Here is a 264,727-nt window from a genome sequence, read left to right as displayed (position 1 = left end):
CCTCCCCCTCAGACCCTGGATCCACAGGCAGAGATAATGGCTTGCCAAGCTATTGATAGACTGGCTAGGCCCAGACGGGCCGGAAAGAAGAGAAAGGGGAAAAGATAGGGAAGTAGTGAACAACTTTATTTCCCCTCATCGAGCATACCATTTGTAATCTTAGACCTACACAGTCAAACAGTAAAGATTAGTTTTATAAGGATAAATTTAGGTTTAGTTTATCCTTCTGCCCCCTTTCCCTTAGGCCCAAACTTGATTCATCCCAGGCAAAGTGAAGAGAGGGGGGCAAATGAAATGTGAAAAATATAAAAAGTAAGTCTGGTGCCCCACTAGAGTGTAAGCTCCAAGAAGGCATGACCACTTATCACCATATCCCAGTGCCTAGTATAGTACCTGGTACATACCAGGGAGCTAATGAATATAAAATAATTAAGACATCATAAATTTAGGATATATTAAAATATAAATTAAATAAAATCAGCCCGGCCAGCATGGCTCAGTGGTTGAGTGTCAACCTATGAACCAGGAGGTCATAGTTTGATTCGGTCAGGTCAAATCATATCACTTAGCCTCCTCCTATTTCCTACTTCTCTCCTCAAAACATGTCCTATCGTCCTATTTCATATTTTGCCCCCATTCCCAGTACTAGGGCTATCTAAAGTGATTTCAAAGTAGTATTTCTGGAGAAGCTTGATCACACTTAACCCCTCCTAATGTGCCCGTTCTGCTCCTCATTCCCAAGCCTTCCCTCCCTTGGTCAGTTTCTCCCTGGTATCAACCCCTTAGTGGCCTCACTGAAACTCATTTTGACACAGAAAGGGCTTGGGTTTAAAGGTAGAAGACTCAAGTTGAGTACTGCTTCTGCCTCAGGTAACCCCCTCTAAGCCTCAGTTTCCTTCTCTGTCAAAAGGGGCTAAATTATACTACCCATCTCATGGATTATTGTGAGGATTAAATAACATTTATGTAGGGCCTGACACACAGAAAACACTATGTAACTGTTACTGCTATTATTATTATTTTGTTAATCCTCACCCAGGGAGGGGGGAAGAGAGCGAGAGCGAGAAACATCACTGTGAGAGAGGCACTCCACCCTGACCTGGGCATAGATCAAACCTGCAGCCCAGGTACATGCCCTCCACCTGGAATCAAACCTATGATCCTTGCCCTGGCTGTTATTCTCAGATGTTAGAGCGTCGGTCCTTGAACCAAAGGGTCTCGGGATTGATGTTTCTCTCTTTCTCCCTCTCCCCCCCACCCCCTGCGCCCCTTTCCTCTCTCTAAAAAAAAATCAATGGAAAAATATCCTCAGGTGAGGATTAAAACAAAACAACCCTTCAGTGCTCAGGCCGATGCTCTAACCACTGAGAACACCATCCAGGGCTATTGCTATTTTAAAAAAATATATTTTTATTGATTTCAGAGAGCAAGGGAGAGGGAGAAAGAGATAGAAACATCAATGATGAGAGAAAATCACTCATCGGCTGCCTCCTACCCCCCCCCCCCCCACTGGACATGGTGCCCGCAACCCAGGTATGTGACCTGACTGGGAATGGAACAGTGACCTCCTGGGTCATATGTCGACGCTCAACCACTGAGCACACCGGCTGGGCTATTGCTATTCTTTTTAATTGAAGTAAAGCATGCATATAAAAATGTTTTTAACTGTAAAGTTTTATTTAAAAATGTAAAAAAAATTACTATTATGACTTTATAGTGCGTAAATCTTGGGGAGGGGAGTATGATCTAATCCTGTGCTCCTTGCCCTTAGAGAAGCAAAATTTTTCTGACTTTTTCTTAATTGCCAGGTAGTACCCCCAAGAGAAGAAATAGCCCATCTCACACACACACATCTCATCACATTACCTTGCTGGTTTTCATGTTTATGATCTGCCTGTCCCCCCAAACTGGCATGAAAACTCCACGACAGAGGAAGTCCTATCTATACTGTTCAGAGTGTGGCACATAGTAGGTATTTTTGTTGGACCAGTGAACCAATGAATGAAGTTCTACCGCTGATATGCAAAGAAGTACCTGGTCACAGAAATATCACCCTGAGCACCAGGACTTCAACCAAAATGGAATCCTACATGGAATTATCCCTCAAGAAGGCCCTGCTTGTCAACATTGGCTACCTTAGCCTACCAAGACCAGTGGAGGGACAAATGTCCAGGAACAATGGAGGACCAGCCCTCTACTTGTGGAACAAGGACTCCGAAAGAGCAGAAGAGCTAAAATCTCTGCAAGAACTTCTTTCACCTGCCCGGGAAGGCTTCCTGACGGCGTCTGGCTTCCCCGGCCGCAGCTGAGGCTGCTCCGTGCAGGCTCGCAGCTCCCAGCCCCAGCTGAGTGAGGAATCCCAGCGCTACAGCGGAGGTTACTCGGCACCTGGAGGCTCCGGTGGCCTTGCCAGGTGAGCATGCCCAGGGAACGCAGACGGGGCCCATGATTATGACGATTTATTAATAATAATAATATTATTAAATATTTATGAAGTACTCGCTCCCTCCCCCACCCTTCCAGCAACGCCGCCAGGTCCCGAACCCTGAGTGCCATCGGTCCTCCCGGGTCGTCTTGGCCGCCTCGGCACCTTCACCGCCGGGGACCCAGGCGTCCGGTTCTCCCGTGGGGCGAGGACCCGCTCTGTCGCCCGGGGTCTGTGCACAGAACGTCCGATGGGGTCTGCACCCAGCGCAGGCTCTAGGGGCAGAAGCCGGGAGGGGCCAGGGGCCAGCTCCCTGCGAGGTCCACCTGGCGGCCGCCCCCGCCCCTCCCCGCGGCCCCGCCGGTCCGCGGACGAGCGAGGGCGAGCCCCCGGGCTCTGCGGCCCCAGGCGGCGGCCGCGCGCCGTCCCACTCCCAGGGCTCCCGCCGCCCGGCCCAGCATCCCGGCGCCCCGGCCCCGCGGCATTTTTTTCTCTTTATCATAAATATATAAATTATGCTAATTACGGGCATTGCATATTAACCAAACCCGAAACCTCCCCTGCCCGGCCCCCTCCCCCTCCGTGCAAACCCCTCCCCGCCCCGGACCCCGCTACTTACCGGAGCCCGAGCCCGAGCCGCCTTCGCCCTGGGTGCCCGGCGGCCACCGATTAGACATTCATCTCACAGCCCGGGCCGGGGGGCCGGGGGCCGGGGCCGGGGCCGGGGCGGCCGCCGCCTGTAGACAAAGAAGCCAGTGCGGCTCGGCTGGGCTCGGCTCGGCCCGGGAACCGGTCGGGACCCGCCGCCGCCCCCGGACCCCCAGCCCGAGACGGGCCGAGCCCAAGGGGACTCCGCGGGCTGCGCCGGGCGGAGGCGGGCCGGCCGGGGAGCGGGCCGGGAAGCTGGGGCGGGGTGGGGGCGCTCAGGTATATGTATGTTTCTTTTCCCCTTTCCACGGCCCCCCCTTTTTCCCTCCTCCCCTTTTTCCCTCCTTCAGCTACTTGGATTTTTTTAGCTACTGCGTCATGAGCATAATTTATGCAAAGAGCTTTGCGGCGCGCTGCACCGCGCTCGCCGGCCGCCGGGGGCGGCGCAGAGGGGAGGGGATGGGGATCGGGGGGCCGGGAGCCGCGGGCGGGGGCGGGAGCCTCAGCCGCTAGCCTCGCCCCGGGACAGGGGCGGAGGGTCGGTGCGGCGGGTCACGCAGCCCCTCCGAGGTCCCGCTGGAGGTCGTTTCCTTTTGGAAGGTGCGAGCGTGGAGCGGGAGCCCGGGGTCCGGACCGGGACCCGAAGCCGCATTCCCTGAAGCCTGGGATGGGGGCGGCGACGGCGGTGACTCCCAGCAGCCGCCTTTCCCTCCGTGGGTTAGTCATCGGCCCTTCGCAAGGTTGGAAGTCAAGTTCACGTCCATTCCCAAGCCCCGGGCCGGGACCCCGCTGGGAAACAGGAGAGGGAACTCGGACATAGTCCAGCCAGCGCCGAAACTTCGGAGCAGAGCCTCATTCCACTGGGGGCGGGGGCCCAGGTCCTGCGGGCTCCCCCACCCAGGAGGGTTGTAGAATATTAGAGCTCCTGGGGGTTTTGTTTGGTCTGTAGTCCCCGTAGTCCTGCCCCCCAGGCTGTCAGTTCCTCGACAGCACAGGTTAGGACTTAACTCACTTCTGTATTTCCTACCACGCTTTATGTCAGCGGTTCTCAACCTGTGGGTCGCGACCCCTTTGGGGGTCGAACGACCCTTTCACAGGGTTTGCCTAAGACCATCGGAAAACACATATATAATTACATATTGTTTTTGTGATTAATCACTATGCTTTAATTATGTTCAATTTGTAACAATGAAATTGGGGGCACCACAACATGAGGAACTGTGTGAAAGGGTCGCGGCATTAGGAAGGTTGAGAACCAGTGCTTTATGTGCAGGGGGCCAGTATTGCTAGTGAACGTTGTCACCGTGAAGGCAGAAGCTCTTAGGCTACGTGACTTGGTTTGGTGCTGCACACACACAGATCCGATGCCTTGGAAGGCATGGATATCAGGGCTTGTGTGAAGAAAGAAATGGATGTGGTCGAAGGGGTTCAAGGAGGCATACACCAAAATGTTAATTGTGGTTTTGTTTGGGAAAAGGAAATCTTTAATTTATATTGTATACATTTCTGTGAATATTACTTTTTTACTTAATTTTTTTTTATTGGGGCATGACATACACCCACTAAAGTACACGAATCGTAAATGTACACTTAGAGGAATTTTTATATTATACATGTAATTACCACCCACAATAAGATACAAAGCATTTCCAACACCTGACAAGGCTCCCTTGTGCTTCTTGGAGCTGATAGACGACCAGTGACTACTATTCTGATTTCAATCACCACAAATTAGTTTTGCTGGTTCTTGAACTTCATATAAATGGAATCAGACAGTATATACTCTGTGTCTGGCTTCTGTCACTCAACAGATGTTTTTCAGATTCATCCATGTTGTTGGGTCCAGCAGTATTACTTGTTATTTTTTTATTGCTATATATATTTCATTGTGTAATTATGCTCCAATTTATCCATTCTACTATTGGTGGGCTTTTGGGTTGTTCGTGTTTTTATCTTTTATGAATAAAACTGCTATGAACATTCTTGCACAAGTCTTTTGGTAAATACAGGGTGTCCCCCCCAAAATGTATACACACTTTAACAGCAGATAGCTCAATTTTGAAAATAAAATGTATTTTAATAAACACTGCCTTTGTAATTATTCAAAGTGTTTATACATTTTTTTGGGACACCCGATACATGCACTTATTTCTCCTGGGTAAATGCTGAGGAGTGGAATTGCTAGACTTGGGGTTTATGTTTCGCTTTTGTAGATACTGCTAAATAGTTTTCCAAAATGTTTGAAGCAATTCATGTCCTTGCTAGTAACCTCTGTGAGTGCTAGTTGTCCCACACCCTCACCAATACTTGTAATACAATCTTTCTGTTGTTGTTGTTGCATGATTGCAATATAATCTTTTTGGAATAATAATATATTTTATAATCAGAAAAGAGTCAAAATATAAATATTTCCGTGACCACAGATCTTCTCAGGTGTTGGAATGCTTGGTATCTTATTGTGGGCAGTAACTGCATGTATAATATAAAAATTCCTCAAAGTGTACATGGCGGTTCGTGTAGGGAGACGATGCCACTCACTGGTGGCTTCCCTTTGCGTCTCATGCCAAATCCAGCTCTTCAGCAATATCCTCAACCCAGCGCAATTCCTTTTCCTCCGGGACTCCCACGCCTCTGAGCCTGCAGATAGTTACTATCTGCCGTGTGCCAGATAATGGGCTGGCTTCGAAGTGTCCAGTGGAATTTATAGTTTGCTGGAAAAATAGACATTAAACAAAAAAAAAGCACAACACACATAAATATATCATTCCACATGATAATTAAGAAGACAAGAAGGTGATGTGAGAGAGATGAACACTGGGGGGCAGGGAAGACCTCTGAGGAAGTCATGAGTATTTAGGGCAAAGTTTGAGAGAATAATCGGGAGGCAGAAGGAACAGAGACAATGAGGCAGGAAAGAACTTGGTGTTCAAGAAACAGAGGCTGACCATGTGGCTGGAGCACAGCGAGTGAAGGCACAAAAGGAGGCTGGGAAGACAGGCATGGCCCAGATCAGGCGGGCCTGGCTATATATACCCCCTAATCTTTCTATTTAATTGGGTCCCTTCTTTCTTTGCAAACTCTATCAAGATTGACCTCCTCCAAGATGCCTTCTTGAATAATACATTGTTGTAATAATATTATTATTTTAATTGCATCATTGTTCCAATAACTTCATTACAGAATCTGTTTGTAGGCCATTCATTCTGTTTCCTGGGAATGTATTGGTTTATCCCCCAGACGTGGGACAGCCTTCTGTTTCCTCTTTTGCCTGATCTCCAAGCACCCAGCTTATCAGGGATGGTCCCTTGGCACGTATTTTATTCCTAGAAATCTCTAGGAATGTAAGCAGATAACCCCGGGGGTCCTTACTTCCCTGGCTGGAGAACTGACCCAGTCCCAGATCTTCAAAACCTGTCATGGAGCACCCACATTTCCCCAGGTTCTGTGCATATTTTCCCAAGCACCTTCCTTATCTCCATAGTTAATCGTGCCCCTCCTCCGCTCCAGTCACCAGACTAGAGGCATCACTGCGGTTGCTAAGGGACTGAGGCTGGGGCAGGTGGGAGTGAGCTGAAGGATGGTACGGCAGGGAGTCAGGTTGGTCAGCAGGAAAAAACTCTCCGCTGTGAGGAGAGGAAGGAGAGCAATACATTTCCAAGCGCTTCTCCGGCCAGTTTTTGTTGTTTTTTATCTCCCATGTGTTTGTTATCTGCTTGTTCGCTCTGAAAGCTTTTAGAATTACAAAAAACAAAAATTAAAAAAAAATCTGGTGACTTAAATTTTATAATGTTATGGCTCATTGTGGTTAGTTAGTGTTGATAAAACAAGGAAGCTGTAGTCCATCTTAACTGGTCATATCAAAGTCCTTGTGAGGAGAATGGACCGTGAAGGAGGCCCCTGAGTGCTGTTAACAACCCAGGGATATTTCATGATGAGAAGCCAGAGTTTTTGAAAACTTGTACGTGACAGGGAGTGTGGCTGTGCATGTTCCTCTTTTTACAGACCTCCCACCCTGAAATGCATGTATTTTCTTGTATTTAATTTTAGCCATGATGTAAAGGTATATGCTGGGCTGCTGTCACTCTGACAGATCACCCTACCAGCTCAAAGGGTAAATATGGTTTTCTTTCCATAACTTTTGTACAGTAACAAGGTGAGGAACATTTTAGCTCATAAATTATTTACCAAACCTCACAGGCATAATAGGCTGTGTGCATATTCATCAGGCTATCATCCATTATTCATAAGAAGTTCACTTCAACTGTTAGAAGAAAATGAGGTTGTTGATTGAAACGCTGAAGAAATGTGGGCTTTTGTCCTCCCCCCTCCTTCCTTCTATCTGAGTTGGTCTGGAAGTTTCCATCAAAAAATGACATTGTAGGGAGGAAGAATTTATTCCTGACACGCAGATGTGTAGGTAAAAGGGGAAGAGAGCTTGCAGTAGGAAATAAATTGGCAGAACCAACCACCATCCACTTAACGTGGCTAAAGGCCCCTGACTCCTGCTTCCACAGGGAGTGTGCCCCGGAAGCCACCAGGGGGTCCCCTTCCTTGCAACAAAGGGCAGCTTCAGCAAATATGACAGCGTCAATGCTTATATTAACTAGGACAGAGGTTGCATTCTACAGTTGAAGACGTATTTATCTTCCTATTTGACCTTCACAGGTCCGTGAGGTAGGAATAAGTTTCAGGATGAGAAAACTGAGGGTCAGAGAGGTAAATGATTTGTCTAAGGCCAACCAGCTGGTGAGGAACAGATCAGGACCAGAACCTAAATTTTCTTCGGCACTTCATGTTCTTTATATTCTGTCTTCCTAAGTCCTCTGGGTGATAAAACCCACCGTTCCCAAGATAGAAGCATTTCACAATGTTTTCCATGAACCATTGATTTTATTGTTTTCCCTTTTTTTATGTCTTTATTATTTTCATGAACTACAGAAGCAATGTAGGCGTGATAACATCAAATAATACGAAGTTCTATAGACGAGAGAGTAACAAATGTCCCTCGTGCATGGGCAGGCTGTGAACTGGCGTGTCTGCCAACCGCCACTGCCACAGGAACAAGCAGGAGACGTTATAATCCAGTCAGATCCAGAGACCTAGGCTCCCACCTGGCCGGGGCCTCTTACTAGCTGTGTAACTAGGGCACGTTAGCCTCTCTAAGCCATAGTTTCCCATTTATAAAACGGGACTTACACGCCTAGGGTTTTTTAAGAGTTGGATGAGATAATGTATATGAAACCCAAGTGTCCGCATTTTTCTCCATTTAAGGGTTACCTCTCTCTAGTATATTTGGGGACGTGGAATGGGAAACAAGGTTCCTTTCAGGCCTATCCCCTAGGACCTAGGTCTTCTGCTTGACTGTCTGTTTCCTTCTGTCCTGGGCCACTCACTTGGCTACGAGCCCCAGCCTAGAATTCCTGGTTCCTCTGAATGAAATACATCTATATTCTTAATGGGGCACAGCTGTGAATTCTCCCTAACATCCTATATAATAAAGAGCTAATATTGCTAATCAGACCAAACAGCAGAACGACCGTCTGGACAACCCTCCGGACGAAGCTGGGGCTGCGAGGCCGAGCCCCTTGCACGAATCTGCATCGGGCCTTTAGTGACTACATAAGGTTATACTTGACTGAAGGGTTGGAGGAAACGTAAAACAAATTCTATGACTAAGGGAAACCATTAAAACTTTGGTTTTTAACTTTCTCTATATCCACGTGTAAAACAGCTAAGAAGATCAATCTTTATTAAGGGGTCAGGTCCTTTCATGGATGAACCCGACCCTAGCATGTTCTTAGGTCTGCTTCCCTCCCGAGGGACTCCTCCTCCAAACCTCCACTCCTTTTCAGGAAGCCCCAGGTCCTTCCTCCCTCTGGTTCCTCAGCTATCCCCACAAGTATACTTTCCCAAATAGGACAGTCCGCAAGAGATGAGTGTGTGCAGGGGGAACAGGGATAAGATGCCAAAGTGCATGTGTCCCGGTGAGCATTGGCACACAGCAGAATTGTCTAGGGGAGGCTGGCACCCCACGTCCAAACTCCTTCCAGTCTCCTGAGGCGAAGGAGGTTCTATTCTTCCGAGTGCCTCTTTGGAAAGAAAGCTTTGGAACACACACACACACACACACACACACACACACACACACACACCTTGAAGAATAAAATGAAATCTCAACCCCCAAAGCTGCGAATGTTCATGTGTGTTGGCGTCACTCCATTACTTTACTGTGTTGTGTTTTTTTTAAAAATATGTTTCTATTGATTTCAGAGAGGGAGAGAGAGATAGAAACATCAATGATGAGAGAGAATCATTGATCATCTGCCTCCTGCAAGCTTCACACTAGGGATCGAGCCCACAACCCAGGCATGTGCCCCAACCGGGAATGGAATCAGCATCAGCCTTCGGACTGAAGGGTCCCGGGTTCGTTTCCAGTCAAGGGCACATGCCTGGGTTGTGGGGTTCTTCCCCAGTAGGGGGCGTGCAGGAGGCAGCCAATCAATGATTCTCTCTCACCATTGATGTTTCTATCTCTCTCTCCCTCTCCCTTCCTCTCTGAAATATATATATATATATATATATATATATATATATATATATACACACACACATATATATATTTAAAAAGCACTAAATGATTCTGATGCAGAGATGCAGGTGGTTTGGGATTTCACATTGAGAAAAACTAATCAAAACCCCAAAAGAAGAGACACTGCCCTAGGATTTACTAGGCTGCCCAGCAACAGTGGAGTTAGGCCTGCGCACTATTAGGCAGAGCGGTGTCAGTGCCTGCCCTACAGAGGCTTGCCAGGAATAAGAAAGGAGGGTCCGTTTCTGAGTCATACACCTTGTAATCCTTGCTCCCTTAGTTACACAAAGACCAGCCAAAGCTTTGAAAAGGCTGCTTTCAAAGAGCCTGATTGGATTCTTCCACAAACCTCCACCCTCCCAATTTGGGCTGGCAAATAGGTGGTTTGTTTTTTTCTAGTTACATAAGCACAACACATAGTAGGTCTTCAATGAAGGTGCCTTAAAAAGCTCTAATAAGTCTTTTTAACTGGAACTAGGGGGCCCAACAGGAAGAGGCACCTTTGTTCTCTGGCCCTCAGAGCACAGTTTACCCACCGCCTCTGTAGCACTTACCTCATTCTGCTGTAATTTTCCTTTCAGCATCTGTCTTGCCCAACCACATTAAAAGAGCTCATTAGCCATCATCCTGGGCTTTTCCCTTTCTTCATCCCCACACCTCTATTGAGGTGTAACTGACATATAATAAACTGCACATGTTTAAAATGTACAATTTCATAACTTTTAAAAATACATATTTTTATTGATTTCAGAGAGGAAGGGAGAAGGAGAGAGACAAACATCAGTGATGAGGGAGAATCATTGATCAGCTGCCTCCTGTACGCCCCCTACTGGGGATCAAGCCTGCCACCGTGACATGTGCCCTGACTGAGAATCAAACCCTGACTGCCTGGTTCATAGGTTGACCCTCAACCTCTGAGCCACGCTGGCTGGGCAATTTTGTAACTTTAAAAATATTATTTAATTTATTGATTTTAGAGAAAGGGAGAGAGAGAGAGAGAAACACTGATTCGTTGTTCCACTTATTTATGCATTCATTGGTTGATTCTTGTATGTGCCCTGACCAGGGATCAAACTGGCAACCTTGGTGTATTGGGACAATGCTCTAACCCAGTGGTCGGCAAACTCATTAGTCAACAGAGCCAAATTCAACAGTACAATGACTGAAATTTCTTTTGAGAGCCAAATTTTTTAAACTTAAACTATATAGGTAGGTACACTGTTGTTAACTTAATTAGGGTACTCCTAAGGCTTAGGAAGAGCCACACTCAAGGGGCCAAAGAGCCGCAGTTTGCCGACCACTGCTAACCAGTTGAGCTCCCAGGCCAGGGCCCCATTTTGTAAGTTTTGACACGTACACACCCATGAAACCAACACAATCCAGATAATGAACATATCCCCCAAAAGTTCCCCTTCGTTTACGTGGGCAACTGCCAATCTGTTCTATATCAGTACAGATTAGTTTGTATTTCCCAAAATTTTGTATAAATGGAATCCTACAGTCTGCACTGTTTTTAAAAATCTGGTTTCTTTCACTCAGCATAATTGAGTTTATGCATGTTGTTGTATGAATCTATACATTCCTTTTTTAAAAATTCTCACCTGAGAATATGTTTATTGATTATTTTTTTTTGAGAGAGAGAGAGAGAGAGAGAGAATGAGAGAGAGAGAGAGACAATGAGAGAGAGAGAGAGAGAGAGTGAGAAAGAGTACACTGATCAGTTGCCTTCCATATGTGCCGACCGGGGTTGGGGCCCAAAACCTGGTATGTGCCCTGATGACGTTCCAACCAACTGAGCCACACTGGCCAGGGTCTGGTAACCACATTTATAGGTATTTTGTGTATTCTTTCAGAAAATTTTTTTTACTCAAATACTAATGAATATTCTTGGTTTTCCTGTCCTTTTACACAAAAGCCATCATGCTAAATACACTGTTCTCAACCTTTTTTATTCACTTAAAAATATTTTAGAGAGCTTTCTCTTTCTTTGTTACAGGCACACAGTATTTAAATGTATAGATGTACTAAGATTTATGTTACTAGTTCCCCATTGATGGATATATGGGCTATTTCTAACTTTTTCCTATTACAAACAATGCTGCAGTGAACAGTCTCATATATAGTGTTTTTCATGAGTGCAAATATATCTGTAGAAATCATTACTAGGAGTGGGAATAGTGATTTGTAATTTTGATGGATATTGCCAAAGTATGTTTATAGGAGTTGTACCAATTTACAGCCCCACCATCAATAAATTAGAGTGTCTGCTTATCCACAGCCCTGCACAGAGAGTAAAGTTAGCAAATGTTTGGAGTTTTGCCAATCTGATAATGATATCTGTGTGGTTTTAATTTGCCTTCCTATTAAGAGCGAGGCTGAACATCTTTTCATCTGTTTAGAAGCCATTTGTATTTCCTTTTTTGTGAACTGTCTGTAAATGTCATTTGCTACTTTTTATTTTTATAATATATGTATATATTTACTATTATTTTTTTATTGATTTCAGAGAGGAAGGGAGAGGGAGAGAGAGATAAAAACATCAATGATGAGAGAGAATCATTGATCAGCCCGAAACCCAGGCATGTGCCCTTGACTGAAATCGAAACCGGGACCCTTCACTCTGCAGGCCGACGCTCTATCCACTGAGCCAAACCAACTAGGGCACTACTTTTTATTTTTTAAATAACTTTTATATTGAATTTTAGATAGAGAGAAAGGAAGAGGGAGAGAGAGAAACATTGATGCGATAGCAAAACACCTATCAGCTGCCTCCTGCATGCACGCCCCTCAATGGGGATCTAGCCCACAACCCAGGCATGTACCTGGATCCTGAATTGAACCAGCAACCACTGGGTGCATGGGACGATGCCCAACCAACTAGGCCACACTGGCTAGGGCACTTGCTACTTTTTCTAATGGTTGGTCATACACTGATTTCTCAGGGTTCTTTATATACAGGGGGGATTAGCCCTTTGTGATACAAATTGCAAATATCTTTTCCAGTGTGTTACTTGTATTTTGACTTTATGGAGTTTTCATCCCTGACATTAATCCTGTTAAATAAATAAAAATTAATTCCAACATTAGTCCCTTTGTTTATCTTTCCTAAGTATTTCTAGAATCTGCCTTGGCTGGTATGGCTCAGTTGGTTGGAGCATTGTCCCATAGACCAAAAGGTCATGGTTTCAATTCCTAGGTCGATGTTTATTTCTCACATTGATGTTTCTCTCCTTCTCCCTTCCTCTCTCTCTAAAATCAACTTAAAAAGTTAAAAAGAATAAATATTTTTGGGATCCTCCACACCCTTTCTTTCTACCCCCACTGCCACTTCCCTAGGCCAGTGTGTCATCGTTACTCACCTAAATTACTAGGTTGGTATTCTAAATGGCCTCCCAGACACACCTCCCTTCTTTTTGTTTGTTATTTTTCAACCGAGGACATTTTCCCATTGATTTTTAGAGAGAGTGGGAAGGAGGGGGAGAGACACAAAGAGAGAAACATCAATGTGAGGGAGACACTCCAATTGGTTGCCTTCCACAAGAGCCCCAACCATGGCCAGGGACTGAGCCTGCAATCAAGATATGTGCCCTTGACCAGAGTCAAACCCGGCACCCTTCAGTCCGCAGGCCGACGCTCTATCCACTGAGCCAAACTGGCTAGGGCTCACAGCTCCATTTTTGCCCTTTCAAATCTCTTCTACATTCTGTAGCCAGTAAGGTTTTTCTAAAACAAAAGCGTGATCATGTTACTTTTCTGCTTAAAATTCTTCAGTGGCCGACCGAACCTGAGCCTCTAGGATAGAATCCATATCTTAAGATAGGATCTTCCATGCTGGCTCCCGATTCCCTCTTCAACTTTATCTCTTCCTAGTCCTTGCTCCACTGAACTGTTCTCATGTCCTCCCTCTCCATAGGCTCTCTCACCTCGAGGCCTTTGCATACGCTGTTCCCTCTTTGAGGAGCCCTCTTCGCTTGCTTTCTTTCTACTCACCCTTCAGATTTCATCTCACATCACTGTCAGCAGGAAGCCTTCCCTGAGCCCAGCAGAGAAGACTGGGTGTTTTCAGAACACCCCATGCTATCCTAGTATCAGCACTAAGTACACTATATTGTGAGTATCTGTTGACCTCTCTGTCTTTCCTATTAGGTAGACTGAGTTCCATGAGGGCAGGAACGCCTTCACTATTGTTTCCCTAATGCTTGGCACAGGGCCCGGCACATGCTAGGTGCTCAATAAAAACTCGTTAAATTAATTCAAAGGATGTTTGGTAAGTGACTAAATGAACATCTTCATCTCACTGGGAGGCCTGGGAAAATGAAGAGAATAGAATGGCTTTTGATTCCTGTCTAAGAAAGCTGTTGTTAGTTAACCCTACCTGCCAGAGAGAGTAGTGACTTGCAACCCTTCCATTTCCGGTGGTAATCTCATTTAGTTTTCCCTATGCCCAGCTCCCAGGGTGATAAGCAAAATATCTGACATCTTACAGGGGAGGCACTGACCAATCTGAGGGCTTCCTGGGGTCAAGAGTTACTTAACCTTTTAATCACTGGACCATGGAGAGGTCCTGGAAGGGTTGGGGGGTTCCAGTGGAAGGCTAGAGCAGAGGGGCAGGTACTTGGGGAAAGGCCTTAGGGCAGTGGTTCTCAACCTTGGCTGCACATTAGAATCACCTGGGAATCTTTTTAAAATCCCGATTTCTGGGCCTCGTCCTCCGGAAATTCTGTTTCTTTATTAAATAATGTTGTGGCCCCACCCCATAACAAAGAAATAGAATTTCCGGAGGATGAGGCCCAGAAATCAGGATTTTAAAAAGATTCCCAGGTGATTCTAATGTGCAGCCAAGGTTGAGAACCACTGCAGTAGAGGTATCTGAATTTTTAACACCTGATAAGGGCCTGACCAGAATTTACAACTTAATTATCAGCTCTGTTCACTTCCCCTCTGTCTTTTCAGGCTCCCTTTGCTCTTTTCCTTTCCTCCAGCAGCCTAGATTTAAAACTGGAGGTGACACAAGGAATGTGTGATTTGGGGGGCAGATGATGAAATGGAGACCCTTGTGAGGCAACTGATTACAAACACTATAAACAGATTATTAAACAATGTAAGCAGGTTAAAAACAATGCTGGTAAAGTCAAGCAAACCTGAGTTTGAATACTGGCTCGCAGCTGTGGAATTTAGTTTAGCTACTTAACCTCTCTGAAACACAGTTCCCTTACTTACTTGCATCTTTCCTTGGAGTCTGCTAGGGACATGACATGGATAATAGCTGTAAGATCGCTGGCACAATATCAGATTCCTACCTAGTAGAGAATAAAGGGGAGCTGAATAGATGAGAACCAAAGTCACTTAATTGGTTGTGGGGAACTGGCACGGCCATGGCATACTCATGCCAGCTCAGCCTGGTTCAGTGACCCTGAGTGGGGGCGATGAAAGGCTTAGAAAAGACAGACAAGAGAATGAAAGCTGAGTCTCGGTGGGACACTGCCCCTCTGATGGGCAGCGCCCACAAGCCATGTCTTTATTTTATAGCAGATGCCACGAGGCAAAGTAAGGGCATGATCAAGATGTTTACAACATTCTCATGGGTTTCAATCCTACTCAACTACATGCACCTGAACTCTATCACTTAGGCACGTGGGGCAATGTGTTCGGGCCACAGGCTCAGGCTCACAACTATAGCTGTTGGCTATAATTGTGCCGGGAAGGCTCTGACCTCCAAGCTGGGACCTGCACGTGGCAATGAGAGGACTGTGCCCTCTCCTCAGTCCAAGGCTTGTACCTGTCCAAAACACTGTCGCCGTGCCCCACAGCGGGTGACACAGTAGGACCAGAACTAGGATCCACCTCCTATGCTCATTGAAATGGGCTGTTAGGACTCACATCCTACACTCAGTGACATGGGCTGAGGGTTCAGAAAGAGAAATAAGGGAAGTTTCCTTTCTTAGTTTCACTCCTTTATTCCCTGAGGTACTGAGCACAGGGTAAGGGTGGGGATAGATAAGTGACTTCTCTCTCCAGTTTCAGGCTTTAGGCTGAAATTAGTTTAAGATCTGATTTGGGGAAGTTAGGATACAGGGGAAAAGATTTGCCTGATCTGACCTTCAAGGATTTATTCATTCCTTTACTCACCAATAACTGATTGCAAAGGCCCTGGGTATAATAGTCCACTAATAAACAGTGCTTTTCCAACTGTGAGTCCTGACTTGTTAGTGGGATGTGAAATCATAACCAGAATTGAAAAAAAAAAAAAATAGAAGAGAATAGAAAATACCACAGTGCATCCATTGTGCATAGAAAGATAAGCACAAGGTCATCTAAGTTTGTTTCAGTTACATGTATAAATGTGTATATGCTGGGTCACGATTTAGAGTGAATTACTGTGTGTTTTGGTCAAAAAGTTTTATAGGCCCCTGCCCTAGAAGGTAAACTTCGGGAGAGCAAGGGCTTTGTTTTCTTTTGGGACAGTGCTGGTGTTGGTAAGTGCTCTACAAATAAATGTTGAATGAATGAATGTCTAACACTGTGCCTGCCTTCAAGAACAGTCGGGAATACAGCAAAAGGTACATATCAGGGGCTTTATAATATCAGTGTTAGTCTGAGTCAAGCTAGTGATGTAAATCTAAAAGAAGTCCCCAAACAAAAACTCTTGGACACTGGACTTTTAGAGTATTTTAGTCATGATAGGCAGTGTGACACGTAAGAAACAAACAAAAAACCCAGAGCAAAACAAAACACTGACCTGGGACCCTGGAAGCCAGGACACCGGTTCACTCTGTGACTTAGGACAACTCTCTTAGTCAGTTCTCTCATTTGAAATACAGGAATGCCCATATAAGCCTTGCCTGCCACACAGGCTGTTGTAAAGACACCTTGAAATCATGCACTTTAATGGTGCTCATACAATACTGGAGAAAAAGTGAGAGTTGAAGTGAGCAGGGGTCTTTTTAGTGATTTAATTTATCAGCAAATATTGATCAGGTTCCTAATGTTTACTGAGAGCTTTTCTTTTATTTATATATTTTATCGATATTTTTTACAGAGAGGAAGGGAGAGGCATAGAGAGGGTTAGAAATATGGATGAGAGAGAAACATCAATCAGCTGTCTCCTGCACACTCCCTACTGGGGATGTGCCCGCAACCAAGGTATAAGCCTAGAATCGAACCTGGGACCCTTCGGTCCGCAGGCTGACGCTCTATCCACTGAGCCAAACCAGCTAGGCCCTAGCTGCTAGGGTACTGAGAGCTTTTCTTTCCAAAGTTTTCCCTTTTCAGATGCTTTTCCCCTACTATCCTTACTACATACTCTAGAATGTAAACTCCATGAGAAAATAGTGTTGAGCTGTCTTGTTCAGCTTCATCTCTGTACTTGCACATAGCAAGCGCTCAGCAGGTATTTTAAAATGAAGGATGGAAGGAAAAACTTAATTGCTGCCCTAAACGACAGCATCTTTGCCCTTAAGGACAATTAAGTTTAGAGGCAAAGCGATACACAAAGAAAACAGACACAAGGCACCGTACAGGTCACCTGTAACAGGTGCCAAAGGAAGGGCAGGGGCACGGGCACTCCTTACCAGGTTAGCTGCAGTGGAGGGCACAGCACAAGGTGCCCTTGCTTTTGGTGAGAAAGACAGCAACATAGAAGTAAATGCTGACAGCCTGTCGGTGGAACAGACAAGACAGCAAAGGTTCGAGTGATGGTCTAATTCAGAAAAGAATACATGTGAGCTGGACTGGCCAAATACATCTTTACGGAGCTGAGGCTTAAGTTGGGATTGATAGGAACGCGTGATAGACCGAGGTGTAGGGAGCACATCTCAGGCAGTTAGGTACATTGCTGAAATCTATGCCCCTGGTGGAGAGGCTGTAAGGTGAGGTGACCCTGAGCCGTTGCGCATGGATGGGTGAAGATTCCGGGAAATAGTTTAAGATTCTGCCTCCGAGCGCCCCGGAGAATGGGTCCTGTTTTGAGACAATACCCGCACGCGTAGGTAGTATTTGGTTTTCCACTAGTCGACGGACAGGGGTGGGGATTGGAGGACAGGACCGAGTGGGCGGGGCCAACGCGAGTGGGCGGATCACACGGGCCCTCCCTTTAGCTACTGGAGGGCTGGCAAAGGGGCGGGGTTTCCGGCGCCGAGGCACTCGGCGTCGGGTGACGCTAGAGGACGAATCAGCACGTGACACGGAAGTGACTACGAACAGGAAGAGGACGAAAAAAATAACCGTCCGCGACGCCGAGCCGAACCGGACCCGCAGCCACCATGAACAGCAAAGGCAAGGACGGGGGACGGCTGAGGCCGTTGTGGGGGGAGTAGCGCTGCCCGGAGCGAGCGGCCGGGAGCCCAGGGTCCCCTTAGGCCAAATGTGGGGCGAGCTGCGCCGCCCTCCTCGGCCGGCTGCAGTCCCCGGGGCTGCGTCAGTCGCATTCGTCATCCCCGAATTACAGCTGCTCGCTTCTTCCCGGCCCTTTCCCCCTTCAACTCTGTGGCGCAGTTTGGCGCTGCGGAGTCGGGGGTGGGGGAGTTGGGGGGGGGTGGGGAAAGGTTTGTTATGATGGGCATCTGCAGAAGCAAATGGGGAGCTAGCACAGGGATCCGGGCAGGCCAATGGGGAGCCGGCGGGGGCGGGGCGCCGCGCTCCGGACCGCAGGCAGGCCCCGGGCGTAACGGGAGCGGGCGCTGGAGGGCGGGCCAGCGCCCGGAGGGTCACTTTCCCCTTCCCTTCGCGGGCGACCATAACTTGTCCCGGCTCCTGGGATGCTGCTAGTACGTCTGGCAGAACGCGATCTCGGCTTTTCAAGTCGGGACTTTCCCCGTCACCCTCTGCCCAGCCTCAAGGTCCTCTTCCTCCGCTCACGCTTTGTTTTGATTGGAAGTCGACCTTGAGTGGACATCTGGGAGATGACCACCGTTACTCCCGACGGAGCCTTGGCTGGTGACAGCCAGGCCCGTGGACCCTCCCCAGGCCGGCGGCAGGAGGCACCCTGGGAACGCGGGCGAGAGCTTGCCCTGCGCTCTGGGGGGACCTCGGGCCTCGATTTCCCACGGGCACCAGTGCACGATGGGAAGAGCGGCTTTCCTGCCCGTGGATGACCTAGCGTCAGAGGGGAGGGGCGGCTTAAGCGGAGAGCATACTTTCCCCCCTTGGCTCCAGGAAGCAGGCCCTCCAGGGCAGTCGGCTTTTGCAAACCCCCTTTTGCTTGCTCCCACGAGTTTACTACCCGATAGGCCCTCCCTTGGTGGCCCTGTATGGCAGGCCACGTGCATTTTTTCTTGTCTTCCAGGTCAATATCCAACGCAGCCAACTTACCCTGTGCAGCCGCCTGGGAACCCAGTGTACCCTCAGACCTTGCATCTCCCTCAGGCTCCACCCTATACCGATGCTCCGCCCGCCTACTCAGAGGTGCTTCCAGTTTGCTGGACTTGAACTGGTTGAGAATGCTTTTGGGTCCCATTTTCAGCCCTTAGCTAAGTCTCACTCCATGTATTGGCAAACAGAAGAATGAATAATGAATAATCTAAAACGTGACATGTAGTTCATCAATCTCTGTTGGGTTCAGAATGCATTCTCTGATTATTTCACATTATTTGGCACAGGCTGAGGTTAAGATGAGTTTGCATTCTTTGAGCTCCAGGTTAGCTATAGCAGGAAGTGATTTGAGAGAATATTGAGTGGTAGGGGAAAGGCAGCTTGTATAACTTCTAGATTATAATCTGAGTAAGAAGAATTAAGTGACTCATTAAAGAGGAAACGGCAATGAAATCTGAAATAGGAATGTCATCAAGTAACATTTGGCCTTCTCCTGCCTTTTCTAGCTCTATCGTCCGAGCTTTGTGCACCCAGGGGCTGCCACCGTCCCCACCATGTCAGCTGCATTTCCTGGCGCCTCACTGTATCTTCCCATGGCCGCCCAGTCTGTGGCTGTTGGGCCTTTAGGCTCCACAATCCCCATGGCTTACTATCCAGTTGGCCCCATCTATCCACCTGGTTCAACAGTGCTGGTGGAAGGCGGGTATGATGCAGGTGCCAGATTCGGAGCTGGGGCTACTGCTGGCAACATTCCTGTGAGTATGACTTTATCAGAAAAAACTCCGCCCTTGTGTATTTTAACTTTCTGAAGTGACTACATATTCATCCTTTCACCATCGTTGGGTAATAGTTGCTGGTATTAGTGCAACCAATGACAGCCATTGACAGGCAGAAAGTGACTGAGAGGGTGGGAGAACTGTGGCAGGTCAGTAGCATCCAGAACATTCACTGGGTCTGAGTGAACCAGATCCTTTGTTTTCCTGTCCTAGGTGCAGTGCACTTTGGTACAGTGAACTGGTCTAGTAACATTCTGTATTCATTCCATAGCATTTACTTAATATGTGCCATCAGCATGGAGCCTTGCTGATTAAAAAAGTAGAATGCATAATCTCTATTAAGTAGTTTTTAGAAAGAAACTAGGGAGTTTAGTTATGTCTCCTGCTTAGTTTCCCTATATATGGGATTTAGAGTCCAAATGGTCCTTGCTAGCCCCCCCCCCCCCCATTGATTTTTAGAGGGGGGGGGGAGAGGAACATCGATGTGAGAAAGACACATCAATTGGTTGCCTCCTGGGTGGGGATTGAGCCTGCAACTGAGGTACTGCCCTTGACCTGATGAACCCTCCACCCTTCAGTCTGAGGGCCTTGCTAGGCCTTGAGGCCTGTCTACTCACCATATCTTAGAGATGAGGTGGGAATGGTGTCATTAGGTAGATCCTTTTGGTTATCTCATCGTCACTGAAAAATATTGAGGACCCTGTGGTATAGGGCCATGGACCTGGCACCCCATCCCTGTTTTTGGAATGTGGGTAGGAAACCACTGGGTCTAGGCTACCCATAATCAGAAGGTATCCATAGGCTTTATCTTGAAGCTAGAGCCCTTTGAATAAGTAGTGCGTCCTTTCCTGTTGTATCTTTGGGTTCACAGATCTGCTTTAGAACCCAGATTGGTGGTACAGCTAGCTCCTAAAGATGCTTTTGGTCAGCACAGTGCCCTCTTCCTAACAGGTCTTCTGTTTCACCTGTGTCCATTTCCCTTGTATCAGCTGCCTTATGCCCAATCAATCTTGTCTTTTCCTTTCAGCCTCCACCCCCTGGATGCCCTCCCAATGCTGCTCAGCTTGCAGTCATGCAGGGAGCCAACGTCCTCGTAACTCAGCGGAAGGGGAACTTCTTCATGGGTGGTTCAGATGGTGGCTACACCATCTGGTGAAGACCCAAGGCCACCTCTGTGCCGGGAAAGACATCACATACCTTCAGCACTTCTCACAATGTAACTGCTTTAGTCATATTAACCTGAAGTTGCAGTTTAAGACACATGTTGTTGGGGTGTCTTTCTGGTGCCCAAAATTTCAGGCACTTTTCAAACTTAATAAGGAACCATGTAATGGTAGCAGTACCTCCCGAATGCATTTTGAGGTAGGGGAGGTATCCATTCATAAAATGAATGTGGGTGAAACAGCCCTAAAAATCTTCCTTTAATTCCTCTGGAGTAATACTGTACCATACTGGTCTTTGCTTTTAGTAATAAAACATCAAATTAGGTTTGGAGGGAACTTTGATCTTCCTAAGAATTAAAGTTGCCAAATTATTCTGATTGGTCTTTAATCTTTAAGTCTTTGATTTATATTGCTTGTTTTAAGTGAAATGCATTAGTTGTCTGCCTTTTCCACCTTTTGTCCCACATCCCACGCCCACCCCATCTTCCATTCCCTCCCGCCAATCTCCATTGAATCAGTGGTGCAGGACAGAAAGCCAGTCAGACTCATTTCCTTCTCTCCTTGCACTTGTCCCCACCTGTCATCGTTAACTTGTCTTTCACAAGGATCCTCTGAAACCCCGTCTGTGCCCAAAGCACAGACCCCATTATTTCTGTTTTTGCATCTCCTCAGGCAAAAGTGGAGGGTGCCTTTTGGACCCTCCTCATAGGCTCTCTTCATACATGAACCAAACCCAAATTTGCTTTGGTGCCAGAAAAACATCTTATTTGAACAAAGGATAGCAACACAAACTATAAACAACAGTTTGTTTAAAATGTGTGTGTGTGTGGGGGGGAGGGTGGGGGAGGGCAAGGAGGAGGATGTATTTCATAAGCCTGATGACTTTAGAGCCAAATTAAGGGGAGTTGTCAGATTAAAAAATTGGTTACCATTTATTGTCCAAATGTCTGATGCAGCCACTCATGGCTCCCAGTAATTCCTAAGCTGGGTTAATGGGGCCGTGTGAATGCCTCTACACAATGACTTGAGTCCAGTGAAATCTCATTAGGGTTAAGAATATTTCAGGGATCCTTAATATTTTAATTTTTGTTTTTTGCAATTGGGTTTTATTTTTATAATTTGAGTTCATCTAAATTTTGTGTTCTGTACATGTGATGTTTGACTGTACCATTGACTGTTATGGAAGTTAAGCGTTGTATGTCTCTCTCTCTACACTGTGGTGCACTTAACTTGTGGATTTTTTTATACTAAAAATGTAGAATAAAGACTATTTTGAAGATTTGAATAAAGTGATGAAGTTGCATTACACCTCACTTCAAGGATTCATTACTCAGCTTGTTTTTAGATTTCTTCTGTTTATAGCTTTTATATCCCACCAAGAATTCAGATAGGTGCCACTGCCATTTAAAAAAATTAATTTTACTTCCTAAGCTCTTTCAGATTTTTTTTCCATTGTGTGAAATTTTCCCCCCTTATTTTATCCCTGTTACACACTCTTCCACCTTAACTCACTGCCCTTTCAGATTGTGTGTGAGTGTTGTGTGTGCTGACCAGGAACCAAACGGTGGTTCATAGGTTGACACTCAACTGTTGAGCCACACTGACTGGGCTGAGATAATCTTAAAAGTCTGTTATGCCAGAGGAATTCAGAACATAAACTTAGAAATAGGGAATGATACAGACTTCTAACTTGCCCTACAGTTTGACTTGAGGAAAATGTTTTTAGTATAAAAGTTAGTGTAAGTTCAGGGTGGAGCTTCAGTTTCTCCAAAGTTCTGTGTGGAGAAATGCTGGAAACTGGAATCTGGGTTGCCAAGATTGACTCCTCAACTCTTGAGGTCTTACTTTGGGTGGACTTGGACGACGGAGGCAATACATTTAAGACCTCAAAGAAGATTTAGCTTAATCCCAAAGATATATCTGGGGAGTTAATGATTTCTACCAAAATAATTGTGCCTTTTAATCCTCACCCAAGGATAAGTTTTTTTTGTTTGTTTTTTTTAAGATTGATTTTAGAGAGGAAGGGAGAGGGGGCAAGAGAAACATCTATGTGAGAGAAAAACTGATTGATTGCCTCTGGTATGCTCCCTGACCAGGGATCGAATCCGAGACCCTTCAGTGCACAGGACAATGCTCCAACAGCTACCTGGCCAGGGCCAATGGAGCCTTTAAAACACCTCATTTTGAGATACAAGTTAGAGCCAGGAAGCTTCTCGGCTTGATTCAGGAGATTAGTGGGAAAAGTGGTAAGTAGACTGTTCCTGGTGCCCTCTGTGTACAGAAAGAATGGATTCTGGGAAATTGTGGCCCTTGCTAGGATGGAGAATAAGCCAATCCACCTCCCAGGGTATGTTTATAATGACACTTTCTAGGACCAGCTTTGTTTCAAGCGCACCCCCCCCCCCCCGCCCCCAAAATTGTTCTGGGAACTTCTAAAACTTCCTTAGAGTTCTTCTAGCTTGGGAGGGGACATATGCAAAGGAGTTAAGCAAAAGAAAATGTTAAAAAGTTTAAGCAGGGATAAGTCACAATGTAAAGGAGCCTTTCTGGCAGTAATGACACCCCACCCCCACCCCACCCCCGGCTGCCCAACATGCCTCTGGCCCAGGATCTTCATCCCTCTCCGGAAGAGGAGGAGAGGAAAGGGAGACGTGCCTGGCGCAGAGCCCCGATTCCTGCTTCATGGCATGGGTGTGAAATGCCCAGGGTGCTGTAAGACCACCACGTTTTCAGCCACGCGCACACGGTAGTTTGTGTGTGGGCTGCTCCACGACTCGGCCTACAGGAGGGAAAGCAAGGCTTAAGGAAGGGTGCTCCTTCAGAAGGCAGCAGGAAGAAAAGCACCTTGAACCAAGATGAATGGGAAACATCCCAATAAAGACATTTCGGATTAAAAAAAAAAGTATTGTACATGAGAATGATTTCTTAGTGAACAATTTTAATTCTGATAAAAATAGCATTAAGGTTGGGAAATAGGGAAAGGAAGGGGTCAGATTGAGGGACGTTGCACATTCATTAGGAGGTAAGGTATCTACATAGTCTCCTACCCCTCAGGGCCTGGCCCTTTATTGTGGTATCAGCCTCTGGGAAGAACTTCCGTGGACACTACCTCCACCGGGGCTGTCACTAGGTAGGGAACAGAGGAGCAGCCAGTGACCTAGCTCCTCCTCTTGGACCTGTGGAAAAAACCTGACGATGACTGGGCACATTCGGAAATGTTGCCGGGTATAGCCCTACCTTATTGGTCAGTCACAAACGCCGCTGTCTAAAGACATCATAAGCAGCTTTCTCCATGTCCCTGGCCCTACCGTCAGTGATGCTGGATTTGGGCCTCCTCCTGGAAGGAGCTCAGGTTTGCCCATTCCAATCAATGCTGCTCACTGGCTTCAGATAAAACTTTCACCTAATAAAATAGTCATTGTGTTAGCCCTGGAGCCTGGACAAGCTCTGTGAGGCCTGGGAATCATTAGATGAAATATTCCTCCTTCTCCCTGCCCTTGGCTGCGTCACTCTCCATCTGAAGGATGGTGCTGGGCTCTCCTTCTGCAGGTTCGTAGGTGACGTAGCTGCCTTTGTTCTTGTACAGGTAAAAGAAGATCAAGATCACGACTGAGAGCAGGGTGAGGAAGACCACGGTGATAACGACTTGTAAAGGAGAGGGAAGATGTAGAGATGTTTTAGGATCCAGTGTATCTCAGTAATCACGGGGTCCCCTGAACTAGACGACTCCCTCACTTTTCATAAGGATCCTCCTGGTCTAGTGAACTGGTGGCCACTTCCAAATCTATATTCTCCACCAAGCCCAGTCCCCATGGGACATAATCTCTGGGGACTTAAGCTAAGAACACAAGGCTTTTGACTTCTGATAAAATGGAACTCTCTCTCAACCAGTTCCTGATGATTATGATAGAAACAGGAAGGAGGCAAACAGGAAACAGCTTATCCAACAGGAAGGGTTGTTTGAATCCATGGCCTCCTGCAGGGGTTCTCTGCTCCCTCCTATCCTCTTCCTCACCCACTTGGCAAACCACACATCCTCCTCCCTACCCACATCTGGAGTGTAGTGCCCATACCCACCTATATCTACTTGTGGCCACCTCCCAACCTATCATTTACTGGCAGTGCCTCTGCCAGAAGCCTCAGAGTGTCTTTCAGAGCGCTGTGTGTGTGAGATAACCTATGTGCCGAAATGAGCCCCTTTGTGGGTCTGGCCTCGGATTTGCAGTGCTTTCCCGCACAGGGACGTCCTAGTTCATCACAATGGGTTCCTGGCTGTCTGGAACGAGATGGCCCCTGAGCTCAGAGGGTCCCTTGGGTTTGGCTCAGAGCCTTTGTTACCTGCAATGAGCGCTGTGCTGGCTTCAGCTTCCGGAGACAGGGCCTCAGTGACCTGCCGAATTGTGGTGATCAGTCCTGGAAAATTTAGAAAAGTGGAGAAGGAAATGGGGTGAGTTGTTTTGTTCTAAAGCATTTGTTTGTCCTTCAAATTTCACCACCCCACCTTCTTCCCTGTTCAAAAATGTATCATTCAACTTCTATAGTAAATCCACATAGAAAACCTGGGGAACAGAGGAGAAAATAAACCACCACCCACAGACAGAGAACATTTTCACAGATTTCTTTCTGCCTGACATAGGAGTGAAGAGTATGGGCTCTAGAGTCTGACTGACAAGGTTCAAATCTGTCCTTCACTGGCTGTGGAACCTTGAGAAAATTACCTCACCCCCCTGTGCATCAGCTTCCTCATCTGAAAAATGGAGATAATAGTGTCTGTTTTATAGGGTTGTTGTGACACGTAGTAACTCAATAAAGCTAAGCTATTATTAATTAGGACTGCATATTTTTGCATAAATGAAATCAAATGCTGAGTGTATATACATAATAGATATATGGTACATGTATATCTTCAATGTTCTTAAACTCTTTGTAAACACTACCTAACAGTTTTTAATACATTTTTTTAATCCTCACCTGAGAATATGTTTAATTGACTTTAGAGAGGGCGGAAGGCAGAGAGAGAGAGAGAATTATTGCTGTGAGAGAGAAACATCGATTGGTTGTCTCCTGTACGTGTCCCAACGGGAGATGGAACCTGCAACCTTTTGCTATATGGGACAATGCTCCAACCTAGCCACACCAGCTAGGGTATGTAAACATTATTTTTAAATAAAGAGATGAGGTTCCTTATTAAAAACCCTTTCTACACTGCTAGAGTAGGCCCTGTAATTTGAAAGGTTCTGAAACAAGGCCTGTTCTACCCTAAAATATACCCCACACTCCCTCTCGCTCTTAGTCTACTTATCCCTCAGAGCTTGAATGACCCACCCCAAAAGTCATTATCCTGAGTGGGAACACTACAGAACCACTGGTCTGCAGAAGTCCCTTTTAACACATTGCGTGCCGCTCAAGAGTTTTCGCCTGTTTCGCGCCCCATCCGTTAAGAACGGCTCACGAGTTTTCGCCTGTTTCGCGCCCCATCCGTTAAGAACGGCTCAAGAGTTTTCGCGTGTTTCGCGCCCCATCTGTTAAGAACCGCTCACGAGTTTTCTCGTGTTTCGCGCCTACATTAAGGACCGCTCACGAGTTTTCTCGTGTTTCCCGCCCCATCTGTTATGGATGTCAACACACTCTCTTGTCCGCTGTGGGGCGCGGTTACGGTGTTTTGGCCGGGTTCAAGCTTCAGACTAATGAAAGGACAGGGTCCTCTCACTGCCAGGGGCAGGGCCCTCCCAGCACAATCATAGCCAACGGCTGTGGTTGTAAGCTTGACCCTATGGTCCAAACACGTAGCCCACGTGCCTTGTGATAGAGTTCAGGTGCATGTAGCTGGGTAGGGTTGAGACTCATGAGAATGCTGTAAACAACGTGATCACGCCCCTACTTTGCCTCGTGGCTTCTGCTATAAAATAAAGACACGGCTTGTGGGCTCGGGCGCTGTCTCCTCTTCCGGGAGCAGCGTCCCACCGAGACCCAGCTATTATTCTCTTGTCTGTCTTTCCTTAATCCTTTCACCCCCGCACTCAGAGACACCCGTGGCCGTGATGGCGCTGCACAGTCCACATTGAATGAAGCGATCTCATTGGTGGAGACCGTGCAGGTCAATCTACGAAAAACTATATCATTGCACGAACCCATAAAGCATTGCAGTTACATTGTATTTTGGTCATTCGAATAGTCTTCGTCTTCAAGTTCCTGGCGCTTTTAGAAATGCCCTCTCTCAGAGAAAGGAAGGAAACCAACGAAACTGATACACTTCCGGAAGTATTTAACGATAATTTATCAGATATTCCTAGTGAGATCGAAGATGCGGATGACTGTTTTGACGATTCCGGAGACGATTCTACTGATTCCACTGACAGTGAAATTATTAGACCTGTAAGGAAGCGCAAGGTGGCGGTGCTTTCAAGTGATTCCGACACTGACGAAGCTACTGATAATTGTTGGTCTGAAACTGACACACCACCACGCTTACAAATGTTTGAAGGTCATGCTGGGGTCACTACATTTCCGTCTCAGTGTGACTCTGTACCCTCTGTGACCAATCTCCTTTTTGGTGATGAATTGTTTGAGATATTGTGCAAAGAGCTGTCCAACTATCACGATCAAACCGCAATGAAACGCAAAACACCATCTAGAACACTAAAGTGGTCTCCGGTTACACAGAAGGACATCAAGAAATTCCTTGGCCTAATTATTCTGATGCGTCAAACCAGAAAAGATAGCTTGAAAGACTATTGGTCAGCAGATCCTTTGATATGTACCCCTATATTTCCACAGACAATGAGTCGCCATAGATTTGAGCAAATATGGACCTTCTGGCATTTCAATGATAACGCCAAAATGGACAGTCGTTCGGGGAGACTTTTCTTTTTCTTTTCCTTTTTTTAAAAATATATTTTATTGATTTTTTACAGAGAGGAAGGGGAGGGATAGAGAGTTAGAAACATCGATGAGTAAGAAACATTGATCAGCTGCCTCTTGCACACTCCCCACTGGGGATATGCCCGCAACCAAGGTACATGCCCTTGACCGGAATCGAACCTGGGACCCTTCAGTCTGCAGGCCGATGCTCTATCCACTGAGCCAAACCTGTCAGGGCATCGGGGAGACTTTTCAAGATCCAACCTGTGCCGGATTATTTCCTGCATAAATTTCAAACAATATACAAACCAAAGCAACAGCTGTCTTTGGACGAGCGAATGATTCCATGGAGAGGACGTTTAAAATTTCGCACGTACAACCCAGCGAAAATAACAAAATACGGTTTACTTGTTCGGATGTGTGCAAGAGTGACACCGGCTATATCTGCAATATGGAGATATACACTGCTGAAGGAAGGAAATTGCAAGAAACTGTTCTTTCAGTCCTTGGACCCTATCTTGGCATATAGCACCATATTTACCAGGATAATTATTACAGTGCTACACCTACTGCTGAATTGCTGCTACAGAACAAAACTAGAGTCTGTGGGACTATTAGGGAGAGTAGAGGTTTACCGCCAAATTTGAAAATGAAAACATCAAGAATGAAGAAAGGTGACATAATATTTTCCAGAAAAGGCGATATTCTTCTCCTAGCATGGAAAGACAAGCGGGTTGTCTGAATGATATCAACGATCCATGACACTTCTGTCTCGACAACAGGAAAAAAAAAAATAGAAAAATGGGAGAGAATATTGTAAAACCGACCTGCATCAAGGAATACAATGCCCACATGAAAGGTGTTGACCGTGCGGATCAATTCCTTTCATGTTGTTCCATTCTAAGGAAAACGATGAAATGGACCAAAAAAAAGTAGTGCTGTACCTTATAAACTGTGGACTTTTCAATTCATTTAGAGTGTACAACGTCCTCAATCCACAAGCAAAAGTGAAGTATAAACAGTTTCTGCTATCGGTGGCGAGAGACTGGATAACGGATGACAATAATGAAGGCTCTCCGGAACCAGAGACAAATCTGTCCAGCCCTTCCCCTGGGGTGCAAGGAGAGCACCTCGTAAAGATCCACCCAAAAGGTTGTCAGGTGATATGAAGCAGCATGAACCTACGTGTATTCCAGCGAGTGGAAAGAAAAGATTTCCTACGAGAGCCTGCAGAGTTTGTGCTGCCCGTGGAAAAAGGAGCGAATCTAGATACTTATGTAAATTTTGTGTGGTCCCTCCTCATAGAGGAAAATGTTTTACGCAGTACCATACGTTAAAAAAGTACGAGGAACTTTAATTGTTTAATTGTTTTTATAAATAAAAATGTTATAATTGTTGAAAAACAACACCTAAAGTGCATTATGATCTGTAGTTATGATGATTTAAATAACGTGCAGTTTGCCCAAAAACGTGCGGTCCCCGGCGTATGTCTTAGAGATTTCTATGCGGTACACAATGTGTTAAATGTTTTCGTGGGAAGTCAGGAAGCCCTTCAGTTCCCCCCTAGTTAGCATTTTAGTATAAACAGTTGAAAAGGTACCAATTAAGTTAAGGTTACTATAGGACAGAAGTAGCCTGAGGAAAACAGGCTGCTGATCCTGTTTTCAGGAAGCATCCGCAGGAAGCATCTTAATATTCATTCAACAGATGATGACAGCATCACTCATTAACTGCCTACTGTTTGCCAGGTACTGTGCTAGGCACGCTGGGGATATAACAGTGAGCAAAACATTCACGGCCTACCCTCACGGAACTTACCCTCCATCTACCGCCGTTCACAGTAATGAACTTTCGATAAATGCAGGAAAGGAAACATCCGGGCACTTGGCATGTGACAGAGGGGCCTGGTCTAGTCTTCCAGCAGGGACAGCCTCCCCAGGAAGTAAGATTTGCATAGGGAGCCGAAGCAGGGGTAGGAGTTTAGTACCGGGTAAAAGGAGTGGGAAGTGGGACACATTCTGAGACAAGAGGATTCCGAGGCCAGTGTGGCTGGAGCACAGGGCATAGCACGATTCTTGTCCAGTGCCTAACACCCTCAGGCTTCCAGCCAGGGCAAGTGAAACTAAGCGGCCGGTGGTGGTCTGGTGAGCCTGGGAGCAGTGCTAAGAGGGGCCATGGTGTTGAGGGGTATTTTAACACAAGCCTAGGGGAGGCCTATGAATCGTCCTGGCTCTGCAGCAGAGAAGGCCGAGGTAGGCTGTTGAGAGCACCTCCCCTCCCAAGGCCAAGCCACACGCTTCTTTAGGAATGAGGATACGCTCAGCTACTCTGTGGCCTCAGTTTCCTGATTGGTAAAATGGGAGTGTGGTAGGAAGCTTCTAAGGTGACTCCCAATGATTCCGGCCTCCTGGTGGTCACACCCTTGTGAAAGCCCGTCTACCTGTGTGTAGACCGGACCCAGAGACTTGCTTCTAACAAACAGAATACCACAAAAGTGATGAGATGTCATTTGTGAGATTCATTAAATAAATAAATAAATAAATAAATAAATAAATAAAGCCCCGAAGTTTACTGACCCGATCATTGCTTCCTACTGCTGCCCCTTGTCAAGCGCACGTTCCCTCCCCAAACCTCCCAGGCTGGCCTCCATCTTCTCACCGCTGACCCAGAGTTCTGTACAGTTGCTTCTAGCCTGGCATTCCGTCAACATTTGGGAACTTAAGATAAACAAAGCACTGAGAAGAATAACGTAGGCACATAAGTTTAAAGGTAAGCAATATTCAGTTCAATCAATCAACCATTTACTGTGCACATACTACGTGCTTGAGGCACTGTCACAGATGCTCGGGAGCAGCAATGATGAGGGCAACCAGACGGAACATGGAGCTGAGTTTTAGTGAGCGTTCAGGGTACAGATATGTATGAGTCCCTGAAAGAGAATCTGGGAGGAAAGATGATTCCTAGTTGGGAAATTCTGCAAATGATTTCGATTATAACAGCTTGCAGTGGTTCTCAACCTTCCTAATGCCGTGACCCTTAAATACAGTTCCTCATGTTGTGGCGACCCCCAACCATAAAATTATTTTTGTTGCTACTTCATAACTGTAATTTTGCTACTGTTATGAATCGTCATGTAAATATCTGATATGCAGGATGTATTTTCATTGTTCGCGACCCACAGGTTGAGAACCGCTAGGTGCTTTATGGACATAATTATTAATCCTTAGAACACCAATCACTTCAAAGTAGTGTTTTTATTTGCTAATGTAGACCCTGAGGCCCCGGGAGAGTTAAGTGACACGCTTCATTTTATAAATGAAGAAATAGTGGGTGGAGCCAAGATCTGAATCAGGATGACCCACTGCAAGGCCCAAACAAAGGATTCATGCTAAACCTTCCTACCACTGTCCTTTTCTTTTTTCCAATTGGGAGAGAGTGGAAGAGTTAATGAACGATAACTATGAGGCAGCACAACAAGCTTTCTAAAAAGTTCAATGGTTTAGAAGACACGGATAAAGGCAGAAGAAAACCAGACAACTGCCATCAAATACAGACTCATGCTTCGAAGAGTGCTCCTTCTACGGGAATTCACTCACAGGTGACCGGCACATAGAGAATGGCATCAGTGTAATGTGGAAATCATGTTAGCTCATAAGCAACTGTTTCAGCTTTCGCATTTGATGTTCTACGTCTATAAAGAACATTTCAGCAATATCAAGACCTTAAGAAACATAAAATTCAATAGATATGTCTTCGCTGGGTGCAGTAATCAGTTGGTTTCTACTTTTAAGCCATCTGGTGAAGCAGTAAGTACAAATGAAGGACTTACAAATAAATGTACCTGTGTGTGGAAACCAAGGGTTCATGAAGAAGGCAGGCCAGGCCCTGCATCAGATTTTCAGTCCTGATGAACAATTTCACTCCGTTGGAGGTGAGGGGGTCTCTGAAGTCCGCTTCTAAACGGAGGAAGCACACTCGCCAGGGCACAGGGGGCAAAGGGCTGGCAGGGATTCGAGGTGGAAATGCTGGTGGAGATTTCACTGTCAATATTTTAATTGAGATTGTTGTCATATTTTTAGGGTTTTTGTTACAGAGTTTCCTAAGTGTTGAGTGGTCGGTCCTAATCCTGTTTTTTCCTGTAAGCCCATTTTTAGTAGTGTAATTTCAGAATGTGGGCCTTTAAAAAAAATGCACATCAAGTTTTATAGCAGAAATGCCTATATTAGAGACTCAGAAGAATTGTGTCAGAAAACTCTATATAGCTCAAGTTGGCAAACAAATTTAAAAAGTGTTATATTTGGAGCAAGAACAGGGAAAGGGCCAAGGGTGCTGTTTGGGCCTGAAGATGTCAGCTTGGCGGCAACAGAAAAAGCAAGATTCATCCAGCATTTTTTTTTTTTTTTTTTTTTTGCCTCTGTTTCCTATCAAAGAGAATGATTTTTGCACAAAAGCAGCAGCAGGAACTTGGTGAGGTGGGGAAGTGAGCTAAGAGAAGAGATGCAACCCAGAAAGCACCAGACTAATCTAAAAGGGATCCAAATAAATGACAGTCAAAGGCACTGAAAGAACATGGAAGGGGCCACAATTGGTGCTGTAGGAGCGTCTGAGAAAGAGGGGCCAGGGGCCCGAGAAGCCACAGAAAAGAAGGTGGATTCTGTAAACAGCTGGTGATTTCAACACAGTTCCCCAGCAAAATTCTAGAACAAGTTATCAGGCCCCTGCTTTGGGGGCCTGGGTCTTGAAACAGCCGGATTTATATTTTACAACAGTGCTTCTCAAACTCTGCTGTGCACGCGAGTCTCCCAGGGACCAGGTGAAAATGCAGGTTCTGACTCAGGGCCTGAAATCCCGAACACCATCCCTTTGGCAAACTGAGCCCACGATGTGAGGAAGCTGGATCCAGCCCACTGAAGGATGAGAGGCCACACTGAGTGAACTGAGGCACCCCGCACCCACTGCTCGTGTGTGAGGGAGGTCGTCTGGCACCTTCTGGCCCAGCGGACCATGCAGGGGACTGCAGCTGCATCAGTGTGAGCAGAGGTGAAAGCAGCAAAGGAATGCTTGGCCAACTCACAGAATTCTAAGAAATAATAAATTGCTATTGTCTTAAGCCACCAAGTGTTGAGGTGGTTTGTTATGCAGCAATAGGTAACTGAACAGAGATTGATTTTAAAGGATCCTGTGAGAAGGTGGGGATAGAAGTAGAAAGAGCTTCGACCTGGCACCAGGGCACAGCTGCACCCACCCAAAGGGGGAGCCTTTTTCTAGTTTGCACGAAAACACTGACTGGGTCTAGCAGCAGCTCACGCAGAAAGTGGTGGGATTCTGGATATATTCTGAAGTTAAGACTGACAGCATGTGGGGTGAAGTCAAGGATGACATCAAGGTTTGGGCCTGAGTGACTGGAGGGAGGGAAGGCAAGATGCGACCACAGATGGGAAGCCTGTAGGAGGAGCTGATTTGGAAGGGTAAATCCAGATTTGGACAGACTGCTTACTAGATATCCAAGTGCAGATGTCAAGGCTGGAATTTTGGGAAGAGGTGTGCCCTGGAGATTTAAAAGTCAGCATATTTAAGATCATGAGAGTGGGTGAGCACCCAGGGAGCAGGTACAGGTAAAGGGGATCAAGGACCCCTGGGTTTTGCCAAGCATAAAGTCATGAATGACTTTGACAGAAGAAGCTTTGGCAGCCCTAGCCGGGTAGCTCAGTTGGTTAGAGTGTCGTCCCAATATGCCACAGTTGTGGGTTCAATCCTTGATCAGGGCACATACAAGAATCAAGCGATGAATGCATAAGTAAGTGAAAGGACAAACTGATGTTTCTCTCTCTCTTCCTCTCTCCCTCAAATCAATAAATAAAAAAATTTTTTTTAAAGAGAAGCTTTGGTGAAGTGCTGAGTATAAACCCCTGGTTTACAGAAAGTTAAAAAAAATGGAATGTTGCCCTGGCTGATTTGGCTCAGTGGATAGGGTCCCGGTTTGATTCAGGTCAAGGGCACTGTACCTCAGTTACAAGTTCCTCCCAGACCCGGGCCCTGGTCAGGGATCGTGCAGGAGGCAACCAATCGATGTGTTTCTCTCACACTGATGTTTCTCTCTGTCTTTCCCTCTCTCTAAAAGTCAATGGGAAAATATCCTCGGGTGAGAATTAAAAAGGAAAATAAATGGAATGACAGGAATCAAAGGCATAATATAAATAAACTTTTTTTTTTTCTGTACAGGTGAGCAGAGAAATGGGCTATAGCTAGAGTGAGGAGGGAATTCAAGCTTTTTGTTTGCTTTTGCCTCTTTTAAGGATGAGAGAAATGACAGTATGTTTATGTATATACAGGAATGAGTCAGGTGTGAGGGAACAACTGATGATGCATGAGAGAAGAGAGTGGCTGGAACCATGGCCTTGAAGGGTTTGGGATCTAGTATATAAATAGAGGGGCTGGCTACAGACAGTGCGGGGACCACTCATTATTATTATTATTTTTTGGTCTTTCAAGATGTTAATTTATTATGAGGTCATGATAGCAAGAGCAGTTTTGGTTTTTATATCTAATAAAGTACAGAGATGACACAACATCTGCAGAACATGCAAATCCCTAAAGACAGACATTTGAACATTTTTCTAGATTCAAATGTTTATGGGACCACTCATTATTAATATGTACACAGGAACAGAGGCAGGTAATAGGCAGATGGGGGGGGGCCGGGGGATAGGAGCCTTTGGCAGTTCTCTTCTGAGAACTTTAATTTGCTCAAGGAAACAGAATACAAGGTCATTAATTGAGTGAGGAGAGGAGGGGGTTGAAGGTGCTGCGTGAGTAGCTGGAGCAGTGGTTCTCAACCTTGGCTGCACATTAGAATCACCTGGGAATCTTTTTAAAATCCGGAATGAGGCCCAGAAATCAGGATTTTAAAAAGATCCCCAGGTGATTCTAATGTGCAGCCAAGGTTGAGAACCACTGAACTAGAGGCCTCTCACAGAACATAGGATAAAACTATACATACTATCCTTGTGGAGTAATACAGCCTAGTTGTAAGGACTAAGTGGGGTGGTAACTGACTGCCAAGGAAAGGAGTGAGTGATGCCAGTCTAATCAGAGGTTCTTCCACTGGGATTTGACCTGAGTTCTTTTTGAATTGGTATTATTATATCAAACCAGGGATAGGGCTAAATTAAGGCCTTTAAGCAATTAAAAAAATTAACTCACATGGCAGAAGAAAGTCCAATAATATAATGTGTCCCTTATGATAGTGACTCTGGCTTTTTGTTTGTTTTAAAAAAGATACTGAGTATGAAACTCTGCAAGATCTTTTGTTTTGGTACCTTCCCCATGGGCTTAGTGCCCTTTGGGTAAACAGCCCCTGCAGGCCAGGGAAGGAGTGATGAAATTGCCAAACACTCAAAGCTAGAGGGGCAACTAGTAAGCTGATAAACAGAGAGATTTCAAATGACTGAAGAAACGGGCCAAACTGACCAAGATGAGAATTTAACAGATTCCCTGCTCTGAGGTCCAGGAAACCAATGACCTCACAAGTAACATGGGGGCTGGGGAAGAAGGGGGAAGCCTTGGCTTATGGCAGCATATACAAAAGGCTTATAGTAGGGTCATTAGAAAGCAGCTGACACAGGAAGGATAGACCCCCAATAACAGCAAGAGTGACCGGTAAGTTACAGAATTTGGGATCGTTTTTATTTTCTTCTACTACATGCTTCCCCTTCTCTTCCTAATTTCTTACGATGATAATGACTCATAAAAAATGTTCAACTTGCTGTTCTATTAGGCACCATTAATATGGTCTCTAACAACGGACACAGCAGTGAAGCCTTGCTTTGCGCCACACCTAGACGGCTGAGTTGCGTCTGGGTGTCACAATTTTGAGGTGAGCAGCCAACACTGTGAACGGTCTGGGAACCCTTCCAGATAAGGAAAGCTTGCAACAGAAAGCCCAGAGAGAACACTCAGGGGGAGCCCAGAACTTGAATGCTGTCCTCAAATATGCCAACGGATGGCCCGTACAAGTGGCAGAAACGAATGGGAGTCCGATGCCACCCCACAGAGGAAGAGCCCAGCAGGGCCAACGCTTCGGGTGCTGGCGAGATTCTAGCCGAGTGGGTGGTTGAACTTGCTGGCCCTCAGGACCTGTCTCAGCCTTAACTGGAATTGTTAGAAACTGAAAGTGTTCTATCAGAATTTACTTCAAAATCCCATTTTCGAACTGGTGAAATCTCAGTGAAGTCTGTAGCTGAGTTAGTAATATTGTACCAATGTTAATTTCTTGTTTCTGCCACAAATGTACCATGGTCATGTAAGATGCATTAAGGGGAAACTGGCTGAAGGGTATTAGGGATTCTCTGTACTGTCTGCAACTGTTCTATAAATCTAAAGTTATTCCAAAATAAAATGTTTATTTTTTATTTACTTATTTAAAAATATTTTATTGATTTTTACAGAGAGGAAAAGAGAGGGATAGAGAGATAAAAACATCGACGGGAAAGAAACATCGTTCAGCTGCCTCCTGTACAACCCCTACTGGGGATTGAGCCTGCAACCAAGGTACATGCCCTTGACCAAAATCGAACCCGGGACCCTTCAGTCCACGGGCTGATGCTCTAGCCACTGAGCCAAACCGGTCAGGGCTAAAATGTTTATTTTTCAAAAATTAAAATTTTGAAATCACACAAAAGTGCTTGTCTCAGACTAAAGGTCAAAAATGTCCTGAAAACCGATGAGCTAGAGCCTTTCAGGCTTCAAGTATCAGAATTACCATCTATATTTATGATTCACAGTTTACAAAACACACATTATTTTATCTCCACCCCAAGAACATGATGTAAACAGGGTTGTTATCATTCTGTGCCAGCCAAGAAACCGAAGCAGCAGCAAGTGCAGGGTCCCTCGGCAGCTGGCGGAGCTGGGTGTCGAATCCGTCCAAGGTTCCTTCTACCACAAACTACCTACCCTCCAAGATCCGGAAACATCCTGTGCTGCCTCCAGTGAAACTGAGTTTGTTCTCTGAGTTTTACTGCAGATGGAAAGGGTGTTCACTGTTGCACTGTTTGCAAGAGTGACACATATCTGAATGCCCATAGGCAGAAGAATGATGAAATAAATTACAGGTCATTCATTCTGGAAACACTATACAGTAGTTAGGAAGAATGTGGTAGATCTGCATATACCACGGGACAGGACATGTGGTTAGATGAAAAAAGCAAATTGCTGGGGCAGCGTGTAATATGATTACATGTTTGTAGAAACTGTAAATTAAAATAAAATCATAAACACACACAGATATATAGAGAAAAGGTCAAGGAGGCTATTTTGAGGGGCATGGAATAGCTTTTTAATGAAAACAACAACAAAGGTTAACAAAGTTCAGAAAGTCTGGGATAAAAGGGGGGATGGCTTACAGCTTCCCCCCATTGTCTCCTGTTGCTACCCCATTTCTCTTCTGTCTCTTGTCCAACAAAGGAATAATAATGCTACTCTCTGCCTTCCCTTCTCAGGCTTGGAAGTACTCTAGTGCCGCTGGCTTTTCTTTCAGGTGGGAGGTCTGGGTTCCACCCAAATCCTAACCAATAGCAAATGAACTTCAAGATCTATTTTGCTCATTCACCCTCCTCTCCTGTTTTTGTTAACCCAGATACAGGTTGGTTTCTTTGTGTCCCTTGTTCCCCTAAATCTCTTATCACTAAGGCATCAGATCCTTTGCCACCTGAGTCTGCCAACCTACTTATTTGCTCTAGAGCTGCCCAACACAGGGTGGCTCCCGCAATCCTCCTTCCCACGGGAACCCGCCCTGGAATTCTGCTTCTTTCTCTTTCATGTGGCCGGCCAGTGGGGTGGAGTAGCACTTTAAGAGCAGTATACCATGACGGAAGAACACAGGCCCTGGAGTGAACCAGACGTGGCACAAAATCCCGCTTCTGCCATTATCAGCCACATGACCTTGGGAGAATTTCTTAACCTCTGAAAATTTCTTAACTTCCCTGAACCTCAGTTTTTGCTTCTGTAAAATGAGACTAAAGCCTGCTCGTAGGGTTGTGGTAAAAAATAAGTGAGATGGAAAACACCGAGTGTCCAATCCAGAGCGAGGAAAACCTAGGCAGTAGCTAGAATGATTAGGTGGAAAGGGCTGGGCTTTACTTGTGGGTAGGCAGAGCCCGCAATGGCAGGTTCTCCTCCATCCTACTCCCAACAGGGTGACTTACGCACCAGGCACAGCAGGCACTGTGCCCAGGCTTCACGGTACTTCTAGGGGCCCATGAAAATGGTTTTAATGATTTTAATTTATTTTAAAATTACAGGAAAAAACTGAACATTTAGGTCAAGGAAATAGCAGTATTGTTATCATCAATTAATTATTAATTATATGTACAACTTTAATATTATTATATTTTCCCTTACACCAGCACAGTTGTAAAATATAATTTTTAAAAAAATATATATTTTATTGACTTTTTACAGAGAGGAAGGGTGAGGGATAGAGAGTTAGAAACATTAATGAGAGAGAAACATCAATCAGCTGCCTCCTGCACACTCCCCACTAGGGATATGCCCGCAACCAAGGTACATGCCCTTGACCAGAATCGAACCTGGGACCCTTCAGTCCGCAGGCCGATGCTCTATCCACTGAGCCAAACCAGTTAGGGCGTAAAATATAATTTTTAATATATATCTTTTTTGTTTATTTGATAGTCCTCACCCGAGGCTATTTTTCCATTGATTTTTAGAGAGAGTGGAAGGGAGGGGGAGAGACAGAGAGAGAGAAAGATCTCTGTGAGAGAAAGGCATCGATTGGTTGCCTCCTGCACAGGCCCTGACCAGGGCCAGGGATCGAGCATGCAACCCAGGTACGTGCCCTTGACTGGAATTGAACCCAGGACCCTTCAATCCAGGGGCCAACACTCTAATAATATATATCTTTTTTTAAAAAAGATGATAACCTTCTTCTTCTTCTTTTTTAAAATATATTTTTATTGATTTCAGAGAGGAAGAGAGAGGGAGAGAGAGATAGAAACATCAATGATGAGAGAGGATCGTCAATTGGTTGCCTCCTGCACACCCCCCCACTGGGGATGGAGTCTGCAACCCAGGTACGTGCCCCTGACTGGAATCAAATCAGTCCTCAGGCCATATCCACTGAGCCAAACCCGCTATATATATCTTTTTTAATGGAGGAATGAGCCCACAAAGGCAAAAGTGCCAAGAGCCCATGAAAGTAATAATGTGGCCCTCACTTTCTTCTTTTTTTAAAAAATATATTTTTAGCCGAAACCAGTTTGGCTCAGTGGATAGAGCGTCAGCCTGCGGACTGAAGGGTCTCGGGTTCAATTTTAGTCAAGGGCATGTACCTGGGTTGCGGGCACATCCCCAGTGGGAGATGTGCAGGAGGCGGCTGATCGATGTTTCTCTCTCATCGATGTTTCTAACTCTCTATCTCTCTCCCTTCCTCTCTGTAAAAAAATCAATACAATATATTAAAAAATATATATATTTTTTATTGATTTCAGAGAGGAAGGGAGAGAGGGAGGGATAGAAACATCAATGATGAGAGAGAATTATTGATCGGCTGCTTCCTACTCGGGATTGAACTCACAACCCAGGCATGTGCTCTTGACTGGAACTGAACTCGGACCCTTCACTCCGCAGGCTGACGCTCTATCCACTGAGCCAAACCAGCTAGGGCTGAGGCCCTCACTTTCAGCACTCCAAGAGGTTAGTTCCTTCAGGAGATCTTTATAGACGGACTAGGGGAAAGGATGGGAGGGGACGGAGATGGGAGATGGGGAAGAGACGTACAAGACCCGCTGTTTGTAATCTCACTGTTTGTGATTTCTCCTGTACTGTCTCTGAACTTGATCTCTGCTTGGACCCAGTGGGTAGGGGACTGCATGATACGTCTTAAAATACCACATCACTAGTTGATGTCACTAGTTGGGTCAGGAATGTAAATATACAACTCAACAAGAACAACAAAACAAGCCAATTAAAAAATGGGCTAGGGGCTTGACTAGACATTTCTCCAAAGAAGATATACAGTTCAACATCACTAATCATAGGGAAATGTAATCAGAGCCACAATGAGATACCACTCCACACCCATTAAAATAGCCACTATATAAAAAGATAAAGTAACGAGAATGTAGAGCAATTGGGCACTGCTGGTGGGAATGTAAAATGGTGCAGCCACTGTGAAGAACTGTTTGGCAGCCTGGCCGGCGTGGCTCAGTGGTTAAGCACTGACCTATGAACCAGGAGGTCATGGTTTGATTCCAGGCCAGGGCACATGCCCAGGTTGTGGGCTTGATCCCCAGTGTGGGGCGTGCAGGAGGCAGCAGGTCAATGATTTCTCTAATCATTGATGTTTCTCTCTCCCTCTTCCTTCCTCTCTGAAATCAATAAAAATATATTTTAAAAAAGAAAAAGAGTATGGCAGATCTTCAAAAAACTTAAACATAGGATTACTACATGATTCAACAATTCCACTTTTGGGTATATAGACCCAAAAAATTGAAAGCAGGGACTTGGAGAGATATTTGTATGCCCATATTCATAGCACCGTTATTCACAATAGCCAAAAGATAGAAACAACGGAAGTATCTATCAGTAGACGAATGGATAAACCAAATGATATAAATAATATAATTCAGCCTTTAAAAAGGAAAGAAAGTCTGACACATGCTACAACATGGATGAAACCTGGATATGTTATGCTAAGCGAAATAAATCAGACACAAAAGGACAAATGTTAGATGATTCCACTTATATAAGGTACTTAGTCAAATTTATACAGATAGGAAGTATAATGGTGGTGGTTACCAAGGGCTGGGGGGAGAGGGAATGTGGAGCTACTGTTTAATGAATACAGAGTTTAGGAATATGGAAAAGTTCTGGAGATGGATGGTAGGGATGATTGCTCAGCACTGTGAATGTTAATAATATTACTACACTGTCCACCGAAAAATGGTAACACATATTATGTGTAATTTACCGCAAATTTTAAAAAAAGAGAAAAGGAATGTAAATACCTCCCCTTTTACCCAAGCGCTAATTGCTCAGCTAGCTGCCAAAGCATCTCTTCGATTCCCTATGAAGGTCCTCTGCCCTCTCTTTCTCTCTTTCAGAACACCCTTCAGGGGAAATGCAGCTTCACACATGGCACTACCTCCATCGGAATACTGTCTATACCCCACTCTGCCATATCCATTCGTCAAGGGTAAGGGCTCCGCCCCTCCCCCACTCACGAAGACTTTGCTAACCAATCTAAACTTCTACCCATTTCTCCCACCAGACAACTAACAGTCTGAATTGTGTGCATCACTAACCACTGAGGACATAGTTTTAGCTTTCCTTGGGGTTCTCATGCACCCGTTTCCACATCAGTAAAACAGACAATGCCTGTCCTAATGATAAGTGAAACTGTGTATATGAAAACAAAGGTGTATGGGCCAACCAAGTCTTTACTCCTCCCTTAACCTAACTAGCACATAATGAAAGTAATCGATGAATATATTATCTCATAAGCAGCTCAGCTTGGTGGGAATCCATTCTCCAAGTGATGAGAGCATAACTCCAGGAACAATGGGTTTTTGATACTGGAGTGTGTCACCAGAGGAGTGGAATTAGAAAGATGCAGAATTCCTTTCCAGGAAAAGGTGGGTTTCTAACAAACACCTAATCACCATCATCATCATCATCAATGTTATTGAGAGCTTACTAGATCTGAGACACTGCACTAGTTGTTTTATATAGGTTGTCTTATTGAACCCTCACAAATAACCCCAAAAGATAGGTATTATTTCCCCCATTTTACAAATAAGGAAACTGGAGCTTAGAGGTTAGAGAACTCCCTCAGTGTCACAAAGCTTTAAGTGGTAGTGCCAGGAACTGGCCCAGCCCAGGAGACTTAGATGCAAATGGCACTAAAGTGCACCCTAGTTGCCTTCTGCTTCCTCCCAGGAGCTTTCAGGGCTGAGGCAGCCGGAGGGCCTCTCCTCTGGCCTGAGGCCTCAGGGCATTCAAAGATTGGGCTGGGGTGAGGATGTCGAGAAAGTGTCTACCGTTCCAACCGGAAAAGGCCTTCACCTACCTCCTGGAGAAGGCGTGGTTGGGAGGCTAGTCATTGCCGCAAGCGGATGGGCACCTTGAGGACCTGGAGAAGGTGTGACTGGGAGGCTAGTCATTGCTGCACGTGGTGGCCAGATCTGTAGGAAGAGGGGGGAAAGACAGGAATGAGGTGGGGGGCTGGAGACAACTGGAAATGCAGAAAAGCCGTTGGTGCCAGATTCTCCTGGCCCCTTCCACATCCCCGCTTCCCTGTGGAGCTGGTCCTAATAAACGCTTGCTTGGTTTCCCTGGTATCTTCTCGGGCTGCAGTTATCAAGAGCAGATCCGCGAGACCACCTGTATTGGGGTGCATCATCTTTCCCGGGGCCACATTTACCCGGAAGATTTCTCCAGGCCCGAGAAAGTTGGGCACAGGTATGCACATGAGCCGCAGGTACCCAGTTCTCTCACCCCGGGAGTTTGGGCGGAGCCACCCTCCCGGTGTCGGGGTTGGGGGTGCGCAGCACCTGCACCTGCTCGGGGGGGTGTCCTGGGGGCGGTGGTGCAGGGTGAGCCAGGCAAAGGAACGCGGAGGTGAGGGGCCTTAGTCGCCTCTTGGCCTGAAACAACCGGTCCACCGGGCTTGGCCCGCTCCCCGCAGTCCTCCCTGCACCGTCCACCGGCGGCGCCGTCCGCGCACAGCCTACCGAGCTCCGCTGGCCGGCCACGAGGGCCGAACCCCACCTGGCATCGGACACCGGGGGACTCCGACCCGTCCCCGGCGCCTGGTCTCGCCTCGCCGCGCGGCCCCGCCCCCGGGCCGCGTCCCCCGTCCCCCGTCCCCCGTCCCCCCGCGTTACCCGCACCCGCGTGGTCGCTGCGCTCCGAGGGCGCCTCCGCCGAGAGCCGAGCTCGGGCCGCTCTCGGTTTCAGTTCCTGCCGGGGCTGAGTGTGGGCGACGGGCCGGCCGGCTCCCCGCCCTCCCGGCCCCCTCCCCGCGTGCTCACCTTACCAGTCGGGCGGGCTGCGGGGCAGGGCGGGCGCCGCTCCGCGCGTCCTTCTGCACTCGAGGGGGCGGGACCGCAGACCCTCCGGGGGACGCGGCGGCCGGGCCCGGGGAGGCGCGCGGAGCCGGCGGGTGGGGGGCCGGCGAAGGGGTGGGACAGGAAAAGAGGAGAGAAGCCGCCCTCTGCAGGTTCGCTCGGCCCGCCCGGCACTGCGCCCCGGGAGGAAAGGCTGCCTTTCCTTCTCCGCCGGTCGCGGTGCCGTCCATCCGGAGCCCTTCCTCCCTCGCCCGAGGCTGGGGGTGGGGGCCGTGGGAGCGGAACCCGGCTCACTGGGACCCGCTCGCTTTCCTCGCGACCGGCTTTATTTGAGTTTTCAGTGAATGTGGGAAATCACAGTGACTTGCGTTTCCTTATCACTTAGGCAAATAGGTCTGTGCAGAAGCGGAGCGCAAGGTAGCTTCCCGCGGGCGGGCAGCGGGGAGGCGCGGGGAGAGGGACGCCGCCCGGACGGACGGGTCTTCCTTGTGGACATTCGTCTGAGGCTGGGGAGCGGCATGGCCTTTGGACTCACACCGTCTCCGCTCGGCCGCTTGTTGGTTGTTGACTTTGGGCAAATAACTTAACATCTCTAAAGTCTGTTCCTACCCCTGGAGGGGGGCCGAAGCTGGCCGTGCCCGAGAAGCCGTTTCATTTCGCAGACATGGTCTGTACGCGGCAGGATTTAATCAATGCCGTACTGCAGCCACCTCTTGACTCACTTCTTTGTGGCAGGAAAGTTGCCCAATTAACGATGAACTCAGTGACTAAGGATGGGCTGGTGTACACACAGGCTGAAATCTGCTCTGCCGCGGGATCTTGGGTAAATTACTTGTTTCATTTCTGTTGGTGGGGCAATCCTTGTCTCATAGGAACTGTGAGGATGGAATGGGTTACTACATCTCATGGCACACATAAACTAATTACTAAAATTCTAGGGCACATAAAAATATTTTTTGCCGATCTGACAAAAAAAGGTATAATTTTGATTCAGTCACACTGGACGGCTAATGTGTTCGCTGTTGTCATTTTAAAAATTTGACAACCTAGTCAGGTATTGCATGTTTTAAAAGTTCTTGCGGCACACCGGTTGGAAATCACTGACCTGAAGCACTGGAACCTTACCTGGCATCTAGTAAGTGCTCGATAAATGCCCGCTACTGTTATCCCGGCTTCCTACGTGGGTCAGAGCTCTGGTGGTTATTCTGCCTTCCATCCCAGTGATACAGACTTCTGTGCTTCTTATTCTTGTGAAGCGTTCTCTAGGTTTGGGAACCAATATTTACATAGATCGACAGAGAGACAGGGATTATGCAAGTTTATTTGGGAGACAAAAACTGAGAGAAAGTCTCAGAGAATAAAGGCACAGTGTGAGAAAAAAAAGCAAAGACATGAAATAAGCAAGGGTAGTTGCTTTCATTTCTAAAGATGTTATTTGGTTGGTAAAAGCAGGATAAAACAGAATAAGTTGATAAAGTTCATTTTATTTAAATATATCTTTAAAGGCATAGCAGTGATCAGTGAAGAAGAAAGCCCAGGTGTGGGAAAACTGCTCCTCCAACCAAGAATGTAACACACAGGCAAGTCACATCTAAGTTAGTGGAAGGTCAGCCGCACCAGTCCTCACATAAGAGAATACTCAAGAGAAGAGGAAATTCAGATCCCAAGGGTTAAACTCCAAAGGTGGACACTTGCTTGCATTTACTGACAAGCTGACCATGAATTCCAGGTAAGGCTGAAATTTTTCTTGTTTCTTGGTTGGTCTCTCTCAGCATATATTCCATTATGTATTGAAAATTGTTAGAACCACAGACTCTCAGAGGCCATCTAACTGAACTGACTGACTACTGATCTGCACTGTTACTTTCATAATTTAAAGGTTAACAGTCTCTCACAAGCATCTTTTTTCTCTGTAAAATGTAACCTTAAAAGTTTTGCTGATATGTGATTTGATCCCTGCAGGCACATACCATTCATTTTAAAAGCGTAAACATGTAGAAAGAGGACCCAGTATGTACACGCTCAGCACCAATTTAGCGGTGTGTACACTCTGCTCTTTGCTATACCCTAGATGACCTGGATATTTCTAGTGTACTCTGGACATATTACCTAGTCTGTCAATATTGTCCTTCAAATTGATAGAAAGCAGGGACTGGGTGATGTTCTTACAATTAATTCTACACAGAGATGCATACAGATGATGAATGAAGCCTCACGTGGTGACCTGCCAGTGTTCTCCGAGGACTAAATGCTAAACCTCAGAAACTAGAGCAGCCATCCTTTTGTCAACAGATCTCCAAGGGCCTCAGGACAGGGGATAAGAGATATTCATCTCTGCCCAATTTTATTGGATTTCAGCCCTTTATGCTGCTGCCAAGATGAGTCTTCTGAGTCCTGACCTTTTCCCCCTGGACAACTTTACCATTTTGTATATCTCAATAGACAGTTTGGTTCTTACCTGGGAATAGCTATCTTAGATAAGCAAAATTATCACTCATGCCCAACCTACTGGCCCTTTCTCCTGCCTTTCTGGACCCTCCAGTAGTGCGATATACAAACAAAGCGTTCATTTCACAAAGAGAATCAATTTCCTAGGAGGAGAGGGTCAGTGAAAGCCCTGCAGAGAAAAGGCCTGAACTGGGTTTTGCCAGGTGAATGGGTGGGGCATTCCAAGCAGCACAAAGAACGCCTTGGACAGCTAGGGGCCTGTATTCCCAGCAGTTTCCCCACCCTTCTAATGCCCCTGGAGTATCACTCCCAGCAGTGACTCGGAGTGCTAAAGGACTGGGGTGCCTTCTAGGAGAGGTATTAAAATACAGGCAGTAGGCCTTTTAGAGGGGGGCATGCAACCTTCTCTCCATTACAACAGAAGAGATCCTCTGAAGGTTTTTAAATAAAAGAATAGCAGGATTCAATCTCAGAAAAATGACTTCTAAATACAAATATGTAGCCTGGATGGTGTGGCTCAGTGGTTGAGCATCAACCCATGAACCAAGAGGTTCATGGTTCGATTCCCAGTCAGGGCACATGCCTGGGTTTTGGGCTCGATTCCCGGTGGGGGGTATGCAGGAGGCAGCTGATCAATGTGTTTCTCTCATTGATGTTTCTATCTCTCTCCCCCTCTCTCTAAAATCCGTAAGTATGTATTTTTAAAAAATAAATATAAACATGTATTTCCAGTTCCCTAATGGAAATATCTACTGGAAAGTCCTGCAAGTTCTCAAATATTTGTATGAGATACCCAAAAATCTGCACATAAAGCATACAATTTGATCAGTTTTGACACATGTATACATGGAATAAACTATGACCACAATAAAAATTAAGAACATTTTTATCACCCCAAAAGTTTCCTTGTACTTTTTTTGGTTATAAATATGTTTTCATTGATTTCAGAGAGACGAAGGGAGAGGGAGAGAGAGACAGAAACATCAATGATGAGAATTATTGATTGGCTGCCTCCTGCACACCCTCCACTTGGGATGGAGCCCACAATCTGGGTATGTACCCTGACCAGGAATCAAACTGTGACCTCCTGGTTCATAGGTCAATGCTCAACCACTGAGCACCACTGGCCAGGCTCCTTGAACTTCTTTGTAATCCATCCTCCTTACTACCATCCCTCCACTGGTCTTCTTCCTGTCATTGTAGACACGAACATGCCTCCCTCCAAACTGGGCCCATCAGGGTCTTTCTCCAGGGAATCTGGATCTGGAAAGGACACAGTGGCAGAAGGTGGCTGAAGCTGTCCTCCAATGACAACTGCCTAGAGCAGCAGTTCTCTACCTGTGGGTCGCGACCCCTTTGGCAGTCGAACAACCCACCCTTTCACAGGGGTTGCCTAAGACCATCCTGCATATCAGATATTTACATTACGATTCATAACAGTAGCAACATTACAGTTATGAAGTAGCAACGAAAATAATTTTATGGTTGGAGTTCATCACAACATGAGGAACTGTATTTAAAGGGCCAGAAGGTTGAGAAACACTGGCCCAGAGGGACAGTCCACACATTCCTGCTACAGGTATCTGTGGGCTGGTTCTTGCCTTCTGCAGCTTGTTTGTTTTTTCAGTTCTATGAGCTGCCTAATATCCTTCTAACATGTCCTTCATTGCTTAATTGTGTCTGTTGCTTGCAAACATAGAACCCACATACACTGCACTTCCTCCTATAGTCACCATTTCAGGGAACGGCACCATGAAATTCTAGTCTCTCAAGCCTAACCTAGAATAATTCCTTAAAACTTGAGTCTTTATCATGTGTCATCTTCTAACACATTAAATCCTGCCCATTCTTCTCCCTGCTCAATATTCCGTCTCTATAAAATTCTTGTTCTACTCATTATTTCTCGAGTACCTAGTACAGTGCTTGGCACTGAGCAGGTACTCAATAAATGCCTGCTGAGTGATTGAACAAGAGGTGATATTGTCCATCACCCTTAGAAACAAAAACAGATGGATGGATGAGTATTTACATGTGTGCGTGTTGACCAGGGTGGCAAGACTTCTAAGTTAGCTTTTAATGTATGGCAGAAGCAAGTGATACAGCTGAACCAGGACTTTTGATTCCCAATTCCCTGCCGTTTCCATTGTATTATTATACTTTGTACCCTTTTCCTTGGAGTTCCGTTTCTTCTTCCATCCTGCTCAGGTCCTTACTTCACCAAGTACCAGACTATTAACACTAGATAGAACTCTAAAATATAACCCCATTCCAAGGGTATTTGCTTATTAACCAAGGGTAGGGGGTAGGTGCATGCAGTAGAGTATCTAGATCAGTGGTTCTCAACCTTCTGGCCCTTCAAATACAGTTCCTCATGTTGTGACCCAACCATAAAATTATTTTTATTGCTACTTCATAAATGTAATGTTGCTACTGTTATGAATCGTAATGTAAATATCTGATATGCAGGATGGTCTTAGGCAACCCCTGTGAAAGGGTCGTTCGACTGCCAAAGGGGTCGCAACCCACAGGTTGAGAACCTCTGATCTAGATTGAGGAGCTTGTAGCCCAGTGGTTCTCAACCTTGGCTGCACATTAGAATCACCTGGGAATCTTTTTAAAATCCTGATTTCTGGGTCTCATCCTCCGGAAATTCTGTTTCTTTGTTATGGGTGGGGCCACAACATTAGTAACAAAGAAACAGAATTTCCAGAGGACGAGGCCTCGAAATCAGGATTTTAAAAAGATTCCCAGGTGATTCTAATGTGCAGCCAAGGTTGAGAACCACTGCTGTAGCCCACGGCATCATCAAATAGTTAAAGCCAGAAGGTCAAGTGAGCTGGAGGTCATGGATGTGACTAAAGATTTCTGAACCCAGAGAAGCAATGACCTTGCCAACTCGGAGAACAGTGTGCTGGACTGGGACAACCTCCCTGTGTCAAGCAAAGACTCCATACATAGAATAAAGCTTTATTTAACAATCTGAAAATATGTTCTTTTGGCTTTAAGTCTTGAAAAATGAGTGGTAAATCCAAGATTTGTTTCCCGTTCTCTAGTATGTATGGTTGTGTGTATGCATCTATAGATGCTTTTGCTTGTTATAGTCATTTTAGCCCCACTTTATTTAATATATAAAGTCTTATTATATAACAATGCTAAAGTCTGAATTAAATATTCCCTGAGTCTAATAATCTCTTCTTCCAAGCCTGTCTGCCTCCCTCCTTCCCCTAAGTCTGCTCCTCAGCCTCCATTAATGCTAGGTCTTTAGAGACAACCAGCATCCACTTTGAGAACCTAGAAATGAATGTTAGACCTTAAGTCTCTGTGCTTATATACCCTCTAGCTGAAGAATCTCTCTGGGAGATGTACATATGCGGGAGGTCTTGGCAGTTACTCTTCAGAGTTGTGCACTTTGAATTGTAGATACCTGAAAAGTAAACATGATTGCATTAGATGCTCACCTGTCCTCCCACCAACCACTCAAGGAGGGTAAAAACTCAATTTGCTTCTATCAAACTATATTTCATGTCATGTAATATTGAGGGAAGTGAAGCTGGTTGTTGGGATTATTGTCAAAACTTTTTGCAGATACTGGTCATTGCATCCTTCATCATCTCTTTACAGGATTCACAGGAGAAAGTTCCTTTTCATCTTAGTAGCAGGAGTCGTTTGAAGGAAGGGCATGAATTGGGTGGACTGATCAGATTTTTCTCTTCTTGGATGTTTAGAAAGTCTGGAACCAATTTTGTGATCCATCCTTAGTAAGTTTATTTCATAGAATGTATTTTTCTACTTGCCTAATTCATCGCTCCATTTTATGTCACTGTCATTAATATATTTGAGTTACTTTGCTATATTTTGTGTGTGTATATGTATTTGCCTTTTTGTATGTAATTTCTTTTTCTTTTTGAAATAAGTTCAGAAATAAATAAGTACTTGGGATATAGGGCTATGGTGAGAGTTCAAGGCCAAGTGTTGGGGAATGGACACCCCAAACCCACAATGTCCTAGTTTACGCTTGGTTCCCCTGTTCCCACCTGCTTGATTTTGCTCTAAGGATATTGTTCACTGCTGGGTTCCCCTAGCAGCCACGGTGAAGATTCTAATCTGTAGTCAAACTTCTGTGCACTCCCAATGACCGATCTTACCACCCATCTTGGTCTCTGTGTACCTGTCCACCTTACCTCTTCTTGAAGCTCAGGTGCTGCGACGCTGCTGTCTTCTGGAACCACAGAGGCATGACGCCGGAGACCTTGGCTCTATAAAAAGAAGAGTTCTGCCAGTGAGAGGTGGCTCAACCTCCCAGCCTCTCAGCTCAGAAGGGTCTTCTGTGCCTTACACTCTACAGGGTCACAGACAATACAAAGGGTAAACATACAATGTTGTTTCACTACAGCCTGATGGCACCAGGGAAGGCTTTACTGTCATCCTCTTTCACAGGTCAAGATACCAAGATTCAGAGGGGGAAATGGCTTGCTGAGACAGGTATCCAGGTCTTTGGGCTCTAGAGTTGTTTCCATAGTCAGACACTGTAATTTGTGTGACATGCATCAGTATGTATGTTTATGTGGGAGTCTGTGAGGATATAAATATAGGTCTTAAGAACACTACCTACCACTTTTAGACTAACTCTCCTTAAGAATACACTGCAGAAGATGCAAAATCGCCCTCAGACTGTAAGGGTCCCAGATTCAATTCCGGTCAAGGGCATGTACCTTGGTTGCAGGCTCAATACCCCTGGCCCTAGTGCCCTGGTCAAGCTGTGTGCGGGAGGCAACCAATCGATATATTTTTTTTTTTTAAAAAAAGGAAGTTCTTTATAGTTTGCAAGGTAAATATGTTGTAGGAAGTTGGATAGACATGAGCAGAGCGAGCCAGAAGGGCCAGATACAGAAGGTCACCAGGGTGGAAATCCCCAGGTGCCTAGGAAAGGACAATTGTAGGGTGGGACCTCATCCCCAGGGTGACTTTTCCTCCCCTAGCATATACTGGTGAGGGAGGTTTGGACCTCGACTTTTCCTCTCTAGAGATAACATCTATGTTCCAGGCCCAGATAAGCAACAAAACCAGCCTCAGGACCAGGGGCATTAAATAATGACCCCGGCCCTGGGGCCAGCAATCAATCAGTGGAGAGCACAACCCAGACAGGACACACCTGGGAAACTGCTGAATATTCTATTGAGATCTTCCCCTGGGACCTTCCCTAAAATCTCAATCCTTAAAGCCCTTAGGCTGGAGGTCCCAGTGCGCTCTCCCGCAAGGGAGCACACCGTGCTTGTCCCTCCCTGCTTCTCCTCCCCGCAAGGTATGTGACCATTAGCTTTCCCACTCCCAAGCTCCAAGGGCCCTTCCTTTACCTCTGTAACTTGTTTCCTAAGCCAATTTCTTCTAGGAATTACTTTTCCTACCTCTGTAATTTACCCAATAAATGTTCTCTTACAAAAAAAAAAAAAAAAAAAAAAAAAAGAATACACAGCAGTTAACACACTGAGATGATCCTAACCTAACCTATGGCAGTTAGGAGAGGCAAGTGGTATGTTTTCTTTGGGAAAAGTTCTAGGTTCTGCAGTAGAAACCCAAAGTGTGAAAAGCTCTGCTGCTAAGCCAGGAGAAGGCCTTGGAACTCTACAATTAAGAATTAATTTATTTTTAATTGAAGTTTAATTCACACACTATAAATTCACCCTTTTAGAGTAGAACCAATTTCTATCAGTATGACAGCTACTTGAAATTTTCTGATTTTTCCTTTTAGGAAAATTTTCCTCTATTGTCTCCTCTGATTTCAGGCCAGGAATTACCTGAAAGGTAATACTACCTCCCAGAAAGTTATCATCCTCTCACAGGTATTTCAAATGCTAAGCAAGAACAAATTTCCTCATAGTGATCTTTTTTATATGTGATCCATTTTATATGTGATATGCCCATAATTCTGCTTGAGAGAAAATACGATTTATGATGTATCTGCAAGGGAAGGGAAGTAAACAGATCTAGTAGGACAAAGGTTTCAGAGGACTGATGACACTGATAGGCTAGGATCTAAGATGCTCTAGCTGCTTAATTCCATAGGAAAAATAGGTTTCCTTAGCTGATGACCAAAGCAATCCCACAGGAAAGGCTGTGAGTAAACACTATAATTCTCAAAAAAAACAAAACAAAAAACAGTAACACTGTAATTCCCAAATATAAGGAGGTCGCCTCAGGGGAAAGGAGGTTGTGTCTTGTACCTCTTCCCAAAGGAGAACGGTGTGATTAGCCTGTTCTTCAAAATAGACAGCAGCATCTTGGTCCCCATAATCTCCCTTTCAATAAGATTACTCCAAGAATGAAAATTTGTTTTATTATTCATCAGAGCCAAAAAGCTCACATTATTGCAGCCTCCATACTACAGTCATATATTACGAAGTCAAATATAAATTAATTTTGGATTTTCCATATTGTTGAGTTACTCTTCTCAGTGCAGAAATGTGAGAAGTGGCTATACTTGATTCGAAATCCCACAATTACCCTGGGCTTCTTCACTATCCATATGCCTCACATCTCTCTCTCTCAGCATAGTGACCTCACACCAGAAACCAGCCAAGAGAAAGTTTTATATCTTGCTCTGTTAGGACCTTCAATACCTCATGTGAATCAAGTCTCAGGGCATAATAATGTTGATGACGTAGATTTTAGTACCTCAGGGGAGTCAGCCAAGATGAGCTTGTTCTCTTCTTTGTCTTCCATCTTACTTGCCTTGTCAGATTCTGAAAAAACCTGTAGATCAAAGAGGACAACGTAGAAGAAAGTTCCAAACCTTCATACCCTGGATACCACCCTGGTGCCTGTTGTTCATGATAACTCCTCTCAGACGGCGGGAGGCTCCCAAGGTATCGTGGTCAACCTTCCTTAGGCACAGGCAGTGATAGGGTAGTGTGATCTGAGGGGTACCAGAAATCTCATACTCCCAGACAGCCACATGGCTCGTGCCCTGGCCTCTTTCATTGCCCCAACGTCACCTTCTCTGGCCACTCTCTGTTTAAAATCGCAATTCAGCCCCAATTCCCTACTTAATTTTTCTCCATATCTTTTATCACCACTAATTATAATTTTACTTATTTATTCTGTTTTGTATTCATCTTCTCCCCTCCTCCACTAGGACATAAGATGCAGGAAGGCAGGGAATTTTATGCTTTGTTCACTGTAATACCCCACTTCCTAGGAAAGTGCCTGGTACATCGTAAGGACTCACTAAGTAATTGTGGAATACGTGAATTAATGAATCTTGGTACCATACAGTCAGATGTCTCACCAAAGTCCTCCCTACACTGCACCTGACAGATGATCATATATCTTAGCTTTTAATATCAAGGAAGGAGAACTATTTGTCATGGTGGCCCATCACATTTTGTTGTTTAGAAGCCCCTTGTGTCCCCTTTCTTATATATATATATATATATATATATATAATATTAATATTTTTATTGATTTCAGAGAGAAAAAAGTAGAGGAAGAGAGGCCTAGAAACATCAGTGATAAGAGAGAATCACTGATCAGCTACCTCCTCCACGCCTACTGGGGATTGAGCGGCAACCTGGGTATGTACCCTAATGGAATCAATCGTGGCCTCCTTCCTGGTTCATGGGCTGACGCTAAACCACTGAACCATACTGGCCGGGCACCCCTATATTTAAAAAAATTTTTTCCATACCATTTTTTAACAGAGCTAATTGCTGAAAGTTCCCCTGGTATTGATTCAAAATGTACTTTAAAAAATCTTTATACATAGGGCCTAGTTCTGCCCTCAGGAATCTCATAGAATACATCAAATCTCTCTATGATAGCCTTTCCGTCTGAATAGAATATGACTTGATTGCTAGATTCTTCACAGACCTGCTTGTTCTCCAGAGGGACTGTCTCTATTTTAACACCATTCTTTTCTCATCCACATTTTCATCTGTCAAAAGCCCATCTTTTTTGCTTTCCTTCCTCTCTGAGTTCCTCCTAGGTCTTTCTTATCAATGAAATGATTCTTTGCCAATTTAGTTGAGGTCTATTTACCACAGTCACAAGTATGACAAACTGAAGTGAGACCCTCTTCCCTACCCCCTATTCAAAAGTTAAAGCTCAAGATGTCAGGTATAGCTTCTTTATTGGAACTCCCCAAACTTGTAGCAAAAAAGAAAATTAGTAGAAATCTTTCATAATATTATTAGAGGTAAGCCCTTTGTTGAAGTCAAATACCCTAAGAGTACAGGTCAGTAAATTAATTGCTCTGGAGATGTGAAATAATCCCCAGAACAACAACAAAAAAAGGTGGTCAAGAGTATCCTTGAGACTATAATATGACAAAATCTGATTAACTGTGGGACAACCTGGCCACAGTAAAGATGATCTACAGGGAGGTTATAAAAGAGAATAGAGATTTAATCAGATGCACGCTCACCTGAGGGATCACCGAGGTGGGGGAAGTACAAAGATCTGGGTTCAGATTGTCGGTGTTTTCCTTTTCTCTGTCCTCAGGAGTTCTTACTGGCTTCTGTGGTGGCTGTGGATCAAGAGGAATCTCGAAAGAGGCCCTAGAACTAGGACTTGGAGGCCCAGCCCCCAAGGAGGCCCTGGGGCTGGTGGGTGAACATGGTTCAGAGGCTGCAGGACTGGAGGGTGTGTTCCCTGAGGGGGTTCTGGAGCTGGGAGTGGCTCTGGGTGGAGGAGGCCTATTAGGGGGTGCTGAGGTCCTCTGGACAGGGGCTCTCTTCTTTAGTTGTTTAGACCCTTCACTTGAGGTTCGGGTTCGGAGGACAACTTCTGGGAGAGATGCAGGCTGCTCTGAAGGGATCAGGGCTCTGCCTGGGGATGGATCTGGGGAGCTAGAGAAAACTTCCTCCTGGGACTCGCCACCCTCAGTGGGCTGGGGAGAAGAGGGCTGGGCCTGGGTAGGGCCATTGCAGGCTGGCAGAGGCTCTTCCTCCTCAGAGGAGTTTGCTTCAGCCTCTTCTTTCTCCATTTCCTTTTCTTTTAAGGGCTCTTCTTTAATCTCAGAGTTGTCTTCTCCCTGAGCTGGATCCGACGTTAGCTCTTCTTCACTTGCTGAGATGGAGTCCCTCTCACTTGTCAAGGAAAGTGTGGAGGGACTGGTAGGTGAGGTAGGAGGGCTGGAGACTGTAGATGTTCGAACTGGGGAAGAGATGACTAAAGAGCGTCTGCTGCTGCTAAAAAATGAAGGACATTCAGGTTCAGAAGAGCAAAAAAAATGGAAGTTTTATTGGGCATTTTTAAGAACCCCCAAATAATGATGCATGCTATAGAATAACAGAATAAAATAAGAGACACTAGAAAGTCTAAATAATTTGCAATAATGCTTATGTTATCAAGTGGAGTGTAAAAGGCTATATCAAAATCTCAATAATTATTTAAAAATATATAAAGAAAAAGAGATCAGAAAGTAATAAGAACATACTAACAAAATATTTTCTCTGGAAAAAAGATTCATGGGTGATATGCAGTTGATCTTCATGGACTCTGCATTTGCAAATTCACTGACTCCCTAAAATTTACTTGTAACCCAAAATCAATACTCGTGATGCTTTCATAGTCATTCATGGACATGTGCAAGCTGTGGAAAATCAGTGCCTGACAGCACTTTTTCACCTGAGGTCTAACAAGGAAATATGCTGCCTTCTTGTTTCAGCTCTCACATTGTAAACATGTCCTTTTGCCATATTTTTCACACTGCTGTACTTTTGTTAGTGGTTTTTCTGTTTAAAATGGCCTCCAAGTATAGTGCTAAAGTGCTAAGAGCAAAAGGACTGTGATGTGCCTTGCAGAGAAAATATGTATGTTATAAGCTTTGTTCAGACATGAGTTATATAATTCTGTGGGCTGTGAGTTCAATGTTAATGAATCAACAACATATATTAAATAAACTGTCTTTAAACAGAAACACACAGAAGACAAGGTTATTGATCAGTTGATGAAAATGTTGGGACCAGGGACTCATAGAAACCTAATCGTGTTTCCCCTGGGAACAGTGGTTCAGTATTCACTAATTTAGTGCTTATGGTGACTTTATAGAACATAACTACCATAAGTAAAAAATTTAACTGTAACATGTGTCAAGTAGGCTGGATACTGTGAACAGTGCTTCTACAGCCAGCATTAGCTTAACTCTCACCTTCTTAAGGCCTCCTATGTACTGTACACTGAGTGATTAAGCAACTCACAAGTCTTTCCTTGACAGGTGCCAACTATGTGTGTGCCCTGAGCACGAGGATGGGAGATGGGGGTAGGAAGAGAAAGAGGTCAAAGAAAGTTCCTTCTAAGAGAGTTTCTGATACGACATAAGCTGAGTGATACAAGGTTCTTTCTAGCACTACAATTCTAGAGTTCAGTAGGTGGAGAAGGCCCAGGACACAGCAAGAAAACACCAGATTTCCTTACAAGGTTCTGAGACATCTTGGTGTAAATCATAAGTTTTAGATGAATGAACAATTAGAGAGAACTATGGTTTTCAATATTGGAAAGAGGGGAGATTTTTTTGATCAAAAGGGATTTCTCCTAGGAAGTCTACTTTGGCTCTTTAGTGATTCTTTTTAATAGTTTGTAACTAATTGCTAAATGAGAAGTTCAAGCAACAGATGTGAGCCCTATTCTTTCATCAAGTCTCAAGCTCAATTTCATCACCTCTTTAAAGCCTTCTCAGGCTGTCTGTACATTGGCAATTACTTATCTCTCTGGCATTCCTACCGGTCTCATTAGGCACTTTATATGTGCAAAAGTTTAAATTGGTCCTTATCTCCTTATGCACATTTTCTGTCCTTTCAACTTTTTGTAAATCAATTCAGGGAAAGAACAAATCTCTATGTCTTTGGATCCCTAATTCTCAGCATAAAACTTGACCATAGAAGGAATGTAATCAAACTTCCTGAATAAAGGCTTCCAAATAAGAAAGTGATCACATTCTGAGGGACCAGTGAATTGCTTATCCTTACCAGCATAAAGAATGTATGATGGCAATTGACACCACAAAGAAAGAGAAAAAAGTGGAAAATCAATCCATAACAGATTTGCAATGAGTATCATTAAATAATTACTATCCAGAATATTTTTTAAGCCCCCAAAAGTTCATATAACTAAAATATTTTTAAAAGGGTATAGAGCCTGGCTGGTGTGGCTCAGTGATTGAGCACTGACCCATGAACCAATAGGTCACAGGTTCGATTCCTGGTCAGGGCACATGCCCGGGTTACAGCTCAATCTCCAGTAGGGGGTGTGCAGGAGGCAGCCGGTCAATGATTCTCTCATTGATGTTTCTACCTCTCTCTCTTCCTCTCCCTTTCTCTCTCTCTAAAAAAAATAAATAAAAAGGGTAAACAATCCAAATGAAAAATTTGAAAAAAGGATAAACAGGAGACTTACAGAACAGGAATCTTAAATGGCTAATAATGTGAAAAGATGTTCAAGCTCATTAGCAATTGTGGAGATGTGAATTAAAACTGCAAAAAAATTAGATTTCATACCCATTAGGTTGAAAACTAAGTATGACAACGTTACATATAGCAAGAATATGGAGCATTGAGGGCTTTTATTTACTGTTGGTGGATTGTAAATGGAAACAATCACTCTGAAGAACAATTTGGCAGTGGCAGTATCTAGTAAGGCTGAAGAAGCCCAAATGCACAGACTCTGTGGCTCAGCAATGCCACTCCCTGTACACACCCTAAGGAAACTCCTGATAATATTCACAAAGAGAAATGTAAAATGTGTTCACTGCAACATTATTTGTAATAGCAAAAACTAGGAAACAATCCAAATATTCATTAGCAGGAGGAGAGATAAATTGTGAACTAGCCATACAACAGCATCCATAACAGTATGGAAAGAACAGAGCTAGCAACATGAAACAACAAGAATAAATAAATCTCACAAACAATACTAAGAACAAAAGAAGTTTAAAAAAAATACAGTATAATTTTACTTATATGGTTTAAAAACATGCAAAAAATATTTTCTGTGTGTATAATAAAAGTAAAAAGACATGCAGGGGGATAATAGATACTAAATTTAAGATAGTGATTACCTTTGGTGGAAAGTGAGTGGGGAAGGGATACTGGTAGCTTCACTTATATATATAACTAGAGGCCTGGTGTACGAAATTCGTGCATGGGTAGGGTTCCTAGGCCTGGCCGGTGATGAGGACCGACAGGGGCCTTCTGGCTTCCAGCTGGGGCCTTCCTTCGTTCCACACTACCCCTGGTGGTCAGTGCACATCATAGCGAGCGATAGAACTCCTGGTCTCCCAAACTCCCGCAGGGACACTTTGCATATTAAACTTTTTTATATATAGTTTTCTTAAATTTTGTGGTAGGTATGTGGCTATTTGTTGTCTTACTCTTTATACTTGTGGTTATAGCTGAAATATTTGATAACAGGTAAAATAATTTATATGGGGTGTAACAACAGACAATATCATGCACATAAGCACCCAGGAATGGCCAGGATTTGGGATGGAAGACAAGACTGTTGAATATGTTCACATACCGGACAAGTGAAACAAGAGTCTCAGAAATTGCTCACCTTGATAGTCCCTTCACCACAAAGACTTTGTTGGAATGTTGCTTCTCCAGTTTGCTCATCACTTCGTAGAGATTGTGGTTCAGCTACAGCCAGCAAGAGAGAAAGAGATGCTAGCCAGATGGAACCTGAGACTGGCATATCCCTTCTCTTCTTTCTTTCAGACAGCTCTCCCAAATAAAACCTTCCCACCCTTAATTATAAAACTCCTCTTCATTTCTTTGGCAGGGTCCTGTCCCACCACCCTTTCCTCCTTGACTTCCTTCTTAAGTTCTGCTTCTTCCATCAGACTGGCAGCTTTTAAGGCTGGGTCCTTGATGTTTGAGATTCTAGCTTCTCAGGTGATCCAGGAAATGAAAACTCATGGTAATATTAACTAGGCAAATCATAATTTAGCCAAAATAACTGTGGAGCGGAACATGTGTGCATCTGGATGTGAATGTAGTTGATGATAGCTAAGAGTCTTGGAATCCCAGGACTAGAAAAGACTCCATGAGGTCAGTTCTGTGCCTGCATGTCACTGAGTAGGATTGGCCCTATTCAAGACTAATGAACTACCAGAGAAACTGACTGGTGCTTAAACACTGTCCTCTTTGTTCTAAAGCAACCAAAGATAGATTATTTCACTACTTAGTTCCCCATTTCAGCTGTTCCTTCCATAGGCCTAACCTCCTTTATTCATCTGAAGTTGAAGTTTTGATCCTATTATTCACTTGTTAACGGGGATGGAAAGGACCCTCTGATATGGATTTATGCTTTAATATGGTCAACACAGTTTAATCAAGTGCTTTTGTTTCATCATGAGAAAAGGGTAAAATCTGTGGTACTGATATGGATACTTAATGATTATGTAAATTAGGACTACTTTCATATTTACTACAAAAATCCCGAGATGTCTAAATTGACCAGCTGTGTCTCACCTTGCTCATTTCCCTGTAGAAGACATCCTTCAAGTTGGAAATGTTTTGAAAGATGGTCACATAACAGCCAATACGGCTATCAGGAGGCAAAACAAGAAACATCCAGGTAAAGGGTTGGTAAAGAAAGGCTTTTTTTGAAAACACAAGGTAGGAGCTTTAGCCAAGGCCAGCCACCACCAAGGACCCTCAGAGAAAAGCACCCCACATCCTAAGACTCAGGATGTTCTGGGATCTGCTTCCTCAGAGCCAGCCCAGGAGCACACTTGACGCTCAGGAGTGAGAAGGCCAGAGGAGACACTCAGCCAGGCTGACACCAAAGTGTAACAGATCTCTAGCTGCATGAAGTTATCTGATTCAGGCTCTTCAGGTATCGAAGCAGACATTAAAGTGCTGTGAAGAATTTTTAAAGTGCTATATAAATATAAGGACATACAAAAAAGGGAAGATATTATATGCAAATAAAAAAATAAATACAATTATAATAAGTAATTACTCTTTCTCATTATGCAATATTGAACTTCTGTGAAGCTATATGTACATTAATGGAATTCTACTGGAATTGAATTGGGAAAATTTACATTTCAAGAAACTATTAAATTTCACTTCTTTTTAAATTAAGTCATATAATGTTTTAGAATACATGTAGTTATTAAAAAGGTTCCATCATATGTAAACTAATATTAACTGACAATATGAAATACAATGGCTGCAACTGCATTAAAGCATAGCTTGTACAGTGAAAAGAAAATAGGATACAAATGGAATTTCTGCTCAGATTCCTCTTCCAGTGTAAAAAATTTACATCTAAAGCACTTTTACCTACTGTGAAACAAAGACATCTTCATTAATGGAAATAATCATCCCATGATTTATCTATGTAGATCTGGATGGTCACAAACCACGCTTGTTTAAAACAATCCATCCTTGTGGCATGAAACCAGATACTCTTACTGTGCATGATGACAGCACTTTACTTGCAAGCTCTCTCCTATTCAACTAGCATCTTGTCTTTAAAGCCGGAAAAGCTGGCAGGGCAAGGATGGTTATCTCTGTATTGCATATGAAGAAACCAATGTCTAGAGAGATAATATTGCCTAATATTACACAAGTTAGCCAGGCTGAGGCTACAACCTACTCTTGGATGCTTTTTTTTCATGAGGTGACAGCACTTTCCAGAATCTTAGTCATTACCTATTATAAAGAACAGGTAGCTCCTCTAGTAGTTCTTGGTTCAGGTCTTCAAACACAAGCTGGGCTTTGTTGAACTCTTCATCTGCCTGGTTGGTAAAAGAGACAGGACAATTCTCCTCAATCTTGAGCCCCAGGATAGACGCTGCTGCTTTTATCCTTTCAGGGACCAGGCTTACTTGGAACCATGCCTCTCCTCAGAGCCATGCCCTCCCCAGCCTTGACTCTCTGGCTATCCTTAGAGCATCAGTGTCAGAGGAAACAGGGACTTCCTTCAGGACCCTGGAGGTGGAATTTATCATTTCCTAAACCTAGTGTGACTGGGGAGGCTTTACCAGGCTTTTTTTTTTTTTTTTACCTTGGCAATCTTGGCCTCATCTTTCTTCTTGGCATTCTGCACCGCCTCCAAGTGGTGTCGGGCACTGTCATAGTCCACGAGTTTCCGACCCCTCTTGGCAATTCTTTCCTAACCCAGAATCATGAGAAAAAGCCTTGATATTCTTCAGTGGCCAGGAAGTAGGTAACAGAGTATCAAACAGAGAGGCAAGATTCCTGGGTCCTATTACCAAATTTCAAGTTCTAATATGCTTTTGTACCCAAGGGATCTCCCTTATCTGGAAAGAATGGGAGTTTTCAGGGGGAAGTAAAGGGCATTCCCACACTTGGAGGCCTGCATTAAATATTAACATTTCCTACGAACTCACTAGTAACTAGTTCAGCCTCTGGGATAAGTGGTCTTGAGACTCCTATGAAATTGAAAGGCAGGAGTTTTGGATTTTATGCCCAACCCTGCCATTGATTAGCCTTGTGACCGAGGGCAAGGCCCATCTCTTGTGAAGCCTCAGTAGCCTTATTTGTCTTTTGGTGTTATTTTAAAGATCAAATGCTGAATATGAAGTGCTTTGAAAATCCTAAAGCACAATAAAAATATTATGACCACTGAGAGTCTCCTCAATCTCATCCAAACTACAAAGTATACTGTTATTGACCCGTCTCATTCTTTCAATCACAGAATTTGAAAGGATCTTAACAATTATTTGGTACACGTTCCTATGCAATACATGAACTATCTCTACAATTACTAAATTAAGAAGTACTTTGACTTCTGTTTGAACAGAGAATAGACAACCCACTATCTTATAGTATACTAGGGGCCCGGTGCACGAAATTCGTGCACTGGGTGTGTGTGTGTGTGTGGGGGGGAGAGTGTCCCTCAGCCCAGCCTGCCCCCTCTCACATACTGGGAGCCCTCAGGTGTTGACCCCCATCACCCTCCGATCGCCTGATCGGCCCCTTGCCCAGGCCTGACGCCTCCGCCAGAGGTGTCAGGCTTGGACAGGGGACCCCCATCTCCCCCCGATCACTGGCTCTGGCCCCCGCCCAGGCCTGAGGCCTCTGGCCCAGGAATCATGCCTGGGCAGGGGACCCCCATCTCCCTCTGATCGCTTGCTCCACCCCCCGCCCAAGCCTGACGCCTCTGACCCAGGCTTCAGGCCTGGGCAAGGGGACCATCATATCCCCCCAATCCCCGGCTCCACCCCCCACCCAGGCCTGATGCCTCAGCCAGAGGAGTTGACCCTCATCACCCTCCGATCACCAATCACCGGATCGGCCCCTTGACCAGGCCTGAGGCCTCCGGCAGAGGTGTCAGGCCTGGGCAGGGGACCCCCAGCTCCCCGAGGTTGCAGGCTCCGCCCCTGCCCAGGCCTAACGCCTCTGGCCTAGGCGTCTGGCCCGGGCAGCGGGGACCTGCAGTGGCAGCGGGGGGCGCCGCGATCGTGGGCTTCGCTTTAGGCCCAGGCAAGGGACCCCTAGCTCCTGGGACTGCCAGCTTCGACCGTGCCCAGCTCCCATCGCTGGCTCCACCCCTACTTCCTGCTATCACTGGCCAGGGCTGCAAAGGCGCCTGATTCTCCGATCATGGCTGGGGGGCAGGGCAAAGGCGGCCCCGGGGCTGCCTTTGCCCTGCCCCCCAGCTCTTAGCTCCCCCCTGGGTTTCAGATCACTGTCAGTGGCAGGGGGCTTCTTCCTGCTTTCCCTTTCGCCTCCCTGCGTTGTGCCTACATATGCAAATTAGCCGCCATCTTGTTGGCAGTTAACTGCCAATCTTAGTTGGCAGTTAATTTGCATATAGCCCTGATTAGCCAATGAAAACGGTATTGCCGTACGCCAATTACCATTTTTCTCTTTTATTAGTGTAGATTCCATTTTACTTCGTTTTGGGAAAGCTCTAACTATGGGAAAATTAAGGCTCCCTCTCATTTCTTCCTATTAATCTAAAATTAGTGCCTGGCAGACTAGGTGATATTAATTGAATGAATTCTAATTCTGCTTTCTAGAACTGTTTAGAACAGGTTCACTTCCTTTTTCAACTAACAGACTTTCTAATATTTGCAGATAACTATTATGACTCCTTCTGCTTCTCTACAATAAACATCTTTTAGTCTCATTAGCGGTTTCAAACAACTAAAAGGGATGCTCTAACCTGGATCTAGTTTAAAATCAGTCCAAATCTAGTTCACTGAAATCTAAGTCTAAACATAACCCCCACACTACCTTTAACCCTCCACCCTAACCTCTTGACTAACCCTCAACTTTAATCCTTCTCCTAACCTACTCAACTTTGTTCCTAACCACGGGCTCTAACTCTACTTGTAAGTTTAACCCAATATGGTCTCTTATATGGGCCACTCATAACCCATCCCTGAATGGGTAAATCCAGTGGGTACCTTAATTTCACCAAACTGGGCTACATAGTTTTCCATGGTCCTCAAAGCCTGGTCAGCTAGTTTCTCTTCATAGTCTTCCCAAAGGAGATCATTATTCTGTGGGACAGAGGCAAAGGGGAGTTGTGAGGGTTCCACTTCTCAACAACTGCATACCAGGGAAATACCCAAAGTCTTTCTGCAACGGACTTCCTTGTTTGAGCACTGGGAAGAATCAGATGAAGAAACAGCCCTTCCCCAAGGAACTGCCCTATAAGAGGTTAGACATACATTCAGGGATTAAAACAGGAATAGATGGTCAGAGTATTGGACTCTAGTGCTTGAAGGATAGGTAAGTTTGGGAGTAAATAATTACATGAAGTTAGATTTCATGAAACCTTCCATAAGGTTTTAAAGAGGGGAAAAGGGTCAAAAACAGAGAGTCCACAGATTAGGGAAAACTTGTTTCTACCTTCAGAGTTGCAGTTTTTTCTTCTACCTGTGACTGAGACTATACAAATGAACAATGTGAACTGGCTCGTGCCCTTGACCAGAACCAAACCCGGGGCCATTCAGTCCGCAGGCCAATGCTCTATCCACTGAGCCAAACCGGCTAGGGCTGGCTCCTTTGTTTTCCTATTTGCTTGATGGAGACGCTAAGGTGATGTTGAAATGAGGGCAGGAGTGAGTTGGGAAGAGTTGGAAAGCCCAGAACACTTACCCCTACAATGGCCTTCAGCTCCTCATGACCGTCCCACTCACTGCTGTAGATCTCCTGCAGGGTTTCTGACACTCTCTTTGAGCTTTCATGCATTACTGAAAGGAGAGAGCTCCATAAAGTTTCCCCAAAGTAGTTTGGAATAATCATACGAGTGACAGGCATATCAGGGGGATAAACTGAGAAGGTTTGGGTTATCAGTGAGGGAAGCTGGCTGGGGCTGGGATAGAAAAAGTTACTCTTCCTTGGCCCTCCAAGTTCCAGGAGTCAGAAGCAAGCAAGCAAGCGATAAAAACCCTGAATACGGTTGGGTTTTTCCCCATCCCCCAAACCTGCCAGAGCTGCATAAAAACCTCTGCATTTTCTCCAGTGCTACAATACCCACCTTTGACTGCACTCAGGAAGTTCTTCAGCTCCTTGTATAGCTTGAGGCCCTCTGCCTGAAAGAGAAATGCCTTTGGTGACTAAAGAGATATATGTGGAAAGACGCTGCAGTGGTCAAAGTATAAAAGTAGCTTAAAAGCAGGGATCAATCCTGAATTTCTTCAAACATTTGCAAATGTAAATTAGCTTTTACTCTCTTTACCAAGAAGTTGTAGGTTGTCTCTTTGGGGCAGTTTTTAAGGGGAAATTGTTCCCACTGCATTGGTATGTCTTCTTTCCCATGTCCTTCCTTCCAGTGAACAAGAGCCTATACCTAAGTTTCTGTTGAAATTCAGTGATCCTCTGGCTTATGCCTTCCTCTCTGGGTAAACTGCTACCATCTTCTGCAGACACCAGACCCTCTTCCTTCTCTGCTCCCTCACACAGGCCATTCTTCTCCTCCCCTAATGTCCTTCTCTGCCTTGGCCCACTTTACCCTTCCCTTCCATCAGCCTCCTGCTTTATACTTTCTTCCAAGGAGCCTCATCATTGACTCTCCTGTTCCAACCCCAGTGTCCTCACTTAGAGTTCTATGTATCTGCCTGATTCGATCTTTGCTCCTGTGTCTGAATTCTCACTATTTATGCTAGGACTCCCAAGCAGAGATTAGGTCTCTTCCCTCTAAAAACAGAAGGGAGGAGGAGATGAAGGTATCATTTAGGTTTGGCAGTTCAACTCTCAACTCAGTAGATGAGCTACTTTTGTTATAGCTCTGACAAATGTTCATTTAGCCTCTGCTTCTTGAATACCTCCAGCAACCGGACACTCACATAACCTTCTGTTGAGAATGAACTTCATTTTAAAATAGCTCTATCAGAACTTTTGCCCACTGGCCTTACACTGGCCTTCCGTACTCTTGGCAGATATAATTTCTCTTGCACATATGTTTAAAGAGATCTTTCACATGCCCTGGACCAAGTCTTTTTCACAGGTTTCTTCAATTGTTCCTCAGGTGTTTTTTAGAGACCCTTTCCCTTCTGTGTGAAGTCCAGCTTTTAGGAGTTAGATAAGAAGGAAGTTAGAGGCCAGACCATTGACATTTTGGAGCCTGACTTTAGGAGTATGGGACTGGACTGAAAGGCCAGGCCCATGGGTCAGAAGCGTGATCCTCCTACCAGTTCAGGTGATGAAGTTTCTGAGCTAAGATGCATTATTCAGTACATACTTGTGAACTAGTTCATTTGTTTTATTTGCTTGTGCTCATTACTGGGTAGGCCATTGAGCATACCAAAGGTATAAAAAATTTATAGGAGAAAACCTGAAAATTCTATCTAACAACTTAAATTAAAATTTTATGTACATCTTTGAAGTAAAGACCATTATTGTTTAATTTTAGCAGAAAATCTAGATCTACTCAAATAAAGAAAACTGGACTAATTATTTCATTTATCTTCTTGCCTCCAGAGCTCTCCTCTAAGCCAGTCCAAACTTTTCACCATACTTCAGGTTAATAGTCCTCCTCAAGGGGCTGAATACCAGGCTCCAGGGACATGAAAACAAAGATAGTCTCAAGGTAGTCTAACACACTGTCAGAGAGGGGGAAGAACTGGGACTCTGTAGTGTGTCATAGCAAATGAGAATAAAGACAGCAGTAGAGAAATTACCAAAAAGAGTCAGATGCTACAGAGCAGTTAGAATGCAGGAAGAATCTATAAAAGTTACTGGACTTGGTAATGGGAGGTCACTGTTGACCGTGAGAAAGTGTTTCAATAGCATTATGGAGACAAATTTGGTCAGTTAAAAAAAATTCAGAAACACTCAGCATTCACCAGAAAGGATGTCTCACTTCCTCCTCACTTTTTCATTAACAGAAAAAAAGTTTAATAGTCTAACATGTTAAGTGTACATAATAATTGTTTAAAAATCTTTATTGTTGAAAGTATTACATATGTTCCCCTTTTCCTCCTATAGACCCCTTCTAGCCCATCCTCACTCCCACCCAGGCCTTCACCACCCTATTGTCTGTGTCCATGGGTTATGAACATACGCATATAAGTTATTTGGTTGATCTCTTCTCACCCACCAACCATAATACCTTTTAAACATGGCTATGGTAGGTAGGTATAAGTTTGGGAGTTTTGCAAATGTGATAACCCAGGTTTTAAAAAGTTCTGAGTTTTAGGGATTAGAGAAATTAACAAGGATTTAAATTTATTTTTTGAAAGAAAACAATTCGGACTCAACTCTTTACTTCACCGTGAAGATTTGGTCTGAAAAATACATATGTGAGGAACAAAAGCTGATAAAATCTTACATAATTTCTATAAATAAAATTCTTAATTTTTATCCCACTGGATATCATATGGCCTAAAAAACCAGGTCAATAATAAGGCTACCATGTATGATCGTGCAGGTTCTATGCACACTGTTCAATACTAGGGGGAACTATTTATACCATAGTCCATAAAATGTGAATGCCTTCTGCCCTCCATCACACCTCACGAAAGTCCAAGTCCATTTTTGTGTTTTAGAATCAAGCCTCCTCAAAGTTCTTCCTTTATGCTCTTGTTCCCTCCTTTGAGGAGATGAAGTGGTGGTAGTAGGATGCGGGGTGGCGAAAAACACTGAATGTCATTTTATTATTATTATTATTATTATTGTCTAAAGTTTTACATATGTCTTCTTTTTCCCCAATTGACACCTCCCCCGCCCCCCAGCCATTCCCACCCTGGGCAAGTCCCCACTGCCCCAGTGCCTGTGCTGAATGTCATTGTATTTCTCTGACCTGTCTTTCCTGAAATGTCTCCAGGCTAAATCACCCCAGGTTCTCACTTGTCTGGGAGTCAAATACTTGTTTCTGCCACCAACTAGCAAGTTATTCTGCTTCTCTGGCTTTAGTTTCCTCATCTATAAATGCCGGGTAAGGCGATGTTTAGCTCTAAATCTTTGTATCGCTTCTGCTCTCTGAAGCCTTGTCAAATTCCTGGCAGCACTATAAAGAGTCTGAGTTAGTCCCTCCCATCCCTATACAAACAGTCCCAGCCCTCAGTTAATGAACCACTCACTCTGGAAGCTTCTCCTAAGCACGCAGGTAGGTAAACAGAGCTATGTTCTCTAGGAGACTGGGGTAGTGAGGATAAAGAAGGCCCCAGTCCTGGGGTTCCCTACCTGCTGGAGAAAAATGGACCAGAGAAACCCAAACATTCAGCAAAATAAGTAAATAGCATGACCAACCTTGAGCAAGTGCTGAAAGTGTTTGATCTAATGGAGGTCCAGAAGGGGGAAGATAAAGCTAGACTGTTAGATTGGATTTTAAAGGCAATGATTTGGAAGCAGCTCTCAGCTACCAGAAATAAGGGATTAAAGTACTGCTTGGGAAAAAAGAATTCTTCCTATATAATATGTTGTGGAGAGAGGGAAAAGAGGGAAGCAAGTGGAGCCCTCAAAGAAAAATTACCTATGGAAATTTGATTAGGAACCTAGGCAAGTGCAAGACCTTGAAATCAGGTTGGAAAGTTTGGGAGTGATATTTTTTTTATTAACAAAAAGTTTACCTACAAGTTGATTGTGGATGAGGAAAAGGGCACGTGACCAACTGGTCCAATGTCCAGAATGCTTAACTTTCAATCTCTGGCCTTGTCCTTTTTCCTCCTGTTCGTCTTAGCCACTCCAGGTCCAGCCTCGGACCTGACTGTATTATCACTCTCTTTCTTCTTAAACTGTGAGAGCCTTGAGGGCAGGTATGTTTCTTATCTGGAAGTCCCAGCATCCAGCCCAGTGCCCGCATGCAGCAGGCACTCATGAAATAAATGTTTGTTAGATGAACTTTCCAAGCATGTTCAAACATGAGTTACTATAGGTGCAGCATTCTCTCAGGAGAAAAGTTTTTCCTTGTTCCTAATCTAACTCCATTTCATTTCTCAAAAATATTCCCCCTATCAAGTGACATTTAGTTGGTCGGCTCGCAGAGAGAATTCTGAGGGAACTGTCCCATCTGATATTCTTTTTCTTCTTGATGATCCCATCTCTTATCCTTTCTATTCACACATCTGCCATTGCAGCACCATCTTATAAGGCAGAGCGGGAGAGAAAGGACTGAGGGACAGAATGGGCCAAGAGCTGGAAACCTTTCAAAGTGGGTCTCATCTTACTGACTCCTGTTCTTTTTACCCTGGAGTTGAAAGTAGAACAATAACTGGAGTTGAGAAGAGGCCCAGGGAGGCCTTTATTGAGGTACAGGGGAAAAAAGCACAGGTTTTAAGTTTGAATCCTGCAACTCTTATGCTGTTACCTTGATGAAATCATTTCCCTCTCAATCAGATCCTATTTCCCCTCAGAGGAGTTAGACTAGATCAGTGGTTGCCAAATGCTGTTCTCAGAGTGGCTGCTACAGCACAATTACTTAGAGAGCTTAATGTAAAACACAGATTCCCTAGTGAACGAGCACCTATGGCAGTTAATACCACACAAAAAAGGAGACAACTATAATGACGTGCCTCCAGCTGGGAGAATAGAACACCTACAATAATAAATATTCTTCCCACCAACCAAAAGAAACAAAAACAAAAACATGAATCTCATCAAGGCTCTAAATCTATTAATTTTCAGAAAATACAAGTGATAGAGGAACATGTTAAACATACCACGGGGATTCAATCAGCAAAATTTAGACTGCAGGAAAACAACCTAGTATCATCAGCAAATAAACTACAAAGGGAAGGATTAGAAACCTACAGATTAAGAGATTTAATTTTAAGAGATTTAATCCTACCAGACCTGAGGCCCTGAGCCTAACTGTCCCCTATACCTGGGCTCCTGAGCATTAAAGAGAAAAAACCAACATGATATAGAAAAATCTTACATGCAAACAAGTGGTTAGAATAAGATGGAACTTAGAGACATTGTAGAAAATAGGTCTACCTTTCATCTACCTTTCATCTAGCGCCAATATTCCACCTTTGTGTGGAAATTACCGAAAAATCGGTACAGCGGTCTGATAGGGTTAAACATGTCAACCAGTTGCTGATGTAAACCAACTATAAAAAAGACACAATTAAGGGAGTGTGAACATTGACTGGATATTTTATGATATTAAGAAGTTACTGCTAATATTTTTCAATATCACTAAGACATATCTTTTTTTTACATATGTTTTAGTGAGATAGTCAACATGAGCTATCTGAAAAGATATTTGTGTTATTCTGTTAAGTGAAAAAGGCAAGTTATAAAACCATATAAATGGAATAATTTCACTTTTGCAAACCTCTTTTATTTATAGTGGATATATTTAGAAATCATACACATATATAGCAAAATAATTGTAAGGATATAAAACAGTATAAAATAATCATTTTTAAATTAATTTTTTTATTTTTGTACTTTCTGATTTGTTATGAGTAAATGTTTACAGGAAAATATTTTTAGGTGCAAATAAAATATTTTAGGTGATTTTATATATCACAGGGTATTTTTTCCATTGCTTTTTTTTTTTAGAGAGAAAGTGGAAGGGAGGGAGGGGGAGAAGGAGAGAAGGAGGAGAGGAACATTGATGCGAGAGAGCCATATTGACTGGTTGCCTCCCACACATGCCCCAACCTGGGGCAGGGAGCGAACCTGAGACCCTTCAGTGCTCGGGCTGACCAGGAATTGAACCTGAGACCCTTCAGTGCTCGGGCTGACCAGGAATTGAACCTGAGACCCTTCAGTGCTCGGGCTGACGCTGTAACCAGAGAGACACCAGCCAGGTAGGTGATTATATTTTAAAAGAGTCCTTATCTTTAGAGGTCAATAATATAATTTTTTTAAAAATTATTTTTATTGTTTAGAGTATTACAAATGTTCCCCATTTTACTCCCTTTGTCCTCCTACACCCGGTTCCCACCCTACCCCAGACCTTTACCTCACTACTGTCTGTGTCCATGGGCTATGCATATCCATATAATAAAAGTCTAAGTGACCGTTATGGCGGAATGACCAGAACCATTGGTCGCTATGATGTGCACTAACCACCAGGGGGTAGACACTCAATGCAGGAGCTGCCCCCTGGTGGTCAGTGTGCTCCCATAGAAGGAGCACTGCTCAGCCAGAAGCTGGCTCATGGCTGGTGAGCACAGCAGCAGAGGTGGGAGCCTCTCCTGCCTCCACAGCAGCGCTAAGGAGCAGTGAGCTGAGTTGTAAGGAGCAGCAAGCAGATGGGCAGTAAGGAGTGAGGGCTCCCAGACTGCGAGAAGGATGTCCAACTGCCGGCTTAGGACCGCTCCCCTAAGCTGGCAGGTGGACATTCTCCGAGGAGTCCTGGACTGTGAGAGGACACAGGCTGGGCTGAGGGACCCTCCCCACAGTGCACAAATTTCATGCACTGGGCCTCTAGTATGCATGTAAGTTCTTTGGTTAATCTCCTTTCCCCTCTCCCCACAACTCTTCTCTTTCATCTGAGATCTGTCAGTCTGTTCCATGCTTCCATGTCTCTGGATCTATTTCATTTGTCAGTTTATTTTGTTCATTAGCTTCCACATATAAATAAGACATATAAATAAGATCATGTGATATTTGTCTTTCTCTGATTGGCTTATTTCACTAAGCATAATAATTTCCAGGTCTATCCATGATGTCTCAAGGGTAAGAGATCCTTTTTTTTTTTTTTTTTACAGCTGTATAGTATTCCATTGTGTAAATGTACCACCGCTTTTTTATCCTCTTATATACTGACTAGGATCCCAGCATGCCTGGCTCAGCCCCTGATCCCTCTGGCTGTTTCTGGCTGCTTCAAGGCCCGCCCTCAGTTCCTCAAGTTGCCTCAGGCTGGTCCCGCCTTCTCCAGGCGCCTCCCTGTTTCTGCCCTGTCTCAGGAGCAATGTGGCGGCTCCACCCTGTCATGGCACCGGAGGAGAGCGTGGAAGCCTCCTGCCTGCTGCGCTGTGCTCCTTCCCCTGGCAGGTGGGCAGTGGGGTGCTCTGAGTGCAAGCGTGGGTGTTGAAGGACTGGTGAGAGGGGTGCTACGGGCTCTCACCCCCGCCCTCCCCGGCACAGGATGGTCCCACCTCCTCTGGGTGCCTCCCCACTTCAGCCCCATCTCCGGAGCAATGTCCCGCTGCGCACGCGCAGGCAGCCTCCTGCGATCGGTTATGTGTTACGGCGTCCTGATCATTAGCATATTAGCTCTTTATTATTATGAGGGGCACCTGGCCTGTTGAAGTTTTTATAGACAAATAATATACCTAGAATTTGCTTCATAATGATCAAAGATGGGGGAAAGTGGTAGAGTCAGATGAAACAAGATTCCCAGGAGTTGATAAATTATCAAAGCTGAGCGATGGGTACATATGGATTCATCACACAAGTTTTTCTATCTTTGTGTATGTATGAAAATTTCCATTAAAACAAGCTTAAAAGTACAGATTCTCAAGCCCTTCTACCAATGAGCTTGCATTTTAAAATATTCCTAAATGATTCTGATACAGTCTACTGCAGAGTTAGATAATAGCTAATATCCTTTTAATATAATTTTAAAAAATTATTTTGCATACTAGAGGCCCAGTGCACGAAATTCATGCATGGATACGGTCCCTAGGCCTGGCCTGCGATCAGGGCCATCTTCCCCGCTGCTGGCAGCTAGCCCCGGCCCCCCACCACTCACTCCCAGTTTCCTGTTCGCCATCGGGCAATTGGAGCCTGCTGGCCAGGGGGAGGGACCAAGAGGTTGGCCATTCCATCCACTTGCTGGCCCTGTCCCCGGGGAGACCAGCAGGGTGGGGGCCTTGGCCTGGTACCACCCGCATCCACCACCATCTACCTCTGGTTCCCCATTCCCCATCGAGTGATCGGAGCCTGCCGGCCGGGGGAAGAGACCAAGAGGTTGGCCAGCAGGCCCTGATCAGATGATCAGGGCCTGTGGGGTGGGGACAGCTCCTGTGTTGAGCGTCTGCCCCCTGGTGGTCAGTACATGTCATAATGACCGGTCGTTCTGCCATTCGGTTGATTTGCATATTACCCTTTCATTATATAGGATAATTTGACTAACTGATGTTGAACAATAAAAATTTTGGCTGCGCCCTAGCTGGTTTGGCTCAGTGGAGAGAGCGTCAGCCTGCGGACTGAAGGGTCCCAGGTTCAATTCCAGTCAAGGGCACATGTGGCCCTGATCCCCAGTGGGGGGCATGCAGGAGGCAGTCAGTCAATGATTCTCTCTCATAATTGATGTTTCTATCTCTATCTCCCTCTTCCTTCCTCTCTGAAATCAATTAAAAAATATTTTGGCTGGTTTTTGTCCCTGGTTCCTGGGAAGTAAGTCCCAAATACTTGGGATTTCCTGAGTGATAGGAGTGTCTTTATTATTCATGGTGGGCCTCTCAGATCATACCTCAGGACGGTAGCAGTTCAGGCTGGAAAGATGAACCATGAATTAGAGGGTTAGGACTCTGAGACAGGTGATATCAGCCCAACCTCTAGGGGAGGGGAGGAGAGGGATACTAGATATTAAGTTCAATCACATGGTCAATGATTCACTATGCAATGAAATCACAATAAAAACTGTATAGACACCTGAAGCTCAGGTAATATTCCTTGGTTGGTAATTCTAGATCAGGTTGTTGGGAGGGTGATATGTCTTGTGGACACAGAAGCTTCACATCTGGGACCCTCTCAGACCTCACTGAATATGTCTTCACTTGGCTGGTCTTAACTTGTATTCTTTATAATAACACTGTAATTGTACCTAGAACACTTTCCTAAGTTCTGTGAATCATTCTAGAAAATTATGGAAGCTGAGCAGCTAATAGGAAGCCCAAAATTTATAGCCAGTTGGTCAGAAATGCAGACGGCCAGGAAACTCTGGAGTTTGTGCCTGGTGTCTGAAGTAAGGCAGTGTAGTAGGGGACTATGCAATGTAACTGGACATTTGTTTAAGTTAACAACTCCTTTCTACTAAAAGAGTGGGCCACAATCTCCAAGACTAATGTAAGAATTAAATGAGATGTGTGTAAAGCACTGTGCATGATGCCTGGCATATGGAGATGAAAAATCAAATATCCCATGGAAGGCTAAACCTCTGTTATCCACTTCTTAATGTAAATTTTCTACATAAAATTACCCATGCTATCCAGTGAAGACAGAAGGAACAGTGAGAACAGAAGGTGTTGGTGAGAATGACAGGTGAAAAGATGGAGGTATTATTTTAGAATAAAGGGTTTAAGTAGAGTATGTAGATGTAGTGAACAAAGAGGCCACAAGGAAAACATGAGGCTATTGAGATAAGAAGAGTCCTAGGGTGGAAGAGAGGCACCCTGGGAAGTAAATAAGGTGACAGGGGCTCATTTTGATTTTGTCTAAGGACCTAGTGATGCCACTGTACCCTGGGGGAACCACTAAGAGAAAAGAACACTTATCTGCCCACCTGTCCCCAGAACCCAGGGTCAGCAGGAGCAGGAAAGGTAAGTTCCTCTGGTTCCAGGACAAGGATAAGCAGCACCGATGGCCCTTACACCTGGGGAAGATGAGTTACTAGGAATGCTTTCTGATTTGAAGAACATGCTGTTCCTCTACCACTTAGCCCTCTAAGCTCCCCTTCCCCACCCTCCAGATTACCTGTTGTTGGTAAAAGTTGTTGGCACTTTGTTCAAACCGTTCATCTTTGGTTTCCACAGTTTTCCCCAACTTCTGCAGTACCTGGGAATATAAGTCAGAGAGGCCCATAAGGTTTTATATAGTCAAGTCTCTCTTATCTGTTGGCTTCACATAACCCTGGCTTCGCTCAGAGTTTCAGATGCAACTAAAGGGCCACTGTACTCATATCAGCCCAACAGAATTAGGTATATAGCACATTGCTGAATACATAATCATATTGCATGGCTCTTTTCACATTGGATACTCTTAGGGATATGCAGCAGTGTGCTAGAGGATATACATATATAAAGCCCCAAATAAATAAGGTATATATTCCTGGAATGACATTGTTATTTATTTATAGTGTTCTTTGCAAGGGGATGGGGAAAGTATTATATTAAAACAACAATTAATACCCAGGTCGGTGTGGTTCAGTGGATAGAGCATGGACTGCACACTGAAAGATCACAGGTTTAATTCCAGGTCAGGGGCACATACCTGGGTTACAGGATTTTTGTTGTTTGTTTTTTAAATATATTTTTATTGATTTCAGAGAGGAAGAGGGAGAGATAGAAACATCAATGATGAGAGAGAACCACTGATGGGCTGCCGGCTGCACACCCTGCTGGGAATCCAGCCCACAACCTGGGCATGTGCCCTTGATCGTAATCGAACCTAGGACCATTCAGTCCACAGGCTGACGCTCTATCAACTGAGCCAAACCGGCTAGGACAGGGTTGTAGGTTGATGCCTGGCCCCAGGTTGGGGTGCAGGTTGGGGTGCATGCTAGATTCAACCAATTGATATGTTTCTCCCTCCTCCTCCTCCTCTTCCCTTTTACTCTTTCCACAAATCAATGGAAAAAAATATCCTCAACAACAAAAAAAAGTAAAATGTGCATGGCTTTTAAAGACATAGCATGATCCATTTTTCACTTGAGAAAGTCTCTTCCAGCCATAGCCCAGGTTCCCCTAGATAGATGAGGTCAGAGAGGTGCACAGGGGACTCCTCCCTTCTTTAAGAAGCCCTGATAAAATGCATTTAAAACTCAGCTAAAAGTAATGCTATCCATGTTTATTTCCTCTCCACCGGGAACCTGAGAGCTAAATATTATTCCGGTCTTGGTGCTAATGAAAAGGACATGGAAATGAAAAATGTACAGTACCCGTTTTCATAGGGGACACACACATAAACAAATAAGAAAGTCCTGCCTCTTCTATCTGTGACCCATTTTGAAAGGAGGTACCACCAACCTTAGGTCCAAGTTGGAATATCAGGAGTTTCCTGCCCTCAATTCCTTCTCTCTCATCTCCTTCCTTGAATCTCTCAACATACCCATCTCTGAAAATCATCCCATGCTTTCTAGTCTCATTGCCATAGCTTCAGCCCAGGTCCTGATTGTTTCTCACCTGCTCTGCTATAATAGGCCTATCATGCTGCTACTTAAAACCTTCTAATGATTCTCCATTTATCTTCTCAAAAAATTGTTATTACATACCCATTATGTTTCTGTAAGTTATAGTTCAAGCTCTAGCATGCATGCAGTTCTCGATGATCTCTACTCACTTAGCCCCAGCTCTCATAGTTCCTTCTTCCTGTAGGCGCCTCCCCCCACCCCCCTCCCGCAACACTTTATTGGTTTCCTGAATAAGCCATATTTCTGCTTGTAGATGCTGTGCCCTCTTGCTGGAATGTTCTTCCCCACCTTGGCTGTCAGGCCACTATCTAAAAAACTCAATTCATAATCTATATTCTTTGTGACAATCACATCTACTTCATCTTATTAATCAAGTTAATCACTCCCTCCTAAGCACTTACAACTTCTGTACCTTATATGCACTTCTGTTATTGTTTTATTATTTTGTTTTTATATGTCTATGCCTCTTTCTAAATTGTGAGCTCCCTGAGGATTGGGTACTTGCCTTACTTATTTAGATTTCTCAGTATCCAGCAAACAGATACTTAAAACTTATAACAGGAAGGAGAGTAAGACTGATATAGGAGAGGCCAAATGCCGGGCCTTTAAGATTTTTTTGTTGTTGTTAATTCTCACTGGAGGATACTTTCCCATTTATTTTTATTTTATTTTATTAAAATATTTTTATTGATTTCAGAGAGGAAGGGAGAGCAATAGAAAGATAGAAACATCAGTGATGACAGAGAATCATTGATTGGCTGCCTCCTGCACGCCCCCTACTGGGGGCGGGTAGAGCCTGCAACCCGGGCATGTGCCCTTGGCCGGAATTGAACCCAGGACCCTTCAGTCCATGGCCAGATGCTCTATCCACTGAGCCAAACCGGTCAGGGCAGGAAGATTCTATTCTTAATCTGGGGGTTAGTGTCTCTCACTTCTGGAGCTTTCTCTATAATGGTTAAGATTAAGGACTCTGGAATCATACAGATAGATATATGCCCCCCATCTTGGCCTTTCCACTTACTGGATGGATATAAACCTTTGGGCAAATCACTTAAACTCTTGAGCCTCAGTTTACAGAACTCCCTTTCCCCTATTAAGATAATAGTATCTCCTGGGGTTGGTGGCAGAATTGAATATTATACATATAAGTGGCTTTCACAGTGCTGCCCGAAGGTGAGTACTCAAAACAAATCCACTAGCACTATGTCTAGTTCCACCCCCTCCCCTATTTCCTTTTCAGTTTAACCTTATGAGTTTGTCTGTCTCTAACTCCACTTTACTTAACACCCAGCCCTGGGTGTGCAGAGTAGGCCATCTTCCTTGGCTCCACCCTCTCCCCCTAAGAAAGTTGCAAAACCACCTTGTTTAGTGATTAACACAGCTCTCACTTCCTTCCTGCTACCCCTCCCTTCCTTTGCTTGGGGCATAATTCTTCTTAGGTGGAGAAGGCTGAAAGGATAGAGTCCACTGAGTCTAGAATCAACATGGCAAACTACAAAGCAGACCTATGTTCCCAATGCCCCAAAGGCTCAAGGCAAGAAGGCTTGGAAGGTGTGGGAGTGTGTGTGCTGAGGGAACACTCCCACCTTCAATTCTGAAACTGAAAAGTGAGTATTATCACCCTGGAAACATAACCCAGTGCCCTGGGCCCAAAGTCATTTGTTGCCATAAGCAATGGGGCCAGGAACATAGATACTTATGTTGTAGATGTTCTTTCTTAACTAGAGTTCCTTGAGGGAAGTGGGTGTACACATGCTCCACAGATGTTTGTTGAAAGAATTAGTAAGTTCTATCTCAGGATCACTTCCTAGTAAAGGCCCACGTAATGCCAATCCCTGAAGTCCTGCACTGAAAATTCTGACCCAGTTTGTTTGGCTTAGCAGCTGGAAAGGTAGAATATGGATATTTAGGCAGAAAGAGCAGAGACAAGAGAGAAAGTAAATGTGGCAAAATGTTAACAATTGGTGAAACAGGTCAGGAATATTCTAGTGTTCATTGATTTACATTCTGTGTAAGTTGAAGTGGGAGGGTAAAGCTTTAAAAAAAAATCACTGCAGATATGTTTGGTACCTATAGTTCCTCACCATGACCTTTCCCCATAATCATTTATTATATCTTAGTTAATTCTCTCAGTTGGGGTAATTTGAATAGGGCCTACACATTAGATATTATGAAATTCTGTTGCATTTTTTTTTCTTAGGTGTGATAATGATACTGAAGATATGTAAGAAAATTTATTTTCAGGATATATGCTAAAGTAGGCTCTCTTTAATATGGCCCTAATATACTTCCCAGCCTTTTCTCCCACCACTCCTTGCCTAGAAGGATTTCCAGAAGCCATGCCTGGCTTATGTTGGCATTCCTCATCTCTTGCCTAAGGAACTACTAATTAGCCAGAATTCCTATTTCACATTCAGACTCCACTACAAAACCTCCCTCAATTCTCCTCAATCTTTCTGTCTGAATTCCCACTGAGGTGCAGCTCTCTTAGGTCACTTATTTTACCTTTAAAAAACAAACAAAAAAAAACAGATTGTAAGCTCTGACAGGCAAAAGTGCCTCTTACTCATCTCTAAATTCCCTCCTGGGTCCAGCCAGGTATCCTGGACAAAGGAGTTTTTCTCTAAATATTGTTGATTGAACCATCTGAGATACATGTTGAATAAAAGTCAACAGAGGGAAAAGAGCAACAAAGGAGTGGGCAGTTAGAGATCTGAGTCTTCCACAGAGATATCACAAACAGTTGGTGAAAGCATTAGCGTGAAATGTGAAAATGTATCATCTTGCAAAAACACAATAAAGCGAGTTTGAACTGTCTCATGTTGAGTCTGGATGGGAACTGGAAAATAACACAAGAATGCTTCCCCTCCATCGTGTTTAACAGTCACCAGACCTTCACGCCTAGTTTTTCAGAGGAGGTGGTCTGAGCAAAAGGTGTTCCTACTCCCAGCTTTGCTCCTGAGAAAAGATCAGAAGGAAGTGGGCAGGCCAGCAGGAAGTGGGGAGGCACAGATGTCCGAGTGGTTTATCGGGAACCTTGCAGAGAGCAGCCTGAGTTTGGCATCCAGAGGCAAGACACCTGGGTTCCAGTGATAGTCCTGCCACATGCCAATCTCTTTTGAGCCTTGTTTCCTCATTTCTAAAATTGGGATACTAATAGCATGCTTAAGGGTTGAAAAGATGAAGTGAAATCATATTATGACTATGTTGGCTCCATAAAGGGAAAGATCATGTCTTTCTTAGTGGGCACTTGATATTGGACACATTTGACTATTTGACATGTTAGTTATTACATACTACTGAGAAGAGTACAGCCAACTGCTTATAGAAAGATTGCAAAGTTTCCTAGGGAGTCCTTTCTTTTGACTGTAACTTTCGCCGTCTTTATCTTGCCTTCAACAACTTCCCATTCAACCATAGAAAAATAAAAATAACTTCCCAAGACTCAAGAACTCTGGCAGGCTGAGTAAGCTGAGCTCCGCCCCACATCCCAAGCCGTTCCCTCTCTGTCCATGCATGCAGTATCCACTATCTTTAAAGTGCCAGCTGAACTGTCCAATTTCTGCCTGCCCTTCTGTCTAAGTTCAGAGTATTTTCTTGTTTTCTGCAACAACTTGGGAATTCCCCGGGGCAGATTTGAGTTTGTCCCTCCCTCTGCCTTCTCAGGGTTCAGACCAGGAAAAACAGTGTGTGCCTGGTCAGCTGGTTCTCCCTTTGGGAGGCCTTAGACCAGCTGTGGGCAAACTACGGCCCGCGGGCCGGATCCGGCCCATTTGAAATGAATAAAACTATTGAAAAAAAAGACCGTACCCTTTTATGTAATGATGTTTACTTTGAATTTATATTAGTTCACACAAACACTCCACCCATGCTTTTGTTCCGGCCCTCTGGTCCAGTTTAAGAACCCATTGTGGCCCTCGAGTCAAAAAGTTTGCCCACCCCTGCATTAGACACTGGTTCAAAGAGCCCTCTCTCCCCTTCTCACTTTAGTGTCCTTACCATGTTGAGTTTCCAAATCACTGAACGCCAAATCGCTCGTTTTACAAATGCAGAATCTGAAGTGGGCAGAGCAGGGACATTATTTACCTAAGGCTTAGGACTCCATGCTTAGAAAAGGAGAGAAATCCCAAAGCAAGGGCATAGTGTTGATAGGGTAGATGAGCACAGAAGGTGAAAGAGTTAAAGTCAATTTCAATATCTTTTAAAAATAACTATTATCCCTAGTTTTCATCTTTTGGGTTTTCTTTTTGTTTTTCCAACCCCTAGTATAGCTAGCCTTCCCCTCTTCTCTAGTACCTCCTGTTTCTCCACTGTTTCTAACCAGACCTTAGACCAGGGGTGGGCAAACTTTTTGACTCGAGGGCCACAATGGGTTCTTAAACTGGACCGGAGGGCCGGAACAAAAGCATGGGTGGAGTGTTTGTGTGAACTAATATAAATTCAAAGTAAACATCATTACATAAAAGGGTACGGTCTTTTTTTTTTTTTTTTTTTTTAGTTTTACTCATTTCAAACGGGCCGAATCCGGCCCGAGGGCCATAGTTTGCCCACGGCTGCCTTAGACTCTGATCTCTATGAATCCGATCTGTAACAAGACAGCCTTTTGAAGGCCGAAACCATGATCAAGGTGAAGTTAGGGCAAGGTGATGTCACAGTCTAGCCACACAATGTCCCCTTTCCTCTGCTTTTTCACAGGAACCAGCATCTCCCCGCCCTCCCTCTTCCACTGTGAGCTTCTTAAAGACAGGAACTGTATCTACATTCCATCAAGTCTCTGTTAATCATCTCATGTGGGAGCGCTGGTTGCCTTTAATCCTTCCAGGACCCAAGCCAGTGCTCTGCCTTCAGAAGATGACAAAAATATGCCAATTCTTCAGCATGTGGTATTCATCCAAATGCTTCTAAGACCACGACCCCTTAGAAAACCACAATGCTATGCCCGGTCCTTCTCTCTCTCCCTCCCCCTTTTCTTCTGGCTTATTTATCTTCCCAGACCATCTCATCTGCCAGAGTGTTGACCCGGGGGCAGGAGTCGAGGTTAGAGGCAAAGAAAACCCTCTGGGTAGGCAGACACAAGAATGTCATTACGTGTGTGAAGTGTCCACGTACTCCACATAGGCAGGCACGTTACAGACCGACACCTGCCTACCCGCTAGGGCTGGAGTAGGACCACCAAGAGCGAACCAAGGGCACAACGCAAAGGGAAGCACCTTCATCAGCCCGGACGGGACAGGAAGCAGACACGGCTGCTCTTACAACAGCTCTTAGACAGCACCCGGGGGCCAGGCGGGGCGAGGGACAGACTCCTGCAGCAGCGGTTCTCAACCTTCTGGCCCTTTAAATACAGTTGCTCATGTTGTGACCCAACCATAGAATTATTTTCATTGCTACTTCATAACTGTAATGTTGCTACTGTGATGAATCGTAATGTAAATATCTGATATGCAGGATGGTCTTAGGCGACCCCTGGGAAAGGGTCGTTCGACCGCCAAAGGGGTCGCGACCCACAGGTTCAGAACCGCTGTCCTGCAGAATGGCTCGTCCTTGCACTCCAGTCCAAGCCCCCCGGGGCACAGGGCAGCACGGCGGGCCATTTCCGTGTCATGACTTTGAGGGAATCACCGCCTTGGAACCATCCATGTCATCGTCTGTGAAACCCCGTCCCTGCTGAACTGCCAGGTCAGCACTGCGCCCAGCCGTCCGATGTCAGGTTCCTCCCCTCCTCTCTCCTGGGTCAGCCCGAGCGTTAGGGCTCCTGGAGAGGCTGCTGTCGCCCACCGTCGCCCTCCTGGCCCAGATGGGGAGATTTCTGCCTCTCCTCGAGTCTGCCTGTTTTCATAGGCGCCCCTCCCCGCTCCTGCTTCCCCGAGGCGGCCGGACCCTTCTCGCAGCCCAGGCCTCGGGCCCCTCTGGACGCACCGGCCTCGGGCCTCGCTCCGGCGGCGGCGGGCCTTACCTTCTCCTGGGCCCGGCTGAACTTCTTCTGGACCTGCTTGGCGAACAGGCCGGCCGCACCGCCAGCCTTGCCCTCAGCCATCCTGTCGCTCCCCGGGGGCGGCGGCCCTGCCGGAGCCCTGTGGTTTCTGGAGGCTCCTGGGGAGGAAGTGCGGCTCCCAGCATGCCTCGCTCCGCGGGGGCGGGCCGCCCACTTCCCCTGGGCGCTGCCCCTGCGGGGCTGGGCTGTCCGCCCCGGGCCCCTCAGGACCGCCCACCCGGAGGTCCCCCAAGACCACCCAGAGGTCCCCCAAGACCACCCTGAGGCCCCTCAGGATCCCCCCCGAGGCCCCTCAGGAACCCCTCGATGCCCCTCAGGACCACCCGAGGCCCCCCAGGACCACCCCGAGGTCACCCTAAGACCACCCGAGGCCCCTCAGGACCACCCTGAGGTCACCCCAAGACCACCCTGAGGCCCCTCAGGACCACCCTGAGGTCACCCAAAGACCACCCGAGGCCCCCCAGGACCACCCCGAGGTCACCCCAAGACCACCCGAGGCCCCTCAGGACCACCCTGAGGTCACCCCAAGACCACCCTGAGGCCCCTCAGGACCACCCCGAGGTCACCCCAAGACCACCCGAGGCCACCCAAACTCCAGTGCAGCGAGCCTGGACCCACACAGCAGCCACCCTGAACCCTGAAGCCCTCCCTGCCGCCCAGCAGGGGGCGGAGGGGGGCGTGGGGGAGTGAGGTGCGGCCCAGAGCAGCAGGTGAGGGGCCAAGTGGGGACTTGTGGAGCTCAAGGCAGAGGCTGGGCCTGCTGGGAAGAGGCCAGAAACTCGGCGCCCTCAGGCAGTGCTCACTCAGGACCAACTCCAAAGATCTCCAGCCCTAAGGCCTAAGGGATGGGAACACCGGCCCCCTGAACAGTTTTCCAACCGGAGCCAATTAGCAACAACTGCTGGCTCAGGAAAACAAGGAGGAAACAATGGGGTGGGAAATATTGTGATTTTTCACTCAGCAAGAGTATTTATTGTTTGGGTGGCCAAGCAACATGTACTTTCTTATGTCAGGTTACCTATTCTAAAGATGGAAAGCCTCTATCAGAGGGGCTGGCTCTAAGGTTAGAACTGGTAGGGACAGAGTCCACACCTGAATTTGAAAGGGAGGAACAACTGAGGTGGAGACAGAAATGGAGGTGCTCAGGGAAGGAGAGGATCTTATTGAAAGAAGAATGAGGAGGAGCGTATGGAAGCCTGTGCTGGGGATGGAGAGCAAATCTTTCCAGCTTGTTGAACTAGTACAGTGTAACTAGAAGGAAGCAGAATGTGAAGACAGACACAGATTGTGAAAGTTGGGGTGGGACCGCTGCTTTTACAACGGTTGCTTCTCTATGTAGGTCTCCAACAGGAAGTTACTCTCTGACCTGTTGGAGGGGATAGCTGGAAATTAGGACACTAGATTTGGAGGAACCATTTACTCAAGGATTTCTCAGTGCAGATAAAATTCCCTTAAGGAAGGGAAGAGGGTCAAAATACCACTTCCTAAGGAATGGAGAGGGAAACTGGAGGCCTGGGACAAAATTAGAGGCCCTTGTCTATGGTTTTCCAAGGTCATTCCCCAAAGTGGATGTACTACTCTGAGGATCAACCATGTGACTGGCATTGCTGAGTGTTGGGAAGCCAAAGATGAATGAAAAACATTTGATCTTTAACCTCAGATGCTTCATGTCGACAGATGGAGAAAGGTTGGTAATCAGATGATCATAATGTTATGTTACATACTAAAGGCCTGGTGCACAAAATTCGTGCACTGGGGGAGAGGGGTGTCCCTTAGCCCAGCCTGCACCCTCTCCAGTCTGGGACCCCTCAGGGGAAGTCTGACTGCCAGTTTAGGCCTGATCCCTTAAACCAGCAGTCAGACATCCCTTGCACAATCCGGGACTGCTGGCTTTCAACCGCTTGCCTACCTGCCTGATCACCCCCTAACCACTCCCCTGCCAGCCCGATTGACACCTAACTGCTCCCCTGCCAGCCTGATCACCCCCAACTGCCCTCCCCTGCCAGCCCGGTCACCCCTAACTGCCCTCCCCTGCTGGCCTGGTTGCCCCCAACTGCCCTCCCCTGCTGGCCTGGTCGCCCCTAACTGCCCTCCCCTGCCGGCCATCTTGTGGTGGCCATCTTTGACCACATGGGGGTGGCATCTTGTGCGAGGGTGTGATGGTCAATTTGCATATTACCTTTATTATATAGGATGTTATTCATTTATAGAACTAGAGCCAATATTTTCAGGTAATAGATCAATAGAATTCATTCTCAGTGTTATGTGAGGATGGTCTAGAATGAAGAAAATGGAAGGACTTGATGTTGGATGGGGAGACGTGGGGGAGAAGCCCAGAGAATGGTGGTGTTGTGGGGACACCTGAGAGAAGATGGTGATGATAACAGGTGTGTCAATGGCAGAAAGAGGCTAATACCTGTGTCACTCTCAGGAATCTGCAGCATCCTCAGCAGTGCAGCCCAGCCACTGCCTCCCAAGAAACTCTCTTCAGAGCTAATCTCTTGGGAACTGAAATTGGTGGTCACCAAATCATGTAATATTAGAGCACAGACAATCTTTAGAAGTTAACTAGATAGGGAAGTTGAGTCACAGAAAGGACTGGTGGCTTGCCCAAGGTTACCCATCCCTCAGTGTGGAACTGAGATTGGGAATATAAGCATCCTGATCCCAGCCCAGCTTCTTACAGTGTATACACTGTTCTGGAGGCCTCTGCTGACATAGTAGCCTTCAAGTTCCAGGACCTGTCTTAGCCGTTTCTCCTGCTATAATGTTAACTACCCTGGTCCCTCTTGTCTGGTCCTCAGTAACTGCTATAGAAAGTGGCTTCTCAAAATGGGTGCCCCAAGGAAGCCCCGCAGTGAGGTTTGAGGAACTAGCTTCTGTGGGGAAGGGGAAGGAGGATTCTAGGAAAAACCATGGGAAGGACCAACACCACCCTGAGCCCCACAGTGCTCTTTCACTGAATATAAGGATTTTAACCTGGTATATCAGCAGTATGCAGCTCTCTTCATTGTGGTTGGAATTAATGACACCAAGGATGAGATGGCGATTTATAAATTCACCCATAACTATGTGGAAATTTTAGATGAGTACAAGCCAAGTGAGTGAATTAGATATAATGTTTAATTTGGATAACATACACCTTATTTTGGATGAGAAGATATTAAATGGCTGCATTGTAGAAACAAATCGGGCAAGAATTCTTGCCCCTCTACCAATTCTTGATAAGATGTCAGAAAGCTGAATAATGGAAGGCTCTGCCAGGCATCATCGACATAGGAAATGAGAACATGAACATGGAATACCTCTCAACATCTGTAGCCCAAAAGAATCTAGGAGAGCATACATTGCATAATGGGGCATCCTTTCAAAGACATTTTAATCTTCATCCAAGGACATGCTTTCTAAGAGAGAGAGAGAGAGAGAGAGAGAGAGAGAGAGAGAGAGAGAGAGAGAGAGAGGAGAAACAATGATCTGTTACCTCCTACATGTGCCACGACCTGGGATCAAACCCGCAACCTAGGTATGGGCACTTGCCAACTTTTGGTGTACAAAACAATGCTCCAACTAACTGAGCCACACCGGCCAGGGCCAACAACATTTTAAATATGTGTTTTTCACAGTTCCTGAATGGAAAACAAAACTATTTTAAAATATGATGTAGGAAAAAACATTTTCTGTGAGAGATAAATTTTATTTTCTAACCATAAGCATGTCCCCCCCACTAGTTTAAACTCTGTTAAATAAAATTGTTAGTCTCTGCTTCCCTTTGCAAATTAAATTCAGGAATAGCAGCATGAGGTGGGAAGGAATTGTGGCAGTTTTTTATCAGCCAACAAAAATTTAAAATGACTTAAAAAAATAAAAGGTTGCTGCTTCTCTTCCTCTTGGCCTTCTCCTCTCAGCTTACTCTTCAGTCTATGGTAGACCACTCCAACAGACTGAGCCTGGTCAGGATGAGGCAAATTATCAGTTTCCCGGTTCTCTGTGGTTTATAGAAAGAACCCTGGGTCAGGTTGCCTATTTTAGTCTCAGCCTTGAAGTGCTAACTCATACTTAGTTTGAGGATATATATAATTTTTTTTTGAGAAGCACTTGTGAGCATTTAATGAACTTTTCTCTACTAGTATGTGGCTTAAAGCTACCGGAACCCCAACACCCTTAATCTTCTCCTCGACTCTTCTGCTGAAATATATGGCCTTCATGATGACAGGCTGCTTTGGGAGCTTTCCCTTCCCCAGAACTTTGTAGTAGCCCGATAACACCACATCAATGATAGGAACCGCTCCAGTCTTGTTTTTGGCAGCCTTTACCTGCCTGTGTCTGCTCACTTACCAGGGTCCATAGTTTATCAAGGTTGAAAGTTGGGCAGAAGCTCTGGTTCCTCTTTAAGTGGTAATTCCTCATATCAACTTTACCCTAGTAACCTGGGTGATAGTTGTCCAAGTTGATCCCGCAATGTTACAAGCCACCAGCATTACCTCAGCCTCCCAAGTGCTTCTGGTGCTTGCGGATGTGGCTGTGGCCATGGCTCACGTGAGGCCTCTCCCTTTTTGTTCTGCCTCTTCCCCTTAAATCTTTATTTTCTTTGTTCAACATTTTCTTTTCTCCTTTTTTCTACTCTTTTACTTCCTAGTCTTTCTTTCTAATTTGCCACTTTCTTTGCTGGCATCTGACCTACCACCTAATCCTATACTCCTGTCTCTAGTGTATCCTTGTATGAAGTTGCCACCACCCAGAACCTTGGGGTGAGCACTTGTTCTAGGCACTGAAGGGGGAAACAAAAGAAGAAGGAGCCTACAGTGTACCTGGAATATCAGAACACATTTGTTACTCAGGAACATTAAAAAGTACTCTGTGACTTTGTATATAGAAAACATGCATTGGAGGAAGGCAGATGGGTAGGTTAATGGATCTGTAGATCCTAAGATAATTTAAAAAGGATAATATAAAACCACTCCCACTTGGCTTTGTTTGTGAACTGATAGAGGTGGCAGCAAATGGAAGAACCAGCCCAGAAATGTGGTGAAATCCGACTTGGGACCTATAACTGCATTTTTCTAGAGAGCTTAATTATAAATAAAAAGACACAGGTTGGTAATGTGTATGCAGTTTTATTTGCATTTCTGTATCTGGTTCAATAGTCTCCTAGAATGTTTTTTTCTTGATGGCCTCAAGTCCTGCTGCGAATTAAAGAATTATCTTGGCATGGCTGTTGTACTCAGGAAGATGTTCAGTTGCTGGCAATGACCTGAAGAAAAAGCAAGTTATATCCATAGTCAGTTATTTCTGCCTACATCCTTTCTTTTTCCTTCAGGGTTCCTAGTTGCATATGACCCTATACTGGGTTTGTAGGGAGATAAGAGGTTGTAGGGCAGGAAGTATGTTGCAGCTGTGTCAAGACAATTCAATGTTATGGACATACTAGTGTCTCAGTGCACGGATTCGTGCACATTGAAAGGAAATTAATTAGAAGAAATATTTTAATATTGCTATTTGCCCTTTCTCTAATAGAGGTGTCAACCAAATTCATGATCGACAATGACAGATCAAAACACACGTGTGTGATTGGCACCAGGAGAGCTTTATATGTATCGAGCATGCGCAAGTCAACTTAGCCTTTTATATATAGAGAATAAACCTGCTTAATTAGACCTGCTTTCTGATTTAGCTAAACTTTTTCCAGCCCAGTGAAGCACCCCAACTTCTCTTTCAGGTAATTGTCAGCAACACAGCAGTAAATAGCAACATGAAGCACATTATTATTGTAGATCACACAGGGAGAACAAAGGGTAAAATATTTAACTGCAGCAGTGTTTGACTATATTCTGCACAGTGAGAAAACCTGAAGTCATTTTCAAGGTCCACCATATCTTACTTCTTTTCAGTTGGGTCAAATTTCTAAACTTTCTAAATCTCTGTTTTCTGGCTAATGAAAAGAAAATAGGACTCTCCCGAGTCTCCTATCTACCTACTCCAGAACTTCTGTGAGGATCAAATGAGATGAGGCATGTGAAAATGCTTCACAAACATTTGGTTAAAGTGTAAAATGTTTGCACCTGGCTACAAAGCAAGTCGTGTTCCTGGGCTGAAAAAACTCCAAGGTTAGTTACTAGGGAGAGGAAACTGAGCGTTGCTATGTGACATCATTACCCAGCACCCACAGCGACTGTTTCTGGGCTGCGGCTGTGGGCTGCATTTTGCACCATGGGGTCTCAGCAGTGTTGGCTGCGATTTGCTGGGGTGTTGCTCCAGGGTGGTGGCAGGGACTGTGTCCCACTTGAGGGAAGCTGAGTGTTGGTTTGTCAGTGCCAGGTCCATGTGCCGTTTATTTTTAAATAGCCAGTGCACATCATGGCAGCTCCAGCTCCTGCATTGAGCATCTGCCCCCTGGTGGTCAGTGTGCATCATAGCTACCAGTCAGATGGACACTAGCCTTTTACATATATATAGATATCCAGCATTTAGTGGCAAGGACAGACTTTGCAATGGTTGTGAGTTAATGTTCATACCACAAGACTCCAGAATGAGTTAGAAGGCTGCAAGGCACAGGTGAGATGACTGTGAGGCTCTCCCAATAAGTTAGTATCAATGGCGTCTCATCTAACTCTCAAAAATTGTTTAAAGTGGTAAAACCTCTTTCCAAAGGGTAGAGCAAATTCTCATAATGGGAGAGATTGTTAGTGCCTCTCCCCTTGCCCAGGAGAATGCAGGCTTTCTGAAGCTGTTTTTCTTTGACTTTAACTTAGGACAGCAGTGATAAATGCCTGGTTCAGATCTGTTGTTACCACCATCTTACCCTAAGCAGTAAACAATATGGTGAAGCCTGCTTAGTGGGTATGTGAAGGGAAACTCAGGGTGGTATCATTATTGAGGGAAAGTGCACTATGGGGGGAAGGGAAAGGAGTAAACATATGAATGTGGTGAGGAAAATGATGGTTTCCCCTGCCCAACTTTTGCTCTCCAACCCAGCCAGTGCACAGGCCTCCAGGTGACCCTATTTCAACCCATTATTTGAGAGGACTCACGTTATTCATCCAAGAGATGTAAGCAGAGACCCGGGTGAAGACTGTGGGCTTCCTGGAGACATTACAGCCCTGGCTGGACACAAAGCTGGTGACTCCATGGACAGTATACTGACCATTCACCAAGCAGTGGAGGGGGCCTCCAGAATCACCCTGCAGGAAATAAAAGCAGAGTCCTGAAATTCCAGATATTTTGATCTTTGGGCCTTGGCTTTTGCTTACACCCTGCCCACCCCCATCTCTGTAAAATTCTGTACAGTTTTAAAACTCCAATTCAACTCACCACTTTCTTCATAATCCCACAATCAAGATGAATCTCTTCTTCCTTTCTAAACGACCACAGTACTTCTTCCTTTCTTTTGCATTATTTATGTCATGTTCTGCCTTGCATTTTGGTTTCATAATTTGTTTCTACCTCCCACGCATAGCTGAGAGCTTGAGACAGGAGCTATGTTTTGACGATAATTTTCCTTTCTACATTGCTAACACAGAACTTTGAACAGTTACAAGTTTAATAGTGTTTTTTTTTTTACTTAAATTGAACCTGGGATGGGAGAAGTAGGGTGTTCTAATGATTTCTTTATCCCCAGCATTTACACCAATGAGTCTAATTAGACTTAACATTTAAACACAGGATAGGTAGTCAATACATGTTAAACTAAACTGGGGTAAAGAGGAGAGAAATAATGTATTGGGTAGTGGTTACATGCTCAGACTTAGAATCAAGAACCTGGGTTTATAGAATATGACCTTGACATGCTTCTTCATACTCAGTTCCAAGAATGCCAGTTCTATAATAACGGACATAAAAATTGGAAGGCATTTCTCGGGAGAATCTGAGAATAAGAGGACCAGTTTAGGAGGTAAACTTGTGAATAACAAATTCTAGAAAGAGAAAATAAAAATGGAGGGGAGGACATATCAGCAATACATGTTTTCAGAAACAAAGCTCTGGAGTTTCCAGAATGAAAAAAAGCTAGTAAGTGTCCCTCACGATGAATGCAAATAGACCCATATCAAGACACAGCCCACTATGGACAAGAGAAGATAAAATAGGTCGCTTACAAATTAATTGAGAGTATGGGGCTGAATTAGCAATAAGTTGAGTACATGTTATGCAAATAAAAAAGAATTATTATTTTCCAGGGAAAACAAAGTTATGCAGGAAATGAAAATTAATCCCAGAATACCTGGTTTGGTTGTGCATCACATTTGACACAATTATAACAAACATTAAATGTTAATCTAATGAAAATTATTTTTGGAGTTTGAGGTGGTGATAGAAAAAGTTCATGCTTGGGGGCAAGTAAAAATGTGTAAAAGGAAGAGATATCTGCATCTCTCATAATGCCTGAACTGATAAATTAAGTATAATATAACTATATATATTTTTAGAGAGGTATGGAAGTAGAAACAAAAGTCAGCTGAAAAGAGTTGAAAGTAGTTCCTTTTAGGGAGCAAGAGCTCAAGGGGTAGAAGGAACACAATGACTATTCTTTTCCATTATTAAGCCTCATAGTTTTATTTGCCACCTTAAGCAATTTAATATGTATAGTTTCAATAAAAAATTAAAGCGAAGAAGAAGAAGAAGAAGAAGAAGAAGAAGAAGAAGAAGAAGAAGAAGGAGAAAGAACAGAAAAGAAAAGAAAAGAAAAGAAAAGAAAGGAAGGAAGGAAGAAAAAGAAAGAAAGAAGAAAGAAGAAGATCTAGGGAAAGAGACCAAAGATCTAGCTGTATCCCACCTGAACTAATGTTTAGGCAAAGTAAATGTTTTTAGATTATTGTACTCAAAACAAACAAAACAATCTAAACCTCTTCTATCCAAATTCTAATAGGGATTTGAGAGTACTTCTGGGCTATAGGATAGGAAAGTAATTGAGTTATATGTAATACAATTGTCTTATGCTAATTGATCTGAAAAGAAATAAAGGCTCTGGAGAGATGGAGGGCATGGCTGAGGATTAGGACAGAAGGAAGAGATTGACAAGAACTCAGTGGGAGTATGTGGATCGAGGTCAGAGAAGCTCAATGAATTCACTCTCAGGAAAAGGGGTTGGGAACACAGAAGTCTGAAAACCTAGAGAACACGCTATTTGGAAAAGTCCAGTGGGAAGGGACCCAAAGACATAATTATCTTAAAGAATTGTCAATTTGGAGTGGCAACCAGAATTCAAGACCCTGGGAGAGAAGAAATTTGGACACACAGAGAACACCACGGATCCACGGATGAGAAAAGACCATATGAGGACTCAGCAAGGTCACCATCTGATAGCTAAGGAGAAAGGCCCAAGAAGAAATCAAACCTGCTGACATCTTGATTGGACTCCCAGCCTCTAGAGCTTACATTTCACTGACCTGACCTTAGTTTCTCACCTTGGGTAATTGTTGACCTCCAAGCAGCAGAAGACAATAACCCAGTTTTGACTAAAAGTCACAAGGTTAAGCCCCTGGCTAACCCCCTGGATAACATCTTAAGTTGTGTCAGTTCCTGAGCCCTAAAGCTGGGTGATCCCCTTGGCTACCTCTCTTTGAAACCGATTATGGACAATTGGATTCTTCAAAAATATCAATGTCATGAAAGACAAAAAATACAGTAAAATAAAAATAAGGGACAATAAAGGAGACTAAAGAGATATTTCTATTATTTGAAAAATATTTCTATTATTTAAAAAATGAAATTCGTGCACAGGGGTGGGGGGTGTGTGTCCCTCAGTCCGGCCTTCACCCTCTCGCAATCTGGGGCCCTTTGGGGGATGACTGACTGCCTAAACCAGCCAATCAGGCCTAAACCAGCAGTCGGACATCCCTCTTGCAATCCGGGACCCCTTGCTCCTAAATGCCTGCCTGCTCACTCCTAACCACTTCCCTGCTCGCTCCTTGTGGCTCCTTAGCGCTGCCATGGAGGTGGGGGAGGCTCCAGCCACCACAGTTGCGCTCTCCAGCAGTGAGCCCAGCTTCTGGCTGAGCGAGCAGTGCTCCTGCTGTGGGAGCGCACTGACCACCAGGGGGCAGCTCCTGTGTTGAGCGTTTGCTCCCTGGTGATCAGTGCGCATCATAGCGACCAGTCGTTCTGGTCACTGGGCTTTTATATATAGATAGATAAATTTTAAAAAAGACCCTGGGAAGTGAATTAACTAAAAAAGATTAAACCTTAAGAGGTTATAGGTTAAGCTGGCTGAGGAGGATCTGAGAGGTTGTCTTAGTTTCTTTTTTTTGCCCCTCCTTGCATGTAAGGTTCCTAGGATACAGGACTCTTAAGTTTTAACACTGGAAAAGTCCTGGGAAAACTAGGATGATTTGGTCGCCTTACTTCCATAGTACTACTGAGTGCTCACAAAAAAAGCAATCTTTGCTTCTGTTATTTCAGCCAGCCTACCAGCCTCCTGCTGGCTTCTCTTCCTCCTTCACCTAGCGTGCACCTTGCATTTGATTTGCAGTCTTGCCTTTTGCCCCAGTAATGCAGGAAAACTTAGTCCTGGATTAATCCGTTCTCGAGAGCTGGATCTTTGAATGGTTATTGTGTAATCTCTAACCTCAGCCTATCAGTAATATTTTGGAGGCCAGTCCTTCTCCCATTCACTTTAATTAATACAGACCCATACAGTCCTTTCCTCTTCAGTTTCAACATCCAGTTTGACACCTAGTTCATGAGTAAATAGAAGCAATAATGCAGAACACCTGTCGACTTCCACGTACCCAGCATGCACACTCATGTTTATGCACATTTTGGCATCCCTCTCCCTGCCCAAAGCCAGCTCCACCTGTGCTCTTGGTTCCATCTTTTCTGTTTCCACTGGGATCTTGTGCTCTCCATTCATTCCCTCTCGTTGACTCTATAGGATCCTTCTCTTTCTGCCTTTTTAACATACTTAATTTTCTTCCCTCTTAAACGGTCCATCTCCTTCTTGACTTCTCATCCCTCTTAAAGCTACCAGGCTTTTTTGTGTTCCTCTCTTTCACCCAAGATTATTAAAAGAGTGTTCTACATTTCCTTGTTATGTTTTTTTAAAAAAATATTTTTATATGTTTTTATTTATTTCAGAGAGAGGAAGGGAGAGAGAGAGAGAAACATCAATGATGAGAGAGAATCAGCAACTGACTGCCTCTTGTACGCCCTCGTACTGGGGATCAGGCCCACAACTTGGGCATGTGCCCTGAATGGGAAATGAACCGTGACCTCCTGGTCAACCACTGAGCCACACTGGCTGGGCCCTCACTATGTTTTTATTGCCTCTTCTTTCTTACCCTTTAGCTTCTGCCATCACCACTCCACTGGAACTGTTTTTGCCATAGTTGCCAGAGACTCACCCACTGCCAAATAGTCACTTTTAGTTATCTACTATGGCTCTGGCTGCACTGTTTATTATGTGATGACCTATCCATATTTTTGAGATTTAATAAAACTCTTATTTTTCTCTTGCCACTATTCCCTTTTAGATATTTATGGGTTCTTTGTCTTTCACATATCTCCCTGAAACACTCTAGTATTTATGTTATTGCAGTTCTGCTAAGTCACTGCTCTTTTTCTAGTGGTTTCCTTGGGGCTGAGAGGTGGGGTGGGAGTGTCTCAGTTGCTGTTAGGGGTATCTCTAGCCCAGCTCTCTCACCCAGGTTCTGCTTTCTTTATATCTAATTTCTTACCAGTTAACTATACCTGAATATCCCACAGGGATCTCAGACTCAGCATATCCAGAACTAAACTCATCACCTTTCCTCTCAAATCCTATAAATCTTGTCTCATTTGAGGGAGCAAACCTCTCTCCCAAATAACTTAAGCCAAATGCCTGTAATGCATCCCATATCCTCCTTCTTCCCTCTTCTCCACTGCCCTAATTCAGACCCTCAAATTTCTTGCCTGGATAATTACAATAGTCTCCTAACCAATCTCCCTGCCAATCTTGTCCTCTTCAAAAACCTGATTATTTGTCATCAGAGAGTGCTTCTAAAAGGCAAATCTGATCATGCTGTTCTCCTGTTTGAAACTCTTTGATAATGTCCCAGTACCTAAGTGATAAAGTCCATGTCCCCCAAGCATGACATTTAAAGCCCTATGTCATGTGGCTCCTACTTGCCCCAGTGTCACCTCCTGACATTCCCTAGTATGGTAATAGTTTATACTCTAGCTCAAGGAGTCAGCAAACTTTTTTCTGTTAACGACCAATAGTAAATATCTTAGGCTCTGCAGGCTTTGCTACAACTACTCAATTCTGTAAAAGCAGCCATAAACAATACACAAGAAACAACTATACTGTTTTCCAATAAAATATTTTTATGAAAATTTTATATTTTTATATTTGAAATTTTATATTTTTCATGTGTCATGACATATTATTCTGTTATTTTCCTCCTAACCATTTAAAAATGTAAAAGCCATTCTTAGCTCAAGGGCCAGACAAAAACAGGCATCAGACTGGATTTGGAGGCTTGTGGGCTTCGACCTCTGCTCCAGATAGCTGTAGGGAACACCCTGTAATTCTGTATGTGTCCTACCTAGGTTCTTGGTCCATGCCTTTCTTCATGCTGTACCTCTCCCTGAATGTCTTTCCCTCCTTCTCCTGTTTAACTTTCAGGACTCACTGCAGATTCCACTTTCTCAGAGAAGGCAAGTCTTTTCAGACCCCAACAGATAGAGGTAAGTACCTATTTTTTGGACTTCCCTACCACCTGGTGCATATCTTTATTGTAAACACTTAACCATATTATATTACAACTAGAGGCCTGGTGCATGAAAATCATGCACTTGGGGGAGGGGAGGCCCTCAGCAAGGCCTGCACCCTCTCGCAGTCTGGCAGCCCTCAGGGGATGTCTGACTGACAGTGGGGAGCGGGCCTAAGCCAGCAGTCGGATATCCTTAGCGCTGCTACAGAGGTGGGAGAGGCTCCCACCACTGGCGCTATGCTCGCCAGCCCAGCTCAGAGCTTCTGGCTGAGTGGCGTTCCCCCTGTGGGAGCACACTGACCACCAGGGGGCAGCTCCTGCATTGAGCGTCTGCCCCTGGTGGTCAGTGCACATCATAGCGACTAGTTGCTCTGCTGTTTGGTTGATTTGCATATTAGCCTTTTATTATATAGGATGTTCTCTCATATGTCTGCTCTTATCATTTCTCCACTGTGTTTATCTTTGTATCCCTAGCATAAATGCACAGTATCTGGTATTTTATTTAGTAGCTAATCAAGACCATTTGTTGAATTGCATTAAGAAATCTGTAAGATGGCGTATTGCTGATTCATTGTGTCTAAAGAGAAAATTCTGTTTTATTTATACTATTATAAAACCATTTGTGCACTACTATATCCACCCATATGTATGGCTATAAGTACTAGTGAGGTAAAAGAGTGGAAATAGAGGAGCTATTGATCATTGATCAATAGATTGATCATTTTTGTGCTCCTCTAAGGGGAGCTACCTTATACAAAATTACAACCATCACTCCAGGCTTAGCCCCACTGCACCCATAAAAAGTCTAGGTCCTGAACAAATTCTAAAGAACATATACCAACACAAATATTAGACCACATACAAGCTTTTGAGGTGGGGGCTCTAGGCAAGATGCATTTTTAAGATTTTTTTCAACTTTGAGATCCTGTGAGCATAGAGTTACTAGCAAAGAATCATTCTCATTCAGAAACCAGAGTAGAAAGTTGTATCTGTACATGGGGTGTAAATGTGGAATAGCAGGTAAGGAAAAGGTGGGAAGTGGTAGGCAGAGAGGGGAGAGATCTGGGGTGGGACTTTAGACACTTTCTACAAGTGTTCACCTGGCATCCAGAGCGAGCTCCATCTCCTCCAGCGCACACCATGGTGTTCTTCACAGTGGAGCCCCAGTAGGAGGAGCTGGAGCAGGTGGCGTAGTCCACAGTGGGCAGGTAAGCCTGCTGCAGGGTCTGGGCCAGCTGTCCGTTGGCTAAACACGACGCACACAGCATTGGAGATCAGCCCCAGATACTATCCAAGGGAAAAAACCTTCCACATTCTCCCAAACCTTCCCAAGCTCTGATGAAAGCTGAACTCCAGGCAAGCTCCTTCTTTCTGCTCACTGCATGTCATAGATCCTCCTTTTTATCTCTTTATATGGAAACAACAGGCTCTTTCCTTTAGGGAGTCATCCTTGATTGCTGTTCCTGGGTTCTAAAAAACCAGCCCTAGCCAGTTTGGCTCAGTGGATAGAACTGGCCTGCGGACTGAAGGGTCCCGGGGTTCAATGCCCCGGCTCGATCCCTGGTGGGGGGTATATGGGAGTCAGCCAATCACTGATTCTCTCTCATCGTTGATGTTTCTATTTATCTCTCCCTCTCACTTCCTCTCTGAAATCAATAAAAAATATATTTAAAAAACACACAAATAATACAGATTTAAAAAAAAACAACAACCCACAAACAATCCTACTCCTGCCTTTTTAAAAACAAAAAACAAAAAAACCTCATGGATACCTTAGCAAAGTAACTAGAATCGTTTGTTGATAATTTATCTACCTGTCCTGTTTTTTCCTTACATTGTATACCCTATAAGCAGAAATGGGACTGTGCACCCTTGTTTGCATTTCTTAAGAGCTTGATGCAACTTTTCTTTATCTGGCTCTTTGATTTTTCAAAGCCTTTGTACATGAATTATTTCTTTGGATCCTTACAACCCTTTCATGTTAAAGATCATGAAATTGAACCATAATGACATTAAGTGAACTGAGAGCAGAGCAAGATTAGAAGTATGTCTCTTAGCTCCAGATTTTCCCAGGAGACTGACTGCTCATAGCAAGGCCTTGCTTCTCTTTCAGAGCTCAAATACTGCCTGGTGGCTCTTAGACTTCCATGTCAGGCCTAACGTCTCTGCCCCTCTTAACTATCTCTGCTCATAGCTCCTCCCACCTTTTTATGTTATCTGAATGACATTCCCTACCAGAAACCTTCCCATGATGACCAGAAGAAGGCGGAGGCTTCATCTGCAATGACTTTTCTGGACCTACAACTACCCTGGTTCATTCACTCCCAACCCAAACCCAGTGACTGTCTATGGAGGTAGCACAATGGTGTAATGACTACTAAAGTGGGAGCCAGGATACCTGGGTTCCAGCCCCAGATCAGTAGTTACTAACTAGTAATGTGATCCTGAACAAAATGTTTAATTTCCTTTGGCCTCAGTTTCCTCATGTATAAAATAAAATGAGAGGCTTGTATATAATACTGAGTTAAGTAGTGTGGCTTTTTGTTGTTGTTGCTGTTGGGTTGTTTTTTAGGGTTATAAGAGTCTGAATCTCTGCCTTGATTCCATTGCCTGTTCTTAGCTTGATTTCATGTCTCAGTTATTTTATCTCTGGTTCCTTTGTGGTTTCTTGGCTTCTGGCTATGAATGCCTAGGACCACAGAAAATTGTACCCTAGAAGCTCAGCTAATCAAGATTCATGTGGTAGACGGTGCCCATGTAGGCGACTTACTTCTGGTCCTGCCCCAGCCTGTGATGTAGCAGGGACTGTTGTTAGCCAGGATGGTTCCCTCCCGTGGCAGAACACCCAGCTGGACATAGTTGTTGAGGGTAACGCTCTGGGCCAGGCGCAGCAGGGCGATGTCATAGCTACGAGAGGGAGGAAAAAAGACTGCTCACTCGTGGTCCAGCTGCCCATGGCTGAACAGGTCTCAGCTGCTCTTTGGCTGAACAGGTCTCAGGTCTCAGGTCTCAGGTGGGCATATGGGCAGGCCCTCCCCTAGCCTTGTGTCCCCATAGAATTGGAAACCAGTGATTTTGAAGGGGGAACTGACTTGCTAAATCTCAAATTTGAGGCGTTATACATTTGGATTGTTTAGGACATTATATATTTGACAGCAGCACCTGCTGGTGAAGTCTTGGTGTTGTAGTCTAGCCGAGATCCCTGCAACCCGAGGAGTGGAGCTTAAATCTTAATATATATATATGCATATACTGTATATTTTATTTCAGGGAGGCAGGGAGAGGGAGAGAGAGATAGAAACATCAATGATGACAGAGAATCATTGATTGGCTGCCTCCTGCACATCCCCTACTGGGGGTCCAGCCTGCAACCTGGGAATGTGTCATGACCAGGAATAGAACCAGGACCTTCTAGTTCATAGGTTGACATGCAACCACGGAGCCACACCGGCCAGGCTGGAGCTTATATCTTTCAGTTATAAGTGGGGAATCAGGAAGGAGTAGAATTTTGCAATGATGGTAGCAAATATCCCAATTACTTGAACTGATCCCAACCCCCATATTCTATAGAATTGACCACCATTTTGATGACTTCTTTTCCAAAAATGTACAGCTCAGTCTTGGTGGAGTTTTCACATGTAAGATTCATTTTAAGAAAATTACTTTTGTTGATGAAGTCTATTCTATAAAATCTTATATAATAAAAGGGTAATATGCAAATAGACCGAATGGCAGAACTGAACAACCAATCAAAGTGTAATATGCTAATGATATGCTAAGGTTGCTCAACTGCTCGTTATGACGTGCACTGACCACCAGGGGGCAGATGCTCCAACCTGTAGGTTAGCTTGCTACTGGTGTCTGGCTGATTGGGACTGAGCAAGATGGGCTGGACACGCCCTGTAGCCCTCCTGCAGTCCCTCCCCGGCCCAATCGTGCACCAGTGGGGTCCCTCAGCCTGGCCTGTGCCCTCTAGCAATCCAGGACCCCTCGGGGGATGTCAGAGAGCTGGTTTCAGCCCGATCCCGCAGACCACTCCCCTTGGGAAGGCGCCAGATGCAGGGTTCATGGCTGGTGAGAGCTGCTGTGGCAGTGCGAGCCTCTCCCGATTGGGACTGATTGGGCTCGAGCCTGTGGCAAGCACATTGGGGCTGGGATGAGTAGGAGCGGCAGGTAGGAGCTGCAGGTTGGACTGCGGGTTTCAGCCCTATCCTTGCAGGCCACCCAAAGGGACCCACCCATGCACGAATTTGTGCACTGAGCCTCTAGTACAGCGGTTCTCAACCTGTGGGTCGCGACCCCTTTAGGGGTCCCTAAGGCCTTCAGAAAACACATATATAATTACATATTGTTTTTGTGATTAATCACTATGCTTTAATTATGTTCAATTTGAAACAATGAAAATACATCCTGCATATCAGATATTTACATTACGATTCATAACAGTAGCAAAATTACAGTTATGAAGTAGCAACAAAAATAATTTTATGGTTGGGGGTCACCACAACATGAGGAACTATATTAAAGGGTCGCGGCATTAGGAAGGTTGAGAACCACTGCTCTAGTAAATAATAAATAACAATAAAAACAGAAACATTTAACTCTGCAGAGAAGGAGCTTTAGGTGATCCAATCCTGCAAACCAGCTTAGATCAAGTAAATACCAGAAATTTTTTAAAATTCTCAAATTCTCCAAAATATAAATTCTCAAAGCCCTCATGGATGCATGTGAAGGAAGCCAAAACCCGGTTGCTAGTTAGTCAGCCCTCCACTTCCCAGCCCAAGGCCAGCCCAGCCTCGCCCTTACCCGGCAGCCACGTTATTGCTGTTCCAGTATGGATGCACCACGATCTTCTGCACACTCACGTACTGCTCAGTACCATCATTCTGACTCAGGTTGTGGTCTCCAACCACCACACGGAACGTCATTTGGCTGGAGCGACAGAAGGAAGCCATGAGTGATCCAGGATGCCCAAGCCCTCTTTTTCCCCCTTAGGGAAAAGTTGGGAAACCAGCTTATATCTTATCTTTAGGACAGGAACTCATCTTATCTGGTCCAGCAGAGGAAGGATGAAAAATCCTGGACAATGAGGAAGTAACAAGCTCCCTCATTTCCTAATTAATTAACGTGGGAGGACAAAAACTACCATCAACTTCATTTTCCCAGTTTATTAAACTAAACATCATATGGTGAACATAAATGAAATAATGGCATTTTAGCTCACAGAGGAATTTTGAGGAAAGTATAAACTTCTAGACTAATAATTCTTAAAGCATAGTCCCTGGAACAGCAGCATCTGCATAACCTGGAAATTTGCTACAAGTGCGGACTATCAGGCCTCACCCTGGACCTACCAAATCAGAAAATGCTAGATGGAGTCCTGTAACCTGTGCCTGCCAGGTGATTCTGATACATGCTCAACTGAGAACCTACCATTGTGCCATAAGAAAAAATGGTTCCCAGCCAGCAATAAAGATAAATTTTTTAAAAAAGGGACATCTGGGGGGTGGCAGTGGGGGTGATAAGGACACATATGTAATACCTTAATTAAAAAAAGGTACATCTGTAATATTTTCAACAATAAAGATAAATTTAAAAATATTGTTACCAGCCAGGCATTGACTAGGCACTCAAATATTTACCTTCTTAACCCTTACAATAACTCTACCAAGTAGGTTTTATTACCTCACTTTAGAGAGAAGAGAAAGAAGACTTAGAAAAGTAAGTCATCTAAGGTCATAGAGCTGGAAGAAGTGGAATGAGATTTGAACCCGAGCTTGCCTAATGCCAAAATTTGTACTTTTCATTATATGGTACTGCCTTCCCACAGGCCTCCAAACAGACCCTTAAAGTCTTGCCCTGGTGGTCAAAGATATATATTTCTCCCAAAGGGCCAGATTCTTCCCCTCCAGGGGCTCAGTAAAGCTGGTCTTTGTTTTTCTCACTTGTCCACACAGTGAGCAGCTGTCATCACCCAGTTCTGTCTGACGAGGGTCCCTCCACAGGTGTGATACCAGTTACCTCTGGACAGGTACTGGAGGGAAATCTAGACAGGGAGGAAAGAAAGGAAGAATAAGTGGTGTTTCTTAAAAGCCTTTGCCCCAAATTACGTTACCCCTGAAATTCCTGCCACCCCTCAAAACATTCTCCAACTTTCTGGGCTAGAGATGGCAAATAGGTTTCATTTGATCTGTCAATTGCTATTGATTGATTGTACTGTCTACCTGGTGCGGTAGCGAGAAAGGGGGTGTAGATGATCTGGGATCAGCAGGAAAGAGTGCACCATAGTTTGGCGATGTTTGCTGTGTACAAGGATGGGTGTGGGGAGGTAAAGGCATACACACAGAGTGTATTTGCCCCCCTCCCCAGCTCTAGGTTGTTGCAAAGGGCCAAGAACTCATTTCCTTCTACCTCCATTTCTTCTTGGGAAGGAAATGTAGCTATGGATTTGCTCCATCACCTAAGACCCACAAGCTTAGGTCTCAGAGCCTCCCCTCCAATGTTTTCAAGATATACCCTGTCCCCCTACTTCAGGGAATATTTAGAAATACCATTGGAATGTCCATTTTTATCAGTTCATGTCTTCTTCAGCACCTCATATAACACAATAACTTCTGAAAATTGGGGCTCAAACTTTTAAAAAAATATATATTCTTTTATGGATTTCAGAGAGGAAGGGAGAGGGAGAGAAAGATAGAAACATCAATGATGAGAGAGTATTATTGATGGGCTCCCTCCTGCAGGTCCCCTTCTGGGGATCAAGCCCGAAACCTGGGCATGTGCCCTTGACCGGAATCAAACCCAGGACCTCCCAATCCGCAGTCCAATGCTCTATCCACTGAGCCAAACCAGCCAGACGGGGCTCAAACTTTTGTAAACTGATTTAATTCTAATTGTAATTATTCTTCTCAACTTGCCAATTTTTACATTTGAATTGCTTAAATCAGAGCCTAGCTGTCCTGTTATGAAAGTGGAAACTCTTGAAATAGCCAAATAAACAACATACTCTACTTGGGGGCGGGAGTGCACTTCAAAGTATGACACGTACTGTGTGAAGGTATATGTGTGTGTGTGTGTGTGTGTGTGTGTGTGTGTGTGTGTGTGTGTCAAGGTATATGGAGTCTGAAATGTGGGTCTGGCACACAGTCTTGTTAATGTGGCACAAATGGTGTTGCTGGGAGTGTAAATGTGATTCGTGTTTAGGTGTGTGCCTGGGAGAGTGAGTGTGGTTGGTATTTAAATTCGCTCCTTCAAGCCTTTTGTACTTAGTAAAACCACCTAAGCCTGGTCCCATTCATCTTTAAAATCTAGAATACAGGCAGTTGGAGAGCTTCCTGTTGATAAGGACATACACAAACACCTGTGTATCAGTGCCCAGGCAACTCTTATTTTATTGGAAGTCTGGGGCTGGGAAGAAACACCCACCTGAGAGGGCCAGGAATTCTTCCGGGCCTCAACCCCTCCAACTACCCGGGCGTTGGTTTCCGGAAAGTCCTGGGTGCTGTGTCCTTTGTGGGGCAGAAGAAAAGTGAGTGAGGACTAAGCATGGGGTCAGCCCGGGGTGGGGATGGGGAATAGCAGTTGTGCTTTGTCTGCAAAGTCACAGTTTCTCCCTAGCAAATGAGCCCCGCTCCCCGCCCCCCCCCCCCCACACTGTGAGTTCCCTGAGCCCCTTTCTAAAGCAGGGGAGTCTGAGTGCCTTCTGCTTTCCCTGGGTGTCCTCAGAACCCTGGCCTGCTGTGAAGGACCCACCTCAAATCACCAGGCTGGGCCTCAGAGGCAACTTTTCTCAACCTTCCTCAGGCCATCCCTTGGCCTGCCGGGAACCCCCTCATTCCTGACTACTGCCACCCCCCCCCCCCCAACACACAGTGCTTGGGCAGGATTCTCCAGGGGCATGGACAGCAGTGCTCTCCCAGCCAGCACCTGCTGAGGATGTCTTCTTGTCAGTGGGGGTGGGAGGGAAGCCCAGGCCCCCGGAAGAGGCTTCTCTGCTTCATGAGGGGCCTGCACAAGAGTGGCCCCACACTTTTCTATCATGGGCTCCAAGAGAGTAAAATTTTTGCTAGACTTACAGGCAGAGTGTCCTACCCGCTCTGGAGTAGAGAGCAGGTCTGGGCTTAGGGATAGCTTTCTGACCCTCCTGCTCAAATCCCCTCCTAGAACTCAGGCCACATGACCCACTCACCATAAAGGACCAGGGTGGCAAAGATGAGGAAGCTCAGCATGTTGCCAGTGGAGTAGACCACAAGTGGCCCCTTACCATGACCCAAGCCTTTTTATACTCCTCTTATCAGCAGCTTTGCTAACCTTCCTGCCAGTTGGCAGGGCTGCGGGTAGAAGGCAGGGAAAATCACAGGTGACATGGAAATACAAATGAAAAGATTTCTTTTCAAGTAAACTAATTTATCTGTTATTCAAAGACAGAACAAGGTCAGGGCTAAATTAATTATCTACTTCTAGTTGAAAAGCATCCAACAAAGTCTTTTCCAGAAGTAAGATGGAGAACCTGGACTGGTTTTCCCTTCGGGGCGCTCCCGTAGTAGCACTGGGGAGCTACTGCCTCACTGTCCTCAGTGGCACTACAAGCACAGAGACCTATCCCATGCACTAGGAGGTGGGGGCAAAAGAGGATTGGAGGAGGGAAGAGTGACTAGCAAGAGGAAGAAAGGGTCAGCAACATCTCCGAGTGCACAGAGGGAGATGGGACGTGTGCATATGTCTGTATACCTGCAGACATAGGTGTAAATGCAGGGAGGCAAAAGCAAAGTAGGTGCATTAGAGAACTCTGTGGAAGAGGGTACTAGGAAACAGGTTTGGGGAGACTCAGAGAGCTGAAAAGAGAGCTCCCAGAGGACAATGTGGGGGAGTTAGAAGAGGGAGCCCTTGGGATAGTGAGATAATTTGAGGGTTATAAGGGTAGAGGCCAGGGGGAGCAGAGTGGAGGAGTGGGCATGTCCTGCAGGAGGCGAAAGGCTCTGCCCATCAGTCAGTAGAAGAGGAAAGAGGGAGATGCAGTATGCCTTGAGGTAGGCAGAGGACTTTGGGTTGGGAGGCCCTAGAGCAGAGGACTATGGGTGTAGTGGTTTTTTAGGCAGAGGGGAGCCGGGAAGCTTGGAAGTCTAGAGGGAAGCAGCAAAGTCACCAGGTCCCTAGAACTGCAGAATTCAACTTTTCATGTCTGCAGATACAGGAGAGGCCTAGAAAAGCTGTTAGAAGGAGTTCTATCCAAACAGTCACCTTTTTAGGTCCTTGAGCTAGTCAGGGGAATGTAAACTATGATGCTCAGGGAACCGGGAGGGCTCCCTCTCCAGTCTAACCCCCAGCATTCTAACAGAATAGAGCTTGGGGAGGAGGGCTGAGCTGGGCTGGGGACCAGGGTCTCTTTTGTCATTCTCCTCCCACCTCCTACCTCCTTTGGAGAGTAAGGAGACAGCTCTAGCCTTCGGATGAGGAGTTTAAGAGGAGGCTTTAGGGCCTCCTAAAAGTTACCCCTCAACATCACATACTCTAAAGCAGTGGTTCTCAACCTTCTGGCCCTTTAAATACAGTTCCTCATGTTGTGACCCAACCATAAAATTATTTTCGTTGCTACTTCATAACTGTAATGTTGCTACTGTTATGAATCGTAATGTAAATATCTGATATGCAGGATGGTCTTAGGCGACCCCTGTGAAAGGGTCGTTCGACCGCCAAAGGGGTCACGACCCACAGGTTAAGAACCGCTGCTCTAAAGTGTACCTTTAAGGGCAGGGCCAATATCACATCCATCTCTGTATCCGTGGCCTCGCTCAGAGAAGCCCAATCTGTATTTGCTTAAAAACCAAAATCTTTAGGTCCTGACCAGATGGCTCAGTTGGTTGGAGTGTTGTCCCATACACCAAAAAGATTGTGGGTCAGGGCACATATCTGTGTTGTGGGTTGGGGTGCATAGAGGAGGCAACTGATAGATGTTTCTCTCTTTCTCTCTCTCTCAAATCAATAAAAACATATCCTTAGGTGAGTATTATAAAAAAAAAAAGAAAAGAAAAACTAAATTCTTTAAGACTACATTTAAGACTCTCACAACTAGTGTCAAATCTACATGCCCCGCATCATCTCCTAGTGGTAGGCATAGATGGTGACTTTGGCCGCACTTTTTATTTATTTATTTAAAAAATTTTGGGGGGGATTTCTCTTCCTTTTTTAAAAATATATTTTTATTATTGATTTCAGAGGGGAAGGGAGGAGGAGAAAGAGATAGAAACATCACTGATGAGAAAGAACCATTCATCAGCTGTCTCCTGCACGCCCCACAATGGGGATCAAGCCCACAACCCAGGTATATGCCCTGACTGGGAATCGAACTGTGACCTCCTGGATCATAGGTCGATGCTCAACCACTGAGCCATGCCAGCTCTCTTCTTTTTAATGATGCTGATTGCTTGAGGACAGAGAGAAAGAGGAGCGGCATCATACATGCTGAGTCTAAATTCTCAATGTGTGTTCTTCTGCATCACACTGACAAGAAGACGACCCTGGAAATGTCCAGAGAGAGCGACACGTTGACAAATTTTATGGACCAACATTGACCTTTGCAGTCCCCCTGGTTTTCTTCATTCTATTCTTGTGTCCCTTTGTTTTCTTGAGGTCTTCTTCTTCTCATATAGGCCATGTCTTGCAAGTCCATGTTTGGCTTCATTTTTCTTTGCATAATCCAGGGAATCATAAATCATGCCAAAGTCAGTTGTCTTGCCATCACCAAAATGGGTTCTGAATCCAAACACAAAGATGACATCTGGTGTGGTCTTATACATTTTGGCTAGTTTTTCCCGAATTTCTGTCTTGGGTACTGTTGCCTTCCCTGGGTGAAGGACGTCAATGATGATTTGTTTCTGCTGAAGTAGTCTGTTGGTCATGAACTTCCTGGTTCAGATAGTTACTGTGTTATTTATGATAGAAGTTGATCTTCAAGCAACCAGAGAGGAAAGGAGGACCACTCTCCCCTGGCCAATTATATCAACAGAAGGACCCTGGGCAGTGCTGGTGTGCGGGTGTGGCCAGATCAGGAGGCCTACCACACCAATCTCTTCTTCTTTATAAAGAAGACCTTTTAACATTCCTTGTAATACTCCTTCAGCATTTTCTTTTCTGGGAAGCTCTTTATCTATCATTTGATTCTGAATGGTAGCTTTGCTGGATAGAGTAATCTTGGTTGCTTTTCATCACTTTTTGTGCCAATCCCTTCTGGCCTACAAAATTTCTGTTGAGAAATCAGCTGTCAATCTTATGGGAGCTCCGTTGTAGGTAACTAACTGTTATTTTCTTGCTGTTTTCAAGATTCTCTCTTTGTCTTTAATCTTGGGCATTTTATTGTTATTATTTTTAAAAGACACATTTGCCTGGCCAGTGTGGCTCAGTGGTTGAGGGTCAACCTTAAACCAGGAGATCTCAGTTTGATTCCTGGTCAGGGCACATGCCTGGGTTGTGGGTTTGATCTCCAGGAGGCAGCCAATCAATGATTCTCTCTCATCATTGATGTTTCGATATCTTTCCCTCTCTCTTCCTCTCTGAAATCAATAAAAAAATATTTATTCAGCATCATGATCTAACTATTACCTTTAGCAATCAACAGCATGGGTGCAAAAAAGTCTATATTAAAATCCTTTGTTAGAATGCTTTACAATTTCCACAGAACATAAACTAAAATAACCTGTTATACAATTAGTCACAAATACAGTCCTTGAGTTTTTGTTTATTTTTTAGAACTAATATATACACCGAGTGGCCAGATTATTATGACCACCTGATGTTTGTAGGCAAATTAGCTATAATTTCATACTGAAGTTGCTAGAGGGCCAGACCATTATAAATAGGGAAGTAGGTTGTTTACCACGACAGTAGAAGCGATTTTTTTCTGAAGATATGGGTAAACAACGCGATTTAACAGCCTCTGAACGTGGGATGATTGTTGGCGCTCGGAACCATGGAGCGAGAATCAGCAAAACAGCCGAAGGCCTGTTTGAACACCTTTGCTGTCTGCAGTTACCAAGATAAAACGTCTCAAATTCGCACAGGAACACAAGGATTGTACAGTCAAGCATTGGAAAAAAGTCATGTGGCCCGATGAATCACATTTCCAGTTGCATCGTGCAGATGGCAGAGTGAGAATTTGGCGGAAACAGCACGAAAGCATGCACCCCACCTGCATGAGTACAACCCTTCAAGCTGGTGGGGGCAGTGTTATGGTTTGGGGCATGTTTTCCTGGCATGATTTGGGCCCTTTAATTCGTGTGGAACAACGTCTGAGTGGCACAACATATCTAAAGTATCATTGTTGATGGCATATCCCAATGGAGGTGGCTTCTTCCAACAAGACAATGCGCCATGCCATGGTGCTCATATTGTGCAGGTTGTTTACCACGACAGTTACCCAAGCACAGGAACACAAGGATTGTACAGTCAAGCATTGGAAAAAAGTCATGTGGTCTGATGAATCACGTTTCCAGTTGCATCATGCAGGTGTCAGAGTGAGAATTTGGCGGAAACAGCATGAAAGCATGCACCCCACATGCATGAGTACGACCCTTCAAGCTGGTGGGGGCAGTGTTATGGTTTGGGGCATGTTTTCCTGGCATGATTTGGGCCTTTTAATTCATGTGGAACAATGTCTGAACAGCACAACATACCTAAGTATCGTTGCTGATCAGGTTCATCCTATCATGTTGATGGCGTATCCCAGTGGAGATGGCTTCTTCCAACAAGACAATGCGCCATGCCATGGTGCTCGTATTGTGCAGGAGGGGTTTCAAGAACATGAGGGAGACTTTAACCTTGCTTAGGTGGCCCCCACAATCACCAGATCTCAATCCAATTGAGCATTTGTGGGATGAAGTTAAAAGAGCCATCAGGCAGCTGGTTCCACAACCATCAAATCTCACAGAACTGGACAGTGCTATTCATCAGGCATGGTGTCAGGTTCCTCGCATCACCTTTCAACATTTCGTGGAGTCAATGCCAAGAAGAATCGCCACAGTATTGAAGGCAAAAGGTGGCCCAACAAAGTACTGATGGGGTGGTCATAATAATCTGGCCACTCTGTGTGTGTGTGTGTGTGTGTGTGTATTTTTTTTGTCAATCCTCACCTGAGGATATTTTTCCATTGATTTTCAGAGAAAGTAAAGGGAGGGGGAGAGATGGAGAGACAAACATCAATATGAGAGAGATACACATTTCAATTGGTTGCCTCCTGCACAAGGCCCTGGGATCAAGCCCGCAACCAAGGTATGTGTCCTTGACTTGAATCAAACCCAGGACCCTTTAGTCCTCGGACCGAGGCTCTATGCACTGAGCCAAACTGCCTAGGGAATCCTCAATATTTTTGCTCATTCACATGAGTATTGTTTAAAACATCTTCCTTGTAGCAGCGAGGCCCTGTCACTACTGTGCTTGGCTGAGTTCACAAATCTGTTGTAACCTGTAGCTTTCCTGTTACTGGCTCTCCTCTTCTGCTAAGCTTTGTTTCCTGGCAATAATTAAAACCTTCTGTCCCTGCCATAACTACTGCTGCTGCTGGAACCATCATAGCCATCTTGGTTTCATGGTGTGGCAAAGTATTGGCTTCCACCATCATAGGGGCCTTCTACCTCCAAAGTTTCTTCCTTTCATAGGTTCAAAATTTGAAGATTGATTGTTGTAATTGCCAAAATCAGTGTAGGTTTCACCACCTCCAAAATCATTTCCATCATTACCAAATCCATTAGAGCCGTCCCCACTGCTGCCATATCCACCACCACCACAGCTGCCACCAAAGCCACTGAAGTTTTCTCCACAACCAACATTGTCATTGCCACCAAAACTACCTCCACAACCACCTCCAAAGTTTCCAGAAACACTGTATGGCATACACAGACACAATCTGAAAAGCAAAACTTTGAAGACAGTTAACTACACTGGAGTTCAACATTCACAATTGGACATGGTGGTTCCCATTGAAACACAATTTTTCTAGGATTACCCTCATTTTCAAAGAGACTGCATTAAGTCCAGTTTTAGTTTGGCCTGATTATTTGCACATACACAACAAGAATAGTAATTGATCAAGTTGATCACATAGGCTCTTTCAAATCTGCTTTGATGGAATTTTTGCAAGGAATCTTAATAAACTTTCTCTTATAATTTGGAAAAATAAGTAAAAAAAGGAATGAATTAGACTTAAATAAACTGACATGAAAAAATGTCGTTCATATAGTAAAGAAATCAAGTTGCAAACAATATGGTACTGTGTATATGTGCATTTGTAGATTTACAAAAAAGCAGTTTTAAAGGGCTTTTACCAAGCAATAAAGTTATTATATCTAGAGAATGAATTACTAGGTATAAGAGCATTGTGAGGATAAATTTCACATTTTAAACTCACATTTTCTGTATTATTTGACTTTGGTACAGAATTACTTTGTAATTAATATATAAGTAGATAATAAATTCTGGGACACTTAGCTCTTCTTGGCAATGGCACCATTACTTTTCAAGTGGGAAATAAATCCCCAAAGAGGACCAGCCATTCAATGCTAAGGTAAGAGGCACAGGGCTAGCAGCAAGCTTTTAAGGTTTTAGGTGAGCTCTGAGAGTGGTTAAAGGGGTGGATTTTAAGGAAGAGGGCAGATGTCAGGTTAGGGCAAGACCCACCTTGGCTAAAGAGAGGCAATGAAGCTGGTTTCTTGAGCCTTTCTACCACCCGTGTCAGTGCTCTCTCCCTCTTCTTGACTACCACCCTTCCCTAGTCCCCTCCTCACCCCCAAACCTGGGCCTACTCTATAGTTATGTCATGTGGTCTTTTCTCTCTTGTGCTGCATCTCTCACTTCCTGTTACTCTTATGATTGCCCCTGGGAGAGGCTATGCTGTGTTTGGTAGGGGCAAGGAATCACTTTTAGGGCACCTTGGTTGAGCATATATCATAAGACTAGAGGCCTTCCCTTCTCCTGGCTGCCGGCACCGGTTTTCTTCCGGCACCCGGGACCCAGGCCTTCACTCAGGCCGGAGCCGCCTTCAGTCTTCCGTCTTTGCTGCTCCGGCCGGAACCGCCTTCAGTCTTCCCTCCGCCGCTTGGAGCCTACGTATGGAAATTAACCGCCATCTCTGTTGGCAGTTAATTTGCATATTGTGCTGATTAGCCAAGAGGAGGCGTAGCAAAGGTACGGTCAATTACCATGTTTGTCTATTATTAGATAGGATTGGGCTGGAGAGCTGTTAGGTGATGTTATAGACTGTATGAGGGATTTTGGGATAAGTGGCAAATAAGGCCTGATAAATGATTAGATGTTTAATGCAACCAGAGTAGGGCTAGAGTTAGGGACCATGGCTCCCTATGGCTTACCTGACTTATTAGCATGACATTCAAAGCCTTCTCAATTGGGCCCTAACCCCCTGTTCTACAGGGCTGACTTACCCAGTAGGCATAGCAGGCATGTGCCCAAGGCCCACAATACTTTTATTTATTTATTTATTTTAACATTTATTTATTTATTTATGTATTTATTTAAGTTTTATTGCTTAAAGTATTACAAAGGGTATTACATATGTGTCCCCCCCCCCTCCGCTCTTGACAATCCCCCGTCCTCCCCTACCCCCCAGTGTCTTATGTCCATTGGTTATGCTTATATGCATGCATACAAGTCCTTCGGTTGATCTCTTGCCCCCCTCCCTCCTGGCTCCCAACCCTCCCCGGCCTTCCCGCTGCAGTTTGACAATCTGTTTGAGGCAGCTCTGCCTCTGTATCTATTTTTGTTCATAAGTTTATAATGGTCTTTATTTTCCATGAATGAGTGAGGTCATGTGGTATTTTTCCTTCATTGACTGGCTTATTTCGCTTAGCATAATGCTCTCCACAATACTTTTAGAGGCTCAAAAAAGTGTTTTATTCAATTAATTTATTTAATTTAAAAAAATATATTTTTATTGATTCAGAGAGGAAGAGAGAAACATCAATGATGAGAGAGAATCACTGATTGGCTGCCTCCTGCACGCCCCCTAATGGGGATCAAGCCCACAACCTAGGCATGTGCCCTGACTGGAAATCAAACCATGACCTCCTGGTTCATAAGTCGATGCTCAACCACTGAGCCAGGCTGGCTGGGCTGTTTTTTCTTTTAAAATCATAATAAAATGAATACCATCAGCCTGGGTTATATTCATTTTTATACCAAAGCAGTTATAAAACATAATTTTAAATGTTATTTTTTATGAAGGCAAAAGTGCCCATGAAAGTTATGTGGCCCTGATCTTCTAGTTTCTACATCTACTGCTCCCTCACCCTGATGTCCTCTTGGTTTCCCAGATCCACTTATACCTTTGTCCCTCTGTATCTCTTCTCATGTAGATCATTTCTTGTATGAGATCTTTGTTTATTAAGTCCTTCCTAGCTGAGGACTCATCCTTTGAGGTCTAAAGTCAAATGTCACCATCTTTGTGAGGCCTTCCCTAATCCCCCTAAAATTTAGGGCCAAAATGGAAGGAATTTTCTAACTCACCTAGCACATCTCTGAACACACCATGACTTGCTTGCATCTCTGTTTCTCCACCTAGAATCTGAGTTCCACAGGGGAAGAGTCTCATCTTATAACTCCTCATGTCTACTTATGTTTGACACACAGTACGTAGGCCAAAGGATGTTTGGGAACAAGAGCAAGGTGCTTTGATGGACTTTTCAGATGTGTGTAGTTCTTCACAGCCTGAATCAATAGATTCTTCAAAGGGATCAGCGAAGGAACCATGCAGGGGGAGGAGGAATCCAATGCAAACTTCCTTTACCAAAGCCACAAAACCTTTATTTCTACAGGGATCTCATGTCCAATTCTCTTCTCTTTCTAGAAAAGACCTTTCCCACTCAGGCCACATCATGGGAGAGGCTATGCTCTGCCTTCTCCCTTTGGCTGGGCTATCCCAGAATGTTTCCTCTACACTGTAGCGTCCACAGGATCCTGAAGGCTCTTCAGGGACCTAGGAGACCTGCAGGGAAGGAGAGGCACCTGTGGTCCCTTGGCACCCTCACGTGGTGATGCCTAAGATGACAACCTGCTACTGAAAGTCATAAGGAATTCTGAGTCCAAGTGTGTAGGGTCCGACTTACTTAGGAAAGAGATGATATGTGTGCCAGGTCTGCTCCACATGAGGGCTTCAGCAGACCAGGCCAGTCATGCAGTCATGTTTGACTATACACTGTCATTAATTCTTCAGCCTTCCTACGGCTCTTGTTCGCCTTATCTGGGTCCTAGCTTCAGGGTTGCCAGTGCCTTGCTGTGTGGCCTTGGGCAAATTACCTCACTTATTTGCCCTCGGTTTCATAATAGGAAAATGATAAGGTTGTACTAAAATGATGGTTTTCAAATTGTCTTACAGAATTTTAGAAGGTCAGGGGCTAGTGGACATGGCCCCTGTCTATCCTCAATTTCATCCATGGCTACTTTGCCTTTTATTACATTACATATGGGGCACTGAAAAGAAAAAAAAAAAAGGGTTCTGGGACTTAAACCTGAGAATTGCTGGCTCCATGAACTGTGTGGTTTCCCTCATGGCTACCTCGCTCCATTGTTCTGAGCTTTATAGAGACCAGCCAGCCAGAAATTATCTGAATGCAGGGAAGAGAGAATGGGAATGGCGGTGGCTAGTGTTTAGTGTTTTTTTGTGGTGAAGGCACCCTGGTTCAGTATTCAAGATCAAGCCTTAGTCTTGGCTCCCGCCATCCACTAGCTGTGGGACTACAGACAACCTCCTTTACCCTTCCTTGCCTCAGCTTTCTTATCTGTAAAATGGGCATGCCAGTCCCTGTCCTGTCTTTCTTACAGAGTCATTGTGCAGATGAAGTAAATAAAGGATTCCTGTAAGGGTGTTTTCTGTAAACCGCAAACGGCTCTATAAACTAGGCATACTATTAGCAAGGGAGTTGCTCTTAGACCGCTAACAGAGGGGGTCTCTGCTAGAATATATTATGTCACTAGATTCTGTATGCCCAGCTCTAGATGATCAGGTAGTCAGGACATGGATGCGGAGGTACTTTTCTTGAATTCAGCATTGCTGCCTTGGGCCCTATCCCAGGAGCTTTCTCTGCTTTGGAAGTCTCTGTTTCTAGGACAGAGGAAAGCTCTGGGTCAGTACTATGTGCTCTTACAGTCTCTTCCATCAATGTGGAGAACAGAAAATGGGCCCAATGTTGTTGCAAGGAGTAGGAAGGTCCTGCCTTGACATCCAAAATTAGGTTTAAACTCCATCTTTAAGGCCTACAGAGAAGCTGATGCTCAGGTTCCCAAACATCAGGTTCCCCAAAACACTGTTTCCTGAGAGGCTTGTGGGAACTTCCACAGGTGATGATCTGGGGCCTAGATGAAGAGCCAGTGCTGGTGGGGGTCACTGGGATTGCAGGAGGCCATGGCTGGCTTTTTGTCCTCAGACGTCAGGCAGGTACCAGATCCCGAGTTCCTGATGAGGTGATCCTAAAAGATGACATGGCAAAGGGTCAACCTGGGCCTCAGTGCTATTAGGGGGCAATAATTAGCACTGTTAAAGGTCTGGCAATATGCCAGACACTCTTAGGGGATGCATTCCTGCGTTTCCTCTTGTGTCAATTACCCACCCCAAGCTTTAACCTGAATGGCTGGAATAGAGGAAGGACCATGGGCTAACTGAAAAAGGCTAGGGCTTGCCTCCTCCAGATGGCCTGGGCCGCTGCTGCCTACCTCCACTTTCTGCCTTGGATCATATTTAGACTCTCCCCTTTCCTGTAGCCCCAAGGTTAGCCTCCTCTTTCCCTAACCCAGGGACAGGACTGGGGTAGAACAGAGTGAGCTAGTTTGTGCTCAGTACTGTAGAAGTTACATTATAGACCCTGAGGCAGTGTGGTCTAATGGAAAGAGCCTGTGCTTTCGAGTCAGACTTATTTGGGTCTGAATCTCAGGACTGCCATTTACTAGCGATGAATCTTGGGCCAGCCACAAACTTGCTGAGCTTCGTGGGAAGAACCTCTGAAATATTAATCAAACCAGTGTATGTGAGTGCATAGTTTTGTGCCTGACACATGGAGGGCAGACAGGAACCATGAGAGACTCTTCACTTTCATCTACTTAGGTTCAGTCAAAAAATACTTGAGCCATGACACACCTGACCCTATCTTTCTATCAGCCAGACTAGCCATCACCAAACATTACTTAAGCCTTGGGAACTCTGCCTGGGACCAAGCCCTCACCCTCCATACTTTCTAGTACTGATCTACTCCATGGTATCTCAGGCATAAGATACAGAAAATAAGGAGTGGGCGGGGGCGTGGGGGCAGTGGTGGCCTTGGGTTTTTGATGCTGAACTTTCTGGGCCAACTTACCTGGGTCAATTCCCATTCCTCGTCCTTGGGGACTTGGCTGTTTTTGCCAGTGAAGTGACAGCTCCTAAGGCCCAGAGTGCCAGCACTGGCGTGTAGACACAGCTGCTTTGCGATGTTGTGGCGAAGGTCCTTCTGGGTTGTGTACTCAAAGTACTAGAAGTCAAGACAAGAGGAGGTCTGAGAGACAGGCGGAGAGTTTGCCCACCACCTTCCCAAGCCATCTGCCCTAAGGTGCCAACCACAGATGGCCTCTTGGGGAGGCAAGTGAGTGAGCAACGAGACTTCAGTAATTCAAGTGTCACCTTCAGGAATTTTTAACCATATATCTGGGTTATACTGGAATAATAGTTAATTCATATCTTTTATTTAATTAAGATATTAACCTCGCCTCATGTTAAGCATCTGTGAAGTCTTGTGTCTGATATTCTAGTTCTTCTTTTGTTAATAGATTATTAGTAAAATAAAAAAGTTCACCAATGTACCACCTAAAATCATCATGCAGGCCAGTGGTACAGGGAATTGTTTTAGAATGACTATCTTCATATAGACAGTCTGTTCAGTGTCCCAAGCCACTCCTTCCCTTGCTTCAATTATGGTTCAAGTACTTCTTTCTTACCAAACGCTGGGCATTCAGGGTACATTGAGGAACTCAGGTCAAGAAGGTTACTAGTTATTCCTCAGGAAAGAGCTGGGCTATTGTGGGTTATGGAGTAAATTTTCAGGATGGTAGGTGACTAAGATGTCAGGAGGTGGTTGTTTTGGGGTCATTTTTGGGTGGTAGGATCAGAGTTATTTTCTGGGCTGAAGAGGCACTGAAGATAGAAGTTGTATGTAGGTGAGGGAAAGTGTTCAGAAATTTCCCACGCTTACCCTAAAACATCACTTAGCAGCTGGCATCCTCCAGCAAGCCGTCTCTGATGAACAATCCTCCCCTCCCCCATCCCTTCCTAGCACCCAGCACTGATGCCCAGTGCTCTCTCTATGTCCCTAATTCAGACTTCAGACCTTGTCTGTCTCTGTCATGCTTTCTTCCTCAGACTGGGAGTTTTCTGAGGGCAGGGATGGGATCTCCTCCTCTCTCTGGATATCCCCCATCCTCATCCTTCGGAAAGGACTATTTTGAGTGGAGGAAGGGGACCCCGTACGAGAGGAGATGCTCAGAGACAGGCTTCTCTTGGGCCTGCCCCAGTAGGGTTGGGCTATATACCTGGTTGCCACCAAGGCCGTGGCAGGCATACATGATGAGGGGCTTCCCTCCGTGGTTCTTCTCACCCACATCCAGGCACTGATTGATACCAAGGTTCTTTATCTGCAGAAGGGGGAGTAGAGAGGGAAACCAGGACAGCATAGTCAGGAGATTTTTAGTTTGTGGTGTCAGGCCCAATTGGAATAAATTTGCATGACTGGATTTCTCCTCTGCTCATTAACCCAGATGCCTGAAGTTAACAGCAAAGTGAGGTGCACAGCCCAGAGGCGGGGCCAGGGCATGCGGGGCCACCTCTTAGGCTGCTAGGTCTGTGGAGAAGTCCTTAGCACATGGGCATTTCCTCATGAGCAATGGCTCTCAAAGTGTGATTCCCTAGACCATCAGCATCACCCACAAATTTGTTAGAAATGCATATTTTCAGGCTCCACCCCAGTCCTACTGAATCAGCAGTCTGTCTTAACACTCCTTCCTGATGATTCTGATGCAGGTGAGCATTTGAGAGCGAGTCACTGCTTATAGGCTGTTTCCTCATAAGGATTTTAGCTATCTCTAGAAGCTCCAAAGTCCTCCTTCTGGATAAAGAAGTGTGGAGAATAAAATGCAGTTCTCATTTGTCATCTGTCTGTGGGGAAAGTGGTCTTGAACTTCTCTAGGGGGTTCTGTGATGATGGGCAGGCAAGTTGGTTCTCGGGACTCACAGCTCCATAGAAGGTGGGCTTCAGGTCAGGAATAAACAACTCTGGGTAGATGTTGTGCAAGAACCAGGAAAAGTTACGACAGTGTAGTTGTTCCCTCAGCTGCAGTCGTTCCGAAACGTCACCAAAGGTTTTCTGTCAACAAGACAAACCCCTAAGGATCAGTACCACCAGCCTTGACCTTCTTGCCTGGCTTGAAGTAGTCCAGAGTTCTTGGGGTCACTTTTGCCCAGAATGGGTCTCAGGCTCACTCCTGTTGGAGCTACTGGCCCAGCCTCACATCCAATCCCAAACCCCATCTTGGCTTTGGGAACTCCACCCGTACCCCCCTTACTCCCTCATCTCCTGTCACTTCCCAGTTAGTGTCCTCCCAGCCCCATTCTGAGCCTCTCAGAGCAAAGCCAGTCCTCCTGGAAGAGGTTCTTTCTCCAAATCTCTTTGCTCTCCCCTCCCAAAAGACACTGGGGCTCTCTGGCAGGGACAACGAAGACTCCTCTCCTCATTCTCTAGCTTCCCTGGGCTAGCTCACAGGGTCTAAGGTGGTAGAAATGGGTGGGCCTCTATCATTAAGCTCTTGACAGGGTCTGGGATTCTGTACTTTTCTTCATCCAGACCCCCCCGGAGGACCATTTCATCTCACCTCTTGGGCCATCTTTGCTGCCTCCATATTTCTCCGGTAGAAAATCTCCTTGTAGCTATCCATCCAGACTTCAGCCAGGCGCACTTGGTTGCGAGCAATGACATTGGTGCCCTTGGGAAAGGTGTGGGGGCTTTTGGTACGGAACACGTGGCCTACCACAGAGCAGGGGATGATCTCCAGCTGGCCCCCACACTGCCACACCTGCGTAAGAGGACACAAAATGGGGCCTTTAGGAGCTGGGTGGGGCAATCTCCCCCCAAGCAGCTCTGTTCCATTCCCAGAGCACCAGACCCCAGGTCCAGGAAGCTCAAGGAAATGCTACTTTCTCTCCTGGAAAAAAGGACAATGAATAGGCTTCTGCTTAGGCCATGACCACACACACACAATCCCTAGCTCTCTGATATCAGTTCACTCTGATTTAAGCACATTTGCATGTCTGAATGGCCCTCAGGACCCATTTTAGAGAAAAGACAGTTTGACTAACTTTGGCTTTTTGAGTTGAAAATGTGATTTTATCAGCTCACAGAGGTATTACTGGAAACTCAAACTTCCTCAAATCAAGATAGACTTGTGACCCAATCAGAGCATCAGTGCAAGGATAGTCAATGCCAGGTGGCCTGTGGTCGTCACCTGGACCTGTAGCACACTAGTTCCCTAGGACAGAGACTGAAGAGAGGTCAGAGGCTCATGGATGAACCTAGAATCAGAACTCTGGGAGTTGTGGGGAATGAGCTGGTGACCCTTCTGTTTAAGCCTTCCCACCTGTATCTCCTCTTTTTAAGTTTTAAATTAGGAGATGTGTTGTTCATTTTAGTACAGCAGAAACAGAAATACATAATAACAGCAGGTATTAAAGATGTGCTTAATACGTGCCAGGCACTGTGAGAGGTGACTTCACAAATGAGCTCACTTACTTACTAATTACCTCTCTACTGGCATGGGGATTTGTATAGATTTCACGAAGAGGCAATCCTTTGTTCCTAACCTAATCCTGATTTGCCTTATTCCTGGAACCCTTCAGAGTTCTGGGGTCCACCGAAATTTGGGCCCCATCTTCTCCTACAGTATGAAGAGCTTTCTGAACACAGGGCAGGGAAACTCTAAGACTACCAGGGCACATGTCCTCTGACCTGGAAAGGGGAACCTGATTTTTCTAGAAAAAAGATAGTGACTGCTCACTAACCTGTTCCAGGGTCCTCTACTATGATCAGGGTCTAATCCTTTTCTACAGACACCATCAAAGATGTCTGTAGACGTCCAGTGCCTATTACCACTGTTATCCCTTCTTTCTGAGGAGCTCTGCTCAGTAATTTGTTTCAAGTTGTCTAATCTGACTCCCAAAGTCCCATTGTCAGAGGCAGGGAGGGGAGCGGAGGAAAAGCAGAGTCATGCCAGGAAAACAGCCACCTTTTAAGTTCAGTTCCAGATGTTATATTTCTGCTGCCTAAGAGACAGGTTCTCAGGCTGTCCCCTGGGATGTTGTGGTTCCCCCCTCGAAGCCCTCTTCACTCTCACCCGGAAGGACATTTCCACGTTCTCCCCTCCCCAGATCTCCATCTGATTATCATAGGTACCGATGTGCTCAAAGTAGGACTTGGAGATGGAGAAGAGGCCACCAGCAAACGTCGGGGATCTGGAGAGACAGAGGGAGAAGCATGTGCATCTTCTGGGGAGGAAGTGAGAGGAGTGGAAAGCTGGGACTCACCGCTAATGCTTCCTACCCTATGCCCACCCCCTTTCCTGGGATAGACAGCCCCTCTTCCACTAAGTAGTTCATTTAGCAAATGTTTATTGAGCTTTTATTATGTCTCTTTACCTTCTAGGAACTAGGTCAAGGAGAGATGTAATTATCATTACTCTCTTCTAAAAGGCACCCATTCATCTATTCAACCAAAGATGTATTAAATACCAGCCACCAGGACCTGTGCTACATGTTAGTTAAGAAAGACAGATCTTATTCACTGAAAGCTCAGTCTCGTTACGTAGCAGACGGTAAAGCTACCATTGTTTGTTTACTTTTTGGCAGCTAAGTTCCCGGAGCATAGTAGATAGTTGGTTATTAGAAGCAATGTGAAATTGTTTTTGGACATAGGATTCAAACCATGAATGAATGAATATTATGAGTTGAACTGACCCCATTGTCTTTCAGAGTCCCTGGACCTTGAGGGACTAGAAAGCCACAGTTTTAGTAGGAGTCCAGCCCTGGTACTTAATACTGCATGAGCAACTAGCTTTGGGGAAAATCTGCCAGCTGCTCTGGACAGAGGAAAACTCCTGGAAACAGAATAGGAAGTGAGATGACACCGAAAGGAGCATTTGGCGGCTACAACAAGATCCTGGCTTTCAGACAAAAGCAGGGAGGCACAGACCCATACGAAGGCAAATTAACAAAAACATCTCATTCCTAGAATATAGATACCGAGTGGCTCAGAAGGGGAGCTGGGCTAAGGGTTGAAGGTGGGGGTAGGGGCTAGGGGAGACTAGGGTTGACTATCAGATACTTAATCAGGAGGGTTGGTAGCTGTGCCTGGCCAGGCTCTCTTGGATGTGGCTTTGCTGCCCCCTTCTGTTGCTTCTTCATGTAGCCCAGAACCAATCAAGGTGGTTCACACACAGCAGGGGCTCAATCAGTGTTCATTGGACTGATCTGTTAAGGTGACTACACAAGAGCCTGACCTTGGAGTTAACCTTGTGGCTGCTCTTGTTGCCCTGAAGTTGGCTCCTGCAGCTGCTTTCTGGAAGAAATTTTAATTGGGAAACCCTCATGCTCATGCAGGCTTTCTGTCACTGGCTCTGATCCAGGAGTTCTAAGCCCCCCAAGTAAGGCCCAGAAAGGTTCAGAGAGTCCTGGGATTCCAGATTAGCACTTTGGAATGCCTACCTCCCTCCCTCCCTCCCTCCTTCCTTCCTTATTTCCTTCGTTGCTTCTTGTATGTGCTCTGACCGGGGATCGAACCCACAGCCTTGGTGAATCGGGGCAATGCTCTAACCAGCTGAGCTACCTGGCCAGGGCTTAACCTACTTTTTCTTGAGGTTCTTCCTGCCTTGGGCCTGTCCCTTGGCTTTGAAAGGTCTCTGACCCAGAAGCCACTGACAAATGACCTCTGAGGATAAACCCTACACAGGGAAACTCACTGCAGACCCACAGCCTACAGGCAACAGCCTGTGTTTCCTGGCCTACGTCTTAGGATCCTCTGGGTCCCTTCTCTCTCCTCTCAGCCTCCTGTTAGCTTTCAGAGTAAAGGGTACTGCCTGCAGGCCTCCTGGTGGGGTACTATGCATAGTGCTGAGGGCACGTCATGCACACCACCAGGCAGCAATTTCATTCCTCAAACACTGGAGCTTTATCTCCAGCTGTATGGTCCGTAGACACTGGAGCCAGGGACATCAGTGATGGGTGGTGGCCAGGTGCCCTGTCCCTGACTGTGTCACTGTGTGCCTGGCACCCAGCTTGGGGGAGGAGGGCTTTGTTGCTGTACACAACAAACAAAAGACATCTATGAAGCAGTCAATAGGGAGTCCTCATTTCTTTTCTCCCTCTTGCCTTCTCTTTTCCCTTCTCTTCTTTGTGTTGCTGCTTCTCCTTCTAATGGAGACAGAGAAGCTGGCTGTTCAGAATCCACGGGATTACTTCCTGTGGCACCCATCTGATCCCTCTCCACTGAGATTCTGGGCAGCATGTGTTAGGACTTGGGCATGTGGAGGGGGAGGAACTCCAACACTCTCTTCCTTTCAAGCCTTCCCTCTTATCTCTGCTTATTGTATCTCCTACCTCTGCTTCCCTCCATCCCAGATATATATTCAGTTGACCTTGGAGTTTCCTGTCCCGTATAGGAAAACAATGACAGATAATCACAGGATACTCTAAAAGCCACTCCCCAACTCAGTTTGGCTGAAATACCTGTTAAAATAAACTTGTGGTTGCCTGGTTGGGTGGCTCAGTCAGTTGGAGCATCGTCCCTACTCCAAAAGGTTGCAGGTTCGATTCCCGGTCAGGGCACATACCTAGGTTGTGGGTTTGATCCTTGGTCAGGGCATGCACAGGAGGCAACTAATCGATGTTTCTCTTTCTCTCTCTCCCTGCCTCTCTAAAAGTTAATAAAAATATATCCTCGGGTGAGGGTTAAATAAAATAAGCTTGTGGTCTCTAACAACACCAACAGGCAATTGGAGAGGGAAGGGCAGGGTAGAGGTATGAGGGGAAGGTAATGGGTAAACTTTCATGCATCCATCCTATAGCTCAGGGGTTGGCAAACTATGGCCTGGGGACCAAACCTGGCCTGGCTTTATATAAGGCTCTGGGTTTATATAAGGATGGTTTTTACATTTTTAAAGGATTGTTTAAAAAGAAACACAAACAAGGAATATTATGCAACAGACTATATGTAACTGACAAACCTGAAATATTTACTATTTGTCTCTTTACCAAAAAGTTCAGGGCAACTGCAACAATCTGCAAACTGCAGAGCACTTGCACTATTCTTTTACTACGTTTCCAGTCTTTTCAAAGAGAATGACTTGGGAGCACATGCCACCCACTCTTATTACAATGGCTATTCAGCAATGGCCACTACCCACTATCTCTCCGCACCTCTGCAAACACCAGTCACGGTCTCCTACAAATAGGGAGGAATAGATGACACAGTGTGTAGAGCCCTTAGTCCAGTGCCAGGCACACAGTAAGTGGCAGATAAGAGCAGTCTAGTGCCATGGTTAGAAGCGTAGGCCTGGGTCAGACAGGCCAGGATGGGTATCCCTGTTCCACCTTTTGTTAGCTGTGTAATCTGAGGCCAATGTTTATCTCTAAGAAACTCAATGTTCTCACTTATTATACAGGCTAATCACAGGGGATGAGAATTAGGTAAAATATGTCAGGTGCTTGCTAGAGCACTAATAAATGTTGACCTGAGATGGCCCAGGTCCCTAGGACTGGGTGAGTCTGGGACCATGTAGGCCGAGGTGGGGGCTCACCAGGCTGTGGTCCTTACTTGATTGGGTAAGTCTCGTCCTTGCGCCTCTGCTTTTCATGTGGAGGTAGAGTCTCCCAGCCGAAGGTCAGGCTCCAGTCAAAGTTGCCACGGCTATGGACTCTGCCCTTCGGAACGGGCTTGGAGAACTCAAAAGTGTTCAGGTCAATAGTGACGATGTCTGGGCTCACCACCGCCGTCTCATCCTCGGTGATGCGAGCCAGGAGGGGCTCCAGCCAGCCGTGGAAGCACTCACCTGCAAGCCCAGACCGGAGACAACTGTCAGGGTCCTGATCACAGCTGAGCCCATGCCCCAGGCCGGTGGGGAGACCCAGGAGGACAAGAGAATTCTCCATCCACTTCCTAGCTATAGGCTGAGAAACACAGGCAAGCTCGCTCACAGCTCAAGCTGTTCAGAGCAGAGAGAGATCTGAGAACCTCCTCCTCTCCCCTCCCCCAACCGAACGATGCAGGCAGCTCTGGAGGGGAGAATGGAGGTCTCAGGGGACTCACATGGACTCAGCTGATCTCAAAGCACAGGAAAGGCCCTGGGTGGGTGTCTTCAGATTCCCAGCCTACCCACTGAATCAGCCCCCCTCCCCAAGCGTGGATTTCAGAAGCAGGTGTCCCCTCTACGGGGAATATCTGCATCTCAAGCTGCGGCTCCAGTTGTAGAATAACAATCTCTTTCATTTGTCTGGCCCTTTGAGATTTTCAGTGAACTGTGTATATTACGTTATTTGGCCCTCAGAGTAATAATTCTGTTGGTGAGTAGGTTGGTATCCTCTTCCCATCTTACAAATGACGAGCCTGAGGCTTTGCTAGGATGCAAACCCGGGTCCTCTGGCTTTCTAGGCTTTCCCCAATATAGATCACTGCTTTTAGGAGTTATTTTTCCCTGAGAATGGTGGGAGGTGTTTTGGTTAGGGGTGAGGGAGGCTTTCCTGGCTCCAGGTGGCCCTACAGGAAAGCGCCACACAGATCAGTCCCCAGTGGTAACAGGAGGCCTCTCTGAGGGGTTGAGCTCAGAACGAGGTACAGATCTGGGGAGAGAGGAATGCCTGGGGCTCCGGAGCACACTCCCAGCAATTGGGGGGCGACCAATCGTTTTAGGGTTGTGTGTGTGTCTCTTGATAAAACACCCTTGGGATTTGGGTGAGAAAGGACTAGAAGAAGCTGGAGAGAGTCCCAAGCCTCCTTCACTCCTAGAACAGAGCAGGAAGCGGCCTGTTGATGCTGTGGTCACAGCTCCTCATTCTGCCAGAGAGGGGTAGGGGATGGGCCGGACTACACCCAGGCCTCCTGGGTGCCAGGCCAGCACTCTACTCACAGTGGGCGTCCAGGAAGGTGAGCACCTCTGCCTGTGCCACGCTGGCTCCCAGCAGTCGGGCCGTGATCAACCCCTTCCGCTTCTCCTGCCGCACCACCCTCACGATCTGCAGCTGCTTCACGTACTGTTCCAGCTGCTCCTTTAAATACTCTGGAAGGGACAGCGTCATTCAAGTCAGCTCACCGCTTGGTTGAAAACCTAATCCCCTGTGGGCACGAAGCGCTGGCCTCCTGGGCCTCCAGCAGGCCGGAGTCTTTAATCCTCCCACACCTACTGCACTAAGCAAGTCCATGGAAGCAGATGGTGGGGAAGGGGGGGGGAGGAGGAAGTCCTGTGTGAGGTCCATCAGCCCTGCCACCCAAGCCCACCTGGCCAGGACCCTGGCTCTGCAGTGTCGGTCCAGTGCCTGTTTACCTAGGCACCTCTGATGTCTGAGACAGGACCTCAGGGTTGTGTTTCTTTGGTCTAAATCAAGTATAAACTTCCGACAAGGGCTTCAGAGGCCCCTCTTGGTCTCTGCAGCCTTTCAGCTGCCATCTTTCAGAGCCGTAATTCCATCCTCCTCTCCTTTCTACCTCTAGTGACTGTGACAGTTTCCAGTGTCGGCTTCCCTGTCTTCCAGGCTCCTCAGAATAAGTTTGCCAGGTAGAATGTACAAATGTTGATTTCTTACTTGCTGGACCGGCAGCAAGAAGTCTTACTCTAATCTCCTTTATTACTTGCTTTGCATGTGGAATATTTTAGGAAATGGAAAGGTGAAGAGCCTCTTTTTAATTAAATTAAAAACACGCATCAAGTGCCTGCCATTGGTCAGGCACAGTGGTGAGCCCAGCTCCCTAGGGTGATCAGTAACCTGTCAGAGGAAGTACAGGGTTGAGAGCCTGCAGGGGAAAGGGGAGGGGAGGGGGAGAGCAACCATCCTGAATTTGGGGATGAGGAAAGCTTTTTGAAGGGAGGGGTATCTCTGCTTAGATCTTTCATTTTTTTCTGAGTGGAGGCTTACTTCATAATCCTGTTATTCAGTCTGGAATCCTCAGAGCATTAAAAATAGCTCTACTCTGAAGCAATTCATCTTGAAACATATTCCAAATCTTACTTATGGTTTACTAACTGTGATTTTGGTTTCCCATGCTCTTGTTCTGTTCCTGATTGTGCAATGGAGTTTCAGAAGTGGAAGTGGAGGGGAAGATGTAAGCGATGATTGTGTCCTTTCTCTTTCAAGCTGTGGGATCAGCCCAGTGCTCAGACCTTGCTCACACAGCGTCCAAATACTTGTACCTACTATGTGCTTTTTAAAAAAATTGATTTCAGAGAGGAAAGCAAAGATAGAAACATCAATGATGAAAGAGAATCATTGACTGGTGCACACCCACACTGGGGATTAAGCCTGCAACCCGGGCATGTGCCCTGACTGGGAATCAAACCCTGACCTCCTGGTTCATAGGTTGATGCTCAACCACTGAGCCACGCCAGCCAGGCTGAACTAGGTGCTTTTATGTTGACTTTCTTATATTCTCTATGAAGATTAAAACACTATAAAACAGGGAGTATTATCCCCAATGTTTATGAGTCAAAATTAGCCTCATTTGGCAGCTTTGGCCCAGCCCAGCATTCACTTAGTAAACATCTGCTAATTCACTTCCTAGGTGCCTGACACTACCCTGGTCAGGGAGGGGCCTGGTCTGGGTCCTGCCTTCATGGATCTCCCAGACTCATAACTCAACTATAGCCCCAACTGCTGGTTCTAACAGGAAGCAGGGAGGAACCCCAACCAAGAGCCTCGCCTTCTCACAGGAAATTCATGGTGATGGAGATAACTCACGGACAGAACATCATAGGAAGTGGGTTTTGTGGTAAGAAACTGCAAAGCACTGAGCTGTGAACCTCAGGGGGCCTGAGCTCTACAAGGCCTTTCTCCCATACCTTCCCCCCGGGCTCAGGTGGCTGGACTGGACCTGTGGATTCTGAGCATGAGTGCAGGCCCTTCTAGGGGAGTGAGACAACCCCTGGACCCACTGGACATGTGCTCCAGAGCATGGAGACACAGACAAGCCTATCCATACTTTCTTATGCCCCCTAGACAACAGCCTCCTAATTTAAGTTTAATACCCCACCACCCCAACCCAGCTTCATGACTCATGACAGAGGCTGTATGACTCCTGTGACCTCCAGCACAGATGCCTTATTCAGTCTCATCAATATGCAGATGGCTCCTAAGTCTTCTTTCCTGGCCTTGCCATCTTCACATGGATGTATAACAGAACCACAAACCAAACACGCCCAAAATGGAACTCCAGATTTCCTCCCAAGCTGCACCCCAGGCTCCCCCTTGTCAGTATACGGTACCTGCATCCCTCCAGCTGCTCTAACCTAGGCATCGTGCTGGATTCTACCCTTTCCTAATCCTTGACAATGAGTCCATCAGCAAGTACTGCCAGTTCTTTCTCTTGGTCCTCACTGTCACCTCAGGAATAATGTCTTTTTTAAAAATATATTTTTAAATTGATTTCAAAGAGGAAAGGAGAAGGGAGATAGAAACATCAATGATGAGAGATAATCATTGGCTGCCTCTTGCATGTCCCCCAGTGGTGATCGAGCCCACAACCTGGGCATGTGCCCTGACTGGGAATTGAACCGTGACCTCTTGGTTCATAGGTCGATGCTCAACCACTGAGCCATGCCGGGCAGCAGCAATAATGTCTTAACTGGTTTCCTGGCCTCTGTTCTACACCATTCTTCACAATCTATTCTTGACATAGCAGCCACGGTGGACATCAGTTATCTTACAAAACTAAATTAGATCGTGCCAGTACAGTGGTTTGAAATTGCACTTAAAAACAAAATCCAGTCCTGGCTGGGTGGATCAGTTGCTTGGTATCAGTCCTTTGTACACCAAAAGGTTGTGGGGTTGATCCCCAGGGGCATACGTACAGGAGGCAACCAATCGGTGTTTCTCTCTCTCTAAAATAAAGAAAAACATATCCTCAGGTGAGGATTTTAAAAAACAAACAAACAAAAACAAGAAAAAAAATCCAAATCCAAACAGTAATGGTGGCTCCTCAAAAAATTAAACATACAATTACCACATGGTCCAGCAATTCCACTTCTGGGTATATACCCAAAAGAAGTGAAAGCAGGGATTCAAACAAATATTTGTACACTGATGTTGATGGCAGCATTATTCACAATAGCCAAAATGTGGAAATAACCCCAATGTCCATGGATAGATGAATGAATGAATAAACAAATCCAGTTTATACAAACAATAAAACACTTAGCTAACCCAAAGGGCTCCCCAAGTGTCTCCTCCCGAGTTTCACACAGTGCATTTCCAGACTTCAGGGCTGCCCCTTCTTTCCTTTCCTTCACCTGCTGATCCCTCTACCTTCCCTTCCTACAGCGGCCCTTCCTGGCCAACCCAACCTCTGTGCTCCTCCCCTCTGCATGAGGAACTGACTCACTGAGGGGCTGTTCACTTCCCAACTCTCCAGGTCCTGGGTATGTGTCTGATTTCCTCCCATCCATCTAGCAAATTCCCGCAGGGGGGAGGCTTAGGCTCAGTCTTCCCCAGGGGCAGGGCAGGGCTTTGAGATGGGAATGACATGTGTGGGGCACAACAGACTGATAAGCCCGATGGGCCAGTTTTCACAAGCCTGTGGAGTGTGCCAGACCAGGAGTACACCTGGCATCTGACCTGGCCACACAAGAATAAAATCTGTGCCCAGGGTTCAGACTCTGAGGTAGGTAAGAAAAAGTTCCCCAGCCTGCCACTGGGCCTCCTTCCCCTGCTCCAGCATCAAACGTCTTATGTACTTGTGGTCACAGAGCACTGCCAAGAACCAGGATAGGAGGACAGAGAGCATGGACATTGTATTTCAGCAGAGACACAGCTCTTCTCTGTGTGTGTGTAATGAGAGCCAGTTAATCTGATCAAATGGTCAAATGTGTGGAAAATTTTATCCTGCTGTGGACAGCAGAGACTTCTGACCATGGGTCCAAGTTTGTCCTCCCCCCCACCCCCCATCAGCTGAACATTTCTGAGAGCATCTCAAGGGTCTAAAAGCCCTCACGGTGGGGGTATTTTTCCTAGGGTCCACAAACTCCCTGGAATTACATGCAGAACTGTGGGTGTGTGCACAGTGTTGTAGCAATTCTGCACTATTCTAGGGAGTGGGGTAAAGCTTTTTACAGATTCTCAAAGAAGCCAGGACCCAGAAAGCTAAGAATGACGTGTTTAGGATTTTCAGGCAGATGATTCGCAGATGCTGGCATTGGCCCTAAGAGAGAGTCCAGGACACAACCAGAGAGAATGCCCCCTAGGGGCAGGCACTTTGGAGGGGCTATAGTGGCCATTGTAAAGTCCACCCTACTAGGCACAGGCTACTGTGCCCTTTAGATGCTGCCTGTGCCAGCCTGGCATTGTCACTTTTCTAGCCTGGTCAGAAGAGTTCCCCAACTGGGCACTTGTACCTTATGGACTAAAAAGATTCTGGGTGACAAGTACAGTTTAGAACTTCTACCCTCTGTGAGCCAAGGGAAGAAGCATCTGAGGGATGGCTAGCATACGTCAGGGGGAGAAGGGTTACCAGAGAGCCCAGTTTGAGAGGAAGGGCAGCTGGATTGATACACTCACTCCCCATTCCATACAGCCATTCTATGGCTACTCAGGGGCCACTCCCATCTTTGCCAAACTCTTTGCCCCTCCCTTTCCAGAAGCCTAATCTGATGCTTCTTGCCCACCAGACTCTCTCACTGCATCCTTGATACTTACTTGCCTTTGCTTTTTTTAAAAAATATTTTTTATTGATTTCAGAAAGGAAGGGAAAGGGAAAGAGAGATAGAAACATCAGTGATGAGAGAGAATCACTGATTGGCTGCCTCCTGCACACCCCTTACTGGTGATCAAGCCTGCCACTCAGGCATGAGCCCTTGACTGGAATTGAACTTGGGACCCTTCAGTCCACAGGCTGATGATCTATCCACTGAGCCAAACAGGCTAGGGCTGCCTTTGCTTTGTAAGTGCTGCTAGGTGTCTGTCCTCCAAAGAAATGGACTTACCAGTATTCACTACAGCTTCTCTTCCCACTGCCTTCTCCAGCCTTAATCCACATTTTAGCATCACCTCTAATCTAGAAGGCAGGCGGGAGGCTGGAGCGGTCAGGAGGAGCCACAGCTCTACCGAGTGGCCCCAGGGCACTCTGGGAAGTGTGGTGTCTGTTTCTGCACTCGATATAGGAGCACGGGCACAGGAGGCCAACCTGAGAGCCTTAGACACCATGTGCCACCCAGGAGGAGGGCTCAGCTCCTGGAGACGCCCAGCCTAATGATGTATCCGTGCCTCAGCCCCTTTCCAAGGTCCGGCCCTACCATCAGCTCTCAGGTGGCTGTAAGAATTTCCTCTCCTGACTTGGGGTCCTCTGCCTCTCTTGCTGACAATTACCCTCCCCCAAACTGCCATCCTTCTGAGACGAGGTCACTGTCCACCTTAAACACCTTCAATGACTCCTAATTATTTTTCTAAATACTTTCATCTTGGCACAAATTTCAATTCAACATCGTTTTAGTGTCATTTCCTAAAACAAACCCAAGTTTCAGCCACATCAAATCTCTCAATGTTTCACAAATACACCTCTGCCTCTAGGACTATGTGTATGCCATTTTCTCTTCTGGGAATGCCCGTCAATGCCTCTTCTTTCCCTAGACACTCATGCTTTAAGGCTCCAATCTGGCCTCCACTGTGGACGGCCCCAGCCATGCCACGCAGAAATAACGTCTCCTGACTCCATACTCCCAGAGTGCATTGCTCCCATACAAAGACTAAACTAAAATCAATGGAGCACCTTACTCCATCTAACTGCTCTGTCACATGAATTATCTCGTTTAGCACCGATCTCTGATCCCTCGTTCACCCTGTGAGGGAGCCAAGTGTCTTCATTTTTAAGAGGCAACTGAGGTTCAGGGAGGTTAAGTATCTTGCCCAAGGTCACAGTTAGGAAGAGGCACAATTGGGATTTGAATTCCTGGATGTTGGCCTCTAAGGTCCACATCCTTCACTTCTATTGAGGGTGTGTTACAGGCCACACTGCTGTGGTTGGTGGTGTAAGGGGCCATCTGACCCATGAGGTTTGTTAGCTTTCTCAGGGCAAGATCCATCTCATTTGCTATTTGTCACGGTATCCCCTTTGCCTAGTTCAGTGTCAGACACAGAATACTCTGCAGATATGAGTGGAGTTACTTTAAAAGGTGTGGGTGGAAGTTTGGTGAGCAACATCGCTTGCCTATTACCAACTACAGCAGAGGGCTTTTGAGGTGGAATCTCTGAGGTAGGAAGCAGAGGGAAGGCCCATCCCCCCCCCTCTGCCCTGCCCGCGCCCAGCATTTCTGACTTGGGTTGGACTCGGCAGCTCTAAGGGAGTCTGAAAAGCAAAAACTCCTAAGCTTTTGGAGCTCTTTGGGTGGAGTGGGGATGAAGTCCAGGCTCAAGGAATGTGGTCTCCCTGCCTGCTGTCCCCTACCTCCTGTGCCTCACGTGCCTTCTCCCTGCTCTTGGCCCTTAGGATGAGCTGTGAAGCCAGGCAGCCGGCAGTGAGCGTGCCTGCTCCCTTGAGAGAACCTGCCCTCCTCCTCAGGATACCCGCTCCTCAGGGCCACCTCTAGCCTCACCCTCAGTGCTGGCATCATCCACCAGTATGATCTCCTTCAGCAGGATGGCAGGACTGGTGTGCAGGACACTGTACACTGTCCGCAACAGCGTGGACCAGGCCTCGTTGTGAAACACAATGATGACGCTGGTAGTGGGCAGTGGCGGGCAGCGCCGAAACTTCTGGTCGACACATCTGGAAGGATGAAAGTGGACAGATAGCTCTCCAGGTCCCTCAGAGTTCCGGGGGTAAGGAGGGCTCTGTGCACAGATTACCATAACCACCCACTGCTCTTTGGAACCACCAGCCTACATTCTCGGTTACAGCTGGGAATAGCTGCTCCCTGTTCCCAGCTTATGCTGTATCTGCCTCCTACTCTGAGCCTCTGCACAGGTCCCTGTCAACTGACTCCAAAACCCGTTTTCCCCGGAGCTGGCTCAGTGCCACAGCTGTGGTGCTGAGGGCTCTTCCCTGCTCCCCTTCTCACTTCTCTCATCCGCTCTCGGAGTTCCCAGGGCTGACTCTTCCGCAGTAACATGTGTGCTGCATAGAGTGTAATCCAATCCAGAGGCCCCAAAGGGGAAGTAGTAAAGGGCAAATGTGACATCTGAGAAAAGCAACTACAATTTTCATACTCTTCTTGTTACACTTTACAGTTCTTCACTAATCCATTTCCTCATTAATTCCCTGTCATCTGACACTACTATCACAGTCAATTTCCTGTGACCTTTTCTCTATCCTCATCCACTCCAACCACTCTGCGGCACTTGGTCAGGCTGCTACCCCCTTGACATTCCATCTCAGGTGGGAGCGGGAATGTGTGAGCCCTGCATCTCAAGGAATCATGTGGCTCAACATCCTTTTTTTTTCTTTTCCTTTTTTTGGTTGTTAATCCTCCCCCAAGGATACTTTTCCATTGATTTTTTTTAGAGAGTGTGGAGGGAGTGGCAGGGGAGGGGGGTCGGGGGGAGAGAGAGAGATATCCATGTGAGAGAAACAATCAATTGGTTTGCCTCCTGCTCCTGCCCCAGCCAGGGCTGGGGATAGAACCCACAACCTAGGTACATGCCCTTGACCAGGAATTGAACACTCAACCCTTCAGTCCATGGGCCAACAATCTAACCACTGAGAGACACCTGCCGGGGCTAACACCCTTTCTTATCCCCTCTGCTGGTCAGAAAGATTTCAAACTTCCTCTTCTGGCTTCCCTTACGGCCCAATACCCTTCCCTGCTGAGAAGCTCATGACAATTCCAAGTGACTCCAGCTTCTAGGACTATAGTACTTGGTCAATTCTGAGGAACCCCAGGTTCACAGCCCTAGAGAATCATGAATGTGGAGATGAGGGCTGCCACGTGACAAAAGGCCAAAAACGGTATAACTCTTGAGTTGGGGAAGACAAGTCTAAATGAGAAAGACACAAAATCTTTGACTTGAGGACAGTGTAAATTACAGTGTAAATTACACATAAGAGTGCGGTGGCTTAAGGCTCAAAGATCTAAGTGCTGGTTCATTGCCCAGGATTAAAATTATAAACGGCTTCAAATAAAGTTTGGAATGGATTCATGGTCCTGTGCGCCTTCACTGGAAGAAGGAAATCAGGAGGCGGGGACAGTCCTGACACTAGGGCCCCTGTCGGGCAACGTCCCACTCCTGCAGCTCAGCAGCAGCGTCCCATAGTTTCTGGGGCAGGCTATTCCCAGAAGGGCTTTAGCTCAGCTCGGGTATAGAACCCAGGGTGGCAGAGGGCAAGGCCACCAAATCAGTGGCCTGGAATCAGTCCCTCTCAGTCACCCCTAGGCCAGGTCCTGGTCCCAGACCTGGAGTTCTTTTTTCTGTACACTGTCACCTTCATAATTGTGTTTTACTCTCATAGGAACTCCCTAGGCCTCTGGCCTGACCAGAATACTCTTGAACCCCAACCCCTGGGATAAGGGCAACTGGTCAGGAAAGGGGGTGAGGGTGTGGAGGAAATCCCTGTCCATATTCTAAAATCCCCATCAGCTCTTTACCGGGCAATTGGCCCAAGGCACGGCCATACCAGCCACACCTTTGGCAGAGCCCTGGCCTCACCCAATGACTCTGGGCTACTTACTCAGGGGGTCGAGTGTCTGGCCCCAGGGCCCTCTGCAGGGAGATCCGGTCACTGGCAAAGGCATTGAAGCAGTGCTTCTTATAGCCCTCTTCCTTTTCCTGGGTCTCCAGGGGAGTCCACTTGTCCTTCTGAAAAGCTTTCCCATCTGCCCCAGGGCCGTTGGGATCCTGTGGTGGCCGTTCCCAGAAGGGCTTCAGCTCAGCTGGGGTATAGAACCCAGGGGGGCAGAACTTGTTCGTGGAGACCAGTGTCTCCTGGGGCTCTGGAGCCCTGATCTGGAGCTTGGGCATCGAATCCTTCAGGTTGTTCATGGCCCCCACCATGAGGTCCAGGACATGATCCTTCTGGCTGACCAGGGACTTCAGCCATGGCTTCTCTGTGGCCTGTTCCCTGCTGCTGACATCCCTCTGCAGGATGAAGAGGAAGAGCACAAAGGCGCTGCCCAGGATGGCCAGGCGCAAGGGCATGTGACGTCTGCGGAGGAGCCTCATCCTCTGGAACCAAAGGGGACCCCGGCTGAGTCAGCTCCAGTCCTGGGCCGATCCTGAAAATAGCTTGATATGTTGGGGTGGCCACACCTTGGGGCCTCAGCCTGAGAAGGGAAAGAAATAAGACAAGGCAGGGGTGGAGAGGGAGTCAGGGGGTTGGGGCTCCAAACTAGGCTCTGTTGCTGAATAGTGACATCATCTTATCCAATCACTTAACTTGCTTCTAAATTTCCTCCACCCATAAAATGAGGAGAACCAGAATCAGCGCTTTTTTCCTGCCCTAAGATTCTGACATTAGTGGATCTAGAATAATCAGAACGCTAAAACTCTAAATGCAGAGATTTAACAGAAATAACCACTTTGGAAGACAATTTGGCATTATAAAATAAAATTTAAAACGTACACACCCTATGATGCCGCAGTTCCACTCCTAGTTTTATATTCCATTCAAACGCCAGTGCACATGAGCCAGGAGGCATGTACCAGAATGTGTCTAGTAGCACTAAGTAAAATGGCAAAAAGAGCAACCGCCCAACTGTCCATCAGCAGTAGAATGTGACTAGAGTATGAAATATATCCGTATTACGGAGTACTCAGCAGCAGTACTGACAAAGAATGAACTATTCCTACATGCAACATCGCAGATGTAATATTGATTGAAAACAAGTTGCAGAAGAATAAGTATAATATGATTCCACTTATAGAAAATTGTAAAGCACGTAAAACTAAACAATGTATTGTTTATGAAAACAAAAATGAGTACATAATATTGTTTATGACTACAAAATGAATATGTGTATGAAAGCTATAAAGAAAACTAAAGGGACAATGAAACAAAAGTTTCTGAAGAAGGAGGAAAGATATGAGAAGAGAGGCACATGGGGACTTCAAAGTAAAGTGTTTTTTCTTAAAGTGGATGGTGGCCATTACTGGTACTGTTATTCCTTATACCAGTGATGGCGAACCTATGACACGCGTGTCAGAGGTGACACGCGAACTCATTTTTTTGGTTGATTTTTCTTTGTTAAATGGCATTTAAATATATAAAATAAATATCAAAAATATAAGTCTTTGTTTCACTATGGTTGCAAATATCAAAAAATTTCTATATGTGACACGGCACCAGAGTTAAGTTAGGGTTTTTCAAAATGTTGACACGCCGAGCTCAAAAGGCTCGCCATCACTGCCTAAACATATTTTATAAATATTCCTCTGTATATACTCATGTTTAATAAAAAATATCTAAGATTCCAGGCAGGACTGAGCTTTGGTGTCCATCAGCTTACACCCCTGGGCACAGACATGATCCCACGGGTCAGGGATGAATGTTTGCAACACCTTCTGTGGAAAGCTCTGAAAACGCCAGGGTCCCTTGTAAAACACCAGATTTCCATGGCACAGGCCTGTGCACAAAGCCCAGTTCTGCCCCTTCTGGAATAATAGCACCTACCTCCTAGGGTTGTTAGAAGGATTAATAAGTTCAATAAATAATCACGGAAAATGCTTAGTAGTCCCTGCACACAGTAAATTCTGAAAAAAATATTAGTTTTTATCATTAGTGGCCGTGTGACCCTTGGATAAATTACTTAATCTCTCTAAGCCTCAATCTCCTCATCTATAAAGTGGGGGGTAACTAATACCCAACTCACAGGGATGTGAGGATTAAATCAGAGATAATGTATGTAAAATCCTTGGCAGAGTACCTGGCAAATAATAAGCCCTCAATAAATGGTTATCAATTATTTCCACTATTATAATTAATAAATCCTTGCTCAGTTTTCCAGCAATTTTCCTCAAGCACCTGGTCCTTGGCCAAAGCCACACTCATGCCATGCTACTTAATGCTGTTACTTAAACACTCAAGTTCCTGCCTGTGGAGAAGCCTGGCATCTGGAGTCACTTGGATCCGGGGAATATGATCTCAGGGGGAGCATGGGTCACTCTGGGCTGGGGGAGACGGGTGGTTTTCTTTTATAACATCAGACTCAGCAGCAGCATCAAAAATCAAATACAATGAAATCTCTTTGTCTATTTTGTGTTAGATGTCTACGAAATGGGAGAGGAGATTGGTTCATTCTGCCAGTATTGATGGAGTATCTGCTATATGCCAGATGTGGGAGATACAGTGATGAGCAAGCCCAACCTTCAGGGAATGTACAGTTAACTGGGGGAGTCAGATTTTAAACAGAGATCACCCAGTGAGAAGATGGCATAAGAGAGGACCCTTGGGTCCTGAGGAAGAGAGGATACAGGAAACTCAGCAAGTGGGAGAAGGTGACATTTGTGAAGCGGTTCCGAGGGGGAGGAGCTTGGGCTGAGCACTAACCCACCCGTAGGAGTTGGCCAGATAAGGTGAGCACACAGAGGCCTAGAGGCAGGAGACAGCATAGCCAATCAGAGAACAGCAATTACATTGGGATAGTGGGAGTATGAAATCTGATCCAAGTAGTAGAGGATGGGCCTGGAGAGGCAGGGGCCACAAGTCATCATGCCAAGGAGTCTGCTGTGGACCTGAGACATGCAGAGCAATACAGGGTTAGTGGGGAGCCCAGTACTATAGGAAGAACAATATGATAGCTGGTGGAGGGTGTCTAGGAGACGGACCTGATTGGCAGCTGGATGGCCAATTAAAAGGGGTTGGGGATCTGATTCAAGTTAGTATCGGCGCTGATGGAGGAGGGAGAATGTGGTGCTAGAAAATCCTTGAGTGACCAATGGGCCAGTTCACTGCAGCTGGGGATACAGAGGTATGAGACAACTGCTTTCCCCATGAGATTTTAGAATCTAGTTGGAGAATAAGAACTGGTACCATTGGGTGCAGTTAACACCTGTCTAGGGAGGGACAGGAGCAGAGAAAAGATCTTTCACTGAATACCTGTTTGTACTTTGAGCCTGACTATATTACCTATTCAAAAATTAATAAAACGGAAACAATAGCGCAGGCAGTAAGCGCCAAGTTGAAGAGGTAGAGCTGTCTATGGGCTTGAAGAAGGCATCAAGGAGGAAAGCATCAAGGAGGAAATGGGGCTTTGGTGTAGAGGCAGCTTCCTGCACTCAGCTGGGGTTGAGCTATGTCTGCTGGGCCAGCACAAGGAGTTCTGCTTGAGCTAGACACCTCATAAATCCTGGAACTGCCCCTGCTAAGCACAGACCCCCACAGAATGCAGAAGTGTTTGCCATGACAGTGTTAAACTATGCTACAGGTCGAACTTCCCTGATATTTTCTGTCTACCTATCCACAACAGCAAGAAAAGAGGGGGCACAATTAGAAACAAAGGTGTGGTAATAGATTAGTTACCAGCTGCTGCCAAGTGCCCAAGACTCACCTCCTCCAGGAAGACCTCCCTGACCGACTCCCTCAGAATCACCCAGGCCACTTCAGCTCCTGCTTCCTGGCATTGCGTTGTGGTCCCTTGAAGTGGGGTTGGCCTTTGTTACTTTTATTCCCTCTGAAGAAAGAGACCTAGGGTTAAATTGAGCCCTTCCCAGGCATCTGTTCTCTCAATCCAACCTGGCAGTCTACGGCTTTCTCTGGAGCCTGCAATTCCTCCAGGTACTTACCCACATCCTGAAGTGAAAGGAGACACCTGTGATTAGCCCTGGCAGTAAGGGACTCAGCCTCTAGTTTGTTTGCTCAGCATGCAGGCAACAGGAAAGAATCACTTGAAAGAGACACACGCTAGTAATCTGATGGAAGGCAGAAGACTGGGATTAAGGATTCCTGCTCACTGCGTAGATGACTCCCGAAGTGTGGTTAGCAAGCTCAGTTCGCCGTTTTACCAGCTTTGGAAAGGAATAGCTCCCTCCTTCATGCAGTACTGTACTTTGTCAAGTGCAGAGCTTCACAGGATCCTCCCCCAGGGTCTTGTGTAGCTCCCTCACCTTTGGGTTCCCACCGTATGGCCACCAAACCAGTGCATTGGCAAGCGTGCCTACAGTCTTCATCCACTCATTCCCCTTCTGCCGCTGCTGAGCGTTCATTCCCAGTCCTTTTTCCTCCAGCCACTCTTGGGATCTCAACACGTGGGACCATCTTGGTTTCAGTACTGAGATGATGTCAGAACACAAATTCACCTTCTCTCACTGGTCTAAGGGAACTGCGCCTTCACCCAGCTCAGTGTCTATCACACTGCTAACTACAACCCACTATAGGATTGTGAAATAAACTTAAACTGTTGCAAATCAGCATAAAAAAAATTCTTTTAAAAAGATTAGAATGGAATAGAACAAAAAAGTACCAAAGTATGTCACATGTAATATAGGCATTGCTTTATTAAAATTTCATTGCAGTTATTATACACTAGAGGCCCGGTGCACGGATTCGTGCACCGTGGGGTCCCTCGGCCTGGCCTGCGCCCTCTTGCAATCCGGGACCCCTTTGGGGATGTTGGACTGCCGTTTTTTGGCCCAATCCTGCAGGCCAGGCTGAGGCCCTTTAGTATGCATATAAGATCTTTGGTTAATCTCTTCCTGCTCTCCCCCCTCCCCCCTTCCCTCTGAAATTCATCAGTCTGTTCCATGTTTCCATGCCTGTGCATTGAGGGTCTGCCCCCCAGTCGAAAGGTTGCTTAGGCTTTTATATACTAGTATATCGATATCTAAGGAGTGTTTCAAAAGTCTTAGTGCAATTTTAAGCTTTAATAACTTCAGAAACAGAAATGCTACAGACTTTCAAAGAACATCATTTGAAAGTTTTTATTTATTTTATCTTTTTGAGTTTTATGAATTTTGAATAAGTTTTTATTTTGATGTTTATCTCAATCCATTGGTGATAGACACTTCCCAATACAAACTTAAATTGAAAATTTGGTATTAAAAATTCATAAAGGTAAAAAAATGGAAACTATTACATTTTCAAGTTGTGTTTTTTTGGTTAGTTTGTAGAGTTCATACCTCTGATGTGATTTAAGTGTAAAATTGCCCCTAAGACTTTTGAGATACCCTATCACATGTGAAGTGGGTATGAAGTTTTGTTGTAAAATGTTTTTCTTATGTTGGTCCAGTCATAGAAATCTGAAAGCCACTGACACCATCCAATTACACCCTAGGCTCCCCCAGGAGGCCTTCTTAGATCTCTCCCATCGTGCCCCCCAGCAGGCTTTATATGTCTACCCTGGCCCCATCACAGCCTTCCCTGTGTGGGGAACTCCTCTCTCACACCTCTGTGAACGCCTGGACGAGATGCCAGGCTGTTTTCACCTCTTTATCACTTGCAAAATCCCACACAAGTTTAGTGTGTAGGAAATAGTCCATAAACTCTTGTTAAATGAGATGAGGACAGACAGGTTAAAGCTACAAGGGTAAGCACTACCTTCACCAAGTGATGTTTTGAATGCACTTATTCTAACAAGCATGGAGTTACATGATATTCTGTGGTTAAGCCTCGGTGTGCCACACTGACTAGGTCTGTCTGTGAGTCTAGCACCCTCATTTCACAGGTGAGGACTTCTCTACTGTCACACGGCTTGTGGCTCCCAGAAGCACATGGCAATCTCCTAACTCCCAGGCCACGGCTCTGTTCCCACATCTTACTTACCCCTTGGAGGTCCCCTGGGAAGTTTGGGGGCTGGGTTTGGCTCTCCTGAGCCTGGGGCAGGGCTGTTGTCATGAGCATCCCAGCTTCACTCTCAGAACCACCACCTCCCCCACCCCTACCCCCACCTCCCACTCCAGGCTACAGAGATGCCAAAACTGGAAGTTCCAAGCAAACTTTCAGCTTTTATGAAAGCCAGGGTAAACAAGGCAGAACACACCCTTGCTGGCCAGGTGGCCTCTTTGTAACAAAGTTTCTTTCTGTTTATCAGCTGAGCGGCTCACCTCCGGGAGACGTGGCAGCCAGGAAGTAAGACACCACCACAGGGATGTTTGTTCAAGTTAGTCAGACTAAGGCCCGATTACAGGGTTTCTTCGAAAAGAGATGACTGCCGCCACTCTCACCCAGGGCACAGGTGTGTGGAGCCGGACATCATGTTGGGAGAGGGGACAGGTCAATTTCAAGCTACTGGTGGGGGGAGGGGGCCCAGAGGCTGCTTTGGTTACATGATCATCCCTTTACATGATCATCCCTTTCTTCCTTGCCATCAAACACAGCACTCATTTCACTTCCTCTGTTCTCATGCTGTGCACAAAGTAGCAAATGATCCCCTTCAAGCCCCTCCTCCCAACGCTGACCCTTCTGATTACAGAATGCGGGGAGTTTTTCACTTTTCTCCATAATTACACCTTTAAGACACTTCAGCTGCTGTGGCTTATTTTCCCAGAGAGACACACTGGAAGTTATTTCTGTAGCTCGTCTATCAAGTGCTTCCCCCACCACATCTAGGTTCATTTTATGTTTGCATAACATTTTAAGCTTATAATCCAAAGACAGATTTTTCAATTGAAATAACCTACCCAACTTTGCTCACACTATGTACCTAGAACAGTGCTTGACACTCAGTAAATATTTGTTGATTTTTATTACAAATTTGTAAAAGCCCTTGAAAATCAAACGAATGTGTAATCCAAGAGGAAGTTCAAGAGCTAGCTCACAGCATCTCACTGGAGTTGCTTCCAGGCCCTGACAGGTGGGGCAGGGATGTGCAACGGTACTCAAACTGAGCGTTGAGACTGATGGCTCCTAGGAATCCAGGGATGAAAAGAGGAACCTTCAGGTGGGTGTGAGGTGGGATTTTCTAAACTCTGGTAACAGGCCGGGTTTGAGAGAAGGCAAAAAAAAATAAAAAAAAAAATAAGGGAACTTGAATTGAGTTTTAACATCGGTCAGCTGGGGCAGTGGAGAGAGGGAGTGTTAAGAGAGGTATTTCTGAAGGCTTAGACTGGTCTCCAGATTGGGGTGGGGGTGATAGGAGAGGACAGAACTGAAGTTTTTCCTCCTCTCCTCACCCCACAGTCTGCTCCTGGCTGTAGGCCTTTTCCTCAGGTCCACCAGATACTCAACATGCCACACCCTGAACTCGGGGTCTGTGCCCTACCCCCTAACCTAGCCAGCGTTCCCAGTTTCCCCACTGCAGCCAGTAGCATCGAAATCCTACAAACAGCCTCTGCTCCTGCCCCACTCCCAGGTGTGTAGTTTGAATCCCTTCCCAATTTCAGGTTTACCCCGTGCCCACTGCCGAATTCTGCTGATTCATTCCCTGCCTCCTGGATTCTCCTCTTCCTCTCTACTCAAAACTCATCTGAGAATGGCCCTTATCGCCCAGCATCTGTAGGATAAGCAGAAGCTGCCTGCCCTCCGCCTTCGCCTCAGGCCTCCCTCCCTTTCACAATCCGAACAGCCATACATATATTTCTTTAGCCCCATCTGATTGCATGTTTCTACATGGCCTGGGCAATCTGCTTCCTGTTTGCTACTCACCCTCACTGGTTATCTTTTCCTCCTCGGAGACTCCCCCTTATGTTTTTGCTAAGCAAGTCGCTTTTCTTTTTCAAATTCCTACTTGAAACTGCCCTCCTCCAAGAAGGCTTCTTAGGCTAAGGTGCATCTCACTGCCCCCCGTATTTGTTTCCAAGTTTCACTACCCACGTTTCTCTATGTGGGACTTCCCCACTAGATTTATGGGGGACAACCAACAGGCCTAGACACTAGGCCACTTAGATCCTATTTTCTTTCTCCTTCCCAGTCCTTAAATCCTGGTCCCAATCTTCTGCCTCTGGCATGCAATCCACCTAGCCTTCCAGCCCCTGTGGTAGCCCTCTGCCCTGAGGTTTTTGGTTATGCTCTTCCACTGCTCTCATCTGCCCGCCTTTTGTTCTCCGTTAGTCAGATGTAGAGCTGAGGGTGAGGTTTGGGTTTCCTCCTTCTTCCAATCTCTATGTAGGGCTCAGGACCAGACTGCACAGAGCACAGGAGAATAATCTGACCCCACAGGGCTTGTAGGGGCCACAAAGGAGTCTTCTAACAGTCCTTTTCCTCCCCAGACTGAACCCATCCTTGTTCACTGTGCAAGCCGTTTACATGGCACAATTACAGCATTGAGCTCACACAGAGACAGTCACTGCCCTGTACTTGACCTCTCCTTTATTCAAACCCTCACTCTCATTCCCATCAAATGAGAACGGACATTCTGGGCTTTCCCAGGGAGGCGCAGAGGGCCGTATGAAGAGCTAAGTTCACCCGCGTCTTCGGCACAGCCATTCACTGGGCCCTCTGCTGTGCAGACACCTACTCTGTCCTCAGCTTCACTTCTAGGGCTGGAGACGTCGGAATATGTCTGACAACCAGAGTTAGTTTAGGACAATACCACCACTTTTTAAATTACTACTTACCACGTCAAGTCAGGTAACAGTTATCTTCTCCATTTTTACACAGAAGGAAACCGAAGCACAGGGAGATAAAGTAACTTGATCCAAGTCACACAACGAGGAAGTAGCAGAGGCAGGATTTGCACTCAGACCCAAGTCTCTCCAAAGCCCACTCACTGCCTAAACCATGACATCACACCGCCGTGCATTAGGCTGGTGCCTGGAGCTTTGCCAAAGCACTTTCCCTCCACCTTCTCATTTGCTCTCCACCCAGGGAGTGTTTATGTGCTTTGGCCAAGATTAGACAGCGAAATTAGCGACAGGGCTGAAACGGCTGCCTGCCTCCTTATGCCACTGCCTTCTCAAACTGAGAGGCCTTGGGAGTCAGGGTTAACTGATCCTCTTGACTTCTGTTCTAGGCAATGGCTCCCTGGACTAAGCCCAAGGTCATATTTCCTGTCCAGGTTTCTCCCTCCTGAGCGTGGGCTAAGATGTTTCTGATCTCACAGGGCATCTGACAGGTATCAGGACCTCCCTTCGCATGCCTGAGCGCTTCTATGCTGCTACAGGTGGGAGTCAGCTGTCCCGCCAACTGTGGGCAATGATTACCCAGGATGAGGCCATCTTGGGCAGTCCAGTATCCTTCATGGTTCCTTCCTACCAGCTCCAGACCACCTCTTCCATTTGACAGTCCTGCCCTGTGCCCCTTAAACTGTTACCTCTGGGTACCTAAAGTGAATGGCGTTCCTGAGGAACGGGAACTTAGGGTAGTACTTGCAATGATACTGACTTCTGCTGGATAATGTGAAGCAAAGTATATTTTAAACCCCTCCCCTTAGAGCAATGGTTCTCAACCTGGGGGTCGAACGACCCTTTCACAGGGGTCGCCTAAGACCATCGGAAAACACATACATAATTACATATTGTTTTTGTGATTAATCACCATGCTTTCATTATGTTCAATTTGTAACAATGAAAATACATCCTGCATATCAGATATTTACATTATGATTCATAACAGTAGCAAAATTACAGTTATGAAGTAGCAATGAAAATAATTTTATGGTTGGGGGTCACCACAACATGAGGAACTGTATTAAAGGGTCGCGGCATTAGGAAGGTTGAGAACCACTGCCTTAAGAATGTATTATTCATCACATGAATTTGCCCATCTCATCCTTTTTACCCTTCCTGTGATGGGCAGGGATACGGCTGATCTCTCTGAGAGAATAGGGCCGGGGTGGTATACACACATCTCTGGTTAAATGAACACAGCCCCAGGGTCTTTGGTGTGTGGAGTTGTTAGCCAACCTCTGTGGGTCTGGGGTGTGCTGAGAGTATAGCATCAAAACCCTCCCTGGGACTGTTGCAACGAGCTGTTGGCCAATAGAGAGGGTCTGCTCTAAGCTTTGAAGGCAAACTGAACCCACTCCTCGCCACTCCCCCCCCTCCCCCCCCCCCACACACAGGAGAGCTCTGTCCTACCCTCTGCTGAGGTCGGGGTCTAGGACAACTCGCCCTGGGAGTAAATCACAGAATCACAGTCTCTCCTCTTGGTTAGCCCGGGCTTGGAACACATGACGGGGAAATGGGGAAGTTGGTGACAGTCACAGTCACGAACGCACATCAGACTCCCTCCCACAATACCACACGGCTCCCGTCGGCACAAGAGGGAGGCCCTCCCAGATGGCCCCACCAGGAGGCTTCTCTCGCTGGCCTCTCCTGCTCAGGGGGACTCGCCCTGGGGAGGGAGCCTGTCTGAGACCTTCTGTAGCGGGGCACATAGGGCAGCCCAGCCTGAGAGCTGGCACACAGGAATGGGGCGGCAGCACGGGTGGGTGCAGGGAAGAGGTGCAGAGCCCCGGAGGGAGTGCTGTGGCTTGTCCCCCCCAGCCCCACCCCACCCTCCCTTACCAGCCACAGAGGTCCGAGCTTTCCTTCCATCCATCCTTTCAGGAAGGCACGCAGGTGGAGGGGAGCCTACCGAGGGAGAAGCTAGAGGCCACCGCGACAGATGAGGGCCAGTCTGGCCCACCCTCTTCCTTCTATTGTGGGGGATGGGGGGGGGAGGAAGAGGAGGAGGAGGAGAAGGTCGGCAGAGAGCAAAGACTTAGCAGAAGCGCGAGACTAGAGGGAAGTCCCGAGAAGGGGGACAGCTCTGGGTTCCCGGTCAGGGGGAGGGTCGCAGGGGTGGGAGCGGGTCACGGGGGGCCAGGGAGGGTCGTGGGCCGCTTCTGCCGCTTACCTGTCGCGCCGGGGCAGAGCCGCAGCCGCGCCGCCGAGCAGTTCACCGGTTTTCCGACGGGACGTCCTCGAGGGCGGGGCCGGGGCAGGGCCTGCGAGCTACCCGGGCGCGTTCTACACGCCCCTTCCAGGCCAGGTGCCGGCGGCCACCCGCGGGGCCCCGGATCGCCGCCGCTGGCCGCGCCACTCCCGGCGGCTCCCAGGGCCGCCAGGAGGCGGGGGGCCGAGGCCCCAGCCCCTCGCATTCTCCCTCCTCCCGCTGGCCGCTGCTAGGAGCCCGGCTTCCCCAGAGCTCAGCCCAGCCCAGGGTGCAGTCTCCACATCCCCTCCTCCGTTTGACAGCCCTGGCTCTCCGCGCCGAAGAAGATGGGAGGGTCCCCGCCACCCCAAAGACGACGGGCAGCGGCGGCGCAGCCCGTGGCGCGGACGCCGAGTGCGGGGAACCGCCTGCTGGTGGCGGCGAGGCTGGAGCGCGCGGAGCCCGGGGCAGCGAGGCAGCGCTGGAGAGTGCAAACGCCGCCAGGCAGTGAGGAGCGAGGGGCGCCGTCCCAGGTTTGCTTCTCCTTGTCCGGGTGCCTTGGGCAAATGACTCCTTCCTTCCATCGAACCGCGAGAGCAGCTATGAACGTGCGCCACGCACAATGCGGAGGGCTCCCTATGCCAGGTCGTAGGGAAACCCCAGCCCTGACAAGTACCTGCAATGATGGCCCAGAGTAGCCTGGGTAGGTGGCTGGTCACACAGCCACGGTGATGCTCAAAGTGTGGTTTCCTGGGCCAGCAGCAGCAGCAGCACCAGACAATTTGTTAGAACTGTAGATTCTTGGGTCCCACCCCAGCCAGACCTAAATAACCCGAATTTCTGGGGATGTGGCCCAGCGATGTGTGTTTTTAAAAACCTCCCAGGTGATTCTGGTGTACACTCCGTTCTGAGAACCAGGGAACATATACTGGCAGGGCTGGTTTTAGAATCCAGGTCAATTTAATTCCTAAACTCATGCTCTGAATCATCCCTCCCTCCAGGGCTGCTCACTGGTCCTGTCTGGCTCTAAGGTTCTCTGATATTATCTTTGGGTCCTTATAGGAATAGCGAAGTAGCATGGTTGACTCCAAATAGCCAATCATGTGGACATTTTCTCTGGTAGAATCGTAGACTACCAATTTTGTCTTTCTTTTGTTTTGATATTTAAATGATTTGGATTTCTTTTTTAAAGTATGTTTTTATTGATTTCAGAGAAGAAGGGAGAGAGGGAGAGAGAGAGATAGAAACATCAATGATGAGAGAGAATCATGGATGGGCTGCCTCCTGCATGCCCCCCACCAGGAACTGAGCCCACAACCCAGGCAGGTGCCCTGACCTGGAGTTGGATCATGACCTTCTGGTTCATAGGTTGACACTCAACCACTGAGCCACACCAGCTGGGCTAAAAGATTTGTATTTCTAAGTCCATAGGACCTGTGAGCAGGGGTCTGGGTGAGACGATCTGAGCAAGAAGACAGTCCTGACATGAACTGGGACAGGCAGGGAAGCCACGTGGGGGTTAACAGCTGGATGAAGAAGTAATCTTGTTTTCTAATCTGGGACCCCGTGGGAGGAGGCCAGCGGTTTTCCAGTGATGGAGTCTGGAGAGACAGGGTCAGTGCAGCAGGGAGATCTTGCCCGGCTACCCTAGGTCAGGGGAATGGTGAAAGATGGACATTCCCAATCATAGAAAAGGAGGTGTCCCCACTCTCTCAGCATGGCCACCTAGCTCCCCTGACTAATCCTCTAACCCCCAACTCCCTTTCTTTCACACTGGAGACTTTCTGGATTTAAATTCCCAAATAAAGACTTTCTGAAGCATTTACCTTGATCATCCATTTTCGCTCTTTTACAGACACTCAGGGCTCATTTTCACTCCCCTTGCTCCCCTTGCTACCATTCTTGTCACTGGCCTTATTTGACACCCATCTTTCTCAGAATAAGGACATTCTCTATCAGATTGTGGGACGCTGCCCGGCATTTCTCTCTTTCTGGGGACTGGACACTTCTGTGTGGGTCTGGCCCTACTACCTTTGCTCTAGCCTTCCCTTAACTCTGCTCTTTGACCCCCATGGGCCACGTGGTTCTGACCTGGCCCTGGAGCCTTAGTCAGGGCCCAGCCTGACCTGAGGGTGTTGGGCTAGGCTGGATTCACAGCCTCTGTTCTCCCCAGGACAGAGTCGTGACCGCCAACCGCATCCTGGCGTTCCAGGTTCCCAAGGGGTGCTCCACTTTCCAGAAGCAGATTACTCATCCAATGCTACTTCAGCTGACTCTGATTTTAAACGTGACTTTGAGTCGTCAGAATCATTAGTTGTCTAATTTGCAGGCACACGCAGTCTACAGGATGTGGGCCCACCCCTAATGTGTCATGCCCTGGGCTGTTCTCTCCTAGCAGGGAGGACGGTTCGGGCTCCCAGGCCTCTGCTCCAGGAAGGTCTGGAGATGAGCCGCCGCAGAACAGTGACTGTGATCTCAGCCTGCCACTGGTGGCAGGCCACTTTTAGAAAGTGTTTTGTGTTTTTTTGTTTGTTTTTTTAATTGAAAAACTTATATAGGCACATAGTTACCAAAAAATAAAAATTAAAATTAAAAAAGAAATCAAGCACTATAAAAAGGTATACAATGAAAGATACAGTTCCTTCCTCTCTAGACCTTCGGTCCTTCTCGCCAGAAATCATCTATGTGTGTTTATGACACACTCTTCCTATCATCAAGCATTTCTGCAGGACATGCCTGAATTCCCTGCTCCTCAGGAAGTCCTGTGAATTTCATCTTTTCTCTCACAATCTTGTTTTTATTTCTGGGCCATTTTAGGATTTGTTTTTGGGTGTTCTGAGTTTCGTTTTTCACATCAGCGTGCTTCAGGGAGTTCCCCCACCATGCAGCAGGAAATGTGGTAGGGAGCAGATCAGTGGGAGCAAGTGAGACAGGAGTAACGCTGAGGCTACTGACATCAGCTTTGGCCCTTATCTTCCTTCCACATGCAGCTCTTGGTAAGGAGACACCCACCTCCGTGCGGGCAGGATGAGGGAGATTTGCCCCTCCGGTGGAGTGCTGCCGGCTTCCCTTAGCTGGCCCAAGCTTGCCCGGGAGGTTAGGAGGTGGGCAGCTGGGCTGCTGACAACCTGTCCACCCTGCTCACGACTCTCCTCCCGACTCCGGACTCCGGAGGGAGGCTGGCTAACCACACCGGGAACCAAGCAAGTCCCTTTCTCTTTCTTACATCTCAGGTTGTTATTTGTCAAGTGGGGTTGATGATGCCTAGGGTTAGGAAACTCAGGCAGATAACGGAGGTGAAAGTGTGACAGTTTAGTTCTTCTACTACATCTGTTCCCCCTTCCTTCTCATCTCATTCCCATGCCCAGAAGAGAAACCATCAAAGCAAAAATCCTAAGCAGAGCTGTTTCAAGTTCTGTCATAATCATTTATGCATACAGTTCACTCACCCCTGTTTGCCTCAATTTCCTCATCTGTAAAATAAGTGTAATATTAATTTTATTATTGAGTTCTCAGTTTAAAATAAGTGAAATGTTTAACCCACTGCCTAGTACATAACAAGCATTCAGTAAAGGTCAGAATGTTAGTCATTATCATTAGCTGTTTTCCTTCTTTCTTTTTTTTAAAAAAATTTTTTTTTGATTTCAGAGAGGGAGAGGGAGAGAGAGAGAAACATCAGTGATGAGAGAGAATCATTGATGGACTGCCTCCCGCCTGCCCCACACTGGGGATCAAGCCCACAGCGCGGGCAGGTGCCCTGACCGAGAATCAAACAGTGACCTCCTGGTTCATAGGTCGATGCTCAACCACTGAGCCATGCCAGGTGGACCCTTCTTCCTTTTCTACCTCCAATAAAACAATGTTGAAGCCCACCGTGGGTAGCTTCTGTGCTAGGCATTGGGTAGGACACAGAGATACAAAGGTAAATAAACCACACCTTTCTCCACAGGACATCTATAGTCTAGGAAAGGAAGTTGATAAATGTAGAAAGGAGTATGACTGGTGTAGAGCCAGGACTATGCTAAGGTGAGTGAGGCACTTGCTTTGGATGCAAAATTGAAGGGGGCACCCCAAAACTCAATGATCAAGTAATATTTAATGAACTATTTTTTAAAAATCAAAATTAATGCAAAAAAATCTGACAAAGAAAATATCAACAATCTATAATAATAAAAGCCTAATATGCTAATTAGACCAGACATCCTTCTGGATGTCTTTCTGGGGCTGCTGCTGCAAGGGCTGGGGCACAAATTTCGTGCATCAGGCCTCTAGTTTAAAATAAAGAATAGTGCTCTGCTGAGCCATATTAGAGCTTGAGGCAAAATTTTAAAAAGTGTGTACCCCCATATTCATGTTTTTCTGTATATTTTAAAGTTATTTTTCTAATAGTAGTAGTTGAAGAAATATTAAAAAATTTAAAAAGTAGGTATATTAAAATTCCCAACATTAATTTAAGTTTTAATATTTTATTTATACCCAAACAGAATTTACTGATTTTACTTCAGTTTAAGTTAATTAAAATTTATTTAAGATCATCTCTTGGTCAAGAGAAATTTTCAAACATGGCAGTTTCTCAACTGAAAATGAAATAAGCAAAGAATTAGATTTTGAAAGTATCATTGGTGAGTTTACTTGCATTAAAGCCAATTTTCTTTTTCCTCAGGCTCCAACATAGCTCAGCAGGGCATTGGATTGGGGTCTGGACAAAGAACCTGGAGAAAATGGAGGGGGAAATAAGAGAAAGGGAGAGGGTTTGAAAAGTTGGAGGGTGGGTCATATAGTATTTATTGTTTTTATTACTTACCCAAATATCATATGTTTAGAAAGCACACACACACAAAGAAACACAAAGAAGAAAATAAACTACCCATAATTATTGTACTTAGAGATAACCCCTGTTACTATTGTGGTATAATACATTCTATTTTTTCTAATAATATATAATTCACATACACATGTATTCCATCAATTCTAAGATGTATATTTTTTTATTTTTTTTAAAATATATATTTTATTGATTTTTTACAGAGAGGAAGGGAGAAGGATAGAGAGCTAGAAAAAATAAACATTGATGAGAGAGAAGCATCGACCAGCTGCCTCCTGCACACCCCCCACTGGGGATGGACTGCAACCAAGGTACATGCCCTTGACCGGAATCGAACCCGGGACCCTTCAGTCCCCAGGCCGACGCTCTATCCAGTGAGCCAAACTGGCGAGGGCTATTTTTTTATTTTTTAACATTTCTGAAATCAGAATGTATCTTAAATTGTTGGTATCATAATTTAATTAGCAGTGTTTTTTCTTACTGATATCCTATATAATTAAAGCCTAATATGCTAAGTGTACGGTCGACTGGTTGGCCGTTCAACCAATCAAAGCGTAATATACTAATGATATGCTAAGACCACTCAACCGCTGGCTATGATGTGCACTGACCACCAGGGGGCAGTCACTCCGACCGGTAGGTGAGCTTGCTGCTGGGGTCTGGCCGATCAGGACTGAATGAGATGGGCTGGACATGCCCTGGAGCCTTACTGAGGTCCTTCCCTGGCTGGCCAACCTCCCACGTCCAATCAAATCAATTTCTGCCTGGCCTGTGCCCTCTTGCAATCCAAAACCCCTCAGGGAATGTCAGAGAGCTGGCTTCGGCCCCATCCTGTACGCCAGGCTGAAAAACCCCACTGGTGCACGAATTCCTGCATTGGGCCTCTAGTATAAAATAATGATTTGTCTTTAATCTATATTAGATGACTATATGTATAGTCATGAAATTATATGTATACATATATATGAAATTACATAGGTATATACTTACTATGTATATTACAAAATTGGAATCATATTAAATATACTGTTTTATGACCTGAATTTTTTAATTTACTATATTATATATTTTTCAAGGTGATGAAATCTCATATAAAATCATGAACCATTTTATGTAGATAAATCTTTTTTTTAAAATTTAACCAACCATTCATTATAGGACATTAGGTTGTTTTCCTTTTTTTTTTCCTATTATATGTAGCTGGCTGTCCCACTAGAGCAGTGGTTCTCAACCTGTGGGTCGCGACCGCTTTGGCGGTCAAACGACCCTTTCACAGGGGTTGCCTAAGACCATCCTGCATATCAGATATTTACATTATGATTCATAACAGTAGCAACATTACAGTTATGAAGTAGCAACGAAAATAATTTTATGGTTGGGTCACAACATGAGGAACTATATTTAAAGGGCCAGACGGTTGAGAACCACTGCACTAGAGGTTAAGTCCATGTACAGGTTTTTCCTTCCCTCTCTGTCCCACCTCAAGTGAGAGAGGAGTCAGAAAATCACTTACATTGGCATTTATAAGATAAATCAGCTTGAGTTCCTGACATAGCTCCTTTCCCCCCAAGAAATAGCATGTGCACACGTGTGTGTGTGTGTGTGTGTGTGTGTGTGTGTGTGTGTGTGTCAGCTAGCCTGGGAAGCACTGAGGGGACCACTAAAGGTAGTCACAGAGCCTACAGGCAAGAGATTTTTATCAGTCTCTGTGTTAGGAGGATCTAAAGGGAGAAATGCGAACTAACCCCTTGGAGGTGAATAAGGAAAAGAAATGTAGTTTGAGAGAGTGGTGGGTCAAGGAGGCCCTTTATAGCTGGGAGGTGGCTGTGTTGGTTAATTGTATGTGTCATCTTAACTAGGTTATGGTGCCCAGTTGTTTGGTCAAACACTAGTCTAGAGGTTGCTTAAAAGGCATTTGTGAATGTCCTTAACATATACAATCAGTTGACTTTAAGTAAAGCAGATTACACTCCACAATGTGAGTGGACTTCATCCAATCAGTTCCAGGCCTTAAGGGCAAAGCCTGAGGTTTGGGGGGTAAAAAGGGGGTGGGGAGAGAGAATCAATTCAGCCTCAATATTGCAACATAGAAACCCTATTTGAGTTTTCAGCCTGCTGGTCTGCCCCACAAATTTGAGACTTGCTAGCACCCTTGGTCATGTGAGTCAATTCTTTAAAATAAATCTATGTTCTGTTTCTCTAGAGAACCATGACTAATACAGTGACCATGCATGAGATAAGACTGTGGACATTGGACAAGAACTCATAGCAGAGATTCCACTTGAAAATACAGCTTTTCACAAGTTTAGGCCCAGTTGTCTTGGCCTCTACCCCTTTTGCTGCAGAAAGTGCTGGCATCTTTATCCATTATGAAACCTGGTATGACAGAGACAGCATCATAGGAAACAATACCCCTTCTCTAGGAAGGAGTAGAAAAATGGGTACTATGAATAGCCCCCCCCCCCCCGCCCCCCGTTTTTTGTTTTTCTTTCCCAAGCGAGCAGTATATAAGCACAGCAGGTCCCTGTGACCGCAGGGTCTAACTCTTCGCCACTACTTTCTGCAAGTCCCTTCATTTACTTGAATCCTTAGTTTATGATCTGCAGAAAATTTTCTGGTGCTCTCCCTCCCCAATCTGCGCAGTTCTTATTGGCATTACTCCTCAGTATTTTATATTTTGGTTCCTATTGTAAATATTATATTTTCTGGGAGACTCTTGGTCCATTTTCAAAAATATAACAGAAGTCTCATATCATACAATGAATACTTTTTCCTTTCTTGGGAAACACGTGGGATTGGCAAATTGTGACTATGCACTTTTCTACTTAAATAACACAAGATTTTCTCCTTAAAAGTACTCAAGATGTCCAGGATCTGTGTGTACCTTTTGCAAAAGAGACATTTAATAATCGTGAAGAATAAAACACATAAATGTTGCAAGGTTTTGTGAGAACTCCTTCTTCCTAAAATTATGATATCTGATTGCTTAATAGCTCTCTAAAGAAATGGTACGCACACTGAACCTTCTGAAACAGAGGTAATTGGATCTCAACCTAATAATTATTTTGCTCAAAGGAAAGTAATAAAAGGAGTAATAAACTGTCCCCCAGAGCAAACCACGAACCAGCTGAGAGCAAAACCTGTTATCTATCCCTGAAAAATAAGAAAGGAAATTCCTATCTTCTTAGTGTTTGAAAAAACAATGAATTTCATTAGAAATGGTTGCATCTATCTGATAGCATCTGAATGTTGTTCAGTATTGTTTTGAATTAAAAGCAAAGGAGAGACCGTGCCTATATGGTCAATTAATATTTGACAAAGGAGGCAAGAACATATAATATGGTAAATTCAGTCTATTCAACAAATGGAGTTGGGAAAATCGGACAGGTACATGCAAAAAATGAAACTAGGCTACCTTCTTATGCCATATACAAGGATACATTCAAATGGATTAAAGATATTAATGTAAGACTCAAAGCAATAAAACTCCTAGTAGAAAACATAGGCAGTAAAATCTCAGACATTTCTCTTAGCAACATTTTTTCTCTTTGGGCAAGGGAAACAAAAGAAAAAACAAGTAGGACTACATCAAACTAAAAACTTTTTGCACAGCAAAGGAAACCATCAACAAAATGAAAAGACAATCTACTGAATGGAAGAAGATATTCACCAATGAAACATCCCATAATATGCAAAATTTATGATGAATTCATACAACTCAACACAAAAAGACAAACAAACAAAACAAAACACACCAATCAACCAGTTAAAAAATGGGTAAAGGACATGAATAGACACTTCTCCAAAGAGGACATATAGATGAACAATAGATGAAAAGATGCTCAAAGTCACTAATCATCAGAAAAATACAAATTAAAACCACAATGGTAGCTCAGTTGTTTAGACTGCAGGAGTCCTCAAACTATGGCCTGCGGGCCACATGCAAATACAAATATTGTATTTGTTCCCGTTTTGTTTTTTTACTTCAAAATAAGATATGTGCAGTGTGCAAAGGAATTTGTTCATCGTTTTTTTTTAAACTATAGTCCGGCCCTCCAACGGTCTGAGGGACAGTGAACTGGCCCCCTGTTTAAAAAGTTTGAGGACCCCTGGTTTAGAGCATTGTCTTGATATGCCCAGGTTGCGGGTTCAATCTCTGGTGAGGGCACATACAAGAAGCAACCAATGAACACATAAATAAGCAGAACAACAAATTGATGTTTCTCTCTCTCCCTCTCCCTCTTCCTTCCTCTCTCTAAAAACCAATAAGTAAATTTAAAAAAATTAAAAACACCGTAATGAGATCTCACCTCACACCTGTCAGAATGGCTATCATTAATAAATCAACCAACAGCAAGTGTTGGCAAGGTTGTGGAGAAGAGGGAATCCTACACTGTTGGTGGGAACGCAGACTGGTGCAGCTACTGTAGAGAATAGTGCGGAGGCCTGGCTGGTGTGGCTTGGTTGGTTGAGTGTCGTCTCATTACCCAGAGGAAACCGGTTTGATTCCCAGTTAGGGCATATGCCCACGTTGTGGGCTTGATCCTCAGTAGGGGGGCATGCAGGAGGCAGCTGATCAATGATTCTCTCTCATACTTGATGCTTCTATCTCTCTTTCCATCTTCCTTACTCTCTCTGAAATCAATAAAAACATTATTTAAAAAACAACAACAACAGTGTGAAGGTTCCTAAAAAATTTTTAAATGGAACTGCCTTATGACCCAGTGATTCCACTTCTGGGTATATATGCTAAGAAACCAAAACACTAATTTGAAAGGATATATGCATCCCCATGTTCATTGCAGCATTATTTCTAACTAGAGGCCCAGTGCACGAATTCGTGCACCAGTGGGGTCCCTTAGCCTGGCCTTTGGGATTGAGCTGAAACTGGCTCTCTGACATCACTCGAGAGGTCTCGGATTGCAAGAGGGCACAGGCCAGGCAGCAGGACCCACTGGTGCACAATTGGGGCTGGGGAGAGATGCGGGAGGTTGACCAGCTAGGTTGGTGGGGGGACCAAGGTAGGGTGCCAGGGCATGTCAGGCCCATCTCACTCAGTCCCAATTGATCGGACCCCAGTAGCAAGCTAACCTACTGGTCGGAGCGTCTACCCCTTCGTGGTCAGTGCATGTCATAGTGAGTGGTTGAGCAGCCATAGCATATCATTAGCATATTACACTTTGATTGAACAGCCAACTGGTCGACCAGACACTTAGCATATTAGGTTTTTATTATATAGGATAGCCAAGATATGGAAGCAACCCAAGTGCTCATCAGTTGATGAGTGGATAAAAAAGTGGTGGTGTAGCTCTGACCAGAGTATCATCCTGTATACACTGAAGGGTTGTGGGGGGTTTGATTTCTGGCAGGGCACATACTTAGGTTTCAGGTTTGATCTCTGGTCAGGTCATATAGGGGAGGCAACCGGTTAATGTGTCTCTCTCATTGATGTTTCTCTCTCAAATCAATAAACATATCCACATATCCTCAGGTGAGGATACAAAAATAAATAAAATTAAAGTATATATATCTTAACATTTCAACAGCATGGATGAACCTAGAGGTATTGTGTTAAGAAATCAATCAATCAGAGAAAGATAAATACCATAGATTTCACTTATATGTGGAATTTAACAAACAATATAAAGGAACTAACAAAACAGAAGCAGACTCATAGATACGGAAAACAAACTGATGGTTGCCAGAGGAGAGGGAGGATTGGGTAAAAAGGTGAAGGGATTGAAAAGTACAGATTGGTAGTTAGAAAATAGTCATGGGGATATAAAGGACAGCATCTATACTAATAATAGAGGAATATGCAAATTGTCTGGGATGCCGTCACAGTAACAGTAACAACCAAACAGCAGGCTGTGTGGGGCGACCATGCCTGCAGGGGGGGCAGTTGGAGGCAACCAGGCTGGTGGAGGGGGACAGTTAGGGGCAACCAGGCTGTCAGGGGGGCAGTTGGGGGCAATCAGGCCAGCAGGCAGAGGCAGTTAGGGGTGATCAGGCTGGCAGGGGGGTAGTTAGGGGCGACCAAGCAGGCAGGCAGGCAGTTGAGCAGTTAGGAGCCAGTGGTCCCGGATCATGAGAGGGTCCCAGATTGGAGAGGGTACAGGCTGGGCTGAGGGCCCCCCCCAAAGTGCACGAATTTTGTGCACCAGGCCTCTAGTATTGTAATAACTATGTATGGTGCCAGGGGGGTACTGGAAATACCAGGGGAACACTTTGTAAAGTATATGATTGTGGAACCACTATGCTGTGCACCTGAAACTAATGCAAAATAATAATTGAAAAAAATAATAATTTAAAAAAAGAAGGTAAAGGAGAGGCAATAGAACTCAATACCTATTCTAATGTCCTGATGTCTTCTTTTTTTTTTTTTAAAAAAAAATGTTTTTATTGATTTCAAAGAGAAGAAGGGAGATGGAGAGATGGAAACATAAATGATGAGAGAGAATCATTGATCGGCTGCCTCCTGCAGGCCCGCTACTGGGATTGAGCCCACAATCTGGGCATGTGCCCTGACCAGGAATTGAATCAGCCCTGTTACATGGGACAACACTCTAATGTCCTGAAATTTTTGCCATACTACTTATTAATTCCCATAGAGCCTTATTTATTTATTTTCTATAGGTAATGTGCATATGGCACAAGAATGAAAAGTTCAAAAGTCTTGTGAAGTGTAAGTCTCCTTTCTACTACCCCTGGTGACCCAGTTTTCCTCCCAGAGGCAGCTATTGTTACTCCCCAGAGAATGCCTCATGCTGATTTTATTAAGTACCTTAAATAGTAACTTTTTCCATGATATTGTCTGAAATGGTTAAAGTTATTTTAAAAGCAGTCAACTTACTGAGCTCTCTTTGTGGCTCTGATGGATTTCTAGTTGGTTCTCTTGGGTGCATAGGTAGACAAACGCATCAACAGCGTATGGTTTTGACAAAGTAAGTGAAAATAGTTTTGAAGTGAGACCTGAGCCGAGTCCTGGCTCTTCCAGTTACCTGCTATCTAATTTTAAATCCAGCCTTTATAAAATATTGGCACTCTCCAAAGGCAGCATGTAGGTTCAAAGTGGTCCTTCCCCCAGGTGTGGTGGGTAGAGTGGGCAGAGGCTACACAAAGCCAAGCACTGTCCCTCTGCACTCTCCTGGATTTGTTCCACCTGAATCTGTGTGTGGATAAAGCCAGAGGGCTTTGATCTCAGGGATTTCTAAGGACGCAGAGATCAGGAGAAGAGACTAAAAAGAAATCCCTAAATGAAAATAATCTTTTCTTTATTAATGAATGGAATGTGAGTTAAGTTTGCTGAGAGCAGATTAAAATAGATTTTGTTTGAAATCAAGGATTTACAGAAACTTTCTGAAGAGCTACTGATTATCAGTGAGGTCCTATAACCCCCAGCCCTAAATAGCCCTACACAATGGAGATGTTTATAGGTTTTCTCAGAGTTGGGACCCACTGCCAGAGAGGGAGTTGGTGATATTTGGCGAGGAGTGATACTAAGAAAAACCTTTGGTTAGTGAGGGGAAAAAATAAAATTCTTACTTGTCCATGGAGTTTTATCAATTTGAAGGGATGCCCCAAATCATTTGATCCCTTCAGCCACTCCATGAAAAACTGGATTGGGGATGTGGATTATCCAGTTTGTTTACATGACATAATTTTTTTCAGCAGGACCTTAGAGGAGCATGAATATACTCCTTCATATCTCATTCTGCCCAGAGAAGACAGACCAAGTGGTGCTTTAAAATATGCCCATTCTGCCAGACCACAGTAACATGTGACAGGCATATATTTTCACAACAAGGATGAGCTCAAACTTTTAAAAAAATGGCTCTGCTTGTTAATTATCAAGACAAAATATTGGGGGTTAACTGTGATAAGAGAATTATGGGAAATTATTGCAGGCTTGCCAAACCACTGAGTGACTTAACAGGCACAAAACAAGGATGCTCAAGAACAGAAGAAGCAGCAGCCCCACTGTTCAGAGCTGGAGATGGACTCTCACACCCTGATGGGCTCTGTAATGTACTTTCCAGACCTGGCATTCAATAGCCTGATGAACCCACAGGCGCTAAATTTGAAGGTTATAGTGGTCAGGGCATTTGACCTCCTGGCATTTTTTGGTTCCTTGGTCATTAATCCAAGCTCAATATGGCGATCATGCTCCTTGCCAGTAATGGGCAAAGAAGAGTGTCTGCTGGAAGCCTCTGGGAAAGCTTTTATTTCTTTGGGAAAAAATAACAACAAACAGAGATAAGAATAAGACAGTCCATCAGAAGCCTACTTGAGGACAACACCCACACAGTGACAGGGTGAAGCAGAGGGATGATGGAACTGGGGCTCCTGTTGACACTATTGAGCTGGAGCTTAGACTGCTCTTGGTGTCCACCCCACCCTGATGTCTGTTATGTGGGAGAACTCAGTGGACTACTTTTGAGCCAAGGAAGAGAGCAAAGGGAAAATAGGGGTACTACCAGCCCAAAGGCACCCAGACTTCCTCCAAGGGCATTAAGATTTTGCTTTGAGTCTACCAAAACCGGGATCTTCTACAGAACCTGGAATGTGACAATCCTACCTAGGAAACCAGAGAATCTTACTGCCAGTGTGAATCTTATCATTTGACTTAAAAAGCTGAGAAAGCCATGTCTGAATGGGAATCTAGCCTGCTGCATATGTGAGCAGCTTCTCTGAGACCTCATAGAGGAGTGAAGTCCTGGTGCTGGGACTCATGTACTTCTTGCCTTTGGAACCAGAGGTGCCAGGTCACTTCACCCATTCGTCACAGGCCTGATCCTATGGGGGAGGCACATTGCAGTGTATGGGGCGGGGAGGCCCTGCTAGCATTCCTCCCCACAAAGGAGAGACTCTCAGAGTGAAGGCATGAAGTCCCTTAGTTAGCTGGCACTAATTGTTGGCAAGTTGTTAAACCTCCATTTTCTCTTATTAAAAAGAGGATGTTGATATGAATCTATTTTGAAATTTAGATGAGGTAATGCATGTAAATCACTCAGAATATAATGTTCCAAAGTTTAGCAATAGCAACGTAGGCACCAGAGCCACTTCTCTGTGCTGACAGGAGAGCCATTGAACTCTACTACATGCACTGGGGACCCTCAAATGTCAGTGGAGGCAACATGTGACTTTCTTAGTATGTGCCTGTGACTCCACCCTAAAGCTTTACTTACTTGTTTTCTGATCTGGGGCAGGGACCGTACAGATCATTCATGAGTTTGGCTGATCCATGAAGTTTGGTCTGGATTTGAAGGTAGGCAAGAATGAACTTGAATCCTGCTCAAATTTCTTTCATTTTGGTTTACTCCCAAAGCAAATGAAAGCAGCGCAAGGAATGGAAATGAGACAAGGGTACATCTGGTGGTGGTTGCTGTTCCCTTGGCCTCTTGTGTCAATTCATAGAGAGGCATCCCGCGGAATGTGGTGGTGGTGGCAGCCAGTGGGGAGGAATGCAGGTCTGGCAGGTCGGAAGCAGAGAGAAACTCCCAAGAAAGACCTAGGAAATGATGCTTCAGACTCTCTAAAGAGCAGAGAAAGAGTTGAGTGGTGCCTCCCAGTGGGGAGGTGGGGACATATCACAGGAGGGATTGAGAAGGATGGACCTCCCATTTTTCTAGGCTTTATCCTGTAAGATGCCCTTGCACCAGGCAATTTCCCAGGCAGGACTGGGAGATACGTGAGAAACCAGGGGAACTAAGGACTTCCCCTTTGCAGAGGAAGTGACCACAAGACTAGAGGCAAGAGGCTGGTCCAGTGCCTGGTCTATCTCCCAGCTCCCCAGAGCAAGCTGTATCTCAACCTCCGCTAGTGCTGGGTGAGCCTGGGAGATCACCATTTCTTCATTTCATTACAACTCAGGCCTGTTGATCTTCGGTGGCCAACCACATCCTTCGTGTTTGTTTTGGAGAGATGGCACCAAATTCCCCAATGAAGTCTCCCCTGTTACATATCAGTAGTGCTGCTGTAAAGTCTGATTTTCCTAGGGTAAAACTTCTAGAAGTGGAACTTGCTGGATCAAAGGCTATGAACATTATTAAGGTTTTTGATTCTTATTCCAGGAGGAAATATTATCCATTACTAGAAAAAGAGATATAAAAAGTTCCTGCCCTTGTCAACCTGGAGCGAGCTGATGGCCAAATAACTAATGTAAGAGGTGGCCTGTTTTTCTGAAAAAAACAGACATGCCACAATGTCTATAATAAATTAAATTAAGACCATAAAATGTGGTCTGGGTGCAGCAGATCACATGGTATTAAGCAAATTGGACTGCCTGGAGATTCATGAGACAGAAAACACCAGAGTGACAGAACGGGGTTATCAGATGTCTCCTTGAAAATAGGAAGTGTGGTGGTGGCAGCAGCTGCAGTTGCATTTACTAAGGGTAACTTCTGTGTAAATGGGGTTAGGACGAGAGGAGTGCAAAGAACCAGCATGTCCCTCTCAGGGAACTCTGTACAATGAGGGAGATCGCCAGCTACAAATAAAATTATTCCAGGAGAGAGATTTTTCTTCCCGGGATAAGCAAGGACATTCTAACATTCTGTCCACAGTTGGAAAGGTTAATGTATATGAAAGCTCTGTGGAAGCCACAAAGTGTTATCGGTGTGGGGTACAGTGCTAGGTACGAGGGAGTCAGAGAGAAAAATTAGTCTCTATCTCCCAGTCTCCTGAACATTTCTCTAGAGTGTGATAAGAGCCGTATCAGAGACATGTATATGGGAGGCCCAGGAGGGAGTGATTAGTTTACCTGCTGGAGGAAGAGATGACATGACCAGATTAGTAAAGAATGAGTAAAAATTAACCTGATGGGTTTAAGTGGGAGAGACGCAGGTATAGTGAGGGACACAATGTGACCGGGTGGCCCCCATAATTTGGGCTATAAGTGACATGCCTCGGCTGTCTCCAGAAGTTAGTGTTCCAGGCCCCACGTGCAGCAGTATCAGATCCAGAAGTTGGTCTGGGGCCCTCTGTCCCCAGGATCCTAGGGGTTACTAGCGTTATGTAATAACAGAGCCAGCTTGGTCCTGGCTAGTGGGCTCATTGCGGCAGGAGACTGCACTTAATGAGGGCGAGCCAGCCCAGGCCAGTAAGTCCTCAAGGCGGAGGCTGCACAAAGTTAGGAGGCCTGTGAAAGCCATGTCTTGCCCCCAGGGTGTGTCTCTCAAACGTGAGATCCTTGCACTTCTAGCTTGGACAGTCAGGATTTCCTTTTATTTTTTAAAATATATTTTTATTGATTTCAGAGAGGGAGAGAGAGATAGAAGCATCAATGATGAGAGAGAATCATGGATCAGCTGCCTCCTGCAAGCTCCCTACAAGGGATCGAGCCCCCAACCCGGGCGTGTGCCCTGACTGGGAGTCGAACTGTGACTGCCTGGTTCCTAGGTGGACACTCAGCCACTCAGCCATGTTGGCTGGGTCAGAATTTCCTTTTAAAACTATTGACAACTTCCACCAGGTGCTCAGCTGCCTGCCTAGTGTGGAATGCACATATTCTGACTGTAGACATCTGTATTAATTTCCTAGCGCTTCTGTGACAAAGTACCACTAATTGTGTGGCTTAAAACAGAAATTTATTGTCTCACGGTTCTGGAGAAATCTGCAGAGCCATGCTCCATCTAAAACCTATAGTATAGAGGAACCCTTCTATGCTTCTTCCTGGCAATCATTTTTTTAATTTAAAAAAATTGTATTTACTTAGAAGCATTCAGAATGTCAACAAAACAGCTGCAATTTTTGATTTTGCAATTACAGAGTGGTATTCAGTTAACAGAACAAGAATTATTTTGTGTAAGTTGCATCAGGGACAACTGAGATGTAAAAACTACCATCCTCATATATTGCTAATTTGTGCTGTGCACCAAGAACCGGCTTTAAATTTCCATGCCAAGTTACAGCCCCCATACTGTACCAGGCAAGGTTAGTGATCATTGAAAATACCGCCAGGACAGGGCTATCTAGACACATTTGGCACTGACCAGTGTGGCCCAGTGGTTGGAGTGTCAGGCCAGGCACCGAAGAATTGTGGCATCGCTCAAATCAGTCAAGGACACACAACTGGGTTGCAGGTTCATCCCGGGCCCCTACATGGGGCACATGCGGGGCAACCAGTGGATGTGTCTCTTCACATTGATGTTTCTCTTTCCCTCCCTCCTTCCTTTCCACTCTCTCTGAAAAGCAATGGAAAAAATATCCTCAGTGAAAATTAACGACAATAAACAAACAAATAAATACACATTCAAGCTCTAACTGGTTTGGCTCAGTGGATAAAGCGTTGGCCTGCAGACTGAAGGGTCCCAGGTTCGGTTCCGGTCAAGGGCATGTACCATGGTTGCGGGCACACCCTAGTGGGGGATGTGCTGGAGGCAGCTGATCAATGTTTCTCTCTCATTGATGTTTCTAACTCTCTGTTCCTCTCCCTTCCTCTTTGTAAAAAAAAAAAAAATCAATAAAATATTTTTTAAAAATTACACATTCAAAAAAGCACTGTACAGTTTAAAAACATCTTATACAGATTACATTTCAGGTTTTTTTTTTCTCTTTGAAAGGAATGAGTTGTGTACAGGGCTGTTAAATGCTTTATAGACGAGGGGAAAAAACTGTGCCAGAACCAACTTATTCAGCAGCAGCATCTTCTTCATCTCCCTTCTCCTCATCATCCTCTTCATCTTCCTTGTCTTCCTCCTCTTCCTTCTTTTTCTTGCTTTCTTCAGCCTTGACAACTCCCTTTTTGGCCATATCAGGCTTTCCTTTAGCTCAGTATGCAGCAATATCCTTTTCATATTTCTCCTTCAGATTAACAGCCTTCTTTTCATAAGGCTGCTTGTCATCTGCAGCAGTATGATTCCACATCTCTGCCAGCTTCTTTGCAGCATCACCAATGGGTAGGCCGGGATGCTCTCTGCTCTCCTTTGATTTTTTGGGTGATACTCAGAACAAAACAAGAAAAAGGTGGAAGGGGGCCTCTTAGGTGCTTTGGGACCCTTGAGTTTCTTTTTTGTTTCCCCTTTAGGAGGGATATAAGTTTTAATTTCTCTTTCATAATGACCTTGCCCAGCTTTGCCATGTCTTCAAATTTTCCTTTCTCGTTAGTCTTTCATTTCTCTGAGCACTTCTTAGAAAACTCTGAGGAGTTGACTGAAGCCTTTGGATGCTTCTTCTTATGCTCCTCCCAGCAAGTTTGCTAAAAAAAATGCATACACTGACATTTTATCTCTCAGCTTCTAAGGACCTCATTTGCCCAAGTTTATTTATTTATTTTTTTAAAATATATTTTATTGATTTTTTACAGAGAGGAAGGGAGAGGGATAGAGAGTTAGAAATATCGATGAGAGAGAAACATCGACCAGCTGCCTCCTGCACACCCCCCACTGAGAATGTGCCTGCAACCAAGGTACATGCCCTTGACCGGAATCGAACCTGGGACCCTTCAGTCCGCAGGCCGACGCTCTATCCACTGAGCCAAACCGGTCAGGGCTGCCCAAGTTTAATTACTTTTCTTCAGCAAGCACACAGTCACCCAGTGCCCATCTGGCTCGAACTTGCCCCAGCGCTGTCTCTATGGAGTTCAATGTATTCTTCCTGTCACTCTTTGTCATTCTTTGGACTGTAGATGTCACTCCAATCCTCCATCTTTGCATGGCCATCTCTTTTAAGGACACCAATTATATTGGATTAGGGGGCCTACTCCAGTATGACTTCATCTTAATTACATCTGCAATGACCCTATCTATATAATGAAAGCCTAATATGCTAAGTGTCTGGTCAACTGGTCATCCTTCCAACCAATCAAAGCGTAATATGCTAATGATATGCTAAGGCTGCTATGACGTGCACTGACCACCAGGGGGCAGATGCTCTGACCAGTAGGTTAGCTTGCTGCTGGAGTCTGGCCAATTGGGACTGAGCGAGATGGGCTGGACATGCCCTGCAGCCCTCCTGCAGTCCCCACCGCCCCAAGCTGGCCAACTTCCTGCGTCCCTCCCTGGCCCTGATCTTGCACCGGTGAGGTCCCTCTGCCTGGCCTGTGCCCTCTTGCAATCTGAGACTCCTTGGAGGATGTTGGAGAGCCGGTTTTGGCCCGATCCCACAGGCCAGGCTGAGGAACCCCACTGGTGCACGAATTCATGCACCGGGCCTCTAGTTTCCAAATAAAGTCACATTCTGAGGTACTGGAGGTTAGGACTTCAACATGTCTTTTTTTTTGGGGGGGGGGGGGAGGGGCGCACAATATTCAACCCAGAACAGCATCTCTCATTCACATGGCAAAGCCTTCCGATGACAAGGCCTGGAGATCCCAGTGCTCTACGTGCTGCTCAGGGTGACAGCTCAGGAGCTTCGTGTTTACAGCTCTCTGCTTGAAGATCCCCGCTGCCCAGGGTTGTGGCTGTGGGAAGGCTGGGCTGCAGGGAGCGGGAGCTCTGCCAGCTGCAGTGATGTTCAGTGTGAGGAACAGGGTGGTGTGGAGTTTCTGTCAGGGGAGCCATTTTGGGGGCCCTTTTGCAGTCATTCTTCAAGAAAAGAGGCTCCCAGTGTAATCACTCTGGAGCATTTTCCTTCCAGAGCAGGTGGGAGGTAAGGAAGGAATCTACCCAGTTTTTTTTTGGTTTTGTTTTTGTGTTTTCAGTTTTCCTGGATAGTTTTGCTTGACCATGAAAAAATAAACCCTCGTGGTAATGTGTGTGATGTCCTGAAATTTACAGAAGAGTAAGGGGGAATTAACAGCTTTAATAAAATTGAGTTTTTCCTACCAGATACAGGGTATGCCATTCGATTTGCTCAAGACTTCTGTGCCATTCAGTAGTCGTTTTTTTTTTTCATGTAGTTCTTGCTTATTACTTGTTTGCTTGTTCTTTTATTATTATTTTGTTGTTGTTAAGTTTTCACCCGAGGATTTTTCTATTGATTTTTGGAAAGAGTGGAAGGGAAGGGGAGAGGAATCGAACCTGCAATGCTTCAGTCCTCGGGCTGGTGCTCTAGCCACTGAGCAACTGGCTAGGGCAATCTTTCATTTCTTTGCTTATTACTGTAACAGGAATAGTTTCTCTCATTCTATTATCTAATCAACTGTGCTTTGTTTTATAGGAAAATTTATTGATTTTTTTGCATAATAATCTTGTGTCCAGCCACTTTTCTGAATTGTCTTATTGTTTGCAATAGTTTTCAGTTGATTCTCTGAGGTTTTCCAGGTTTGCAATGTTATAATTTAATCTTTTTCTTTCTGATGTTTCATAAATTTTATTATTTTATGTTGTCAAGTTCCATTGGCTAATCCCCTCCTGACACATTAAGTAATAATGGTGATTGTGATAACTCTTTTTAAAAAATTTTATTATATATTTTACATTGAGTACCTCAGAAAAGAAAATAATTACAATGATTTCAAAATGCAATCCCTGGATTAAATAAATATCCTTTATAACTATACTCAATCAATATCTAGAAATGTATGTAGACACTAAGTCAGCTAACAAATAATAAAATAACTATGTAAACTAGAAACCTCAGGGATGAGGAATATACATGATCAATTAAGTCACTTTGCCACCATGTATTTTAAAAAAACACGATTCACATTTGTTTCAATCACATATACATCCACTCCAAGAGTTAAATTAGACAGCTGATGCTAACAACTTAACACTATGATCTCTGTTACCTTAAAAGGCAATTTAATTTAATACAGAGAAAATCAAGAAGAAAATTTCAGGACCCTTGATCAGAAGCTTCCAATACTTGTGGTACTACTCTGATGTTCATGAAGGTTCAAGTAAGGGTACGAAGAGTGCTTCCTTCCACTGGAAACATGATCAAAGAAAGAGATGAGCTAAGCATTCTAAACACTAGCTCCTCATCAAGAAGTTACTAATAAAGGACTCATGTTAGTAACTAACCATGTGAAAAAGCCTTAGGCCAGTGTTACAAAAACAAAACTTTCAGAGTGATATTTATGAATGCAAGCATAATTGGTGTTTTGCCTTTTATACATAGTCATCTTTGAAATGCTAAAAGTGAGTTTCAACTGTGGTTCTTTTGGGAAGCTGTTGGTGCACATGGGATGACTTACCTTCTCAAAGCATTCTTTGGAAGCAGATGTGGCTTGGAAGCAGATGTGGAGAAGCCAGTGTCCAGTTTGTGGAAGTCTCTTGTCTTTTTGATAATAGCCATTCTAATAGGTTGATGTGATATCTCACTTAGTTTTGCTTTGCATTTTCCTGATGATCAGTGAGCATCTTTTCATGTACTTATTAGCTATTTGCATGTCTTCTTTAGGAAAATGTCTATTCAGGTCCTTTGCCCATTTAAAAATTGAATTATTTGTTTTTTTGCTATTGAGTTGTATGAGTACCTTATAATTTTTTTTATTTTTAGGGTAGAGAGTGAGAATGTGATGGGTGGCACCAGTGGCCACCTGGTGTCCTCCAGGTGTGGCCAGTTTTGGGACAGACCAGAGTAACATTTCGTGCTACGTGACCGTCAGGCGGCACAGCTTCTATGGACACTCTCAGTTGGGAGCGCCCTTCCTTCTCCAGCACGTGGCCGCCTTTGTCACCAGCAGAGAGGACTGCAGGCCGTAACCCAGTCGTAGCAGCTGGCGCAGTCGTTCACCTCAGATTGGTTCCCAAATTCATCCATCACCTTGGATTGAATAGTCCAGCCTTCCCCAGGGAACACCAGCAGCTGCGTGACCTTGGCCCCACAGTCATAGCTATGCCTGTGAGAAGAGCTTATTTTACTCTCAGGCTGTGACAGAGCAAAACAAAAAGTAAAGAGACCGGGCGTGGGGTGTGGCTGCTGACCCAGCCCCAGAGTGGCCAGCAGCAGCAGCGGCAGCGGGGCCACAGTGATCCCAGGCCACGGCCAAAGCTCCTGCCGTCAGAGACCTGGACCCCACGATAGCCCCTCCCAGATCCTTATACATTTTGGATATTATCCTGGACCAGATATATGGTTTGCAGCTATTTTCCTACATTCCCATAGGTTCTATTTTTAATTTTTGAGGAAAACTGTATCCCATAGGATGCCTTTTCATTTTGTCAATCGTTTCTTCTGCTGTGCAGGAACTTTTTAGTTGGATGTAGTCCCACGTATCTGTTTTTGCTTTTGTACCATGTGCTTTGGGTGTGCTACCCCCAAAAATCATTGCCAAGACCAATGTTAAGGAGCTTTTTCTCTCTGTTTTCTTCTAGGAATTTTATGGTTTCAGGTCTTATATCTAAGTCTTTAACCAATTTTGAGCTAATTTTTGTGAGTGGTGTAAGATAAGGGTCCAATTTCATTCTTTTGCATGTGAATATCCAGTTTTCCCAGCCACACATTTATTGAATACACTATTATTTTCCCCATTGAGTATCCTTGGCTCTGTTGTTAAGGATTAGTTGACCAAATATGCATGGATTTATTTCTGGGCTCTAGATTCTGTTGCATTGGTTTATGGTCTGTTTTTATGCCAGTACCATACTATTTTGATGACTATAGCTTTGTAATTTAATTTGAAATATTCTTGAATATGTTTATAAGCTCTTTGTTTTTCTTTTTTCTCATTTAATAATTTCTTTTGAAAGTCTTTAGTTTTTCGGTGGCTCTCTAACTTCTTGAGTTGGGTGCTTAATTCATTTTTTTCATTTTCATATTTATATGTGTAATTATTTAAAGCTATAAAATATTTTTGGTCTCAGTCTTATGCAGTGTCAATTTTAATTTTCTTTGCTTATGAATTAATTAAGATTTTTAAAAAATCCATTTAGTAGAGTTTAAAAAATTTTGTTACTGATTTAAAGTTTTATTACATTATGATAATAGAATATCTTTTATTCTACAGAATTTATTATTTTTCTTTTGCTCCAATAGTCAATTTTAGTGAATAGTTCATAAGCCCTTGAAAAGATATATTCCTTATTTTCAAAATATTGTGTTTAATATATACCAATCATATCAATTATGTTCCTCAAGTATATATCTTTACTTATTGTTTGTCTTGCTCTGTCACAGATTGAGAGAGGTAAAATAAGCTCTTCTCATAATACTATGTGTGTCAATTCTTCCTTGTATATTTATTATTATGTTATTTGATATTTGTTAGATCTTTATTGTAAAGTAAACATTTATTGTTATAAAGTGCCTATACTTTTATCTTGAAGTCAGTATTACCAGAAGGACAGACTTTAGGTCATAACTTCCCTTTTCCCTCCTTCCTCCTTCCTCCTTCCTCCTTCCTCCTTCCTCCTTCCTCCTTCCTTCCTTTTGCCCCTCTCCCCTCTCCTCATCCCTCTCCCCTCTCCCTCTTCCTTTACATACCTTTGCACATTCATTATCATTTAAACTGTCTGAGTGTCTTGCTTTAGGCATGAATCTTAATAGTTTGGGGATAATCTGTACTTTTGGCATTTGGCCAGCTTGGGGCAGGAGGTATTCTGAAGTAGTGCTCACTGGCCTGAGAATTTGTTGGATGGAGGTCTCTTTTTGTTTGATGATTTGTGTTTTAAAAATATCTTTATTGCTCTTTAATCCCCCACTTCTATTTCCAAAATCTTAGTTATGAAAAATTTCAACGTAGAGAGAAGATGTAAAACAAGGACAATGAACATCTGTAAAGCCTCCACTAGATTCCACAATTGTTAACATCTTTCCATATTTACTTTCTATTTCTCTCTCTTTTTATCTCTACCTAGGCATATCCATCTTTTCCTATATCTATACTGCTATAATATTTGAAAATAAGTAGTATGCATCATGATACACTACTCCTAAATACTACAGTGTGCCTCTGCTAAGATTAGTCACAACCATTATCACATACGAAAACAAACATAGTGGAATCTTTTTAAATTCTGTATGTCATTGCTGGGAGTTCTCCCAGGGGTCTAGAATCGCAGGGGGCTTGCTGGAGACAGCAATCCCATCCTGACCATGGCCTCTCAGGAAGACAAGAACGAGGGAGGGGATCCTAACTGGCTGTACTATTTGAAGGGCCGCCATGTGGAAGAGTGAGCAGACTTTTCTCTTTGGAACTACAGAGGGGAGCGTTTGGAATATAAAGAGTGGAAGTTTCAAGGAGACAGACTGAACCGGGAATGTGGCCACTGGCCGATAATCAGCAGTGAGCTCCCGGTCACTGGAAATATCCAGGAAATTGGATGGCCCCTTCTCAGGGGTGCTGTGGAGAGAAATTGTGTTGAATAGAAAACTGGTCTATAGGACTTTTAAGGGGACAGGGACAAGAAATTCTGGAGAGGCCCAAACTGATCATTAGGTTACAATCCAATTGTAATGGCTCTTGTTCATTTTGTTTACCCAGCAAAGCCGATTGTGTCTATTTCTGTCTTGAGGCTGGATTTGTTTTCCCCTTGATATTTATTGGCTGACCATCTCATAGCCTGGGTAGTTCTTAGTAAACCTAGCATATATTTTTTCTTTTATAAGAAAGTACAGTGCCCTAACCAGTTTGGCTCAGTGGATAGAGCATCGGCCTGCGGACTGAAGGGTCCCAGGTTCGATTCCAGCCAAGGGCATGTACCTTGGTTGAGGGTCCCAGGTTCGATTCCAGCCAAGGGCATGTACTTTGGTTGCTGGCAAATCCCCAGTGGGGGGTGTGCAGGAGGCAGCTGATCGATGTTTCTCTCCCATCGATGTTTCTAACTCTCTATCCCTCTCCCTTCCTCTCTGTAAAAAATCAATGAAATATATTTTAAAAAAAAGAAAGTACAGAGAAATTTTGCCTTCTTTAAAGAGGAGGCTGGCCTTTTCAATTTGATAGTAGGAGTTAAAACAAACAAACAAAACAACCACAAAATAAAACTAACAAAGATAAATCATTGAAATACCTTCAAATTCTATACCTATTCTTTCTTGCCCCAGCTCAAATGTCTGAATGGATCTCTTTTCTTTTTTATTAACTGCAAAATAAAAGGCCTTAAGGGATGTTTCATGGGTAATAAGAGTAGCTTGGACTGAATTTATATCTAAGTCAGATATGTGCTTCCTGAATAAAAAGTAGTAATAGTTATTTTCAGAACTTCATGAGTTTGTTAAGTAAACTAATGAATGGGTATCACTGACAAGCTTTCCAAAGTGAAAATTATATGAAACTGTCATCTGAAAGGAAAGAGTAACAGAGGAGAAACCTTGAGATTTTGCGATGGGGAGTTCATGTCAATTCTAAAAGAAATTCGTATTTTCACTGTTTCATTGAAATGAATTCAATTTTATGCAAGAAGTGGCTGAATGGAATTGTATTTCTAGGAAGCTACTCAATAAAGTGGAAAGCATCAGTGGTTCTTTTCTTTTTCTTTTTGTGATCATGGTGTCTCCCCTGCCAGGTAAGTATTCTTTTTCTTTCTAAGAAGGCCTGAGATTTGCTTTATTTTATTTTTAAAATATATTTTTATTGATTTCAGAAAGGAAGGGAGAGGGAGAGAGAGAAACATCAATGATGAAAGAGAATCATTGATCAGCTGCCTCCGGCACGCCCCACACTGGGGATCGAGCCTGCAACCTGGGTATGTGCCCTGACCAGGTATCAAACTGACCTCCCGGTTCATAGGTCAACATTCAACCACTGAGCCACATGGCTGGGCAGCATCTGTAGTTCCTGACCCAGCTCTGCTATTAACTGACCCGGGCAAGTCCCTATGCTAGTCACATTGCAGCTTCCTAGTCCATGAAATGTTTTGTGTACATTTGCAGATGCATTGAAGGGAAATGAGATAAGGTGATAAAGAAGTTAAGAGTATATAGAATTATACAAATATGAGGTATTGAATTTGCTGCCGCCCTGAGGAAAATCCAGGTCTATTGGCTAAAAGTAGGAACTTTCCTATTCTTACTTGTATAACAAGCTCAGGAGGCCTTATCCCCAGGTAGATAAAACGTAGGGTGAAACGACGGTACACAGACCTGATTTCTAAGCAGGGCTTGGTTGGGTTAGAAACGGATAAGATAGATGTATTTAATTAATATAAATGTGTTCAGATCTGACATCAAGGACTTGGCAAGTGGTCCCTGGTTAACACTTGATTCTCCCAAATTCTGGAACTACTTCCCACACGGGTCTGGAAGTCCCATGACATATTACATCCAAGGCCTGCTTTTCTATTTTGTCTGCCCCTTCTAGTGGTCCTTCCCGCCACCTCTGCCTCTGCCCAGAGATTCCCATGATTCCAGAGAAGGCAGAATGTAGGTTTTTGCTATTTTACTTGTGTTTGGTCTCAGTTTGGAGCAAGATGTAAGTGAGTACAATCCAGGGAATTTCTATGAATAATGTTGGTGATGACAAACGGAGGGGGCTGATTTGCCCAGTCAAGAGTCAGTTTTTGTGGTGCTTCATTGTTCTTCCCTGGGATGTGCCGTGTTCCAGGCTGGCAGCATGCCGTGAACAAAGAAACTTGTGTTCTGTAGTCTCTGGCTGTGCTGTGACTTGGCAAGGGCTGAAGGCAAATCGTGCACCTGCGTAACCTCTTTAGCTTGGTGAAGAATGGTATCTCTTTCCCACTTCCCCTCCCTTCAAAGGAAATTCTCCCAGACAACAGCACAAACAAGCCCTAATTAAGTCTTTCCTTGAATCTCCACATTTTTTCCACCAGCCTTTTCTTGGGTTTAGATGTGTAATTAAGAGGAAGAGGGAGAAAGGAAGTCAGGTATGAGATGCAGCTGGGAACTGGGAGTACTTAATGGCAAGTAAAGACTACCAGTGATGGCGAACGCTTTGAGCTCAGCGTGTCAGCATTTTGAAAAACCCATAGTAAAACAAAGATTTATATTTTTGATATTTATTTTATATATTTAAATGCCATTTAACAAAGAAAAAACCAACCAAAAAAACGAGTTCACGTGTCACCTCTGACACGCGTGTCATAGGTTCGCCATCACTGGACTAGAACCTCTGCCCTGGTGGCCCTTTGGACAGTGTAAACAGGGCAAGAGACATGGTGAATTGATGGAGGAATTGAGATGCTTTGGAAGGAAGAGTTGGTTGCAATTATATGAGCACATTTTCTTAGACCTTTTGAGTTTCTTGTGTTTTTGCCTCTGAATAAGGAGAATTTCAATGTTTCTCAGCCAATATTTAAAGATAATAATACATGCAAGGTGCCTACTGCTTCCCTGGAAAGGCTGTGAACACAGCCTTATAATTATATACAAAATTTGGGGTTTTCGTGTACTTATCTGAAAGGAGAGTCCCATATATTTTACAGGGGGTTCAAGATCTACTCTCCCTCCTACCCCCCACCACTGGTATTAAAGAAGGATCTAGAGATACAAATCTGGAAGGACAGCCACATTTGGAAGCCATGCAGGGAGGTTGGAGCCTATAGAAGTTCGAGAAGGATGGAGGCCCCAGGCAGCCCCATGGGAGGCAGTAGGTGGTTAAGCATGTGCACTTATATCAGATACATCTGATCTCAGAGCCCAGCGTCTCCATTTATTAACTGTGCCAGCTGTGTGATCTGGGCAATCTACACCTTTAAGCTGCAGTCTTCAGTTTTCTCATATGGGATGATAGAACATATCTCATAGAATCAGTGCAAGGATTAATTAAAGCTACCCATGTAGCATGCCTCCTGGCTTCCCTGTTGATGTGTGCAGTGTATCTCTATGTGTATTTTGAATGGTATGCCTCATTCCAGGCCAAGCATCCTGCGCAGGCCCCAGAAGGCTGAGTTATGTCCTGCTGTTTGGCTGTCTTCTTCCTGCTCTCTTTAGAACAGTAAGAGCGTGAGGCGGTGCCCTTGACTGAATGTCCTTCCAGCTCCCCCAGCTTGCTGGCTGGGCTGAGAGCAGCATATTTGCATTTTTCCAAGCAGTGTAGGGAGCAATAAAAGCTAGAAACCTGGAGCCTGGAGCCCAGGGTCTCTCAGGGAATGAGACCAAATTAGTCCGGGGGTGGGCTTGGGGGGCAGGGCCTATAGGCTGCAACGCCCCAGGGGGCAGCCGCCCCAGGCAGCCTCGGAAGCCGACTCTGTGGCCTAGTTCCTTTTGTAATTTTCACAATAGACCAGAAGATGGCGCTCTTGACTCTGGAGTCAAGGGCCAGGGGCTCTGACTTGTTCCATGCTTGAACTGGAGGGAAATCAGACCCATCCGAGCTCCGGGGAACCCTCTACTTACTTCCTCAATCCTCTCTTTACTCTGCCCACTCAAGCCCACTCCCATGGCCGGGAGCTGTCTTTCTGGGGAGAGGAAAATGTGGGCATATTTTTCCTTTGGTCGCTATCCTTGGCCCCTCTTGAATTACCATGTTGCAAGAGCTAGTCTAACTGACCCCCGCCCCCCGCCTCGGTTTCCTCCTCTAACTGGCGTGCCCCTAATGGCAGATTTTGGCAATGGTACCACTTATATGGATATGTTGCATAGAGGCCAAGAACTAGTGGAATCAGACAGACCTGTCCTTGACTCATCTCACCAGAAGAAGCTCTCCTCACCTCCTCAGAGAAGCCCTCCCTGAACACCCCATTTAAAGTAACTCTCCCCTTGGGGGGTGGGGGGGTAGGAGGGCAATGGGGGGATAAGGACACATATGTAATACCTTAATCAATAAAGAAAAAAATAAAAATAAAATAAAGTAGCTCTCCCCAACCCCGTGTCAGTTACTCTCTACATTATGACCTGTTATTTACTTCACTGAAGCGACCACAGCCTGTAATTATCTTGTTCGCTCTCTCCCCACTAGATGGTAAGGCTCAAGAGGGCAAGACCCTGTTTTTGTCTTATTGCTGTTTCCCCAACACCCAACACAGGACTGAATACATAGATTCTTAGTAAATATGTTTGGAATTAATAAATGACTGAATCCCAGCTTAAAGACTGCTTAACTCTGAGAAAGCTGCTAAACCTTTCTGAGTCTCAATTTTCTTACCAGTGGAATGGAGAAATAATGATGTTATGAATATTAAATGACACAATGTATTTGCACTATTAAACCGGGTCTTGATGCATGGAGGTGCCCTCTAAGACCACAGAGTTTTACTTTCTATCATGTGAGAAAAATAAAAGCAGGACTAATTAGCCAACTCTCCAAAATTTGGCCATAGCTTTTCTTTACCACATTTTTTTTTTTTTACTTCCTACTGCCCCTCTTTATAACTTTCACCTTTGGTCCAAATCACTGTTACCCTGAATGGGCCACGTGCATTCTTAAGTCTTTGCCTAAGCGTTAAGATGCTTACTCTCCTTACCTTGGCCCAACTATTTTCAGATTTAGATAAAATCCATATTCTCTGTATCATGTTCCTAAAGTGCCCCAAGTCATAAAGATCATTTCTCTTTTGAATTTTGTTTTTTGGATTTTTTTTTAATTATTAAATCTTTATTGTTCAGATTATTACATTTGTTCCTCTTTTTTCCCCCCATAACTCCCCTCCTCCCAGTTTCCGTCCCACCCTCCGCCCTCACTCCCCACCCACTATCCTCATCCATAGGTGCATGATTTTTGTCCAGTCTCTTCCGGCATCTCCCACACCCCTTTTCCCCCCAAGAATAGTCAGTCCTTTCCCTTTCTATGTCCCTGATTCTATTATGATCACCAGTTCATTCTGTACATCAGATTATTTATTCACTTGATTCTTAGATTCACTTGTTGATAGATGCATGTTTGTTGTTCATAATTTGTATCTTTACCTTTTTCTTCTTCTTCCTCTTCTTAAAGGATACCTTTCAGCATTTCATATAATCCTGGTTTGGTGGTGATGAACTCCTTTAGCTTTTCCTTATCCGTGAAGCTCTTTATCTGACCTTCAATTCTGAATGATAGCTTTGCTGGATAAAGTAATCTTGGTTGTAGGTTCTTGGTATTCATCACTTTGAATATTTCTTGCCATTCCCTTCTGGCCTGCAAATTTTCTGTTGAGAAATCAGCTGACAGTCGTATGGGTATTCCCTTGTAGGTAACTGAGTTTCTTTCTCTTGCTGCTTTTAAGATTCTCTCTTTGTCTTTTGCTCTTGGCATTTTAATTATGATGTGTCTTGGTGTGGCCCTCTTTGGATTCCTTTTGTTTGGGGTTCTCTGCGCTTCCTGGACCTGTAAGTCTATTTCTTTCACCAGGTGGGGGAAGTTTTCTGTCATTATTTCTTCAAATAGGTTTTCAATATCTTGCTGTCTCTCATCTTCTGGCACCCCTATAATTCTGATGTTGGTACACTTGAAGCTGTCCCAGAGGCTCCTTACACTATCTTCGTATTTTCGGATTCTTTTTTCATTTTGCTTTTCCAGTTGGGTGTTTTTTGCTTCTTCGCATTTCAAATCTTTGACTTGATTATTGCGCTCCTCTGGTCTGCTGTTGGGTGTCTGTATAATATTCTTTATTTCAGTCAGTGTATGCTTAATTTCTAGTTGGTTCTTTATCACAACATCGAGGGTCTCATTAGATTTCTTGAGGATCTCACTACATTTATCGGCAGTTTCTAGCAAATTATTGAAAGACCTTAAAAGTGCGTTTTTAAGCTCTATATCCTCCATTTCTGTCATGTTTCTTTGTCTCCGCATTATTTATGCTTTCTTGGTGCACCCCCTTGTGGTCTTTGTGCGCAGTCTTGTTGTAGTTAAGCCTTGATTGTTGTCGGCAATACCGGGGGTGATTTGACCTCCAGGCTAACTTGCTATGAGAGTCAGCTGTGTCTGCCTCTTTTGAATTTTTACAATCTTTGTTGTTTATGTTACTCATAGGGTTCTTATTCTATGTTCAATTAGCTTGTCATTATATTAACATACAGTAAATCCTGTTTCCCTGATTCAATTGTAAGCCCCTTGGAGATATGTATTTTTTTTTTTTATTCTTAAAGTATTACAAAGGGTATTACATATGTGTCCATTTTATCCCCCCGCCCTAGACAGTCCCCTAGCCTCCCCGAGATATGTATTATGTTACATATTTTTTACTTTTTAAATATGTTTTTATTGATTTTTTAAAATATTTTTTTAATTGATTTCAGAGAGGAAGGGAGAGAAAGAGAGAGATAGAAACATCTATGATGAGAGAGAATCATTGATTGGCTGCCTCCTGCACGCCCCCTACTGGGGTTCGAGCCCACAACCCAGGCATGTGCCCTTGACTAGAATCAAACCCAGGATCCTTCAGTCTACAAGCCGACGCTCTATCCACTGAGCCAAACCAGCTAGGGCTGTTTTTATTGATTTTTAGAGACAAAGGAAGGGAGAGGGGTAGAGAGATAGAAACATTGATGACAGAGAATCATTGATCGGCTGTCTCCTGCACGCCCCTACTGGGAATTGAGCCAGCAACTCAGAGAAGTTTAGCAGCTTTCTCAGAGTTAAGCAGTCTTTAAGCTGGGATTCAGTCATTTATTAATTCCAAACATATTTACTAAGAATCTATGTATTCAGCCCTGTGTTGGGTGTTGGGGAAATAGCAATAAGACAAAAACAGGGTCTTGCCCTCTTGAGCCTTACAATCTAGGCTTGTGCCCTGACCTGGAATGGAACTGTGACCTCCTGGTCCATAGATCAATGCTCAACCACTGAGCCATGCTGACTGGGCTGTATTTTATTTTAGATTTCTCTGCATCTTCTGTGCTATTGGGGCATGTACATAGTAGGTGTTCTATTTGCTAACTGCCAGCATTCTTTGAAGCTCTGTGAAGTATACAGAAGGGCATAAGAAAAATTACCATTGCCTTTAAACATGTACAATATTACAGTAAGTTAAAGTCAACATACAATGTAATTAAATAATCACAGCATCTGCTATGAGAAAGGCTTCTTGGAAGAGTGACCTTTGGGATTGACTTTGAGACATAGATCAATAGAACAGAATAGAGAGCCTAGAAATAAGCCCATGCCTTTATGGTCAAGTAATATATGACAAAGGAGGCAAGAACATTAATGGGGTGAAGATAGTCTATTCAGTAAATAGTGGTGGGAAAATTGGACAGATAAATGCTAAAAAACCCTAAACTAGACCACTTCCTTATACCAAACTAAAGAATAAACTCAAAATGGATTAAAGACTTAAATGTTAGACTTGAAACTATAAAAATCCTAGAAGAAAACATAGGCAGTAAAATCTCGGACATTTCTTATAGCAATATTTTTTTCTGATATGTAGCCTCCAGTGAGGATGTGGAGAAAAGGGAACCCTATTGTACTGTTGGTACAGCCACTGTGGAAAACAGTGTGGTGATTCCTAAAAAAAATTAAGAATGGACCTGCCGCTCTAGCTTGTTTGGCCCAGTGGATAGGGCATCAGCCTGCAGACTGAAGGGTCCCAGGTTTGATTCTGGTCAAGGGCACATGCCCGGGTTGCAGACTCAATCCCCAGTAGGTGGCATGCAGGAGGGAGCCAATCAATGATTCTATCTCATCATTGATGTTTCTCTCTCTCTCCCTCTCCTTTCCTCTTTGAAATCAATAAAAATATATTTAAAAAATAAAAAAAGAATGGACCTGCCTCTGATCCAGCAATTCCACTTCTGGCAATATATCTGAAGAAACCTGAAACACTAATTCGAAAGAGTATATGCACCCATCTGTTTATTGCAGCGTTATTTACAACTAGAGGCCTGGTGCACGAATTCATGCACGGGTAGGGTCTGGCTGGCCCACCCTGATTGGAGCCAATAGGGGCCGGGCTGGCTGGGTGGAGGGGACACAGGAGGTTGGCCAGCCAAGGGGAGGGGCCTTGGGTGGTTGGGGCCACAGTGCGTGTCAAAGCAACCAGCTGTTCCAGTCGTTCCAGTCATTCCGGCATTGCGGTTGCTTGGTTTTATATATATAGATAATCAGTAGATCAGTAGATACAAAAGCTGTGGTACATTTACGCAATGGAATACTACACAGCCGTAAAAAAGGAATGAAATCTTACTCTTCGTGACAGCATAGATGGACCTAGAGAGCATTATGTTAAGTGAAATAAGCCAGTCAGAGAAAGACAAGTACCAGGTTATTTCACTCATATGTAGAATCTAAGGAACAAAATAAACTAGCAAACACAACAGAAACAGACTAATAAAGAATAGACTGATAGCTGTCAGAGGGGATGGAGTTTGAGGCTGGGTAAAAAAGGTGAAAGGATTAAGCAAAAAAACCCCCGAAACTCATAGAAACAGATAACAGCATGGTGACTGCCAGATGGAAGGAGTGGTGGGGGTAGGTAGAGAAGGGTTTGGGGGGATAAATGGTGATGGAAGGAGACTTGACTTGGGGTGGTGAACACACCATCCTATCTAATAAAAGAGAAACATGGTGATTAGCGTACGACCGCTACCCTTCCCATTGGCTAATCAGGGCGATATGCAAATTAACTGCCAGCCAAGATGGCGGCCGGCAGCCAGGCAGCTGGAAGCGAACATGAGGCTTGCTTGCTTCAGTGACGGAGGGCTCCAATGTTCCCCACCTGCCGCTGCCGGCCTCTGAGCTGCAACTCTAAGCAACTATGTTACAAATATAGAAGCTAAACAAAACCCCAGAAACCTGCTTTAGTCACCGGGCTTCAGCCAGCAGGATCACAACATTGTTTCAAATACAGAAGGTAAATAAAGGCCAGAAACCTGCTTTCAGCAGCGGAGGCCTAAGAGCTGGAGCCAAGCCTGAGAGCTAAAGCTGGCCCAGAATTAAAAAAAAAGAAAAAAAGGAGTGGTTAGGAGCTTCAGTCACCCGCCAACCTGAAAACAGCCCTCAGCCCCTCACCCAGCCTGGCCAGGCACCCCAGTGGGGACCCCCACCCTGAAGGGTGTGTGACCAGCTGCAAACAGCCACCATCCCCTCATCCAGGCTGGCCAGACACCCCAGTGGGGACCCCCACCCTGATCCAGGACACCCTTCAGGGCAAACCAGCTGGCCCCAACCTGTGCACCAGGCCTCTATCCTATATAGTAAAAGGGTAATATGCCTCCCAGCACCGGGATTAGCGGAGCCGAGAGGCCTCCCAGCACCGGGATCAGTGTGACAGGGGGCAGTGCCCAAACCCCCTGATTGCCCTGCGGCTCTGTGTGTGACAGGGGGCGGGGCCACAACCTCCCTATCCGCCCTGCTCTGTTCATGACAGGGGAAGGCGCCCCAACCCCCTGATTGGCCCTGCTCTGTGCGTGACAGGGGGTGGCGCCGCAACCTGCCCATGGACCCTGCCTTGAGTATGACAGGGGGCGGTGCCCCAACCCCCCAATCTGCCCTACCCTGAGCGTGACTGAGGGTGGCATCGCAACCTCCCGATCCGCCCTGCTCTGTGCATGACAGGGGCGGCGCCCCAACTCCCCAATCAGCCCTGCTCTGAGCCTGACCAGGGGCTGCACCTAGGGATTGGGCCTGCCCTCTGCCACCCGGGAGCAGGACTAAGCCAGCAGGTCGTTATCTCTCGAGGGGTCCCAGACTGCGAGAGGGCACAGGCCGGGCTGAGGGCCCCCCCTCCCCCTGAGTGCACAAATTTTTGTGCACCGGGCCTCTAGTATAATACATAGATGATGTATAGAATTGTACACCTGAAACTATATAATTTTATTAACCAATGTCACCCCAATATTCAATTAAAATATATTGACTTTGAAGAAAAGTTAAGAATTTGATGGGAGCCCTAACTGGTTTGGCTTAGTGGATAGAGCATCAGCCTGTGGACTCAAGGGTCCCAGGTTCGATTCCGGTCAAGGGCATGTACCTTGGTTGCAGGCACATTCCCAGTGGGGGGTGTGCAGGAGGCAGCTGATTGATGTTTCTCTCTCATCGATGTTCTAACTCTCTATCCCTCTCCCTTCCTCTCTGTAAAAAATCAATAAGATATATTTTTTTTTTTAAAAAAGAATTTGATGGGAAATGATGGGGTGTGAACGCCAGAGTCAAGGGACATATTTAGTGCAGCGAATGATAGAGCCTGTGGCAATGAATGCTAAGACTCAGAAACAGGACCAGGAGTTTATAAAGATTAGAAATATGGTTCTGCCTCAGTTACACTGAAGCACAACCTTGCTTCACAATTCAGGGACAGTGCAAGGGTGGTATGCAGGGTTGAAATTTTAACATGTCCCTGACTAGTTATTTTCAGGTGTAGCTTCTGTGGAGACTGGGGAATGATTTGCAACAGTTCTTTTTGTTCTGACTCGCCTACTGTCTGATGTAATAGTACATACAAAGGGAAAGGCCCCTTCCCTCCGCTTGGGGACAGAGGACTGGTTGGATGATGGCCAACCTCTCTTCTCTTTAAAACCTTTATCAAATGGAATGTGTTACTCATGCTTTCCCAACGTTGCCTTAAATCAATAGTTCTCGTTATTCGATAATAATTTGCCTTCTTGGAAAAGTTGGAAGCATTTTTGTGTTATGACTTCAACAACCATCTTCAGTTCAACCTTGTGCTTTTTGCTGCCAACCCGAGACCCAAGGAGGAGACCTAAGTCATAGCGAGTCTGTAGAGGAGACAGGATCACGGCCAGTCTGCTTAGCTTTAATGCTCTTTAATCTGGCCACTAGCTCAGAGATTAACAAGTATTCTCATCCTTTCCCCTCATCCTCAATTACTTCCTTCTGCAACCCCCAAGGGACGTTTCCCCAGAATTTAAAAATCATCCAAAGAATAAAATCAGAATAGACAGAATCAACACTTTCTCACTTTCCCACGGTGAGGGGCAGCTGCAAATAGAAGCATGAGATTTTCAGTTTCCATCAAGCAGTTGGAAGGACCTTCAAGCCCAGGGGCCCCTGAAGGGAGGGAGGCGGTTTCCACGGCAACCTGGGCTCCTCGGGCTGCCCCCTCCTCGCGGTAGCCCTGGGTACCGCCGGCCAGCGTCCTCCCGTGCTCCGCGCGCTGATTGGCTGCACAGGCCGCGCGCTGATTGGCCGCGGCGATGCCTCGCGGGCCGGTGGCCGCGGAGGCGGAGGAGGTCGATGGTTGACCGTTGGCTCCAGAGTCGGGGTCGCCGTTGGGGCGCTTCGCTCAGACCCGACCGGAGGGTGCGCGCTGCTGACGCTCGGCCTGGAGCCCGCGGGCGGCACCGTGCTCGGCTCCGCCATGCGCGCCGGGAGTAACGAGCCCGACGGCGTCCTCCGCTATCAGGTAGGGCCCGCCTCCCGCCCCTCCCCGGGCTCAGCCTCCTCACCCCTGTCCACCTTCCCGCCCCTGCCCCCCAGCTGGACGCCCAGGCCACTCCCTGAGGGCGAGGGGAGGCCGTCCCGGGACAGCAGGGGGCGCTCCGGGAGGCTGGGAGCCGGCGGGGGCTGCGAGAGGGTGACCTTGGCCGAGTCCGGGAGCTGGCGGGTCACCGCCGCATCCCGTGTGCGCCGGCGGGGACCTCTGGCCTCCCGGGGTGCTCCCTGTTGTCCTGGCCTCGCCGCGTCGAGCAGGAACGTGGGAGAGTAGCCAGGGGCCATACTTAGGTGAAGCGGGTCTCCTCATTGTGCCATTTTTGGGGGTTTCGGGAAGCGCCGGAAAGACCGGGGGCGGGGGCCCAACCCTGGTAGTGAGCCCCGCGCTCTGACACCCGCCCCCCTCCCCCCGTCCATTGCGCAGGCATCTGGCAAGTTCTGGGTGGGGAGCGGAAATGGGCTGGGCAGTGAGGAGTCAGGAGCAGTGTTTAGTTAAGGGGATGGGGAAACCAGGTGTAAGTACTGGTAACCCAGCTTTTGGGGTGGCGAATGTAAGGAAAAGCGCTGGACTGACTGTGTGTCAGAGTCCGTAGGTTCAGTTCTCACCCAGGCTTGGCGACCTTGAGCGGGTCACTTGCCTCCTTTGACCTCACCTCCCCATCTAGTGAAATGGGAGTGACGGTGTCTGCTTTGGTTTGAGGGCAGAGCGAGGTGCTGTTTGTGAAAGGGCTTTGTGAAATGTTTATTGTGAGACAAGCAGTGAGTGAGTGCTACCTTACTCAACTCTCTACTATCACCACCCCTGTTCCTGTGCCATCAGGGGGCGTAGCCACTGCCCCGGAGAGCGGGACTGATTGAAGAGAGGGTCTAGTCCAGTGGTTCTCAACCTTCCTAATGCCTCGACTCTTTAATACCGTTCCTCATGTTGTGGTGACCCACAATTTCATTGTTACAGTTTGAACATAATTAAAGCATAGCGATTAATCACAAAAACAATATGTAATTATATATGTGTTTTCCGGTGGTCTTAGGCGACCCCTGTGAAAGGGTCGTTGGACCCCCAAAGGGGTGGCGACCCACAGGTGGAGAACCGCTGGTCTAGTCTGAAGTGGGAGGCAGTGAAGAGAATGATGGACCTTCCTGGGAAGGATGATGGGTCTTGGAAACAGGCTCCACGTTAACATCAGGGATGATTTCTGTAAGGGGTCAGGGAAAACACTCAGAGTTTGCAGCAAAATGGGCATCAGATACTGATTCTCCTCCCTGTAGTGGTTTACACTAGAAAATCTGTAATTCCTTCTTTGCTTGCTCCATCAAAAAGGAACCTTATCTCAGGTTTTGGAAAATCCTTATCTAATCCGTTAAGGCCTGTTAAGTGTATTTATTCACTTACATTTGGAATACAATGATGAACAAAAATAGGCAATGTTTTTGCTCTGGGGAGCTTCTCATCTGTGTGTGTGTGTGTGTGTGTGTGTGTGTGTTTTGGGGGGATAATCACAAGTAAATGTGTTATTATAAACTGTGGTAAGTTCTTTGAAAGAAAGATAGACAAAATATGGACAAAGATCCAAAGAATAAGGGAGCTCGAAGGGCCTTGGGGACACAAAGAACACTATATGCAAAAATCCTGTGGCAGAAGGGGGTACATCTGGCTACAAGACCTGAAAGAGGGCCTGTGTGGCTAGATAGAGCCACAGAGAGTAAAAGAGGGGAATGGTGTGAGATATACTCTGGTGTCATAATATACAGGGCCTTTGTAGCCCATGCTGAGGAAGTTGGCATTTCTCTGGGGAACAAGGGGAAGACACTCTAGAGAGCAAAAGAAGAGAGAGGGAGGGGGAGGGGGAAGGGGAGGGGAAGGGAGAGGGGGAGGGAGAGGGAGAGGGAGAGGGAGCCAATGAGAGATTAGATTTTCCTATTAAAAAGATTTCTCTTGCCCGGCTGGTATGGCTCAGTGTTGACCCAGGAACCAAGAGGACACTGGTTCAGTTCCTGGTCAGGGCACATGCCTGGGTAGTGGGCTCAGTCCCCAGTAGGGGGTGTGCAGGAGGCAGCCAATCGATGAAGTTTCTCTCTCATTGATGCTTCTATTTCTCTATCCCTCAACCTTCCTCTCTCTCTAAAAAAAATCAATAAAAAACATTTAAAAAAAGATTTCTCTGGCTGCAGTGGGAGAACAGGCTGGAATGAATGTGAGGAGACAGTGTCCTTAATGTGCAGAATGTGTACAGGTTATATTGTCAAGGTCATAATAACCCCTAACCTTCTGTTAGTGTTCTGTGAAACAGATAATTCCTGAGTGCTTCTGGGATAAGATAGAAAATAATTACCTCCTTTACATCTAGTTCATGAAACTTTCATGAGTGGTAGGATGAGGAGAAGAAAATAGAGTAGGAACAGTAGGACCTCATGAAGGCTGAGTCAGGTGATAGACAAATGGGAATGCGAATATAGGGAGGAAAAGAAATGAGTGTGGAAGGAGGAAAGTAAACGGTCTGACTTGTGGGAGACACAATCAGCCAACTGAAAATTACCAGTTAATCCTCCCAAGTAGGCCGTGTGGAAGGGAGATAGACCTTGCAAACTGAGGAGATTGTATAACTTCTCCAAACAGAGATTCCAGACATCACATCTAAATATCCTAAGTCTGTGTTGTTTTCTCTGGTTTGGACTGTTGCATAGTTTCTCATGATTCCCTCTGCCTTCTCTCTAGCCATTCTACTTCAAGCCTGGCAGTAGAGGGAGCTTTTAAAAACACAAATCAGATTATGTCATATCTATCTTGAAACCTTTTAGTGACTTTCCAGTTCATTTTAGAATAAAATCCAAACTGCTTGTCAAGCTTTAACATGATCAAGGCCATGACCGACCTCTCTGACGGCCTCTCTCCCCCTCTCTGTCTATGCATCCCTGCACTGGCTTTCTGTCCTTCGATGTGGCCCGCTCCTTCATGCTTCAGGATCTTCGTTCTTGCTGTTCCCTCTGCCAGGACATTTTTCTACCTCGGCCTTCTCAGGACTCAAGTGTCCCCTCCCAAGAGTGTCTTTCCTTGACCTTTAACCACAGTCACTCCCTTTCATACGATACTCTTTTGTTTTCTTAAAGCACATATAATTCATCCAAAGGGTTCCTATTTTGATTTCTTGTTTATTTTCAAATAGAATTTCATGAGGGCAGGGACCAGGCACACAGTATTTTCATCTAGCACAGTGCCAGGTATAGTACAGGCCCGTGATTCTATATTATAGAATGGATGATTCTCCCCTAGTCAAAGCCGGTGTGCCTCTCCTTAAGGAGCTTGTGCCCTTGTCAGGATTAGCACAGGGCAACAGACGGTCATTGCTGGATGACACAAACGCTCTCCCTTCTGTGCTGTTGTGTCTTTGCCCAGATGTTACCAGCTGGAAAATCTTTCCCATCCTCTCCAAATATCCCATTTAACCCCCAAGCTTCATATCACTACCAAAATTCATCACTCTGTCTTCTCTGCTCAGACACCCACCAAGGTCTGTTTTTTCTCCCACCCCTTACTTATGGAATATACCTGTTCATCTCTACTGCTAACCTGGCAGCTCCCTTTGAGGAGGTTGTTTTATGTAAGCTTTTATTGGTGCTTGCCATGTGCAAGACACTGTGTTAAGTGCTTTCCATGCATTATTTCATTTAAGTCTCTCAATAACCCTGAGAGCTACATGCTCTTATTATCCCCATTTTTCATATGAGAAAACCAAGATGCAAAAAGATTAAGCAATTTTTTCTAATAAGTGGCTGCCCCTCTTCAAAGATGTCTCCTTAATCACTTTGCATTACTGTAGCTGTTGTCTTTGATTCCTAGACCAGTGCCTGGCTCAGAGTGAGCATTTAATAAATGTTTAGTAAGGTATGTATGGCAAGGTGTCCAAAGGATATTATTAGAGTGGGAAGAGACTGGAACGAGGGGGCCAGCTAAGAGGCTGTCATTTAGGATGAGTCAATGAAGGTCTGCATTATTGGATTTTGATGACATCTCTAGAGGTTACTATTGAAATTTTAGGAGTCAGTGAGCCCTTAAAGGGCGTAGCAATGAAAGAAGATAAGAAAGCTTTAGGGAAGCCTAGTTTGGACTGGAATTGGGGACATCTTCAAAATTCCTAAGATTTCTCCTGATCAGCACTCCATTCTGAGCAGAAAGAAGTGCTGGGTGTTCTTTCCCTTCATGGGAATTGGGGAAATTGTGAGAATTCTCTTTACCTGGCTTTACCAGTTCTATTGGGGAACTTCAGTAGGAGAGGTGTGGGCTGTCCTGCCAAGCAGAGAATTGAGGTTGTCAGGGGAACAATTCAGGCTACAAATTTACTGCCTCAAATATTTGTAAATAATTGTCTTCGCTCATGGTTTGCCTTGGCAGGGTAGACAGGGCTCTCAGGCAAGCCTGAGCAGTAGTAACCAGGACACAGCAAAGCAACTGTGTTTATTCTAAATCTGCTGCTAGGTAACAGCAACAAATCTTAGATAATGGAGAGGGTCCTTGTTTCTTGTAAGGTAGTAACACATTTACTCTGGACTTGGTAGTTAGAAAGCCTTAATGCAGTGGTCGGCAAACTCATTAGTCAACAGAGCCAAATATCAACAGTACAATGATTGAAATTTCTTTTGAGAGCCAAATTTTTTAAACTTAAACTATATAGGTAGGTACATTGTTATTAACTTAATTAGGGTACTCCTAAGGCTTAGGAAGAGCCACACTCAAGGGGCCAAAGAGCCGCATGTGGCTCGCAAGCCACAGTTTGCTGACCACGGCCTTAGTGTATGTGTTAGTTTCTATTGCTTCCATAACAAATTTTGTGGCTTAAACAACACAAATTGCTACTCTTACAGTTCCGTAGTTCAGAAATCCAACAAGGTCTCTCAATGGGCTAAAATCAGATGTTGGTGGAGTTGGAGTTCTTTCTGGAGGCTCTAGGAGAGAATCTGTTTCCTTGACCTCTTCAGCTTTTCCAGGTTGCCTGCATTCCTTGGCTCATAGCTCCCTTCCTCCATCTTCAAAGCCAGCAATATAGTGTGTCTCAGACCCTGCCTTTGGCATCATATCTTTCTCTGACTCTACTCTTCTGCCTCCCTCTTCCACTTTTAGGGACCCTTGTGATTACATGGAGCCCACCAGAGAGTCCAGGATAATCTCTTTATTTTTAACTTCAGTTGATTAACAATCTTACTTCCATTTTCAACCTTATTTCAGGGGTCATTATTCTGCCTACCATTATGTATTAACCAGTAATCTATACAGGACAGGAGTGAGTGACTCCAAGTGGGGTTCAATAAAAGAGTCACTGAGAAACCAGAACTACTTTGAAATTTTATGCCTTTAGAAAGCTGCTGAAGAGTCAGAATAAGAAAATCATGGGTATTCAGGAGCTCATGGCTACCCAGAAGAAGTGTGGAACAGCTGTGACAAATTCTGGTGGACCCTTTTTTTTTTTTCCTATAGGGTGGCTGCATTCAGTGAGGAAGTCAAATGGAGGTCATTCAAGAGTTGGGGATTTATGGGTCATATTCAGTGACAGAGTCTTTTTTTCTTTTTAAGATATATTTTTATATATGTTTTTAATGATTTTTTAGAGAGAGAGGAAGGGGTAGGGAAAGAGAGAGAAACATCAATGAGAGAAACACATTGATCAGCTGCCTCCTGCACGTCTCCTACTAGGGATCGAGCCTGCAACCCTGTCTTGTGCCCTTGACTGGAAATCGAACCCACGGCCCCTGCTGTGCGCGGGCTAGTGCTCTATCCACTGGGCAACACCGGACTGGGCCAGTGACAGAGTCTTCAAGGGCCAGAATTCACAGACTTTTCTGGATGAAGAGGAAGATGGAAATGAATAAAAAGATGGAGAACTATTGAAAAAGTCTTGGGGCAGTTTGAGGGACAAGATTCAGGAGCACTAAGGATTTAAGAAGGTAATAATGTGGATCTTGAGCTGTGCTGTGGACATGAGCTCTCAAAAACAACCCAGGTTCTTTGCTTTTAGCAGTAATAGAGTATAATGTTAATATAAGGAATACAGAGAAGCTTGAGTTCTTCCTATCCCATTTAGTTCTTGGGAGATCTTAGCCTTGATTTAGGTCTGTTGTGAGGATTAAGTGAGGTAATCTATGTAAAGCACAATGCTAGACCTATGATTTAGTAAGTGCTCATAAATATTTGTTTCTAATACTAATTGCATTAACTCAGTTTGCTGATTAGAAACCCTGGAAGCCACTTATATATTTGTTGATTTAAAAGAATTGGTTAAATATGTTAGAACTTAAATGCTTGACTTTTTATTGTCCAGGGCAGGGGAGGATGGGAAGGTAGAGGGGTAGGAGCCTGCTTTTTACAATCTCTGAAAACATTGGAACCTTAGGGAAAAAAGATGAAAGCAGTCTTTAGAGGTAAAATATCTGAGACTGACTGCCAGAAAAGAGGTGGGGCTGAGTTTGGCAGGTATACAACCACACATGTGGAGCTGAACAGTAGAGGTGTGTCAGGGAGAGGGCTCAAGGTGGGCCCACTGCCTGCCATCTTCTTCCTCCCCTGCAGCCTGTGTGGCTGCTTCTAGGAGCAGGAGCCATTATGTAAGACTCAGCCCTGCCCCTGCCTTTTAATTTGTCCATTAACTGTAAGTGAGAATCTGGTTTGCTACTCAGCTATAATTCATTCATTTTTCAAGGCTCATAACCATGCTTTCTCCCTCACCATGTGCCTTGCAGTTTCAATGTTTATTTAACTCCTTTAGTTCTTTTTATCTTATCGTGTTCTTGTGATAGGCATCCAAATAAATACACAGTGGTTCTTGTCAGTGAGTCAGGAGGAAGTACAGAAAAGAGACTTAGAAACAGAGCCTTTTCTCTAGTTCATTCTTCTTTTCCTCCCTCCCTCCTTTCTTTTTTCTCCTAAACTTATATAATGTGGCTCATATGACTCTAATCTTTTTCTGAGTCATAAACTCCCCTGAGAATCTGGTGAAAGTTATGAGCCCTTTCCCAAGAAAAATGCACACGCACACATAATCCTCTGAAGCCCATTCATAGGAACCCTAGAAATCCATGGTTGAGAGATCTTCTCTGCCATAAATAATGATGGTATCAGAGGAAATAATAGCCAACTGGTGAGGACTCAGCAATAAGAACAGACCAATGAGACTTGACGTACCTTTCTTTTCATTTTTATGATTTTAAACAAACCTCACATATACTTGAAGTCTATGGGACATTTCAGGCATGTACCAAAGTAAGAAAGACTTGTAAAAATGAATCACCACGTACCCAATGACCTGGCTTCAACAAGGAGCATTGATTCATCTATGTTTCCACCCATTCTCCAAATTCCAGACATCATATTATTTCATCAGTAAGCACTTCAGTGTGTATCACTAAAGATTAAAGACCATTTTTAAAGATGACATAACCACTATATTACAATAGTATTGTTACATTTAAAATTAACATATTCTTTATATAATCAAATATCCATCTAGTTGTTTAAAATTCTGTGAGTGCCTTATAAGTTTTTAAAATAGCTGACCTATTTGAATCAGGATCCACATTCAAGCCTGACCTTTTAAATGCCCTGGCTAATGGTGTTTGACAGTGACTGTTTTCTTTGGCAAGACAAAGAAAGTAGATGAACGTTTATTCAGTAAATTTAGGCTGTGATTAACCAATCTAAATTAAGGAAACAAACAACAAGTCGATTTTCAGCTTGAATTTTTCAGACAGTTGACCTTGCTCTTTATATTTTGCTTTCATAGTCTTTGAGTTAAAAAAATCAATCATCCCTCCCTTCCCCCTTTTATCCAGATTCCTGCTGTGTTCTATGCTGTGGCATGTGGCTGTAGGCAGTACTAAGCATACTAATTAATTGATCATTGTCCTCTGGATATTACAAACCTGAAAATTTATTATGAGAAAATACGTTATGTGACTTAAATAACGAGTTCAGAAAACTAATAAGTATTTATTCATCAAAATTGATTGGATATTTACCATATACTGGACATTTTACTAGGTGCTAGGTACACAGGAGTGAACATAAGTACTTACCCTCCTGGGACTCAGAGGCATGAAAGCTACTTACAATGGTAAACTACAGTGTTAGACTCTGGGAGAACATAAAGACGAAAATATGTGGCTCCTGCTATCAGGAAATTCATGATCTTAATCATAAGCTAGATGAACAAATAAGTCTAAAACAAAGGCAAGTTTTTTCTATCTATAAGTTATTCCTCAAATAGGACTTTATATGAGAGTCTTTACAATTTAGATGGAAGTGAAACAGACATGCTTGGAAAATTGACTCAAAAAAAGCACCTATGGGGATGAGGAGGACATTGATGTTAAAGATGTATTTGAAGATTTTGAATAACGTTTATAAAGTGTGACAATAAGTAATATTTCTAAGTTAATTTATTATTTTGCATATCTGCAATCAGTGTTATCTATAAATATTTCAGTAGGTGTCACTAAAAGATAAGGATTCTTTAAAAAATAAGCACAGTACCACCTAAAGAGAAAACCAACAATTTTTTTAATATCATAAAAGATCTAGTCAATATTCAAATTTCCAATTGTCTCAAATGTCATAACTTTAATATATTGATTTCAGAGAGGAAGAGGGAGAGAGAGATAGAAACAGAAACATCAATGATGAGAATCATTGATCAGCTGCCTCCTACTCGCCCCCTACTGGGGATCAAGCCTGCAACCCAGGCATGTGCCCTTGACTGGAATCAAACCTGGGACCCTTTAGTCCACAGGCTGACGCTCTATCCCAGCCGTGGGCAAACTACGGCCCTCGGGCCGGATCCGGCCCGTTTGAAATGAATAAGACTAAAAAAAAAAAAAAAAAAAAAGACTGTACCCTTTTATGTAATGATGTTTACTTTGAATTTATATTAGTTCACACAAACACTCCATCCATGCTTTTGTTCCGGCCCTCCGGTCCAGTTTAAGAACCCATTGTGGCCCTCGAGTCAAAAAGTTTGCCCACCCCTGCTCTATCCACTGAGCAAAACCGGCTAGGTCAAATGTCATGACTTTAAGAAGATATTTAAAAAATAACTAAAAAATTTATTTCAGTTGGTTTGTTTGAATCAAGATTCAAATAAAGTCCACACATTGTGGTTGGTTCATTGTCTCTTTTAACCTGTTGGTTTTGCCTTTCTCTCCCTCTGTCTCTCTCATTCTCTTTTTGCAATTATTTATTTTTTAAAAAAAGGCTAGGGGAGGATTTGTCCTATATGGTTTTTCACTGTCTGGATTTTGCTGATTGTATTCCCATGGTGTAGTTTTTCTGTAGAGCTCTGATTCACTGTATTTTCAGTAAATTGGTATTTGAATTTAGAGGCTTGATCAGATTCAGGGACAATTTATTTGGTTAGATTGCCTCATGGATGGTGATAAGGTCTCCCATTAGGAGGCATATAATGTCTGGCTGTTTCTGTGAGGTTAGTGGCTGTTGAAAATCAATGCAATCCATTTGTACGGCAAAATGGCAATGTTCTAATTCTAATACTCCTTTTCCATTTTTTTTTTTTAATAATAAGAAACTTCTCTCATCTATTCTATGGTACAATTTATATAGGGAAACGGATTAATATTTACCAGCTTTCAAAGCAACCAGTTAACTTATTAGCATATCTTCCAATGTTAACCAATTAGTCAATTTTTTGTTGTTAATCTTCACCCGAGGATATTTTTCCATTCATTTTTAGAGAGGGTGGAAGGGAGGGGGAGAGACACATAAATGTGAGAGAGACTCATTGAATAGTTGCTTACCACACTCCGACCAGGGCGAAGGATTGAGCCTGCAATTGAGGTATGTGACCTTGACCAGAATCAGACTTGCGACCCTTCAATCTGCAGGCTGATGATCTATCCACTGAGCCAAACTGGCTAGGGCCAATTAGTTAATTTTTAAAGTGACATTGTGAACTTGTGGGTTTTAATATATGCATTTGATATATTCAGTTTGTTGCAGTTATTGCCCTATTGATTCAACTTGTCCTCTTTTATAAAAATATATTTTTACTGATTTCAGAGAGGGAGAGGGAGAGAGATAGAAACATCAATGATGAGAGAAAATCATTGATTGGCTGCCTGGGGATCAAACCCACAAGTTCTCTGCCTGGGCATTTGCCCTGACTGGGAATCAAACCGTGACCCCCTGGTTCATAGATTGATGCTCAATCGCTGAGACACACGGCCAGGCATATTGTCCTAGTTTTGGCAAGGGACCTCTTTAAGTTGTCTACTGAGTCCATGTGACACAACCCTAGTTGTCTTTGAGTGCCTTTTAGTAGAAAATGGCACTGTAAGAGACCACAATCTAGATGCTAATGATACTCATTGCTAGTGGCTGACCATTTTTTTTCTAGGGCTTTTGAGTGGACAGAGCCAGAAAATATAAATTTATCAATTAAAAAATACTTACAGATAAAAATATGTCGTATATATTTGTTGATACTTCCAATTCAAATTCAGGATTGCACTGGTTTTTACTTAACTTCTATTTTACAACTGTATCTCCTTGCACCCCAGCTGAGAATTCCAGTTCTCAGACACATTGAGAGTGACAGAAAAAGTTCATATAATTATTTGTTTTATCTCACAATACACAACAGTCTCAGAGTGATAACACCAACACTACAATCAACAATATGGTAACTAAAAAGCAGTTTAGGATCTTTTTCAATTCTTTTTGTTTTTAGGGTATATCCTACTAAGGATGTTCAATTTATTATGTTTAAAGTTATTTGGAATAATTTCTCTTAGAATAGTTATGCCACCAATTTGGTATTTGTTTTCATTTTGTTTTTGATTTATGGGAATTGATTTTTAAATTCTTAATTTTGTTTTAAAATTATGTAAAATATATATAAAATAAGGTATATTCACAGAATTTTAGTTTCTATCCTTGTCTCCTATCCTCTATGCCCTCCCTCCTTCTATAGGTAACTATTTAAAAACATCTTTTATGGCTTATTCTTCCTTTATATATTTTAAGTATAAGCAGATACTTATGGTTCAAAACCCTTTCTTAGACAACAGTTATACAGTTTTCCACCTTACTTTTTAAACTTGATATTATATCTTGGAGCTTATTCCATAGTAGTAGTAATATATGTTTTTATAAATATGTCTATAAAACTAACTAAATAAAATACTATAAGTAGACATTCGAGTATTTCATCTACTTTCCTACAAGTTTATTTATTCAAGTTAGCCTCAAAAACTTTTTTTGAATCTTCTTTTTAGAAAAATGGATTCTTTTATATTCAGGCTTGTCTTATTTGGGGGCATAGATGATAACTACAAAATAATAAAATTGGAACAGTAAACTGGAAATTTGAGCTGGATCTGAAAGGATGGTGAGGATTTGCTGTGCTGGAGAGTTGGGGAAGGGGAGTGTTAGGTGACTGGACAGTATGAGCAAAGGCATGAAGGTGGGAATGTGCACGGTGCCTGTAGGATCAGTAAGCCTGACTGGAGCTGCAGGTTTGGTAAAGGAAATAGACTAGTAAGGAAATCGGTTCAGATATTTTTTGAAATAATTCAGGGTATGGTGAAGGTCTTGATAAAGTAGGTACCATTATATTCATTCTTTTAACAAAGATGTATTGAGCACCCACTATGTGAAAAGTCTTCAGAGTGCTGGGGAAACAGTGGAAAGGAAGACAGATATGGTCTCTCCCTTAAGGAGCAGAGACATTTCATTACTAAGGAGAAGTACAGTGTGCGATCTATATATATAAAAGCCTAAGCAACCATCCAACCAACCATCTGACCGGTAGCTATGACATGCACTGACTACCAGGGGGCAAATGCTCATTGCAGGAGCTGCTGAGCTGTGGTGACTTGGCAGCTGCTGTTCTTGGGTAATGCACCTAGAACCAGAGAGGAGGGAGCCTGATTCAGGGGCGTGTCACCTGAGAACCACCTCTCGCAATCTGGGACCCCTTGGGCGATGCCAGAGAGCCTGTTTCAGTCCAATCACCGCAGGCCAGACTGAGGGACCCAACTCGTGCATGAACCCATGCACCGGGCCTCTAGCCCATTGGCTCCCCACTTTGTGTCTGGTTCCCCACCGGGCCTCTAGCCCATTGCAGAGGTCGTGGGTTTGGCCCTTACAGAAACTTTTCGACTTGATTAGCTAAATGATGAGACGTGCAAGACCTACAGGCTGTGGCCCCGACGTCTGCCCCTGCGCCAGCCCATCTGTTTAATATCAATTTCCAGTGGAGGCAGCAAATTTTCCCACTACCACTCTCAGCTGGGAAATTGGATGAGGCTTCCCTCCTTCTGGGTGGACAGTAGCGCCAGCGGGCAACCTCCGGGGAGGGAAGAAGGCGAAGGAGTAGCTCAGGTGGGAAGAAGGAGGATCCTGCCACCACAGGACTCTGCCTGGGCAGAGGGCCTGGGCAGGAGCCTGACATTGAGCAGGGTCCTGCCCTAGGCAGACTGGATTCCAGGTTAAGTAAGTCCTGTTTGCTAAATAATTGCATTTTGCAGCTAAATGCCCATAAGTCATCAAACTTAGGGTAAAGTGAGATGAAAGAAGCGAGACAGATACAGAGAGAAAGTGACATAATATTGGGAGAGGAGGGAGCCTGATTCTGGGGTGCATCACCCGAGAACCACCCTCTCACAATTTGGGACCCCTTGGGGGTTGTTGGAGAGCCGGTTCAGCCCTATCCCTGTAGAACAGGCTGAGGGACCCCACCAGTGCACGAACCATGCACTGGGCCTCTAGTCTATATAATAAAAGCCTAAGTGACTGTTACAGCGGAATGACCAGAATGACCAGTCGCTATGATGCACACTGACCACCAGGGTGCAGATGCTCAAAGCAGGAGCTGCCCCCTGGTGATCAGTTCACTCCCACAGGGGGAATGCCGCTCTGTCAGAGCAGCTGGTGAGCGCAGTAACGGTGGTGGGAGCCTCTCCTGTCTCCACAGCAGCGCTAAAGAGCAGTGATCTGAGGGGTAAGGAGCAGTGAGCAGGCGAGGGGTAAGGAGCAGGGGGTCCTGAACTGCAAGAGGATGTGTGGGAGTGGGCCTAAGCTGGCAGGTGGACATCCCCTGAGGCATCCCGGACTGCGAGAGGGCACAGGCTGGGCTGAGGGACCCTCCAACCCCCAGTGCATGAATTTCGTGCACCAGACTCTAGTGAAGACATAAAAATGGGAGGACCTAGCTTAGTTTATAAGAGGGGTAATCAGGAAAAGCTTCCAAGGAAGTGCATTTAGATTGAGATCCATAGGATGATGAATAAGTATTAGTTGCTGGTGGTGGAGGTGGGGATAGTAGGCAGAGGGTGATTGCTCTAGAAGGAGCAGCACTCAGGGAAGAAAGGAAATATGGTTCCAGAACTGATAAAAAAATGTCCAGTATGACTGAAAGTGTTGGAAAGTATGGGATAGAGTGGATGTGAGATGAGAGTGAATTCAAGGGAAATTGCAAAGGAGGTCTTGATAAGAAAAGAGAACTGTTTCTCTGAAGGCATATAAGTGATACTCAATATATATGAAATAGATGACTAAATATGTTTGAAATTTCAAATGTGGATTAAGAAATGATGGTGCCATAGGAAGGAGTAAGTAAATGAGAACAGGCTGCTAGTTTTGGAAGGAAGATTAATTTGGTTTTAGACACCTGAGTCTTGAGGTGTGGCATCCCATTGGTTTGTCAAATACTGGGCCACACCATCTCAGGGTGAAATTGTAATACTCAAGTGAGGGAAACGAAAGGTAGACCGCGCTCCCTTGGGAATTATATTTAGAGGAAGAAGATGAGCCTTAGGATGAGACAGGGAAGATTTGGGCAGGGAGCAGGATGGAAAATTTAAAGGACAGAGTATTAAACAGGCTTAGATGCTGCAGAGGTCAAGGAGACCGACCAGTTTACACCAAATGACACAATGTGGTTGACACCACTTACAGAATGCCATTATACAGATGTATAGATGGGGTGCAGAGATGAAAAGGCGTGAGATCTGCAGTCATAAGACTTGGGCTCAGTCCTACTTCTGCCTTTTACCCCATTTGTAACCTTGCGCAATAATTATTGTATGTTCTCTGAGTCTCAGGCTGTTCATTTTATAAAATAAGAAAGAGAATGGCTACCATATTTGTATCTCAAAGTTATTGTGAGGTTCAAATTTAAAAAATATATAAACCATTGTGCTTCTCTTCCAAGTGTTGCATAAAGCGTCCTACACATGGTACTTAACTGAATGTTTGAATGAATGTGTGGGTATTACTATGACTACATATTTATGTTTTCACAGAGACCAGATGAAGAAGCTGTGGTGGATCAGGGTGGGACCAGCACAATTCTCAACATTCACTATGAGAAAGAAGAGTTGGAAGGTAAGAACCGCTGTTCCATGTAATGGGGGAAACAGTGAGAGGCAGCCTGTGGGAGGGACAGCTCTGTTATCAGGAGGCTGGGGTTGGAGTCCTAACTTTCACTAGCTGTCAGACCTTGGGGGAGATCACTTAATTTCCCTTAGCCTCAACTTCCTTGTCTGTTAAATAAAAGTAGGATAGTAATACCCAATAGACAGCATGTGAGACAGCGCTTTGAGCCCTGTGAAGTCCAATATAAACATTATTAAATGACCTATTCCACGAGAATGTGAAGTACTCAGATCAGTTTATTGATTCTTGACAACTGCTTAGAAATATAAATACATGCAAACTTTTAAAAGAAAAATTACAAATAATTTTAAAAACTCAGTTTGGCTATAAAATCCTGTTTGTACCCCATTTATAATGTTTGCTCTTTCCTTCTAACTAAACCCATATCTGCCTGGTGTTTTCATCTAAACAAGACAAGGGAAAACACATATGTACCTATAACATGTTCTTTAGGAGTCACAGCACAGAGTTACATAAAAATCCAACTGAAATGGACAGGAAGGGCATTGTTAATGACCTGCTATTTCTAGTGTACCCTATTAAGGCTCTTCTTCCTTCCTCCCTGCCCCAGCCCCAGCTCCCCACATGACCACGTGTGGTGTCCTGTTTTCCTTTTCCCCCTGAGGCTTAGTTTCCTGATTTGTGGTGATGCTTGGTTTTATTAGAGAAAGGCTCCTGTTTAGTAGAACTTTAATGAGAACCCACATTTGGCTCAAAAGCCTTTGTGAACTCTCTGCAGCACCCTCTCAATGTTGAAGGCTACGATACAGCAACTTTCTAATGACTGGGACAGCATGTGAAAAATCCTCTCTGTACTGCTTGTTCTCGTGACGTGTTGTTTTTTTTCCTCTTTTTTTCATCATAAAAGTTGTACAATCCCTCAAGAAAACTTGTCCTTAGGATGAGGAGAGTGAAAGCTCTAGAGAGGCTGACTCAGTCTCTGGATCTATTACCATGAGAACTTATGTGGGTGGCTCTGTGGAGGTCAGTGGGTTTGGCTAGATCAAGGTCAAGTTTTCCAAACTATTTTAACCAGATGGAAGAGCCAGTGTGGGTTTCAGCAATTGGGAGAAGTGGGAGAAGAAAAGGGTGTGGGGGTGGGAGGCTAACATTCGTTAAATGACCCTTGTGGATTAGACATTTGACTGGGGTCTTTGAACAAGTTGTCTTTTTTATCTTCTCAATACAAGGCCAGGTAGGTTATATACCTACTTCAGGTCATCTAGTCCAATGATCTTCAACCCTTTCACCTCATGGCACACAAACTAATTACTAAAATTCTGTGGCACACCAAAAAATGAATATATTGTTTTGCCAATCTGACACACACACACACAAAAGTATAATTTTGATTCATTCACACCAGACAGCTATTGTGTTGTCCTCATTTTGTTTTTATCCTCACCCAAGGATATGTTCTTTATTGATTTTAGAGGAAAGAAGCGGGGAGGGGAGAGAGAGAGAGATAGATCAACATCTTTTGGTTGCCTCCCGTATGCGCCTCAGCTGGGGATTGAACCTGCATACCTGGTGTATGGGCTGATGCTCCAACCAACTGAGCCACCTGGCCAGGGCCGTTGTCACTTTTTAATTTGACAATCTAAGGGAAAAGAGGTCAGTGTCCCTGCCTAAATAGTCAGATATTGTAAGTTTTAAAAATTTCTTGCAGCACACTGATGTGACACCGGTTGAAAATCATTGATTAGCCTGATGGCAGGTGATATGGGATGAAAGTCGGCTTTTCCACTCTACCACACCATCTGCAAGGGAGGACAGTATCCAGCATTAACTACCCAACCTCAACATTTTGTTGCATTATATAAACATGTTTATGTATTAGCCCTCCTTCTGCCCAGATAATTCTCTTGCTTCTCTACCCTCTTATTGCCCTGTGGGGCAATGTTGTTCTCAGTTTAGTTGTTTGGGCCCACATCACCTTTGTCCTCAGCAAGGAGATAACTTTATAAACACTCTTTGTCTCCTTGTGAGTAGAATAATAAACTTGTGCAAACTCTCTTGAATCCTGAGGACTGTGTTCCACCCACAGAGGTCAGCTGAGTAATTGGCAGTAGGATCAGATTCTTATGATGTCATCATCTATTCTTTATGCATTCTCCATTTTGCCATAAAACATAGTAATCTATGATGTCATTACTAGAGAGTAATGTGTTGGGAAATGGTTGTTTATACATAGACCTTTTTGAAAACTAGAATCTTATTTATTTTAGCACTATTTTTAAAAAGCACTTTAGACAAATGGAGGACAAATGCTGCCTACTTTTCAGGCCTGATGTGGTTCTAGAGCAGCTCTGGAGAGGAGAGGAATTTGCTGTGGGGCTGGCCATGCTGTGGGCTCTACCCCGACTCACTCTGAGGTCAGCTCTGGGACTCAGTGAGGCTGCACTCAGAGTGACATCGTCTTTTGAAGGTGTAGGATAAAATTATATTTGGTTTGATATGTATGCCATGATACAAAGTTTTGTGGCTGCAGATAAATCCCTGGTCTTCCTTCCCCTTTATTCCATATGTCTACCCCACGTGACATAAACCATTTCATCACTCATTTTCAGAATTACTTTGAGATTTAGTCTCTGGACATTGTGAGAGACTTTTGTAAATGTAGGCCTTTTGCGTACATTAATTTCATCAGTAGGAGATAGTGCATTAAACCATGACATTGTTTTTGAAGAGTCAAAAGCAAACAGAATAGATTTCCAAAGATAAACTCAAAGAACAATAATAGTCCATGATGTGCTTCAGTGGACTCTCCCAGTCTCAAAGGAACACGAGCAGTTGCTTTAGTTAGAAGAATGGATTTTTCCATTTTTTCTGGCAGATCATTATTCCTGGTTAACAACTAGATTTATGAATCCTAGAGTAAGTTTAGTGCCTTCTAATAAGTTTTTAACAAATGTGTAAGAGCCATTTGCTCATATTTATAAGTTAAAAGAAAAAGAAAAGACTTGCATCTGCTCCACATGTTAGATTCCCCCCTGTGGTTATTGACTTTGAGTCAACCTGTAGCCCAGAGGAGTGGAACACCTTTTGTATGTGCTAATGACTTCTGTCTGCACTCTTGGTAAACAGCATGTATGGAATGTTAATACAGCCTCCATCTCGAGGGTGGGTCTCACCTGTGGTTTCTGTCTTGCTCCACAAGATTCAGTCCCAGTTTACTAAGGATTGTTCTCTGCATTTGTATACATACTTATCTTTTAAAAATTGATTTCAGAGAGGAAGGGAGAGGGAGAGAGATAGAAACATCAATGATGAGAGAGAATCATTGATCGACTGCCTCCTGCACACCCTACACTGGGGATTGAGACTGCAACCTGGGCATGTGCTCTCACTGGGAATCGAACCATGACCTCCTGGTTCATATGTCAAAACTCAGCCACTGAGCTATGCCAGCTGGGAGTGTATACATATTTATTTTAAAAATATATACACTGTTACATCTTTCCTATAAGTTTTTACTAAATTAATACTTGTATTTGCATACAGATAGCCTCTGAAGAGTAGTAAATACTGGAGGAAAGAATGGAGAATTGGATGGGAAGAAGGTAGAATTTTGGTGAGTTGATTGGTAGATGGAAGGGATGAAGATTGTGAGGGTAGGAGAGGGTTGAATGGCCAGCAAAGTGACCACAGGATTAGTTTAGTGAAGTCATCACAATGCCAAAATCCAGTTAGGACTGGATTTTACTAGTGCTGTATTCATTTCCTAGTGTCCATTTGTTAGTCTTCTTTTCTGCTGATTTCATTCAGAAAATCCAAGTTTCTGTTTCAGAGTTCCAGCGTAGAAGCTGATGCCTAATTTTCTGATAGATACTTGGACTGACTTAGTTCTGACCTCTGCTGGGACTTGTTTTCATTAACGCTTGTCTCGCTGGTGTTTTAAGAAGACTCCTCCTTCTCTAAGAAGTTCTTTTAGTCTAACCAGCTCTCACAAACATTAGCCAACCACAGTGCCTGCCTCCTTTTTTTTTTTTGGAGGGAAGGTAGGGGAGGGTGGGGGTAAGGCGGCGAGATCAACCAGAGGACTTATATGCAAGCATATAGGCCTAACCAATGAACACGGATAACAGGGGGGTGAGCGTATGGGGGGGGGAGGGGATAATATGGGGATGAGGACACATATGTAATATCTTAATCAATAAAAAAAATATATATAAAAAAGAAGGCAGGCACTGTGGTTGGCTAATGTTTGTGAGAGCTGGTTAGACTAAAAGAACTTCTTAGAGAAGGAGGAGTCTTCTTAAAGATTTAAGCTTTACCTTAATTCCTACAGAGTCCTCAAAGGCATCTGTAGGATGTCTTGCCTGTTATGCTACAGACTTGCCTAGAAGGAATTTAAATATCAAGCAAAACCATACATTATTTACTCAACAACATTTACTGAGGTCCTTTTATAATCTTTTTTTGCAGCAATAAGTAAAGATAGTGAGAACAATGGAACCATTGTGAATTCTCCAAAGAAAGCCTTAGCCCGAGCCTTTCCTAGGTCTTAACATTAGAACCTGGACTAGCCATCATTTGGACAAGACCTGATAAGTCATTTGGTCCAACTTCCTTGTTTTACTTTAATAGTGTCAGTGAATAAATTAACCAAGAAAATGAGTCTAATAACATCGATTCTAATACCTAATTATTGTGTTCTCACTTTCTCTTTAGAATGTAGTTAAAATTAAATAATATTAGCATTATACCAGCACGAGCCCAGCAGAAATATTTGGAGTGTGCTTAAGAAGTAGAGGTCCTAACCTGGCCGGTAACCTGGGGGATTTGCTCAGAAGAGGAAGCATATGGTTGGGGTGGCTCTGTTGAAGGACTGAAAGTTACCCTCAGACTGTTCTTCACCTGCACACACCTGGTTTTACAACACTTAGGTCACTATTTTAGGGGGTGGTTGAAGTGATTCTCTAGGATCTAAACATGCTTTTCATGGCCCACAGGTTCTTCATGTCTGTGCCTGTCTGTCTCTAACTTTCCCCCCTCCTCTCCTTTCCTCTTTCACCTTGTTCTGGTCCCACTGGCTGTCCTTTTCCCTTGGAACTAGACGCACACATTGCCATTGGAGAGCCTGTGTACTTGATCTTCCCTCTTCCTGGAATGCTCTTCTCCAGGGTCTTCTCATGACCTCTCCTTCTCATCACTGGATGTCTCTTCTAATCATCTTAGCTAAAGTCTCCCTTCTCCATCCTATCCCCTACCATAGATATTCTAGCACTTTATTGTATTTTATTCATAAAAATTGTCAATATTTGAAATAATGTTTTTATGATGTCTGTCTTCCCCCACTAGAATTGTGTTTTGAAGACAGGGATTTTGTGCTGTTCACTGCTGTATCCCCAGCCCTTGGGATAGGACCTGGTACAATTAGGTAACGCCAGCCTGGGTTGACCTGAGTGGTGTACTACAGGGACCTAATTAAATACTATAGTCAAACATTATTAACAGATGGTATTTTATTAAAGTGGTAGTTAATTTAGTTGTTTTCATGGTTTATAGTTTTCACTGATTATATCAGAGGTCCAGAATCCCACATCTTAGCAAATGACCTCTTCGTGCTCTGTATTTCTGTTTCATTGAAGTTTCAAGATAACAACATTATGTGTTGAAATCTGCCTGTCAAAAATGTCCTGAGGTGGGCCCAAGTCAACAGGACTGTCCTGAGACAGTTAGTGTGTAATAGGTGCGATTCTTCCAGACACTAAATATTTTATTATCCTGCCTGCCTCTCAACACTCTAACAAATCTTTGATCATCTCATCTAATCATCACTGTTACTTTTTTATTTTGCTTTATCACTTTGGAAATTGAGAGACAGGGGAGGACAAAGAAAAGGAGGGAGAAATAAAGTAAGGGGTGTTAGAGCAGCACCCCAGGCACTTTTACACCACTTGGAAGTGGAGAGCACTATTAAGGAATTCCTAAAGAAGAAGTTGAGCACAATTTTAGGAAATGCCATTGCTGGGGAGAGAAGAAAATGAGGAATTGGTAACTCTTCCCATAAAGTCCCATTATCTAGGAAGTCTTCCTCAAGTAAGCTTTTAGTTACCAGGTTGGCTAGGATTTTCTCAATCCTCTCGTGCCCTGGCGAGTATTTCATCACCACAAATATGTTCACTTTAGTTACTCATTCCTTTTGTGTTCCGCTTCAAATTAGAGGCCTTCTTAGGTCATATTATGTTCTCCTGAGGAGATTCTAGGGGTTTATGCTCCTAGTGGAGGCACTTAGGATATATTCTGTTTTCTGGATATGTGGAGGGATGACCATATATAAGACACTGTGTATTTTGTTATGTGAGGGACTCTAAGAAGAAGAAGTTCTGACCTGGGACCTTGAGGAGCTTGTAATTGAATAGTGGGAGATAACACTGATAGAGGCTTAACTTTAATGCAAGGCATAAAATGAGTACACAAGAGAATGCTAGCCAGGGACTCTGGGGATTTAGAGGAAGGAGGAGTCATATCTGATCAGGGAGATCAGAAATAACACCAAGAGGGAAGGTCATTGCAATGAATCTTGAAGGAGCTAGCCACATCAGTGTCCAGAAAGCATTGGCACATTTATGGAATAGCGGTTGGTTTAGGTGGAAGAGTGTGAGATGATGATGGGTGTAGCAGCCACGTCATGAAGAGGAGACAGAGTCAAAACCAAGCCACTCAGTTGCCAAGATGCAGATTGTGAGCATCTCTAGATACCCTCCCCCTGAACATTTATTTGATGTGAGCATGTATAGGATTTTAACTTTTATCTCTCTTGAGCTGATGATCACTCACTTCTCTTAGAGGTCTTTCCCTTTATTTTCCAATTGAATGTATAATTTGTCCCAGAGGAGGAAAAGACTAGAAAGGAGGCTGGGACCCCGAGCATGCCGGAGCATGAAGGAGTGAGCAGTTCCAGAGCAGCACTTCAGGAGGATTGGTTTGTGGGATTTAATTGGTGTGGGAGAAAGGAAGAAGGCCCCTGCTGTTGTCCAAGTGAGAGGAGAGAAAGGCTTGACAGCCCTAATCTATATGATGTAACCCTGAGGGGCAAGAGGTAGAGGTGGAAATCTAAGGTAATTCTGATGTTTCAAGCCTGGAACGTTGAGAGAATGGCGATGCCGTGGACAGAAGCATGAAGAAATGAGTGTGAGCCTAATTTGGGATGAAGCACGGTGGTTTGCTTTGAATCATTTAGATAACTATTTGGGGGTCATTTGTAGAAGTGAATTTTGAAACGAGGGGAGTAAAAATTACTAAAAGAAGAGAAAAAAGGGTCAAGGAGGGAAAACCGGGGAGCCTTCCTTTGGTTGTGGGATTGTGGAAGCAACGAAGAAGCACAGCCAGAGACGTGCAAGCGAGTCGGAGAGGGCAGTGGGACAGGAGCTCAGGGAGCCCAGAGCACCAAGGGGAGGAAGTGGTCACGGGATTGGGAGACTGCATGGAACATGGTGGGCTCTCAAGAAAGTCTTCACTGAACTGAGAGAGACGTAAGATGATAGAGAGTTGGTGATAGAGATGAGGTGGTCTTGGTGTCCCTGAGAGGGCAGTGTCAGTGGAGAGTGGTCACGTGCAGTGACTGTGGGACAAGGAGATGATGAGGAAAGGGAGCTAGGTTGGTAGATGGTTCTTAAAAGTGGTTTGATGGAGAAGGGCTGAGGACAAGGCAGAAATGGGGGAGAGTGGCACTGCATTGGGGAAGTTTCTTTTTAAGATAAAAGAAACTTGAACAGGAGAAACTCATGGAGGGGATGGATGGAAAGGAGAGTCGGAGGATCGCTGATGGAGCAGAACTCCAGAGGGGTGGGAGGCTATGCTCCTTAGCCTGGCAAAGCGGGGAAGCTGGGGGAGGAAAGTGAGCCAGGCTGAGGCGGAGGAGCTTACAAGAGAGGCCTGAATTTTCCCATTAAAACATGAAGGGAGGTCACCTGCTCAGAGGGAGGAAATGTGGAGAAGGCTGTGGAATTGAAGACAGTGACTAAAGACTGGAACAGCTTTTGTGAGGGAAGATGTTGGGAGTCAGTCTGAGATCTAGAGTGCTGAGCTGCAGTAACTGGGCAGAAATGAGGGAAGACTAAGGCTCTGTGTGTCAGGGGTGGGAGCGTCCTGGCAGCTTCTGATTCTGGACTCCAGGCTCGGCAGGAAGGCTAATGAAGCCAGGTAGAGGTGACAGAGACCTGGAAGTCATTAACAGAACAAAATGAGGTTTATAGAAGGAATGAGGGAGTAAGGAAAGGAAGAACTAGCGAGGAATGCTTTCGAATCATTTTTTCATGTTCTCCTCTTTTTGTGTAATTATTTCATATCTCTCCCTATAATCTTAGCCTCCCTCTGGTTTGTAACTAGTCTCTCATGCTATTCTACAGTGCAGGAAAAAAAAAAAAAAAAAAGGAAACTGATCCTAGAATGTATTAGCTGCTAAAATTTATTCCAGGTATCATTTTAAGCATTTTACATATATGTTATTTACTGTTCACAAAACCCCTCTGAGTTTAAATAATAAACTTTCAGTACTCCTTTTAAAGGCAGTCACAGAGAGATTAGATAACTTGTTCAAGGTCACAAGGCTTGTGAATGATGAGGTGAAGTTTTGGACCCAGGCAGGTTGAACTGAGCACTTTTCTAAGCTGCCTCCCTGCTAAGACTTGTTGCAGTTGTCATAGAGTGGTTGTATTGCCTTTTTTAAAATAATTGATTGGATTGTTGTTGTAACAACAACTAGCATTTGTATTGACCTTTAATGTTCATGCACATTGTTTCTTTTGATCTTAACAACACTCCTGGAGGTTTGCAGCCACATGCAAGTGACCTTTGAATTCTAAGATCTCTATATCCTTAGCTCTGGAAGTCTTTGAAGTTTATCATTACAGGATTGTGACCAGCCCAAAGAATTATAATCTACACCCCCCCCCCCTTAAATATGCTAGACTCTTTTTCTAAAGGGGTTTTCTCTACAGACCTTCTGCTTCTTTTTAGGTCATAGGACTCTGTACGTGGGGGTTCGGATGCCACTGGGCCGGCAGAGCCATCGGCATCATCGAACTCATGGCCAGAAGCACCGGAGACGAGGCCGGGGTAAAGGAGCCGGCCAAGGGGAGGAAGGCCCAGAGGCCCTGGCACACGGTATCACCCTTGGGAGAGAAGGTGGGTGTCCATGGCCGGGAGGATTGGTGAGGCTGAGGGACATTAAGCAGATGGTTTTGATTCTCTACCCCTTCTATAGAGTTTTTAGAGCTTGCTTCCAAGAAGAAAAAATGCTTCTAAGAATAAAAAGTATCTTCCTGAAAACTATACAATTCAGACCCCGAATCAATATCATAATAGGTGAAATAATTTGCTAGAGAACTAGCCATTCCTTTGGATCAGATTCATCAGATTTCCAGTTTGTTGTGGGGTTTTTTTTTCAAGTGGTCTTAGTTAATATTTGTTTCCTCCCGTGAAAATGCTTTCACAGAAGAGATTTAAAAAAAAAAAATTCTGGGAATAAATATTTTTTTTTTATCTGTGCTCAGGATTATCTTAAATACATTCCTGAAGTTTTAAGGCCCCCAGATGTGATAAATATGGCAGAATTCTATCTCTGCTCTAGTTGAGGCTGGGAGCAGACCTTTCTCTGTGGTTGATTTTCCAGACACACCATCTCAGCGTGTTCAGTTCATTCTTGGCACTGAGGAGGATGAGGAGCACGTGCCTCATGAGCTGTTCACAGAGCTGGATGAGATCTGTATGAAAGAGGGAGAAGATGCTGAGTGGAAAGAGACAGCCAGGTAACTTTCTAAAATAAACTGGGTCAAGATTTGCTTGGGTAGGCAGTGGTACCTTTCAGCAAGTGACAGGCCTGCCTTGTCTCTTATTTCTTCATGGGACAAGTGATGACTGACTTGGGAATTGATGTTTGAGAGTGTTCTTTGGAGAGTCTTGATGTTGATCTCTTTGTGGTGTCTCTGGTCACACCTACGCCAAATGACCTTGAGCCTAGAATTGAGGTCCCTTCTTATTTTGGGGGGGCCCAGAGTACTTCATGGGCTATCTTGATATTATAGGTCTGGTTTAGAGGATGCCTGACGGGGCCACCTTGGTTTGGACCTAGCCAAGAAGACAGAGCACAGGTCCAGATTTTTCTACAGGTGAACCATAGAGTCATTTCGGTTTTAATTCAGTGGAATTCACATAATTTTTGAGATTTTAACTTCTTATGGGACAGTCCAACTTCATAGACCCTTGAGATTATAGTGTCTGACAGTAGGCTTTTTGAAGTAGTTGTAGGGTGGCCGTGCTTGCCTAAGGCTCAAACCCAAGAAGCCCTTAGATCAGGGGTCTTCCAACTATGGCCCGCGGGCCACATGCAGCCCGCCGAAAACATTTATCCGGCCCGCCGCGTGTTTTTGCCGCCACTGTGTGCATAGGAATTTGTTCATAGTTTTTTTTTTAAATATAGTCCGGCCCTCCAACGGTCTGAGGGACAGTGAACTGGCCCCCTGTTTAAAAAGTTTGAGGACCCCTGCCTTAGATTAATCAGGGCCATGTCTGGGCTCCTCTAGAAACTGACCAGTAGGCCTGAGCCTCAGGGTAAGAGGCAGTGTGCATAACTAGCAAAGCATGGCTCCAGCTCACATCAGAATAGCTCTTCCTTGATGCCTGCTGTCTCCATGGATATTTTCTACAGGTAGAAAGGATTAAACAAGCCAAGCCATCTGTCATTTAGTCTTTGTAAACTGCTAAAGGTCACATGGATAGGCTCTTTAAGAAAGAAAAAAATCATTTTATTAATGTGATTTGTCAGTATATCCAAACGATAGAGATTGGGTCTATTTTTAATTACATAAGTAATGTATGCTCATTATAAAAAAACTAGAGGCCTGGTGCACGAAAGTCGTGCACTGGGGGCATTGTTCCTCAGCCCAACCTGCACCCTCTCCAATCTGGGACCCCTTGGGGGATGTCCGACTACCAGTTTAGGCCCGATCAGTCGTTTGGTCGTGCCTCACTAACCCACCTGCTGGCCTGGTCACCCCATGCAGCCTGTTCGGTCGTCCGTTCAATTGTGATGGTTGCTTAGGCTTTTATATATATATAGATTAGAAAATAAAGATAAATAAAAAGAAAATGGAAATTATGTGCAAAGCCCCAGGGATAATGAGGAATATAATATTTGGTGTCTTATACATGGATGTGTTCATGTTTTTAAAATTTTCTTTAAATAAAAATGGAATTAAACTCTACTCAACCTTGCACTGTTATACAGTCTGCTGTTTTCACTTACCAATGTACCTTGAACACAGAGAGTAGATTACAATGTTCAGTGTGATTATTTAGACCTTTTTTTGTGATTTACATTAAAGATTCACTCTTAAAAAGTCCTCATTTTCTATCTTTGGCATCTAGTTCTTTGTAATGCTTTCAGGTGGCTGAAGTTTGAAGAAGATGTTGAAGATGGTGGGGAACGCTGGAGCAAGCCCTATGTGGCAACCCTTTCATTGCACAGTCTCTTTGAGCTAAGGAGCTGCCTTATTAATGGAACGGTCCTTCTGGATATGCGTGCAAATAGCATAGAAGAAATTTCAGGTAAGGTTAGGTGAAGGAAAGCAGAGGAATGTTTGTGTAAATTAAGAAGTCTGGTATAGAGCAGCGGTCGCCAACTGGTGGCCTGCGGACCACTGATGGTCTCTGAGGTCCGAGAGGTTGGCGACCACTGGTATAGAGGAAAGAATCAAGTGGCTGTGTTTCCTTAGGCAAGTCACTTAGCGTTCCTGACCTCAACATTCTCAGCTGTGGGATGTTTCAAACTAAGAAATCACCTATTTCACAGGCTTATGGGATTCAAATGACATGGTACTTAGTCTTCCATTTTTTTGTTCATTCAGCAAACATTTATTTTATATTTATTTATTTATGCCTGATTATGTCCTAGCCACAGGGAATAAAGATAAAATACAGCTTCTACCTTAAAGAAGCTCATCTTTTAGTGGGGAAAATAGCTATAGAACAATTAATATAAGTGCCACAATGGGAGATATATTTTGACAATAATTATAGAAAGGGGCAACTAGGAGTTGTGCAGAGAAAAGGGAGTTAAATATTTTTAAAATATGGCAGCTAGGAAGACATGTAAGAAATGGTGTCAGAGTAACTCTACTTCTTCAGCAAGATATGAAAGGGAGATGTCTGATGAAGTTTTATGGAGTGGTTGAGTGTTACGTTATGGGAATGGAGTTTGGCATATGGGTGCATGTGAGGATTTTCCCCTTCAGCTTGGCTTGATTTGGCTGGAGAGGTTAAATAAGGATTTCTCCAAACTTTTCTCCATTTAAAGTATCCAAGTAATTCTGTCTCTCTGGGATCACATGGGACCCGAGGGAGAGGTCAGCACTGATAGGATCCTGTGTCCCCTCCAAAGACTCTAGGGGAAAGTTATTCTTGATGCTTCTAGCTTACAGCTTCTAGTGTCTCTCTTATAAGGATCTGTGTCTCTCTCATAAAGATATTTGTCAATATCATTCAGGATGATCTCAGCTGGAGAGGCTTAGTTACATCTGCAAAGACCCTTAAAATAAAATCACATTCACAGGTCTCAGGGTTATACATAGACATATCTTTTAGGGGGTCACCATTCAACCCACTACAAAAGCCAAAAGGAAAGAGTTTTAATTCACCAGTGTCAAATGCTATGGAGAGGTCAGGTTAGGTAAGGACTAGAACATCTATCAGATTGAGCAACTGGAAGGTTATTGATTATTTTATCAAAAGCAGTTTCTTTGTGGTAGTCAAATTACAGTGGGCTGAAGAATTTTTGTTTTGAGAACTTTAAGTGATAGAAGAGAGGGAGAGGAAGAAGAAGAAGAAGGATGGAGGAGGAGGGAGACAGAGATAGAAATAGATGAAATAGATAAAGGAGGACTTGGGGAGGATATTCTTTTTTTTTTAAATATATTTTTATTGATTTCAGAGAGGAAGGGAGAGGGAGAGAGAGATAGAAACATCAATGATGAGAAAGAATCATTGATTGGCTGCCTTCTGCACGCCCCCCACTGGGGATCGAGCCTGCAACCCAGGCAGGTGCCCTTGCCTGGAATTGAACCCGGGACCTTTCAATCCCACGCCCTATACACTGAGCCAAACCAGCTGTGGGGGGGGAGGTGGGGGGCAGCATATTCTTATCCTTCGTTTTTGTGTTTTTTTTCAAGATGAAGGATCCTGAAGCATGTTTATAATATCGGAGCAAGGAAACAATCAATACAAAGGTTAAAGATAGAAAAACATGGATCTTTGGCTTGAATATTTAAAATAGATTTTCTTTATTTATTACTACTAGCATTTGGATAGTTATGGATGAGGTTGGAGTTGAGAATAGGTTGAAGTTTGGGGGAGGCTTGGGAGTAGGTATATAGGATTGAAGTAAAACTGTTATGGTTCTCCACATTAGGTACCTGATGTATTCATGTTAGTGATGAATCACAGCAATGTTAAAATGTTCTCCCTGGGCAGTTGCTCAGTGGTTAAAGCAGAGTGTGGACTGTCCAGCCAGTGGGCCCTATAAGGACCAAGAAGTCATTTGGGTTGGCCCTGCTAAGGCAGTAGGGATGAATTAATTAAATGTTTGACCAAATATAGCAGGCTAATTTTTAAGTTAATAATTTTATAAATATCCAAATGGCTCTTGGCAGAAAAAAGGTTCCCCATCCCAGGGTTAGAGCATCAGCCCACAGACTGCAGGGTGGTGGGTTCGATTCCTGGTCAAGGGCACATACCTTGGTTGCAGGTTCAATCCCTAGCCCCAAGCGGGGTGTGAGCGGAAGGCAGCCAATCGATGTGTGTCTCTCTCTCCCCCCTGCTTCCTTTCCACTCTCTCTAAAAAATCAATGGAAAAATATCCTCACTACTTGGGTGAGGATTAAAAAACAATCTTGGAGGAAGGGAATATAGAGGACCTTTGGTAGATGGTCGATGACAGAACAAAATGGTTAATATTGTAGACTTTTGACTCAGACTGTCTTATGCTTGAATCCCAGCTCTGCAACTTACTAGATGTGAGACCCTGAGGAATTTTGTCATGTTTGGACATCAGTTTCCTGATCTGTAGAAATTGTTACATAAGCCATTTTTTTTGGAGTTTTTATGAGGATAAGATTAGATAATCTAGTATAATTCCTGGCACATACAAAGTGTTCAATAGTTTCTATTTCTAATAATAATGATTTGTTATATGAGTAAAGTATAACTTACCACAGCTGCTGTCATCAAAGATACTATTTCAGGAAATTGTGTCTCAGTGACACTGGTTGAATTGCATCCCAATGCTCATTGCCCCCCCCCCCCCCACTCCCCTTAACCTACTTGACGTTGGCCTCTTTGGGTCCATTGACCATCAGGGTGTTCATGTTAGCATCTATTTTCCAGATCTGGTCCTGGACCAGCAAGAACTGTTCAGTGACCTGAGTGACAGCATGAGGGTTAAAGTACGGGAAGCCCTTCTCAAAAAGCATCATCATCAGAATGAAAAGAAGAGAAGTAACCTCATTCCCATTGTTCGCTCCTTTGCTGAGGTTGGCAAGAAGCAGTCTGATCCACATTCGATGGATAAAAATGGTAAGATTATTAGGAGTGACTGTTTTCTTTTTTTTATTAATCAGACATTTCAGCATTAACTGTAGATACTAAGTGACTAGAGGGTTGGGGCTATATTTATCTAATATGCTTCCATGCTCACTTAGACACAGTACTTTTTGTGATCAACGGATGGGTGGCTGGGACTGGTGCTCTTGTGGCACTAGGGATGCCTGCCTCAGACCTCAGTGGACCCAGGGTGAGAGGTTTGTAGCGCAGAGTGGCCTCAGAACTAATATGGCTTTTAGGAGATACACACTTTAGGGGTAATTTGGGGCCAGAGAAGATACATTGGAGATTTTTTATTGTTAATCCTCACCTGAGGATATTTTTTCCATTGATTTTTAGAGAGTGTGGAAGGGAAGGAGGGAGGGGGAGAGAGAAAGAGAGAGAAACATTGATGTGAGAGAGACACATCGATTGGTTGCCTCCCAAAAGTGCTCTGAGCAGGGCAGGGGATCGAGCCTGCAACCCCAGCATATGCCCTGACCGTGAAACAAACCATGACTCCCTGGTTCATAGGTCCATGCTCAACACTGAGCCACACCGGCCGGGCTAGTGTAGACTCTTGAGTTGGACTTCTAGGCTTGAGATTTTGGCTTCACCACTTGAAAAGTATGTGACTTTGGGAAACCTCTAAACCTCTTTAAGTCTAATGTTCCCCTCTGTAAAATAAGAATAATAATAGGTTCAACTCCATAAGTTCATTGTGAGGCTTCAGTAACTTAATTCATGTAAGGCCCTTAGCCAGGTGCACTCAATGAATTTCAGCTGCTGATTGGTTTTGTTTTCTGTGGCCTGGCAGGGTAACCTACATTGAGTCACAATGTGCAGGGGATATGCCTGGGAACCAATATATTTGAAAAGTTCTTCATGGGAGTCTGATATACATTCCTGCCTAAGGATTACTACCTTAATAGAGGAAGAAAAGAGGATTACAAAGGTGTTCAGGAAGAAGGTGCAGGAGTAGTAATACCCTTGCCCTCCCTTTACCACTAATTAGTAGGTAGGGAGATAGGCATGTGTGGTCCTAGCTTCTTAATCATCTTAACCTCTTGTCTATGTGGGCTTTGCAGGAGATAGTTATAGCTAAACGATCATGGATGAGGTGTATCAGAGGTGGAAAGGGCAGGGACTCAGAGAATTCTGTTTGATTTTCTCCAAATAGGTCAAACTGTGTCTCCACAGTCTGTTCCAACAACAAATCTTGAAGTAAAGAATGGAGTGAATTGTGAACACAGTCCTGTGGATTTAAGTAAGGTGAGTGGAGACATGGGAAGTTGGCTTATAGGTCTAAGAGTATCTCTAGGAACCCAGATTAAGCTTTGGTATTTCAACACCCTTTTTCCAAGACCAGAGCCCGCTCTGTAGAAAAGGAGGCCCATCTGCTCTAGTCTTCTTCCTTCTACTCCAGCCTCGATGGGGCTGACTCATCAGTTTGTTCCACCGGGTTCACCAGGTTCAACATGCTGAAACTGAGACTTGCCACAGACAACCCTCCCTGACTCAGACCTCATTTTTTCAGATTTATTTTGGCACCTGCTCTCTAACAGCTCCTTCTTGCCTCCAAAAGTTTTGTCAAAACAGTGCATTTGCTACTATCTCCCAAACTCCTTCATGGTTGGGACTGTGACTTTGGTATCCATGGCCTCACTTCAGTTTCTGGTGCAAGCCATCCTGCCTCCAGCCTCTTCTTGCTCTAGTCTACCCTTGACATTGTCTTTATAAAACACAGATAGTGTCAGGTCATGTCTCTGCTCATGAGGCAGGGAGCCTTATAAAAACTTGAACCTCTGACAAAGCACTCAAGTATTTTAAAATGAGGAAAATTTGACCTAGAGCTTCAAAAACAATTTTCTTTGAGGAAGCATGGTATAATGGATTCAAATCACAACACCTGATTTAAATTCTCTCTGAAAAGCTCTTGTCCTGAGCTAGTGAACTTCTTCCCCTCTCTGCATCTCAGTTGCTTCATTTAAAAAAAACTCTTATCCACCTTACAGAGTTCTTGTAAGGATCCAATGAAACAGGGTGAGAAAGCATTTGTTAAATCATCAAATGACGTGAATGTACGGCATGAGGAGGGTATTGACGTTTGAGGTAATGGCTCCCAGGTCCTCAGAGGCTCTCTTGGACTTTCAGGTGGACCTTCATTTCATGAAAAAAATCCCCACTGGGGCAGAGGCCTCGAACGTCCTGGTTGGTGAGGTGGATACACTGGACCGCCCCATCGTTGCCTTTGTGAGGCTTTCTCCAGCTGTTCTTCTCTCAGGCTTGACAGAAGTGCCCATCCCAACAAGGTAAAGACAAAAACAGCACGACTCAGTGCATTATATCCAAAGTACAGATTTGTGTGAGCTCTGGGGGAAGAAGCAAGTGAATGCTAAAACTTAGGATAATTAATTAATTTTGGGAATGCTGCTTAAAATTCAGCACTGATCTCAATGGGGTATATTTGGTTAACCTCCATGCAGAATTCTAAGACTTTTAAGGCTATGACTGCACAGTACCTGAAGCCTTGGAAATGGAGAACTGAAGAGCATTCAAAGGACATAGCAAAGGCTGTGTTGCCCTCCCAATTCTACAGAGCCGTATCCCAGGGAAATGTCTGTGAGCTAAGGCATTGATGTCTCTTTCCATAGTCTGGTAGGATTTGTTTGGCTTGCAGATATGTCCACATTTGTTCAAAAGGCTATTCATGCAGCTGAGGTGGTGATTCAGATGACTCAGAGCCCTATGAATTACAGAGTATTCACATGTCCAGAATATAATTTAGACTCCTCTCCAAGGCTTGATAATTTCAACTTCCTTATTCCTTTCCTCTACCCATTATTTTCTTATTAGAGCCATCAGTTAGATTCAGATAACCTTGAATTTGCATTACAATGCCATGTTTTGAAAAAGTGTCTTTTCTATAACAAGGACTCGAGTCCATGAAAATCCTAAGAATTACAGCCACATTATTAATGGAGTCATACAAATAGCTTCCAATGTCCATAGTGGAGCTATTAGATCAAGGCAGTTCATACTGCTCCATCATTAGTCTGCCTCCTTTTATTGAAGGTACCGCGATGATTTCTGCTGGATATGCAAGAGAAATGTTCTGCTGTTTAGAGAGGAGTAAGATGCCACTTCTTTAATTTTACTTACATACTTTCGTCCTTTGTGTGTGTTGGCAGATTTTTATTTATCCTATTGGGTCCAGTAGGGAAGGGTCAGCAGTACCATGAGATTGGCAGATCCATGGCCACCATCATGACAGATGAGGTATGCACCACTTCTGTTTTTTCTTCATTCAACTCATAAATATTTATTGAGTATTTACTATGTGCCAGGCACTGTGCTAATTATTAAGGATAAAATAATTACAATTGCAATGTTGGCTGGAAGCAGTTCAGGTCACTTCTCTGAATTCTTATTGTGGGAGGACTGAGCGCTTTGGGGGATTTTTCTTCCTGTGTAATCTCTTCCTTTTTGAATAATCAAGGATTCAGAAAAATCTTTTTCTTGGGAAATTATTATTGCCAAGTAAACTACTAAGAGAGAAAGATATTAAGGCTGACTTAACTTTCTAGAGATGATTGTTAATTAAATGCATCAACCTCTTTACATACAGAAACCTCAGTCCAGTTCCACATAAATGAGACCAGTTTGTATAATTAGGGGTTTATGCTCAGCACTGTAATGTGAATGTACCAAGGCAGCCAGACATTTTGGCTGATCCCCACTGCATACCCCAGTGAGGACTTCACTCTCTTGTAAATTGCAAAGCAGGAGTTTCAAGGCATGTGTCTTAGCAGGCAGAGGAGGTGGAGGCTGTGCTTTATTAGCGCTCTTTGATGGGGAGGCTTATTTCACACAGAACCTTCATTAGTAATTCCATCCACTTTTTCCAACCATATGATCAGGAAAATTTTCCCATGCATCTTCCCCTTTATTCCATTCTTTGAGGAGATAGCAGAATTATACAACTGTAGGATTATAGAATGTCTTATACAATTAAAAGAATTATACAAATGTCTTATCTCTTCTTATACAAATAGACATATATTGAGTTCTTTTTGACTTATCTCATCTTTAGGTTCATTTTTAAAAATCCTTTTAACCTTATACTTCTCTAAGTGCTAAAAGTTTTCTACATTTCAGATCCCCATGACAGAAACAAAAATCAAGAGGTTGTATTCATTCTTCACCATATCCATTGGTGATTTGTTTTAAGTAAAGTCATTTTCAACTTTCCTGAAGGTTTTTTCTTCTCTGTAGATTTTTCATGATGTGGCATATAAGGCCAAAGATCGAGATGATCTCCTGGCGGGGATTGATGAGTTCCTAGACCAGGTGACGGTGCTCCCTCCAGGGGAGTGGGACCCTTCCATTAGAATTGAGCCACCCAAAAACGTCCCTTCCCAGGTAATGTATGCACATTAGCTGATGGTGGCTTCATGTCACTTACTGAGTGCCCAACCATGGACAAAGCAAAGACCACGTAGGGTATATGCTAAATAAGTCAACACATGGCCCTGTTTTGGGTCACCTAGGATGTCAGAACAGTAGTGAAAAAATGAATATGCAATAATAGAGATTGGCTTAGGTGTGATAGGGTCAGTCAGAATTACCCAGGATGAATTTTAAGCCAACTTTTGAAGAATTGATGTGGAATGGCAGAGAGGAGAGGGAAGGACATTTTTTTGGGAGTGTAACATGAATGAAGCTTTTTTAAATTAAAAGAGCAAGTTGTATATAAAGAACAAATAGAGTTCCCCATAGGTTAAAGACGGGAAGGGTACTCCTACTATGCACTGGACAGTAAGCCAGATGCTTTACATATGTTAATTCAATCTTCTCAGCAACAGCCCCCAATGGGTATTGTTATCCTTAGTTTTACAAATAAGGAATAAAATTATCTTCAAGGTTTTAAGGTAAAGTAAGATTATACAGAGGCAGATTTGAAACTGGAACTTAGATTATATCTGATGCCAAAGCCTCCGTTTTTTCTGTCTCTGAGCAAGGCAGAGTTAGAAGTCAGGTACTAGTGGAGAGGAGGATAAATTACATTTTTTGTGGTTCCCCCCGCCGCCAGAAAGTCAATAAACTACCCCAAGTCAATTAATGCATTTGAAAACTACGAACACTTGGGTATTTTTTGGCTGCTTTTGGATTATTTTACTACTCCCCCCCCCCCCCACCCCCCTTAGTAGAAAGAACAGGATAGATGGCTGACTTTGCTAATTTTGTGGTCATCTGTTAAAAGGAGAAAAGAAAAATGCCTGGAGTTCCAAATGGAAACGTTTGCCACATAGAACCAGAACCACATGGGGGCCACAGCGGGCCAGAACTTCAGCGCACTGGGCGGTAAGTTCTGGGATAATTCACAGCTGATACTGCTTGCTGGGCAGATGTGTAAAGGAATGAGTCATCCTCTTTGCTTTTAGCCTTCTTCTCTGTGGTATCTTAATTGTTTGGGAATGACTTTTCAAATGGAACCATTGACTGTAAGTATTACGAATATATCAAGTATTGTATCATTCAAGTTTCTCAGACCACCTACCATGTTCTGTTTCACCTCCAGTTCTTCCCATACATTGTTCCCTCTGATTTGAGGGAATCCTCCCTTATCTCCTGGCTAACTGCTATTTATCCTTTGTCTCAGTTTAGGTGTTACTTCTTTTGAAAAGCCTTCCAAGATTCTCTATAAATGAGGTTAGGTGTCGCTGCTACGTGGTGTCACAGCTTTGAGCTCTGTCCCCTGCCTGCTTGCCATCCTGCCATCCTGCCACCAACCCCCTGTTACAGCTCTTATTATACTTTCTTATTATTGCTTGATTCGTTGTCTTTCCTGCTAGAACGTTTGTTCCATAAGGGCAGGGACCCCATTATATTCCTAGCACCCAGCACAGTGCCCTGCACAGAGCAGGCACTTAATATAGAATGAATGAATGAATACTTTTAGCATGTTGCCTGTTTAGAAACATGAATGGACTAGGTATGGATAAGTATTGAGTGATTATTTTAAGAAACTCCCTTAGGATAGAAAAATAGGTACTCTTTTAGATGTGTGTCTCAGAATGGGTAGTCTACTCTTCCAGGCCAAGATTTTAAAGAATGATGTCTAAAAAGGAGGTTCTCTATGGTAGGCGAGAGAAGCAGGTGCCCAGACTAGGAGGTATTTTTTTTTTAATATATATATTTTTATTGCTTTCAGAGAGGAATGGAGAGGAAGTGAGAGAGAGAGAAACATCAATGATGAGAATCATTGATCGGCTGCCTCCTGCATGCCCCCCACCAGGGACCCAGCCCACAAACCAGGAATTGAACCTGGGACCCTTCAGTCCACAGGCCGATGCTCCATCCACTGAGCCAAACTGGCTAGGGCAGACTAGGAGGTTTTATTTGCTAGGGAGGAAGATAGTAAAAGAGAATGATATTTGGGTTGGAATGATATCTGGTGATGCCCCCAGATCATGGGAGAAGGTTGAGACTGGTCCTGGCTCTGTAAGTTGTGCTTGTCTAAGAATGATCTGCTGGGTGGAGATTCTCAGTACAAGATTAAGCTCATGGAAAGAAGCTTTAACATTTTCTACTCCCCTGCTTTCACTTTAGTTTTTTCCTCCTTGCTTAAAATTGCTTTCCTTATTTTTCTATCTTCAGTGCCCTTCCCAGTGGAAAGTCATGGTGTTGTGCTTTTGTTTGTTTGTTTGGTTGGTTTTTTAACTGTGGGGAGTGATTTATTTTTCCATTCTTGGAAAGACATCGAGGGAAAATGCTGAGGAGCAGGAGATAATGACACTTAACTAGCAGTGTCCTGGCAGGGGAGTGTGTGTCTTGGTTGGAGGAATGTGTTGAGGATGGTGGAAGATAAGTAGGCCCTGGGGAGGAATCACTGAGGAAAGGAGGAGCCCTTTGATGGAAGGGGCCACTGAAAAGAGGGAGCAACCTTTAAGAGTAAGTTTCATATTTTCTTTTAAGTGGTGTGGGGTCTGTGTTGAGTGGGGAGGCCTGGTGTTGAGAGGCAATTCAAGGAAAGCATCTGCCCTTAGAATAGGTTCCAGGATTGAGACTGTCTTAGAGGAGGTGGTGTTTTTTAAGGGGAAGGGTCTCAGGGCATGGACTTGATCATATTTCAGAGTTATGACTTATCTTTGGACTATAAAGGGTGTCTACACCACAGAATTTAGAGTTGAAAGTAAAAGAAATGAGGACAGCAAGGTTTCCTCCAAACAGATAATCATGCAGAGATAAGACTTCAGGTTTCTTTTGGTGTCAGAGGGAGGAGAAGAAACTAGGGTCCCAGGCCTTTTGAGTGGGAGTCACTTATAATCACTTTCATAGGGGGTTTAGGAGACCCATTAGATTGGATTTCAATAGTTATAGAATCTCAGAAATGGTGCCTAACATTCTGCCAAAAATCCTATATAGCTAGGACATCACATGTTTAACTATTAACGCCAAATGACTTCACTCACAAGTTCAAATGGGGTTTGAAGAAGTTCTTCTATAATGTCATGTCAGGAACTTCTGGAATTGACAAAGCTGAAATTGGAAGGGTTATCTGAGCTCTCTGATAGTTTTATCCAGTGTCTGCCCTGTGTCCACCTATACACTCATTGTACCTAGCCAGGTGAGAGAGAGGGGGAGAGAGAGAAGGAGAGGGAGAGAGAGAGAGAGAGAGAGAGAGAGAGAGAGAGAGAGAGAGAGCTTTTGAATGAAAGGAAGAAAGGGAGGGAGGAAGCAAGTGGGTATTATGGAACAGTCTCTGCCCTGTGTCCATGCTTGGTGTGGGAGATGCTTTCTCTTCCTAAGCTCCTGAAGTTTTCTTCAGAGCCCTTTGTAAAAGACCTCAAGACACTTTGCTCCCATTGTAGCCCTTTAGGCCAGGCGACTGACCTAATGCTTATATCAGGGACCATACTTCCATGCCAACCCTAGCCCCTTCCTCAGTCTCATTTATGTAGTGGGTGAATGTGAACCTTGCAGAAAGACATCCTAGAACTTTCTGGATCCTCTAGGACTGTATAGACTAAAAATGCATTAGCCTGGGTTTTATCATTCTGCACACCATTAATGGTGTTTCTTTGAGGTGGTGCACAACCTGGGACAGAACTTGGAGACTTAGAGGATATTATCCGCTTTGGATATAGAGGTGTTTGAAGATGTGGAGTGTAGACTCTAAGACGGAGAGAAAGGAGACAAAGTTGAGAACAGTACTCTGAGGTTTGTGTTACCTGATCACAAAGCCAGGGCTCAGACAGTGTCTTAGACCTCCCTGAGGCTGGTGTAGGCAGTGATGCCAGTGCATTCCTGTATGTAACAAAGGAAAGTCTGATTAGAGTGCCTGGGCCAGACCCTTCACAGCAGAGAGATATTCTGGAAAGTAGATTTATGTACTTAATTGTGGGTGCCACTCTTGGGAAGGGTTAATGAAAAAAAAGAATTAGGAGCTGCTGTCTCAGTGATCCCCGCCCCCCCCACCACCACCACTTCAGACAGGTTTCTTCCAAAGCATACCTGACAAATGGCTGGCTGGCCTGTCCCTAAAGCCCTCCAGAGAAGGGCTCCCTAGGTCAGTGCCCCAGAGCCTAGTGACCCTCTATACAGGTAAGTCCTTTCTTGCATCAAGCTTACATTCATATTCCTGTGTGCCTCCTGCCCCACCCCCAATTTGAACATTAAGGGTAGTGTTGAAAGGGAAAGGAAGTCTAGAATGTGGAAAAAGCATCCATATCTATTAATACTTGTGGTAGATGTGCAATTATGGTCTGATTTTATGCTTCAGTGAGGTATGTGCTGACTCCATAAATAGTGTTCAGCCCTAACCAGTTTGGCTCAGTGGATAGAGCATCAGCCTGCGGACTGAAAGGTCCTAGGTTCAATTCCGGTCAAGGGCATGTACCTTGGTTGCGGGCACATCCCCAGTTGGGGGTGTGCAGGAGGCAGCTGATCGATGTTTCTCTCTCATCGATGTTTCTGACTCTCTATCCCTCTCCCTTCCTCTCTGTAAAAAATGAATAAAATATATTGAAAAAAATAGTATTCAGAAATCATTTTAGTAATTTATAATTATACTATCAATAAGAGCCTCAGATCTTTTCTCTCCCCTTTTAATTACAGCTAGGAGACAGATGTCCTCCCTTTCTATGGCTCTCATGAATCCATTGCAGATAAAGCTTTTGTCTGTTACTCATAGACACTCACTCCTTCCTGAAGGTGCCTCCTGTGCCCAGAAGCTGACCAATCATGGCAGCATCTCAGGTTGCTTCAGTGGGGTGAGGCTCATTATTGCAGAAGGAGATTCTTCTCTCAGAAAAATACCCTTCAGAGGAAGATCATTGGTGATTGAGAGGTGATACTCACATGGTACTAAGACTCTATATTGGCTAAGGACTCAGAAACAATAGAATCTTGCCCCAGATTAATTGCAGCTGCTTGTAAGTTCCTTGAAGGGGTATTTACCCAGAGGAGAAAGCAAGAAAAAGCGCTTTATTACAAACTGTAGTCTTGGTCCCAAATCCTGAGGTGGATCTCTTGTGTTCTAGGTTGGACCCTGTAGCTCCTTCTTAAGCTGAGTTTGCCAGACAGGCTAAATCCAAAGCAGGTCACAAGGCTGGTTCTGCTTCTCTCTCCTAAGCCCAGATCCACACTGGGATGTTACTGCTGTAAATTGAGAATGGGTGAATCTCAGCTATGTCCACCCAAACCAGAGGAAAAGAGCAAGTGGGTCTGATAGAATAGTGTCTTCCAGCGTCTACCAGTTAGGTACTTATTGTACCTAACGAGATGAGAGAGAGAGAGAGAGAGAGAGAGAGAGAGAGAGAGAGAGAGAGAGAGAGCGAGCGCTTGTTGTGCCTTTCCCCCTGGCATACAGGTCCCAGACCTTGTGGCACACCTCCAGGCTCCTAAAAAGAGGATAGAAGGAAGGGAGGGAGGGAAGAGTCGGCCAAATTTCCTTTTATGAGAGAGTAGATTGTTTTTTAAGTTTTTTATTATAGAAAATTTCAAATATAGAAGAGAGGATAATATAATGAACACCCATGTGCCCATCAAGAGTTAACAACATTTTCCAGTCTTGTTTCACCTATTTCCCCCCACTTAATTGTTTTATTTATATGTTTTCTAGATTATTTAAAACCAAATAACCAGTAGCATGTCATTTTACTTGTGACTACTTCAATATGTATCTGTTTCATAAGGACATTTTACAAACAACTATCATGCCATTATTACATCTAACAAAATTAACAATAATTCTTTAAATTTGCATATTTCTCAGTCCATATGCAACTTTTTGTGATTGTCTTAGCAACATCTTTTTAGAATTAATTTGTGTGACATAGGATTCAATTAAGGGTTGCATTTGATTATTACGTTTCCATTCTATCACAGCCCTCCCTCCTTTTTTTCTATGCCATTGATTTGTAGAAGCAACTGGGCCAGTTGTCCTGTAGAATGCTGAATGGCTCTTTCCTTAGTCACCTACCAACTTTCACCGTGGTACAGCTACTCCACTCTTAGAAGTGACTCAGTGCGGGAACACTACTCACCTCGGTGTGGGATATATTGCACTTGATCTGTCTCATCCTTGGGAGGTGGAGAGGGGTCCTGAAGTCCTGCCACCAAGTCCTGTTGATTCTAACTCCTGATTAGCCCCTGAATCCATCCACTTCTGCCTCCAGTCTTGCCCCATGTTCCATTCCTTATACCCCCACCAGAGTGATCCTTCCAGGATGCAGGTTTAACTATGTTGCTTCCCAGTTTACAATCCTTCAGTGACTTGACATACCATTAGGATAAAGGTCTAATTCCTTAAAACAGTTTTCAAGGCTTTTTGTGGCTCAGCTTTTCTAGCTTCTCCAGCCTCGGCTATTTGCTCGTCACACTGTCTTATCCAGCCATATCTCTTTCAGCATCTGGAGCCTGCCAGGTGCCCTCACTTCTAGGTTTCATCCATGCTAGCCCCTCTGCCTCATCAGGCTAACTCCTGGTCCATTCACTGGGCCCTCGATAAAATGCCCCTCCGTGTCCCGTGTTGCCATGGCACCCTCACAGCACTGCCTGTCTCCTGCACTAGATCTTTGGTCCTGTGTTTGTTTTGCTCACTGCTGCTTCTCCAGTACCTGGCCCAGTGCCTGGCACCAAAAATTGCTGCTACTTATCAACTGCATGAATGAATTATTATGCTAATTTCTCAAGCATAAGGTGGGTAGCTGTTCAGAGTAGAAAAATGAATGTGAAAGAGGCTTTTTATCTAGAAAATATGTAATAAAACTAACAATTTAATTCTTTGAATTAGTTTTGCACATTTCCTCATAACAGCTCAAATTTGAAGTTTGAAACTAATAATTTCACGTTAATTTTTTGGAACTTTCTATTGAATGGGTAATATACACACTAAATCAATTCTTTTTATGCGTAGGGTAACCATTCACATTCATGATCTTGGTTGCAAACAGAGTCTGTACTGACCCCAGACGGTAGTCTTGCTAAGATGAAATACATGCAAATGATTCTTTGGTTCGCACATGAGGACATAAGCCCACATTACTCATTGCAACGGGCTGTGGACTCAGTGAGGGTATTTTTTCCCTCTCAGAGTGCAACTGAGTCTTGTACTTGGGGTCAAATTGAAGCCAAAGTACTACCTCCGGGCAGAGCACATTTGAAGTGCTTTTAAATGTGTGCTGTTCGCATGCTTCTCTGAGAGAGGGACTGTGCTCGAGGCCTGTCTGCTGTGTTCCCACAGGCTCTTTGGAGGCTTGGTGCTGGACATCAAGCGGAAGGCCCCTTGGTACTGGAGCGACTACCAGGATGCACTCAGCTTGCAGTGTTTGGCCTCCTTTCTGTTCCTGTACTGTGCCTGCATGTCACCTGTCATCACCTTTGGGGGATTGCTCGGAGAAGCCACTGAGGGACGCATAGTAAGAACTTTTAACCACTACTCATGGTCCCAAAGAAGATACAACATATTGTGGTGGCTGGCACGTCCACTGGGGGAGAAATTGCCTGGGCTAGGACTAAGGACACCAGAGTCTTTCTGTTGAATTACTATGTATTCTGATTTCATACCAAGCAGCAACACAGTTCTTGCTTTAGAGCAGACTCACTTCTGTTTGAATATCAATTTCTGTAGCTGATCGCCCAGTTGAATTGCCTGTTGCCCCAAGGATGGAAAATAATATATTAATGTCATTTAAAAATAAGATTTAGGTGACTGTATGACAGATTGTTGTGTGAATGGTATCACTGTGCTTTCTGAATCTGTTAAATACTGAAGTGAGTCACTGCAGAACAGGACTTAGTTAAGGAACCATATGTAGATGGATTTGGGCTTCTGAGTTATCAGTGATGCCATTTACAGGAGTATTAGACAGTGTGTACATATCACTCTTGCTAAGATGAAATACAAGCAGATGATTCGTTGGGGCACACATGAGAACTAAGTCAGGAATGTACATAAGTCCACATTACTCATTGCAACAGGCAGTGGACTCAGTGATGATTTTTTTTTTCCTCTCAGAGTGCAATTGAATCCTTGTTCGGAGCCTCCATGACTGGGATTGCCTATTCCTTGTTTGCAGGACAGGCTCTCACCATCCTGGGAAGCACTGGGCCAGTGCTTGTGTTTGAAAAGATTTTGTTCAAATTCTGCAAGTAAGACATTTGGTTTACTGAAAACTCTAATGGATGTGTTATTGGGCTGTTAGGCTTCAATGCCAGGGTCTCATATGTATAAGTAGGCAAACATCATTCTTGGCAGTAAAAACCTGAAGAATCAACATCATTTGGTCTATTGTCCTGCCTCCAAGTAGTACTGTACCTAAAACAGCGGATTTCCTAGTCTTTTTTTTTTTTAATCCTCACCAGAGGATATGTTTTTACTGATTTTTAGAGAGAGGGGGAGGGAGAGAGAAACATCGATTGGTTGCCTCCAGTGAGGATTGAACCTGCAACCTAGGTATGTGCACTGACCAGGAATCAAACCAGCAGTCTTTGGTGTATGGGACAGCGCTCCAACTGACTGAGCCGCACCTTCACTTTATCTTTAAAAAAACTTTCCCTCGCTAATTCAGACTCCTCCCATTTCCATTTCAAGTCAGTTTTAAATTTGGTCTAATATATCCTTTTGTATTCTGATTGCAATGCCCTGATTTCCCTACTTTTCCTAGAACTGATTTTTAAATAGACTTTTGTATTAGAAATAGGAGCATATGGAACAAGAGCTATGTAGCTTTTTTATATGTATACATTTTTATTGATTATAGAGAGAAAGGGAGAGAGAGAGAGAAACATCAATGATGAGAGAGACTCATTGATCAGCTGCTTCCTGCACGCCCCCTACAGGGGATCGAACCCACAACATGGGCATTGTCCCTGACTGGGAATCGAACTGTGATCTCCAGGTTGATGCTCAACCACTGAGCCACGCCAGCTGGGCCAGCTTTTTTGTCTTAACTGCAATAATAAGATCTTAATCACATTGGGCAGTAATGGCAGAAATGTGTGTGAGACAGTTCTCCATTTTCCATGTTCTTGCGATAGCAGATACCACCCATGAAGCAAATCTTTGTCACAACTGTCCCAAGGCAGCATTTAAAAGTGAAACACAGTCAGAATTCGGGAGAAATTGGGTTGCAATACTGGTCAGATAAAATGAGATGAATTAACCATGTTTCTGACCCTTTGTCTCTTAATGCCATCCCTCCATGCTTTTTGATGAACTTTTGTCTTATTTCAGAGACTATGCTCTTTCATACCTCTCCTTGCGTGCTTGTATTGGACTGTGGACTGCCTTCCTATGTATTGTTCTTGTGGCAACTGATGCCAGTTCCCTTGTCTGCTACATTACTCGCTTCACTGAAGAAGCATTTGCCTCCTTAATTTGCATAATTTTCATCTATGAAGCAATAGAAAAGCTGATTCACCTGGCAGAGACCTACCCCATCCACATGCATAGCCAGTTGGACCACCTTAGCCTGTATTAGTAAGTATGCTTCTGCAAGTCTTTTTTTTTTTTTTTTTTTTTTTTTTTTTAATTGAGCAAAAGGCCTGAGTTTAATGACTGATACAGTATGCCAGGCAGTGCTTACAGTTTCTGTGATGGAACTATCTTGGCCCTTTGGGAAACAGAGCTCAGATATGGATGTGGAGACTCCTGCCAGAGGAGAAAAGTCAACATTGATGACAGAGAAGATGGACTAAGAGTGAAACTCAGATGGGAGTTGAGAAATGCTTTCCAAGCATGTCTTTTGGTTCCAGGCATTGAGACAAAAATAGGCTGCTAAAGCAGCAGGGATAATTCAGTTTAGTTGTTGGGAAGAACTACTTTTTGTAGGGACTTGTGAGATCCTGGGACCATGTTATCAAGATACTGCATCTAGAAATTATTTACTTACCTAGATTTCAACTAAAGAGACTGTGTTTTCTTCACATGTTCAACATAGCTTGGTTCAGCTAGAAAAGAAACACAGTATTTGTGTTTTCAACCATTAAGAAGAGTCTGGTCCTATACAACATTTCTTCTCTGGAATAGTATTCTCCAAATTGTAACTAAAGACTTTCATCCTTTAGTTCTGTGCCTCAAATTCCATTCCTTCTGGCTGTACAGTTCTGATCTGGAGGGTCTGGTTGTGAAGTGGACAATTCCAACCTGAAACTGCCTGGGCAGATAGAGCGCACTGAATGGAGGGGTCTGCTATCAATCAACAGATACACTTTTATAGGTTCTAGTTATCTGTACATCAACCTAAAAATCAAAATTTATACAAAACTTATTAGGATTTATAAAAATTGTTTTATCACAAAATAACCACCATTAGGGAGTGTAATCTTTGAAGCCTAGTGGATTGTGAGTTGGCATTGGAGCTCTGAATTGCCCACTGGCAGTGGAGTAAGTTCATTCTTTGACCTTTTTTATAATTTATTTATTTAACAAGTATTTGCTGATCATCTACTGTTTTAGGCCCAGGAAAAAGTGATGAATATGATAGACAAAGGATCTATCCTCATGAGACGTATATCTAAGTGGGAGACAACAGACAAAAGTAATCAGCCCTGCACTGAGTAGACTTTGGGTCTGGATACTGTAATTCTTTGTTAATAAAGCTCAAATGGTATTTTTATTATTTGCATTCTACTGTTGGTTCATATGGAGCTGATGTGAAGCTAGAACTTTCCAACTCTTTAAATGATTTTATGTTAATATGTGTGGAACTGATTTTTTAAAATATAATTTCTTTTAAAGAGCAGTTTTAGTTAGGTTCACAGCAAAAATGAGCAGAAAGTACAGAGAGTTCCCATATACCCTCCTGCTCCCACATATGCATAGCTTTCTCCACTATCAGTATCCCATACCAAAGTGGTACGTTTGTTGTAATCAATGAACTTGTATTGATACATCATTATTATTCGGTGTCCATAGTTTACATTAGGGTTCACTCTTGGTGTTACACATTCTGTGAGTTTTGACAAATGTATAAGAGCATTCCATCATTGTAGTTTTATACCGAGTAGTTTCACTGTCCTAAAAATCCTTTGTACTCTGCCTTTTCATCCTACCCTACCACCCCAATCCCTGGCAACCACTGATCTTTACCCTGTCTCCATGGTTTTGCCTTTTCCACAACATCATACAGTTTGGCAAAATCATACAATATGGACTGGCCAGGCATCTCAGTGGGGACCCCCACCCTGAAGGGGGTGTGACCAGCTGCAAACAGCCATCAGCCCCTCACCCAGGCTGACCAGGCACCCAAGCGGGACCCCCACCCTGATCCGGGACACCCTTCAAGGCAAACCAGCTTGTCCCCACCTGTGCACCAGGCCTCTATCCTATATAGTAAAAGGGTAATATGAAAACTGACCCTAACAGCAGAAAGACTGGGAATGACTGGTCACTATGACACACACTGACCACTAGGAGGCAGACACTCAATGCAGGAGCTGCCCTCTGGTAGTCAGTGCGCTCCCACCGGGAGCTCTGCTCAGCCACAAGCCAGGCTGATGGCTGCCAGTACAGCGGTGGTGGTGGGAGCCTCTCCTGCCTCTTCAGCAGCACTAAGAATGTCTGACTGCAGCTTAGGTCTGCTCCCTACTGGCAAGTGGACATCCCCCGAGGGCTGCCGGGCTGCCAGAGGGATGTCTGATTGCCATTTTAGGCCCAATCCCCCAGGGAGCAGGCCTAAGCCAGCAGGTGGTCATCCCCCGAGAGGTCCCAGACTGCAAGAGGGCACAGGCCGGGCTGAGGAACCCCCCTCCCCCCGAGTGCACAAATTTTTGTGCACCGGGCCTCTAGTAATTAATAAATAATGATACAATAACTAATAAATAATAATAAACTCTGTGTTTCAGGTACTCACAACTATAAACCTACTTTTGTCCCACCCTTTATTTGACCCCCTTTACTCTATTCATCCTCCCCACCCCTATCCCTTTCTTGTAACCACCATGCTGTTGTTTATGTGTATAAATTCGTTTGTTGTTTTTGTTTGTTCACCTGTTACTTTTTGTTTTATATCTCGCGTATGAGTGAAATCATGTGGTTCTTTCTGTCTGACTTATTTCACTTAGCATAATATTCTCAAGATCTGTCCATGTTGTGGCAAATGGCAGTATTTTATACTTTCTTATGGCTGAGTAGTATTCCATTGTATACATATACCACATCTTCTTTATTCAGTTGTCCATTGAAGGACCCTTAGGATTTTTCTTTTGTCTAGCTATACTAAAGTACATCCATTCACCTACTGAAGGACAACTCTGTTGCTTCCAAGTTGGGAATTGATTTTTTTATACCTAAATCCAGGACTTTATAGATTTCCTATTACTTTTCATTATGTTGATCCCTCCTATTTTATAAACTGTTGAGATCTTTTTGAATTTTAATTCTGTTTATGCTGTATCCTTAGAAGACATGCTCATTAGATTCTTATATGAAATGAAAGTGGTGGGAATGGCTATGTCAGTTGAACGTACAGGGAGCCATTCAGGCATGAAGCATGCTGAGACTTGGAGGCAGCATGGTGGCCAGTGGGACAGGTCTGGTCTGGTCTGGTCTGGTTTAGATAGAGGAAGAGACCTGGGAAGCCAGGGAATGGCCAAGATAGTGGATTACCAGGGATGACACAGTGTTAGGAAGAGCTTACATCGCGATTATGGGAGACTGAATTTTAGAGCAATCATGTGACGGGTATAGGGAGCAAATCATCCAGGTTTAGAGAAAACTGTTGGGCGCAGAGTGGGTTATCATGTCCTCCTTGCTGTGTAGATTGAATTCCATAGGACAAGCCTAAGAGATAAAAACTAAGAAACCACCAGGGCTCATTCTGAGTGCATCAGATGCTAAGCTTGGTTGTCAATACAATAGAATCCAAGACCCACACACTGATTTGAGTCCATATTTATTAATGACTGACTGAAAAACCAGGGTGTGGTTGGGCCTCATCCAGTAGAACCAACCTCAGGAATCTCAAGTGGGCATAGGAGAAGCAAAGCAGGCTCTGATACTAAAGCCTTTAACCCAGTCATGGCTAAAAATATTCTATTGAATAGTTGGCTGCTTTCCTCAGGAATCTTTTTTCCCCTCCAGCTGCAGGTGTACTGTCCCAGAGAATCCAAACAATCACACACTACAGTATTGGAAGGACCAAAACATCGTGACAACAGAAGTCCACTGGGCTAACCTGACTGTTACTGTAAGTCTGGGAGCTGCCAGTCGGCCTAGCATTGTGACTACCAGATTTAAGGGAGTCTTCTAGGTAGAAGTGGGTAGCCCTTTAGCAAGCTCTGACATTTACAGAAATAAAATATTTTTCTTCTTTTAAACTATTCTTACTGACTTCCCCCCCCTTCAAAATTGTCTTGCACATAAAGATAAAATAATATTATTTCTTACTTCTCTCTCACATGCAATAGCTACCCCCTATCCAGTGACCCTGCACTAAAGATATGTGGGGATGAAACCAGGCAGGGTTGGGGAGTAGATCCAGGTTTTATGGAGCTTGAAGGACATTCAAATCAACAAGGCCTCTGTAATAAAAATAGTACAAATTGCTGGGGCCCTCTTAGAACCTCGTGTTTTCTTGAAACAGTTCTGGTTTCATTTTCAAAAGTGTCTTAGTTCGGCCCAGCCAGTGTGACTCAGTGGTTGAGCATTGACCTATGAACCAGGAGGTCCTGGGTTGATTCCGGGCAGGGCACATGCCTGGGTTGCAGGCTCAGTCCCCAGTAGGGAGCATGTAGGAGGCAGCCAATCGATGATTCTTGCTAATCATTGATATTTCTATCTCTCCCTCTCCCTTCCTCTGAAATCAATGAAAAAAATATATATTTTAAAAATGTCTTAGTTCAGACCATAAGTAGTCACCCTACCTGGAAGGGGCCTATGCAAGTGATACCTGCACAACTACATGAAGGTTAATGCTGCTGGCAGCATATGCTATCCAGCAGTTGCAGGATCACAGTGAGTGGTGGACTCCAAAGGCAGCCTCTAGTTTCTCCCTCCGGCCTGCTTTTCATTATCCAGAATGTTTGTTTCTCCAGGAATGCCAGGAGATGCATGGAGAGTTCACAGGACCTGCATGTGGCCATCATGGACCCTATACTCCTGATGTGCTGTTTTGGTCCTGCATTCTCTTCTTCACCACCTTCATCCTTTCAAGCACCTTAAAGACATTTAAGACAAGCCGCTATTTCCCAACCAGAGTAAGTAGCATGTTCATACATTTCTTTTGTGTTAGAATCCTATATAATAAAAGGCTAATATGCAAATTGACAGAATGATGGGACGACTGGTCGCTATGACATGTACTTAGCAGCAGGGGGCAGATGCGCAATGCAGGAGCTACCTCCTGGTGGTCAGTGCACTCCCCCACTCAGCCAGAAGTCCTGAGCCGGGCTCACGGCTGGCTCCGTGGGGAGCGGGCCTAAGCCAGCAGGCAGACATCCCCCGAGGGGTCCCAGACTGTGAGAGGGTGCAGGCCGGGTGGAGGGACCCCCCCCACCCCCCACCCCCAGTGCACAAATGTCATGCACCAGGCTTCTAGTTCTAATATAACAGCCTCATCTCAGCCTCCATGCTGCTTGCTGAGTAGAGTGGCAGGTGGAGAGTTCTAAATGTCCTGATGAGCTACACTGCAGCATCTCTTCTTCTAATGACCAACAGCCCCTTTCATAAATGTGTGGTGTGGAATGAGGAGTTAATATATGTAAAAGATTTTTGATTTAAAAGCACAGGTGAGTTTAAGGTGGAGTAGTGTTCTCTAACAGCTACTAAGTCTCATTTCTGGAATGCTATTAAGTTGTATTTCTAGAATGCAATAGAAAAAATAGGCCTGGCTACTTAATGTAATTAATTGGGATGATTGCTTTGGATTAGGTAGTGGGTCCCAAAGTCTCCTCTCAGGAATGGCTCTTGTAATAGCTTGTGAAATCACTTGTTAAATTGACTCCAGCAGTGAGAACGCTCCTGACTTGGTTTGCCTGACTGTTTGAAGCCTCAACAAGCTCTCCCTGATGCAGCTGACACTGTTTGTCATGCCCAGTTATGGTAGGACAGAATTATAGGCCAAGTTTAGAGTGGCTGAAGGGGCTATTGCTTTGAAAAGGAGTTTGAATCAGGAGGAATTGGTGGTTTTTCTGTGAGGTTTCAATCAGGCACGTTTGCAGGGCAGGATGTATGAATAGGGAATGGGGTCAGTTGATTGGATATTTACACCTACATCACTAAAACATTCTTAGACTTCAGTGGATCTACACAGTAATTAAGGAGATACATACTAGATATGCTCTGGGTCATTGTTTCCAGTCTGGACAAATAGTGAACAAATGGCAGTTATGTACTGACTACCAGCTCAGGTGTGGTTAAGTGCTGTAGGGGATGCAAAAGATTGGATAGGAAGTGGAAACATATGAAACAACCAGATCATATGAGACAGTAGTAAAGAGTTGGATGTAAGTGCCATAGGAGTTCAGAGGAGAGAAGAGTCACTGGGCCCCAGGATGGTCAAGATGGGCTTCATGGTGGGGACAGCTACATGTTCAGAGAATTTATGTAACCTTCAGAGGAGAACTAACAAAACCAGGGAGGGGGAGCTGGAAAACTCAGGTTTCAAAGGAAAGCAAAGTCAGGTTCAGGTAGTAGTGATGTTAAACATGGCTGAGATATATTTTGCTCTATTTCTGTTGGAAGTTTAGCTTAAGACAGGCACTGAGCATTTCAGGCACATTGTATTTATTAAAGCTACACTAAACTATGAAGTGGGTTAGTCCTCTTAGGAAAAAACGGTGATAAATGCTATGGAGAAAAATAAAGCAGGGAAGGAGTATAGGAAGAGCTGGGGAGGCAGGTGGCAACCAATTTTAAGTAGGGTCATCAAAGAAGACCTCATGAAGGTTGTATTTGGGTGAACATAAAGGAGGTAAGGGAGCGACCCAAGAGATTACTGGAGAAAAAACATTCGAGATAGAAGGATGAGTAAGTTCAAAGACTCATGTGGGAGTGAGTCTGCCATGGTTAAGAAACAACAGGGAGGTCTGTGCGCTGGAGCAGAGTGAGCAAGCAGAGAGCATTAGGAGCTGGGTTCAGAGAGGTAATGATGCCAGTGAGTGGGGGCCTCATAGGCCAAGAGGGCCTTTTGGGTTTTTAACTCAGTGAAATGAGCAACCATTTCGGGGTTTTGTTGGAGGCATTAACTTGGGCATATTAACATATTCCTGTTATTTAAATATGCTTGTATTAATTCAAGTATAAAATTAAAGCATTCTCCTCAGGATTTTTAAAACTTTTGCAATATTAAATACTTTTCTACTGCATTCAACCTACTAAAGCACTTTTCTAATTCTTTTGCATGCCAGGTCCGCTCCATGGTGAGTGACTTTGCCGTTTTCCTCACAATCTTCACAATGGTGATTATTGATTTTTTGATTGGAGTCCCATCACCAAAACTTCAAGTTCCAAGTGTGTTCAAGGTAAACAGATCACAGGGTACTTGGTGCCTCATGTAATTTCATAGGATCTGCTTTGGAGTTCATTTCAAAGGCCTCTTTCCAGACTCCAAATCCTGAGTTTTTCAGTCCTCTATGAACCGTGCTCTTTATGCCTTACTTTCAGAAAAGGGAGCTTGTCAGGCTTGGCTAAGTTCAAGTCAGAAAGGAGCAAGCCTCAGTTCATTTAATGAACAAAACGTATTTTTTATTATCATTAATGCAACTCAACTGTTTTTATTTTTAAATTAATTTATTTTAAAATTTACCTTTATTGTTGAAAGTATTTCAGATGTTCCCCTTTTCCCCCCATTGACTCCCTCTACCCTCCACACCCCCAGGCCTATGGCACTATTGTCTGTGTTTAAGCGTTATGCTTATATGCATATAAATTCTTTGATTAATCTCTTTCCTCCCCCCAACCCCCCCCCCGCCCGCCTCCCCCACCCCCCTCCAGCACCCCTGCCCGCCCCCACCCACCCCCACCCCTCCTCCCCGCCTTTCCTCTGAGATTCGCCAGTCTGTTCCATGCTTCCATGCTTCTGGATCTATTTTGTACACCAGTTTATTTTGTTCATTTTTTATTATAGTTGACATACAATATTATATTAGTTTTAGGTATACATCCCAGTGATTAGACATTATATAACTTACTAAGTGATCATCCCGATAAATCTAGTACCCATCTGACATCATACATAGTTATTAGAATATTAACTATATTCTCTATGCTGTACTTTACATCCCCATGACTATGCTGTAATAACCAATTTGTACTTTTTAATCCCTTCATCTTTTTCACCCATCCTCCCAACTCCTCTCCCATCTGGCAGCCATCAAAATGTTCTCTGTATCTATGAGTCTGTTTCTGTTTTGCTTCTTCATTTATTTTTTAGATTCATTTGTTAATAGATATGCATTTATTGCCATTTTATTGTTCATGTTTTTTATCTTTTTTTCCTTTCTTTTTCTTAAAGAAGACCCTTTAACATTTCATGTAATACTGGTTTGCTGGTGATGAAGTCCTTTAGCTTTTCTTTGTCTGGGAAGTTCTTTTAAAAATTTTTTTTTTTTTAAATATGGTTTTATTGATTTCAGAGAGAGGAAGGGAGAGGGATAGAGAGATAGAAACATTGATGAGAAATAAACATTAATTGGCTACCTCCTACACGACCCCTATTAGGAATCGAGCCCACAACCTGGGCATGTGCCCTGACTGGAATTGAACTGTGATCTCCTGGTTCATGGGAAGGTGCTCAACCAACTGAGCCACAGTGACTGGGTGGGAAAGTTCTTTATATGTTCTTTGATTCTAAATTATAGCTTTTTAGGATAGAGTAATCTTGTTGTAGGTCCTTGTTTTTCATCACTTTGAATATTTATTGCCAATCCCTTCTGGCTTGCAAAGTTTCTGTTGAGAAATCAGCTGACAGTCTTATGGGAGCTACCTTGTAAGTAACTAACTGCTTTCCTCTTGCTGCTTTTAAGATTTTCTCTTTGTCTTTAACGTTTTGCATTTAAATTATGATGTGTCTTGGTGTGGCCTTTTTGGGTTCATCTTGTTTGGAACTTTTTGTACTTCCTGGACTTATATGTCTATTTCCTTCACTGGGTTAGGGTAGTTTTCGGTCATTATTTTTTCAAATAGGTTTTCCATTTTTTGCTTTCTTCTCTTTCTGGTACTTTCATGGTGTGAATATTGGAATGCTTGAAGGTTTTCCAAAGGCTCCTTACACTATCTTCATATTTTTAAATTCTTTTTGCTCTTCTGATTGGGTGTTTTTGTGTGTGTGTTGTTGTTGTTTTTTTGCTTCCTTATATTCCAAATTGCTGATTTGATTTTTAGCTTCATCTACTCTACTGTTGATTCCCTGTAATATTCTGCATTTCCGTTAGTGTATCCTTCATTTCTCGTTCTTTTTTATGGTTTTCACGTCCTTTTTAATACTGTTGATGTTCTCTCTAAGTTCAGCTACTCCTTCCCTAAGCTCATTGGGCATCCTTATAACTAGTATATTGAATTCTGCATCTAGTAGATTGCTTGTCACTGTTTTGTTTAGTTCTTTTTCTGGAGTTTTGTTCTGTTCTTTCATTTGGGATGGGTTCTTTGTCTCCTCATTTTGGCAGCCTCCATGTGTATGTTGCTATGTATTAGGTAGAGCTTCTATGTTTCCCAGGCTTGGTAGAGTGGCCTAATATAGTAGGTGTCCTGTACAGTTTAGTGACACAGCCTACCTCATCACCCAAGCTGAGCACTCCAGTTGCGTTCCACCCCCCACTCCCCGCCAATGTGGGCTGTGTACATACTCCTGTTGTAGTTGAGCCTTGATTACAGTTGGCATACCAATGGGAGGGATTTACCCCCACACCAATCTGCTGCAAGGGCTGGCTGGGCCCACCAATTATTGTGGAGGATCAGCTGTGCAGGGGCCCACCTCACAGAGCAGGACTTATTTCAGTGGGACTCTGGTGCCCACTGAGTTTGCCCCCGTGAAGCTGGTTGAGTGGTATTTTGACCTGGTCTTAAGATGTCTACCAGGTGGGTTAGCTTTGGGGCCTACCGGAAGATGCAGGCCAAGGTCAGCCCCTGCCTGTGTTCTGTCCAGGGTCACCTGGCTTTAGCTACCAAGCAATCTGCAACTGGGTGCTACTTGTGCTGGGCTTGGAGGTGCCCAGGAGAAGCCAAACTGAGAACCACAGCCCAAGAGAGGCCAAGCTGTGAACCATGGTGGCCTGGGGCCTGGGGCCACTTAGGGAGAGGTATGGGACACACTGAGGCCAAATGCTATTTGTTTGAGATATTTTGGGAAAGTCTGAAGCACAAGCCAAGACATGTCATTCATATGGAAAGGCACTGGAAACAGCTTGGGTGTGCCTAAAAGTTTGGTGAGGTGGGGTCTCAAGGAATTTCCATGGCAGGGCAAACAGTGATAGCCAGGTTGATGGAGTCTCAAATATGGTGCTTGCTTGCTGGCTCTGTTGGGGAAGGGCTCATCAAAGGAACAATGGCATTTGCCAGAACTTTTGTCTGAGAGAAAGTTGTGCCCCCAATTCTCAGCCTGATGGCAGACACTCAGTTCCTCCCCTAATATCCCTGGTGCCTTTTGAGCTGCTATCCCAGTGCTGGAGTTCAGAAGAGTGAGTCAGAGTAAGTGTGTGCACAGGCCCTTTAAGAGGAACTGCCTGGGACTCCAGCAGCCCTTCATCTCACTCAACTCAATTCCTGCTGATTTTTACAGCCAGATATTATGGGAATTTCTCAGCTCCGGAACCCTCACACTGGGGGCCTGGTGTGAGGCTGGAACCCCTCACTCCTCAGGGTGTTCCTCCACAACCAAGATGTCCCTTCTGATGTTCATTTTCCACACGTGGGTGTTGCACTAGCCCACTCATCATCTCTGCCCTTCCTACCAGTTTCGATGTGCCTTCTTTAAATCCCTAGTTTTAGGACTTCCATTCAGCTAGATTCCAGGTGGTCTGAATGATGGTTGTTCTATAGTTTAGTTGTAATTTGGATGTGGTTGTGGGAGGATACAAGTACCACATTTCCCTATGCTGCCATCTTGACCAGAAGTCTGCCACTTAACTGTTTTTAATGTTAAGGTTTAAATCACTAGAATGTGCACATTTACATTAATGCATACCAGTTAGTGTGGAAATGTGGGTCTCTGGCACAAGTCTGGTTAATGGCACTTTCATTGAGCACCAACTGTATGAGGCCACTGGGAAGGGTGAGAAAGGTAAATGTAGGACTTAGTCCTACCCTAACGGATCTTGCCAGGTGAGGAGGTGAGCTAGCGAAGGTGCCTCATCCACAGCCTAGGGCTTCTGCCAGAGTAACCATGACATGTCTTCAACCCTATTTCATTGTTTGCATAACTCTCTATAATCTATAATATTTTCCCAAACACCTATATAAAAAATAAAGTAAATGATCAATATGTGGGACTGCAAATCTAATTCTGTTTGGGGACACTGACTAAGTAAATAGAGAAGATGGAAAAGCTGAACTCAGCTCCATAGATCCCCACAAGGGGTAGAGGAGAAAAAAAACTGGCTATACTCAGTGACTGGAGAAGAATCATATAATGAGAGGATGGGGAGGAAAAGGAAGATAGGAATAAAGGAAGTCTTTGACTTATAATGGCCTTTGTCTCCCCTTTCTCTGCCTAAAGTAGGCCTGAAATTTTTGTATTGTATTTTGGTAAATTTGCTGAAATGCCACCAGTTAGAAATTTATGGATTAAAAAACACCCTCTTTAAACCTGTAATACTTCCAATAATATGTCATTCTCACTTTTTCAGTTGCCTCTCCCTCTTACCTAGCTCAGGTCAACTCTGCAGGAGGAATGAATTTTGCATAAAAATAAGTAATTTGGGAGCATTAAATAGTCCTTGAAATGGTTCCCTGATGGGTAGGCTTAATATAGTCAGAAGGCACTGAATTCCTGGGACATCTGGGAAGAAGGTCTCTGGGAGATGGAAGAAAGATGAGAAAGGGAAATGGAAGAATGTCAAAGAAAATGTTCATTGGCAGGCCTTGCTTTCAGGAACCAGAGAGGAAATATTCTTTTTCCCTTTCATATTTCTCCACATAGCCCCCAAGACCCAATCTGTAGGTTAGTACTATTACTAATGGCTTAATGTCAGTCAGAGTTTAATAAGTTATTGTGTTGGCCTGACAGTTTAGTTACCACTTAGAACATTATTAAGGAGACTAAAAGATTTTGTAAACTTTTATAATCTAACCCATTTATAATTTGGGACTTGGTGACATCATTGAAGAGTCTTTGAATCCTAGAGTCATGACCAAATATGGAACCAAATACTTAGATATAACAGCCTTGGCTTTGTTGAGTTTGGGTCAATTCTGGGCCAGTTTGTATCCTGGGCCTTTATACTCCACTAGAGGCCCAGTGCACGAATTCATGAACCTTGAAAGGAACTGTGGGCTGCAAGCCTGTGGTAGGCACATGGGCAGGTCTCGGTCCATCCTCCATGCCCCCGCCTGGGCCCTCCTGCCGTGGCCCCTGGTCTCCTATCTGCTGGCAGCCCCGCTCCTGCTGCCGCTGCTCCCACATGCTGACAGCGCCACCCAGTTCGAACCCACTGTTGGCGCGGAGCGATTGGGGCTGGTGCCAGCAGCAGGTGTGTGCGGCAGCTGCTGCCCTGATCGCCCCTCAGGAGCAGGGAGGTGGGGAGGTGGAGGAGACCTTAGGGGCGATTAGGGCCGGCAGCCACCACTTGCACCTACTGATGGTGCTGAGTGATCGGGACCGGTGCCAGGAACTGGCACTGCGTGAGAGCGGCCGCTCCAGTGCCGGCTGCGGGTGCAAGTGAAGCCAGCGCTGGCAGTGGGTGCGAGCGCCAGGTGAGACCATGGCGAGGGGGAGCAAAGAATTTTCAGGAGCCACCAGAGGCTAGCCCCGATGACAGCGAACAGCGCTCGCCTTGGTCTGGCATTCCTGCTCATCTGCTCTACCATCCCGCCGCTGCCAATGCCTGCCATGTTCCACACACGCCCCCTGGTGGTCAGCGCACATCATAGCAACCAGTTGTTTGGTTGTTCCAGTTGTTCTACCTTTCAATCTATTTGCATATTAGCCTTTTATTATATAGGATTACTGCTTAGCCAAACAAGGTGAACTTTTCCTCCTCAGAGTACTTTGGAAGGGGGAGGCAGGTTGAGGTTCTAGGAGAGTTTAGGTATGCCATGAACACCCAAATAAGATTTATGAACAGTGTGGTCTTACAGGGGCATTAGAAGGGTCAAACAAGTACCCAGATTCAGCAGTCTTAGTGAAACCAAATTGTAGAGTGTTTGAGTCTGAGTTAGTTGTATCATAAAACCAAAGAATGGATTCGCAGACTAAAACGGTTAATGGAAGCAAAGTTTATTGAGAGAAGCCAGTCCTGGAAAAGGTACAGCTAGAGTTCCAGGAGCAGACCAGTGTCCAGAACTTCCTTTACATATTACAGCCAGGTGTTAAAGTATATTAACCCATGTGTAGAGCCCCACATGGCCATAAGCCACATGGGCATAGGGAAGCATCCCCCTGGGACCCAGCACACCAGAGAGAAGAGAGAAAGAAGCAAGCGCTTTTTAATTTAGGGTGTGGATACAGTTTACAGCCTTGCTAGCTCCTGATTGGTCCTTTCAAATAATTCTGCCTTGATAATATCCTTGGGATTGGTTATAGGTCTCATTGTCTTGTGATTGGTTATCTGCAAGCTGCCTGTCTTAGCAACATTCATACATTTTAAAGCTCATGTCTCCCAAGTGCACCCTTCCTTCCCTGCCCAGTTGGGGTGCCTTAGTAACTCCACCTAGCTGGGTTCCTGGTTCTACTTCCTCCCCACGACCATGATCCCAATTCTTGACTACCTAGCTTCCTTCTGTCTCCTCATTAGGTTCCTCTCTCAAGTTTATAGTGCCTGGGCTCCTGTTTCAATGCTGATGGGAGAAGGCCCCTAACCCATTCTAAGCTAAGTCCATGAGATTATGTGCAGCTGGCTCTACTTTGCCTTTATTTGTCCTGTAGACATACATTATATGGCTTCAGGAGGAAGAGAGTCAAAGTTATTTATGTTTATTTTTAGAAATTATTAAATTATACTGGACAAAAAATTTTTTTGTTAATTATATTTTACTTGGGTTAATGTTGAGATAAATTTGTTTTCTCTATACATAGGGGTTTGGAGAGTAGGAGAAGGAAGTGAAGAACTATTGAGTATTCCATAAGAAGTTGATAATTGAGGATTGACTCTGATTAAGGTCATAGATTTCCTAAAGAGTTGCTGTACACTACAATATTGCAGAGTAGAACACAATGATGGGGTAGTTTCTGGAGTATGCATGAGGAGCAGATGAGAGTTTTCTTTAAGTATTAGACATCCTCCTATATAATAAAAGCCCAATATGCAAATTGAACAGCCGAACGACTGGTGGAATGACCGGTTGCTATGATGCTCACTGACCACCAGGGGGAAAACGCTCAACACAGGAGCTGCTCCCAGCCTGCAGGCCCCAGGCCAGCCAAGGCGGGTGCCAGTGGGTGCCCCCACTCCCTGGTTGCCCTGCTGGTCGCCCCCGCAGAGGGAGGGGACTGGCGGCAGCGGCAGGGGGCAGGGCCGGCAAGTGGCCTGCACTAGGTTGGCCAAGGCGGGTGCCAGCGGGGGCCCAATCATCCCGCTGGTCGCCCCACAGATCAGCCCTGATCGCCGGCCAGGCCTAGGGACCTTACCCATGCACAAGTTTTGTGCATCGGGCCTCTAGTTATAAAATAATTATGTCTGAGTGGAGTGCTTTGGTAGAAAGGAAAAAATGAAGAACCAAGAGTGTGGCAAAACGAAAGTTAGAAGTTCTTAAGTAAGTATGAGGCTGGGGAATCAGATGCAGAATTGGATAGGCTGGCTTTAAATAGAATCATATAGAACGCCTTGAGTGTAACTGAAGATAAGGAAGCATATATGCATGTAGGTAAAGAGAACCGAGTAAGGGAAATGTGTAAAAATCTGTCTTTCAAGTATATAGAGCTTATACTAAAAAAAAAAAAAAGTTTCTATATTAATGCCTTATTATTTTTTTTTAAAAGGATTCTTATTCAGGAATAAAAGAGTTGTAGATATTGTGATTCAGTTTGACCTGTTTTGCCCTAATGATTATAGTTAACTTAAAATTTAAAAATAAAACCTTGTTTTTTCCTTTAGCCAACAAGGGATGATCGAGGGTGGATTATTAGTCCCATTGGCCCCAATCCCTGGTGGACTGTGATAGCTGCAATTATCCCAGCTCTACTCTGCACTATCTTAATATTCATGGACCAGCAGATCACAGCTGTTATCATTAACAGGAAAGAACACAAGCTCAAGGTAACAAGAAATTCTGACCTAAAAGGATTAATGGCATTCTATTACATTTTTTAAAAAAATTTAGGGTAAACTATTTAGACCAGGAACTGTAGAACCTGGATAAAAGAAGTCATGGAAGGATCTCATAAGAGGTTTCTAGGGGTTTACCATCCCTAGAGTGGAACCAAATGGTATGATACAAAAGAAGCTTGGGCTCCACTACTCTCTTTTCAAACCTGTGGGGAAGCTGGGCTGGCAGAGTTCCTAGTGGTCCTTATTTAGCCACATGCTCTGGGTCAGGCTCATCTTCCTGAGGTTCAGGTCAGGACTTGGTCCACTGTTTCCTAGAGGCAGGTATTCTCTCATTGCTGTCCATTACTGGTGTTTCTAGAATAAACCTTAAGTTCAAGGATCCTACAGAGGTAGGGTAAGTTCCAATGTATGTATTAGTGAGAGGCTTAATGTGTTCATCTCTGTACTTTCCTTACTTAGAGTAGGCAATGCAAATTTAGCAAGGATCTGGAACCCAATAAGGACATTTATCTTCAACCCCTATAATGTCTACCATCTAGAATGGTCAAGATGTGGCTTGATCTCTGGTTACTCTTCCAAGAAAAGAATATTTGAGTGTGTGAGAGCACTTGCATAAAGAATGGATATTGGCATGCTTTGGACAAACTAAAGTTTCCCTTTTTTCCTCTGTTCCCTCCAAACGAGAAGGGGCTGGAATACTCTTAGCTCACTGTTCTATGCCCGACTGATGGTGATGGAGACTCTGTTTCCCTACAGAAAGGCTGTGGTTACCACCTGGACCTGCTAATGGTGGCCATCATGTTGGGTGTCTGCTCCATCATGGGCCTGCCCTGGTTTGTGGCTGCAACTGTCCTGTCCATCACACATGTGAACAGCCTCAAACTGGAATCTGAGTGCTCCGCTCCTGGAGAACAGCCCAAGTTCTTGGGCATCCGAGAACAGAGAGTGACAGGCCTTATGATTTTTGTGCTGATGGGCTGCTCAGTCTTCATGACGACTATATTAAAGGTAATCATTCATTTACTCATTAGGTAATATATTGAGTGCCTGTTTTGAAAATAAGGAAGATCATATTCTAATTGGGTAAGGTAGATAAGATGTGGTTAGGAAAGTTAATTAAGAAAACAAACAAGCCCTGGCCGGGTGGCTCAGGTGGTTGGCTGTAGGACTGTGCACTGAAAGGTTGCCAGTTTGATTCCCAGTCAGTGTACAGCCCATCAATGTTTCGCTCTTACATGGATGTTTCTCTATTTCCCTTCCTTTCTCTCTAAAAATCAATTTTTAAAAATCTTAAATAAAAACTAAAAGAAAGCAAACATAATAATTAGAGAATATAAGTGATAAAAGGAAATATATAGTGGTCTATGGTGCTAGATAGAATTGCAGGGGTACTGTTTTTTAGTTAGTGTCTCTAAGGAGATGGCAATTCAGGTGAGATGGACAGTGGGAGATGGCATGGGGGAAAGGGAGAACAGCAGTCTAGTGAGGCTCTTAGGTGGGAACGAATTATATGTGTTCTAGGAAACATCATGACCACGTGGCTCAAGGATGTTGAGTCAAGACAAAACACAGTGAAATGAGATCGAAGAGTGAGCAGGGACAGATCATGCAGGGCCTTGTTGACACTAGTAAAGGAAAACTTTAAAGGGTTTTCATGGGAGAGGGACATGATCCATTTTGTATTTTTAAAAGATTACTCTAGCTGATGATTACAGGCTAAAGTTTAGGGATGGGGAAAAATAGAAGTAGAGAAACCAGTAAGGCTATTACAGGTAAGAGATGATGGTGGTTTGGCTAAGAAAGTTGGTAGTAGGGATGGATAAAAGGCATAGCTTCTGTGTATTTTTGAGATAGATCCAAAGGTCTTGCTGGATATAGAATGGGGTGAGAAAGATGGAAAAGTCAAAATGTTTGCTAGGTTTCTGACTTGACTACCTGAGTGGAGAGTGATGGCATTTAAGTAGGTGGCAATGCCTTAACCATATGCATGTTATTAGGTTCTAAAGCCTCTTCCATCTTTTTAAAAATATATTTTTATTGACTTCAGAGAGAGGCAGGGAGTGGGAGAGAGAGAGAGATAGAAACATCAATGATGAGAGAAAATCATCAATTGGCTGCTTCCTGAATGCTCATCACCAGGGATTGAGCCTGCAACTTGGGCATGTGTCTTACCTGGAATTGAACCCTGACCTCCTGGTTTATAGGTCGAAGCTCAATAAACCACATTGTCCAGGCACCTCTTCCGTCTTTGTCAAGGGGAGTGCTAACCTTCTCTCCTTTCATACAACACTGAGAGTGATGGCATTTAAGATAGAGAAGACTGCCTGAAGGAGGAAGTGATTTCGTCAGGGGCAAGGCTGTGGCCAGATTTGGGATAAGATGTTCAGGAAGCATCTGAGTGAAGAGGCTAGAGGAGGGTTTTGAACGAAAAATATAAATGTGGGCGTCAACAGCACATAGGTGGTATTGACAGCCAAGGGAATAGATGGGTAAGTATAAAAGAGAAGTAGGAGCAGAGAGAAGAGCAGAGTATAAGGAGCTCCATATTTGGAAGCTGGGTAGAGGAGGAGACAGCAACAGAGACTCTAAAGGAGCTGCCAGAGGTAGGGAAACCAGGAGATGTAGTATCAAGGATGCCATGTGAGGGGACTGTTTAAACAGGAGGGATTAGTTCGAAACTGTCTAGAAAGATGAAGGCTAAACAAAGACCATTGGATTTGACCACACAGAGGCCTAATGTGACTTGACAAGAGCAGATACAGTAGGAAAATAGGGCAGAAGCTGAGTTACAGGGACTGAAGAATAAATAGGAAGTGAGGAAGAAAAGAGTACAAGCAGGCAGCTCTTTCACGAGGTTTTTCTATGAAGTGCAACAGAAAAATGGGCAGTGGCTGGTGTGAGATGTGGGGTTAAAAGGGGATTTTGGGAAAGTTGGAAGATAACTTAAATATGAGAAAAAGATGTTTTTGTGTGGGTGGAAGGCCTGTATCTTAGAAAAATTTTGGTGAAAGGGGACCTCTGTAGCCCTATCTCCAGGCCTCAACCATTGTGGTGCACTTATCTCACTTGCCTCCATTTCCCTTCTTTTTGGTGAATCTTCAACTACCAACACTGCAAATGCTATTTAAGGATAAGAATTGAAAGGGCCCCACCAGCGTGACTCAGTGGTTGAGCATCGACCTATGAACCAGAAGGTCACAGGTTCTATCCCGGTCAGGGCACATGCCCAGGTTGCGGGCTCGATCCCCAGTGTGGGACTTGCAGGAGGCAGCCGATCAATGATTCTCTTTCATCCTTGATGTTTCTATCCCTTTCTCCCTCTCCCTTCCTTTCTGAAATCAATAAAAATATATTTTTAAAAAAGAATTGAAAGGGATGGAAAAGGATTCTACAATGACTTCCTGTTTCACTACTTTCCACTCAATCTTGCCACCTCTTGTCATTCCCCTCCTACTTTCTGTCCCCAGCCCTACTGCACTCCCACCCATGGTCTAGGTGCCATCTGGAAGAGCCCAAAGATTGCTGCTCCTCCTGGAATGTAACCACAAAGTTATGGTGGTGATCAACACCTGGTCTTCCTATAACTGTCTCAGGAGTATTCTTTTAGGAAACCACTCAATAGTTAACCAACTTAGCACCAAACTGAGATGTCTGCTCACTCTGGAGCTGGAACAACATAAAATCCAATGGGGATTCATAGTTCTGGGAAGAATTATCTTTGAGAATGTTCTTTATCCCCAGAATAATGCAAGTTGAGTTTAGTCTTCAGTTATGAAACTTCCCTTGTCTTGGTTCTGTACTTCTCATTTTCCTACCTCATAGAAATGGTCTAAAGATTACCTGGATTAATAAATATGAAGAGATAGGTATGCATGTATACTCAAGTGTAGCATAATAATGTTGACATTTCTTCCCAAATCATTCCTTCTCTGATAAGATACCATGTCTTTCCACTCTTGCCCTCAAGTCTGGTGAGTAAGAAAAGGAAACTTTTTAAGTCCATATTAAAATACATCAAATCCCTGAGGAGATGATTGTGTGATTACAAAAAGTTTAAAAGGTACCCATTTTAACCCAGTTAAAAAATGGGCAGAAGACCCGAACACACATTTCTCGAAAGAGGACATACAGATGGCCAGTAGACCTATGAAAATATGCTCAACCTCACTAATCATCAGAGAAATGCAAATCAAAATCACAATGAGTTATCCTCACACCTGTCAGAAAAATGATCATAATTAAATCAACAAACAAGTGTTGGTGAGGATGTGGAGAAAAGGGAACCCTTGTGCACTGTTGGTGGGAAGGCAGATTGGTGCAGCCACTATGATAAACAGTGTGGAGGTTTCTAAAAAAATTAAAAATGGAACTGCCTAATGATCCAGCAATTCCACTTCTGGGTATTAATCTGAAGATACCCAAAACACTAATTTGAAAGAATATATGCACACCAACATGCATTGTAGCATCCTATCTAATAAAAGAGAAACATGGTAATTGGCGTATGACCGCTACCCTTCCCATTGGCTAATCAGGGCAATATGCAAATTAACTGCCAGCCAAGATGGCGGCCGGCAGCCAGGCAGCTGGAAGTGAACATGAAGCTTGCTTGCTTCAGTGACGGAGGACTCCAATGTTCCCCGCCTGACTTGCCGGCCTCTGAGCTGCAACTCTAAGCAACTATGTTACAAATATAGAAGCTAAACAAAACCCCAGAAACCTGCTTTAGTCCGCCGGGCTTCAGCCAGCAGGATCGTAACATTGTTTCAAATACAGAAGGTAAACAAAGGCCAGAAACCTGCTTTCAGCAGCGGAGGCCTAAGAGCTGGAGCCAAGCCTCAAAGCTAAAGCTGGCCCAGAAAAAAAAAAAAAAGAAAAAGTAAAAAAGGAGCAGTTGGGAGCTTCAGTCACCCGCCAGCCTGAAAACAGCCCTCAGCCCCTGACCCAGACTGGCCAGGCACCCCAGTGGGGACCCCCACCCTGAAGGGTGTGTGACCAACTGCAAACAGCCATCATCCCCTCACCCAGGCTGGCCAGGCACCCCAGTGGGGACCGCCACCCTGATCCAGGATACCCTTCAGGGCAAACCAGCTGCCCCCACCCGTGCACCAGGGCTCTATCCTATATAGTAAAAGGGTAATATGCCTCCCAGCACCGGGATTAGCGGAGCCGCGAGGCCTCCCGGCACCGGGATCAGTGTGACAGGGGGCAGTGCCCAAACCCCCTGATTGCCCTGCGGCTCTGTGTGTGACAGGGGGCGGGGCCACAACCTCCTTATCCGCCCTGCTCTGTTCGTGACAGCGGAAGGCACCCCAACCCCCTGATCAGCCCTGCTCTGTGCCTGATAGGGGGGAGCTCCCCAACCCCCTGATCGCCCTGCGGCTCTGTGTGTGACAGGGGGCAGCGCCCCAACCCCCTGATCGGCCCTGCTCTGTGTGTGACGGGGTAGAGCCATAACCTCCCCATCGGCCCTGCTCTGTGCCTGATAGGGGGGAGCGCCCCAACCCCCTGATCGGCCCTGCTCTGTGGGTGATAGAAGGCGGCACCCCAACCCCCACCCCACGGGCCCTGCTCTGTGTGTGATGGGGTAGAGCCATAACCTCCCCATCGGCCCTGACCTGAGTGTGACAGTGGCGGCACCCCAACCCCCTGATCCGCCCTGCTCTGTGGGTGACAGGGGGCAGTGCCCCAACTCCCCTATCGGCCCTACTCTGTGAGTGACAGGGGGGAGCTCCTCAACCACCTGATCGGCCCTGCTCTGTGCATGACAGGGGGGAGCTCCCCAACCCCCTGATGGGCCCTGCTCTGTGCGTGACAGGGTATGGAGCCCCAACCCCACTGATGGGCCCTGCTCTGTGCATGACAGGGGGCAGCGCCCCAACCCCCTGATTGGCCCTGCTCTGTGCATGACAGGGGGTGGCACCGCAACCTCCCCATTGACCCTGCCTTGAGTGTGACAGGGAAACGTGCCCCAACCCCCCAATTGGCCCTACCCTGAGCGTGACTGAGGGTGGCATCGCAAACTCCCGATCGCCCTGCTCTGTGCATGACAGGGGGCGGCGCCCCCACTCCCCAATCGGCCCTGCTCTGAGCCCGACCAGGGGCTGCACCTAGGGATTGGGCCTGCCCTCTGCCACCCAGGAGCAGGCCTAAGCCAGCAGGTCGTTATCTCCCGAGGGGTCCCAGACTGCGAGAGGGCACAGGCCGGGCTGAGGGATCCCCCCCCCCCCCCCGAGTGCACAAATTTTTGTGCACCGGGCCTCTAGTCTATATATAAAAGGCTAATATGCAAAGTGTCCCTTTGGGAGTTCGACCACAAGACCAGGAGTTTGATCGCTCACTATGATGTGCGCTGACCCCCAGGGGGTGGCATGGAAAGAATGAAGGCCCCAGCTGGCAGCCAGCAGCCAGGGAAGGAAGGCCCTGGCTGGCAGCTGGAAGGCCCCAATTGGCTGTGATCGCTGGCCAGGCCTAGGGACCCTACCCATGCACAAATTTCATGCACCGGGCTTCTAGTTATTTATAATAGCCAAGATATGGAAACAACTCAAGTACCCATCAACAGACAAGTGGGTAAAGCAGCTGTAGTACATATATACAATGGAATACTAGCTGTAAAAATATCCTCGGGTGAGGATTAACAACAACAAGAACAAAATGAATGAAGTCTTACCATTTGTGACGGCATGGATAGACTTAGATAGTATTATGTTAGGTGAAATAAGCTAGATAAAGACAAATACCATATGATATCACTTATATGTAGACTCTAAAGAACAACATAAACGAACAAACTAGAAACAGACTTATAGATGCAGAGAACAAACTGATGGGGACCAGAGAGAAGGGGTGTTGGGTGTGGGATAAAAAAAGGTATTGGGATTAAGAAGTGCTAATTGGTAGTTACAAAATAAGTATGTGGATATAAGGTAAAGCATAAGGAATATAATTAATATTGTAATAACTATTTATAGTGCAGGTAGGCACTTGAATTATCAGAAAGAACACTTTGTAACCTATATAAATGTTTATGTGCTGTGCTATATACCTGAAGCTAATACAAAGTGTTGAATGCAAACTGTAATAAAAAATAAAATAAGAGGTATCAGTTTTATAAAAGAGGGATGTGTGTGTCCAATAATGAACTACCAGAAAGAGAAATTAAGAAAACAATCCCATTTACAATTGCATAAAAAAAATACTTAGGAGTAAATTTAACCAAGAAAGTAAAAGACCTGTCCTTGGAAAATTATAAGACATTGAAGAAGATACAAACAAATGGAAACATTGGTGATGCTCTAGGGTAGGAAGAATTAACATTGTTAAAATGTTCACACTACCCAAAGCAATCTATAGATTCTGTGCAATCCCTATCAAAATAAGGGCATTTTTCACAGGACTAGAATAAATAATCCAAAAATTTATATGAAACTACAAAAAGCCCTGAAATAGCCACAGCAATCTTGAGAAAGGAGAACAAAGTTGGAGTTATCATGCTACTTGTCATCAAGCTATATTACAAGACTATAGTAATCAAAACAGCATGGTACTGGTATAAAAACAGACATATAGATCAGTGGAACAGAAGAGAAAGTCCATAAATAAACCTACTCCTGTATGGTTAATATATTACAAAGGAGGCAAGAATATACAATGGGGTCCTGACCAGTGTGGCTCAGTTGGTTGAGGGTCATCCCATGGATGGAAAGTTCACTGGTTTGATTCCCATTCAGGGCACATGCCTGGGGAGTGGGCTCAATCCCCAGTAAGGGGCTTGTAGGAGGCAGCCAATCAATAGTTCTCTCCCTCCCTCCTTTCCTTCCTCCCTCCCTCCCTCCCTCTCTCTCTCTCTCTCTCTCCCTCCCTTTCCCTTTCTCTCTCTCTAAAATCAATAAACATATTTACAAAAAATACATATACAATGGGGTAAAGGCAATCTATTCAATAAATGGTACTGGTATCATTGGACAGATACAAGCAAAAAATGAAAGTAGACCACCTTCTTACACCATATACAAGAATAAACTCAAAATGGATGAGAGACTTAAATGTAAGACTCAAAACCATCAAGCTCCTAGAAGAAAAAATAGGCAGTAAACACTCTGACATTTCTCTTCGTAATACTTTTTCTGATATATCCTCTCAGACAAAGGAAACAAAAGAAAAAAAAACAAATGGGACTACATCAAACTAAAAAGTTTTTACACAGCAAAGAAAACGATTAACAAAATGAAAAGACAACCTACTGAATGGAAAAAGATATTTGCCAATGATACATACCATAAAGGGTTAATATTCAAAATTTACAAAGAACTCATAAAACTCAACACCAAAAAAAACAACAACCCAACAACAATCCAATTAAAAATGGATCTGTATGTCCTTTTTAGACAGACATATGAAAAAATGCTCAATGCACTGATCATCAGGGAAATGCAAATTAAAGCCACAATGGGATACCACTTCACACCTATCAGAATGGCTATCATCAGTAAATCAACAAACAACAAATACTGGTGAGGATGTGGAGAAAAGGGAACCCTTTTGCAATGTTGGCGGGAATATAGGTTGGTGCAGCAACTGTGGACAATAGTATGGAGTGTCCTCAAAAAAGTAAATATGAAACTGCCTTATGTCCCAGTGACTCCACTTCTGGGTATATATTTGAAAAACTCTAAACACTTATGTGAAAAGATATATGCTCTCCTGTTTCATGGCAGTGTTATTTACAATAGCTAAGATATAGAAGCAACCCAAGTGCCCATCAATAGATGAGTGGATAAAAAAGTGGTGGGACATATATATAAATGAATCTTTCTTGGCCATAACAATGAAATCTTACCATTTGCAACAGCAGAGATGAACCTAAAGCGTATTATGCTAAGCAAAATAAGTCGGATAGAGAAAGACTACTATGATATGATTTCACTTATATATATAGAATCTAAAGAACAAAATAAATGAGCAAATGAAACAGAAATAGACTCATAGATACAGAGAATAAACTGAGCATTGCCAGATGGGTGGAGGTTGGAGAGGGCAAGGAGAAAAAGCTGAAGGGATTAGGAACTACTAAATGGTAGTTACAAAATAGTCACGGGGATATAAAAGTACAGCATAGGGAATATAGCCAATAATATTGTAATAACTGTATATGCTATATATCAGTGATGGCGAACCTTTTGAGCTCGCCGTGTCACCATTTTGAAAAACCCTAACTTAACTCTGGTGCTGTGTCACATATAGAAATTTTTTGATATTTGCAACCATAGTAAAACAAAGACATATTTTTGATATTTATTTTATATATTTAAATGCCATTTAACAAAGAAAAATCAACCAAAAAAATTAGGTTGATTAGGTGTCATAGGTTCGCCATCACTGCTATATATGGTGCCAGGTGGGTACTAAAATTATCAAGGGGATCACTTTATAAATTATATAATTGTCTAACCACTATTCTGTAAACCTGAAACTAATATAAAATAATATTGAATGTCAACTATTAAAAAATAACATTTAAAAAATGGAAAAAAATATATACTTTCCTCTCACACTAGTGAAAAAAAAAAAGATGTGTGTGTGTGTGTGTGTGTGTGTGTGTGTGTGTGTGTGTGTGTGTGTGTGTCTCCATCCCCACAGAGGAGAAAGAGCTAAATACGGGTAAGACATGAGGCCCATGATTTAACCAGGACCATATTACACTTATGTGTAATCATTTCATTTCAGAACAAGAGTTTTTATCATAGGCAGCTTGTTTTGCCTCTACTTCTACATCATGAAAAGGCAGCAGAAACGAATGTGTTGTTGATGTTGTGATTTTGTGACTTTACTTCCCCCTTGGAGACTTAAAAGTTGTTATAGTCTTGAGTGTGCTGATACCAAGTGTAATCTCTGGTCTCTCTGTCCTTTGTGTGCAGTTCATCCCGATGCCGGTTCTCTATGGAGTCTTCCTCTACATGGGCGTCTCTTCACTGCAGGGAATTCAGGTACTGTATGGCGCAGCCAGGGCACCGTCTTCTCACTGTGAGCTCACTTGTCCTGACCTGGGGGGGGGGGGTAGGGGGCGGTCCAGGGGGGGCCAGGACAGCTCCAGCACAAATTAGTTCTTGAGAAACCTTTCCCTAGTCTTGCTGGCTAAGCTATTTTAGACATTTCTTTGGACTTTGGGCAAAATACAACCATGTTGGCATGAGGGTACTGGGACTTACAGAGTAGCCTGGCTTGATGTCATGGTTCCAATCATTTGTTATAGTTTTCAACAATTATTAGGCACACATTAAACAATAGGTGCTTGGTCAGATGCTGGTAAACTTAGATATAAAAGGTTGGTCAAGAACCACACATGGACAGTGCTAGTTTTAGTGCCAGGCTAAAGTGTGAGAGAGGGGTTTAACTGGGGCACTTTGTAAAGAGATTGGGGCATAGTGGGAGCTGCTCCAGGTAAGCAAATAGTACTTCCTGGCACACTCTGCCGTTTCCCATCTATTAGCTAATCCCCGAGTCCTTTGAACAGAGAAACTCCGGAGCTTGCCACTGATTACCGCAGATGATATAATGACTTAGCTGCTTCTACTATTGGTGGCTGGTTCCTCTTTGTTTTATGGAATGTCCAGTGTTTTTTTTTAATATACTGAATTGTAATATGACTGTGGACAGGTTATTTAATCTCTCTGGGCCCCTTTTTCATTTTATAAGATAAAAATAGTCATACTTTCTATATCCAGAATGTTATGAGGTTTCCTTTTATATTTTTACTATAAATAATGAGAATCTCCAAACTCCTCCAATAGCCAGGAAGAGATTTGGTTTTGATAATAGAAAGATGCAATTGTCTTATTTTATTTTCAACACTCCCCGAGAAAGAGCTTTCTCAGGAGCCACCGTGTGGGGTAGGAAAAAGGAATTTGAACCTAGAATTGAAAAAGATGAATTTTAAATTTGACACTGTCATTTACCAACCTTGGCCAAATTGCCTATTCTGAGACTCAGTTTCCATTTCTGTCCAGTGGAAATGGCTATTGCCTGCCTTCAGAGCAGGTGATGTAAGAGACTGGAATTTGCCTAAGAAGTTTCTGACCCAGAGAAACCTCCTGAAAATAAATGCCAGTCCTCTTCTTTCAGTTCTTTGATCGGCTGAAGCTCTTCGGGATGCCTGCAAAGCATCAGCCAGATTTCATTTACCTCCGGCACGTGCCGCTACGCAAAGTGCACCTCTTCACCCTCATCCAGCTCACCTGCCTGGTCCTGCTGTGGGTCATCAAGGCATCTCCAGCTGCCATTGTCTTTCCAATGATGGTGAGTTTTTAAAAAATTATTACTTATTTTTAAATGTGTGATAAAATATACATAACATACAAGTTACCATCTTAATTTTTAAGTACATTTACAGTGCCACCATACACCTCCATAACTTTTTTCATCTTGCACAACGAAAACTCTGTACCATGAAACAATAACTCCCCATTCCTTTCTCCCACTAGCCCTTGGTAACCACCACTCTACTTTCTGTCTCTGCATTTGGCTTTGGGCAAAATATAACTCTAGGTACCTCATATGAGTGAAATCCTGTAGTATTTGTCCTTGTGTAATTTGTTTATTTCATTTATAATGTCTTCAAGATTCATCCATGTTGTAACATGTGCCAGAATTTCCTTCCTTTTTAAAAAATGAATAGTATTCCATTATGATATAGACCACATTTTATTTATCTATTCATTTATCAATAGACATTTGGATTGCTTCCACCGTTTGGCTATTGTGAGCAGTACTTTGACTATGTGAATAATGATAACGAAACAAACGCCTGTTTGTGTCCCTGCTTTCAGTTCTTTTGGGTAAATACCAAGAAGTGGGATTTCTGGGTCATATGGTACTTCCATTTTTAACTTTTTGAGGACCTGTCATGAAATGGTTGCATAATTTAACATTTCTACCAGGAGTGCACAGGATTTTATTTTCCCACATCTTTGCCAACATTTATTTTCTGTTTTGGGGATTTTTTTTTTTAATAACAGCCATCCTGCCTTAGCTGGTTTAGCTCAGTGCATAGAACGTCGGCCTGTGGACTGAAGGGTTCCAGGTTCGATTCTGGTCATGGGCACATTGCTGGTTCGATCCCCAGTGAGGGGGAGGGGGACATGCAAGAGGCAGCCGATTAATGATTCTCTTTCATCATTGATGTTTCTATCTCTCCCTCTCCCTTCATCTCTAAAATCAATAAAAATACATTTTTAAAAAATAACAGCCATCTTAATGGGTGTGAAGTGGTATCTCATTGTAGTTTTTATTTGTATTTCCCTAATGACTAGTGATGTTGGCATCTTTTCATGAGCTTATTGACTATTTGTATATTTTATTTGGAGAAATGCCTATTCAAGTTATTTGCCCATTTTTTTAATTGGGTTGTTTGTTTTTTAGGAGTTCTTTATAAAATCTGGATATTAATACCTATTGATGGTGAGGTTTTATGTTTTGGTTGGTCTTTGTAGGAGCAGCATCGTTTTGGGGACCTTGAGGTGTGGGTACATGTGTGCAACAGTTTACCAGGTTTATTTTCCAGGTTACCAGTCTGCCTGTTGTTTATTCCTTCTTCCCTCCACCTTCCTTACTTTTTTGTGTGAATCTGACATGGAAAGGGTTCTTTTTTAAAAATATATATATATATATTATTGATTTTTTAACAGAGAGGAAGGGAGAGGGATAGAGAGTTAGAAACATCGATGAGAGAGAAACATAGATCAGCTGCCTCCTGCACACCCCCCACTGGGTTTGTGCCCGCAACCAGGTACATGCCCTTGACCGGAATCGAACCCGGGACCCTTGAGTCTGCAGGCCGATGCTCTATCCACTGAGCCAAACCGGTTAGGGCACATGGAAAGGATTCTTAATGTTTGCAATAATTTGCATATTACTTCAAAGCAGTAGAGATCCAATTTATAATTTAATGCAATTAGAAGTTTCTAAAGTGGTAGAAATGCACTGTTTTGAGCCACTGGGAGATAGGAAGAGGTTGTTCTAACACTAAGTAACTGGGACAGTCTTGGGAACTGTGTGTGGAGCAACAGGTGACAAGCTGTTTTCTAAATCTAGAGTGGTGATGAAATTCTTGCCACCTGACTGTTCCATCGCCTCCTCTTGATGCCTTCTCTCTGGCTCCCTCTGTGTCATGAGGAAGCTGAGAATTCAGTGGGCTGTTTGAAAGTTCATTAAAGGGTGGACCTCTAGAGAGAAAAGGCAATGTTTGGTACTTGTTTAGGTACTTTTGAACTCTGTCTTACTGGGAGAATATTCAAGGGCTAGGAAACTGGAGGGGGTTTCTTTTTCTCTAGGCTCCTAGATATATCGTCTCCTGATGGGCTTCTCAGTTTTGCCAGAATATCTGTAGGGTTCTGCATTTGGGTGTTATGTTCAGGGGTTGAGTGTTTGGTTAAAAAAAGTAGCAAATTCCTGACAACTCCTGGAAGGGATACTATCAATTTTGGATCGATTAGGAAAGTAGTCGCAGAAATTCAGGAGAGATGTGGTTGAATTTCATAAGCTCGATTTGCCTCATTCTTTGTCCATCCACCAGAGGTAGCTGGTGAACCTCATTCAATCCAGGCAGGTCATTCTGGGCTATTTGCTCTCCTTTGGCTGAAGAGGCCCTTATGGGAAAAAATGGAGCAGCTAATGAGGCACCCTGAGCTGTTTCTATTAAGATTAGCCATCAGATTTTAGGCAAGTTACTTTCTCTCCCTGGGCCTCAGTTTTCCATTTATAAAATGAGTATTAGACCAGACCAGAGCACAAAGATAAAAACCACTACAGATCCATGATGCAGGGCATAAAGCAAGGATTTGTGGGGAAAATACATAGGCAAAGGATTGGAGGGATCCAGATAGTCCTTCAAGGTCCCCTCACCCATGGTGAGCATGCTTGGGCTGTGCTGGACCCGCTGTGGCCGTGTTCCCCATGCTTCCCGGCTGCCCTTCCTGCGAAGTCAGGGAAAGTAGGTCTTAGGGCCATCTGCAAATGAAGAGTTTTCTCTTTTTAATGAGGGAATTAAATTAATTGCTCTCCAACCTATTCCTCTCTCCCAGTGGCTCAAAATAGTGCATATCTACCACTTCAGACACTTCTGAAAGTTAAGTAAAATAGTGTATATCAAACACTTAACCTTAGTTCTGGTACAAAGAGGGCAGTCAATAAAAGGCAACTATAATGATTATTATGAGTTTGATTTTGCATGAAATGCCCCTATTCAGCTGTGAAAATAAGATTGTGCTTTTAACTCCAGGAAGTAAATGAGTCCCTTTAATTCACTTTCTTAACTTTTCTTCAGGTTTTGGCCTTGGTCTTTGTCAGGAAAGTCATGGATCTCTGTTTCTCGAAGCGAGAGCTGAGCTGGTTAGATGATCTCATGCCTGAAAGCAAAAAGAAGAAGTTGGATGATGCCAAACAGAAGGCCAAGGAGGAAGAGGTCAGGGTTCTTGCACCAACTGTACACCTTGGGGCAGCCTCACATTACAGGACATGGGCAGGGACCCGTGAAAAGTCAGCATGTCTGGAATCCCAAGTGTCAGATTTAGGAGCTGGGAAGATTCCTCCAGAGCTGTTCTCAGCTGAGAAAGGATTAAGGACTCTTGTCCCTGTCTGTCCTTCATTTTTGGATTGGATAACCAGTTGTTTTTTTCTTTGTTTATCTAGTCTATTCACCAGGTTCACATTTAGAATATGAACATAGAATCTGCTCTTATATCAGATCTAATGGGTCGTGTTCTCCCCAAAGGTCTAATTTGACAAGTATACAAAACCCATTGTTTTCTGAGAGTATTTTTTATGTACCTAATTGCAGATGATGTTGTGATTGGCACCATGCAAAGTTAACTTGCATAGGACTTTCTGTCCTTCCTCATTTCCCTCAGCGCTTGGCATCTGCCACCCACACAATAGACCCTCAATCAGTGGACTCTACATGCAAAGAAAGGATATGTAACAAAATGAAAATGAAAACATCAGACCAAGAACTGAATGAATGGGAAAGTGTTTCCAAGTACAGTTAGTGCCTGAAATAGTGTCCTTGGCAAAGCCTTTTAAAAGGACTTTTAAAAAATATCTTGAATTTTTAAAATCTTGTATTTTTTCCACTTTTATTGAGATATAATTGACATATAGCATTGTATAAGTTTATGGTATCCTATATAATAAAACCCTAATATGCAAATCAACTGAATGGTGGAATGACTGGTTGCTATGATGCTCACTGACCACCAGGGGCAGACGCTCAACACAGCAGCTGCCCCCTCGTGGTCAGTGCGCTCAGCCAGAGCCAGCTTATGGCTGGCGAGCGCCACCCCCGCCTCCGCTGCAGTGCTAAGGACCCCTTGAGGGGATGTCCGCCTGAAGCCAGCAGGCGGACATCCCCCCGAGGGGTCCCAGAGTGCGAGAATACACAGGCTGGGCTGAGGGACCCCCCCCCCCCGAGTGCACAAATGTCGTGCACCAGGCCTCTAGTACTATATAATGATTTGATATATGTATACATTGCAAAGTGACTGCCACAATAGCATTAGTTAATACATCTATCATATAGTCACAATTATTTTTTGTGGTAAGAACTTTTAAATCTACTCTCTCAGCAATTTTCAAATATACAATTTTTACATATTGTTAAATATAGTCATCATGCTGTACATTATATCCCCAGAAAAATTTATTCATCTTATAACTGAAAGTCTGTACACTTTGACTACCTTCACCCATTTCCCCTACCCCACCTCCAACCCCTGGTAACCACCAATGTGTTCTGTTGCTATGACTCCAGGTTTTTTATATTCCACATACAAGTGAGATTATACAGTATTTGTCTTTCTCTGACTTATTTCACTTAGCATAATGCCCTCAAGATTCATTCACATTGTTGCAAATGGCAGGATTTCCTTTTTATGGCTAGTTAATATTCCAGTGTGTGTGAGTATAACCTTTATCCACTCATCCATTGATGGGCACTTAGGTTGTTTCCATATCTTAGCTATTATAAATAATGCTGCAATAGACATGGGGAACAGCTATCACTTCAAGATAGTGATTTCATTTCCTTTGGCTATATATCACCAATTGCAGTATGTGGATCATATTTAGATCCTGATTTAGTCGATATTTTATTAAATGTGTCCTTGGTGTCACTGTACGGGCACGCACGTACAGTGCGATTGAAACTTCGTGGCCCATGTGCAGAAGTCGGTATTTTTTTTTTTTTAATTTTTATTGCTTAAAGTATTACAAAGGGTATTACATATGTGTCCATTTTATCCCCCCGCCCTAGACAGTCCCCTAGCCTCCCCTATCCCCCAATGTCTTATGTCCACTGGTTATGCTTATATGCATGCATACAAGTCCTTTAGTTGATCTCTTACCCCCCTACCTCCTGCCCCGCAACCCTCCCCGGCCTTCCTGCTGCAGTTTGACAATCTGTTTGAGGCAGCTCTGCCTCTGTATCTATTATTGTTCAAAAGTTTATAATGGTCTCTATTATCCATGAATGAGTGAGATCATGTGGTATTTTTCCTTCATTGACTGGCTTATTTCACTTAGCATAATGCTCTCCAGTTCCATCCATGACGTTGCAAATGGTAAGAGTTCAGAAGTCGGTATTTTGTGGAAGAGCCACACTCAAGGGGCCAAAGAGCCGCATATGGCTCGCGAGCTGCAGTTTGCCGACCACTGGCTTAGGCTAGCTAAGGGAGAGTTGGTGAAAATGGCTGGATTGGGGACTTATTTTGAAGATAGAGCTGACAGGTTTTGCTAATTATAGTGAGGATGGGTGAGAGAGGAATGAAGGACAAGACTTAGATTTTTGGAGGAGCAATTAGATGAATGGCTGTGCTATTTATTAAGATGGGGAAGACCTAGAATAGCAGGTTTGGGAGGAAAATCAAGGGATGCCTTTTGGATATTAAGTATAAGGTGGCTAGTAAACATTATATTCTTTACAAAAATTCTTTATAAATTGTTTTTAAAACCAAATCAAATGAAGAAAATGAAGATTTCACCCCAAAATTTCATGTTAGCATTTAACATTTATGGTCATTTCTTTATGTTCTCTTTAAATCCTTAACATAGTTTTCATATAAATGTAATAATTGTATATTTCTGGGGAGGGGGGCTATTATATATTCTGATTTCCCCCCTTATCTTGATTTTATGATATTCTCATGTTTCTGTGTGTCCACACAGTACATATATTTGATTCTTTTTTGTGGTTGTTAATCCTTACCCGAAGATATATATTATTAGATAATAATAGAATAGAATACTAGAGACCCGGTGCACAAATTTGTGCACTGGTGGGATCCAGCTGGCCCACCCCCAATGGGGGCCATCGAGGGCAGGCTGGCTGGAGCGAGGGGCTGTGGGCAGGGCCAGTCGGGGCGAGGGGTCTCAAGCAATTTGCCGGCCAGCCCTGGCCCCGATCGGGGTTGGGGGGGCCCCCTCAGGGGCAGGGCCAGCTAGTGAGGGGGCATGGGTGGTTTGCCAGTCAGCTCAGCCCCAAATTGGGGTGGGGGTGCCCGCTCAGGGGCAGGGCCGGCTGGGGCGAGGGGCTGCAGGCGTCCTGGTCATTCTGCTGTTCAGTCGATTTGCATATTACACTTTTATTATATAAGGATTATGCAGCCATTAAAAGAATAAATAGGAACCCTTGTTTGTGTGCTCAGTGGTTAGGGCATCAGCCCGCACAATGAAGGGTAACGGGTTCGATTCCTAGTCAAGAGCACATATCTGGGGTTGCAGGTTCGATTCCCAGCCCCAGTTGGGGCGCATGCAGGAGGCAATCAATTGATGTGTGTGTGTGTGTGTGTGTGTGTGTGTGTGTGTGTGTGTCCCCTTCCACTCTCTCTAAAAATTAATGGAAAAAATATCCTTGGGTAAGGATTAACAACCACAAAAAAGAATCAAATATATGTACTGTGTGGACACACAGAAACATGAGAATGTCATAAAATCAAGATAAGGGGGGAAATCAGAATATATAATAGTCCCCCCTCCCCAGAAATATACAATTATTACACTTATATGAAAACTATGTTAAGGATTTAAAGAGAACATAAAGAAATGACCATAAATGTTGAATGCTAACATGAAATTTTGGGGTGAAATCTTCATTTTCTTCATTTGATTTGGTTTTAAAAATAATTTATAAAGAATTTTTGTAAAGTAAGAATATAATGTTTACTAGCCACCTTATACTTAATATCCAAAAGGCATCCCTTGATTTTCCTCTCAAACCTGCATTCTTCCGTTGTTAAAGTTTATAATTTTTTTAGGTTTTATTAATTAGACTAATTAAACATCTTTGTACACATTTTTCTCTATAATTATTTCCTTTGTATTAATTAAATTGTAAGAAAACATTTTATTATGGAACATTTCAAACATATACAAAAGTAGAAAGAATATTCAGTATATATTTCTCCCAACTGCCTTATTATTATTTTAATAACTAGAGGCCTGGTGCACAAATTCGTGCATGGGTGGGGTCCTTTGGCCTGGCCAGCCATTGGGGCCATCTCACCCAGTCCCGATCGGGGCCAGCCAGCCAGGGGGAGGGACTGCACGAGGTTGTCAATGGCAGGAGGTTGGCTATGGGAGCACACTGACCACCAGGGGGCAGCTCCTGCGTTGAGCATCTGCCCCCTGGTGGTCAGTGGGTGTCATAGTGACCAGTCAACCGGTCATAACGGTTGCTTAGGCTTTTATATATATAGATATGTTTGAATCAGGATCTAAATATGATCCATATATTGCAATTGGTTGATATTTTTCTTAAATTTCTTTAGGAGTTACCCTTCTATCCTTTCTAATTTTTGTTGAAGAAATTGGATCTTTGACCTATAGGATTCCCCACCATTTAGATTTTATTAAATGTGTCCTTGGTGTCATTTAACATGTTTGTTTGTCCCCTCTGTTTCTAGGAAATTGATAGTTTAAATCCTCAGAGTCAGGATTTTTAAAAAAATACTATTCCATAGATATAAATATTTAGTTGTCTCTCTTTTTGTGATGAGTCAAGTGTAGGAAAGAACATAATTATACCTTTTTTATAGTAAATGTGAGAAAAATTAGGTAGAAATTACGGTGATAGAAAAAGATGGACTGGTGTAGACGTATAGTATTACTTGATACTTTTACTTTACAAGACATAATAATGTCTTCTTTTCTTCCAGGAGGCTGAGAAAATGATAGAAATGGAGAGAGACAAGTTCCCCTTAGAGAGCAGGAAGTTACTAAGTAGTACTGGAAAGAACAACAGTTTCAGGTAAAAAAACAAGATGTTAACTGTTTTGATTGTTCTGTAAATGTTCTGGCTGTGTGTGTGTGTGTGTGTGTGTGTGTCTCGGGTGGGGTCACAGTTGTAGTTGCTGGCATGAAAAGCCAACACTCAGCCTGCCTCCCTGTTTGAAAATGTGAAAACACCTTTTCCTTTCATGGCTTACAGAGTACGTGCCATGTGTGATGCACTAGACTAGTGCTGGGAATCACGGGGAGGCTAGAGCTGGGGGAGCCTGTGCACGGAGATCTCCTCTGTGCCAGGACGGCGCTATAAGACTTACTGTGTACTCTCATTTAGTCTTCACAACAACCTTCTGCTATGAGCCTCTTGGTCCACATTTGCACAGTGAAGAAGCCGGGGCTTGGAGGGTCTTAGGTAATTTGCCCAAGGTCACAATGCTGCTAAGTAGGAAGTTTAAGATTCAAACCCTGGTCTTTGTACTCCTCAATCCAGTGTTTCTTCTGCCTTCCTCAGCTACTTTTCAAAGATGAATAGGATGTGGTCTCTGTTTTCAGAGAGTTCTCAGCCTGTTGGGCATGAACTTCCCACAGTTAGGGAGCCTTTTGGGATGGGCAGAAACAGCCCATTCCAGCTTGGCTCGTGACATTTACACTCCCATGAACTGAACTGGGGTCACAGAAATGCCCAGTGATATCAGCCCCTTTCTCTATTGAAGCTATTGCTCACCGCAGGTCACAGGAAGCTAAGTGGGTCCATTTGTGGTTTCGCTCCTGGCATTTTGTCTCCACTCTGGAAGAGAGACGCAGCTGAAAGAGGCCCAGAGGTCAAGAAGGGGCAGAAAAGGAAGAGAGGGGATCTGGGTCATCTAGATCCTGGATAATTTATTGCTGAATCATTGGATTCATTGTGGTTTATACAGAGGGGGAAGTGAGGAAAGTCTTTTCTTTGAACATTTAAATTTTTAAAATATATTTATTTTTGACAAATAAAAATAGTACATATTTAAGATATACAGTGTAATATTTTGATATATGTATATATTGTGAAATGATTACTACAATCAAACTAATAACATATGCATCACCTCCTGTAGTTAGCATTCTTTTTTGTGTGTTGAGAATACTTGAGATCCACTTTCTTAGCACATTTCAAATGTACAATGCATTATAATTAACTATGGTCACCATGATGTTCATAGGTCTTCAGAATTTATTTATCTTATAACTGAAAGTTGGCACTCTTTGATCAACATCTTCCCTTTCCCCCTTCTCCCAGCCTCTTGTAATCACTCTTCTACTCTCTGTTACTATGAGTTTGACTTTTTTTTACTGATTCCAGAAGAATGGAGTCTTTGGACCTTAATAAACTTTCTAGAAGGTTGTTCTAGAAGGAGCCATGGGCTTTGAATTCTTTGGCAGCAAAGTAGGAGCAGTGTTCTTCCTTTATTAGGATACTGCCTGCTCTCTTGGCCTTTGGAAAGGAGGCCTTTTGGCTTGTAGAAACTTCACAGTACTCTGGGGTTCTAGGAAACCAAGGACTGGATTCAAGGCCCTGATTCTCCACTTACTGACATTTGACCTTGGATGGTCAGTTAGCGCTGAGAGCTTTGGTTTCTGTACCTTCAAATAAGGATGTTAATAATCTCCAAATTTGTGACAGTTAAGATAATATAAAAGTCCTTTGTTAACTACAAATGAAAATCATTTGGCCAAGTAAGTGAGAAAATGAATGAAGCGTGCTTAGCCCTGTGGCTGGTACAGCCAGCGCTCAGTAAGTGGGAGCTGATGCTACCACCATTGGCATTACAGCACCGAGATCAGCTTCCCCAGAGGGGCCTCTCGAAGGAGTGCAGAACTGGCGGGGGGGGCGGGGGGGGGCGGGGCAGGACTGGCCACCACCTGGCACATCAGCTCAGCCCTCAGCAGCCAGCACCTTCTAGGTCACCGTGCTTCTCTACATCCCGACCATCTGGATCCCAGTCCTCCTAAGAGCTGTTCGCTGAGCTCCTTCAGACCTAAATTCCCTTTAGTGGGGGGAGGGGTGGTCATTATAGACTGAGATGTGTATCTTATTTGTATGTCTGACATTTACTGTCCTAAGTATTCATTTCAGATGTGACCCCTCTGAGATTAATATATCTGATGAAATGCCTAAAACCACAGTCTGGAAAGCTCTCAGTATGAATCCTGGAAATACAAAGGAAAAGAGGTAAGGAGAACTATGATTGCTGATTTTTATTTATTTCTGGCTTTTAAAAATAGCAATCATGTTGCAAGTAAAAGATATTTTATTCGTAAAATTGAATTTGTCAAACAAATATCCCTCCTAGGATTGCTACTAACCCCACGAGAATGACTGTAAGCCTAAGAAAGTAAAAATGTTTTCTAACGAGTTGAACAGATAAGCTGTTTTGAGCTGACCACTTATACAGGTCCAAAGTCAGGATGGAGTTATTTGGGGTCGTAAGTTTGCTTTATCTATTTAGTTCCCTTAATCTTCTTTCTAGTCCCCATTTCAAAATCTATAGAGCATTTCTCTGGTTACTGCAACCACACAAATTGGGAAATTGCTAAAATATTTAGATAGTGTTGATAGTATTGATACAATTCCATAATGAGAATTATTGCCAAGTAAAGATTTTAAAATATTGAAGTGCAGCTGTTTTCTTATTTTGGAAACTAAACTCTGTGTATCATTTGCCAATAGCATAGATCAGATTTTATCAGGTTAATGGAGAAACTGGACGGTCTGGAGGTGTCTTTGCCTACAGTGAGGTAGGCTGTGCACCCAAATGGAATGATTTAGTCCAAACACCATTTAGGTTTACGTAGGCAGATAACTGATGGGAAGCCCTTAGGTTTTATTAACTTTTCTAGTTAATAAAAAACAAAGCAGTAGGGTAGCAAGGAGGAGACCTGGCTTAGTTATTGTTCCATGTGCAATCTGGCAGGCCACTGTTTCTGGCTCTCAGTTTACTGGGCAGGAAAATGGGAGTAGTACGGACTGCTGCACTCAGAAGGCTGCTCTGGGGAGAATCTGGTTATTTCTTCATCGAGTGGGTTAAAATAAATCTGTGCTGAATGTGGGTGAAATGTAGAATTTGTTTCCTTCAGAGGAAAATCCAGGCAGCTGTTGAAATGTATAACGCATATGGTTATTTTTAGTTGAGAATTAGTCTACTTGTAAATGGACTTAAAATATAGCCAGATCCAAATTGTGGTGACATCTTCAAAAGTATTGTGTTAAAAGCAGGAATGACTCATGTGTTCCCTTTTTGTCTAATTGTAACACTTTATTCAGTCTCTTCAACTAGAAGTCTTTGCCGGATGGAAGATTTGGACCATAAGATGCCTCAGGGAAGTTCTGGTTACAGAGAAGATGGCAAATTTCGCAGAAAAGAAGCAAGACCAAGTCTGGCCCTGTCCTTGGTCACGTCCAAGCCATGCCGAAGCATTCAGTTATTCATGGTGTGTGTGGGAGGGCATCCAGCTCTCCCCATACCAGCAGCCAGATGGAAACATGGAAGCAGAAGACCACCTCCTGTTGGTACTTCTCCTCTTCCTTCTCTTTCTCGTCAAAACTGCCACTATTGAAGACTCAGCTTCCCATCTTCCTGCCATCTTCTCCGAAACTCTCTGCTGGTCTGCCAAGCCAGATGGATCTGTGCTGCCATTGAGGATTCTGTTAATGAGGTTCCTTTTCCTAAAGGATGGAGTAGGGAAGTGGGAGCAGAGCAGAGAGAAAAGGGAAGGCTCTCTAATCCCATAGTATCTGTGGGCTCCTCGGCAGCCCTGGGCCTTGGTTGGAATGTCTGCTCTGGGGGATGCTGGTCAGAGGCTGTCAGGAGGGTTGGCTACCAGGAGTCAGCGGCCTGGGCATTGGCAGTGCCCACCACTGCAGGCAGAAGACGCCTCTGCCCTGGGTGCACCTTCATTGTTCCCTAGCAGCAGTTTGCATAACTCAGCAAGAACCTTGGATGATGAAAGAGCCAAGAAGGACATTGGAGTTGTTTAGCTTAGACAGGAAAAGGCTTGGGAGAAAATCAATAATGAGAAGTGAGGGTGAGTAGCTTCTCTTGGTTTCACTGAGGATAGAGTTAGAGACTAAACCTAAATTGCTATAGAAAGATTTAGTGTAGACACTAGGAAGGACTTCCTAAGCTGAAAATGTGTCCTAGTGTCTGCTTTCTAAATGTCTGGGAAAGGTTTGATAATAGTTGTTTGTGAGTGGAGAGGAGAGAAGGTGTTTCTATTGGCCATGTTGTAGAAACATCCATGTCTTGCTACTCTCTCTTGAGAACACATTTGATTGCATTCCTGGAGATAGCCAAGTGCTTATGTAATGTCTCCTTAGCTGCCTTAGTAGTGAACCGCCATCAACTCAATGGACCCAAGTCACCTTTAGCCGTGTAGTTTCTTCATCATCATGGATTTCTGTTGGTTGACAAATGTTCTGGCTCTCAGATCTAAAAAGCCACATTGGGAAATGAACTGTATGTGGTAAAATTAATCTTTTATTTAGTTTACAACTACATTTATAGTTTTTTCTCTTCTCTGTTGCAGTGAATATCAATGGTTTGGGCTCCAGTGTGTATAGATCTTCCCTTCCTTTGTGCACAGAATGTGACTAGCAAGCATGTCAGCACCCAAGGAATCTGATCATATTAGTTTTCCATCCTGGAAAATGTTTGTATAATGGGATGTTCCCTCAGTGTGCTCGCCTTTCCATAGGTGAAGCATTGGCTACATACCTTAATGGAATTTTGCATTCCTTAGACTTTTAAATATAATAGTGTATTCTAGGCTTACTCTAAGGACCTTTGATTTTAAAGGAATCCTGCAATTCTTTCATATTTTCCTAACTCTTAGAGCCACAGTTATTTTACTACACAGATGATTTTCAAAATATTTAACAACTGGCATAGGATGGACACCATCCACTCCAAATGGACGCCTGCTATAAATAAGCAATATGTGTGATCTGTCGACTGAACGGCATGCTGCTTTCAAATGCTAAAATGATATCCCTTTGAGTTATGGGAATTGTTCCTGGTTTTTATGATTTTCTACTTACAAGGAAGCCTTGACTTCCTTTCACGTGGTGCAGACAGGAATAGAAATTCTTTGAACTACACGGGCATTAAAATCTTTGTGGGCCATCGCTTCACATTGTGTTATTTAAGATAAATGTAGTAATTGTGCCCATTTATATCGACCTACCTAACATAGAAAAGTCAAAAGGCAACCTGTCAGAGGGAAAAGCTTTCCTGCTAGCTCACCCTGTTCCTCTCTGCTGCTTCCTTGAGCTGCCTTCTTTTTCACCTTTGTTTTCGGAGAATACGCCTGCCTACCTGTCCCTCCATCTTGCCCCTCCCATCTTCACCTGCCACCTCTGCGTAGGGAAGTTGGTGACTGCTTCACCTATTCCCTAGCCTCAGTGTGGTTGTAAGAAATGTAACAGGGAAAAGCCCTTCGTGCAATGAAACTGGGTGACAATATCACTCAGAAAAATCTCTCTTCTAATACACTGGTGTCTGGCGAGACTTGGTGTCTGCTAGGCTTCCTCAGAGTAGGGAAGCTGCCTTTGTTAACTGTGCAGAGCAGTGACAGGACCACATGTGCACTTTGGAGTCCCAAACCAGACCCTCCCAGATTACTGCGCCTTAGGAACTCTAGCTGCTTTCGCAGGCTGTGCCGATACTTGTAGGCCACTAGATTTTTCTCAGACAATAGCCAGACTCATTCCTGCTACATCGCGCTTCTGTTTCTCTGCTCCACCAAACACTCAATCTTAGTCCTGGCTGCTTCCTTGCTCAGGTCTGGCTGGTGACTGGGGTGGCAGAGTCAAGCTGGGCTGTGTGTAGAATAGGAAACTGGGAGTGGAGGTGAAGCAGCAGCAGCATGTGTGTGTGTGTGTGTGTGTGTGTGTGTGCGCGCATATGCATATGTGCTTATCCATAAACTTTCATTGCTGCTATTAGTCAGCCTGTGCACCTAATCTGTGGGGATATCAAAATAATATGATCATTCCCCCATCTATGGATTCCCCTCTCAGACTTCTCCACTGGAATAGCTTGAAGACAAACATAGACTGGTTAGTCTGTAGAAAAAAGGTGAGAAACTGACTTGGGTTGGGAAGCAAGGCAGGTAGGTAGATGAATCCTGTGCCCAGGTGTTTGGGCCAGAGAAGCAGTCACCTCTTTTATGACAAGGGCAGATTTCAGTTGAGTGTTGGTAGACCAGTGGGCTGGTCGTACAGAGGCCCGGGATTTAAGAAAGTGATAACGAGTGGAATCTTGGTTCTAAGGGGGAAGGAAGAATTGGCATTGCTAAGACGGTGTGCTACTTCCTAGCCCATGACTTCTAGGGAGGGTCTGGAGAGAAGGTGCAGACCAGCAGAAATATGTGTGAAGTTGCCAAATGCGTTTGGTTGCATAAAATGCAGGCTAGCTTTTTGAGACTGTGTATGATTTCAGACTTCTGATGATGGAATAATCAGGAGATCTGGTCTTTATCACATACAGCTCCTATCCCTGTCTCCTTATTCAGAGAACTTTGCCTTTAGGATAGAGGGGTACTGAGCCATACATTTCCAAAAGACGGTGTGAACATTTGCTATTTCTCTTTGTCTGGGATGTGACTGGCTTTTAAATTATTAAAAAATGTTTTTTTTAAATATGTTTCTGCTGATTTTAGAGAGAGAGGAAAGGAGAGGGAGAAAGAGGAAAAGAAACATTGATGCAAGAGAGAAACATATATTGGTTGCCTCCTGCACACACCCCAACCAGGGACAGAACCTGCAACCTGGGCATGTGCCCTGACAGGGACACAGGATGACGCTTAACCAACTGAGCCACACTGGCCAGTCATAAATGTTTGATAAAATCTGGTATGTGCTAAGTCTCAGGCTTGGTTGATGTCCCAGGCTATGACCACTGTGACCTTCAAGAGGTCTGTGATTCTAGGAATCTGTGGTTTTTAGTCATCCCAAACAGACAATCCCCAGCTCTACTTTACTTTCCACCTGCTCAGCTCCAGACTCTCCTTTTAGTAGAGGAGTCAGCAGTTCTCCCTGGATCTTCTCTATTGTTTTCAGTGTCCATGTTCTGAGACACCACAATTTCCTGAAGCATAGGAGGAGACTTGACCCCGGGTCCCCTAGCTTTCCTTAGAATGTGCGTGCGTCAGATATACTGTCCAGGAAGTTCTCTCTGCTACTTTACCAGCTTCACTAAACTTCTTTTGTAAGAGAGTTAGCACCTTCTCCTGGGACCTCGCCAGTGTTTGCTAGTTAGTTACTGCATTTTCCTTGGACTTCTCAGGTTTCCAAGTCACACCTGGCTGGACACTCAGCAACCCTGCAGGGAACGTTCTTTCTAGCTGTCGGGCCTCCCTTGAGGTAGGATGCCTTCCTGCCGGCCGTGGCTGGCCAGGTCATCCAAGTTCTACCCCTTTTACTAACTCACCTTTTTCAAGCGTCCTTTCCTCTCCTTTCTGCCTTTTCCTCAGTCTTTCAAGTTCTCCTTGCAAAGAAGTTCTTGGTAAGAAGTTCTAAAAACCACCACCAGTTTTGGGGCTGGTGAGAGAGGTGAGGAGGTTTGGGGCTTCTTGCATAGGGGACATTATGGTTATTTTTCTTATTTAGGATGAGGGATTATGGATTCTCAAGCTTTCAGGCTCATCCATATTTCAGTATAAATAGAAAAAGACATTCTAAAACCAAATAGAAGTGATTTTTCTACTAAACCAATTCTTTATGATTTTTTTAAAAAAAGATTTTATTGATTGATTCTAGAGAGAGAGGAAGGGTAAGAGAGAGCGAGAGAAAGAGAAAACCCTCCATTTGTTGTTCCACTTATGTATGCATTCATTGGTTGCTTCTTGTAAGTGCCCTGACCAGGGATCGAGCCCACAACCTTGGCGTATTAGGATAATACTAAATCAACTTGGTTACCCATCCATGGCTTTTCTTTGATTCTTGGTATCCTTGGTCTCTTATATCAATGGACAGTTGACTCAGTTAACATTTCTTTACTAGAAAGGAGGCTTATTTCATAACCAAAAGAGATAAGGAGTCATGCTATCCATCACCGCTTGAAACATGAAAAGAGGGAAGGAGAATTCTGTGAATCTTTTCAGTAGGAAAATCTAGGAAAACCCAGAAGGTGGAACGATTCATCTATAGGCATAATTCTTGTAGGAGATTCTGTGCTCAACGGGAATGGAATGGTTTCTAATCCTTCTGAAAGGAACAACACTCTTCTTTAACCTAACCCACTTTCGGCTCTGGAGAATACAGAGCTTTGTCTTCTAGCTGATGGCATTAATATTTCCTGAGAGAGAGAACCCACCCACGGCACTGTTCTGAGCCCAGCCGAAATCAGCAGAGCTAGGGCTTCTCTTAGCAGGTTTGCAATTGACGCCAACACACAGGTTTCTCACACATGCAATAATGTTGGAAACAGAAGTACCAAACTGAATGTGCAATTACTCCTTTTGCAAGAGGCCAAAATCCGCCTCCTCACTCCTTTCTCCCCTGTTCACTCCTCCAAGATGACAAGCCTTCCTCTTGTTTACCTGTATTTGTCTGTCTGAGGTCAGGTACGGCTGCCCTCCCAAACTAAGGGTGTCGGGTGGAGAGCAGAGCAACCTTCCCATGGGAGGGGACAACTTGAGGTGCTGGTCCATTTCCCTGTTTTCTATGTTCTTCTTTCTAGTAGGTTTCATGTAGAGATAGAGATATTTTTGTTTTAGAGATTTCAAAGTATATATTTTTAGTGTAAGAAATGTACCCTCTCTACACTCCATGGTGTAAATAGAACCAGGAATCATACGTCGTTGTGATAACCCCATAGCAATCTGTGGCGGGACTAGGACCCCTCTCCCTTACCACCAAGTCTCACAGTCTGTCTGGGAACCAGGGGAGGTGATGCAACGCCTAGGCCTGCCCAGATTTTCCTGTGCTCAGTGGGCGAAAAATAAAGTCTGTGTAAACTGCTCACACCTGTGGTGTTCTTGGCCGACGCAAAGAACACCACAGGTGTTCTTTGCGTCGGCCAAGGGGCTGAATCAATGCTGACCAACTTCAGAACTTGTGAAGAAGAGTCTGAAATGGGTGAGGGGAAGATGTGGGGTGTCTGTGGAATGGGCCTTGGGAGGGGCATGGGCCTCCTGGGGGCAGAGCCATGGATCACTTAGACTTACGTTTGGGTAGGGGGACAGGACGGTATGAAAAGAAAGCCCATTTTGGAGATGCCACCAGGCTGATGAGAAGAATTGCTAATATTTAAGAACTCTCCACTGCTTAGAAATTCAGATTTTAAAAATTTGCTGTCACTAGAATTTGGGGTTAGGGTTGGGATTAGGGATCAAACCTGCAACCTAGGTATGTGCCCTGACCAGGAATTGAACCCGTCACCTTTTAGTGTGTGGGACAACACTCCGACTAACTGACCCACACCAGCCAGGGTGACACCATTTTTAAAAAATGAATGGCCAAGGGAGGTAGTGACCACCCCCGAGCAATCCTGGAAGAGTTTTCTCCGAAGAACTTGAGGACTCATTGTTAAGACGTAAAGAACTCGAGCACTAATCACATCTGGGAACCTGAGTACGTCACTGCCAGTGGCACATTGTTTCATCATAACCACTGCACCCCTCTGCATCCCTTGGCCCAGGGGAACACGGTTTCCCGGCACCGACACTGGTCAGACCGCAGGTGTGCGCTCTGAGTGGTCTGCACAGGCTGCAGGAAGAACAAGCCCGACACATGCCGTTAGGAGGACCATTTGGAGAAAATGGGGAAGAGACTGGGAGCCCTGGCAGCTGGGTTTATCACAATTGTTCTCAGAACTCATAGTTGGCGCGCCCACCTACAAAGGGTGTGGGGGGATAAAGCAGTTTTCTGAGAACCTACAATTGGACTCATCAAAAACAGACAGTGTTTGCAAAACCCCGCGCCGAGGACTGGGCTCTGCAGCTGGAGGCGATCCTTTCAGAGCCCCCGTGGACAGCCCTCCAAGGACCACACAGGATGGAGGAAGGAGGACAAAGGCTGGAGACTGGACCCCAGAGTCGGAGCCCTGGTGGGAAGTTCTGATGCCAGTGGATGCCACTGGTTTGCTTGAGCTAGTGACTCCGTATGAGGAAGCAATTGCATATAACAGTAGAGGCAGAAGAAAGACGACCTTAAATGCCAGGTTAGGTCGTGAGCACTGTCCAGGCCACTGTCCATAGGGAGAGGGTGCTTGTTGCTGTTTGGGAGACATTCACCTGGTGGCAGTGAGGAAGAACTGGGAGAGGAGAAAACTGAAGTGGGCGCACAGGTCCCTGGGATGGAGGGAAGGG

General features: G+C 44.5%; 8 protein-coding genes, 1 long non-coding RNA gene and 2 pseudogenes across 33 annotated transcripts in view; 3 read left to right on the top strand and 8 right to left on the bottom strand.

Annotated features, from left to right (window-relative positions):
- POU6F1 (POU class 6 homeobox 1) overlaps positions 1-3,375 on the bottom strand; it is a 26,152-nt gene extending 22,777 nt beyond the window's left edge. For all 3 annotated transcript variants that reach the window (XM_036298215.1, XM_036298225.1, XM_036298216.1), the window contains exon 1: positions 3,045-3,375. The gene's annotated coding sequence lies outside the window, so the exon portion shown is untranslated. The remainder of the gene's footprint in view (positions 1-3,044) is intronic.
- A 14,407-nt stretch (positions 3,376-17,782) lies between these two features.
- DAZAP2 (DAZ associated protein 2) lies at positions 17,783-22,223 on the top strand. Its single transcript, XM_036296575.1, has 4 exons — positions 17,783-17,936; positions 18,946-19,064; positions 19,478-19,726; positions 20,775-22,223. Exons 1-4 carry the CDS (start codon positions 17,924-17,926, stop codon positions 20,901-20,903), a joined length of 510 nt encoding a protein of 169 aa, XP_036152468.1. The 5' UTR covers positions 17,783-17,923; the 3' UTR covers positions 20,904-22,223.
- A 1,605-nt stretch (positions 22,224-23,828) lies between these two features.
- On the bottom strand, positions 23,829-43,229 carry LOC118649478 (small cell adhesion glycoprotein). The gene is made up of 4 exons (XM_036296573.1): positions 42,827-43,229; positions 41,858-41,972; positions 25,249-25,323; positions 23,829-24,555 (listed from the first exon to the last, which is right to left on the bottom strand). The coding sequence occupies exons 1-4, from the start codon at positions 43,085-43,087 to the stop codon at positions 24,377-24,379; spliced, it is 630 nt and encodes a 209-aa protein (XP_036152466.1). The 5' UTR covers positions 43,088-43,229; the 3' UTR covers positions 23,829-24,376.
- A 95-nt stretch (positions 43,230-43,324) lies between these two features.
- On the top strand, positions 43,325-49,350 carry LOC118649480. Its single transcript, XR_004965667.1, has 3 exons — positions 43,325-43,680; positions 44,363-44,586; positions 48,927-49,350. It is a non-coding gene; the product is annotated as an uncharacterized LOC118649480 (long non-coding RNA).
- On the bottom strand, positions 48,257-80,854 carry BIN2 (bridging integrator 2). Of its 2 annotated transcripts, none has more exons than XM_036296571.1 (13): positions 80,719-80,854; positions 73,328-73,408; positions 63,768-63,822; positions 63,386-63,480; positions 62,689-62,784; positions 60,318-60,425; positions 59,963-60,048; positions 58,772-58,847; positions 57,855-57,937; positions 53,725-54,490; positions 51,978-52,055; positions 49,487-49,561; positions 48,257-48,729 (listed from the first exon to the last, which is right to left on the bottom strand). In XM_036296571.1, the coding sequence occupies exons 1-13, from the start codon at positions 80,797-80,799 to the stop codon at positions 48,700-48,702; spliced, it is 1,710 nt and encodes a 569-aa protein (XP_036152464.1). In that variant the 5' UTR covers positions 80,800-80,854; the 3' UTR covers positions 48,257-48,699. The 2 variants fall into 2 exon arrangements, with proteins under 2 accessions (XP_036152464.1, XP_036152465.1); XM_036296572.1 differs by having other exon boundaries at positions 53,725-54,487.
- Positions 80,855-85,855: 5,001 nt separating this feature from the next.
- On the bottom strand, positions 85,856-103,017 carry CELA1 (chymotrypsin like elastase 1). The gene is made up of 8 exons (XM_036300897.1): positions 101,629-103,017; positions 100,866-100,948; positions 99,386-99,486; positions 98,247-98,372; positions 96,211-96,347; positions 94,541-94,686; positions 87,786-87,935; positions 85,856-86,008 (listed from the first exon to the last, which is right to left on the bottom strand). Exons 1-8 carry the CDS (start codon positions 101,666-101,668, stop codon positions 85,991-85,993), a joined length of 801 nt encoding a protein of 266 aa, XP_036156790.1. The 5' UTR covers positions 101,669-103,017; the 3' UTR covers positions 85,856-85,990.
- Positions 103,018-103,772: 755 nt separating this feature from the next.
- On the bottom strand, positions 103,773-104,648 carry LOC118651201 (40S ribosomal protein S24-like). Its single transcript, XM_036300123.1, has one exon. It carries the CDS (start codon positions 104,336-104,338, stop codon positions 104,036-104,038), a length of 303 nt encoding a protein of 100 aa, XP_036156016.1. The 5' UTR covers positions 104,339-104,648; the 3' UTR covers positions 103,773-104,035.
- A 5,576-nt stretch (positions 104,649-110,224) lies between these two features.
- GALNT6 (polypeptide N-acetylgalactosaminyltransferase 6) lies at positions 110,225-142,280 on the bottom strand. 12 transcript variants are annotated; one of them, XM_036299427.1, is made up of 13 exons: positions 141,341-141,480; positions 141,010-141,140; positions 134,178-134,300; positions 130,364-130,955; positions 128,292-128,464; positions 121,629-121,778; positions 120,320-120,554; positions 116,847-116,997; positions 115,332-115,532; positions 114,695-114,826; positions 113,997-114,098; positions 112,790-112,942; positions 110,225-111,908 (listed from the first exon to the last, which is right to left on the bottom strand). In XM_036299427.1, exons 4-13 carry the CDS (start codon positions 130,852-130,854, stop codon positions 111,795-111,797), a joined length of 1,902 nt encoding a protein of 633 aa, XP_036155320.1. In that variant the 5' UTR covers positions 130,855-130,955; positions 134,178-134,300; positions 141,010-141,140; positions 141,341-141,480; the 3' UTR covers positions 110,225-111,794. The 12 variants fall into 12 exon arrangements, 10 of the variants coding, with proteins under 10 accessions (XP_036155320.1, XP_036155328.1, XP_036155322.1 ...); XM_036299435.1 differs by having other exon boundaries at positions 116,847-116,964; XR_004966060.1 differs by lacking the exon at positions 110,225-111,908 and adding an exon at positions 113,406-113,601 and having other exon boundaries at positions 112,808-112,942.
- Positions 141,504-263,381, top strand: SLC4A8 (solute carrier family 4 member 8). 11 transcript variants are annotated; one of them, XM_036299421.1, is made up of 27 exons: positions 182,927-183,156; positions 191,524-191,605; positions 195,161-195,230; positions 196,961-197,039; positions 200,624-200,791; positions 201,279-201,414; positions 203,052-203,212; positions 206,045-206,233; positions 207,420-207,511; positions 208,394-208,551; positions 209,431-209,518; positions 210,515-210,661; positions 211,503-211,603; positions 217,989-218,163; positions 218,763-218,896; positions 219,981-220,226; positions 223,830-223,935; positions 224,783-224,944; positions 227,096-227,209; positions 234,935-235,096; positions 235,865-236,116; positions 245,029-245,097; positions 246,233-246,406; positions 249,432-249,569; positions 254,314-254,405; positions 256,494-256,589; positions 257,682-263,381. In XM_036299421.1, exons 5-27 carry the CDS (start codon positions 200,653-200,655, stop codon positions 257,692-257,694), a joined length of 3,144 nt encoding a protein of 1,047 aa, XP_036155314.1. In that variant the 5' UTR covers positions 182,927-183,156; positions 191,524-191,605; positions 195,161-195,230; positions 196,961-197,039; positions 200,624-200,652; the 3' UTR covers positions 257,695-263,381. The 11 variants fall into 11 exon arrangements, with proteins under 11 accessions (XP_036155317.1, XP_036155308.1, XP_036155319.1 ...); XM_036299423.1 differs by lacking the exon at positions 195,161-195,230; XM_036299422.1 differs by lacking the exon at positions 196,961-197,039.
- LOC118649701 lies at positions 158,814-163,119 on the bottom strand (annotated as a pseudogene).
- Positions 237,324-237,398, bottom strand: LOC118652394 (annotated as a pseudogene).
- Positions 263,382-264,727: the final 1,346 nt, after the last annotated feature.

This window comes from Myotis myotis, unplaced genomic scaffold, assembly GCF_014108235.1.
Source record: "Myotis myotis isolate mMyoMyo1 unplaced genomic scaffold, mMyoMyo1.p scaffold_m19_p_3, whole genome shotgun sequence".
Taxonomy (NCBI): Eukaryota; Metazoa; Chordata; class Mammalia; order Chiroptera; family Vespertilionidae; genus Myotis; species Myotis myotis.
This window is presented reverse-complemented; position numbering and strand designations above follow the sequence as displayed.

Excerpts from the sequence above, each read along its gene's own strand:
- CELA1 (XM_036300897.1), bottom strand. The coding sequence starts at position 101,668 with ATGCTGAGCTTCCTCATCTTTGCCACCCTGGTCCTTTATG. Across the intron at positions 100,949-101,628 it reads TGCCACCCTGGTCCTTTATG|GACACAGCACCCAGGACTTT; the intron begins GTGAGTGGGTCA and ends TGCCCCACAAAG. Across the intron at positions 99,487-100,865 it reads AGAATTCCTGGCCCTCTCAG|ATTTCCCTCCAGTACCTGTC; the intron begins GTGGGTGTTTCT and ends CTCCCTGTCTAG.
- LOC118649478 (XM_036296573.1), bottom strand. The coding sequence starts at position 43,087 with ATGGACGGCACCGCGACCGGCGGAGAAGGAAAGGCAGCCTTTCCTCCC. Across the intron at positions 41,973-42,826 it reads CCCCGCAGCCCGCCCGACTG|ATCTGGCCACCACGTGCAGC; the intron begins GTAAGGTGAGCA and ends CTCTTCCTACAG. Across the intron at positions 25,324-41,857 it reads AACCACGCCTTCTCCAGGAG|GACTGATCACCACAATTCGG; the intron begins GTAGGTGAAGGC and ends TAAATTTTCCAG.
- GALNT6 (XM_036299429.1), bottom strand. The coding sequence starts at position 130,854 with ATGAGGCTCCTCCGCAGACGTCACATGCCCTTGCGCCTGGCCATCCTG. Across the intron at positions 115,533-116,846 it reads ACGTGGAAATGTCCTTCCGG|GTGTGGCAGTGTGGGGGCCA; the intron begins GTGAGAGTGAAG and ends CCTCTTACGCAG. Across the intron at positions 114,099-114,694 it reads AGCCCACCTTCTATGGAGCT|ATAAAGAACCTTGGTATCAA; the intron begins GTGAGTCCCGAG and ends CCCCTTCTGCAG.
- DAZAP2 (XM_036296575.1), top strand. Across the intron at positions 19,065-19,477 it reads CTCCGCCCGCCTACTCAGAG|CTCTATCGTCCGAGCTTTGT; the intron begins GTGCTTCCAGTT and ends TGCCTTTTCTAG. Across the intron at positions 19,727-20,774 it reads CTACTGCTGGCAACATTCCT|CCTCCACCCCCTGGATGCCC; the intron begins GTGAGTATGACT and ends TTTTCCTTTCAG.
- SLC4A8 (XM_036299415.1), top strand. The coding sequence starts at position 141,706 with ATGGGAGGGTCCCCGCCACCCCAAAGACGACGGGCAGCGGCGGCGCAG. Across the intron at positions 211,604-217,988 it reads GAACTTCAGCGCACTGGGCG|GCTCTTTGGAGGCTTGGTGC; the intron begins GTAAGTTCTGGG and ends GTGTTCCCACAG. Across the intron at positions 220,227-223,829 it reads GACCACCTTAGCCTGTATTA|CTGCAGGTGTACTGTCCCAG; the intron begins GTAAGTATGCTT and ends TTTCCCCTCCAG.
- BIN2 (XM_036296571.1), bottom strand. The coding sequence starts at position 80,799 with ATGGCTGAGGGCAAGGCTGGCGGTGCGGCCGGCCTGTTCGCCAAGCAG. Across the intron at positions 63,481-63,767 it reads CTTCCTGAGTGCAGTCAAAG|TAATGCATGAAAGCTCAAAG; the intron begins GTGGGTATTGTA and ends CTCTCCTTTCAG. Across the intron at positions 49,562-51,977 it reads TCTTGGCTGACTCCCCTGAG|AGCCAAGGTCTCCGGCGTCA; the intron begins GTACTAAAATCT and ends TTCTTTTTATAG.
- LOC118651201 (XM_036300123.1), bottom strand. The coding sequence starts at position 104,338 with ATGACCAACAGACTACTTCAGCAGAAACAAATCATCATTGACGTCCTT.